Raw genomic sequence first — 260,910 nt, 5'->3', positions numbered from 1 at the left:
GCTGATGGCAGAAGTGTCACCTGCTCAGCCCCTGGAGCAGCCCTGAGCCCAGGGGAGGTACCAGGAATGTTTTCACTGTGGCTCCCTCCCACCCAGCCCTTGGGGGTTCCCATCAGCTCTGCTTTGCCAGGGGAAAACAAACCCAGTTTGGCTCTTTTAGGCTCTGCTGGAGCTTGAATTGATGCTGCGGTGCTGGCTGTGCCTAACCCCACACTGCCAGAGAGCTTCTGGTGCCATCCAGGGAGCCTCTGCCCTGCCCTGGCCCCTGGCAGAGGGGACAGAGGGGACAAACCAGGTCCCGTGGGTGGGCTGGGGTGTCCCTGCTGCTGCCTCCCACCTCTGTCGCCCCTTTTAACCCCTTGTTTTGGGGCAGCCGGGGCTGGGGACACCCTGGCTCCATTTTTCAGGCAGAGGGAGCAGTGCCCAGCTTTCCCCTGGCTCCGGGCTCTCCCTGCCTCCACCTTGCCTGCCCAGCCTGCTCCAATGTGCTATCCATCATTCGGGATTGTGAAAAATGCATGTGTTTTATGATTGGCTTTTCGCAAATATTCAAATGAATATTATATGTGTTGTGTTAGAAAGTGATCCTGTATTAATTCTATTAAGTACTGTGTTAAATATAGTTTTAGGTTATAACAAAATGTTAAAATAGAAATGATGGCATGTAGCATACTTTTTTTAAAGAAAGGACTCACAGTGAGATAGCAGCCACAGGACACCTAAATCTTTCAAAGGAAAATAATTTATTGTCCCATTATCAGAAGAAACGAACTTCTTCCTGCCTCCAAGGTGCTATCAGAATTTGGAGGAAGAAGTTGACGCTGACCAGACAGAATCCTGTGTTTGAATGGAATTTATGCATCATGTATGAAGTATATGAATATGCAACAGGCTGTTGTTTTTAAGGGTTAATCCTCTGTTAACTGTGTCCTTTTTCAGGCTTGCTGCCCAGGAAAAGGTACCCAGACATCCTTAACTCTTTGTATTTGTTGTCTCATATTGTCCTAATTCAAATTGTACAAATTATTATTACTCTAATTGCATTACTATTTTTATAACCATTTCATTACTATTAAACTTTTCAAATTGTAAAAACAAGCGATTGGCGTTTTTCACAGGATGGATTCCAAGCATTCTATCAGCTGTGGAATTTGTGAGCACGGGGCGGGTGTTTAACCCTCGGGCTCCATCCATCCCCTGTTCCAGCAGGGAATGTGGGGGCACAAAGGCTCTGGCTGGTGGGGGCGAGGGCACCGTGCCAGCTGCCCGTGCAGCGGTGCCAGACCCGAGTCACCCGCAGTGCCCAAGGCAGCCGCGGCTCACGGAGCCTCTGAATGGGTCCCTTGTCCCCTCAGCCCCGGCTGGCCACGTGTCCCTGCCCGTGCCTGGCCCGCGGGGACACCGCTGCCCCCGCGCCCCACCCGCAGCCATCGTCACCCACACCCTAATGTGGGGGTGGGAACGTGTGTGGGTCACCCTCAATCGAAATCACCTCCGCCCGAATGTGGGGCACCCATCACCCCCAACCAGACACCGCAGAGGCGTCACCCCAGTGCCACACATGGGGCACCCGAACCCACACAGGGTGCCCGATGGGGCACCCGAACCCACCGCCCCATCCAGCCGCAGCTCACCCAGTGTGAAAAACGCCAACCACTTGTTTTTAAAATTTGAAAAGTTTAATAGTAATGAAATGGTTATAAAAATAGTAATACAATTAGAGTGATAATTTGGACAATTTGGATTAGGACAATATGAGACAATAGAAACAAAGAGTTATGGATGTCTGGGTACCTTTTTCTGGGCAGCACAAGCCTGAAAAAGGACACAGTTAACAAAGGATTAACTCTTAAAAACAACAGCCTGTTGCATATTCATACACTTCATACATGGTGCATAAATTCCATTCAAATACAGGATTCAGTCTCGTCATCATCAACTTCTTCCTCCGAATCCTGATAGCACCTTCGAGTGGGAACAAGTTCGTTTCTTCTGATAATGGAGCAATAAATTCTCTTTCTCTGAAAGATTCAGGTGTCCTGTGGCTGCTATGTCGCTGCGAGTCCTTTCTTTAAAAAAAGTATCCTACATAGCATCGTTTCTCTTTTAACAATTTTTATAACCTAAAACTATATTTACCACAGTACTTAAGAGAATTAATACAGCATCACTTTCTAACACAACCCATATAATATTCATTTGAATATTTGCGAAAAGCCAATCATAAAATACACATTTTCCACACCCATCACCCAAACACGGGGCATCCATCGCCCCCCACATCCCCTAAAGGTGACAGCCCTGCCCCCGACAGGTCCCCACGCGTGTCCCAGCCCAGGTCCCGCCGTGTCCCCCCGGCTCTCCCGGGGCGCAGGCGCCACCTGGCGGGGACGAGCGGGGACCGGCGGAGCGGGGTCTGAGCTGGGCAACGCGGACACCCCGACACGACACCCCAGCACAGGGCACCCCGCATGGAGCACCCCAAAAAGGGCACCCCGGAATGGGGCATCTGGATATGGGCACCCCAAAATGGGCATCCCAAAACGGGCAGCCCGGCATGGGGCATATGGGTGTGGGCACCCCAAAACGGGCAGCCCGGCACTGAGCATCTGGATATGGCAGCCCAAAAAGGGCACCCAAAAAGGGCACCCCGGCATGGAGCACCTGGATATGGGCACCCCAAAACGGGCACCCCGGCATGGGGTACCTGGATACGGGACCCCAATAGGGGCCCCACAAAAAGGGGCACCTGGCATTGGGCACTTGGATATGGGACCCCCAATAGGGACATCACAAAAAGGGCACCCCGGCATGGAGCACCTAGATATGGGCACCCCAAAACGGGCATCCCGGCATAGGGCATCTGGATATGGGACCCCAATAGGGCACCCCAAAACGGGCACCCCGGCATGGGGTACCTGGATACGGGACCCCAATAGGGGCCCCGCAAAAAGGGGTACCTGGCACTGGGCACTTGGATATGGGACCCCCAATAGGGACATCACAAAAAGGGCACCCCGACATGGGGCACCTGGATATGGGCACCCCAAAAGTGACATCCCAAAACGGCACCCCGGCATGGGGCATATGGGTGTGGGCACCCCAAAACGGGCAGCCCGGCACTGAGCATCTGGATATGGCAGCCCAAAAGGGGCACCCAAAAAGGGCACCCCGGCATGGAGCACCTGGATATGGGCACCCCAAAACGGGCATCCCGGCATAGGGCATCTGGATACGGGACCCCAATAGGGCACCCCAAAACGGGCACCCCGGCATGGGGTACCTGGATACGGGACCCCAATAGGGGCCCCACAAAAAGGGGCACCTGGCATTGGGCACTTGGATATGGGACCCCCAATAGGGACATCACAAAAAGGGCACCCCGACATCGGGCACCTGGATATGGGCACCCCAAAAGTGACATCCCAAAACGGGCACCCCGGCATGGAGCATGTGGATATGGGACCCCAATAGGGGCACCCCAAAAAGGGCACCCCGGTAAAGACATTCCAACACAGACACCCCAATATAGACAGTGGGGCATGGGGCACCCCAGCGTGATGCACCCCAAAACTGGCAGCCCAAAATGGGCATCGTGTCGTGGACAGCTTGGCATAGGGACCTGCAACATGAGGCAGCCCAATAGGGGCACCCCAAAAGGGGCAACCCGGCATGGGGCATCTGGATATGGGACTCCAATAGGGGCATCCCAAAACTGGCATCCCGGCATGGGGCATCTGGATATGGGACTCCAATAGGGGCATCCCAAAACTGGCATCTGGATATGGGCACCCCAGTAGGGGCACCCCAAAAAGGGCACCCTGGTATGGAGCATCTGGATATGGGACCCCAAAATGGGCACCCCGGCATGGGGCATCTGGATATGGGACCCCAATAGGGGCACCCCAAAAGGGGCAACCCGGCATGGGGCATCTGGATATGGGCACCCCAATAGGGGCACCCCATCATGAGCACCCCGGTAAAGACATTCCAATACAGACATCCCAGTATGAGCACCCCAATATGGACACTGGGGCATGGGGCACCCCAGCGTGATGCACCCCAAAGCTGGCACCCCAAAATGGGCATCCTATCGTGGACAACTTGGCATGGGGACTGCAATATGGGAGCATCCCAATATGGGCACTCCAGAATGGGCACCCCAAAATGGGCATCCTGTCACAGATACCTTGGCATAGGGACTGCAGTATGGGAGCACCCCCATATGGGCAGTCCAGAATGGGCACCCCAAAACGAGCAGACTGTCATGGACACCTTGGCATGGGGACTGCAACATGAGGCAGCCCAATATGGGCAGTCCAAAATGGGCATCCCAAAATGGGCATCCTGTCACGGACACCTCAGCATGGGGACTGCAACATGAGCCCAATTTGGGCACTCCACTATTGTCACCAGGGGCAGGACACCCTGGCACAGTCACCCCATGCTGAGCATCAAGGACAACCCTACATGGGACACCCCAAAAAGGGTATTCTGACATCCCAGCAAAGACACTTCAGCACAGGTACCCTAATATGGGCACCCAGGCATGGGGCACCCCAAAATGGGCATCCCAAAAGGGGTACCCCAGTATTGTCACCTGGGGACAGGGAACCCTGGTTCAATCACCCCATCCTGAGTGTCCCTTAAAGGACACCCCAATATGGGCACCCTGGCTCAGTCACCCCATCCTGAGTGCCCATAAAGGACACCCCAAAAAGGGCATCCTGGCACGGGATTCCTGGCAAGGACACTCCAACACAAGCACCCCAATAGGGGTACTCAGGCATGGGGCACCACAATGTAAGTACCCCCAAAAAGGGGCACCCCAAAATGGGTATCCTGTCACAGACACCTCAGTTTGGGGACTGCAACATGGGGCACCCCAAAACGGGTACCCCAGTATTGTCACCTGGGGACAGGGCACCCTGACTCAGTCACCCCATCCTGAGTGCCCATAAAGGACACCCCAAAATGGGCATCCTGTCACAGACACCTCAGCTTGGGAACAGCAACATGGGGCACCCCAATACGGGCACCCTGGCTCAGTCACCCCATCCTGAGTGCCCATAAAGGACACCCCAAAATGGGCATCCTGTCACAGACACCTCAGCTTGGGAACAGCAACATGGGGCACCCCAATACGGGCACCCTGGCTCAGTCACCCCATCCTGAGTGCCCATAAAGGACACCCCAAAAAGGGCATCCTGGCACGGGATTCCTGACAAGGACACTCCAACACAAGCACCCCAATATGGGTACTCAGGCATGGGGCACCCCAAAAGGAGCTCTCCAAAATAGACATCCTGTCATGGAACCCTGGCTGCACCCTTGGAGGCTGAACAGCCCCAATTTCATGTTTCTTTCCTTCAATTCCATGTGTCTTTCCTTGTGATTTACAAATCACAATTACCATAAATTGTGATTTAAGAATCACAACTAACTAACTAACTAACTAACTAACTAACTAACTAACTAACTAACTAACTAACTAACCAAGTCCATCGTCTTAAACATCATTGGGATGGGAAACCCACAGAGTGCTCTGAGTGCCAGGAATGGGGGAGAAAGCTTTGGAAGCACGGCCACGGGGGAAAACCAAAAAAAACCCAAAAAAGCAGCTCAGATTCGGTTCCATTGGGGATGTGATGGCCAGGATTGTGTTTTGTGGGACTCAGCAGAGCTCTCCAAAGGCACAGCATTCCTTAGGGACACTCTGTCAGCAGCTGGAGAGGGAAAATTTCTTCCCTGGGAATGCTGCCTGTGTAAGTGCAGCAGGGAAAACAGGAGGTGGCGTAATTTATTAAAAAAAAATAATAAAAATATCTGAGCTGCAAAAGCAGGAAAGACAAAAGCTGGGAAAGACAAAAGCTGAGAATTATAAGATTTAGGTATCACCGATGGCAGCAATTAGGCTTAAAGCAAGGCTGTTAATTAAAGGTGATCATAAGGGGATTGCAAACCTTCAGCATTCACAGGAAGAAGAGTGAAAAAGTCAATTGTGTCCCAAATTTAATTCTTAAGGCTGAACTAAGGCTGCCTCAGGAGGAGAAATCATTGGAAATTCACTTGGGAGGGATCAAGCCTTGAGTCCAAATCCATCTGTAGATATTCCCCACACCTCAGCGTGCTGCATCTCCCTGCCTGGGGCTGTGAGGGTGTGACAAAGTGACAGTGTGACAAAGTGACAGTGTGACAATGTGACAGTGTGACAATGTGACAGTAGCTGAGCTCCACTGCAAAGGCCTGGGTTAACACAAGGGATTTTCACAAGGTTTTTGGGGATCTCCTCAGAGAGCAGCCCAGTCCAAGGCAGGGGACAGTGTGGGGACAGTGTGGGGACAGTGACAGCACAGTGGGCACAGCCAGCCCTTCCCAGCCACAGCCTCAGCCTGGATGTTCTCCATACCATGAGGACTCCAGCAAACACAACTCTTCCCTTTGACTTCTTCCCTTCAAAAGGGAAACCTTCTGCACAGGGGCTGATGTGTGCAGCTATTTCTGAATGAAACCAACACAACCCCCGAGCTGGGCTCCTCTCTCTGCCCCTGGGCCAACACAAACAGCCTGCAAAGCCCAGGCTGAGGGCAGAGAACAAAGGGAAGAACACTGGGAGCAAAAGAAATCCTTTTCCTTCCCCTGTTGTGCAGAATCCCAGGTGGATCTTGGCAAGGTCACGTCTCCTTTTTGTTTGCAAGCTCCTTTCTCTTTAGTTCCCTCCTTTCCCTGATGCTGGAATCCTGCTCTGGAGATGAAGGTGGGGTGGGAAAGCAGATTCTGTACATTTTGTTTACCCTCTCCTGGTCCCTGTCACACCCACCTGCAGTGGGGACAGGGCACCCATGAGCAGGGGCTCGTTCAGGGGTGTTGGGCACGTGGGTAGAGGACAAGCTGTGGTCACAGGGACACCAAACCACTGCCCATTCTGTGCCCACACGTGTGGGGACACTCACAAAGTTCCGCACATCACATCATGCCACCTGTCACAGCTCTGCCACACTGACACTCTCACCTGGGGCAGTGGGTGATGGTGTTTAGTGGGTGCTCGGGTGTGGCAGCCTGCGGAGCTGCATCCCCAATAAAAAATGACCCAAAATTTGGTTCTACCACTGCTGACACCCACGGGCAGAGGGGAAAGGTGGGAAAGGTGGAGCTCTGCCAGCCTCACTCTGTAGGACCCCCACCCCATGGAAGGACCTGCAGGTCCTCCATTCCTATGAAGGTACTCTTGATCCCATGGTGGGATTCTCAGCCCCAGAAAGGACCTGCAGCCCCATAGAGGGATTCCCACCCCTATGAGGGTACCCCAGACCCCACAGGGGGACTCTCAGCCCCAGGAAGGACCTTCACACCCATGGAGGGATTCCCACCCCTATGGAGGGTTCTGTGGCCCCATAGAGTAACTCCTGGCCCCATGCAGGAATTCTCAGCCCCAGAAAGGACCCTCAGGACCACAAAGGGACCCCCATTCCCATGGGGGGACCTGCAGCCCCATGGAGGGATCCCCATCCCTGTGAAGGTACCCCTGACCCCATGGGGGGACTCTCAGCCCCAGAAAGACCCGTGGAGGTGTCTCCATCCCTATGGAGGATTCTGCGGCCCCATGGAGTGACCCCTGGCCTCATGGAGGAACTCAGCCTCAGAAAGGACCTGCACGCCCACAAAGGGACCCTCATCCTCACGGAGGGACCCTCATCCCCGTGGAAGGAGCCCCATCCCCGATGACGGCCCTTCCTTCCCTACAGAGGGATCCTGTCCCCACGGGAGGACCCCCATCCCCATAAAGGACCCCTATCCTCACAAAGGGAGCCCCATCCCCATGGAGGGGCCCCCATCCCCATGGAGGGACCCTCATCCCCACCGAGGGACCCTCATTCCCACGGAGGGACCCCCATTCCCACGGAGGGACCCTCATTCCCACGGAGGGACCCTCATTCCCACGTAAGGACCGCGGTCCCCACGCGCGTCCCCGCCGCGCGCGCCCGCGCTGCCACGTGGGACCCGCGGGAGCGCTCAGGGGGGCGTGGCCGGTACGGAGGCGTGACCAGAAGGGGCGGGGTCCGGGATGGGGGCGTGGCCAGCGCTGGCACAGTGGCAGCAGTGGCAGCAGTGGCAGCAGTGGCTGCAGTGGCAGCAGTGACGCGGCTGTCGCAGCGCGTGAGGGGGGATGAACACCAGAATAGTTCAAGTTTGTGTGACCACACTGGGCCATCAGCTCCCACCTTCTTGCTCTGGCAGGGCCATCCCAGAGCACAGGGCGCAGGATTGTGTCCAGATGGTTCTGGAATGTCCCCAGTGAGGGACACTTTCCCTGGGCAGTCTGTTCAGTGCTTGGTCACCTGCACGGCAAAGAAGTTCTGCCTCATGTCCAGGTGGATGTTCCTGGGCATCATTTCCTGCCCGTTCCTCTGGTGCCGCTGCTGGGCCCCACGGGGCAGAGGCCGGGCCCTGCTCTGAGCCTCCCTCAGGCACACCGGGCTGAGGGCTCCTCTCAGCTGGGTCTGCTCTGGAGGCTGAACAGCCCGAGCCCCTCGTGCGAGAGATGCTCCAGTCCCTCCATCATGTCCTTCATCAACCCCCACGGGCCCATCCCAGGAGCTCCACGTCTCGCTGATCCCGAGGAGCCCAGAGCTGGACACAGCATCCAGCTGAGCCCCAGCAGGGCTGAGGAAAGGCCAGGAGCAGCTGCCATGTTCTACCACCGATGCTCCTCCTAACATAGCTCGGGATCCCACCGGCCTCTTGGCCCCTAATTCAGATCCAGCAGCTCATTAAATACTCAGTGTTTGCTCCAAGCGCTTCCAGGGTTGGGGTTTTCTTTCGTGAATTTGTTGTTTCCAATGTTGTTTCCATCCCATGGGATGAGAGGGGCAGGATCCCCCTCCCGGGCCTGCAGCCTCCTGAGGGGCGAGTGGGCGGGGCAAACAGGACCTAGTGGGCGTGGCTTTGCTGAAGAGGCGTGAGGGGGCGGGCTCGGGGCGTGATCAGACTTGAGGGGCGTGGTCTGAGCTGGATGGGCGGGGCTGGAGAGCAGCCGTGAGATCGTGAAAAAGGCGCGGCCAGAGAGGGGCAGGGGCGGGGTCAGGGGGCGTGTCCAGACACTTGGAGGCGTGTCCAAGGTGATTGGGGCGCGGCTGGAGAGCGGCGAGGGCCCTTCCGGGGGCGTGGCCAGACGGAGGCGTGCCCCGGACGGAGTGGGCGGGGCTGGAGAGAGGCACAGCGGATCGCGTTGGCCCGGGGGCGTGGCCGGTCTCTGGGGGCGTGGCCGGTCTCTTGGGGCGTGGCCATTCCGGGGGCGTGGCCGAGCCCTCAGCTGACCGGCCGCCATTTTGTCGGTGCCGGATCCCCAGCGCCGCCTGGAGCTGTGCCCGCGGCCGGGGTCGCCCGTGCCCGCCCGTCCGCCAGGGCAGCTCCGCCCGTGCCCTCCCGCTCCCCTCGGCATGTGAGCGCCCCGGCACCGCTGCTCTCACCCGGCTCGAGCGGCAGTAGCACCGCGGCGGCCCCCCCGGCCGGGCCCGGCCCCTCAGCCCGGCGCAGGCCCCGCCGCCGCCGCCGCCATGGCGCTGAAGATGGTGAAGGGCAGCATCGACCGTATGTTTGACAAGAACCTGCAGGACCTGGTGCGCGGCATCCGCAATCACAAGGAGGATGAGGTGAGGGGAGCCTTCCCCGCGCTCCGGCCCGGGGATGTCACCGCCGGGGCCGGGGCTGGGAAGGGAATGTTGGTTTGGGAAGGGGGAAGCGGAGTCAGAACGAGGATGGTGACGCTGGGGTGTGGGGCAGGAGGGACAGGCTGGGTGAGAGCAGGAGAGTTAATAAGGGAGGGTCGTGCTTGGTGCTTACCTTTCCATTCAGTGTCTTGTGGTGTTGCGAGCTGTGATGTGCATATGGAGATATATATAAATATATCTATACACGCAAATGTATACGTGATTATTACAGAGGAATAATATTGAGGAATTCCTTCCTCTCCAGCTCTTCAGTCACGTGCTGTAGTCAGCCAGGTATTCTTCACCCTGAAGCTGTTATACAGAAGTAAGCTCCTAATTCAGCTTTCAGACCCTTCATGTTTAGTATCTCCTGACTAAAACGTCCTTCTCTCAGAGCTTTTCCAGGCAGCAATCAGTTCTCCGTGCTGGCCTGTTATCCACTCTTGTGTGAGAAGCACGTGATCAGGAAATTAGTATAGGTGAAATAATTAGTCATCAAGAACGTGTTATGTGAGACTCCACAGTGAAGTGTCACACGGTAATTGAGAAGTAACGGGCCCCAATGTCATTTATGTTCATCTTCAAGTAACTCCTGAAGCCTGAGAAGCGTTGCTGATGTTGGTCTAGCAGCTGGGCTGTGCTGGTTTGTTGGGGGGTGGCTGTGGAATCAGTATCAGCTATCAAAAGCTGCAAAGTTGTAAACATGTAACTAAATGGAGAACTTTACTGGGGAAACTGATCTGACTTGCTGCTGCTATTGAACTGAAACAGAAAATACAACTTCCAAAAATCTCTGTGAAGCCCCTTGTGCACAGGACACGGGGTTGTTTGGTAGTGGGCATACCTGGGAAATTTCTGGTTTTAACAGAATAGGCTGAGTTGGAAGGGAACCACCAGGATGGTTGAATCCAACTTATTTCAGCATATGTTAAATTTATGGTATTGGTTTGGTGGCAGAGGAAGGCAGGGCTGCTGTTCAGTGCCCTGAGAAATGTAGGAAACACCATGAAATAGCAACAGCAAATTTGTATGGAATTCATGAGCTTAGTGTGTTCTGGTGAGCAGTATTCTTATGGAGCCCCTCCAATGTGTTGTGCTGCTTTTAGTAAATCTGCTTTATTCCTTTGTGCATAGGACAGAAAGTGTTTCATCAGCTGTCAAAGCCCTGAGGATCCCTCTGGTGAAGGTCCAGGCCTTTGTGGCACCAGTTCTTTGAGAAGAATTGAATGTTCTTTCTAAAATTTTGTGACAAGCAGCTTCATAAAGATAATTAAGAACCACACAGAGTTTGTTCTGATCTGTGACAGGAAATGGTTAAAATACATTGGCTTTGGTGCCCTGTGGAGTTAGGAAAAAACACTCCTTGGATAATTTTGTAGGGTTCTGTGCACTTGTAGGAAGCTGTTTCTGGGGTTTGTGCACTCTGGGATTCAGTGAAGTCAGAGCAAGGTGTTGTCTCAGAACAGCTGGGTGTGATTTGCATAAAGTGATTTTAAACTCTTCTCTTTGGAGTACAAATGGTGAGATTTGGAAATAGATAACTACAGGGATAATTCCTTTTTATACCCTCACGAGCACAGCAAAAATTACAACCCAAACCAGGATGTGTTCAGCTGATTAAGACACTGCTCTGGTAAAACCTGTGTGTTTGGGAATCCTTCAGACATTTATCTCAATTCCAGAGCGTGTCTGACTGTGCCTTTTCCTGGCTCAGCTGGGGAGAGCTGTAAAGCTGCTGTTGAGCTTTTGGGTGTGGATTCAGAGCTTCCCAGGCAGTGGCCAGGGACATTGGCTAATTTTCAGGTGATGTTACAAAATCAGAATGCTGTTTTAGAGGAACTAGCTGCAAAAATTCTTCCTCTTTTCCCTACAGTGTTTCCATTGCTCATTGTATTTGTTGAATGTTGCTCCAGTGCTGTAGTTCCACCAACGTTTGTGTGTCTCAAGATAAGTGTCTGTGCCTCAGACAGACACTCTATCCTGTTCAGAAAAGCAAATTTGTTTAAAACAAACAGTGTGCTTTAGTGGGGAGGATATTGGCTGTTGGTCTTGGCTCAACAGGAGTTTCTCCAGGAAGAGTTGTCTCTGGGAAGGAGCTCCTGTGGTTGTTAAGTAGCAATGATATGAGGAGAAATGAAGGCAAGATTGTTGTTTGGACTTGTGATTTACTTGTGCTTTTTACAGGAGGTTGGTTTATTTCTATGTCTTGGGTTTTGTGTTTTGGAATTTAATCACATGGAAAAATCTGCAATCACTTATTCCCTCATGTCTCCTGGTAGATCTGAGATGGAAACTTTTATTCCTTTCCACTTCTTAGCAGGTACCCCATGAGCACATTTGGTATTTCACAGCCCATGGAGGTTTCAGTTCACAGTGGGTTTCTCACTGCAGCTCTTTGACAGCCCCGCTGTCTTCTTGCTTGGTGGCTTTGTGTTCTTCCTCTGTTGCTGTGAGCCTCAATCTCACACCCCAGGGTGTGTCCTGAGGTCAGGGCAGGCCACATCCCTTCATTGATGAGTTTTGTGCTGCTCAGCTCATTAGAGGAGCTGGGAGTGCTGCAGGCTGCCTGGCCCTGGAGCTCCCAGCCCCTCTGAGCACGTTAACTCCCTGTCAGAGGCATTTCCATTGTGTGACCCGTTTATTTTGAGCTTAAACCCTGGAACTGAAGGGATGGATGCCCCTGAGGGTGTGAGGCAGGAGAGGGGAGGGGGTTAACCAGGAGAGGGGAGGGGGTTAACCAGGAGAGGGGAGGGGGTTAACCCAGGAGAGGGGAGGGGGTTAACCTGGAGAGGGGAGGGGTTAACCAGGAGAGGGGAGGGGGTTAACCCAGGAGAGGGGAGGGGGTTAACCCAGGAGAGGGGAGGGGGTTAACCCAGGAGAGGGGAGGTGGTTAACCAGGAGAGGGGAGGGGGTTAACCAGGAGAGGGGAGGGGTTAACCAGGAGAGGGGAGGGGGTTAACCTGGAGAGGGGAGGTGGTTAACCCAGGAGAGGGGAGGGGGTTAACCTGGAGAGGGGAGGGGGTTAACCAGGAGAGGGGAGGGGTTAACGCAGTCCCTGCTCTGTGCCCCCTCCTGTGCCCATTTCTGCTGTTCTGGGGAGCGCTGGAGCTGCTGCTCCGCTGCAGGGTCAGTGCTGCGTGCAGGGATGAGGTGGCAGAGCAGCTGAGCTCCCTCCCAGCTCTGACACGTTGTGTTTACTTTCCACCAGATGCTTTCGTTCCTGTGCTGTTTCCCAGTGCTGGTTCAAAGCCAGGCTTGATCCTACTGTGCTTTCCTGCCTTTTCGCTTCCAATACCTCATTCTCTCCCTTTCTTTTGGAAAAGGGATGCTTTTGCTAATGGAAGTGGTGTTTTTCAGCAGTTATTAGGTGGTTTTGTATTCCATGAAATAACTTCTCCTGCTTTGTGCCTACTGCTTCAGGATCTGCTCCACAGCATGTTCAGGAGAGGACTGCCTTGTACCATAGGCTGTTAAATATACTGGATTTTTGCCAAGATAATCCAAACTGATAAATTATATCTGTTCTCCTAAACGTGTAACAAGGGACAGGATATTTCTTTGATGCTCTTTGGCCCTTGCACAGTGTTTTTCATTCACAGTTAAAAGTTTGTTTTTCCCAACAAGGAAGCTCCTGTCAAATGCTGATGTGAGATGTTCCTTTAGAAAACTGAAATTATTAAGTAACAGCAACAGGTATTAATGAGTGTGCTTAGCTCATTCAGACAGTAGCCCTCTATTTCAGGTGGCTTTGATTTACTGCAGGACACTTAAGGAGAGAGAAGGGATTTCAAGAAGTCCTGTACTAAATATCTGTGCACTTCTCTTATAACATGAGAAGATTGTCCCCCTCTTTTCTCAGAAAATCTGCTGTGTGTGCCTTCATGGTTTTGGTAATTGATGCTTTCAGAAAAAATCATATTGAAAAATTCACCTTTTCCTGTCTCTGGTGTTGGGTGATAAGTATCTCATTGCTGGTTTACTCTTAAACTGTTTCAGAAGAGTGAAAGGAGCTCTCAGTGCTGCTGGTTGGGAAAGAACTTCAGTTACTGATATAATGCTGAATGGGAGCAGCATTGTGTGTGTCATGCTGTGAAATTTCTGATTTACTGTCAGCCCAGGCTTCCCAACCTGCCAGTGGCTTTGCTGCTTACTGAGTGTTACCTGAGGACAGGGCACTTGTATTGTTAAAAAAGCTTTTTCCTCTAAATAAAGGACTGCTGTGTTCCACTGCTGATTTCCAGCTTCTTCTGACACATTTTCAGATGAAATGATGTGGGGAGTTTTGAGGAATCTTTTCACATCCCAAAACTCTTCTGGGCTCAGAAGAAGGCTGAAGGCCTCCTCGTGCTGTGGCTTCTGACAGCCTGGCCTCAGCCCCTGGTGCAGTGTTGGTATTTGATGGTCAAGGACGTGGGATGGAACATAATCAGGGAGTTTTGAGGAATGCTGAGCAGCTTGTTGGTGCCTGACAGAGCAGCCCAACTGCTGGGCACTGCAGTTCATTGATGACAGACAGCTCTTTCAGGCACTGCTGCTCCATCACTTGCTGTGTGTCACATACGTGTTGGTGTCTTTGAAGGCAGCTCATTATTCCACCCACTCCCAAGTGCATCTCCAGTTGCTATTGTTAATTCTGCGTGTGTGAATCACTGCAAAAGACCAAGTCGGAAGTAGAAACAATACACAAAGAGGGTTGGATGAGGACCTCACACCACTTGGTGAGAAACCAGTCTGGGGCTGGCCTGCAGGGCCCAGTGTGGGTGCCCTGCCTTACCTGCTGTGTCACGGGCACAGAGGGCCTGGGGCATGGCACACGAGCCAAGATGTGGGCAATGTTCTCCTGTGATTACTGCAGGAGCAGCTGAGGCTTTGCATTAGTGCTGCCTTTCATTAGCTTCTTGCTTTCTCCTGTATTAAATATTACTTAATTGACTGTGGCATAAGTGGGGATAATAGCTTTGTTCCCAGTCCTGAGCATTTATAGCTGCCTCTGCTGAGGTTTGAAATGCTCCAGACAGATCTGTGCTGGCACATGTGGAAGTGAATATTGTGCCCAGGCAGGGCCAGGGGAGAGGAAGAACTGGTACCTAAGAAATGGAGTGACCATCCACTGTTCCTTTACTGAGGCCAGGGAAAAACAGCCAGAGAAATCAAAGTGAAATATGGATACAGATTACATTTCTGCACTGTGATCAACTGCACAGAGTTGTTTATTTGGTGCTTTTTGTTGCAGATCTTTGTCCTGCTGCTGAGTGCAGAAAATGGGTTTTTTTGTGGTTTCTTGCCATCATTGTCTATGAAAGTGACTGCAAACCTCTTCCTCCACAGTGTGGGTTAGTGATGGCGTTTGTGTACAGACAGCACCTTTAGGTTTTTCACTTGGAAGTGTTCTTGGGAGAACATCCTGTTCCTGTGCCCTGTGAAGGGCAGCGTTACATGGCAGGCTCCAGAAAGAACCAAGTCATGGGACTGGTTACAAGGCAGCATTTGTGTTCCTTGGGTTATTAAAAACTGCTGATCATTCACACTGAGAAATTGAAATGCTTCATTATCTAAGGGGGGTCTGCTAAAATCCAGGTGTCAGGAAGCATAAAAATATTTGAATAGCGTAAAAGCTGCAGAAAATAACATTGTTGGTGGTAGCTCAGAAAGGTGATTGAGGTGGTTTATTTGGTTTGGGTTTTTTTTTATAAGAAGCAAATTTTCGAAGTAACTGAAATAAGTGAGCCCTGTTGGATCCTGAGTGTAACTGGATATTAGAAATGTTTGGTTCCCCCATCAGTCACTGCCCAGCAGGCTGAGCAGTTTGTAAACCTCATAGCTGAGTGCTGGTTTTTGAATTAGCTGTTTCTTTTTTGTTGTTATTTCCATCATGACAAGTTCTGCTGAGAAATCCCCGTGTTGGAAGCTGTATAAATGGAGGGAGGTGTCAATGTGGGAATGCTGAAACTTTCTTCTGGTTGGCTCAATCTATGGCAAAGCTGTATAAAATATATTGCCTCAAGTGTTAATCAGCTTCAGCCTTGAGTGGATGTTTGTTTAGTGTGAGTGGTGTGATTGTACAGCAGGGAGGAGGTGAACAAACTTACTTTAATTATACAAATATTTGTGCTGAATTGAAGAAGTCAGGAATGGCCATGAACCATCCCTTTCATTGTCCTCCTTACCTTTCCATAACTGCACAGTGCTCACAGCTGTGCATGAATCAGTGTTGGAGCTTTGTAGTACTTTGTGTTACATTTTTATTTGGTATTAATACGTCACTAAGCATCTTTTTTTGGTTTCTGTCTGAACTACTTCAGTCATCTGAGTCTCAGCAACAATAGCTACTTTAGTTTCCCAGGAGGAAGCGCCTGCTTCCTCTGCATCCAGCAAAGCACGTGCTTTGATGAAGCCTGCCTTTATCAGAGCCTGAAAGTGCACAGAGATGTCTGCAACAACTGTAAAACTGTAAAAACACTTGCATAGCTTTTTACTCAGCGATGTGAAAATAAAACTTTGGGTACATCTTGTATTTGCAAGGATGAACACTTTTATCTGACACATCTCTCCAGGCTTAGAAGTTGTCTGCTCGGATATGGCTTAGACAGCACAGACCCCTGAGGATTGTTTAATTGCTGTGCAATTAAATTAACAAATACTGTGATCAGACTGGAGATGTGCTTATATGAAGTGACTGATCAGCCTGGAGATAATTAAGGGACATCTCTAGACCCTTGCTGCTGCTGCCTGCTTGCTGATTTACTGGTATTGGGACTTGCTGGTTGCCACTTCCCTGATTCCCAAGGTGCCAGCAGTGATCTTGGCCTTGCCCACTGGGAGGGGGCCAGGATGGCTCCTGCATCAGTGCCCTTCTGTGGGCATTTCAGTGTCAAATCCTGAATTGTCTCTGGGTAAACCACCAAAGAGGAGCTGTCCATGGGAGCCTGCCAGAACATCCCAGTGCTTGGAGTCACTTTGGACAAGCAGCTGCAGCTCTACAGCTTTTTCTTTCCTGCAACCCAATCTTTGTGTTCCAGCCCTGCTCAGAAGATCCTGTGTGTTTTTCTGTGGTGCCTTAAGGGGCTCTAGTGGCTGGTCTGGGGTTGGATATCTGCCCTGAAATTGGTGCATAGATAGCATTTCTCTGATTTTTTAGACTAAGGTTCAAAGGTTTTAACTGGCTTATGAGTCACTTTAGGATGGATGTGTGCATGGATCATTCCAGCTCTCAGTTGGTGTGTGTAACTTCAGCAAACATTAACAAAAGGAAAAACTGTAAACCTACTTTTGCATTCCTTCCTCTGTGCTGTTTGGCCAAGGAGTCTTGTGACCTCCCTGTGCTTGTAGCAGACAAGGGGGCAGTGGGTAATGCATCGTGTTTCTAATAAATAATCCAGAAGTCTGCTGCAAATGAACCAGCAGAACCTCGTGCCTCTGGTGTTGTCACTCAGAACATTGGGCTGGGACCTTAAGCCTTCCTCAGGATGAGCAAATAAATCCCTGGAAAGCTTCATGGACAAGACTAAGGCAGGTTAAAACATGTACAGCAGTGTTTATCAGCAGCTGGGTGCAAGATAAGCTTGGCTTTCTGAAAATGCCTTTCATGTTCCTGAGCCCTTTGCTGCAGCTGAGAGCCCTCAGCCCTGCTGGACTGAGGCTGTGCAAGGCCACCAGGATGAGCATTGTGCAGCTTCCCCCTCACTGCTGAGCCTCTGCTCTGTTCCCAGCTGCTTGCCATGGCTTTGGTGAAGTTTCTTGTGAGGAGCATGTGTGGGAGCACATGCCTTGGAATTCTTTCTGTCCAGCCATGGAGTAGCCTAAACAAAAGATGCTGTTGTTTATTTCAAATGGCTTTTTCTACAGTAGTTAAATAATACAGTATTTTTATGGGCATTAATGTGTAATGTGTTGATCTCTAATGCTGTGTCCAAGTCAGTAGAAAGCAGCACATTTTGCCTTTAATGCCCTTGTCTGTTACTTCAGTTGATTCATTCCATACTGTGCAGGTACTGCAAGCACCAGAGGTGTTCTCTGGCTGGTTCAGTGCTGTTTGACATCCAGTGCTGCATTTGGGGGTTTGAGAGACGCCTTACAAGTGATAAATATTTCCTCCCAGCCTTCCTTCCAGGGCAGCTGATCTGTGCTGTGAATGGGCTCTGCTGCCTGGAGCACGAACAGCTCTGAAAGTTCCTTCACCTCCTTAGGTGTTCTGGGTGTGAGTGCCTTTGGTGCTGAGCACGGTGGTTGTGTTGGGAACTTGCAGCAGTGGGCACCTCCCTCTCATGTGAGACCATCATGTGCTTGTGCTCAGTGTGATCTCATGGAGTTTGTCTCAAAGTCCTACCAAAAATTGATAAATCCCACAATGCTTAAAACAGAAGAAATGTTACATTTTGTGCTTATTTATTTTTATGTTCCAAGTATTCAAAACATTTCTGTTTCACCATGGTGTGGTTTCAGACATATCTGAAAATATCTTGTTCCATGTGGAACTGTTAATAAATAATTAACAGTTAATAAATAATTCTTAATAAATAATTCTTTCCTTAAAACACTGTATTTAACTCTGGAAGTGCCAGAGAAATAACAACAATGTTCACTGGCATTTTACTCTTTCATGTGGATGGAAGCACTTGGATGTTGCAGTGATAGGTTTGAATCTCAGATCAAGTGAATTTGGTTTGCTGGGCTGCAACCCAAAGTGGTATGAATGGGAGTTTGCCTCCTCTTGAGTTTAGAAGGTGGATTTGGTTGAGATGAAAATGAAAATACAGCTTCTTAAAGACTACAGGAAATGAGTAGTTTACATGATTAAACTTAATGTCAAGGTTCTGCAGTGATCTCCATCCCAATCATTGGTGTGTTCCTTCCTGCCAGGTAATCACAGCAAGTACAGCATGGAGAATCACATTTCCTAGGAATGTAATTGTTGTACAGATTAAGGACTTTCTTAAACTTCACATACTGCTTGCTTGAGAAAGAGAAGTGTTTTGTGAGCATCTCTGAAATTGTCAGCAAACCCCAAGTTCTGTCTTGTCTTGGAATAAAGCTTTAGTGTTTTTCAAAGTTAAGTCAAAAACATGGCTGGGAAATGAAAACTCCTATAAAATGGCATTTTTGGCTTCTTACCATGACCCACTCTGCCCTTCCTCCTTCCATTTCAGAGAGACTGTGTATTTGATTCATGATGCCTTCTTTCTTATTTTAGCCACTCACATTCATTTAAATGCACATATTTTCTAGGTGAGATCTTGGAATTCTTGAGGAATTTGGACTTGTTTTAAAAAACAAAAAACTTGCATATTTTGTTAATGGCTATAAAACACTCCAGCATCTCATTGGTGACATACTTGGAGAAATGCAGCTGTGGCTGTGCTGTTCCCACAGCTCTGTTGGGTGCTCCCTGCTCACATCTGCAGGCTGCACTTGGGTTTTAGCTGGGCTGCTCCAGGCGTGTTCCTGTAATGCTCCTTGGCAGAGAGAGCAATTACCAGAGTGGTTGCTATAGCATTTCATTAAGGAGCCTTTCCACCGAGCCAGGGAAGGCTCCTTTCCCTCTTGGCAGCAATAAAAGAGCCTCACCTCCTTGTCTGCTGCTCCCAGAGCCTTCAGCTCTGCCCCTGCTCCCACTCTTCCTCCTGAGAGGGTTCCTGAGCGTGTCCTGGCCCCCTCAGAGCCATCAGGCTGGGCACACACAGGTCTGTGAGTGTTGGGGCTTAGAAATGCTCCTCAGTCCACTGGCCAGGATGTGTGAGCCATCAACACAAAACTGCAAATTGTACTGTCACAGGATTAGTGAGGAATTAATAGCTGAGAAATAAATTGATATTGTAATGAGTACTGGGAGCATAAATGAACTCTGGGCACTGCTGAGGCCCTGCCTTGAATCCTGGGGTTAGAGTTGGGCCCCTCATGATAAGAAAGACATTGAAGGGCTGGAGTGTGTCCAGAGCAGGATCTGGAGCACAAATATGATGAGGAGGAGCTGGGGAAGGCTCAGCTTGAAGAAAAGGAGGCTCAGGGGGGACCTTGTGGCTCTGCACAGCTCCTGACAGGAGGGGACAGCCAGGGGGATCAGGCTCTGCTCTCAGCAACAGGCACATGGCAGGAGGAAACTGCTTCAGGCTGTACCAGGTGAGGTTTAGATTGGATATTAGGAAAAATTGCTTCATAGAAGGGGTGGTCAGGCATTGGAAGGGGCTGCCCAGGGCAGTGGTGGAGTCACCATCCCTGGAAGTGTTCAAAAAACCGTGTGGATGTGGCATTTGGGGCATGTTTGAGTGATGGACATGGCAGTGCTGCACTAACAACTGCTGAACTTGTTGATCCTTGAGGGCTTTTCCAACCTCAGTGATTCTGTGATTCATGGGACCTCAAAAGCATTTAAGGAAAAACAGAGCTACTTATATCCTGGGAAAGATTTGGTTTTAATTACCACACTAGGAAATTCCTATATTAGAAGTATTTATGCAAAGACATAATCGGTGCTGGGCAAGATACCCAGATTTTTTTGCTGTGTCAGTATGTAAATGTTAAAGGTTTTTTTCTTCCAAGTATTTAGGCCTTGTTGAGTGACTAGAATTTTTTTCATTGCATTAGGGGGTTGTTCTCTCTTTTGCTGTGTGGTGTGACCCCACTGAGCAGCAGTGGGGGCTGTGGGTTTGGGTCAGTGCCCAGTGCTGTGCCCAGGCCAGGGTTCCACAGCCAGAGCCTCACTGAGGATCTGCTCCCACCTCCAGGTTCCCTCCCAGCTCTGTGGGTGTGAGATGTGGCAGCAGATCAGGCTGGGTGTGGTGCTTGCCTTTCAGATTTAGGATGGAGACTGCACAGATCAGATTTCCTCATATTGCTCATTCATGGCAGTGCCACTCCACAGGATTAACAAAAAGTTAATACCTGCTGATCCTGTAAAGCTTTCTATTTATAGTGCCTGTCATTCCTTGGAGTGTTTTGGGATTTGAAGTACAGCTGTTTCAGAAGGACTTCTTTCTGCTCTCTCTAATCCCCTTTTTCAGTTGCAGATCTGATGCTGAGTTCTGTAATGTGCTTTTCCAGAAGCTGAACTCACTGGTGGGCAGGGATTTACCTGTGGGACTTTGGGGCTGGTGACTCTGGAGCCTTGTTCAGCTGTGCCAGGCTGGGCACTACTGAACTTCCCTGTGCTCTGTTTTTTCCACCTCTCCTGCTCACACAGTTTGTGCTCAACTCTGAAGAGGTTGCCAGAAGATTAAGCTGATGTTTGAATAGTGTGGGGATAGATGCAGTGGGAAATGAGTGAGGCTTTTGCTTATGGATGTAAAGACTGAGAACTTGTCTGTGTGTCCTTCTGCCTTGAGAGCCATCACTGGCAACAAGATACACACATGAGGGATTCTGTGACACTGTTCCAGTGTGCTCTTCTGGGAGCATAAAATATTCAAGGCCAAGTACAATATATTTGTGGATCAGTTGCATGTTGTGTAAGTCACTCTTCCAGCATTTTTAATGAAGTATTTATTTTCTACCCTCAAAAGGGTTTTTTAGTTTATACTCAAGAGTTTAAACTTCCCATGTGAGTTGTCAGGACTTGAATCAGTCTCAGGTGAAGGTTTACAATCCCAAATCTGTTTCTGGGTAAAGTCACCTGGATACTGTGTTGTTAAGTGTTTGGGAGTGATGCTCTCTGCAGTTTTGGCAGATGTGATCCACTCACCTGTATCCAGGAGATCAGAAGGGATCTGTGTACAGGAAAGGGTTGTTTGGTGCTTACAGTGCCCTCCTTTAACATGAGAATTCCCACTGTAAGGATGGTATTTCTATCCAAACACAGGCACTTAGGAACAGCTTAAATTCCCTTAAATTCATTCATCTGTGTGCTGAGCGCCCCCAGCTGTGCCAGGCTGGCTCAGAGCAGAGGGGCTCCAGCCCTGGCAGCATCTCCGTGGCTCCTCTGGCCTGGCTGCAGCAGCCCCACGTCCTCCTGCTGCTGTTGCCCAGGGCTGGGGCAGCTCTGCAGGTGGGGTCTGACCTGAGCCCAGGGGCAGAGGGGCAGAATCCCCCCCTGCCCTGCTGCCCACGCTGGGGCTCAGCCCAGCACAGGGGGGGTTCTGGGGCAGCCTGAGCCCCTCACCCACCAACAGCCCAAGTCCTTCCCCCAGGGCTGATTTCCATCCATAGCACCAAACTTTTGTGACTTGCATTGTGTCACTCCAGGACTGTGACAGTGTTCACAGAGGTCTCAGGTTGAGGGAAGAGATGAAAATCTGAATCCATGTTTCAGAAGGCTTGATTTATTATTTTGTGATATATATTATATTAAAACTATACTAAAAGAATAGAAGAAAAGGTTTCATCAGAAGGCTGGCTAAGAATAGAATAAGAAAGAATGATAACAAAAGTTTGTCTCAACTCTCTGTCCGAGCCAGCTGACTGTGATTGGCCATTAATTACAAACAAGCCCATGAGGCCAATCCCAGATGCACCTGTTGCATTCCACAGCAGCAGATAATCATTGTTTACATTTTGTTCCTGAGGCCTCCCAGCTTCTCAAGAGGAAAAAATCCTAAGGAAAGGATTTTTCATTAAAAGCTGTCTGTGACACAGGACATTTATAAAAGACTAAAAAATGGTTGTATTAATACACAAAAATTAGTGTAAAGGGGAAAAATACTGATTAAAGTCAGGCCACTAGACACTTCTATGCTGAAAATATAATTTTGGAGGAAGGTGGTGGTATTCAGGCAGGGATTAGGTAATCCAGTTCTGACCTGGTTCCTCTGGCAGCTAGGAATGTGAAATACTCTGCTGCATGCATGGCTTTGAAAAGAGAGATTATTTCTTTGCATTTAAATTTTCATTATTCCTGTAGCAGATGCTTTCAGTACTAAAATAATAATTAATTGTGAACTGGAAGAATCTTTGGCTGAGCAAATTCTGTGAATAAAGTAAAATCTGTACAGATAATTTTAAATCACATGTTTGCCACATCCTTCCCACATGGACAGATGTGATTGCTTGGAAAGATGTGAAACACCAATATTTAAATGTAAACATTGTGACATTTGGCTCTTTGAATTGCTGAGGGATTCATAGTAATAACTGTTATTTATCAAAGTGTGTAAATGGCAAAAGGACTCGTGGAAGTTGAGAACCAGAGAGGGGGTTTGTGATTTTCCATGGGGGTTTCCATGGCTGGGGGGATTCAGAAAGCACCAGTGTCCCTTCCAAGGCTTATGTTGTGTCCCTGTGTTGTGGGTGTGCACCCACAGTGTCATCATTGGCAGCAGGTCCAAAAATGGGGTGTTTTCATCAGTCCCCTTTGATTTGTGGGCTGTTAGCAGTGTGTGACAGTTTGTCCTTGTCACCAATGAGCGGGTGTCCCTCTGCAGGCAGTGGTGAACTCTGGGTTTGTGCAGACCTCTGCCTACTCAGTCTCCATTGAACAACTTCATGTTTGCAGATTTTTGAATCTAGAGCTTTGGAGTGAGTGGTGGAATTGTGAGGGAGAGCAGAAGGGACAACCACCAAAGAAACATCTCATACTTTTGGTTTTGTAACAGAATTGTGGTGGTTTTTTTAATAAATAATTGTGTCAGAATTAAGTGCTTACTAAATTGTGTGTGTGATTGATATTTGTAAATGGAGTTCTGCTGCTTCTCCCCACCAACGTGCTGGAAATTTGAGAAACTGGTGGAGGAGCTGAAATTTTTGTTTGCTTTCCTCAGGCAAAATACATCTCTCAGTGCATCGATGAGATCAAGCAGGAGTTGAAGCAGGACAACATCGCAGTGAAGGCAAACGCAGTCTGCAAACTGACCTATGTAAGTGCCTGCTGGGCTCCCCTGGAACTGCAGCTGCATTTTGTTCTTTCCTGCTGATTTGGAGCCAGCCCTGCCTCTGGGTGCCTGCTCTGCCTCCCCTGCTCTAAGTGCAGCCTGTGGGGATGTCACTGCCCCAGCTCTGACGTCAGAGGCTGCAGTTCCTGCTCTGTGTGGTACAACTGGATTTAATTGTGATGGGGCAGGAAATGAGTCTCATTTAAAGCAAATAAGTTAAAAGAAATTGTTTTCAGCTGGATTGGTTCTTATGGTATAGTGACATGAGCACTTGAAACTGGGTTTGTTTCTCTTTGCTCAGTCCTTTGTTGACAAGGTGAAAACAGAAATTTTGGTAAAGATTTTTTTGTGGCTCTGTTATGGTTTTTATTAAAAGAAAATCAGGAAGAAACCCACTCACACCGGTGCTTATATAACTGCATATTATAGAATCACAGAATGATTTGGATTTGAAGAGACCTTAAAGCTCATCCTCCTGCCATGGCAGGGACACCTTCCACTGTCCCAGGGTGCTCCAACCCCCATCCAGCTTAACCTTGGGCACTGCCAGGGATCCAGGGGCAGCCACAGCTGCTTTGGACAGCCTGGAACTGATGCAAACTGTTGGAAAGTTGTGATGTCTTTCACTTATTGTGGGTGGTGCAGTGGTGAGTGGTACATTGCTCATAAACCTGTGATGCCTGCAGTATCATTTTCAGACTCCTGTTGCATCTTTGATTTTGGGACATGTCTTGACCTATTTCCTTGAGTCTCTTTATTTCAGAGGTTTATCTTGGCTTCTCTGCTCACAGTTACAGATGCTGGGCTATGACATCAGTTGGGCTGCTTTCAACATTATTGAAGTTATGAGTGCTTCCAAGTTTACATTCAAGGTGAGCTCTCTGTAAATGCAGCTGTCCTGGCCAAGCTGTCAGATACCCTTTGTGAAAAGCCAGGGTAATTTTATGTGAAAACCACCTGAGATTCTTAGTATCAGGCATTTTTTGTTCTCTAATAGCTTTATAATTTTTCTTGAGAGATTTGTTTTATGTTCTGTTGCAGACCTTTTTCACCAAACATGGTGGAATGTTGCTTCCTAAGAAATTATTCCCTAATGGGGCTTTATACCTGAAACTCAGGAGTCAACACAAACAAAATAATTGTAGTAGCCAATCCTACCTTATTTCTGCAGCTTTGTGGTCACTGAACTGTGGTGTAGCAAAATAGAGAAGGTGGAGGTGGTTTTATTATCCCTAAGACAGATAAATGATCAGAAGAACATTACTTGTCTGAACTTTCTCTTTTTTGATGTAAAGCCCCTTTTCTGGGGGGGGTTTTCATCACCTACTCATTCACCTTTTTAATATTGCTTATAAAACCTACTCATTCACCTTTTTAATATTGCTTATAAAGCCACCAGTTGTTTTCCACCTAAACATTGTCTAAATTGACTTTAAAACCAAACCTTGTTTTCCTCCTTGCCTTTCCCAGCGCATTGGTTACCTGGCTGCCTCCCAGTGCTTTCATGAAGGGACTGATGTCATTATGCTGACAACTAATCAGATCAGAAAGGTAAATGTTCAGTTCTTCATTTCTTCTTGCACTCTCACATCTGCACTGAGTATTTCTCCATGAGGAATACAGAAGTGTTGCAGTAGAATTCCTGATTTGCAGTTTCCTGATGTTCCACAAGCAGAGGGATTAATGAAACACTCAGGAGCTGTGCACATCCCTCCCTGTGCTGTCTCAAACCAGCTCTGTGTTTGTTCAGCACAGAGAATGGGGACAGAAATGACTTTACTGCTCTCTAGGCAGTGCTTCTAAGAATGTAACAGGCAGGAAAAGCATCCCCATTCCTGAAGTAAAATGAGCAGTGGCTCAGGAGTGACATGGCTCCAGAGCACTTCTACTTGTGAGGGATCTTTTTGTCTGTAATTCCACATCAGACTTTGTCTTCTCTGGCAGAATTGGGTGTAAAAATGGCGAGGAAAGTATGGAAAGTTTTGTTCTGTATCCATGTACCCACATGTGCATTCATTTTCATAGCGTTTGATCATTTGGAGTTATTGGTTTGCAGCATTGTTTTCCCATTCTTGAAGTTACAGATATTTTTTTAAGTGCTTAACTTTCATTTTTTAAGTATCACTGCTTTAAAACTTGACTGATCCAGGACAAGATCTGCCTACATTTTTACCATCTGAGGAACCAAAATGTGTTTTCCTTGCTTAAAAAAGAGCAGTGGGATGTTAGCCAGTATCTTCCTAAACAACTAGTGCTTTTCCCTTTATCTTTTGAACTATTCTGTGCTGAATGGGAATATCTATTGTCTTCATTATGGACTCTTTATTTTACTGAATTTCAGTCACTTACTGGCTACTTTCACTTTATGCTCAAGTTTTTACATAAAAGATAAAAATCTCTTCATGCCTTTTCATGTTTCATTGATCCAACAACTTGAGATTTGAAGGATTTATCAGTTCTAAAAATACACTAGAGCCAGGATGAATTGCAGTTTTTTGCTCCTTAAGAAGTAGATTGCATTATCCTTAAAGTAGACTCTTAATTTCTCACCACCTGCAGCAGGTTTTTAAATGAGATGTAAATGGCACAGAACCCCAAAGGCCTGACTATGTTTAGCTCTCCTGAAGCAGCTTCAGTATCCATGTGAATCTGGACTCTTAATTCAGCAGTCCATGTGGGAATGCTCTGTGCAGCTTCTTCATGTTTGTGTTTCCTGATACACAATTTATGGTCTGTACTTGAACTTACTCATAGATTAATTTTACTACGGGTGACTTAAGCTTAGGAAGACCTGAAAGAGTATGGAGGGCTGGGTAGGATGACTGCAAATAGATCCAAGAGAACTTGACCAATAAATGTGTTCCACACACAAATTGTGTCCTGTCTTTGTGGACTGGAAGTTGTGGTGCTGCCAGCAGCTCAGGAGAAAAATAATCTCATTTCTCTGCTAGATTAAGGTGGAACTCCACTCACCAAGAGTGCTTGTTCCCAGTGAAGTTGACATTTGGAATTGGACTTAGCAGGGTTAGTGTTTAATACCAGTTTTTTAGCACTTTAAATGTGTTTGTAATAAGTACTGAGTGTTTCAAAATGATTTCCATTCCCAAAACACCACCAAGGTATGATCACTCTGATCACTTTTATGTTGCAGTCATCCATCTCTTGTTTAATTATGGTTCTTTGTGCCCATTATTAAACCCCAGGCTGGCTGTAGTTTAGCAGGTGTTAGTAGTTGATAGGTAAATATTCCCATGAAGAAGCTCTGCTTCATTTATGTTGATTGAATAAAATTATTCTGAGGAAGTTGTTTCTTGACATTCTGTGTGATCTTAAATTTTTGAGCGTGTTTCTCTTTTTTCAGGATCTGAGTAGCCCTAACCAGTATGATACTGGAGTTGCACTGACTGGCTTGTCCTGTTTTGTTACTCCAGATCTTGCCAGGGACTTGGCAAATGACATCATGACATTGGTGAGTTCTTAAGGTTGAAATAACTTTACTTTATAATTACAGAATGTTAAGTTATTCAAATCTGGTAAATATCTTAAATTTAGAACTGATAAATTTAGAACGTGAAACCTGCTGCTTCGTTCTTGTGGGGTTCTGGGGAGCTTTTACAGATCTTAGTTAGGTCTAGAGGATCATTTTGAAATACATTCATTAGTTCTGGTGATAAACAACAATATTTTGCTCTTGCCTCAAAGCTGAGTTTTCAAAAAGCAGTTGAGTCTCCCAGCAAGAGCTTTGGTGACAGCAGTGTGAGCCCAGGAGCTCACAGATGAGCTCAGAGCCTGACTGCAGTTGTTTCCTTCCCAGATGTCTCACACAAAGCCTTACATCAGGAAGAAGGCAGTGTTAATCATGTACAAAGTTTTTTTGAAGTACCCCGAGTCCCTCCGTCCTGCATTTCCTCGCCTTAAAGAGAAACTTGAAGATCCAGATCCCGGTGAGTGAATTTTAGTGAATTCCTTCTGATCTCACATGTAGAGATCCATGTACTTGTGGAGCTGGTGGAGAAAAGAGTGCATGAAAAATGCTGTAATCATCTGTTGGGCACTGACTCCCCTGTCTCAGGGTAGGTGAGCATAGGAGAGTTTTGATGGGTGTTGCCATATTAAAAATACATTCTTTAAAATGTCCATTTCTTCAAACCCACAGCTACTGAAAGTATATCATTGGGTTAAACCTTAATGGACAAAGCAGCTTAAATTTTCCTAATTTGTTGTTGAACTTGGCTATTGAAAATATTTCAGTTGATTTCAGAGTTTGGGGTTCTGGTTTTGTTACTACTTGTGCCTTTTTAGCAAGCTGCAACTGTTGACTTGCAGTTAAAATTATTTAACATGCCTTAGTATATTTTTTATTTATTTGAGTGGGCTCCTCAGGACTTGTCAGTGCAGGTCAGCAGCAGCACAGGAAGTCTGCCATTGCTCAGTATCATATTCACATTTTTGCTCAGTCTTTAGGAGGTGCTGGTGCTCCCTCACTGCACCAAAACACTTGTTTTAGGAATTCTGTGTGTGGTGTGTATTTGATCTTCACTTGATTTGTATCTGCAATTACAGGGAGAAATTTAATTGCATTTCCCAACTGTTTTATTGTGGCCATGGAATATTTATCTTCCAGGGACAATGTTATTAAAGAAAGCAAAATCCCTCACCTGCAGAGAGAGGAAGAAATTGCCTGTTAAACTTCGTGAAGGATTGCTCTGTGCTGGGACACCCAGCCTATCTAGACTAAAACATTCCAAACTGACAACAACCCCTGTCAAGGGCTGAGCAATGAGAAGGGATGAACGTGTCCAGTCAGATTGCTTAAGGAATTATTTCTGTTTTGTATTTAAACATTTTCAAATAATACATATGTTATTGGGCTTGCAAGGGTCTTTCAGGGTGAGAGAGATAGACGAGAATCTTGACTCTATGATCAGAAAGCTGGATTTATTAATTTATGATATATGTTACATTATGACTATACTAAAAGGAATAGAGAGAGAAGTTCAGAAGCTGCTATGCTAAGAATTGAGTAGCAATCAATAAACAAGGGAGTTCTCTCTGATACTGTCTCAGAGAAAGCTTATCTTTGATTGGTTCTTAATTGTACATGAGCAACATGGACTAATTACAGGTGCACCTGTTACATTCCCCATCAGCAGACAACTATTGTTTACATTCTCTTTCTGGGGCCTCAGCTTCCCAGAAGAAGGAAAAATCCTAAAGAAAGGATTTTCCACAAAAGATGTCTGTGACATACATATCAGAGAAGTCAGGAGTGATTGGAAACTTTCTGCTGGCTGATTATTGATTGTGTTGTCTGTGTTCCACAGCCCAGGGCAGGGATGTGGCAGTGTGCTGTTTTTTCTCATGCTGGACCAAAGCAGATACCTGGCTTGCTGCTCTATTAGAAAATAGCCAGAATTAAATAAAACCCTTTCTCAGTTTTTGCATCCCTGTATTTACTGCCTCAGGCTTGGGAATGAGGCCAAACCATTGCACACACAGGTCTGAAACTTCAGCTGCTTTTGCTGTTGTGCACCTGAAACTTCAATTGCAGTGAAGACATTGATGAGATTTGTGCTTCTCCCTCCTGTTTTGCCCAGGTGTGCAGTCTGCTGCAGTAAATGTGATTTGTGAGCTGGCTCGACGCAATCCCAAGAATTATCTTTCCCTTGCTCCCCTCTTCTTCAAGCTGATGACGTCGTCAACCAATAATTGGGTTCTCATTAAAATTATAAAACTGGCAAGTATTCTGCTTCTTGTTTACAAGATTAAAGTTCTCATTAAATTACCTTGGGTGTGAAAATGGATTTCTTGCTGGGAGGCATAGTTACCATTCAATCTGAATTAAAAGAAACCAGGAATATCTTCTAATGTTTGAATGTAACCAAAGAGAAAATATGTTAATATAGCTTGGTTTAAATACAGTGAGCTGCAATTTACATAATGTTTTGAAGCTGTTGAAAAGCAGCTATTAACTGACTTTTCTTCTTATTGAATAGTTTGGTGCTCTTACTCCATTAGAACCAAGACTGGGAAAGAAACTGATTGAGCCCCTGACCAACCTCATCCACAGGTTTGTGTGACACATCCTGCTGGGGGAGGCCTGGTGGGTGGGTCAGTAGCTGGGGTGATAATACATTTTATCATTTTTTATTGACTTTTGGTATATTGGTTTCAAGTATCAAAAGATATTCTTAGATAAGGGTTATTTCTGGAAAACCTGAGTGGGGTAAAATACCTTAAAGGAAAATCTCTGGGTGTCTGACTGTCAGCATGAATTCCTTCAATGGATGGATGAAAATTGGAGCAATTTGCTTTCCTTTCACTGCATTTCAAGCCAGAGATGACTGTGAAGGATGTATAAAAAGGCTCAGCTGTGTATTTGCCTCTCCTATTTACCTCACACATTTGATTCCTGACTTTTGGGAGTGCCTTACCCACCAAAGCAGCATGACAAGGAATATATTAAAGCCCTTTCTCATGCATTTGGCAGCTCAGATGGGTTTTGAAAGAGGCTCTTACAATTTATATATTCTAAATGTAGATTAAATAAAGTTGAAGTTATTTCCTTGTCCCTTGTCTGTTGCTGGTTTGTGGTGGTGTAGTGGTTCTAATTCTGAACTGAAATCAGGAAATAGATGCCTTGGGGGGAACACATGGATTCTCCCTGATATGAAGAGGAAGTGTGATCTTATGCAGGAGTTGTTGAGTGACAGAGCAAGGTTTTAAGCAGAAATCTGTGTAGCCTTGAGAGCAGCTCTAGCCAGAGGATTTCTGTCCATCCTCATGTTCCTTTAAGGCAGGCTCAGAACAGACCAGCATCCAGGTATCTCCAGGGAGTTGTCAGCAGTAACAAATAGGTACAACCCGCCAGAAAAAGCAGGAGGATGGACAATCCCAGCTCCCACATCAGTAATTCTGAGTTGTGGGGACTGAATCCTCTTTGGCTTGGTCTCCATTCAGTCATTTTCTGTCTCATAATGAGTCACAGCACCCTGAGCTGTCCCACCAAGTGCCCAGGGAGCAGAAGTGTTGGTTTTGGCTCTCAGCATCCCAAGCTGACCCTCAGGGCATCTCTGTGCCACTGGAGCTGTGCTCCTTCCCTGTGCCCTGTGCTTGGAGCCTGCTCCTTTGGGGTCTGGCAGGTTCCTGGTTCCCTCTTGTACAGATCAGGCTTTGTAGGGACCTCTGCAATCTCAGAACTGCTCTGTCTGTGTTCAGCTGGCACAGGCAGCCTTGAATTGGAGTTTGGGGGAAATCAGGCACTGGGAATGGGTTGATGATTTCCAGGGATGGGAAGTGTGTTCCTGCACCCCAGTCCTCTGCTGCTGGGGCGTGACTCACTGGCTTGGAGAGAGACTTGAGCTTCTCCATCTGCCTTGTCATGAGTTTTTGACCTTGGGCAGAGGATTTAATTTGATTCTTGGACAAGATTGCTTCAGTATTGTGTGACTGGAGTTTGAGTAACCACTTCCTTCCTTATTCCTTGTGGCACAGTGCTCTTGGTGCTTTTCCAGGAAGATTTTTTTGAGCTTTTAAACATTTGTTCAAAAATTCCTCCCCTCAACAGTTTTAAAGTGAGAATCATTTCATCTGTTTGAAGGGATATGAAGCAGAATATTGACAATGTCTTGTGAAGTTCAAGGTGCTAACTAGCTCCAAGATAGTGCTGACAACTCTTCAAAATGTGCTGGTTTATTCCTTATTTAATATACCTGATTTCTGTTTCAGCACCTCAGCCATGTCTCTCCTATATGAATGTGTGAACACAGTAATAGCAGGTGAGAACTGAAACTTGGAACCTAGAAAAAAAACGTGATGAACTTTGTTATCAACTGACACCATCTGTAAAGCTTTATTCTTTAACTTATTGCATTTTAGAATACATTAAGTCTCCTGGCAAATTTTGTGTTACTGTGGGGCTGAAATCCTTTGTTGTCAGTGGGTGAGGCACAGCCACTACAGCTGTGTTGTGTTTGCTGAAGGCAGGTACAGACAATGAAATTATTTATATGCCAGATCCGAAGTGTTGCTACAACTACAAAATGTACCAGCAGCAGAATTAAAACAAGTGATGTCTCCTTGCCAAGTTCTCTGATGTGATGATGGATCAGATTTTTTTTTTTTAATTTTGCAACTTTGCAGTTTAAAAATGGGGTGTAATTCCTTAGAGGAGGCAATTGGAATTACTGATTGGCAGTTTCAGTTTCTGGGGAAAGGAGATGAACTCCATAGCTGGGAGGGTGAGAGAAAACAAAGGCAAAAAGGGATAACACAGTATTGCAGCTCAGGCTTGGCTGCAGTATCAGAGTGTGGGGCACAGGGTTATTGACATTCACAGTTGGTCTGTCTGTCTCCTGTGGGTTCCTTGGATAATGGTGCAGAACTTGCTGTGCTGGGTCAGTTCAGAGAGGGAAGAGAGATCTGTCACTCACTGTTATTCCTTCAGGGAATGAGGTGTCATGATGGGAGGGAAAATAACACAGAGGGGAGTTCCATTGTGGGTGAGAGTGCCCTTCACTGAGATCCAGTGGGGTCATCCTGTGGGTAAGGGGGAACTCACCCACCCAGGACACCTCAGGGATGATGATGTCAAACTCAGAGCCAGCAAATGAGCCCTGAAACACCAGAGGAGCCCCTGGCACCTGCCAGCTCTGGAGGTGACAGTGCCCATGGCACCTGCTCAGTGCCAGCAGCAGTTACCAGGGTGAGCCCACCTTTCCTGCAGTGGGGCTGTGTGCTGCCAGAGCTTGCAAGTGTCCCAAATAATCAACAATGGCTGGCTTGATTAAAGCTCCAATCTAATCACATTAAACTCCAGGATCCATTGCTGCATCGCATTGCATTAGGAAAGTGCACAATTAAAAATTCAGCTGTACAGTAGCTGCTCATATATTAATAGCCTTGACTGCTATGTGATGTCAGTGAACTAAACCCTAGTGAGAGCAAAAAAGAGCAGTTTGACCTGGCTGTTGCAGCTTTTTCTACCTTTTCTACACTTTTTTTTCCTGCCCTCTTATTATTACTGTTATGGTATACGACATTACAAGTTTATGTCACAACCTTCTATTCTTCCTCCAGACCTCAAAAGTCCAGACAAACAGACAAACAATAATTTAGCAATAAACAGACAAACAGTCTTTCCCTGAGCTGGGTGAGGGCTGTTGGGTGGTGTTGTTGCAGTCATTCCAGCACAAAAATTCTGACTGGAATTTGTGCTTCTGTTTCAGTTCTGATCTCTCTGTCCTCGGGGATGCCCAACCACAGCGCCAGCATCCAGGTGGGACCCTGGGTTTGGGGCTTGTTCTGCTCTGCTGGGGGATCCCAAGGGCCAGGGAAAATGGGATTGTGTTCCTCTGCCAGCAGTTACAGCAGTAGCTCCCTGAAGTGCTCTTCTCTGTACAATCCTGCAGATTGAAGCATTCCCTATATAAATTTTCCTACTTCATTCACTCTAAAATGCAGAGTTTCAGAGTTTTCCCAACTCTTTATTCATATCCTGTTATCAATACAGTCATAGAGAGGTTCCTTGTGTTTGGAAATCTGTTAATGCAACAAAACCCTCTCACCTGGAGACCTCAGGTCTTGGTCAGAGACTTCCTTGTGTATTGAGTACACTTCACAAAGACTTACTTTAATTAAGAGCTGTAATAAACACAGTGTGCTCTTTTTTTCCAGCTTTGTGTGCAGAAGTTGAGGATATTGATAGAAGATTCTGACCAGAACTGTAAGTATGGTGCTTTCTTCATGGAGCTCTTGGCCTCCAAGCCCTGGGGAGATGCTGCAGCAGCCTCAGAGGGGTTGTAGTGCCTGGTGTGCTGTAAACAGTTGCTGAGGGGTTTAATTTGGAGATAATTTTTGATGGTGAGCACTTCTTTATAATAATATTTTTAAAAACAAATGACAGCAATTGTTACTGCTGTTTGTGGTCTTGTAAATCTAAACCAGTTCTTTCCATGCTCTGGGATTTCTTTTTTTATAGACTGGTTGCTTGGAAAGCAGTGCCAGCTATTTTCAGCAGAGTGAGCATAATAGTAAAATGCAAGAATGTTGACTTACTTTAGTGACTGCAAAGAATACTGGGAAATTTTTAACTTTAAGATTTCATGCTCAGCCCAAAACAGTGTTTCTATATTTGGAAAGAAGTTTTATTTTGTTTTTCACAGTGAAGTACCTGGGCCTGTTAGCTATGTCCAAAATCCTGAAAACGCACCCCAAGTCAGTCCAGTCTCACAAGGATCTCATTCTCCAATGTTTGGATGACAAAGATGAGTCCATCCGACTCAGAGCTTTAGATCTCCTCTATGGCATGGTATGTTCCTGCATTTATTTCCTCAGCAGCCCCACTGACCCTGTAGGAAGGTGATGTTTAAGGAAAACATGCAACTTTCTCTGCCCACTCCACAGCAAGACTTTTAATAACTTCTATATCTTTTCTGGCACTTAGGACAAGTATAATATCTGGCTCAGCATGAGGGCTTTAAAAACTCTGATTCAGACTGGATGGAGTTTCTCAGTTCAGGCCCTGTTAGAAATCACCCATTTTGAAATCAATTCCATTGGATGTTAATGACTCTTAAATTTGTTTCCTTTATAAGCAAAAATGTTTTAAACTTTATAATCTGGCAGTAGAAGAGTCACTTTCTCTTGGATTTCTGTATTGCTGATAGTAATTCTGATCCTCAGCTCTCCCACAGCAAGGTCTTCACAGAATTAGCTGGTTGGAAAAAGCCTTGGAGATCATCAAATCCACTTTATGACCTATTAGTGCCAGGCCATGGCACTAAATGACACATCCAGTCTTTTCTTAAACACCTTGTAACTTATGCTGGATCTTCTTTAACAAAAACACTGAACAATATGAGACAGATTGATTTTTGGATTGGGACCCACAGAGATGGTTCTGGTTTCATGTGAACATTATATGGGTCCAACAAAGAGCCAGCAGCTGTTTAACTGCAAGGACTTGGCTATGTAGGAAAGTGGTTGAACCCTTCACCACCTCTTTAACAGGTCTCCAAGAAGAACTTGATGGAGATTGTGAAGAAGCTGATGATTCACGTGGATAAAGCCGAAGGGACGACGTACCGCGATGAGCTGCTGACCAAAATCATTGACATCTGCAGCCAGTCCAATTACCAGTACATCACCAACTTTGAATGGTCAGTGCTGCCAGCTTGGAGCTCATCACAAAGGCAGTGCAGGGTTGTGTTGGGAAGGATGAAAGTTTGACAAGAAAGTCTCACAGATATGTGTGCTTAGCAGAAAGATTTTGAATGTGGAGTCTGATGAAGGAATAGAGTTGGAAGCAAGTTTTGATATAGAAGAAAAGAATTGCAGAGCCAGTCTTAGTGGATAACCAAGGAGGCAAAGGGTGTGTTAGTTAGAAGGGGTTTTTCTGACTTACAGCAAAGGGTAAACCCACCTCAAACAGGAAGATGTTTTTACCAAGCAGAAAGATAGCACAGGCAAACAAGTCAGCAAAGTTGCAAGTAGAAAAAAGGTCTCAGAATTTTCTACTGCAAGAAAACTGAAAAGCAACTTCTACCTTAAACTGTAATGCACTAACTTTTAGTGCTTGGAGAACAGTAACATGAATATGGTAATTACAGTAGTTATGAGAGGCTATAGATAATAGTTAAGGTATAGATTGGTTCTACTGTATGAAGATGCTCAGCAAAGAAAAGTCTATAATGCATTGTAACCAAAAGAAAAGTCTATAATGCATTGGTAACCAAAACCAAAGGGTCTCCAGGCCTGCCTGCAGCTGGAGCTGACAGCTGTAGGCACAAGCTCTGTCACCCACCACCCTGGACTGGTGGAACGTCTTGGATGGAATAAACTGCATTTTGGGGAGCTGCCTGGAGTCTCACATCCCTCGTTTAGGCTGCTACAGTGGCGCCCAATGTGGGGCACGATTAGGAAGAGCCTGAATGAGGGATGCAGGTCTGCTGGCCTGTCTGCAGCTGGAGCTGACAGCTGGAGGCACAGCTCTGTGACCCATGACCCTGGACTACTGTAACATCTTAGATACAATAAACTGCATTTTGAAGAGCCCCTGGAGTCCCACATCCCACATTTAGGCTCTGAAGTGGCGCCCAATGTGGGGCACCATTAGTAAGAGCCTGAATGAGGGATGTGGGTCTCCAGGCCTGCCTGCAGCTGGAGCTCACAACTGTAGGCACAGGCTCTGTTGCCCACCACCCTGGACTGCTCTAACCTCTTGGATGTAATAAACTGCATTTTGGAGAGCTGCCTGAGTCCCACATCCCCCATTTAGGCTCTTGCAGGGTTGTTCTCTGATGCCCACCTGTGAGATCTCAGCACCTCAGGATGGAGGTGCAGAGTGGCCGAGACCACCCTTGGGGGGCTCAGGAGTCCTAGAATGTTGCCAGAAGTGTCTGGTGGCAGAGCTTTAATCCTACACAGGAGACGACACCTGTATGAGGACTGGGAGGAATTCACTGAGTGAATGGTGAAGAGATAAGTTAATTAGAGTGTAAAACACAAGATTTGAGATTTTAGTACAGAGAGGTCTAAAGAAGTAAGATAGAGGAATTGGGGCGTGTCCTGTCCTTCTTCTTCTTGGCCTCCATCTTCTGTGGTGATGGTGGCACTTTGAAATTAGTTATTACTAGAAGTGCACCAGTTAATAAGAGTAGAAAGTATTGAGGAAAAATTATAAATATTGTACACGTAACTTCGAGTATAAAGATAAGTGACCGCCCGGGGGCTTGTAGAGTGTGCCCATGGCTGACATGCTGTGCAGACCTCTGTCGGGCTGAAAGAAAATCTTTTAGATAAACAATTAATAAACACCGAGACCGAGACAAGATCAGAAGTCTCTCCTCGTCCTTTGAAGCGCCAAGCTCTTCAAGGCCATCCCTGGGCCTTTCCAGGCCTAAACAACCTAAACAGCCGAGAAACCGAGCAAGTGGCATCCCTGAGCTATCACCAGTCATAAATCAGCAAAAAAGAGAAACATGAAAATCTACACCCACCCATCCCTTCCCCTTTCCCACAGGTACATAAGCATCCTGGTGGAGCTGACCCGGCTGGAGGGCACGAGGCACGGGCACCTGATCGCGGCGCAGATGCTGGACGTGGCCATCAGGGTGAAGGCCATCCGCAAGTTCGCGGTGTCGCAGATGGCCATGCTGCTGGACAACGCCCACCTCATCGCCAGCAACACCCAGAGGAACGGCATCTGCGAGGTGCTCTATGCTGCTGCCTGGATCTGCGGGGAGTTCTCTGAGTAAGTGCAGGCACGGCCTGGTGTGCTCTGAGGGGCAGCTGCTGGGCAAAGCTTTTGGTCACTGAAATGTTTTTATGAGAGGTTCAGAGTATGTGCCTTAATGCCACCAAAGTGGTTGTTTTTCGCTTGTTCCCTCACACTATTGACTCCTCAGCTCTTTCTAGCCAAGACATTTTTAACTAGCTGATCATTTTTCCTGTCTCTCCAGCCTTGCCCACTCATGCAGGAAGCCATAGTAGTGAATCATAGAATGCTGGAATATCCCGAGTCAAAAGGGACCCACAGGGATCATTGAGTTTAACCCCTGTCCCTGCACAGCCACCCCAACACCCCCACCCTGAGCAGCCCTGGGAGCTCCTGCAGCTCTGGCAGCCTTGGCACCATTCCCTGGGCAGCCTGGGCAGTGCCCAGCAGCCTCGGGGGGCAGAACCTTGCCCTGAGCTCCATGCCAAGGCCTGGCACAGCTGCAGCCCTTGCTGGGCTCCTGTCCCTGTGCCAGAGCAGAGCTCAGCCCCTGCCCCTGTGCCTGCCCTGGGGAGGAGCTGCAGCCCCCGAGGAGCCTCCCCTCAGTCTCCTGGGCTGCAGCTGAACGAGCCAAGTGCCCTCAGCTGCTCCTCAGCCCTTCCCCAGCTCCGTGTCCCTCCTCTGGGCACTCTCCAACAGCTTTGGACCCTTCTGGTATTGAAGGTGTAAGCTGTTAGATCTTAAGATGTTGAAGGAACTCCTTAATCATTAAGGTCTACTCCCATTTATATTATAGGGAACATGTGCACTCACTATGTTTGAATTAGTTCTTTCTCTCCTCCCTATTTTGCTTTTGTTAAAGGGTTTTTGCAGAGCCCCATCTTCCTGGGAATTAAAAGTTGTCATCTTTTTGCTCAAAATTTTTCAATGCCCACAGTACTACAATTTTCAGTGTTCTTGTACCAGTATGTTTTTTTAGCTTCTGCAGGTGTTTTTGTCTCTTGCTTGTGCAGATATAGCTGTTACCCAGCTTTTGTTCTGGTAGATTGGACGGGTGTGGTACTGGAATCTCCTCTTACCAGCTAATTTTGTGTCTCCTTCTAATTGCCACTCTGAACACTGGCTCCAGTTTAAGTTCACAGTGTAGGTGTGATATTGGGGGAATGCTGGTACAGCTCAGATCTTCACTTCCTTTAAAAAAAAAAAAAAGTTGTACAAAGAAAATTGCAGCTGAAGAAGTAAGAAAATATACTCTTTTTCCAGTGTTATCACATTTTTACTTAGAAACAACTTGGCTTTATTTACAACTTTTATTATTGTAATACTTTTTTGTGCATCTTCCATTTAGTTGTGAGCGGATAATTTTGAGTAAGAGCATGAGGTCTGTTGAAGTGCTGTGATCTGTTCTTTTTTGTATTAAGCACTGCCTGTTGGATTTTATTTTTGCTTGCCTTTCATCTGTGTATTCTGTCCTTACAGACACCTGGAGGAAGCAAACCAAACCCTGGAAGCAATGCTGAGGCCCAAAGTGACCACCCTGCCAGGCCACATCCAGGCTGTTTATGTGCAGAACATGGTGAAGCTCTATGCATCCATCCTGCAGCAGAAGGAGCAGGCTGGGGACAAGGAGGCAGCTCAGGAAATCACACAGCTGATGATCGAACGCCTGCCTCAGTTTGTGCAGAGTGCAGATCTGGAGGTTCAGGAGAGGGTAAGAGGATGAAATGACTTTGGGATTTATCATGGGAAGCCTTGGAGCAGGTCTCTGGTTCTCTGTGGCTGTGCACATTTTCTATCAGCTGTTATCAATGACAAAGGCCAGATCTTACTGGAGTTTGATGCCATCTCTGAAGGCTGCCAGCAAGATCTTCACTCAAAACAATTTAATTTTAAAATTATTCAGGCACTTAAGGGCACAACAAGATTCCAGCTAAAAGAGAAGCTTAATATGGACTTTTTACATTTGCTATAAACCTGCAGTTTATGCTGCTTCTCTTAAGTTCCTTAATGAAATAAAACACCTTCTGTTGACTTCAGTTGATTTGTTGGTTCAACTTGTTAAATATTACTCTGAAACCACTTCTTTATTTGTTTTTAGGCTTCTTGCATCTTGCAGCTAATAAAATACATTCAGAAGCTACAAGCAAAAGAAGTTCCTGTAGCTGAGGAAGTGATAGCCCTGTTTGCTGGTGAGCTGAACCCTGTGGCTCCTAAAGCACAGAAGAAAGTCCCCGTTCCAGAGGGGTAAAGTTCCTTCTCTCTCCCAAACCTTTATTTAAACTTTGAATAATAAAGCAAAGTATGTGACGAGACAATGAAATATTCAGTGTACTGAGTCAAGCTGTTTGTTTGCTGCAATTCTTCCCAGCCTGGACCTTGATGCCTGGATCAATGAGCCTCCATCAGACAGCGAGTCTGAAGATGAAAAGCCCAAAACAATATTTCATGAGGAGGAACAAAGGCATTCCAGACACAGACAGCCAGAAATAGATGAAGAGGAACTGGCCAGAGTGAGTGAATGTTAAAATGCCTTTCCCTACATAATTTCAGTAGTAATCTAAGTGGTGCTGGAGCAGTGGGGGCTGCTGTGGATTCTCCATGTAGCCAGGGAGCCCTGATGCTCTCCACAGCTCAGGAAAGCTGATCTCTGATGTAAGCTGATGTTTATTGGCCTGAGCAGCTTGTGTGAATGACTGAAACATGACTGTGCTCAGCAGTGATCCCACCTTTCCTGCCTCTGACCTCTTTGCTTTCACAGAGAGAGCTTGTAGTTATATGAATCTTCACTTCTTCCTCTCCTTGCAGAAATGAAAGCAGCAACATTCCAATTGCCATCAAAAATTAATGTCTGGGAAGGTTTTATCTCTAGTCTATAATTAAAAAGCCAAGAATGGTGTTCTAAGGAATATTAGTCATAGTATCATATACAATGGCTTGGGACAGGAGGGATCTTAAATCTCATCCCATCCCACCCCCTGCCCAGGGCAGGGACACCTTCCACCATCCCAGGCTGCTCCAAGCCCTTTCCAGCCTGGCCTTGAACTCTTCCAGGGCTGGGAATTGTTAATGGTGCCTGCAGTTCTATCCTAGCATGTCAGGTAACTCAGAACTGCTTTATCACACACAAGCTGTTCTGCTCTTGTCTTTTCACAGTAGTTATGTATTGTTCCAAAACTGCAGGAAGCCTTTGTTTTGCACTTTAGTGTCTTTTATCTCTTTGCTTACAAACAAACATTGTAACTGCAAATCCTCTTTTGCTTTTAGCGTCGAGAAGCCCGGAAACAAGAACAGGCCAACAACCCATTTTATATTAAAAGCTCTCCTTCCCCTCAGAAGGTGAGTCTGAATTGCAATATCTCACTGGACTCTGCTGTCATTGGGAAGGATCCCTGAATATCAGAGCTGCAGCCTCCTCTGGCACATTCTGATATTTCCCCTGCAGTTCTGACTACTTTATAATGCACGGACTGGAGTGGCTGCCTACAACTGTTTTTATAACTCCTGTTTGTGCTGAGAATCTCCTGAGTGACCTGGTACCCCCAGGGCAGCCTGTGAGAGTCTGTGCAGTTTGTCCCAGCCCTGGGTCATGGCAGTGCTCACATCCCCAGGCACCTCACTCAGAGCCCTGCAGAGGGTGACCCTGGAACTCACACTTTATTTTGTAGATCAGGAAGTTGTTGTGTTCTCTGAACACCTTTTCAGGGAAAGAACTTCCTTTATTCCCTCTATAACTCTATATCTGAAGGACTGGCCCATATTGCTCAACTCCAATCTCCAAATTTATCTTCTCAAGTGGCAAGGGCTCCTGGGCTCCTTTTTGGTCTGTTTTATTGCTAACAAACAGTATTGCTGATATTGTTTATTAGCAATAAAACAAACCAAAAATTCTTCTGAGAGCTGCAGTAATTCTTCATTCTGGGAGCTGCAGTAATTCTTCAGGGCAGTAGTGGGGTTAACAAACTAGCTAAGAGTAGGGTCCTTTATAATAGTTATCAACTGGCTTTAAAACACCCTCTGCTACCACACAGAATTATTAACAAGCTGTTCCATTCCTATCTTTTAAAATGTTCACTTAAGGGATTGAGCTGCTTGATGTTTTGTAATATTTCTATTTACAGAAATTTGTGCTGGCAGTGCTCAGAAAGTAACAAATCTTTCTTTTCCCAGCGATACCAAGACACTCCAGGGGTGGAACACATTCCTGTGGTCCAGATTGACCTTTCTGTCCCATTAAAAGTTCCAGGTAAGCACAGCTAATCTTTTACAATTAATTAAAGAAATTCAGTTTAACAAAAGTTATAGTTCTTTCTTGGGTCTTCCACATGAGGTTCTGAAGGGCAAGGAACACACTTCCATTAGAGTCTTAAATATATCTCCTTAATTTACATTTGAAAATAGTACTTTGCAGTCTGAGTTCCTTTCAAGATAATATTAGAAGTAGTTCTGTGATTAGGAATGTCATGCAGCCAGGTCTGTAACATGTAGAGGAACCACTGTTCTGGTGGGAGCAGTCACCTTGAAAATATCTTGGAGGTCTGATGGAGGAGACATGAAATAGAATCTAATGGTAGAGATACTGTTTGAATATCTTGTTTCAGTTATCAAAAGTGGTTGTGTATCTTAGTGGTTGGATACAGCACAGAAAAGCTGTTGATAAAGTTCTTTACATTACAAGTACAGCAGCAATGTCACCAATTCTCCTTAAAATCTCAATGTTTGGGTGCTCCTTGTAATGCAATAACGCAGCCAAAAATGAGAGAGCAGGGTTGAGCTCTGTCCTGTTTCTGGAGAGATGCAGTGCACAGCAAAGCTGGTGCTTGGGGGGCTGTGTGAGGTGGTGTGGAAGCACAGAGATGTGGATCCAGCTGGTTAAGCTGGAAGCAGCAGCAGGGCACACTCCTGTTGTGGTGTGTCAGTGCTCAGTCCATGTGCTCTGTACCTGAAAGCAGCTTGGCTTCCCCCAGGAATGCCCATGTCAGACCAGTATGTGAAACTGGAAGAAGAGAGAAGGCATAAACAGAAACTGGAGAAAGACAAGAAAAAGAAAAAGCAGAAAAAGGAGAAGAGAGGGAAACACCATCGGCACAACTCCCTGCACACAGAGAGTGAGGAGGACATTGCTCCAGCTCACCACGTCGACATCATCACAGAGGAGATGCCAGAGGTCAGCTCCTGTGCTTGGGCTCTGGGATTTATCTGTGTGCAGCTCTTGAGAGGTTGTTGCCCCCACAGCTGCAACCAGTCTGTGATGTGGCAGTTCCACAGCTGTTTCAGAAGTGACTGAGATGATCCCAGGCTGTTCTTTGCAGGGGAAGAAATTACTGTCTGTTTTTTTTTTTGACAAAAATTGCCACTGAAGCTATTAAAAAAGTCAAAGCCAACCAAATAATGTTCATCCCTGCTCTAAAAGTAACACTGCCCAAATAGCATTTATTATGCTCTGCTGCTTCACTTTGACAGTAACTTGCTGTCTAGTCAGCAGCTTTGCAGCTGATGATAATTAATTGCAGATGCTAATGATGTCATCTGTATTTGTTTCTAAAATTTCCTTTAATCAAAACCGAGCAGCAGCAATTCAAGTCCTGCTGTTTATGAAGAAGGGGTTTCTGTTCCAAATTAATCTTGAAACTGGCTGCTGCACTGAAGTGCATTGTTCCCATAACTTACTGAGCCTGACTGTAGCTGGCCTCTGCAGGGTTCACAGGCTCAAAAAAAATTTAATTTGGGTGGTGTTAAACTTGAGTTTGAAAATTGCAGTAGTTTGCTGCCTCAGTGGGTGTCTCTTTACTCTCCTGCAGAATGCTTTGCCCAGTGATGAAGATGACAAAGATCCCAATGATCCCTACAAAGCACTTGACATAGACCTGGATAAGTAAGTGCAGTTTGTGTGTGAGTTCACTGAGGGAGTGCCTGAGGGCAGGGCTGGGGCTGAGCAGGCAAAGCACAAAAGGCTGAAGGCTCTCCCCATGGCTTTGAGACCACAGGTGCTCATCCAGCTTTGGCTCCCACTGCAGCCTGGATGATAAAATCTCAACTCCTGAGTATGAGAGGTTTGGGAGGGGCTGGGGAAGTCACTAAATGTAGTGTGATGTGACTGAAGGAGTCTGGAAGCACAGACAGTGTCACTGGATCAGGTGGGGGTTACTCTGAGGGTTGGGTGTCCCACTGTCTCTCTGCTGTCACCTGTGTTGGCACTGAGTGTGAGCTGTGTCCATCTGTCCCCCTCAGAAGCTCTGTGTCCATGGCAAGCCTGTGTTGTGTCACTGACCAGAAACACCCAGGCTGTCCCACCCCACTGCCCTGTGGCCCTGCAGTGTGTCCCACTGTTGTGAAGTTGTCTGCTGTGACTGAGCTGTGTGTCACCCCTGTGCCCAGCTCTGGGGCTGTGCCAGTGCCAGCACTGAGCCCCTGCACCCTCATGCCCATGAGCCCTGGGCTGTGCAGTGTTGCACAGGGAGATTGGGTTGGAATTTTTTTCAAAATCACCATGCTAAAAATAATTGCTGATTTATGGTCCAGGGATGCCTCCTGTAAATTTTTGAAGACTGTGCAGGCCCATGTGGGTGCGTGTGGGATCTCTCTCTTCCTCTGATACTTGAGTCTGTGCCTTTCTTTGCAGTGCCAAATTTATAGGGCTTTGGCCTCTCAGTACCTTGTGAAAAATGAATAAAACACTTTCTGAGGAACTCCTTTTTTGGAAGGCCAAAGTCTGCAGTGACAAATATATAAAAGGAAATGAATTTCTGCCTGTAGCCCCTGTATTTGCATGGTGATTCTCAGCAGCACTGGGCACACCCAGCAGAGCAGGTTCTGGGGGCTGTGCTCAGGAGGCATCCAGGGTTGCTGGATTGTTCCATCCATTCCCTCCCTGTGCCATGAGTGCTGTGCTCTCCTGTCATGGTTTCTCATGTCTGTGTCCTCTCTCTTTCTTTCTGTGCTTGCACTGCTCTGTCTGTCACGCTCACATGCAGTCTGGTTTCAGGGAAGCCTCCCAGGTAAGAATATCTCCTGAGTGTTGACCTTTGTCAGGTTGGTTGATTTTGGACAGGGCAAGTCCTTGAAGGGTGGTGGAACTGTTAACTCAGAGACTCTGACATTTGTGAGTCTGTTTTGTCACTGGCTTTCAGCACCATTGCTGTTCCTGTACAGATATATATGAAATAGTAAAAGATGAGGCCTGTTTGTTGTTCAATCTTCCCTGAAAGTGAAAAATTAATTGGTTCTGGTTCTTAATGCAATATAAGCAAAAAAAAATGAGGCAGTTAAGGCCATTAGAAATCTTCCTGAAGTAATGTTTGGTGTGCCAGTGTGAAAATTAACATTAAATAAAAGCTATAAATAGAAAAATATGCAGTTGGTGAATTTCTTGCTGGCTTCTGGAAATGTTTGACAAGAATGAGAGAAATTTTTGTGGTGTTTTTTTTTCCCTAAGTAATGGATTTAGGATACAGTGTAAATATCACCTGCTGTTGGTGCTTTTTGCAAACAGGTGTTTGAAGTTACATTTACCTTACAAAATGTGATAGTGGAGTAGAAATTCCTAGTGCAAACTTCCAAAATAAAAATTACTTAGAATAATTCCCAATTAGGCTGATCTGTTCATCAAGAACAACAAACCCCACACCCTTCAAGGGCTGCTGGAGCCATGCTGACATTCCACTGCTGAAATTTCCACTCTGCTGGAAATGCTGTTCCACATCCTTGCTTTTCCCTGGAGAGGGATTCCATGGAAACACAGTGGAACATGGAGCTGTTCCCCTGGGGGTGTTCCTCAGCCTCTACTGGCACCTCTAAGGGTTAAACAGCAAAACCTTGGCTCTCAGTCACCTTCCAATTGTTTCCTCTGACTCCTAACCCACAAGGGCAATGTCTGCAGTGCATAAGTAAACTCCAGGTATGGAAATATGCACTGATTTTAGGCTTGGGGGCCCAGCTCCTAAGAACAAAGCAGAGCTTGTCTTGGCCAGGTTATGTGGCTGAGGGAGCTGTGTGCAGCAGGTAATGGGCTCTTTCTTTTCAAGACCTTTAGCAGACAGTGAGAAGCTGCCAGTGCAGAGACACAGGAATGTGGAGACCCTGAAGTCACCAGACTCAGAAGTTCCCCTAGTAGAGAAGAAGAGTAAGAAACCCAAAAAGAAGGAAAAGAAACATAAAGATAAAGAGAGAGATAAAGGAAAGAAGAAAGAGAAAGAGAAAAAGGTGGTAGAGGAGGAGGAGGAAGAAGTAAAAAAGGTAATTCTCCAAGATTTGCATTATTTTAGCTCCTGCTGTTATTTATTGCTGAGTTCATTTTGTTGCTTAGGAACAGTTGCATTTAACAGTTCAAACAGCTCAATGCATTCACCCTCTATTTCCTTCAATTTTTACTACTATAGCAGCAGGTATTTAAAGATTTCTGTTAATAAAAATAACACTTACTGAGCCTCCTTAACTAGCAGAATTCAGCTTACTGCAGCCTACACAGCAGATCTGCCAGAGCTCACGTGGAGCTGAGTTTGCTGATATTTTGTCTGTTCTCCAAGTGGGGAACTCCTTAGCAAAATATCTGGAACTGGTTTTGTGTCATTTGTGGTGCATCCTGACTCCCATGTGCTCCAGAACCTTTCAGTTATAAACCCTGCCCATGGCTGCCAGTTGCTGTCAGGATTTGAAGCATCCTCCTGTTAATCCCCTGCAGAGCTGCTCATTCCCCCTGCCCTGCAGCCCTTGGAATGCCAGGGGTGCCCTGCCCTGCTGTTGGGGTGCTGGGCAGGTCAGCTGGGCCTGCCTTTGCAAGTGCTCAAAAACTGAAGTGAAACTTCTTGGTGTGTTTGGTCCTGAATGTGTCACAGCATCTGAGCATGAGGAGCACTCTGCAGTGCTGCATTTCCATGGGAACTTCAAATTTTAATTTAATTGTTATAGACTCACAGAATCCCAGATTGGTTTGGGTTCAAAGGAACCTTAAAGCCCATCCAGTGCCACCCCTGCCATGGCAGGGACACCTCCCACTGTCCCAGGCTGCTCCCAGCCCTGCCCAGCCTGGCCTTGGGCACTGCCAGGGATCCAGGGGCAGCCACAGCTGCTCTGGGCACCCTGTGCCAGGGCCTGCCCACCCTGCCAGGGAACAATTCCTGATTCCCAATCTCCCACCCAGCCCTGCCCTGTGGCAGTGGGAGCCATTCCCTGTGTGCTGTCCCTGCAGGCCTTGTCCCCAGTCCCTCTGCAGCTCTCCTGGAGCCCCTTCAGGCCCCAAAAGGGGCTCTGAGGTGTCCCTGGAGCCTTCTCCTGTCCAGGTGAGCACCCCCAGCTCTCCCAGCCCTTCCTCATAAGGCAGATGTTCCATCCTTGTGATCTTTTTGTTTTGGTTTTCTTTTGTTGCTGTTGTCGGATTTTTAATATGATTTTTAAGAAATATCTAAAAACAATGATAATGGTTTTTTTTTCTTCTGAAATTAAGGGGGAAGACTTGGATTTCTGGCTTTCTACTGCTCCACCAGCTGCTCCCACACCCCAGCCACAGGTAGGAATGTTCCCCCATCAGAAGAAACTTCTGTGGTTATTCCTTGCCTTGAGCTGTGCAGGAGTGCTGTGTCATGCTGCAGCACTGAGGGGAACATCAGCTCCATCTCCTCACCTTCCTGCTGGGAAGCAGAGATACTGTCTGCCCAGTTCACAGGAGCTGAAATGGGAGACTTGAGGCTCATTCTGTGCAGATCAAGGAATAGAAATAGAAATACAGATGCAGCTCCAGCCTTGGTTGATTCTGTTATTGATGAGTGTAATGTTATACAGTTGTATGGTTTTATTTCTCAGTATGAGGTAGACTCTGGCAATATTAATAGACATGAGAGACAGAGTGTGAAAGAAAAATTGTCATGAATTTTGATGGGAAATTTTAGAGGAAGAGACCAAGATAGAAGGGGATGGATTCCTTGGAGGAAATCCTCTGAATCATGTCCTCAGGTGATCATATTTGCTGGGTTTCAGAGGCATAAAATGAAAGCCTTGATACCATGTTAGCCTAATGTCATTTCTGAAATAACACTTGTGAGGAGTTGTCACTGTTGAGTCTCTTTTGCTGTGGGATTGGGTTGTTCCAGCTGCTTTCCACGAGTGTCAGAATCCTTGTGCTCCTCTCCTCAGAGCGAGCCTGCAGTGGGCACTGCTGTGGTGGCTGAACCCCAAGTGGTAAAAAAGGAAGAAAGGGAAGAACAAGATGAGGAGGAGGAGGATGAAGGAAAGGTAAGTGGTTCAAGTTAAGAGGCAATTGCCTCAAGTTACACCAGGGGAGGCTTAAATTAGGTATTAGAAAAGATTTTGTTGTTATTGTTTTTTAATGGAAAGGATTGTCAGGCACTGGGACAGGCTGCCCAGTGCAGTGGTGGAGTCACTGTCCCTGGAAATGTTCAGAAAACCTGTGGATGTGGTGGCACTGGGCTGATGGCTGGACCTGATGATCTTAAAGATCTTTTTCAACCTTCACAATTCTCTGGTTCTATGAAGTTGCTGTCACCTTTCAGCCATATTCTCCTGCTGTCTCAAACTCCTTAAAAAGCAGCACAGAGGATTTACCACCAGCATTAGTTCAGTGCAGTGACTGCCTGCAAATGTTACATCCTTGGGGACCTGTGACCACCTCATGTCCCTGAGCCAAGGGACAGGTCCCAGTTAAGGTTTCCAAACACTTGGAGAGGTTCTGCCCTGTGCTGTTCCCAGGTTACTTTGGGATAGGGTGTGGGGAGCAGGGTTTACTGGGACTCCACATGGAGTTACTTCTGGGATTTAAGGAATGGTAGCTCTGTTTTGGGTTCTGCTGTAAAAGGAAACTCTGCACAGTGCAGGAAATGCAGAGAGTGAGAGTCTAGAGATGGAAGTGTGGTGGAGGAGTCATTGCTAGAAATCAAGGGTTTCTTTAAGGGTTCTTGTAGTTTCTTGTTCTTCTTGGTAGAAATCCTCCAAGCATAAGAAGAAAAAGCACAAGAAAGAGAAAGAAGAGAAATCAAAGGATAAAAAGAAATCCAAGAAGAAGAGTCATCACAGCGAGGAGGAGCCCCCGGAGTCGGTGCAGAACGGGACACTAGAGGATGAGCCACTACCAGTGAGTAGCTGTGCCCAGGCCTGGGGACAGGGAGAGCTCAGCTGTTTGGGAGGGAGGGCAGTGACAGCTCTTCCCAGAGTCAGCAGTTCTGGTGTCACTGTGAGCTCTCTCTTGTTTTGCAGCCCATGTCCAGTTATCGCCTTCTCGCTGAAAACCCCTACATTAAAATGGTGAGTGTGGGCTGTTCTGTGTGCTCTGAGAGAGGGGTGTCCTGGGGATGGGGAGTGACTTTATGTAGCCATCGCACAACTGAAGGATGTTTCAGTCCCAAGCTCTATTTCCTTTCCTTTGGGTGGCTCACTTTAATTTCTAAGTTGATATTTTCCCAATCCCAGTGTGCTTCCATAATCTTCTAGCCATATCAAATTACCTCCCTTTTGAACCTGGTTTTATCCCTGGGTAAAATGGGGATAAATGTGTTCTGTGTTCTGTTTCTTGAAGTTTGACTCTTTTCCTGTGATATTTTTCCCTTCATTTGCAGACCTATGATATCCAAGGAAACCTCCAGCATGACAGCCAAGTTACAGTGTCTGTTATCTTTGAGAACAAAAGCACTAGCTTCCTTAAGAGCATGGAACTGAATGTCCTGGACTCTCTCAACACTAAAATGCTCCGACCAGAAGGATCATCAGTACACGATGGGATCCCTGTGCCCTTCCAGCTCCCCCCTGGTATGCACAGCTTTGCACAGGGCTCTTGGAGTGTGGCTGGCCCTGCACTGCCCTCCTGTGGAAAGAGCTGCTTGAACTTCTTGCTGTTTTCCAGAAAAAAACATCTCTGCCTGGCTGTTGCTGGGCTTTCCCACAGTTCCCTGGAGAGGATAAGCCTTCTCCCAGTGTGGCTCTAATGCAGGTGGTTCTGCACAGCAAGAGCAAAGCTAGGGCTGGGAGTCCAAATGTCTGAGTTCCTTTTCCAGGTGCCTGCAGGCTGGCACACCTTTGACTACAGGAATGCAAAATTCATGATGTGTTTGCTATGAGATTTAAAATAAAACAAGATAGGAGGTTTGTGAAGCATTAGAATCCACTCTGGATTTATTCTGGAGCTCTTGTCCCAGTGTTTGAATGGCAGAGGCCTTTTGCAGTGAAGGTTTGTGATAAGGATGTGCAAGGAGGGCAGCTGAAGTATTAAGCACAGAAATGAATTATATTTGTTTTGTACAGAGCACAGTAGTACAGTCAAATCCATGAACTTCCCTGAATTTCCCTTCCTTCACCAAGGACTTAATTTGAATCCTGGAACAGCTCACAGAGGGCTGAAGTGGCCTCAGGGAGCTTTTCAATCCCCCATGGAAAGCAGTGGGGTATTTGATTAGTTTTAAATCTCTATGTGGCAGTTCTTGACAGAGACTTGTATATTAAAAGCAAAACATAGAAACATTAGAATTCAAATTAGCTCTGAAAGCTACTCTGAAATGTTTATGATATAATTCGAGTTATGCAAATAGTTTAAATCTGTGATACTGTGACACTTTGCCCAGGCACTTGCTCAATAACCTCCATCAAATGCCAGCTGCCATTGCTGCCACTGAGAGACCCAAGTGCTGTAACATTGTTGACTCATCACAGCAGTTGTAGAACTATTCCAACTCAGAGAATTTCAGATTTGGTTCAAAAATAGTCTGCACATCAGTCAGTTTATTGTAACCATTATTTAGATCTGGAAACCATGTTCTGACCTGATTTTTCCCTCTCCTCTCTTCACACTAGGAATCTCTAATGAAGCCCAGTTTGTGTTTACACTTCAGAGTATTGTTATGGCTCAGAAGTTAAAAGGAACACTGTCCTTTATAGTCAAAGTAAGTGCAGCTCTCAACTGCCTCTGCTTCCTTGGGAACTGCGTCAGGGAGCCGGGCTCGGGTGGGAAGCTCTGCTCTGGAGCTTTTTTTAGGCATCATTTCATCCCTGCTGCAGCAGCCCATTCTGTGAGGAACATTTTCACATCGTGTGCAAAGAGTGCCCCCAGCCCTGCGTCAGCACGTCCTGGATTGTCACTGCTGTCAGCGTGTGAGCAAGGCAGCCTGGAACATGTGCCACATTGTCAGCTAGGAAATCACACTGATCTGCTGGGGAGGGGACAGAGGGGACCAGGCTCTGCTCCTTCTCATCTCAGTTGGACACTGCAGCCTGCTACAAGGCTGCAAAACTAAAATGAGAGTTAGGTGCAGTCATTAAGAGTGGAAACCCAGACCAAGAGTGAGGTCAGAGGAAGGCATTGTTTAATAGGTACTGACTGGATAAGACTGTGTTGGTCTCTGATGTTATTTCAGTACAGTTATTAATGAAAGAGATGCTCAGAGGAAATGAACGGAGACAGTTGTGGCTACTCCTGAGTCAGCCATTATCTCTATTTTAAGAGTTTCTTAAAAATAGCATGCTAGTCCTATTTTAGTACCTAAGAATCTGGGAACTATTAATTTCTTATTTTGCTCAGGAAATAATGAACTGTAAAACCACATCTCCAAGTGTTAGTTTAAACTCAGTCTGCTCAGTTCATTTCAGCAGAGTACAGGCAGAACTGCAGCCCAGAGTGTCCCTTACCTGTTGTGGGTGCAATTATCAACCCAGCTGGCCAAATCTTTGAGTGGGCTGATCTTGTGGTGGGATCACACTGATCCTTCAGGGGGAACTCAGCCCTCAGCTCCTCACTGGTGTCTCTGTGGTGGGTGGTTCCCACTCACCTGCTCTCCTTTGCTCTGTTGCAGGATGATGAAGGTTCAACCCATGAAAAACTAGATTTCAAATTGCACTTCAGTTGTGCTTCATACTTGATCACGACGCCTTGCTACAGGTGAGTGCCCCTGGCAGGCTGAGCCCTGCTGCTCCTGAGGGCTTGGGCAGTGTCTCTGTAAGGGGAGGCTGCTCAGAAGTATCCACTGACTGATTTCAAGTGGCTCTGCAGGGGGAGCTCTGTGCCCTGCAGGCTGGCAGAGGCAGCTCTGGCAGCAAGAGGGCACAAGTTGCTCCATTGGGCTCTGGAGTGTGGTTTCTGAATTTGTTGTAAACCTATTTTCCTCAAGCTTGGTAGCACTTAAGCTTCTGTATCCTGGCATGGGGCTGATGGGACAGATTTCACTTGCATTTCTAATAAAACATTTACTTTCCTTCCTGCTCTGCAGTGATGCTTTTGCCAAGCTCCTAGAGTCTGGAGATCTGCACATGAGTTCTATTAAAGTAGATGGAATTAGCATTTCTTTCCAACATCTACTGGCAAAGATCTGTTTTCATCATCATTTTTCAGGTGAGTCTGCCTTGATGCAGAACCTTCTGCAGAATTCCGTATTCTAAAATCTCTGCTGTGCTTAGTGGGCATAACACTCCATGGGCTCAGCAACCACAGGAGCAGGTGATGTCCAGATTAAATACATTTGGGAGAGTTTTCTCCAGTTTTGCAACACTTAAAGCATGCAGTGTTCTTCAAAATGAATTCTCCTTGTGTCCCTGTGGAATTCCTGCAGCCCAGTGAGGCATGTGACAGCTCTCATGGGAGCAGCTGCTGTGGAGTTCAGGCTGTAACTGTTCTCTGGAGAGGGTGGGTTTGATCTGCAGGGCTTCAGACTCCTTCCCCAGTGCCTCCTTTCAGTGAGGGAGAGCCCCAGCTATTCAGCTTTGGGTTTATTAATTAAAACACAAGCGCTGGCTGAAGCAAAACAACTGGCTGTTTCATCATGCTCTGATGTTTGCATTAGACATTGCCTCACTGGAAGTATTTCTGGGGAAGAAATCTACGTTCTGAGCAGTGTTTTTGCCACAGAACATTTGTGGCTTAGCAGACAAATGACTCACCTCATTATTGTGAAACGTCCCAGAGAGAAGCCACAAGGAGCCAGGCACATCTTAACCCTGACTTCCTCCTCCCCTCTGTAGAAGCCTCTGTTCCTCAAGGCCAGGCAGAGCAAGGGCTGCTCTCCAGGGGAAGCAGGGGTGAATTAAAATGGACTGGAATGAAATGAAATTGCTGTTTCTCTGCAGTTGTGGAACGCGTTGATTCGTGCGCATCCATGTACAGCCGTTCTATCCAAGGCCATCACGTCTGCCTACTGGTAAAAAAGGTGAGAGCACTGTAACCCCTGAGAGAAGCTAAACCTGGAGCCTTCCCTGCCTTCCTCTGCCTCTTCCCAGCCCTTGAGTTTGGCTGGGAACACATTTATCCCCACTTGGAAGAGAAGCTAATTTTTTTTTTTCTTTTTTTTTTTCCTTTCCAAGGGAGAGAACTCTGTATCCATAGATGGGAAATGTAATGATTCTACCCTGCTTAGCAACTTGTTGGATGAGATGAAAGAGACATTGTCCAAGTGCTGAATATTCCTTATACAATATTCCAATGAGCAGAAACACACCCAACGTGTAAAGACGAGCAGACCCAAGTGTTAAGTTTCTCCCTCGTACGCATGTACTACCCTGGGGCACGTGCTTTCAGTTCACTCCACCATTGGTTGCAGTTTAGACATTTTAAGGCTGTATGTTACCTTTTTATTTTCAGAACTTTTTACAAACTGTGGTGTTAACCCTTTCTAGCCCAAAGAGATCCTGGTGACATGACTGGAGGAGGGAGGGAGGGGTGGGCACTATTTATTCAGCAGCTCATGATGATCCCATGACCTTCATCTGTGTGGGACGGCGACTGAGCAGGACTTTATCAACAGTAGCACAGTTTGTTGCTTGTGCTTATGCCAGGGAAGGTTGACTTAATCCTTAGCCATGAAATATGTCTTCAGGGCTGCTGTAGTTGATGTATATTTCTAGCAGAGGCTGGTGCTGGACCAGAAGGCCTCTTTTTGTTTTTTTTTTTTTTTTTTAATATATATATGATTTATTATTATCTCAAGATCTATTGTGATCAGCATATAAATATCCTCCATCTCCTTGAGCTAATCCAAAGGAGCCCTGTGGGAACTGGGATGTTTGAGTTTCTGTTTATAGTAGTTGCCTTGAGCCTTAACCTTCTTTTAGTGACAGCTGGAAGAGTCGAGTGTGGAAGCATGAAACGGGCTGTAAGTGTTATTGTTTGGGTCTGTGCTCCCCTCGACTGCCCCACACACGGAGTCTGTCAGGCCTCTCCCCTCTGAGCTGTCTCTGCTGATGTGTTTTATGAGTCCACTTCAATTTCACATTCCTGAACAGTTAAGCTGTAGCAAGAAACTGGAAATCCAAAGGGGTCTGTTCCTGCTTTTTTATTCTTTCGCTCACCAGCTGAGGTTGACCATTACCAGGTTAGAGAAACAGTCATGGGTGCAGCCCCTTGTGTGCAGGTCCATGTCCTCCCCCTGGGCTCTGGTACCAGCAGGGTCATTCTGTGTGTGTCCCCTCAGTGTCCCCCAGCCCTGCCCTTGCAGCACTGAGAGCAGATTTGGCAGCACAAAGGCCCCTGGGTCCCTGTGGCAAAGCCCTCCCTTCCAGGGAGAGAAGGATGGATGGGGAGCCCCTGTCCCAGGTGCAGGAAGGAGGAGGAGGATGATGATGATCCCCTCTCCCTGCCAGGGTGCAGGAGAGGATGGATGGGGAGCCCCTGTCCCAGGTGCAGGAAGGAGGAGGAGGTTGATGATGATCCCCTCTCCCTGCCCTGGCAGGAGAGGGGCCATGAGGAGCTGCTCTCCCTGCTGGGTGCAGGATGGGGAGGGGGCTGGGGAGCTGCGGATTTGGGACTGTAGCAGTCGCTTTTGGGGGAAGAAGGGAGAGTGTGGGAAGTGCCCATTCTGCACTATTGGAACCTTGTGGAGTCACTGACAGGAAAGGGATGTCACAGTGTCCTGCGGAGATGCTCAGTTGATGTCCTTCTCCAACATCCCTTGCTTTCAACTTATTTTTTATTCCCCAGCTCTGTTTCTTTCCTTGCAGTTCCACACCCAGTGAGCAAAACTCCGTGGAAGGGTTTTGCTTCAAGGCACAGGTCAGGAGCAGTTGATTGCTCCAAAAAGGTGCCCAGGGAGGAGCTGCCTGGGTCTGCATGTCTCCAGCACCACCACCACTCTTAAAACACCAAACCCCCATGCAGGGAGCAGGATAAAGTGTTGATCTTCTTTGTTGGGTGATGTCCTGTACTTTATGCGTGTCTCGTGCTTTTTACACTCTTCCCACAGGAGGTATTTGGGCAAAGGCTCTGCTCTGGTGCTCTGGGTTCCTTTTGCCAGGCCCAGCTCCGTGTCCGACCGTGCTGCCACGACGTGGAGGGTTTGGTTTTGGTCAGCCTCCCTTGGTTAGCCAGTTGTGTATTAGAAACTGAACATATTAAAATTGTCTTAAAGGATAATGTTCCTCAATTAGTGTTTGGGTTTTTTAATTCATGGATGAAAACTGTCACTTTAGCATGTAGAGTCTCTTACAGAATCCTGTGCAGTGATTCTAGAATTTTGAAACTGTATGATGTGTTACATTCACAAATTTATTTGCTATCAACATTCCCTGGAAAAAAAAAAAAAGAAAAGAAAAAGAAAACAACATACCACAAGCTGCTGTAATGATTTTGTGTCAAGATGATCCAATAAACTTTCAAAACAAAGTTAAATTTTTGGCTTTATAAATGGTCCTTTCATAAGACTGTTCCAGTTTGGATGGACCCAAAACCAAGGCATGGATTTACCCCAGGGCTGAATAATGGATCTTCAGTGGAGGTAAGAGGAATCTCCTTCCTAAAGGAGGTAGGGAATTCCTAGTGCCACCCCCTTGAAAGGCAGCTCTGCAACAGCAGCTGTCACTAACACTGAAATTACAGGAAAAAATAATTCAGACTATCTCAGTTAAATCTCCATTAATTGTTTTATGTTTTGGATCATGATTACAGCTGAAATTCAACCCTTGGAAGAATGGGAGCTCTGGTGTGAGTGAGGCCGGAATCAGCCCCTGCTGTTGCTTCCTCTTGGCCTCCAGTGAGATTTGTGACAAACGTGGTGACATTGATGTGAGGATAAAGCCCTGTCCTGCCACAGCAGGAATGAGGCCTGGGCTTGGCTGAAGCCCCAGTGGTTTCCAGTCACACCAGAAGCTGTGAGAATCATCTTGGGACAGAAAATCCCTGGGGCTGAGAGTCAGGAGCCACCAGTTCTGCCCTGGGAATTGCCCAGTAGCTTGTTGGCCCCGTTGCTACAGGAAGGATCCAGGTCCTCTTCCCAGAACTGCAATCCCACATGGACCTGCCATGGGCTGGGACTGCACAAATGGGATGGAAACCAAAACAAACCCCAGTCTAGGGAGTGTGAAATGAGCCATAGGAGCTGAACTGGGGGACCAGGAGCTGATCCTGCCGCTCCCTCAGCCCTGCAGAGCTTTGTCCAGTTCTGGACTCCTCTGGGATGAGGATGATGGGGGGATGGATGATCTCCTGTGGGGAAAGGCTGTGGGAGCTGGGGCAGGGGGAAGAGCAGAGATGAATATAGATATAGACAACATAGATATCTATATTATGTATATGGATATATGAGGCTGGGGCCAAGCAACAGGAGCAGAGGTCATGGGAGGAAACTGAACACAGGAAATTCCACCTGAGCAGGGGAAAGACTTTGCCCTGTGTGTGGCAGAGCTGCCCAGAGATGGTGGAGTCACCTTCCCTGGAGATCCTCAAGAGCCATCTGGCCACAATCCTGATGTGCTCAGGGGCCCCTGCTGAGCCAGGTGAGCTCCAGTGGTGCCTCCCAAGCTCGGTTTTGTGCCCGGGAGTTGCCCACGAGCCTGGCACTCAGGCTCCTTGCCCTGGGGCACAGCATCATCTGCTCATGGAGGAATCCAGCCAGAGGGGCCCCGCGGCTGCTGGAGCCGGGCCCGGCTGTTCCCGGGAGCAGGAGGGGATGAGCAGGAGGGGTTGGGCTGCTGGAGCCGGGCCCGGCCATTCCCCGGAGCAGCACCGGGATCAGCTGCTCTGGAGGAGCTGCCGTGAGCCGGGGCCAGCTCGGGCAGCCGGAGACCCCCGAGGAGCTGAGGCTTCAGCCCAGGTTCTGCTGCTCAGCTGGGCTGGGAGGGGCTGAGAACACACTGGGGGTGCTCAGCCCGGAGAAAAGGAGACTCAGGGGTGCCCTCATCGCTCTCTGCAGCTCCTGAAAGGTGCCTGTGCTCAGCTGGGGCTGGGCTCTGTCTGCAGGAACTGACAGAACCAGAGCACACAGCCTCAAGCTGCACCAGGGGAAATATAGGAATATTAGGAAAAAAACTTAGGTTGGATATCAGGAAAAGGTCTTTTACAGAAGGGTGATAAAGTTCTGCAATGGCTGCCCGGGGAGGTGGTGCAGTCCCCATCCCTGGGTGTGTTTAACAAAGCCTGGATGTGGCACTGGGTGCCAGGGTTCAGTTGTGTGTTTGGGCTGGGTTGGACTCGATGATCTTGGAGGTCTCTGACAACCCAGTGATTCACAGTGAACTCAGCTCCTTCTCTGAATTCTGTGAGTTTGGGTGTGGGCTGTGAACACCTCAGGGACTGAACTGGGCTCTGCAGAGGTTTTGGGGCACCTGGGCTGGAGAACTGCCGGCTCCAGCCAGGAGTGTTGGAAAACCCCTCACGGGGCAGGAGCTCCCAGCTCTGGTTCAGCTTTTGGCACCTTTGGTTTTGGGCTTCCCAGGGATTTCCCAGCGGGGTTTGAGTTTCCCTATCCTGACGTTTGTGAGCAGTTCCCTTTGAACCAGGGGCTGGTTCCGGCCACTTCTCCATTTTATGACCTTAAAGTTGAGGTCTGGGCAGGTCCCTGCAGCTGCCCCCATTGGACCAATGCCCTTCTTGGACCCCCCCGCCTTGTCCCTGCTCCCAAAAACACAAACACTGAATAAATGGGAATAAAGGAAAACAGAACAGAATAAAATGGGGAAATAATTTTTTAAAAAACAAAATAAAGCAGAATAGAAGAAAATAAATAAAAGGGAAGAGAGGGATATAACTGGAATGGAATAAAAGAAAAAATAAATACAGTTACACAAATAAATACATAGAATTATGTGTTAATAATAGAATTGAAGAAAATAGAATTAAAGAAAATAATAAAATAAACAGAGGAAAACAAAATTGAAAACAAATTCACATAGAAAATTAAAATAGAATAAAAATAAAAGAGAAAATAAAAAGATGAAATAGAAAATAAAACAAAATAAAATTAAGATAGACTAGAAAATAAAATAAAGATAATAATACAAAATAAAGTAGAAAATAAAATAAAATAGAAAATGAAAGAAAATAGAAGAAAATAAAAGAAAGTAAAATATATTTTATTCTACTTATTCTGATGAGTAGAATAAAATATTGAAATAGAATAAAAGAACATAGAGTTAAATAACCTAGAATAAAATTTTTAAAATACGGTAAAACACGAACGGCCCCCCCCCTACATCCACTGTGCCTCGTCCCTTCCCCCTCCTCCCGTGGGCGGGGCCGGCTCAGGCGGGGGCGGCCCCTTTAAGAGGAAGTAGCGCCGGCCGCCAGCGGCGCGCGGGAGGGCGCGGGAGCGGCGGGAGCGCGGCGGGCGCGCGGGGCGTGCTGCGGCCCGCGGCGAGGGAGTGGTGCGGCCCGGGGAGCGGTGCGCGTCCGCCGGCGAGGGAGCGCGTCCGGCAGGTGCGGGGGCTGTGAGGGGCTCGGGGGTGTGGGGGGACACGGGAGAGGCTGTGAGGGCGGAGGGCCCTGCGGGACGGGCTCGGAGGGGCCTCTGGGGAAAAGGGGCCGGGAGGGGGCCGCGTGTCCCCAGCCCTGCCCACGTGTCCCCTCAGCCCCGGTGGCCGCGGTCCCCCGGCGGGGCCGGGCCGGGCTCTCCCCGGCTTTGGCGGGACAGGACGGGACCTGTTGAGCCGCAGCCATCGCATCCCCGCTCTGGGCGTTCGTGAACTGTTTGTGTTTGCTTGAGCGGGGCCGATGGCGGCCGCGGCCCGGCCTGAGCCCCCTCAGGAGGGCCCGGAGCCCCCCGGGCGGGCAGGGCAGGGATCTGGGTATGGATCTGGGTATGGATCAGGGTATGGATCTGCCTGTGCTGGCCCGGCCCGGAGGAGAAACCGCCTGCATGGGACATCCCCTGGCTGCTGGGCACAGCCCCCTCCCTTCAGAGGGATCGGACCTGCTGCAGGATTCATGAGCAACCGGGAAATTCATAATGAGGAAAAAAAATACCGCAGAGAGTAAGGGGGTTGGTGGCACAACTGGGAGTTACAGCTTTCAACTTCCCTATTTTATCCCACCTCTCCTTCCCGACTTTCTGCAGCCTAGCTGCTATAGCTAAAACCATAGCCCTGAAGTGCCAACCTTTCAGTCTCTAAACTGGTCGGGGAATGGGGAATTTTCCATTTTTTTCAGGTCATGGTGAGCCACGGCTCAGCTGTCATGAGGGAGAACGTGTCAGGAGAACTTAAAAGCAAACTCTTGCTCTGCTTCTGTCTTTTGCTGCAGGCTCAGGAATCCTGATCTTACAGAGCTGCCTCTGCTCTGATCTGGGCACAGTGAGCTCAGCTCCTTCAAAGAAACCTGTGTGAGAAGGACAGGCAAAAGGAAAGGGCAGGAAGTCTTCTGGAGGGAAAGGACAGGGGATCTGGAGTTGTCCAGTGTCCAGCACAGATGTTTGGGAAAAGCTTTTGTGTCAGTGCTAGTGAAAGGCAGGATTCCCTCCTCTTAGAGCTTGGAGTGGCCACACTTTCTAGATTTCCATCCCTTTGTTAAAAGTCCCTTTCCGGTCTGGAAATCTTCTGCCAAGCTGCATGGCAGGGAGGGATTTTGCTGGGAGATGTGAAACTTCCCCAGCCACCTGTTTATCACAGTCCCCAGGGCTTTGTCCTTGCTCTCTGCTTCCTTTCCCAACCTCAGGCTCATTTCCAGCTCCCTGTTTGTCTGTCGCTGTCCCCTGCACTGTGTCTCCCATGTTTCAGATTCACTTTCTGTCTTAGTCACTTCCTGTGAGGTGAACCTGGGGTGAGCTTGTGAATCCTCAGAATCCCCAAAAAGAGGGAGAGCAGGGTGGGAATTCTTTCCAACCTGGAGCTGTTGGTTTGTAGCAGGGAGCTGGTTCCCTGTGCCTGGCTCACCTGGCAGCTCTGTTGTTCTGTCACCTGTGCCATCATCAGAGATGGAAATGGGCTCTCCCTTGTGCTTGGCCAAGGCTTGGGAAGCTCAGAGTAGACTCAGCATCCTGAACAAAGTTGTCCTGCTTCATTCAGCTGCCTCTGGAGCTGCTTCCTTGTCCACCTCTAACATGGCCCTTCTGCTGATGGGGTGAAAAGTTCCCCCACAGTGGAATGGGGGGATTTAATCCCATTTTGGAGGTTGGGCTCTCCAGATCTCTGCTGTGCTTGGTCACTTCCTCCTCTGTGCAGGCCAGGGATCTCCATGGCCACTTAATGAAAGAGAAAATGTCCCATGTGAGTGGTGAAAGTATCTGGGGTCAGAGCACAGAGATTGCAAAACCTTTCCAGCCCTGTCCACAGGCCTGGGAAGGGAATTGCTTTCAATTTCTGAATTTTAATTTCTAGTAAGCAGGGAAGTATCTTCTGATTCTTGAGCCATAAATGCTGCTGTAAGTGGATCCAGAACCAGCTTTACTGGAGGTTTATCAGCTTATCTTTAGGAATATGTAATACCAGCTAATGCTGTCAGTAAAGAGTGCACCTTAGGCTGCACCTTTATCCTCCTTTTTCCAGAGGCAGAGGTGTCCCTGGGGCCTGGTTTGCTCTGCTGCCTGCTTCCCTTGGAGCTGGTGGTGTGGTGGAGGTGCTGCTGCTCTGCTCCTGGTGTAATTGGGTGGGTTTTTGCAGAAGGGAGGGCAGAGGAAGGGATGGAGGCAGTGGAAGTCAGAAAAAAACTCCAGCAAAACAACAACATTTGCAAGTGGGCAAAGCCAGAGCAAAACAATCCATCACATCTGACAGCTCTGACTTCCTCCAGAAAACCTGGCTGAGGTCCCAAAGGGCTGCTGCTGGTGCTGGCTCAGTGTGAGTGAGAGGAGGCCACCGTGGTGGTGCTGCAGACACTGCCATGTGTCACCCTGTGCTGTTCCAGGGAGCTCGTGGGACAGAAGGTGAGCTGGAGCCACCCAGGCTGTGGCTGAGGTTGCAGCAGGAGCTGAGCTGGGCCTGTGGCTGCTCTGAAAGGCTCTGTATTTTCTGCAGGCCTCTCTTGGGGCTGTTGTCTGGCTGCCTTTGCTTCCTGCTCCCTTTCCTCTGCCTGTGTGATGTGGTTGGTGTTGAGGTGGTCTCCAGCTCCACATCCATGGGCTTGTTCTGTGCCTGGAGCTGTGCTGAGGGGTTGAGTTATTCCTGTATCTCCTGCCAGGGCAGGAGAGGCCTCGTGGGCCTCTGCTGTCAGCAAGAAACAATCCTGCCATTCATCCCAACATGAGCATAGGGAAAAGGGATGTTTGTCCCTGGGATTATCCATGCTCTGGGAAAGGCTGGTTGTGTGGCCAGCTCGTGCTCCAGCTCAGCCCTAGGGTGTGATCCCACACTTCCTGGGATCCCAGCCTGCTGTTACAATGGTGCCGTAGTCTTTTTATCATCCTAATGCAAATTTCATGCTCCAAACTGATGTTAGCTTTGACTTGGGTGGGGGCAGATGCCAAAGTTCGAGGAAATGGAACTGCTGTGGGGCCAGAAATATCCGTGTCCAGTGGGACAGGACAGAGCCTGCACAAACAGGGAGAGGTGAGCAGCTCAGATGGGACTTCATAAACACCACCCTGTAGTGGGGACAGCAAGAGGCTCCTGGAAAAGTGGGAGCTGCTTCTACTGTGCCATCACTGGCTCTCCCCTGGAAATTCTTGTGAGTGCAGTTAACCCGTGCTGGAGTCGTGACCCAGCCTGTCAGCTTAGCCCAGCCCTGCAGAGCCACGGAGGATTAGCTCTGCCTCCACACGCAGCCCCAGCCCTGCAGGGTCCATGGACACCTTCCAGCAGCTCTGCAAGGCTCTGACATTGCAGTGGCTGCAGCTGTCACGTAAGAGCAGCAGGGCTGGCCCTGAGTCAGTGACACCTGGGGCTCCGTGGGGCTCCCTGCAGTCACTGGGAACAGTTGGGGATTGCAGCATCTGCTGCCTGACCTTTCCCTCTGGGCAGGGAAGCACGAGGGGACCTTTTGCAGAACTTACTTTCTCCTGTGGCTTCTCTCCCTCTGTGGCTGTGGGGAGGAAGGGCCAGGGGGACAAACCACGCTGGAAATTTGGGTTTCTTGCCTTCCCTCTCCCTTGCCAGGCTGGGTTTTCCAGCCTCCCCAGCACTCACTGCCTCAGCATCCCTGTGCAGTGTGAGTAGTGTCACCCATAACATCCCTCCTGAATGTCAATCCTGATCTTGAAGCCAAGCAATAAACTCCCTGTTCATCCATCTGCCCGGGATGGATGCTGGTGTCTCACTGCTGGCTGACCTGGGCTCTCTGCTCCAAGCAGCAGCATTCCCACCTGCAGCTCTTGATGGGCTCTGCCAGAGCTCCCCTCACCTCTGGTGGGTCCTCTGCTATCCCAGATACTGCTTAATTTAACAGGGCTTTTCCCTTTATTCCATGAACTAACTCAACTTTGGAATGCTTGGCCTTGCAGGAGCAAAGGAGGTGCCAGTTAAAGCCCAGAATAACTATTTTTGGCCTTTTATTATGCTTTTTTCTCATGCAAATAGCCTTGTCCTGCTCCTAAACCAACCTCTTCCCCTAAGCCACCCTGTTTCCAGGAAGGGCCTGGAGACGTGGGAAGTCCCAGGAGAGCTGTGCCATTTCTTACTCGGGAATTTCCAAATTGTGCAGCAGATTGGAATAGCGAGGCCTGGGGGTGGCTGGCAACAGGCAGAACCTTCTTAAAGCTGACTCTGGTGAAAGACAAAAGGCTCTTTGTTTGCCCAAACCTTGGGAATTCAGCATTTCCAGTGTGCCCTGTTCAGATTTGCTTGCGAAGGCTGCTGCTAAAAGAAAAATGTGGATGTTGTTGTGCAGAGCAGCAGAATGAAGTGGGGTTGGGGGTGCAGCTGGGCTGGGTCGAGCTGCTCCTTTTCCAGAAACTTCTGAGCAGCCTCAGCTGCAGGGGCTGAGCAGGGAAGGCAATGAAGGGAACAGCTCAGCTCTCCTGCAGCAGCATGGAGTGATCTGCAGGAGGAAAGGCAGAGCCTGCAGAGGGGAAGGATTAATTTTGGGAAAACATTGGCAGCTCCCAGGGCCGGGAGGCTGGAGGCAGTGCCAGACAGGAAGCGGCTGACGTGGAAGTGGCGGCTGGCCGGGATTATGAATGGCCAGAGGTGCCTTCAGCCACACCGAGCCCTCTGAGCCCTGCCCTGCCCTGCCCGAGGTAAGCACGGGGCAGCCTTTGCTCCTCATATCACAGATCCATTGAAAGAGCAGCTGGGAGTCTCGTCCCAGGAAGAGAAGCCCTGGTTTGCTGCCAGACTGGCTCTGGAGGCGCAGGAACTGGCTGCCATTAGTGTGGTGTGGCTGCCAGGATTGTTCTGCTCCCTGCTCTCTGTAGTGAAATCTCTCCTTTGATGGAGCAAACCAGGATCGTCCTGTCCTGAGACACACAGCTGGTGCAGAGTGGCCATGAGAAGGGATTTGGGAAAGGAGGAGGGGGTGGAATTGTGGAAAAAATGTGCGTGTGCTCCCTCTTGGCTGTTTTGTGCAAGCTGCCTGTTTGAAGCTGCTTTTCCTCTGTAAATTCAAGATTTTACTTTAAATGCTCATTGCATGCAAAATACCTTTATCAGGGCTGCTTTATCAGTCGAGGGGGGGTTGTGTCCTGTGTTGGGAACTCTGGCCTGGCATTGAGGGCCCTGGGAATGGCTCTGGGGAAGCAGGATCGTGGTTCTCCTCTCCTGGGGATCTCTGGGGACACGGTGGCTGTCACAGTCTGCCCACCCAGGGGTTACAAGCGATGCTAGGACAGCAGCCTGGCTTCCTGGACAGGAAACTGGACAATCCCTGATCTGAGGAGCTGCCTGGCTGTGCTGAAGGGCTGTTCCAGCAGAGGCAGCAGGACGTGGCCGGCCCAGCGCTGGGGTTATGGAGGAGGGAGAGGGAGGCGGCCTCGTGTCTGACCCCTCCCCAGCCGCGGAGCCGCCGGGCTGTGCCGCCCATGGAACCAACAGGGAGGTTTTTTCCCTTCTTTTGAAAAAGGAAGCTTGGACTCAGTGCCTGCCAGTGCTACAGAGAGTGCAGAGCAGGGCTGAACCCTCTGCAGGAGTGACTGCTGAGGCCAGGAGCACAGGTAGGAGCTTGCTCACTGCTGCCTTGCTGGTTTGCCTGGCTGTTGTTAAACCCCTGTGCAGTGTTGGCAGCAGAGGGGAGCAAGGAGTGCTGCTGGGGCTGGCACTGATGGAGCAGTCATGGGACTCCTGGAGTCCTTTTTGGGCCGTTCTGCCTCTGTCGGGAACTCTGCTGGCTCCTGGAAAACCTCGGGATGGCTCAGCAGGGTGCAGGGGGAGGCAGTTTCCTGGTGTTTTGGAGGAGCTGACTCTTCCCTTTTCCAGACTCTCAGCTGCTTTTGCAAGTGACCAAGAGTTGGGAAGCTGCTGCCTGGGCTTCCTTCCTCTGCCCAGAGCCTGGTGTTAGACCAAGGCAGCTCCTCGTGATCCTGGTGAGGGAGGAGGAGGAATGGCAACAGCCCTGGCAGCAAAACCAGCCCAGCACTGGAGCTGCACAAGCAGGGAGTCAGAGAAAAGGAGCTTTTGGGATGGGAGGGGAGGGGAAGGGAGGGCCAGGCCTTGAGCCCTCTGGGCAGGCAGGTCCAGCCCAGCAGGGAGCTGCTCCTCCCGTGTCCTTGGGATAAGCTGGAGGTGTGTTTGTGCCCTGGGCAGCCCACGGGGGTCAGGGCTCTGATCCTGAGCGCTGGCCAAGGTCCTCTCAGAGCACCAGTGACGTCTGCTGTGATCTTGGCTGGCTCAAAGGAGGAGGCAACAAAATGTACTGAGGTGGTTTGTTTAGGGGGGGAGTGGTTTTTCCCCCCACCTTTAAAGCTTGCAGATAGCATCCAGGTGCTTTGCATGTCCCATTTCCCAATTGTCTCTAACCTTTCCTTTCCCTCGTGTGCAGGGGCGGTGTCAGCTGTGACTCCTGCCTGTGGAAGTAGGTGTTGTACAGATGATATCATCTCTGAGCAATGTCAGGGATGCTTTGGTCTCTGTGCCTCTTTATTTTTATTTTTTTCCTAGAGCTAAATGTTTCTTTTAGCTCATTGCAGTCAGAGACCGTAATTAAATAGGCTGCATCTGCTTGATGTCTCAGCTACTCATTTTGCTAATGCTTCACACAGATGCTGAATCGTCTGAGAGACAATTGCTCTGTGTTGAGCTCCCCAGTTCTCAGGGATGATGTCTCCATAGGATCAGGGATTTGTTTGTAGGACAAGTACTGCCTCAACACCGAGTAACCTGCCCTGCACAGAGACCCTGACGAATATGGGGGCTGGACAAGTGACAAGAGCAAGTGTCAGATCCTGCCCTGGGTGCAGGGACAGACTGGGGATGAGGGGCTGGAGAGCAGCGCCCTGGGAAGGGCCCTGGGGGTCCTGGTCAGTGCAAGTTGGATCTGAGTCACTGCTGGGTCCTGGCAGCCCCAAGGGCCACCCTGTGCTGGGGGCACCAGGCCCAGGGAGGGATTGTCCCACTCTGCTCTGCCCTGGGGCAGCCTCAGCTCCAGTGCTGGGGGCACTTTGGGCACCACGAGATCAGAAGGACCCAAAGCTGTTGGAGAGTGCCCAGAGGAGGGACACGGAGCTGGGGAAGGGCTGAGGAGCAGCTGAGGGCACTTGGCTCGTTCAGCTGCAGCCCAGGAGACTGAGGGGAGGCTCCTCGGGGGCTGCAGCTCCTCCCCAGGGCAGGCACAGGGGCAGGGGCTGAGCTCTGCTCTGGCACAGGGATGGGAGCCCAGCAAGGGCTGCAGCTGTGCCAGGCCTTGGCATGGAGCTCAGGGCAAGGTTCTGCCCCCCGAGGCTGCTGGGCACTGCCCAGGCTGCCCAGGGAATGGTGCCAAGGCTGCCAGAGCTGCAGGAGCTCCCAGGGCTGCTCGGGGTGGGGGTGTTGGGGTGGCTGTGCAGGGACAGGGCTGCACTGATCATCCCTGAGGGTCCTTTCCCACTCAGAATATTCTGGAATTCTGTGAAAAGTCTCTTCATCCTGCTCAGATGAGGAAAATGGTTGGTGTTTGTTTCTTGATGTGTGTTGCCAAAGCCAGGGGATGTTCGTTTTCACCCTGAGGTTTTACATCCACATCCATGGCAGCCCTGCAGAGCAGATTCTCCAGAAAAGAAGCAGGGATGGAGTCACTGCTGGGGGTGCTGCTGCTGCTTTGTGGTTTCTTGTGTGAGGATGTGTTTTCCTCCATCTCCAGCACAGGGAACTCATCACAGGAGCTTCCCTGGAGTTTCTGCTGGAAGCAGCAGCAGCCTCAGCACCTGCTGCCCACATTGCTGCTTCTGTGGGGGCCCTGCCTCTGTTTCGGGGTGGGCGCAGTCCCCGGAGCTTCCTGCTCTGCCACAGGATGTGGCCAGGCTGTGACACAGCTCCTGCTAACCAGCCCTGCTCAGCTGTCTCCCCACACCCTTCACTGCTTCCTCTGCCACGTCTGGGGCTGGATCACGCTCCAAAGGACACATCTGCCAGGGGGCTGTGCTGGGTTTGCCTCCCCTGAGGTGGCTCACGGGGTCACAGCAGCTGTTTTGGCAGCAGGAGGCCGGGTTGGATGGGGCTTGGAGCAGCCTGATCTAGTGGAGGGTGTCCCTACACACCAAAGGTGTCCCTGCCCACCAAAGGTGTCCCTGCCCATGGCAGCTGGATGTTCTTTGAGGTTCCTTCCAATCTAAACCATTCCATGATGACACATGTGCTCTGGATTCACCTCTCAGCCCACATTAAATTGCTTCTAGGGTTTCTCCCAACACATCATAGCCCATGTTGGGGTTTGGATCTCTCAGCTCCTGCATGGAAGAGGTTACTGAGCCCATTCCCGCAGGAAATGTTGAGCCTATTCTTAGTGAGGTGAACTGGAGTGGTTTGGGATTTCTTCCTCACTGTAATTAAATAAGGAAACAAGAGGCCTTGGCTTTAAAGCTTTTTAATCTTTCTTCAGAGAAGAACTGCTGATTAGCACTGCAGCATCTGTTGGAGATGGGCTCGATTGCAGCCATGGTAGTCATGACCTTGAGTTTGGGATGTGCTTGCCAGCATTGGAGGACACTATTTACCTGTTGGAGCAACACTCATGTCAATCTGAGGCCTCATGTAAATCTAAGTAGATTCTGTCTGGGGAAAGGTTTTTTTTTTTTTTGCTTGCTTGCTTATGAAATTATGGAAACTTATTTATGCTATTTAAGGCATCAGCTTAATTTCTATTACTTTATTCATTTCTCTGTCCAGCACATGTAAAATAATATTTTTGGTACACAAAGCTTTCTGCCATAAGCTTTCATCAAAGAGCAGCCTGGCACAAATTCTGTGAGGGGCTGGATGTGGGAACAAAGGAGGTATAATTAGCTACAGATAAACAGAGATGTGTTTCTTGTCAGCATCCCTTCAGATCTCAACTTGTGTCTCACCCTTGGAGCTGATTTTCTACAGTCTGGAAGAGGAAGATGAGCTTCCCCTCATCTTCCAGTTTTCAACTTGTAAACACAGCTAAACTGAAGTGGGAAATATGTTTATGGTCTGTGTGCACCTGCAGAAGAGGCTGTGGCTGCTCTCAGGGCTGGTGTTATTTCAGGATATTTGCTTTCCGGGTGCCTGAGCTGTGACTTCTTCTTCTCTTTGCCCTCCACCCTTGGTTCCTGTCTCTCACTTTCAGTGGCTTGGTGGGGGCTGTCTGGCAGCAGCTCTGAGCTGTCTCGTGGGCTGGCATGACCTGGCCTGGCCTTGTTCCAAAGGGGGGATGCAGAGGTGAAAATGGGATCTGGGTGAAACCCAGCTGGTTTTACCCTTCTTTCTCAGTGCATGTCAGCCGAGCAGGTGGTGGCATTTCTAAGCCTTGGGGTGCAGATGTGACACTGTCAGGGTGAGTGGCAGCCCCATCCCATGGCTGTGGGGCTGTTCCCTCATTCCCACATGGAACAGCTCAGGAGGTGACTCTGTCCAGCCCAGGCCACCCCTCCAGCTGGGGAAGGGAAGGGGGAGGATGGAAAGCTGCCGTGGGCTCCCCCCCTTCTCAGATGTGGGGCGAGGGCCCAGATGGCATCCCAGATCTCTTCCTATGGGATTTACACGAGGTTTCCTGTGGAGAAAGCTGCTCCTAATCGCTCCCCTTCTGTGCTGTGTTGCAGATCAGGACCAGATGAGCAGAGGGAGGTTCCTGTGAAGATCAGAGGCCGTCACCGCTGCGGGCCTGCAGGACACACCAGAGGAGGAAAATGTCGCACGCTCTGAAGCAAGTGTTCAACAAGGACAAAACCTTCCGGCCCAAGCGCAAGTTCGAGCCGGGCACTCAGCGCTTCGAGCTGCACAAGAAGGCCCAGGCCTCGCTCAACGCCGGCCTGGACTTGAAGGTGGCCGTGCAGCTGCCGCCGGGCGAGGAGCAGAACGACTGGGTGGCCGTGCACGTCGTGGACTTCTTCAACCGCATCAACCTCATCTACGGCACCATCAGTGACTATTGCACGGAGCAGTCCTGCCCCGTCATGTCGGGGGGGCCCAAGTACGAGTACAGGTGGCAGGACGAGCACAAGTACCGCAAACCCACGGCCCTGTCGGCGCCCCAGTACATGAACCTGCTCATGGACTGGATCGAGGTGCAGATCAACAACGAGGACATCTTCCCCACCAATGTCGGTGAGTTGGGGTCCCAGCTGGGGCTGGAGGGAGGGAGGGAGGGGTGTGGAGCCTTCTTGTGGAGTCCTGTTGCTGTTCCAGGAGATGCTGCAGCACAGCAGAGCTGTTTCCAATGTGCAGTGAGCTCTTCTGCAGTGCTGGAATACCCAGATCCCACTGGGATCACAGATACCTCAAGTATCCATACCTCAGTACTTCCAGTGAAACAGGAGGCTGCCCTTGGAGCACTCAGTCAGTCTCTGAGTGGCTCATGCTGGATGCAGGATGCTCTCTGGGAGCTGCTGGCCAGCCCAGCTCTGAGGCACAGCTCTGTGTCACCTGGTGATGGTGTCACCTGCCATAATCACCCCCTCTGTTATTAGAGGCTGCCTCTGCCCCTGCTGAGGGGTGGGATGCTGGCACAGGCCTGGAGGGAAGGGCCACGTTTCATCTACTGCCAGGAATTTGGCCTAAGACACGTCAATCTCCATATCCAAAGGCAGCTTTGGGACAGAGATTGCTGGGGTTTATTTTGTGATGAAGATGGAAGAATTTAGTCTCTAAATTAGCAGGTAAATACAACTGAGCCTATGCAGAGCTTCTGTCTCCTGGGATGGAGGAGATGAGGTGCAGCAGAGCTCCCTCCCTCCCTCCTGCCCTGGTGTTTTTCCCTTTGGAGCTCTGATGGGATGCAGTTGGTCCCTATTTGGGGCACATCTGCCACTTGAGCATCCACAGGGATCCTCCACTGTGCCAAAATGCTGCTTAAACCTGGTGTGAAGTGGGCAGAGAGGGGAGGGGGGCCATAAACAGCCAGTTTTGAGCGAGCTGCAGCACCAAACCCTCCCCAGCCATTCTTCTCACGCTGCACAGGCTCTGCTGCAGCTCTCTGGGGACCTCACTGGGGGTGTTGGTTCTGTTCTGGGCTGCAGGACGAGCTGCCGACAGCACGAGGGTTGTGGTTTGGGGTTTTTGAGTTGTTTCTGTCTTCAGCTCAGCTTTAACCAGGTCCCTCAATGCTGACTGAAATGCTGCAGCTGTGGCAGAGCAAGGAAAGGGTTGAACTCGTCCTTGTTCCTCCAGAAACAGTGTGAACTTTACACCCTGATATCCCATGGAGGCTGCATGGCCACACTGCTCTGCTGCAGGGGCCCAGCCAAACAGTCCTGGAGCCTTCAAAGAGAACCTAAACAGCTTTAATTTTTAACCAAAGAGCTAAAGATGTACCAAAACAAGGAATAACTGTGGGGACTTAACAGCCCTTTCCTTTGGGAAGTTGCTTGGTTGTATCTGGTGTTTTGCACTGTTTATATAAATACATCAAGCAGGAGTAGAAGAAACTCTTGTCTGACTGAAACAACTGCTGGGAATGTGGGCTCTGCTTTCAGTCACAGCAGTGCATCACTCTGTGCATCACTTAAAAAAATCTGTGCTTTGAAAAATGTGTTTCCCTTCCCAAAAGAAGGGAAAAAGGAGTCAAGAGCTGGAAATTACCAGGGACAGAACTTTTGCCTCAATCTGTCCATTTTACCAATTTATTATTATACCAATTTCCATCAATCTGTCCATTTTACCAATTTATTTTAGCCCTAAGCAGCCAGCTTTAACTTGACCAAAGGTTTTTCATGGCCACTCTTCCCCTCCCAAGGTACTCCCTTCCCCAAGAACTTCCTCCCAGTGGTGAAGAAGATTCTGTCCAGGCTTTTCCGGGTGTTTGTCCACGTCTACATCCACCACTTCGACAGGATCACCCAGATGGGCTCCGAGGCCCACGTGAACACCTGCTACAAGCACTTTTACTACTTTGTGAAAGAGTTCAATCTCATAGACACCAAGGAGCTGGAGCCCCTGGTGAGTGTCTGGGGGGGCTCTCAGGGTCTGTGCACAGGGCTGGGGGAGTCACAGAGGGCTCTGGAACCTTCTCAGGAGGCCCCACCTCAAATCCTGGGGTCAGTTTTGGGCCCCTCACTCCAACAAAGACATTGAGGGGCTGGGGCATGTCCAGAGATGGGAACAGAGCTGGGGAAGGGTCTGGAGCAACTGAGGGAGCTGGGGATGGCTTAGCCTGGAGAAAAGGAGGCTCAGGGGGGACCTTGTGGCTCTGCACAACTCCTGACAGGAGGGGACAGCCAGAGGGGCTCAGTCTTGTCCCAGTGACAGGACAGGAGGAAACTCTCAAGCTGTGCCAGTGGAGGTTTATATTTGATTTAAAGGAAAATTTCTTCACTGAAGGGGTGGGACAGGCATTGGAAAGGTCTGCCCAGGGCAGTGTTGGAGACATCATCCCTAGAAAAAACATGTGGCTGTGACACTTGGGAACATGGTTTAGTGGTGACACAGCAGTGGTGGGGTAATGGTTGGACTTGATGGTCTTGGGAATCTTTCCAACCCTTAAGGATTCCATGATTCCCTTCTAAAGCTGGTTGTCCAAATTCAGGCCTTGCAGTGTAAGTGTCAGGAACCTGGGAGTCAGGATGTGACTGGGATGTGCAGGGAATGGTGGGGGGAACACAGCCCTGCCCAAACTGGAGCTCTGGGCAGCAGGGTCACCCTCAGCTGTCAGTACCCAACAGGAGTGATACTGACAGCTAAACAAGGGGGGTTTTATCTACACCCTCACCTGGGAGCCTGCATCCTCCTTCACAGTCCCTTGTGTTGTCTGTCCCTTTCCCAGAAGGAAATGACCTCCAGGATGTGCCACTGAGCTCAGACCCCCCTGCTCCCACCTCGGCACCTCCTCGAGGACTCCGAGCCCCAGCCCCAGACTGGAGAGGTGATTCAAGGGGAGAACAGAGACGTTTTGTTGAAGAAATTATATATTTTTAATGAGTTTCAATGTAAAACTGTGATACTGCAGGAATATTTTTTTAAAGATGCTCTAGATTAACTAATTTTTTATAGTAATTTCTATAAAAAAGAAAGAAAATATTTTGTGGGCCACTTGATGGGAATGTTGGCTCTCAGAGCGGGGAAGAGCTGCCTGAGCTGCTTCCTCTGTGTGCCCTGAGTGAGCTGAGCCAGACACTGCACACAGAGCTGTGTCATGGGGCTGGTGCTGCCATGGAAGCAGTGCCTCCCTTGGGATCCACATTTCCCACCCCTGGAGGCAGGGAACAGGACTGGTGTACATGGATCCCCCAGCACCTCTTCCACTGGCTGTGAGTCTGGGTCTGGGGCAGAGCTGCTCTGTGCCCACCTGTCCCCAAGGCCTGGCTCTCCTGTGCTCCCTGAGTGAGCTGGGACTGGGCTTCATCCCATGGCTGCCACAGCTGGGGCTGCTGCTGTTGGACTGGAAATGTGCCCTCGTGTGTCAGCCCAGCCCTGAGCTGAGCTCTGCACACACAGCCCTGCTGTGGCTCTGCGCTGTCCCCGTGGGGACACAGATCCACGCTGGCAGCTCCTCATGGGAGCCACCAGAGGGGAGGTGCTGGGACAGGCACCAGGAATTCTCCTCCATCCCCTCCCTCCCTCCCTCCCTGTCCTCGTGGTACGCTGACCCTGCTGGGACCATCCTGCTCCCTGCTGGGGTATGGAGCCTTCTCCCCTTCATCAGCATCACCATCCCATCCAGCTGTGCACATCTGGGACCAAAATCTCTGCTGTACAGCCAGAGCCCCCCAGCCTCACCCGCTGCTTGCACAAGGAGAGCTTGGCAGTGCCCCTGGTAGGTAGTGGGTCTACCTAGGATTGGGGACCAGTAAGTGACCAAACTGCACCACTAACCAACCACTTCTTCCTTACAAAGCATTCCCTGGAATCTCTGTACATACGTGACTCTCTCGTTTCTCATCCTGCCGTTAGGACACTCGTACAAATACCACTCGTGCTCTGCAATGGAACCAATAAATTATGTTGTATTTACACAGCACACGCCGCCGCCGAGCGTCTCGTGACTGCACCTTCGTCAGAACCTTCCCATCAGCAAAACAAACCCTGGGTGTTTGGGCTCCTTGGGGATTGTGCTGGGGAGCTGGGAGCCCGTGGGTGTGTGCTCCTGGCACGGCTCCTGGGGGTTGCTTGGGTTCCTCCTGCTCTCCCTGTGCCAGGTCCAGGCTGATCCAATCTCTGTGCTGGGTTCCAAGGCCATGGGGCCTGACCCAGGGGTTGTCCTGACTTGTGTCTGCAGTGTCTCTGTACCCCAGGGCTGAGCTGTTCTCCCAGCTCTGAAACTCAGGTGGAAGTGGGCAGGGGAGGGGAATTCCAGCTCACCAACTTGCCAAGAGGCTCCTCTGCCATGGGGAGGATGCAGGGATGCAGTCATTGAGGCTGGTGGACTAAATTGGGAAAAACTGCATTTGGGGGATGCACATTTGTTTTCCTGGCCAGGAGGGGAGTGAGGGGCTCCCTCCTGCAGCTCCTCCTGTTCCCTGCCTGCAGCACTGGCTCTTGCCTGTTCCCCTGCCCAGTGAGGTGCTGGGGCCATCCTCCAGCTCTCTCCCAGTGTTTTGTGGGTGCAGCTCAGCTGGAGAACATGCTGTTCCATGGTGTGGAATATCTCTTTGGCCAGCCTGGGTCAGCTGTCCCAGCCCTGCTTCCCCCAGTTGTTGTGCCCCTCCTTGCTGGCAGAGCACGGGACACAAAGTCCTTGGCTTAGGGTAAGCACTGCTGAGCAACACCAAAACATCGGTGTGTTATCAGCATTATTCTCATCCCAGATCCCAAACACAGCCCTCTACCAGCTCCTGGGGAGAGAACTGGCTCTGTCCCAGCTGAAACCAGGACACCTGCAAGGCCCCAAGTGCTGAGCTGTGGTGGGGCTGCTGGTGGGTGGTGAGAGCTGCTGGGTCAGCCCTCCGAGCCAGGGCAGCTCCTGCTGCTGTTCCTCAGCTTCCCCTTCCACACCCCATGGAGTGCTGTGGGTGCTGTCTGGGGATGTGTGACACCTGTGACCCACAGGGCTGCAGGGACCTGCCTTCCTCAGCCCCCTTTTCTTTTTGGGGGAAAGACCCTCCCATGCCAGACCAGCTCATCCAAGGGAGGAGGAGGAGGAAAAGCACCTTTGTAGGAGAAGATGTGGCAGGGCTGGGGGTGGCTGAGCCCGGCCCCACGCCCGGCAGTGCAGGATGTTGCCCAGACAGGTCTGTGGAGCCACAGCTCAGCCTCACTCTGCCTCTGCCTCGGCAGCCCCAGCCCCACTTTCATCTCCCCAGGCTTTCATCTCGTGTTTACTGAGCTGCAGCTGCAGTGCTGCAGGGAGCAGGCAGCTGTGAGCCCCTGGGGCTGAGTTCCCAGTGCTGAGCCCCCAGGGCTGAGCACCACAAGCTGAGCCCATCCAAACTGAGCCCCCAGGGCTGAGCACCCCAAACTGCAGCCCCAGTGCTGAGCCCATCCAAACTGAGCCCCTCAAACTGAGCCCTCAGGGATGAGTTCCCAGTGCTGAGCCCTCCAGGCTGAGCACCCCAAACTGTGGCCCCAATGCTGAGCCCCCCAAACTGAGCCCCCCGAGCTGAGCCCAGCCTGGCCAGGGGGTTTAGCCTTGAGCAGGACCTCTGGGTGCTTTTTCTCTCATCCCTGGCACAGGTTGGGTGCAGAGGCATCACAAAGGCTCTGCTGAGCCCACAGAACAGCTTTGCAGATCTGCACTGCAGGGCCTGGGCTGAGCAGGTAGAGTGCCCAGGGCTCCAGCAGCCTCCCCTCTGCAGGGCTGATCCCTTCCCAAAAAGCACAGATGGCATCTGCCCCGGAGCTGGAGCGGGCACGGGCTGGCAGCATGGAGGGGGCTGTGGCTGCCGTATGTTCCGAGGGAAATGCTCCTTTCCTGTGCCTCAGAGCAGGGTCTCCTGCTGCTCCCAGGAAGCCATGGCTCATTCTGATCCTCCCCTGCTGGCTTTCTCCATCCCCTGAACCCTCAGGAGCTTCAGGGCCTCAGTTCTGCCATGAATCTGGATTTAGGATCCTGCCAACAACATCACTTTGTCACAGATAAGTGATTTAGGGTCACTCAAAGAGTCACTGTCAACACTGTTAGATTTTAATATGAATCTATGAAAGTGTGATTTAACAGGGTACAATGATGAGGTTCCCTCTGGTACTTCCTACATGGACGTAAAAGACTAAGGAAAATCAAGTTGGAACTGAGCTGGAATGATTTACCCTGAGACTGAGAATGTAAAAGGGTGAGAGAGACCTTTCTGTTGAGTACAAGGTTCAGACAAGACCCCCCTGCTTCCTAAACTCCTGATGGACCTTAGGTACAGCCCAGGTCCAGTCTTAGTCTCAGATTTGGACACTGGTTCTCATTTGAAGGAATTAAATGCATGGATTTCATTGGTGTTAATTCAGGGTGTTGTCAGGAACTCACCTGGAGCTCTTCCAAGTAAGGGTCTCAGTCTCATCCCAAACCCTGAGATGTGTCCCACCTGCAGAGGAGATCACAGATGTGCAGTCCAGCTGCAGATTAGGGGGAACTCACACTGGGCTCATCCAAAGATGTGTTGTTGGTGGAAAGGTCTCTGTTCCTTGGGGCACAGCTCAGGAGTTGTCCCTGCTCCACGGCACAGTCACACTGCCAGGCAGGGAGAGCTCAAGGCACCCACTGCTGCCTTGCTGGCAGGGGATGGGGTGAAGCTGGCTCACAGGGAGAAGTGCAGGGGGCTTTTTGTACCCACAGCTTTCATTTTTCCTTGATAAATAAGACTTGGGAAAGCCCCTGCTCTCCCTGTCAATCCCACACAAGGTTCTGAGCTCACCAGCATCGATGCTCCTTGGGGCACTCTGCTCCTCCTGGGTTTCCTGGACTTCTTGGCCTGGCTCTGCCCTTTTCCCCTCTGGATCCCAGACCAGACCATTGCTGGGTTGGTGGAAGGGTTGAGCACATCCATCACGAGTCCCATCGGGGTTTGCTTAGAGTGGGAAGCTGGGGGGGGGGGGGGGGGCAGCCTTTGCAGGGACCCTTGGGAAGCAGCCAAGGGTCTGGGGGTCTCCTATGGCCCCTGTGTCTGTGGGGTCTGTGCCAGAGCCATGTCCTGCTGGGTGAGGACAGGGGTGTCCCCACCTGCCACCGCCTCCCTGCTCAGCATTGCTGGGCTGTGCTGTGACAGAAGGATGTCCTTACTCTGCCCTGCTCTGCTTCTCCAGCCCTGGGCACCGTCCCAGAGACAGCAGGGGGACCTCTCCAGAGGGGCCCATGGGCCCATGGACAGTGTTCCCATCCCCAGGAGGTGCTGGCGATGCACCTTTTGATTTGGGGAAACAGCAGCACAGGTGGTACAGGCCATGTCCCTGCACAGCCCTCCTGTCACACTCAGCACCCCAGACCCTGGCAGTGCCTCTATCCCTCATCCCTGCACGGGCACTGGAGGCTTTCCAAGCTCTGAAATGTGCTTTTGTTTGTTCTGTGTTCCCTGGACAGCTGATGCCTCTGGAGCCAGATTCCCCAGGGTCCCTGGCAGCCCCCCAGCCCTGATCCGCGCCCTGGCTTTGCTCAGCTCCAGTTTTGGGCTCCGTGGAGGAGGTGACAGCCGTTGCTGGGACAAGGGAACAGTCACCAGCATGGCACGTGCTCCCTCTGCCTTGTATGGCACAGGCCAGGCTGGGAGCCAGCAGCTCCAGGAACATGGGCAGGACCTGGAATGCTTCTGGGAAAGTGCTGGAGCAGGGAGGACATGTCCCATCCCCTGGTGACACTGATACCCAGGGCACCTGCTGCTCGGGCCCCACGGGGATGGCAGCTCCCTCCTCACCAGGAGAAGGGGCCCCAGGATCGTTTTTGGTCCTGGTGAACAAATCCCTGCTAACCCCAGAGGCTGCCAGCACTGATAGGGTGTACAGGCCCTGCTGTGGTTTCAGTGCCCTTTCCAAGGGAGCAGGGGGAATTTTTGATGGTTTGGGAGTTTTTCTGCTCCTTCTAAGAAAATGTGCAACGTGCCAGCCTGCACCTCTTCCTGCCACGTCCCTGGGCTTCCCCAGAGTGACACAGCTGCAGGGGTTGGGGCTGCTGCTGCACATTTCCCCCTTTCCAGGGAATTGGGAGGGTGGAGGAGGGTGAAAAGAGCCTGGGGTGTTTGAAGTCCTCCTGGAAATGCTTTTCCCATTTGCTGCTCTCTGCTAAGACAGGACTCCCACTGTGGCACAGCATGAGCCCTGTCCCTGCCCTTCTCCCACCAACCCCAAAAGCTCCTGCAGCTCCTGCCCCTTGTTTTGGGGGCTGCAGAGATTTCCCTCCTGGAGGACTTGATTCCATCTTTCCAGCAGATCCCTGGGCCAAGCCCCATCCCAATCCCACCTCCTCCATGTCCTTGTCCCTTGGGTTTTGGCTGGTGTGGGCTGTCAGGGACTGGGTGATGGCGAGGGAGGATGCTCCCCACTGAGCTGGCACCTCCCTTCAAGGACTTTTGGGGTGAAACCAGGGTGTGTTTGTGCCCTCCCTCAGGACACACTTCTGTGCAGCTTCCATGCTGGGTTCCAGCTACTCTCTCCCCTCATGGCACCTCTTCCAGCTGGGGAAACTGAGGAACGACTCCACCATCCCCCTCCTTGTGACCCCTTTCACTCTGCCTGTCCCCCTGCTGTCCCTGGGACACTCTGGGCAGCTCTGGGCAGGGGGACAGCCCTGAAATGAGGGGGTAAAGCCACAGGGCTCACCCCAGCCCCGTCCCTGCAGCAGATGGGGACTGAGGGACCAGGGCTGTGTCCCTGGGAGAGCCCCATGGTGGCAGGGGGAATTTGGGGTGCACTGGGGGCCTGGCAGGAGCTGCCAAAACTTCCCAGTGGCTTCAAGGTGAGGAGGAAATGGAGGATCAACCAGCACAGGAACCAGCTGGGCCGTGAGCCCGTGTGTGCCCTGGGCATGGGGGAGGGTGTCCCCTGTGTCCCTCCTGGCCCCGTGTCCCTCCCATCCCTCCTGTCCCACCCCAGCTCCAGGAGTGTCAAACCTCCGATTTCTGCCCAGCAGGAAATTCCATTTTTTTTTTGCAGGATTTTTTCATTTGACACAGAGCCAGAGAGTTCCAAATCATCCTGCTCCCAGGGCCGGGAAGCTGAGCCCTCCTTGGGCCGGGGAAGTAACACATGGAAAAAAAAAAAAAAAAAAAAAGTTTATTTATTTTCCCTTCCAAGGCAGAGCAGTGGGGTGGGAGGGGAAGCCCTGCACAGCCCGAGCAGAGCCTGCCCACACTGGGGCACATCCAGGGGGGTGAGCAGCCACCTTGAGTGGCTCAGGGCACAGGGGGTGACAGGGTGGCCGCGATGCCTCCGGCCCCGCCGCTCCCTCCGCTCCCTGGCCAACAATAGCCGCCTTCCGGCACAGCCCCGCTCACTTTCCTGTTTTCCCTCGGCCGGTCCTGGAGTGTGGGGCTCCAACAGCTCCTGGAGACCCCACGAGATTGGGGTCCTGGTGTGGGGACAGGTGACACCGTGGGGACACAGCCGGAGGGTTCATCATGAGTGCATCCAGAGCAGAACTGGGACGTGGGGAATTCGCTGCTGTTGGCACCCGTGGGACACTGGATGTGATCAGGAGCAGAGAGGGAGCTCAGATATATCAAAATTTGTGTTTCCCTGAAAAAAAAAAAACATTAGAAAGGGCTGAGTTGTGCTCTGTGAGCTGCCAGTGCTCGCCTTTTCCACTGTCCAGGGGCACAGGAGCCACCAGTGCAGGGACCTGGGGGCCAGGCTGGGCCTCACAGGGGGGATTTTGGGGATTTTGGCTGCACCCTGTGCCCAGCAGGAGAGGGGGAACCCTGGTCCCGTGGGGGAAACACGGGTGGCACACTGGGATGGACACGTGTGCAGGCACAAAACAACACATGGACACATGTAGGTGTGTGTGTGCTCGTGCAAACACCCCTGGGCCACGCTCTGGCCTTGCACACACGTGTGTGGGTTTGTGCACATTCCCTGGCAGCCAATTCCACAGGGACCAGCACGGGGAAGGGGAGCCTTGGGAAGAGGAGCCTGTCCTGGTGTCCCTGGGGCTGGAAACCTCCCCTTGAGTGTGCACTGAGCGTGTGTGACCAGCACAGGGGTGACAAACACGCCAAGGTCACGCCAGGGCCGCACAGGGAGCAGGGGTGGGCACTGAGCACACACCAGGCGTGCACAGAGGGCACAGTGACATGTGGGGACACACAGGGGACACACAGGGGACACACAGGTAACGTGGCATGCAACCAGCACATGGCACACGTGGCACACACAGTGAACACGCTGCCACTGCCCCAGCTTACCAGGGACACCCATGGGCCGGGTGAGCCCCAACCCAGCCCTGGGTGAGCCCCCAGCCCAGCGTGTCCCCCCAGCCCAGCCCTGGGTGTCTCCCCACGCCAGGCACCCCTGGTGGCCCCAGGGCTGTGGCCCGGCTGTGCTGCCCCGTCACTCCTGGCTCCATGACCTACGTGGTGGCGGGCACGATTTGGGGATTCGTGGCTCCTCAGGAGCCCCAGGAGGCGAAGGGACTGTCCCTGTCCCCCTGCAGACCCCCCAGCAGTGGGGGCACCACCACTCACCCCCCCAAGTCCGGATTAAGTGGGGAGCCCTCATGAGCAGCACCAACAAACAAAGGCCCGGGCAGAGCCAGGCCGGCGTGAGGGAGCAGGAGGAGCCATGAGGGCCCGGAAAAGCGGGAATGTGGCAGGTTTGGGGGGGGTGGCCAGGAGCCCACCCTGGTGACCCCACACCGGGCTGGCACCGGGATTTGGGGTGAATGCAGATGCCCGCAAACACCCCCCAGGAGCGGGGGAGAGGAGGTTGGGGGGCAGAGCAGGGCAGGGGGCAGCGGCAGTGTTGGGGGGGGCGGTGCCGATGGCTATGGGGGAGTCCGGAGGTGCCGATGGGGAGGGGAAGGGTCCAGGGGTGTTGATAGCAGTGAGGGGGGGTCTGAGCGCGGCGTTGGCCGTGAGGGGGCTCCGGGAGTACCGATGGCTGAGGGGGGCCTGGGAGTGCTGCGGCACTGAGGGGCGTCCAGGGGGGCTGAATTCGGCGAGGGAGGGTTCGGGGTGCCGGTGGCAGTGACGAGGGGGGGCTGGAGGTGTCGATTGCAATAATGGGGGGGTCCGGGGGTGCCGATGGTTGTGACAAGGGGGTCTGGTGCTGCCGGTATCGGTGACGGGGGGCTCCGGGGATGCCGTGGCTGTGACGGGGGGTCCGGGGGTGCCGGTGGCTGAGGGGGGGTCCGGAGGTGCCGATGGCTGAGGGAGGGTCTGGGGGTGCCGTGGAGGCGACGGGGGGGGTCCGGGGGTGCCGATGGTTGTGACGGGGGAGTCCGGGGGTGCCGGTGGCTGTCACACGGGGGTCCGAGGTGCCAGTGTCGGTGCCGGGGGGGTCCGGGGTGCCGTGGCGGCGGCGGGCGCAGCCAATGCGCGAGGCGGGCGGTGAAGTCACCGCGGTGCCGCAGCCATCGGCCCCGGCGCAGCCGCTGCGCGCACCGAGCGCGTCTGCTCTGAGCCCCCGCTGGCGTCACGCGGCGCGGGGGGGACAGGACGGGACAGGACGGGGCTGTCGCACACACGCGTGGGGAGCGGCTCCCACGGGGTCACCGCGCCGGGAGGGGGGTCCTGCTCCCGACCCTGCTCCCCACGGCCGCTGGTGGCCCGCGGGGACAGAGGGACGTGACCCCTGCTCTGCCGCCCCCCGGTGCAGGCCGAGCTGAGCTCTGCTCCACTCGTGACCTGAGTGGGCTGGGGGGCTCAGGGGACACCCCTCCCCTGCCACCAGGTCCTGAACACGGGTGTCCCTGTGCTTAGATGCAGCATAGGGGATGACATGGGGTGTCCCTGTGCCTCAGTGCAGCCCAAGGGGGTGACAGGGGGGTGTCACAGGGGGGTTACAGGGGGGTGTCCCTGTGCTTGGGGTGCAGCACAGGGGGGTGGCAAAGGGGTGCAGCACAGGGGGGTGGCAAAGGGGTGCAGCACAGGGGGTGCCAGGCATGGGGGTGCAGGGACCCTTCCGAGGAGTGTCCCCAGCCTCCCCACAGCACAGCAGGGTACCGGGGGGGCGGTCCCGGTGCCCGGAGCCCCACAGAGCGTGCCCCGGTGCAGCGAGGGGGGTGCCCGAGGGGGGTGCGGTGTCCCCAGAGGGAATCCGGGGGGGGGGTGAGGTCCCGGGTGAGTGCCCGAGAGGGGCTGTGGGTGGTCCCGGGGGGCCTTTGGGGTGTCCCATTAGGGAGGCTGTTTCCCCAGTGTGAGTGCCCGGGGGCGGGTCTTGTGTCTCCAGGAGGAATTGGGGTGTTCGGGGGGGGGGGGCTGTTTGCTTGTCCAAGGGGGCGTTTGTGTCCCCCGGTGCTGCACGGGGGAGTTTTTGTCCGGGGGGTGCACTGGGGGTTGTGTTGCTGTCCCTGTGCCCGGGGCTCTGGGGTGTCCCGGGGGGGGAGTTGTTTGTGTGCCTAGGGTGGGGGGGGACTGTGTCTGTACTCGGGGCTGACGTTTGTGTCCCGCTGAGTGGCCGGTAGGGGTGTTTGTATCCCGGGGACGGGTGTTTGTGTGCCCGGGGGTGTCCGGGGGTGTTCTGTGGCCCTGGCCGGGGGTGTTTGTGTCCCCGGTGTGTCCCCGGTAGGGGTGTTTGTGTGCCGGGGGTGTCCGGGGGGGTTCTGTGACCCTGGCCGGGGGTGTTTGTGTCCCCGGGGGGTGTCCGGGGGGGTTCTGTGGCCCTGGCCGGGGCTGTTTGTGTGCCCGGGGTGCCCGCTCGTGTCCCCGGCGGGGTGTCCCCGTCCCGGGGCTGGCCGGGGGGGTGTCGGCGGCCCGGGGGCGGGGCGGGGCGGGGCCGCGGCCGTGCCTATAAAGGCGGCGGGGGCGGGGGCGGTGCGTCCCCCCCGGCGGCGGCGGAGCGGCGCGGAGCGGAGCGGGCGGCGGTGCGGGCTGCGGTACCACCAGCAGCGGCGGCTCTGCGGGGCCGCGCCGGTGAGCGCCGGCCCGGGGGGCTCGGGGGGGAACCGGGCACGATCCGGGGGGGCCGCAACCGCCTGACCCCCCCCCGCTCTGCCTCATCTCCCCGCAGGTCTCGGCCACCCCCGGACTCCCCTCCGGCTCTGCCCGTCCCTCCGCCTCCCTCCCCCCCATCCTCTTTTTTTTTAATTTTGCCGCCCCCCCTCATTTCTCCCAGCAACGCCGCCCCCCGCTCCCCCCCGCAGCAAGATGGTGCAGAAGAAATCAGAGATCCCGGGATTCCACCGCTCCTTCAAGGTAAGGGGGTGCTCCCCGCCTCCCCGGGATGCTCTGGGGGGCTCCGGGGTGCCGGCAGGGCCGGGCTGTGCCCGCATCGCTGCATCCCCTGCCCGGGCATGGAGGGGCCCGGCCGCTTCCTGCCCCGCCCCCGACACCCCCAAACTGAGGAGCTCCGGAGGTGCTGCCCCCAAACCGTGCAGAGGAACCCCCCTGTCCCCCCGTGCCGGAGGTCGCGGTGCTCCCGGCGATGGCTCAGTGTCTCCCCCCATGCCTCGGGTGGGCGCTGGGATGCTGCAGCTCCCCTGGGGATCCCCCGTGGCTGCCTTGGCTGCACTTTCCCCCCTCTCAGCTGTACCCCCTCGTCCTGGTCCGGCTGTGATGTGGGGGTGGTCTCGGGGCTCCCCAGGCCCGGCCCGGTGGGACCGTGCGAGGCTCGATCCCCCCGCCCCGGGATGCCCTGGGCACCCCAAACCCGGGCCCGTCACCCCCGGTCCCACCTGCCGCTGTCACCTCGGGGGTGCGGGGGGGTCCCTGTGCTCCCGCTCCATTCGCTTCCCCCCTTCCCGAGCCGCCCCCTGGCTGTGGCTTGAGGGGTTCTTTGTTCGGTTTCGCTCCAGCTTCGGGGTGCGGGGGGGTCCCCGTAACCCGCCCCTCGTGGCGGTGCCCCCCGCTCCCGCTCGGGTGGGCTCTGGCCGGGGTTTGTGTCCCCCCGCGGTGGCCGGGGATGGATGCGGGGGGGACACCTCGGCTGAGCTGACGGAGCCCGTGCGCAGCCTCCCATCCCCCAGACCTTTGTGTGGCAGTGCTGCGGCAGCTGGCAGGGCCCCCCGGCCCCCTATTGCCCCCCCCGGTGCCCCCCTGTGCTTCCCCTGCCCTCCGTGCACCCCCGTGCCTCTCCCGGAGGCCCCGAGCCCCCCATCCTGCCGGGGCTCGTCCCGGGGGGCAGCAGCTGCGGGGCGATGCTGAGCTCCCCAAATTCAGGGTTTGAGGGGGAGGAAAGCTGGGAAAATGCAGCACAGCAGAGTTTTGGTCCCGGAGATCCAGAGTGGTGCTTGGTGCGGGGTGCTCCTGCTGTGATCCTGCCCCCCCCCCCGTTTCGCTGGGGACCCCCGGCCCCCCCCAGGGCTGCAGTAAACAGGAGCCTTCTGGGTGTTTCTGCCGGTGGCCGGGGTTGGCCGTGCTGGGGCTGGCAGCCGGCCCGGGCACCGGGCGGGTTTGGGAACGCCGCTGGAGCTGCCACCTCCACCCAAACAGATTTCATAATCCTGGGGAGGAGGGGGCCCTTTCGCCCCTAGTGCTGCCCCGTCCCACGGGTGGCTCAGGGGAGCAGGAGGCAGAGGGTTCCCATGTCCCTTCGGGTGCCACTGGGGTTCAGCATGGGGGAAGGAGCCGGTCCATGCCCTCCATGGATCCCGGGGTGCAGGAGGGTTTGGAGTGAGGCCTGATCCTGCCAGGCCAGGTCGGGGGTGTCCTGCAGCCTGGTGTACACCATGTCCACAGAGCTGGCTCCAGCCACTGTGACCTTGCAGGGAGCTGGGAGGACATGCCGGGGTGGCTCTGGAGCCTGTCTTGCCCTGTGACTTCTCTTCCTCCCCTCCTACCTCACCGTGGTTCAGGTTTGGGTGGAGATTTGGGGTTGGGTTGGTGTGGGCGGCTGCGGTCCCTCTCGTCATCCCCCGTGTGCTGGCCTGGGGCTGGCTGGAGGAGTGACCCTGCAGCACCATCCCCATCAGGAGATGTGGTCAAAGCCTTCCTCCTCATCCTCTGGCTCTCCCTGGAGCTCTGCCGTGTCCCACCATGGGCTGGTGTCCTGCACCATGGGGCAGTGAGCAGAATGTGTCCCAGGAGCTGGAGCACGCTGGGCTCAGGGTGGCAGCTGGTGGTGGCTGATCCAGCAGCTGCCACCTCACTCCTGCTCTTGGCTCCCACAGGGGCAAAACCCTTTCGACCTGGAGTTCGACCAGTCCAACCACCTGGAGCCCGTCTTCAACTTCGAGTGCCCGCCCCGTCCCGGTGAGTCCTGGCTGCTCCTCAGGGGCTCCCTCCCAGCAGGATCCTCCCTCCCATCCTGCCCCTGGGATCTGGGCCTGAGGGCTTTGGGGACAGTGCTGGGGGAGCTGTGGATGGACAGGGATGGCTGACACTGACACTGCTGGCTTTGCCCTGGCACAGACATGCCTTCAAGTCAACCCATCGACATCCCTGATGCCAAGAAAAGGAACAAGAAGAAGAAGCGCTGCAGAGCCACCGACAGCTTCTCGGGCAGGTTCGAAGGTGAGCGGGGCTGCTCAGGGACCCCGGGGCAGGGCTGGGCCCTCCTGGTGTCCCCAGGCTGTGCACAGTGGGGCTGCAGCTCAGGTGACCTCTCCCCTGGCAGATGTTTACCAGCTGCAGGAGGAGGTGCTGGGAGAAGGGGCCCACGCCAGAGTGCAGTCCTGCGTGAACCTCATCACCAACAAGGAGTACGCGGTGAAGGTAAAGCTCCCCTGCTGGGGCTGCAGGGCTGCTGTCCTCCCATCCCTGCCTCAGTTTCCATTCTGCCCTCCCCTCCTGGGGCTCTCCCAGCTCCCAGGACCATCAGTGCTGGCTCAGGACTGCAGCTTTATGGGCTGGAGGGAAGGGAGAGGGGCAGGGATGCAGCAGTGCTGGGCTGTGGTGGTGGCACACCGACCTCTGCCATCACCCAGCTCGGGCTCCTCGGTGACCCCCCTTAGCCATGCTCCTCTCTGTCAATGAGGGCAGGCCAGAGACTAAATTAACACTCAGGATGTGTCTGGGGACTTGGGCAGGGTGGTCAGCTCCTACTCACTCCAGGGAGATCTCTCTCATGTGGGTGCTGGAGGGGATTGGGGTGAGCTTCTGGGGTCAGGGATGGTGGTCCCTTGTCCCCGCACCCCACACACTCCGAGCCATGGCACGGGGGGCTCTGGGATGGGCCCTGTGTCAAAAAGCAGCCAAATGCTGGAGGACCTTTGCCTCCCCCATCGCTCCATGGGGGCCCTTTGGGTGCCCCAGAGCAGAAGCTGAGGCAGCAGAGAGGGCTGTGCTGGTGGAGTGCTCTGCGTGCCCCAAAGGGCAATGACAGCACCCATCCATCTGCCCTCCCCACCGTGTGGGGTGTCCCCCTGCCCACCCTTGGCACGGGCAGCGAGCCCCGCCGTGCCAGCACCCAGTGGGGCATAGGGCCCTGTGCTGCTCCAGCGTCACATGGAGCTCTGCTGGCCCCGGCCCCGGAGGGAGCGGCTTGGCACGGCTCTGCCGCTTGGCACCGGCGCCGGGAACAGCCTGTTCTGCTGCCGGAGCCCCGCCCGGCCCCGCGGTCCCCGCGCCGGAGGGGCAGCGGTGAGCAGTGCCCGGCCCCTCCCTGGCAGCGCTCAGCCTCCCCCTCTCGGCCTTCCAGATCATCGAGAAGCGCCTGGGACACATCCGGAGCAGGGTTTTCCGGGAGGTGGAGATGCTCTATCAGTGCCAGGGACACAGGTACGGGGGGCATCCCCCACGCTGGGCACCGGGAGTGGGCCGGGACCTGATGCTGATGCTTGTGACACCCATGGGCCACAGCCAGCCCGCCCTCTGCCCCACGCTCCCTCCCCCTGGCCCCGCTGGCCGCGGTGGAGCATCCCCAGGGGACATTTGGTGGAGCATCCCCAGGGGTCATTCCTGGTTTGCCATGACGGCAGGGCCTCGGTGGCCAAGCTGGAGCCGAGCCGAGCCCCTGCTGTGTGTGGGGCGGGCCAGGAGGGGCTGTGAGCAATTAGGGAGGAGCGAGCCGGGCGCTGCGAGCCCTTCTCCCTCCTGGAATTCGGCCAGGGGGGCCCTGGCCGTGTGGTTTCAATCACTGCAAGCCCAGTTTTCCCATCCCACATCCCTGCCGGGGTTCTGTGCTGGATGGGGCTGTGGGGGGGACCCCAGGAGGTGTTGGGGGGATGCTGGACTGACGCCATGGTCCCTGCAGAAATGTGCTGGAGCTGATTGAGTTCTTCGAGGAGGAGGAGAGGTTTTACCTGGTGTTTGAGAAGATGAGGGGAGGTGAGTGCAGCCCCAGGGTGGGGGGGATCTGGGGCAGCAGGACCCCCACGAGCCCCAGCTCTGCTCTCACCTGGCCACAGGCTCCATCCTGACCCACATCCACCGGAGACGCCACTTCAACGAGCTGGAGGCCAGCGTGGTGGTGCAGGATATCGCCAGCGCCCTGCACTTCTTGCACAACAAAGGTGAGCTGGGATGCCCCAGGTGCCACCAAGGACACCCTGGGGTGTGCTGGGCCCTCCCAGGGGTGTCACTGCCTCCCCCCATGCTTCTGCCCAGGGGACAGTGCCCGTCCCAGCACGCAGGGTCAGGCCCAGCTGCATCACAAGGCTTTTTGTGGTGCAGATCCTGTTCCTCCAGTTTGGTTGGGATTCGGGGCCAGCAGCAAATTTTGCCTTTTGCCAGGGTGCAGGCAGTGATATGGGGTGGGGAGGGAGGGGGTCCCTGTGCCACCCCCAGACTTTACACTATAGCAGTTCTTGTAGGAGGGGGATTTTTACCCTCATTGGCTCTTTTGCCCCCAGGGATTGCACACAGGGATCTGAAACCAGAAAATATCCTGTGTGAGAGCCCAGACCAGGTGAGCAGGGAGCAGCCAGGGTGGGTGCAGGGTGTGCTGCCTGGGGTGGGGGGTGATTCCTCAGGTGGGGGGGTGCAGGAGGGTCCTGCCAGGGACACACACACACACGCCAGGTCCTGCCAGGGACACATACACCCCCGTATGTCACAGCACAGCGTGGTGTGAAGCATGACACAACCTGGCATTGAGCAGTTGTGGCCTGAAAACACGGCTGTGGTCCCTGGGGGCTGCCGGCTGTGGTTCCTGCAGGATGCTGGGGGGGTCACCGACCACTTCTTCCCCTCTGTCCCCAGGTCTCCCCAGTGAAGATCTGCGACTTTGACCTGGGAAGTGGCATCAAACTGAACGGCGACTGCTCCCCCATCTCCACTCCGGAGCTGCTCACCCCGGTAAGCGTGGGAGCCCCCGACATTGTGGGGTTCCCGGAGCAGGGAATGGAGCAGGGCTCTGCACGGACACCCCCCGCTCGCCGCTGCCGTCGCTGATGCAGCGTGTCCCCCGTCCCCCCCCGCCGCGGCAGGCGAGATGCGGTTACATAACGCGGGGGGGCCGGGGGCTGGCGCAGCGCCCGGGCTGCCGTGAGCCTTAGCAACAACAGCCCGAGCTCGCCGAGCCTGCCGGGAGAACTGGGTCAGCAGCACCGGGCTGGGGGCCGCGGCTCCCCGTTCGTGGGCGAGGGAGAGGGGCTGAGCCTCCGCGGTGCGGGGTGGGCAGCCCGAGAGCTCCGGGTGTCCCCGTGTCGCACAGATGCCATCCCCCGCAGAAAGCCGCGCTGCCCTTATCGCCAGCCGCAGGCGCCCCCGCACGGTATCGCCCTGCAGCCCGGGTTTTGGGTGCGATCGTGCCGGGGAGGGCAGAGCCGAGCCCATGCGGGGAGCACAACAGCCAGGACACCCCAGCCCCTCCTTCCCCGCGAACGCCTCCTCCGGGGCGGGTCCGAGTTCGGGGGTGTCCCGAGTTCCCCCGTTCTCAGCCGGGATCGGGCTGCGGGGTTGTTTTCCTGCGGTGCCATCAGCTGCTGGGGCCGGCCCCTCGTCGGGAGGCCTCTCTCGTTACGGGGCGATTATCTGCTGGCTGCAGCTCTTTTCTGCCCTGGTCACGGGGCCTGTGTGGGCTGCGGGTCATGTGCTGGAAAGCCCCAGAGTCCCTGGAGCGATAGGGGAATGGGGCCGCTGGTTCTGCCTCTCCCTGCACGGGTTAACTCCTCCCGCCCCGGATCCTGCGCGGCGGCTCCGCCCGTGACGGCCCGGGGAGCAGGAACAGGCACGGCAGGCTCGTCCCACCGAGTCCGTGGCCGCTCCCAGGCGCTGGGGCTGTCCCGCCGAGCCGGTTGGGCGGTGACAATGCTGTGGGTCCTGTGGGTCCGGCTTTGCTGCGCCGTGGGGGTTGCACCCTTTAGGCTTTATTATTTTTTTCCTTCGGGGTGGCAGCTGCTGTTGGGTGACCCCAGAGAGGTGGGTCTGTGGCATTCTCTGTGGTGGGAAACCCAGCAGGGTGATGTGGCAGGAGCAAAGCTGGGGAGCACCTTCCATTCAGAGGTGCAGCCCCAGAGATCTGGCAGGACCCTCGCAGTCCCCCCTGCCCTGTCTGTCCCCTCCCTTGGGGCTCACCCCCTGCCCTGTCTGTCCCCTCCCTTGGCGCTCACCCTGCCTGTCCCCACAGTGTGGCTCAGCCGAGTACATGGCCCCAGAGGTGGTGGAAGCCTTCAACGAGGAGGCCTCAATCTATGACAAGCGCTGTGACCTGTGGAGCCTGGGTGTCATCCTGTACATCATGCTGAGTGGGTACCCCCCCTTTGTGGGCCACTGCGGCTCTGACTGCGGCTGGGACCGGGGTGAGGCGTGCCACACCTGCCAGGTGAGTGGGGAACCCAGCAGCACCCAAACCCACCCCCAGTTTGGCTGCAGCACTCCTGGCTGAGGCCCTGTTGTTTCTCTCCCTGCTCAGAACATGCTCTTTGAGAGCATCCAGGAGGGGAAGTATGAATTTCCTGACAAGGACTGGGCACACATCTCCTTTGGAGCCAAAGACCTCATTTCCAAGCTGCTGGTGAGAGATGCCAAGAAGCGGCTCAGCGCAGCCCAGGTCCTGGAGCACCCCTGGGTGCAGGGGGTGAGTGTTGATGTCCTCTCCCCACTCTCTGCTCCCAAAATCCGGGGTGGGGAACACCTGTCTGCACAATCCCGGCTCTGACTGGCTGCATTTTGTTGCAGTGTGCCCCGGACAATACCCTGCCAACCCCCATCATCCTGCAGAGGTGAGTGTGGGTTCCCCCTGAATCCTGACTCCACTCCTCAGCGCTACTGTCTGTTCCTTCTGCTTTTTGTGGGCTTGCCACAACTCTGTGTCTGGGCAGCCCTGCCACTTTGGGTTTGATTTTTGGTGTCTGACCAGGCATGGCCAGCATGTGAGGAGGGACACCTGGATGTTTGATCTCCCTCCAGCCCCCCACACCCCCCTGATCCGTGCCTCCCCTGCAGGAACAGCAGTGCCAAAGAGCTCACCTCCTTTGCTGCTGAGGCCATCGCTGTCAACCGCCAGCTGACACGGCATGACGAGGACGAGGAGGAAGAGGCGGAGGAGGAAGCACGACCCATCATCATCAAAGCTACCTCACGGGCCATGCAGCTCTCCCCTCCCTCTGAGTCCAAGCTGGCCAAGCGGCGGCAGAAGAGCAGCCTGGCCAAGGCAGTGGCCTCTGGGCAGCACCTGGTGGCCCCGCTGGTCCTGGTGGCCGACCAAGCCTGAGTGGTGCCCCTCACACCTGCTGTACCCCATGTCCCCCCTTCTCCTCCTTTCTTTCCTCCCCTTTCCCTCCCTGACCCCACAGTTTCTGGCTAGTGACAAGATCAGGACTCGTCCCTGTGGCTGGTTTCCAAGGTTTTGCTGATCTTGTAGGTCTGGGGGTGGGAGGGTTTGTTTAAGATCTTTTTTTTTTTAAAGGTATTAAATCAAGTGTGAGGTTGCTTCACCCAGGGCACACTCAAGGACATCTGACAGACACACGGACTTTTGTTTCCCAGCTCTTGGTTTCTCCTCTGACATTTTTCCCCCTCCCTGACACCAAAGGACTCTTTGTATCCGCGGCTGCTTTGACGATTTCAGCTCATTTCATACTGTGAACAAAAGACCCTCGGTCGCGTTTTCAACAGCGGGAGTTGCGTTTTAACCTCGTCCCTCCCCTCGGAGCTGCAGGTTTCTCTCCTTGTTGGGGTAGATCCCACAAAAACCCCTTCCTGGGGGTCTGGGAGGTGTGGGGAGCCCCTCTGTCCTGTGCTTGGGGGTGTCCCCAGCTCAGCTCCAGGGGGACACAGTGTGGGGAACAGCTCAGGCTGGGGAGAGATGGTGCCAGCAAGGGAGCAGCGCCCAACCCACCTTCTCTCCTCAGCATCCTGCTTCCAGAATAAGCTATTCACCCCTTTTCTTTTTGTCCCTTTTTTTTTTCCTTTCCTTTTTAATTACTGTTGGTTTTAAACTGCCAGCTGTGCTTCTCTACAGGGCACAGAGAGATGTCTTCCTTTCCTCCCACGCTCCGGCTGGCGGCTCCCCGTGGGCATCCAGGGCTGTGCTCTTGTGCCAGGTCAGGTGTTGCACCCTGGGTTTTGGAAGGGCTGGTGGCTGTGCCCCTGGGGAAGTGCATGGGGGATGAGGTGTTCAGGGTGGCCAGAGCAGCCAGAAACACTCTCTAGGAGTTGTGTGCTCTGTGGAAAGCAAGGACCCCCTAAAGAGCATCAGGACCTGCTGCAGGACAGTGAGACCTGCCGTGGCTTCAGGCTGGCCCCGAGGCTGCCGTGGCAGGAGGGTTGGGGGGCACAGAGGGTGCCCAATGCCCCGGAGGTGCCAGTAGGTGAGCAGTCAGGCTGGTGGCAGCAGCCAAAGGCCAGGGCACAGGGGAGCAGCCTGGGGACAGCTCAGGATGCAGGGCTGGAAGGTTTGGGGTCAGAGCAGCAGGGTGTTGAGCAGGGAGAGCGCTGGTGTGGGTGGTCATGCACGTGCATCCCTGCTCACGTGTGTTCAGCCATGCACGGCGTTGCCCTTTCCTTGGAGTTTGTTTGGGGTGGGAAGGACTCGGGATGCTGAGTCGGGGCGAGGCCCTTGGCTGATTTCTGGGTCTGTCCAGGGGAGCTCAGGGCCAGACCGGCCTCCAGATCCCCCTGACACCCCCTGCTCCCTGCCACAGGCACTGCTTGGGGTTGTGCCACCAAGCTGTGCCTGCTGCCAGCCCCCATCCCACTGGGAAGGCAGTGCCCCCTTCACACCTTTCTCCTGTCCCTTCTGACTCAGTGCTTTGAGCTTTATATTTTGCAAAAGCAGCCTCGGCCCATCGTGTGCACGGGTGAGGGTTTGGAGCTCTGAGCTGGGGAACAGACTTCCCTGGGTCTTCAGCTGAAGACAGTCGCTGTCTCTGAAAAAAAAAAAAAAAGAAAGTTCTCCTTTTTATTTTAAGACTGCTGACAGCAATACTATGCAATATATGTTGTTTTTTGTTTCAGGGAGGTGTGTGTGTTATCTTGGGAGATGATGATCTCGGGTGTTGATGGAGTTTAGGGCAGGGGCCATCTTCTCTCACCCTTCCCAGCCTTTCTGCTGCCCCAGGGGGGCTGGGGAGGGTGACTCCATCCCCATCCCACCCCCAAAACTGCCTCGCACTTGTGATCTCCCTCTCCCCTGTGTGTCCCCAGTCCCACTGTGCTGGGTGGGGAGGAGCAAGGCAGTGGTGAGGGGAGACCCTCCCCACAGGCACCAGGACACCCTGGAGAGGCCTCCTTTAACAGAGAAAAAAAAAATCCATCTTGATTGTACGTTGTTACTTTTTATAGCTTATTTTGTTTTATCAGTTGTAGATAATTCCTTGTTGTCTTATATTAAGAAATACTTGAATGATGTACAGTACGCGATGCCTTGAGCTGGTATTGTGAAGCTATCGTTGATGCTGCACGCTGCAGCCTTTTTTTAAAAAACAAAAAAAATCATGGGAAGGGGATGGCAGGGGGATGTCTCCAAAATTTATCTGTCCCCCATGCTGTTTTTGTTGGCAAACTGAGTTTCCCCTTTTCCCCGACGCATAAGAGCGATCTCTTTTATATCTCTATATATAAATACACCACACACTCTGGGGAAGGCCTGGGTGACCCTGCCTGTGTCCCATGGGTGTCCTTGGCCGGGGATGTGCAGCCAGGAGATGCTGTGGGAGTTTGTGGGACTTGGAGGATGTGCTGGGAGCATCCGAGCTCGGCCTGGGCTTGGCTTTGTATTTTGGGTGGGGTTTGGTGTGGCCCTGGCACCCCTGGCACGGTGCTGGGGGTGACCTCAGGTCTGTGCATTGGTAGAGAATCTTTAAATGCATCTAGAGCTGGGATGGACTGGAAAACCTCCAGGCTGGCTGGTGGCAGCGCTGGGCACCCACCCTGGCAGGGCAGGCATGGCTGGGGACACCCTTGTGCCAGGGCCAGACGTCCCCTCCCCACTGCCAGCACTGCTCCCGGGGCGGTTTCCAGACAGATGCTCCCATGGTCCAGCACCAGCGACCCCAGCACCCTTCTTCCTCCTCTTCCTCTTTCCAAACTTCCCCCCCCATAGAGCATCTATCTTGGAAACCAACTTCAAAAAAATTTTTTTTTTTAAAGCTGGAAATGTTAAGTGTTTTTGCTTCCTCCTCTTCCCCCCCACCCTTCCTCCAGCCAACTAACTCGACTTAGAACTGGTTAGAAATGTTTACTGTGAAGCTAACTCTTTTTTATCAAACCAGGAGAAACTTTCTCCACTTTACAATTGATGAAGACTGCCAAAGCTGGTTCAACAAGAGTCACGTTAACGCACTGTTGGTTTGTGCAACAGCGGCCTCTGCTCAGGGGCTGGCTGGGAAATTAAAATGAAAATATAAAAAAAAAACAAAAAAAAGACAAAAAAACAAAAACAAAAAAAAGAAAAAAAACAAACACACAAAAAGAAGCACTTTACTGTATGTACCAGGTGATCTGATACAGCTGAATTGAAGTTTTCCTTTATAACAATTGTTGATGCCAGAATTTTGTATTCTGTTTTGTAAGAATTTAATAAAAATGCATTGAGACCTATATGGTGGGCAGGTGGCTGTGGCAGCTGGGGCATGTTGGATGGATGGGGGGGTTGGGGAATTGGGTGTTGCTCTGTCCAGGGGCTCCTCTCCCCATAATCCTTCCCAGCTCTCACTTGTTCCTTCCCAGCTCTCACTTGTTCCTTCCCAGCTCTCACTTGTTCCTTCCCAGCTTTCACTTGTTCCTTCCCAGCCTGCTGCTGGCCCAGGGGGTGGGAGTGTGGCTGGGGTGGGAGGCCAGGAATAGGGGCTGGCAGAGGCTCAGCCCTGACTCACTTGTCCCAGTGGATGGTGTGATCCTACAATCCCAATGGGAGCTGGAGGTCAGGGGCAGGGCTCTGCTCCCTGCCAGCTGCACCCAGTGGCCTCAGGACTGCCCTGCCACCCCCAGAGACACTCCTGGCACATCCCCCTCACCCTCCATGGGTCAGAGGGGGACACTGAGGCAAGAGCAAAGTGTGGTGGCATAGGGAAGGCAGTGGGGACTGGAGGCTGGGGATCAGGATGTGAGAAAAAGGCTGTAGAGGCCCTGCTGAACTTTCTTACATGGACAAGGCAAGACCTTGTGGAATTTAAAATAAAAATTTTAAATCCTGACTTCTCCAGCCCTGCTGCTATGCTGGGGGATGGAGCTGGATCCCTCTGGATGTTATTGCCATGGTGCTGCTGCCCTGGCAGAACCCCATCCATGACGCCCCAGCTTTGGGGAATGGGCTGTGGGCTCTGCCATGGGCCAGCTGCTGCTCCCAGCTCTGAGAATCCAGGCTCACTGCTTGGTAAATGCTGCAGCTGCTCCTTGCAGCATCTGGATCAGGACAGGGTGGCCCCAGGAGTCTCCCTTCCCTGGCTGTTCCAGGATGGCATGTGGTGAGAACAGAGCTGGGGTTCCCTCCGTGCTGAGGATGAGGAGCATGTCCCATCCCATGGTGCTGTTCCTGCCTCTGTTGAACAAAGCCATTGCTCCCTCCTGGGTTCTGGGGCCAGCTGGTGACCCTGGACATTTTAGGAGTATCCAGCTCTTGGCTCTTCTTCCTCTCTTGCATGTTGTTTTACCATCATTGGGCCCTCAGCTGCGTGCTTCAGAAATCTTTCCTCTCCTGCCTTTTGCCCAAGAGGTGTCCTGCAGACAATCCTCCTTCCAAGATTCCAGCTGGATCCCAGACAGGTGTGTCAAAGGATACAGCTGGATCCCAGACAGGTGTGCAGCTTTGCTGCAGATGTTGGTTTAACTTTAAATCTCTGAAATTCCTTCACATGGTCCCTCTTCTCCCCCTTCCCCAGTTTCCCCAAGCCCAGAAAGCGCCTGGTAGTTGGAAACCATTCCTGAGCACGTGCAGAGAAGGGCAGCTCTGAAAATAACCCAGCGCTGGGTTAAAATAACCTGTGCTGCTCTGGTGCCTGAGCACCAGCCCAAAATAGGCTCCGGCGGGATCAGGGCGCTATAAATACCCTGGTGTGGATTTGCCCTGGAGAAAAGCCCCACAGCAGGAGCAGCACCCACGCTGGCCCACAGGGAAGGGGCCACTGCAGAGCCCCAGGGTGGCCTGGCTGATGGAGGGGGACAGCCAGGCTTGGGTGACATGGTGGCTTTGTGCCATCTGCCTGGCCTCAGGATTTAACAGAGCCATCAGGTCACGGCTGGATCTGAGTGGCTGCAGCACTGGTGGGGTCACATCTGCCTTCAGCCCAGGGCACTGAGTCACCTGGGCAGGGGCAAAGATGAAGTGTTCTCAGTACTTTGGGTCTGAGCCCAGCTCTGCTCGGGACAAATGATGACCTGGGTGATTAGCCAACATTTTGATTCAACATCTGCCAAAAAACCATCCTGGAGTGAGTAACACACATTCCCTCAGACCAGACTGCTCTCCTGAACCATCAGTGAACCCCAAACCCACACTAGGCAATGTGGAGTGGAAGGTGTGAAGTGTGTTTTGATGCAAAACAGCTGCTTTGGATCAAAAAATTTAATTCCTTTTTGTGCTTTTAAAATGTTTTCTGGGATGGGGCAGAGACAGAAAGAACTCCAGTGCATTTTGCAGAGTCGTGTCTCCTATCCAGGCAACCCAAACCAGCCATCTGGGGTGGTTTTTGGTAGGATGTGCCATTTTGGTGTGGTTTTGACTGGTGTGTGCAGGTTCTCCCTCTGAAGCCATCTCAGGGAGTGAGTGATGTGCAGAGCCCAGCACACAGGTCTGGCCCTGCCTGTGTTTCCTGTGCCTGCTCCCTCTGCACCAGGAGCCTGGGTGGCACTGGCACAGCATGGCATGTCTGATTCCTCCACTGTCTGAAGGCCTTGGTGAGCCTTGTTTGTGGTTTTGGATGGTGAAGTGTGAATTTTGGAGAGCCATGGGTGCAGGTCTGGCTTTGCCACAGGATTCCAGCTCTGGGTGGCATTGCACAGACAATGGGAGCTGTGGTTGGCCAGCAGGAGCAGAGCAGGGTCAGGTTTTCCCAAAACCCAGGAGAGCTGTGCCCGTGCCTGGAGTGGCCCCTGGGCCTCCTGAGTCACCTTCTCACCTGGCTGGAGGTTTAGATCAGGGTTTTGTGCTAAGGTACAAGGTTTGGCAGGTCCCACTTTGCCCTCCTCTGTCTTTGCCATGTCTCTGTCTTTGCCATGCAGTCTCCCTCGGAGCTTCCTACATCCTAAAATGCCTCCTTTGAGGTGAGCTGCTCGGCCAGGGGAGAGCTGCATCTGCCTGCCTTTTGCTTGGAGCACACATTTCCAGCTTTTGCTTGGAGCACACATTCTAAATGTTTTTTCTGTCTCCATGAGGTGAAGAAAGGCCAGATATTCTCTGCTCTCCAACTCTGAGCACTCTGGTGCCACTGGTTTCATTCCAGCTGCTTGTAGCCTTGTGACACCCTGGATGGGGTCAGCCTTTATCCCACTAGCTGAACCCCAGCTGTGATTTCCCTGCCCAGCATCACTTCTGGGGTGAGGCTTTTGCTCACCCTGTGAATGGCCCAGCTAAAACAGCACTGCCTTTGCCCAGTGCCTGATCTCTGAAGGAATCTGTTGGCTACCAGACCCAGAAATAATGACGCCGGGCCTTTTATAGGAGTGTTTGTTCCCAGGTTTATTTTTGGGATTGTAAAGTCTCCCGTATGACACTCCTCTTTTTATTCCTCTGGTCTAACACACCCCTGATCACCGTGGGGTTGGTGCTGGGTTGTGCAGCAAAGCCATCGCTCTATCCCACAGCACCAGGGTGAGTCTCCCACACAGATCCATTATCCCTGAGATCCAAGGCTGTGTTTCCTTACACTGGTGCTGAGTTAAGCCTCTGGCTTCTGCCACAACACAAATCACCCTGATTTACTTTACCAAGGGCTGAATAACCAGGATGTGTCAGATGCAGGGTGGCAGGGCTGGCACAGGGAGCACAGCACAGAGCTGGTGGTGCTGGAAGATTTAATGGATGTGGAATCCCCTCCTCAGATGATGGAGAAGCACCGTCCTCCCTGCCAGGCACACCAGTTTGTGAGGATGAATTTGCTGGGATTTTGGAGCATGGTTGAAGAAACTCAGCCTCCACCAGCATGGGCTGGGCTGGATGATCCTGCACCTCCCAGGCAGGGCAGGAATGGATGTGGAATCCCTTCCTCAGATGATGGAGAAGCACCGTCCTCCCTGGCAGGCACACCACAGTTTGTCAAGGGTGAATTTGCTGGGATTTTGGAGCAGTGTTGAAGAAACTCAGCTTCCACCAGCAGCATGGGCTGGGCTGGGTGATCCTGCACCTCCCAGGCAGGGCAGGAATGGATGTGGAATGCCCTCCTCAGATGATGGAGAAGCACCGTCCTCCCTGGCAGGCACACCACAGTTTGCGAGGATGAATTTGCTGAGATTTTGGAGCAGAGAATGCTGTGTTGAAGAAACTTCAGCCCATGGGCTGGGCTGGATGATCCTGCACGTCCCAGGCAAGGCAGAAACCCCTCAGTGGCACTCCTGGAGCTGGATACGTGTGCGGTGGCACAGCCGGTGAGCCCCTGGCGCTCGGGACGTGCCTGCAGGCCATTCTTGCCAGCCTTCAGCCGCGTCCAGCCATCCACCGGGCACTGCGGGTCTCCAGCTCCCTCTAATGTTTGTGGCCCGAAAGGAGCACCCGCAAGCAGGACAGGCTGAGCAGCGAGCCAGGCTGCAGGGCCCCGAGGGAAAAGCGTGACGCTGAAATCTGTGCAAGCAGCTGGGCCAGAAAGGGGGGAGTGATGCGCCAAGGAAATGGTGCTAAAGAGGAAAGGATGCAGCGTTTTAAGAGAGAATACGGCTGTACTGAATGCCTGGTTATTATTAATAAATGAAAGATTTCACAGGAAAAAGGATTGTTCCTCTGAAAAATACTATTTCTAATACTCTAAATAGATACTCGAAAATGCTGTATTTCCAGCCCTGGAAGTGTTCAAAAAAATGTGGTGACATGGCTTATTGGTGAGCATGGGGGTGATGCTGGACTTGATCTTAAAAATGTTTTCTTATATTAATGACTCTATGGTTCTGTGATTTTAAAGGCTCCTACTCATTCCTGCCTACCCTGAGACTGTTAGGACAAGAGCTCTGCATAGGAGTTTCCCAAACTAGTGCATGTGAAATGCACCTTTAAAAATGCAGCAGGGAACATGACAGCACGGAATGCAGCAGAAATGGGTATTGATAACACAATACAAAGCCAGGCTGGACTCTCAGTCAAAATCAGTGGAGTAGCAGCACTGCTGTGTCCGGCCATAGTGGCTCATGGGGAGATCGCAGAGCTGTGTGAGGGTCTGGAAGTGTTAAATCCACACAATCCACACAGACAGCACACAATCCACACAAACAGCATGTCTCTGTGTGCTACAGAAGCTGTAACACCAAGGCACAGGAGGCAGAAGGGGCAGCCAGGCCATCTCCCCTCTGACACATGGGCTCACGGACCACACACCCGCTCCTGCCTGTGTGTGTGTGCAGCACAGATCAGGGGAGATAACAGAGAGAGGGGGAATGTAATTACCCTGCAAAGAATAAATCACTTTAACGGTTCAGTTACTGAGATCACAGCGAGGCAGTGGCACAGCCTCTTAATTAATCTTCTGCTTTGCAGCCGCCTCCTGCCCCCGCACCATCTCCACCTCACACTGCCTGGCAAGGAGATGCCATCGGTGGGGACAACACTGGCCAGTGGTTTGTGGCTGAGCAGGTCCAGCAGGAGCAGCAGGGCACGACCAGGTGAGGGATCAGGGTGCTGTGGTTCCCGGGTTTGTGCAGGGTAATGCCTGTGGTGGGCCTGGTAATGTGGTGCTCCAGGCCTGTGTCAGCAGCAGTCAGTAACTCTGATTATTGTGAGGAATTGCTGGGCATGAAATGAAGCAGGGGCCTGGGGCTGCTGGAGGCCTGGGTCTGCTGCAGAGGAACGGCTGGTGTGTGAGCTCATGAAGGGAAAACCCCCAATTCACCTTCACCTCCACAAGGCCCAAACCTCTCTGGCTCCTCACCCCCAGCACTGACCCCCTTCAGCCCCTTAACTCTCAACATCTTCTCTGTGAATTGCATCCCCATTTCTCATCCCTTCACAAACTGCTCTCTGGGCTCCCTCATCCTCCTCAGAATAACCCCTTTCACAGGATGCTCCCCTTATCCCTCAAAATTGTCCCTCAGAGATTGCTCCCCTTTGACCCCCTCACATTGCTCCTTGGGGAATCGCCATTATCTCCAAACTGGTTCTCAGGGATTGCTTCTGTCACACCTCCACACTGTTCCTCAGGGAACCTTATCCCTCAAAACTGCCCCTCAGGGATTGCTTCCCTCACGCCCTGCCCCCCTCATTGCTCCTCGGGAAATCATTCCCATTTCCCTGCTCCTCCTCCTTCCACCCCAGGGATGTGCCCTCATCCTCCTCAGGGATCATTCCCTCATCCCCAAAACTGCCCCTCAAGGATTGCTCCTTTTGCTGTCCCTTCCACATTGCTCCTAAGGGAAATGCTCCCTTTTGCTTAAAACTATCCCTCAGGTTTGGCCCCTCATCATCTTCAGGGATTATTCTCTCATGGATCATCCCTTTATTCCCCTCAGGGATCACTCCCTCATCCCCAAAACTCAAGGATTTTGGGGATCAAAAATCCCTCAAGGATTGCTCCTCTTGCCGCTCCCTCCATGTAGCTCCTCAGGGAAATGATCCAGGCCTCAAAACTGTCCCTCAGGTTTGGCCCCTCATCATCTTCAGGGATTATTCCCTCATGGATCATCCCTTTATTCCCCTCAGGGATCACTCCCTCATCCCCAAAACTCAAGGATTTTGGGGATCCAAAATCCCTCAAGGATTGCTCCTCTTGCCGCTCCCTCCATGTAGCTCCTCAGGGAAATGATCCAGGCCTCAAAACTGTCCCTCAGGTTTGGCCCCTCATCATCTTCAGGGATTATTCCCTCATGGATCATCCTTTTATTCCCCTCAGGGATCACCCCCTCATTCCAAAAACTTTCCCTCAGGGACTGATCCTCATCTCCTCAAGGGTTGCCCCCTTTGTCCCCCAGACTGCCCCTCAGGGATAGTCCCCATCCTTTTCAGGGATCAGCCCTTCAGGGATCATCCCCTTACTCTCCCTAAGGGATCGTCCCCTCATCCCCCAAACCGTCTCCAGGGATCGCCCATCAAAACTGCCTTTCTCATTCATCCACACTGGTTCCTCAGGGTCCCATCCCCTCTTGCCCCAAAAGTGCCCTTCAGGAATTGCTCCCCTCTGCTGCTCGTCAGGGAAATGCCCCATTACCCTCAAAAGATCCTTCAGGGATCGCCCCTCAGCCCCCTCAGGGATCGCCCCCTCATCTCTAAAAGTGTTCCTCAGGGATGGACACTCATCCTGCTCAAGGATCGCCCCCTCAGGGATTATCCCCTCAGGTATCGCCTCCTCACTCCCCCTCGCATCGCCCTCCATCCTCCCCCTCCGTGCCGGCCCCGCCCGCCGCCCCACGCCCTCTCCCCGCCCCGCCACCGCCTCCGCCGCTCCCCCGTGCCCGGCCGGCGGCGGCGCCCGCCCCATGCGCCGCTGCTGCCCGGCGCTCTGCATCCGCGCCGCCATCGACGCCACCGCCATCGACGCCACCGCCGACATCTCCGCGGCCCTCGCCCCCGTCCCCGTCCCCGTCCCGCCTGCCGCCGTGTCCCGCCCGCCGCTGCTGGTGCTGGTGCTGCTGCAGCGCCGCCCCGCGCCGCCCGCCCCCGCGGCCCCGCCGCACAAGATGGCGGCCGGAGGGAGCGGCGGCCCCGGCGGCCTCTCCTCCTCCTGCCCGCAGCCGCCGCCGCCCCCGCCGGGCAACGGGGCCGCGGCCGCCGCCTGCACCAACGGCGCGCCCGCCTCGCCGCCCGGCCTCACCTACAACCAGAGCGGCGCCGCCAACCCGCCGGCGGCCAGCGGCGGTGCGGGGGGCCCGGCGGCGGCGGGGGCGGCGGGGGCAGCCGGCGGGGCGGGCGGTCCTGGCGGGGCGCTGCAGCGGGAGCCGGTGTACAACTGGCAGGCGACGAAGCCGACGGTGCAGGAGCGGTTCGCGTTCCTCTTCAACAACGAGGTGCTCAGCGACGTGCACTTCCTGGTGGGGAAGGGCCGCGGCTCCCAGCGCATCCCGGCGCACAGGTGGGGCGGGGGGCGCGGGGGTCCCACGCGTGGGGATCCGGGAATGCGGGAGGGATGAGGGGTGTGGGGGTACCCAGCCCCACGGCCCTGCGGTGTGGCCGCGGGTCCCGGGCTTCGGCAGGGTCGTGGGGGCCGGCCCGATGGGCCTGGGGGCATCCCCTCACTCTCCCCACACTGATAAAGGGAATCGCTCGTTTATTTGACAGAAGTGCCCCTCAGGCATCGCTCCTCCTCCTCCTGTCAGGGATCACCCTGTCAACCCCCAAATTGCCCTTCGAGGATGGCTCGTCTCCCTCTTTCCCCCGCCCCCCGTTATTCCCTGAGGGAATTGCTCACATATTCCCTCCGGGAAACGCATCTTTTTCCCCCTCACTTCCTATCAGAGATTGGTCTCCTCACCCCTCTATGTTGTTCCTCAGGTAATCACTCCTTTATCTCCCAAAACTGCTTCTCGGTGATTGCTCCCTTTGCTCTCTCAGGTTTCTCCTCAGGGAACTGTCCCCTTATCCCCCAAAACTGCTCTTCAGGGAATGTTTCCTTATTCTCAGAACAGTTCCTCAGGGATGGCCCTTCATCCTCTTCAGCGATGATCCCTTAGCTCTCCATCGGGCATGGCCCCTCATCCCCAAACTTCCCCTCAGCGATGGCCCTGGGAGTGCTGTGGGTTCTCCTGCAGCCTCGGGGGGTGATGTGCCATCAAGTGGGGTACAGGGTGCTGGGTTTGGGCTGCTGCACCTCCCTGTGAGGAGAGAAAAGGGGCTCACAGAACTGCACCCCACATTTCACCCCCTGCTCAGGGACACGTCCTGAGCACAGGACCCCCACTGTGGTCAGCCAGTGCTGCCCCTGATCTCTTCCAGCCTTGGGACAGTGTTGTGCCTCTCCTCAGGGTCACCAGCTCAGGATGCATCTAGGGTTTGGATGAGAGTGTTTTATCCAGAGGGATGGAGTGAGTGGGACAATCCCACATCCCTTGGTGTCACTTGGAAGTAACCCTTGATTTGGTGGGAAGCAGAGGAGAGGAGGAATAGTCTCCCTCATCTGCCTGATCCCTGCAGACAGAGATCACCAAAATCTGTGAGAGCATTGGGAATGGAAATGAAGGAACAATGATTTGAGGCCCCAAATTTCAGGTGGAACATTTTAATTTTAAAGTGACCTTTAGTGAATCTTTTCTGAAGCCCTGTGTTTTGGGGGTTAATCCACTACCATGAAGAGCTGTGTTGGGAATCACGCCTGGGCCTGAATAACCTGTAGTGGTTAATGCTTAGGGCTGAGCTGCCATTTAAGAATTTGCAGCTCAGAGGAGCTGGGAATTGTGGAGCTGGGAATCGCCTCCACCTGGATGATGCAGATCTGATGTGGCTGATTGACATTCAGCTGGTTCCTTGGGGGAGCTCCAGTGAATCCATGTGTGCCACCCTCTTCTTGGATATTAGGGAAAATGTCTTTTCAGAAAAAATTGTAAAGCACTGGAATGGGCTGCTCAGAGTGGTGGTGGAGTTACCATCCCTGAAGTGTTCAAAAAACACGGATGTGGCACTTGGGGACATGGTTTAGTGGTGACTGTAGTGGTGCTGGGCTGAGGATTGGATTTGATGATCTTAAAGGTGTTTTCCAGCATTAATAACTCCATGAATTTATGATTGCAGACATCTGACAAAGCACCAGCACCTGCCCTGGTCACTGAAACAAACCAGCAAGATGGAGCCAACTTTAATTGGTTCCTTGTTGTACCTGGAAGTGGTGCTTGGCAAAGGGAGCCTCACTCCAAACAGTTTCAAACTATTGCTTTTCTTCTAAGTGCTCATGTTACTGGAAGTTCCCCCTTCAGATTTTCCCCTTTTCTCTCACTTTAAGAACAAACCACACTTGTTCTAGGCTGCTTTGAGTGTTTAGGGGGTCAGGTTTGCTCTCTTATAATTTGAATCTTAATTAGTATTTGGGTAAGCTTGCTCCTGTCCTGAGAACTAGGCTTGCTGGGTGGGGACGGGTGATGTTCAGCCCAGAAATAAATGGAAAATAAATGAAGATTTGGGAAAAAAATTGTCCCCAAAGTGAGATGCTGCTTAATTGCTATGAAATTCATCTGGTGCTCTGGGCGGTAAAGATAGAATGGAGTGTGTCATGGTGTGACATCCCACCTAAGGGTTCTAGAGATTTTAGTAAAACTTGTCCGTGTGATGTTGCAGCTGGGATATCCTGGTGATTTATGAAGTACTGTGGTTATTTCAGAAATAAGAGAGCCTAAAATAAAACCACCCAGACTCCTTCTGTGCTCAGTTTTCCCACCTCAATGGCAGAAGATACTTTGGGTTGGAATTGAGTTGCAAAGCAGCCATGGGTTCAGTTGGAGAGGTGCTGGTTTGTTTCAGTGACCAGGACAGGTGCTGGTGCTTTGTCAGATGTCTGCAATCATGAACTCATGGAGTTATTAATGCTGGAAAACACCTTTAAGATCATCAGATCCAATCATCAGCCCAGAACCACCACATTCACCACTAAACCATGTCCTCAAGTGTCACATCTGTGTTTTTTGAGCACTTCAGGGATGGTAACTCCACCACCACTCTGAGCAGCCCATTCCAGTGCTTTACAACTTTTTCTGAAAAGACATTTTCCCTAATATCCAATCTAAACCACCCTTGGCACAATAGTGCACAGCTCACAGGTAAGTATTTCTGTAGTTTAATTGTGTAAATTTTTAGACCAGGCCAGGTACCAAGCATGGCTGCAGGAGGAGCAACTCCTAAATAGGGTTCTTGGACAGCTCCTTGTGGTGCCTCGAGGAGTGGTCTGCAGCATCCTTGATGGTGTGCTGGGATGGCTTTGGCAGCAGACTGGGAAGCACAAATAATCCAAGAGATGCAGTCCTGTGGGAGCTGGGAGTGATGGTGCAGGTGATTCCTGGTCTGTCTTCTCCTGGATGGAGCTGGGGGAATGTGGAGGGTTTGTAGGTTGAGGTGATGAAGTGGCTGTGCCCAGTGAGCACAGGTCATGTTGTCCCCAGGTGCTGCTGCTAGAAGAGGTTTCTGACAGAGCTGTGGGTTCAGATGTGTTTTTGAGTACACCTGGAAAATTCAGTTAATGGCCCTAATCTGAAAAGAGGGAAGATTTAGATTAGGTATTGGGACGGGATTCTTTCCTGGCAGGGTGGGCAGGCCCTGGCACAGGGTGCCCAGAGCAGCTGGGGCTGCCCCTGGATCCCTGGCAGTGCCCAAGGCCAGGCTGGGCAGGGCTGGGAGCAGCCTGGGATGGTGGGAGGTGTCCCTGCCATGGCAGGGGTGGCACTGGATGGGCTTTGAGGTCCCTTCCCACCCAAACCAGTCTGGGATTCTGTGGCTCAGCAGTTCATATCAAGCCACAGAAACAGACAAAAGAAACCTCACAGAGCAGCCAAGAGCAAACATTCATTTTGTGTTTGAGAGCCCAGTTTGAAGGTAAAAGGTGTGAACTGAAGGGTCACCTGTCCAAGTATCTGCAGCCCTGAGAAGATCAGGTGTTTCCCACCTGGAGGAGGCTCCAGACCCTGTGGAAGTTCCTTGCCTACCTTGAAGCAAGCCCTGTCTCTGAGCCTTCAGCTCATTCCCTCTTGCTGCTGAATCAGCCATGAAGAAGATGGGATGGCCTTAAATTTTTTTTTTTTTTTGATGTCAAGGCCAGGCTGAGCAGCTGCCTCAAAGCTTCAGGGCACCAGCATGGCCAAGGTCAACACATTGATTAGACCCAGCAATAAGAGGGAAAGGGTTTTTTGTCTTTTTCCAGATCTGCTTTGTTGAGCACAGTATCAATGGGATTAGAAATGGCTAAACCTCATCAGCCAGGAACTGCATGGGTGTCATAATTAAACTTGTTAATTGGCCAGAAAATAGGGCCTGAGAGTGAGCAGGGCAAGCTGTGGGGATGCAGCTCTGTGTGTGCTCCAGCCTTGGAGATCTACAGCTTGGTGACAGCCTGAGTAAGATTTGGCTGTTGTTTCCAGGAGTCTCTTCTGAGCCTATCCTGTCTTTTCTTGGGCATGTATTCACTCACAATTCCTGTGTCCCATGGCTCCTGATCCTTTCACCCAGGGTCTGCATCCTCTGCCAGCCCACCATCATCATCAGCATCTTTCCATCACCTCTGGTGTCACTGAGCTCCAGCATGTCATGTGTTGGTGTGTTCCTGTGCCAGCTCTTCTGGAATAGACATTTTAAGGTTTCTCTGTGCAGATGGAGGAGGGAGCTGTTCAGCAGCATGGGGTATTTGTGGGTTTTGGGTGGTTTCTTTTGTTGTTGGTGTTACTGGAGTGCCTGGGAAGGGAGAAGCACTGGTGGGTGTGCAGATGAAACCAGGTGACAAGTGGTGCCAAGGTGAGCATGAAGCAGTGAAAGTTGTGTCAGGAAACAAAATAGCAGAAGGGAAAGACATTTCCTTGCAGGCCCTCCACAGCCTGTAGTCAGCTTTGGATCCGTTTGAAGACAAATTAACCTCAAGGAAGTTCCTGTGACTCTCACCACTGACAGTCAGTTTACTTTGGCTCTTCCTGGTGCAGAGGGAATGAGGAGAAATCAGGTGTTGCTTTCTTAATTCTTTAGTTCTATTTCTGCTTATTTCTCTGCCTCCTTTCAGTAGTCCACTCCGTTTTGGCCACAAAAGTGTTTAAAATAACTTATCTGTTGGATTTTCCCATCTAAAACAAATCCCATCTCTTCCTCCTGCAGACCTGCATGGCTGGGGGAAGCTGGTGGATGGTGTAGGAGGAGTGGTGAGCATCCCTGCTTTTCCTTTTAGAGCAGCTTAAGAAAACACTGGAGAGAGAGAGGGATTTTCTTATGTTAATTATGTTCTCTTAGTGTTTTAAGAGAACTTCAAATGTGGAGTCCTGGGTTTCTCTGGCACCTCCTGGGATCCTGTTAGGGCTCAGCAGTTTACAAAATCTGACTGATTTGTTCCTGACTGAAATGGAAGCAAACATTTGAGGGTTTTTTTAAATGAATGCCCTTTTCAAATAGCTTCTGAAAGCTCTTGCTCATTGAGGACCTGTACTGTGCTGGCTGTGAGAATGAAAATTTGAGAGTGCAATTAATATATGTTAATTTTTAGCATCAAACAAAGCCGGCAATTGTTTTGCTACCATCGCTGCTTTTGGAGGAACAAGGATTTTTGTTTCATCTGGCAATTCTGGTATTGTGAGGAAGGTTTTTATTTTTCCTGACATTTTTCTTGAGAATGGTTTGACAGAAATATGCATGTGTGTACTTTTTGTAACCACTGTGGTTTGTCCCGAGCTCCCTGAGCCCATCAGGAACAATGAGCCAGCTCGTCAGCCAAACTCAGTCACAGCAAATGAGCCTGGCACATCCTTGGAGCTTCACTGCATTGTATCCCTGGGAAGCCTCCTCTGGATGGGAGGGGAGGGAAAAGGGAGAAAATGAAAACATTGTTTAAATGGAAATTTCCTACTTTTAAAAGGTCATTTCCTGTGAAATCTGACTGAAATTCCCCCATAGTGCTGGAGGTTTCTGCTCCATGCCTGCTGTCTTCTCTGAATTTCTGCCTGCAGTTCTTGCTGCTTCTCTGGAAGTGTGCATCAAACCCCTGCAGCAAGAACCTGGAATATTCCAGCTTTTTCCTTTTCCTAGTTGGTAGAGAAGTGGTTGTAGTCATCTCCTGCAGCCTGGGCTGCTCTGCTTCCCTTCTGTGCAGAGTTGTGACCTTCAGTTTAACTTCAGGGAGCTGCACGGTGGCAGACACAGGAATCCTTCATGGCAAGGGTTCACCTCTGCATTTTTGAGCAAGAAAGTTTTCAAAATGGCTTTTTAAGTCCTGAGGCAGGTAGAGCATCTTAAATATACACAGACCCCTCAGCAGCCCAGGCCTGAGCTTCCTCCTAAAACAGGAGATGTGTGTTGGAGGGGATCATCTTGTTTGTATGGGAGTGCTGGGACATAATTTTTGGTATCAAACCTGTTTTAAGTTCCTGCTTTCAGTCTATTTAGAGCTTATAACATCCTTTTCTGTGCCAGTATTGCCATGTAAGCTCCCAGCAGTGCTGAGGGTTGTGTGCACCTCTCTGTGCTGGTTTGTTCTTCCCTCTGTGCTGAGCCCAGAGCAGGTTATCCATGGAAGTGCTCAGCAACATGGGGAGGGCAGGTCCTGTGCCAGGGCTTGGGGTCTGCAGCTCCTGGTGCAGTTTTGTGTTTTGGGAGCTTGCTCTGCCATCACCAGAGGTGTGTGCCTGTGGGTATTGTGCAGTTACAAGTTTTCCAGAAGTGTTTCCAATAGGTGACTGTGGGGAGTTGCAGCAAGACTTGGGCTCTGTTTGCTGGAAGAGCTTGAACTCCTTAACTTTGCTGTTTCTTTGCTTCTCAACATTGGGATTATGTGAAAAAAATGCCAATCACTTGTTTTTAAGATTTTAAAAGTTTAATAGTAATAAAACTGTTATAAAAGTAGTAATACAATTAGAGTAATAGTTTGGACAATTTGAATTAGGACAATATGAGACAATAGCAACAAAGAGTTATGGATGTCCAGGTACCTTTTTCTGGGCAGCACGAGCCCAAAAAAAGGACACAGTTAACAGAGGATTAACCCTTAAAAACAATAACCTGTTGCATATTCATACATCTCATACATGATGCATAAATTCCATTCAAACACAGGATTCTGTCTGGTCATCATTACCTTCTTCTGAGTCTTAACAACACCTTCGAGGTGGGAAGAAGTTAATTTCTTCTGATAAAAGAGCAATAAATTCTCTTTCTCTGAAAGATTTAGGTGTCTTGTGGCTGCTATTTCTCTGTAAGTCCTTTCTTTAAAAAAAAGTATCTTACATACCATAGTTTCTGTTTTAACATTTTTTAAACCCAAAACTATATTTAACACACTATTTAAGAGAATCAATACAGCATTACTTTCTAACACAACACATATAATATTCATTTTAATATTTGTGAAAAGCCAATCATAAAAAATGCATTTTTCACAGATTATACCTAGGCTCCTACAGGGGCTTTACAAAGCATGTGTTCTCTCTTCCATAATTCCCAAAATGTGGCCTGTGGGGAACCATTCCTGTGCTGTAGGACAGGGCTCAGAAGGAAGTTCTTGCAGCTTTGGTGCTTTGCAGTAAAGGAGCAGCAAGCCTGACCCTCCCTGCTCTTGCAAAACACTTTTCCTTTAACTCCACAAACGATTTGCCTTCCCTGAGGGTGGATTTAGGGCTAAGCAACCAGCCTGGGATTTTTTTTTTTGAATAGAAATATGATTTCACATAAGGTTTTATTTGCACGTTTGGTTTTTTCTCCACGTTAGGTTCGTGCTGGCCGTGGGCAGCGCTGTCTTCGATGCGATGTTCAATGGTGGGATGGCCACAACCTCCACAGAGATTGAGCTGCCTGACGTGGAGCCTGCTGCCTTCCTGGCTCTGCTCAAGTAAGCACAGGATGACTGGGATGCACAGATTTAGTGTGGCAAAAAATTGGTTTTGATGAAAGCAGGGAAGTATTTGTAGAATGGAGATTATTGTTAATTTCCAAAATGAAATGCCTGTTCAACGGTATTTAAATGCTGATGTTAAATCCCTGTTTTCTTGGGTAAAAGTCTACTGTAGCTACACTTAAAAAATATATAAATATATATAATATTGGCCATTGATTGTTATAACTTCTTATTCACTCATTGGTTTGGTTTCATCCTAATGCTCTTTGAGAGAAGAGGGGAAAAGTGATCTTTTGAAAGCTCTGTAAGTTACAAACACTTGGAGCTTGTTTAGGTTGTGAGCAAGTTGTAACAGGTAAGCAGGGGTGTGTAATAAATCTCAGCCATTCCATGTGGTATCAGCCTTTGTGTGGGTTTTATCCCTCATTTGGAGAGCTGGGTTTGAATTTCCATTCCCAGTCTGTGTTGCAAGTCTGTGTGCTGGAGGAGGAGGAAGAAGGGGATGTAACATCCTATTCACCAATTCCTTTAAGCTTGGCTGGTGCTGTACAACATCCAGCAGCAATCCTGAATGGATGCTGGGAAGTCATTGTCCTGTTTCTGTAGGATTTCTGTAACCTACTTCCAGGGGTTTCCATTCCTGTGCTCTTGACATGTTCCCCACTCACTTCCTACTGGGAGCAGCCACTATATATAGCTCTGGCACACTTTTTGCTTTGCCTTCAGAAAGTGCTTTGGTCGTGCCTGTGCTGTCTTGGAATATTTTAAAATTGATCTGGGCTAGAATGAAAGGCCAGAAATTATTGGGAGCCCCGAGCCCCTTCCCCTTTGGCTCAGTTTAAAGCAGACACCAGCACGTGGGGAATCCCTCTAATTGGAGTGTGCCTGTCAGCCATGTGGATCTCTCTGAAGTGCAGAGCTTGTAACTATCTTTAAATCAAATTCACTAGATATTTGTGAGGCCCAACTATCTAGTGATTTAGAGGCAAAAATCCTGATGTTTCCCTGCTGAGATTTCACCACTTGATTAACAGAGCGATTTCAGAAGAGAAGCCATCATCTCAAAAGACAAAAGTTCAGGTGGATTTCAACAGAAATATTGGCTTTTTTAATGGAAGAAGTCATTGGTGGATTACCTCAGTGCTTCTGAGCTGTGCCCATGGTCCAGTGACATCTTGGGTGCTTCAATCTAGAAATGAATTTTTAAATTGCTTTTAAAATGCTCAGAGCTTGTACCAGAGGAAGTTTGGGTGCTGCTTTCCAGGAGAGAGCTGACCAAGTATGTGGTGTGAGTTCCTGGAGTAAAACCAGTCCCTCCAAACACTGATCTGGAATGGCATCTGATCCTTACATGTGTCTCAGGACTTGGTCCAAGCCATGATCTAATGCTGTAGGATCAGGAGCTTATCCAGGGACCAAGTGCCCATTCCTGAATGTTCTGCAGAAGGTCCCATCTGGATGCTGGATTGTGATGGAGGTTGTGGGCTAGTGACCTTTCATAGGTCTGCTGTAATTGTGTAAGACTATTATTATTATTATTATTATTATTATTATTATGTTAACCCAAAGATAAGAACATGTCTGATTGTCTGGGATTACAGTCTAAATGTTCTTTTAAATTCATACTGGGTTTTTTCACAGTTTTTTTACTCTTGTTGTCTCTCTTAGCACACACTGTGGTAAACAGAAATACTGACACAGTCACTGAAGTAAACAAATAATTGGTTTTAGAGCCACTGTGTTCTTTTAATCTTGGAACAGAAAGGATTGCTCGGTGCAAATGGGGCTGGGAAAGGGTGTGTGCAAAACACATTGATTAACCTGTGGCATGATGCTGCTGTTGCCAAATGCCCTGGAGCAGCACAAAGCCTGCTTTCAGCAGTGCCAGTGCTTCCCTGCCTGTGGATCACACTGATGATGCTCCCCTGAATGGCATCCTGGCCTTCTCTGGCTGGAGGAGCAGGAGCTGCTCTGCTGCAGATGGGAATACTGCCTGGATCCCCCTGGAAGAGCCCTTCCAGGAACAGCAGCCACACAACCTGCTGTGTCCCCTTCAGAGAAATGTAGAGCAAAACATTGCTGGAGTTTCCAAAATAACCCCTGGAACAGGAATGCTGAGCACAGTTAGCACAATATTGCATCTCTGTGCTTTGTGTCCTTGAGATCCTGACTGGCAAATGCTCCACTGGTTAAAGGAGATACAGGAAAAAAAACCAAAACTCTGCATGAGCTGTTCAGCCTGGAGAAGAAAAGGCTCTGGGAAGAGCTCAGAGCCCCTTTTGGGGCCTGAAGGGGCTCCAGGAGAGCTGCAGAGGGACTGGGGACAAGGCCTGCAGGGACAGGACACAGGGAATGGCTCCCACTGCCACAGGGCAGGGCTGGGTGGGACACTGGGAATCAGGAATTGTTCCCTGGCAGGGTGGGCAGGCCCTGGCACAGGGTGGCTGCCCCTGGATCCCTGGCAGTGGCCAAGGCCAGGCTGGGCAGCCTCTGGGAGGTGTGGAAGGTGTTTGTGCCCATGGCAGGGGCTGGAGCAAAGCAGTCTTTAAGGTCCCTTCCCAGCCAAACCATTCTGGAATTCTGTGATAAGGACTAAACCACTGCATCACTGATTTTACTGAGCTCAGCCTCAGTTCCTGTCTCTGCTCAGTGAGTTCAGGTATTAGGGGGCTCAGTCAGGTTTCCTTTGTTTTTCACATCATGAATGTCCTTCCTTGTTTTGGCCTAGCAGTGAAGGCTGGTGCTTTGCTGCAGCATGGCAGTCCTTGTTTTTCACTGCAGTTAACTCTTGCTTTATGCTGAAATTACACTGTGAGCTGTACTTAAACATTTGTGTCATGAAATTAAACAATTCAGTCTGTGAAGTAAAGAGATGAGAAAGGGGAGTGTGGGTAAAGCACCTTGTGTGCAGTGGATGGAAATGTCTGAGTGCTTCTCAGCACTTCTGAATTAGTAGTGTAAAATGGAGTTTTTCTTCTGAGAGAGGCAGGCAAGATTGAATCTTTGTCCTTATTTATTCTAATTGAACAGCCAAAAATGTGAATTTTAAGGGGTGCCCTTAGAGACCATTTTAGCCTGGTATAAGGGGTAGGCTAAGAGCTCACTGGTGGTGAGATGCAAGGCAGTTTGAGATGCTTCTGCAGTGGAAATCCCAGCTATTAAATGTTATACTGTAAAATGTCTTAAAAAAAAATTAGTGGAAAGGATGTGAAAACCCTCCTAACTCTCCAGCAGAGGAAATGGACCAGGATGACAGGCAGAGGCACAAACATGTTTTCTATGAATTGAGGGAGTTTTACCCTGTTACCTTAATTCACCACAGCAATGTTTGTTTGCATGTTTTCAGATTTCTTTACTCAGACGAAGTTCAGATCGGACCAGAGACTGTTATGACAACACTTTACACAGCTAAGAAATATGCAGTTCCTGCCCTTGAAGCTCATTGTGTGGAGTTTCTTAAAAAAAACCTCAGAGCAGACAATGCATTCATGCTATTAACTCAGGTGAGTTTGTGATCATCTGCCTTCAGCAAGGTCCAGCACAGGCAGAAAAATGGGAATTTTCTGTGTGTTCCAGAGTTGATCATCCAAAGTGGAGCAGCTCTGGGTTGCTTTGAATTGTTCCTCACAGGAGTCCAGCACTGCTGAGCAGGTTCTTACAAAGAACTGTACACAGCAAACGTTGCTGCTGTTTCAGATCTTTCTGTTTCACTGTGGCAGGTGGTTCCTTCCAGAGTGTGAGCTGGGGATGGAGTTAACAGGGTGGAAAGATTTCATCTGCCAAGAAGAAAAGTGGAATGAGAGGATTTCCGTGTGTTACAGAATCAGGACTGGTAATGCTGAGCTTTCTCTCAGTGGCTGCTCAGCCATTCCTTGAACAACTTTTGTGCAGTACTTTTCCTGAAGTGGGGGTGAAGGAAAACCTTTTCATGAGTGCTTTGGTTTATTTTCCTGGGAGAGGAGCAGGGTGCTCTCTTCCTCAGCTCTACCTCCTTCACTGAAGGCTCACAGACCCAGAGTGTCAGAGCAGCTGCTCCTTGGCCTGGGTCTGATCCACTCTCTGAGGGTTGAGCTCCTCCACCTTCCACTTGACTCTTGAAGCAGCAAAGTAGGAGACAGTCTTTACAACTTCTGCTTAGTTTGGCAAAAATCAGACTTTGCATCCAGGTTGATTAAATGAGCATCACTCATCCTTTTCCCAGCCCTGTCTTCTCTCTCTCAGACAGCTGATGCCATGTTGGTGACATCCACAGTGCTGTCATCTGTGTGGTGGATGGCAGTGCCAGGGACACCCAGTTCTGTGTGCTGTAGGAATAAGAAACACACAGGCTTTGTGTGTGACTGTCTTTCCTTCAGGGGATGGGCAGGCTGGAGTGGCTCTGGAGGATATTTCTGATCAGCCAGCTCAGGAAAGCTGCTGTGATGTCTGATGTTAAACAGAGCTTGCAGAGGAGTTTCCCAGCTGCAGTGAGGTGGGAACCAGCACACCAAGGTGCTCTGAGGGATTTCCTGTCTCACCCAGCATTCCTGGACCTTTCCCCCTCATGAGCAGTACAGGTGTCTGAGGCTCTGGCTGTAGGCACCATGTGGGTGGCAGTGGCTGCACCAGTGGCTGTGCAGATATTGAAGCAGTGCTGGCCTGAAGCACTCACTGCTGGGCTCTTTGCTCAGGATTAGGCTGGGATTTTTAATTATTTTTTTTTAGTTTAAATATTTGGATCTGTTCTCAAAGTAGTCCCATGTCACAGTGCTGTTTGTAGTCACTTGTCACTGCTTGGGTTCAGCTACTGCTGCAACACTCCATGCCCTTCTTCACCCATCCTCTTTAACCTGGCCCTTTTCCACGTGCCATGAACAGATGAGGCAGCCCCTGAGATGGGGGGGATCCACACTGCACTTCCAGAGGCAGATCCAGGACTTGAAGGCTCTTGATTGGGCAATGGCAGCCAAATCTGTGCTCCATCTGATGCATGGTGGGGCAACTGCAGCTCCTTGGCTGCAGCTTTCCTGATCTTTGGGTTCAGCATTGCAATCTGAAAGATCAGGAGTTGTTAGCCAGGAGCTGAGAACAGATCTTTCCCATAGACTGAAGTTTTGGGGAGGAATCTGAGGCTAGCCATTGCCTCATGATGGGTTAGAGGTGTTGGCTTTTGGTGGTATTCCTTATGCAGAGATTTCTTGTGGCTTCCTGTGTCTCTGCACTTGAGTTTGTGGCTTTGGCAAGGTAATATTTAGGTTCATGGTGACTTCCTTACAGGTCACAAAGGTCCTTGTTTGACAAAGGAGGAAGGTTTCAGGTGCCAAATTCCTGCATGGCACTCTATCAGTGGCACTGAGGCAGGTGAAATGCCATATGGGGAAAAGCTTTCCTGATGCCTTTTGTTTGTGGCTTGTTCATTCTGTATGATCATCAGTGATGATTCCCATCTAGTTTTATGTTCACTATTTCTCTGTATCAAGTCTGAGATGTTTGAGGCAGGTCTTGCTTGAGAAAAGTGCCTGAACTTGATGACTGGCTGCACTTCACTGAACGGATCTCTTCTCACAGCCCTCTTGTTCCTGGTCCTGCAGTGTGAACACCTACCTGTTTTCTGCTTTCACTGCATCAAAACAGCATCCTCTTCAGCAAATTACAAACCTGAGATGTATCTTGTACCAGACACTGCCCAATAGTCTTAAGATCATGGAGCTGAGATCCCAGTAGAGCCCTAAACCTCCTTTTTGTGCGTGCCTGCCCAGTCTGCTGGTCCAGCAGCTGTGTCACTGTCTGTCTCAAGCAACTGCTGATCAGTGGCAGAAATATCAGAGGCAAACAGCTTTCCTAATTGATTGTGCCTCTCAGTGAGCCCTGATCCTCTTTCATGCCAGACACACATCCAAGTGTCACTTTGATCAGCAAGGAAATAAAGCTTGCCTGGAGCTGCTGTGGGGGAGAGCTCTGGGAGTGTAACTGGAGTCCTCATGTGTCCAAAGAGCCACTCCAGTAGTAAAGTCTGAGTCAGTCACAGCTCTTGGTGCCAAGAGTGTAAAGGCACTGGCAGCCCTCCAGCCCCTGGAGCAGGTGACAACTGCTGAAGTTTCCCTGGGCCCTGGGAAATTGTTGTTTCAGCTTCCTGCACTTGAGGTCTCAGCACAAAGATTGGCCTTGCTGAGCTGTGCGTGCCACAAGTGGGGGTGAGGCAGAAGATGCTGGAAGGCACCTCCTGAGTGATGGAATTCCCAACCCAAAACAAGAGTTCTAAACCTTACTGGTGGCAGCGAGTTCAAGTCTGGTGTGTTCTTGTTAGGTGTGAATCAAGGCAGTTCCTTCCTAAACAACAAAACCAAAGCACTGAAGTAAGAGATCGTTTAGTGGTTTTTGTGTTTTCCACCCAATTCTGCTTATGCTGGGCACAGGGCTGCTAACACATGGCAGTCCAGGGTGATCTGAAGTGGCAGCAAAATTGTTACAAGACTTAAGTTGGGCAGAGAAATTCTGAGCAGCTCTCCAGGCTGTGTAAGGCTTTTCTTGGAATAGTAACCTATTTTGGGAGAAATTCTTTAGGGGAACTGGATTAGAGTAGCTGTTTCTGTGCAAAACATGGAAATGCACTAAGCAGGCTGTGTACCCTGTAGGGCTCCCCAGGACACCCAGGCACTGCTGCTACAGCTTTTTCTTGCTAATGCACAAGATCAGTGTGGCTGTTCTTACAGAATAAGCTGCCTCTGCATTATTCCTAGAGCAAGCAGGCCTGGAGTTACTGGGCAAAGCTTTCTTGTAAATAGAAAAATGAAGTCAAAATTGCCTGTGCTCAGCTGACAGGGTCAGTGTGGTGCTGCAGAGCACGATTGGTGCCTGCACCCGGGCTGGGTTAGAACAAAGACGTGCCTGAAGACATGCACAGCTGAACCAGGGCTGCTGCCAAACACAGAATTTTCTAGTGTTTGCCTTGTCATGCTTAACTGCTTGTGAAAGGCCCAGTGGATTCCTGGTGCAGTCAGGCATGGTATTGCTAATGAAGATGGGCTGTGGGAGGGGAAGGGGGGTTCTTAGAGTAAACTTTAAAATACCTTTTCTGTTAATGCTGCTCTTTCCTTCCTAGGCCCGGCTGTTTGATGAGCCCCAGCTGGCCAGCCTATGCCTGGAGAACATAGACAAGAACACCTCAGATGCCCTCAATGCAGAGGGGTTTACAGACATTGACCTGGGTAAGCTCTTTTCCACCCCTCCCTCTCTCTCCCTGCTTTCATAACCAGCTTGTCTCCAAAGTTGTTACAGGTTAATAGTGCTTGGCACTTGTGGCTTGGCTGCTCTGGAGCAATCAGTTGAATAGTCTCTGGCACAGAGTGGCTGGAAACAGGGAATTTGCCAAAGAGTTTGCTGCCTTGCCTGCAGAAATCCCCTGGAATCTGCTTACTTTGGTGCAACTTGAGTTTTCTGGGCATGACACAAAGCCTGCTTCCTGTGTTGATGTTGGCAGGTTTTGGGTGGGTGTAAACTCGCCTTTTTTTGTAGAGTTGGCTTTCTTCCGCAAGTCTTTGTCAGGTTTTGGAGTTAAAAAGGTGTTGTGTTTTTGGAAGCAAGGACTGGCTATTTTAATTACCATCTGCAGTTTCCAAACTTGCTGGGCACAGTTAATGAACATTAAAATTCAGGCTTTAACCTTCTCCTAATGAGATGGGCTGTGGAGGTAAGGCACGGGTCACCTTCTGGCTTCCATGCTGCTCGTTTCATCCAAATTTGACGTCAAGCAAGTTGCAATTCATCCTCCTGCACTTGCATTAACACTCCAATTAAATGGGCTCTGTTTGCTGCTCCAGTGAACTCCTTGCTGATGGAATATTCAGATAAATCTTCCTCAGAGGCTGCAGGCAGCACTTTTGGGCGATGCTGTCGGTTCAACATCCCCTTGGCCGTGCACGGGGCGCTCCTGGCGAGGTGCAGGGGGCTGGTTTGGGGTTCAGAGGCTGAAGCTGTGCCTGTTGTGGTGCCCTGCAGACACGCTGGTGGCAGTGCTGGAGAGGGACACGCTGGGGATCCGGGAGGTTCGCCTGTTCAACGCCGTGGTGCGCTGGTCCGAGGCCGAGTGTCAGCGGCAGCAGCTCCAGGTGATTCCAGAGAACAAGCGGAAGGTTCTGGGCAAAGCTCTCTCCCTTATCCGCTTCCCACTGATGACTATTGAGGAGTTTGCAGCAGGTAACTCAACAAAGGTGTTCTGGCAATCCTGGTCTTTGCTTTCCCTCAGCTACAGAGTCTCACAAAAGGGAGTTTTCTCTGTGGATGCTGTAGCGATTTAAATATGGGATTCCTCCCACATTCCTCCCCATTTTCCCTCATTCTCCCCCTGAAAGGCTGGAAAAGCTTCCCACTATTGAGGAGTTTGCAGCAGGTAACTCAGCAAAGGTGTTTCTGCCAATCCTGGTCTTTGCTTTCCCTCAGCTACAGAGAAAGTCACACAAAAGGGAGTTTTCTCTGTGTATGTTGTAGTGATTTAAATATGAGGTTCCCCCCACATTCCTCCCCATTTTCCCTCATTCTCCCCCTAAAAGGCTGGAAAGGGATATTTCATAAGGGCCTGGAGTGATAGCACAAGGAGAAATGGCCTCCTGAAGGAGTGCAGGGTCAGACTGGATGTCAGAAGGAAATTCTGTAGTATAATAATATATAGTTCTGTAGTGTTCCAGTGCCATAGGGTGTGAGGCCCTGGCGCAGGGTGCCCAGAGCAGCTGTGGCTGCCCCATCCATGGAAATGCCCACAGTCAGGCTGGGCAGGGCTTGGAGTGCTCTGGGATAGTGGAAGATGTCCCTGCTTATGGCATGGGGTGGCACTGGATGGGCTTTAAGGTCCCTTCCAACACTCTCCTGTGATTCTATGATTACAAAATCCACTGTCTGAATGCTGTTTTCATCTATGTCCATTCTCTCATTTTAAAGCCTTTGGTGCTCCCCTGGCAGGAGCAGGGGGCTCACAGCTGGGTTTGCTCTCACAGCGTGGTTGGATGGTCACTGTGCCATTGAGCTGAGAGCAAAGATCCAAACTGGGGTTCAGTTTAGAGCAAAGATCCAAACTGGGGTTCACCTGCTCCCCTTCCCAGCCATTCTGAGTGTTTAAACTGCACAAAGCTGATGGAGTTGTGAATAATTGGTGTTGATCATAGCCTGTTCCCAAAGAGAAATGAGGATGTTTCTCCCCATCCTCTGCCTGTGGTGGTGTTGGCCCTGTCTTGCCAATGCTGTTCTGAGCAGAGCCCCATATCTCAAAAACTTTGAAGCTGTTCTTTGATCTGCAAACTTGGTGTTGTTTAGTCTGTGTCTCAAAGTATTTTTCAAGTTTACATTAAGGTCTTGATCCACAGAGCTGTCTAACTCATTTCACAGCTTGGACTATAGATTGCCTCGTTTTCTTTTCATTGCTTGTTGTCTTTCACTTCATCCTCTGGGGATTCCCCAGGGATTGGAAGCTGGCAATTGGCTTAAAGAGTTTTCATGCTAAAAAGACGCAGTGGAGCCATTTTCCAGACTGTCACTTGTTCCAGGCTGCAGTGCTGTGTACACAGGAGCAAACAGGGGCACTGACCCCTTCCTTTGCAGGTCACTTCTCAGGGCAGTGCTGCCCTCAGCTGCTCAGTCCTTCCTGTCCCCGTTCCCTTGTGAGGAGGGCTGTTAGTAAGGGGAAAATCTGGGCTTCAGACTTGGTCCCCACTCTCTGCTTGGCCTGTCACAGCTGTGATGTGGCCTCAGGGAATGTGGATTTATTCAGTGAAGCAGAGACCTTTCATCTTTCTGCAGATTCCATTTCTTTCAATCGTTCCTTGCGACCTTGTATCATTCTCTCACTGGAAGGAAAGTGTTAATTTTGGCATGTTTGGGTTGAAGGCTTTGAGCTGGGAGTGCCAGTGCCCCTCCCCATGTTTGTTACAAACTGCCTGTCCTACTTGGACCTTTGTGCTTTAAGAGAAATTCTTAAGTTTTCCCCATCCACTTGAACCTAAAAGATGAACAAACCCCCCAAACCTGGGGGGCTGCAGTGATCAGCTGTTCCTTAAAAAAGGAATTAACTTGGAATTCCTTCAGCTCTGTCCTTTTTCTGACTGACTGATTTCTGTGGTGATCAGAGCAGAGAAAGAAGATGGAAACCTTTCCCCTCCACACCCCTTTCCCCCAAAAGCCAAGAAAAGAGGGAATTTCACAGCAGTGGTTTCACCAGTTTATTGTATAATCTGCTATCAAACGCGGGGTTTTGCATGAAGATGTTTTAACTGGCAAATGTGTCCCTCCCTCCCCTTAGAGCAGGGAATTTGAAACATTGCAGGAGTGAGTTGCAACAACACAGGATGAGTTCAGACACATCAACCAGGCTGATTTTTGCTGAACAAAGTATCCAGAAGCTCATTTACCTTTGGAGGAGTTGACTTCCTTGAATTCTTGAGTCTCTCCCCACTGCATCATTGGACCAGGTTTTGTCTGGGTAAAATCATGTTGAATTTAACCAGGTGCAAGTAGTTTTGGACCTACAAGGAGCTGGGCATTTGCTCCCCACATTAAAGAGCATTTAACTGCTGTTGTTTCCCCAGTACTCAATGGTTTTGTTTCTGTTCAAAGCTTGTGCAAACAGCTGCAGAGAAGCTTTTGAGTGTTAGGCTAACAGACTAATTTTATCCAGTTTCACTTTTGAAAGTATTTTATGTGGTTTGCAAAGATTTTTAGGATCACTGAGTTGGTTGCCCAGAGCAGCTGGGGCTGCCCCTGGATCCCTGGCAGTGCCCAAGGCCAGGCTGGGCAGGGCTGGGAGCAGCCTGGGACAGTGCAAGGTGTCCCTGCCATGGCAGAGGTGGCACTGGATGAGCTTTAGAGTCCCTTTCAACTCAAACCAGTCTGGGATTCTGTGATCACTCCGGAAAAAATGTCTTGTTACTGGAGAAAAGATGAGAACCTCTTGCTGAAATCATTAGCATTTTCCCAAGATTCTACAATAAAGGTATTCAAATGTAATATGTGGATTAAATGCCTGAAGGAATGAGCTGAACCACCTTTGTCTTGAGTAAAAATACTCTCCAACTTTTTGAACCACCAGTGTGGATGTTTGGAAATCCCCATCTCTCACCAATGTTGGCATTTCCAGGAGTGGGGCAAGGATCAGCTGCTTTTGGGTGTTTTTGGTAGCCCAGTGCATTTGGGCTCCACAGTTAATGCCAGTTCCATGTTCCATGAAGGCTCTGCAGCCCATGACTGCCCTGTGTATAAGGGGCAGCACCTTTGTCTGAGATTTAATATCCTGATGCACCACTGGGATCCCAGCTCTGATGGGGGTTTAGTCTGCTCCTAGCTGCAGGACAGGCTTATTTCCCCATGAAAACCCCAGAGGATTCCTTCTGTTTATGCAGTTCTGGGCCCCCAAGATCAGAAGGACCCAAAGCTGTTGGAGAGTGCCCAGAGGAGGGACAAGGAGCTGGGGAAGGGCTGAGGAGCAGCTGAGGGCACTTGGCTCGTTCAGCTGCAGCCCCACACCTGTCCAACCTACCAGAACAAAAGCTGGGTAACAGCTATATCTGCACAAGCAAGAGACAAAAACACCTGTTGAAGCTAAAAAACATTGGTACAGGAACACTGAAAATTGTGCTACTGTGGGCACTGAAAAATTTTGAGCAAAAAGATGACAACTTTTAATTTCCAGGAAGGTGGGGCTATGCAAAAAACCTTTTAACAAGGGCAAAATAGGGAGGAGAGAAAGAACTAATTCAAACAAGGTGATTGCACATGTTCATGATTAAGGAGTTCCTTCAACATCTGAAGATCTAACAGCTTATACCTACAACACCAGAAGGGTCCAAAGCTGTTGGAGAGTGCCCAAAGGAGGGACACGGAGCTGGGGAAGGGCTGAGGAGCAGCTGAGGGCACTTGGCTCGTTCAGCTGCAGCCCAGGAGACTGAGGGGAGGCTCCTCGGGGGCTGCAGCTCCTCCCCAGGGCAGGCACAGGGGCAGGGGCTGAGCTCTGCTCTGGCACAGGGACAGGTGCCCAGCAAGGGCTGCAGCTGTGCCAGGCCTTGGCATGGAGCTCAGGGCAAGGTTCTGCCCCCCGAGGCTGCTGGGCACTGCCCAGGCTGCCCAGGGAATGGTGCCAAGGCTGCCAGAGCTGCAGGAGCTCCCAGGGCTGCTCAGGGTGGGGGTGTTGGGGTGGCTGTGCAGGGACAGGGCTGGGATCAATGATCCCTGAGGGTCCCTTCCCACTGAGCACATTCCAGGATTCCGTGGTCTGTCCAGTCTCTGAGCCTGTGTGGAGCTGGCTGTGCTGGCAGTGCAGGCAGTGGGGTCGTGTCTGTCACTCCTGGTGTCACCTGAACTCTCAGTGGCTGCTGCTGCCCAGGGTGACAGAGCTGGACAGGGCTCTGAGCAGCCTGGGCTGCTGGAAGGTGGGACAGGATGGTCCCTAAGGTCTCTCCTACCCAAACCAGCACTCCCAGGGTGCTCAGGGTGGGGGTGTTGGGGTGCCTGTGCAGGGATGGGGCTGCACTGATCATCCCTGAGGCTCCCTAAGGCTGACAGCACCGCCCCTCCCTCCCCTCTGCAGGGCCTGCCCAGTCGGGGATCCTGACGGACCGGGAGGTGGTGAGCCTGTTCCTGCACTTCACCGTGAACCCGAAGCCGCGGGTGGAGTTCATCGACCGGCCCCGGTGCTGCCTGCGGGGCAAGGAGTGCAGCATCAGCCGCTTCCAGCAGGTGGAGAGCCGCTGGGGGTACAGTGGGACGAGTGACAGGATCAGGTCAGCTCTGCGCCCATTCCCACCCCTGGGCTCGTGTTCCTGAGCTTCCCACTGCTCTAAACACTCAAGGTTCTGTGCTAGACCCCGAATTTCCACCGTGTGACCCCAAAGGGAAGGTGTTCTGCTGGGCAGAGCCAGCCCCTGGTGCACTGACCTCCACTTTGCATCTCTGTTGGCAAAGGTTTTCAGGAAGCATGGCTCCCAGCACAGGCCCCTGGAAAGGGAGGCAATAACCCCCCAAAGGTTTCCTGCAGCTTAGGGGCACATAAATGAGTTGTCACCTGTTGTCCCCCTGCCATGTTTTGTGGGGACAGGTAAGCAGTGCTCCATCAGGTTGGTTCCCTGCTCCAGTGTCATTGTGGAGCATTGCAGTGTCTTGTTGAAGCCCTTTAACCTCTCATGTTGGAGAGAGGGGTTTTGGGGTAAAGTTCTGCTGCCACCCATTTTGTTCAGACCTGAGCTTGTGGACAGCCAGCAGAGCCCAGTTACAGTGACAGAGACTGGCAGGTGTGGCTGGGAAATGGTGCTTTGCAAGGCTTGTGTTCCCAAGGCAGAAATGAGAGCAAGACAGGAGGGAATCAGGAAGCTTTGGGGTTCTTCCCTGCTTTGTGTTCATCGTGGGTGGAAGGGACTCACAGCAATGAAGCTCTTCACAACTTTAGGAAGGTTCTGTTGCACTGGAGCTGTTGCTGAGATCCTCTGGTCCACTCCCCTGCTGCCAGCTCCAAACACTTCCTGCTCCCACCTCCAACACTCACAGACATTTTGGAGTTTGGGTTTGACTTGAGATTCAGCCTCTGCAGCATCAGGGTCAGTTCCTACACTGAATATTCCAATATTCCAGCTGGCTGAAGAGCTGAGGCTTCCAGCCTGCCCCAGGTGTTTGTTCTGGAAACACTGCAGGGCTAAAAGAGTTGGTGGATAGATGAAGAAATGCTGTTGGCAGCTTGGCAAACCCTGAGGCTTCTGCTGCCTGAGAAGGTGGAGCTGTAGTGGGGTAAAGACCCTTCCCCTTTTTCCTTGGGCAGCAGGGATTCATGCACTCAGGAGTGACTGAATCCTTATATGTGCTCTTGGTAAATTTGGAATGCAGCAGGTGAACAATAATAAAGAATAATATTAAAAATAAATAAATACCCAGCAGCAGGTGAACAATAATAAAGAAATATATTAAAAATAAATAAATACCCAGCAGCAGGTGAACAATTCCCAATGCTCAGCACTGAAATCACCAGTGGTGTTTGCTGGGCAGAGCTCTATGAGGTGGGCACTGCTCCACACCCCTACCTTAGCCTGGAGGGCATTTGGGGGTGCTGATGTTTTGCCACAACTTGGAAACACTTCCTGAGCCTGGACCCTGAAATTTGGGATGGGATTGTGTTTCACTGTGTTTCCTGTGTTTCACTGGAGCAGTCAGAGGTGTGAGTGTGCAGCTGATGGTTCCTGTGCAGGGTTTCACCTCTTAGGAAGGGCTGCACTTAAGTCTGTGTAGGTTTGATTAAATCAGAGATGTGAATTCGGCACAAGTGGAGATATTTGTGTATCAGCTTTGTGCTGGAGCAATACAGGAGAGGCAGGTTTGGACTGACTTTCCTGCTCTGTCCCTGCAGGTTCTCAGTAAACAAAAGGATATTTGTAGTTGGGTTTGGATTATACGGATCCATACACGGGCCAACGGATTACCAAGTAAACATACAGGTAATTCTCTCTGCTACCTTAAAAATCCTGCCTGTTTTAGGGGCTGTTTTAGTGAATCTGTAACAAAACCTGAGGTTCAGAGGGACTGTGTGTGTCCCTGGGCAGGGGGGCTGGCAGATGTGGCAGGGGCCAGATGGGGCACTGGGGATCAGAAGGATTATTGCTCTTGATTTCATTGCACACGTCATTGCAGCATCTCCCCAGCTCTGCCCCCAGCTTTGGGGCAGTTGGAGGCACTTTGGGAAGCAGCTGTGCCTGATTTCCCACCCTGGGCAGGCTGGGAGAGGCTCAGTTGTCTCAAGTCCATCATGATCCTGTCCCAAGAGCAGGTGGAGCCCGTGGGTGCTGTGTGTCTGCTCTGGGTGACCCTGTGCCACCCCAGTGTGGGTCCCCAGGAGTCACTCCAGCACACAGGGCAGCTGTGATGAGCACAGGTTGTCAGGATTTCATCTTTAATTGTCAGGGCTCATCCTGCTGCCCTGAGCTCTGGGGGAGGAGGGTCTGAGGACAGGGTGGGGCTTGCAGTGCTGTGGCAGCCTGGGGGTGAGCAGGGGACATGAGCCCACAGCTCTGTGCTGAGCTCAGAGGGGCCCAGAGCAGCTGTGGCTGCCTCAGCCCTGAAAGTTCAAGCCCAGGATGTGGCTTGAAGCAATCCGGGATGGTGGGTGGCATCCCTGCCCCTGCAGGGGGATTGGAGATGGATGATCTTTGAGGTCCATCCCAAGAAAATTCTGTGATCCTTAAGGTCCATCCCAACACAAATTCTGTGGTCATGAAAGTCCATCCTAAATGAAATTCTGTGATCATTAAGGTCCATCTCAACCCAAATTCTGTGATCATTAAGGTCCATCTCAACCCAAATTCTGTGATCATTAAGGTCCATCTCAACCCAAATTCTGTGATCATTAAGGTCCATCCCAACCCAAATTCTGTGATCATTAAGGTCCATCCCACCCCAAACATGGGAATCTGTGGTTCTGTGATCACAGCATTGCTGGGTGACACGAGTGATGGGCAGTGCACTCATCTCAGGGCTGGTCAATCTGGGAGTGCCTGGGGCTCAGCCCAGCTCAGGGACACTCACTCCAGATGGAAGCTGACCCTGTGTGTGCTGCAGATCATCCACACAGACAGCAACACGGTGCTGGGGCAGAATGACACCGGCTTCAGCTGCGACGGCTCCTCCAACACTTTCCGCGTCATGTTCAAGGAGCCCGTGGAGATTTTACCCAACGTCAACTACACAGCCTGTGCTACTCTAAAGGTACCAGAGGGGTGGGGGCAGCTGCTCTAGGTCATCAGTGCAACCTGGGCCTTGCTCTGTGTCCTTCAAGGCCGGTGGTGCAATCCCCAAGGTCTCTGTGTGCCCTGCTGCTGCCATGAGCTCATTCACCCCCAGCATTCAGAGCTGGCTTTTTGTGACAGTGTTCACAGGGGTCTGAGGATGAGGGAAGAGATGAGGATCTGACTCCATGTTTCAGAAGGCTTGATTTTTTATTTTATGATATGTATTATATTAAAACTATACTAAAAGAATAGAAGAAAGGATTTCCTCAGAAGGGTAGCTAAGAATAGAAAAAGAAAGAATGATAACAAAGGCTTGTGGATTGGATTCTCTGAACTGTGATTGGCCATTAATTAGAAACAACCACATGAGACCAATCTCAGATGCACCTGTTGTATTCCACAGCAGCAGATAATCATTGTTTACATTTTGTTCCTGAGGCCTCTCAGCTTCTTCTCAGGAGGAAAAATCCTAAGGAAAGGATTTTTCAGAAAAGATGTCTGCGACAGTTTTTGACTTGTCTCACAGCACTGCACAGATGTTTCACTGGGGAGGGGATGGGTGATTTTTTTGGTGTGGACAGCTGAGCTGTCACTCCTGCAGGTGTGTAATCCAGAGCCTGCTGCAGTGGCCTCAAAAAGTTCATATGTTAAATGGTTAAATTAGTGTTAAATTCTGATAGATTGGATTGAGGTCAGAATACCTGAGGTGCAAATCCAGGAGGAAAAGGGAGGAACTGAGATCCCCAAACCCACCAGAGAGCCTGGGCAGCAGAGGGGCCTGACCTGTCCTTGTCTTCCCTGGCCCCTGCAGGGTCCAGATTCCCACTATGGAACCAAAGGACTGCGCAAAGTGATCCATGAATCACCAACGACGGGAGCCAAAACCTGCTTCACGTTCTGTTACGCGGCTGGGAACAACAACGGCACCTCGGTGGAGGATGGACAAATCCCAGAGATCATCTTCTACACATAGTGCCACTGCCAGCCCCCCTGGACTCGACTCTTCCCTGCCACCTCCCAAACTGAATCTCTGGCTGAGTTTGACCACACCAATTGGAGCCACACTAGCCAAAGGTCACAGTGAAACCATTTCAAAGCTCATCTTCTGCCTTGTGCTAGTGCTGCTGCTGCTCTCAGGTGCCAGGCCAGGCTGGTGGCCCAGTGCAGCCCAGCTGGTGGCCCAGTACCATTTGTAGGTTGTCTGTGGCTTGTTGTTTTTCACCTCCTGATTAACCCTCTCTAACAACGTGCGTTTTTTGGACTGTAATGAATGTAGATGCTTTTCCACCGGTCAGAAACAAGGCAACGAGTGGCTCTGGTTGTGGTTTCACTTGCCATGAGGAGATGGTCCTGCAGACAGACTCGGGCGGGGCTGGGTGGCCTCTGCTCTGCCCCAGCTCAGCAGTCCAGGCCACACTGCAGGGCTTGGCCAGCCCGTGTCCAGCACCTTCCCTCCCTCCCAGCAGCCTCAGCACACAGAGCCGCCTTCAGAAGTCATGGCAAGTGGCCTTTTCCCTGAGGCTTTGCTGTTCCAGCACTACACAGGCTTGGAGACCTCAAAGCTGAGCTCCACTGGAGGGACTGAGGCATTTTCCTGCTCTTCCCACCCATGTGTGACAATCTTCACCTCGGGCAGTTGGTGGCAGCGAGGTGACCTCCCTGCAGAGTGGTGAGGGGCAGCTCCTCCTGCATTCTGAGGCCCTGTGGTCCTGCTTCCACACCCCTGGCACGTCCCAAGGGCTGGTGATGCTCAGCTCACCCTGGGCAGCCCCAGCTCTGTTGTCACTGGTTGTTGTCCTTTGCAGAGTGCCATGGTTTGTCAGTTGAAGCAGAAGGGCACCTGCCTCACCTGCTCCAGGGCATTCCTGCATTTCCATGCACGTTTCCATGTGTTTCCCTTGTTCCTGTGCATTGCTGCCTCACCCCTGATGGGAGCAGGAGGAGAGGCTGCATGTGCACCTGCCTGTTACTACAATGCAGCGGATGGACAAGGATTTACCAAATGGTTCAGGAGAAGGTGGAATGTTCTCTGTGCTGGTGTGTGCTTGCACACTGCCTGTTGGCAGGCACAGGAGGGGGATCACAGACATCACCTGCTGAGCTGTGGAGCTCGGTGACCTTGAGGATACCCCTTGTTCAGGGCCAGCTGCTTTTCCCCGTGGCTGTCACAGAGAGGGAGCCTGGTCCAGCCCCACCCTCACTGCCCACGAGTGAAGACCACCAGACTCTTCCTCCCTCCTCTGGAATCAAGCTCAGCCTGGCAGGAAGACCAGAGCCATGGGAGTCTGCGTGGGACTGGCTGGGGTGGTGCTGCCTCAGGGCCCCTTCTCCAACCTCCTGCTCCAGCACACGGAGCCACTGCCACTCTCTGGGCAGCTGCTGCCACTGGATTTCCCTGCTGGAGTCAAAACCTGGCTGTCCTTGGCTGGAGCAGGGCTTCTCCTCCTCCTCCTGCTGCCCCAGCCGGGATCCTGGGGCTGGAGTCTCCTCCTCAGCCTGGGAATGCCCTGCACCTCCTCAGCAGCAGCTGTTAGGGATGCCCAGAGTGTGTTCTGTGCTCCAGGGAGATGGTGTGAGCTGTGTATTGTCAGCCTGCTTCCAGGTGGGATGGTTCTAATATGGCCAGTACTAAAAAAATAGAAAAAAATAGAAAAAAATCCCAACCTGGGTCCATGTCCTGGTGACTGAACCCAACTCTGTGCAATGCAAACAGTGCTGTGGGATGGATGCACAGACTCTGTGTCCATCAGGCTGTGACTGTGCCTGCTCCTGTCACCACCCCTCTCCCAAGGGTGGCAGGAATGTCACTGCTGCCAGCCAGGGCCCGTGCTGGAGCTGCACCTTCCAGGGGCTCTGATGTGGGTTCTGCACCTCGGGGCATCAGGTACAGGTGGAAATAGTGGAATAATTGGAATTTGGGAGAAGCAGAGCTGTGCACTCAGCTCTGGGAGGAGCAGGGCTGGGACAGGCCCTGCCCAGCTGCAGGGGGAGCCTCCCTGGCTGTTCCCTGGAAGTTCTGTTGTTCTCATGATTATTTTGTTACACAGATTCTCATCCCAAATCCCACCCTCCTGCCCTCCCTGCGCGGGGCAGGTCTGGCAGCTTGTCCTGTCACGGAGGGAGGGAGAGGAGTCAAACTCTGAACTACACCTGAGCAACTTCTGTTCTTCTGGCTTTTCTGCAGTTTGATGCAATTCTGGCTTTTGTAGATAGATGAATGTAATTCCTTGTTGGACATGCCTGTTCCCAGAAGTATGAGCCATTCTGTTGTACCACGTCACCTTCCAGCAGAGCGGGCCCCGCCTGCTCCTGTGCTCTTTGATGAATGTATCCGATGCTCTCGTCCTGTGTTCACACTCTGCTTTTTGGCCAGCTTTGTGATTTGTAAATAGGAAAACAATAAAGACATCCAGGTTGTCTTTATGAAGTTTCTTTGTGATGGGAGGAGAGTGATTGCTAAGGGAAATGGTGGAGGGGAGATCTGGGCCGTGCTGGCTCCTGGCCCATCTCCCCCAGCTGAGGAGGGTGTGGGGTCCTCAGCTTCCCATCCATGGGCTGTGGGATGAGCCAGATTCTTGGGACTCCTGAAGCCTGGCACTCACTGCTGGGGAGTCCTGACCCTCAGGGTATGAGGTGGTGGTAGGAGGCAGCAGGATGGCACAGAGTGGGCGTATTCTGGTCTGGGTGATGTCATTTTATGACTGAATTTCTTAAACCTGGATTGGAGGTTTTTGATAATTAAATGAACTAAAAGCTGCCTCAGCTTGGGGGGAATGCAGATCCTCTGGCCAGTGATTCCCAGCATGGAGAGGCTTTAGGGGCTGCTGGAGCAGGGATGAGGGCTGGGCTCTGCTCCTGTGCCCAGCACAGCTCCCAGGGTCACTCAGCTCCATGGGGGCATCAGAGCCCTCCCTGCCCTTTGCCCGAGGGAGCCGGGGTGAATGTGAGCCCCGGGGCCAGGAGCAGCTTCCCAGGGCTCCAAACCGTGCTGGAGCTGGGCCTGGGGACCCTGCAGTGCCCGGAGCAGGGGGAGCCCGGCCCAGCCCGGCCCAGCTCCCTGCTGGAGCACCGGGCTCGGCTGGGAATCACCCTCCTCCTGCACCATCACCTTCCTCACTCAGGGGCTTTGCAGGACTGCCCAGAGCCATTCCCTGACCTTTTCCCCCCGAGATTTTCCTCCTGCTCCTCCAGGAAAGGTTCCCGTTCCCCCCTGTGTGGGGCTGGGGCTGCTCCCACCCACTGCTGAGGGAGCCTCCAACAAAAAGGGGGTGTTGGGCAATGTCCTCCCCCTTGGGAGCCACACAATGAAGGACAGAAGAACGTGTTGGGTTTTAAAGATTTTTTTTATTTTATTTTTTTTTGTTTTTATAAAAAAAAAAAAGCCCCTAAATTCTATGGCTTCCAGGAAGCATCAGAGAAATTGAAATGCCATATCTGTACACTTGGTTTTAAAGCAGTAACTAAACTCGCAATGGAACAAACGCTCTCACGTACAATCGCAGTATTTGGACTCCTTGCTGGAAGGACAGAGAGCCCCGGGCTCGGGCCCGGCCCCGCGGCCGAGGGAGCGCGCACAGAGCCGGGCACACCCCGGGGCCGCCTCCCTTTCCCTTCCCTTCCCTTCCCCTCCGCGGCTCCTCTTCGGCCTCTGCCGGGGCTGCTCTGAGCCGACGCGCTGCCAAGGGACCACTTCCAGTGAAAATTTTAAGGCGATTTTAAAAATTCGTTTGTTCGCCTCGCTGGAGACACGAGGGCAAACGTTGCACGTCCCCTTCCCGCCGTGGCCGGGGACGCAGCAGCAGCTGGGGCCGCAGCCCGGACAAGCCAAAGCCGGGGTCAATCCCGAATTTCGGATGGAGAGGGGCCGTGGGGAGGGCACGGCCCCGTGGGAGACCCCACGCCCCCCCCAGCCCCTCCACAACCCGAGATGGTCAGTTTGGACAAATGTTTCAAAGCAGCCACAGATGGTCCCATCCCTCCCCCGCCCCCCCAGCACAGCCTCAGCCCCTTCTCTTGGGGCAGAACAACAGGGTTTTGGTAAAGATAAAGTGTGTGTCCCCCCCCAAAGTGTCACGATCAATACACACGACAGCGCACGGGGTCATTCACGTGGGGAGCTGCAGTGCCCTGGGGGTGCCGAGGAACGCGGGGGTGCGGGGGTGTCCGTGGGTCAGTTCCAAACCTGCATTTCCCCAGCCCCAGGACAGGCCGGGAGGATCCCGCGGGGATGCCCTGGTGGGGATTCAACCGCTCCACCCCGGCCCGGCCCCAGCCCCGGCCCCTCGGGGGAAATCCAAGACGCCGATCAAGCCCTGCCCACACCAACATCCAGCCCCAAGACATGGCAGCACCAGAGACGAGGCTGCTTCGCTTCCCCTCCCTGCTTTGCCACCGCCATTCATGGGTCCCTTTGGTCTCGGCCGTCCCTGTCCCTGTGTCCCCCAGCCCCTGGGAGTCTCGGACCTGCTCTCGGCGGGACCGGACGGCGCCTGTATTGCTCGCAAAAGTGCATCGTAAATGAACTGTAAACGCGTTTCCTCTCCCCGCCCCCGCGGCCCCGGCTCTCCCCGCTCCGAGCCCGGCGCTCGCCACTGGCCGAGGGGACCCGGCGGGGACGCGGGGCGGGGCCGGGAGGAAGAGCAGAATTCGGTAACACTGAAGATGACGGTCAAAGACTGACGACTCAGCACTCTGCACCGAGACTCACTTTAAATTAACTTAAGAGACAAAGAAGCAACAGAAAAAAAAAAATATTCCTCCTTAGCCCACTGCTCTTGAAATTGTCTTCGTCTTCTTCTGACAGCGACGGGTCAGAGTCTGTAGTTGATCCCCATTTCCGACCGGTTATAAACTCAAAGCAAGTGACGCCGTGGGTTTTTTCTCTTTTTCTTTTTTTTCTGTTTGACGGACGCAGGAACTTCAGCGAAGTTGGGCTTGGTTCGAGTAAACGGCCACGAGTGGCGGAGGAAAGGACAAAGCAGTTTGGGGAGGCCCCGCTCCCCAGCTGCGCGCGGGGCGCTGGGGGAGCCCGTCCGGCCCGGCCCCCCCGTCCCCGTCCAGCCCCGGGGCCCGCGGGCTCCGCGGGGCGAGATCCAGCCACGGCCAGAGGGAGAGGAGCCGGCGCTCGCCGCTCCGCCCGGGCCCGGCTGCTCACTTGCGACGCTTGGTGGTTTTCCTCTTCCTTCTCTTGAAGAAACAGCAGCACCTGGGGACAGAGGGGACCCGTCAGCACGGAGGGCGCAGCAGCAGCCCCGGGGTCAGGGAGGACAGAAACGCCTCGTGCCTTGGTGAGCCCCACGTGGGCAGAGCTGCTCCACCAAGTGCCCCTGGTACATGGCAGGGATGGACTGGGAGCACCACAAGTGACAGCAAAAGTGACACTTGCCACAGCAAATGGCACTGACCAGGGGGTGACACAGACCACAGCACACGAGGCCATGAGCCAGGGCCCGGCAGGGATTCCAGAGAAGGAGCAGAGCCAAATCCATCCATGCCCCTCTGTGCAGGAGCCTTGGGCAGGGCGAGATGGGAAGGGCTGGGGTGGTGGTGGCCCTGCAGGGACACCTCTCACGGGGTGCCAGGGGACAGCTGGGCTGGGGCCTTACTTTGTATCGTCTGTCACCTCCACCTCGGTGGGGGCTGTGATGGGGGCGTTCGAATGTCCTGCCGTCGGGTCATCTGTGTTCAGCTCTCCGTTGGTGGAGCTCATCACCTGGGGAGAGATGAGTGTCAGCAGGGGCAGCCCGGGGGTCTGCAGCCCCTCCCCTCCCTGAGGGGCACAGGAGCCACCCAGGAGACTGCCCAGCTCTGCCCTTGGTGGCAGGATGGTGCCTTCACCCAGACCACAGTGCTCGGCCTCGGTGCTGAGCTCTGCCCAAGAGCCCCATCACAGCAGAGAGCTCTGAGCCCCTTAGAACCCCCCTGGAAGGATCCCAGCTGCTGGGAGCCCCTGCACCAGGAGAGGGGCGTGCTGGCAGCCAGCTCCAGAGTGGGTGAGAGACACGGCCTGGCAAAGCTGAGAGCTCCAAGGAGCCCTTCCCACAGCTGAGCATCTGGACACGACTTCTGCTTCCCAGCACCAAGACTCAGCCCAGTGCCTGCCCGGCGGGCTCAGGCATCCCTGAGCTCCTGCCCACTCACCAGGGCAGCAGGGTCAGCCACAGTGCCAGGGCCAGGAGGACATCCAGGCCACCAAGGCAGCTGTGGGATGCCTGTACTGCAATCCTGTGCCTGCTGCCCACAGGCAAAGCCAGGAGCTCCCTGGGGATGCACAGGCCAAACACTCTCCAAGCTGCTCGGGCCCCGGCGAGGACGCTGGGCCTTGCCCAGCCCCCTGGAGGAGCTGCCACCCCACAGGCAGTGCCCAGCCAGCAAGGACACCCCACAGGCAGTGCCCACCCGACAGGCAGAGCCCAGCCAGCAGGGCCACGTCAGGCTCCAGCCCCTGACACCAGCACAGAGACCCCTGCACATCACCCAGCAGTGCCGGGCGCAGGCAGAGCGCAGCAGGAGGGTTTGCAGAGCAGGACTGGGGAGGAGGAAGGGGATGAGGGACAGGAGGAGCGAGGCAGAGCATGAGCTGGGCCCACGGAGTGCCCGGGCCTGCCTGGCACCACGGAGTGCCCGGCCCTGTAATGGCAACAGCAGGAGCTGTGCCCAGGTCTGGGGCTGAGCACCAGCAGAGTCTCCGTGGAGCAGCAGGAACGAGCGAGAGCGGCGGGGACGGAAGCAGAGATAGAGGAAGCGGCGCAGGCCCAGCCAGGGGATCCACCACGGATGTGCCATGGATGTGCCACCATCCATGAGGGAGGCACCCCCAGGCCCAGGCAGGGCTGAGCAGCAGCGGGCAGGAGGCGGCGAGGGCGGCGAGCACGGACGGGGCTGACGGCGCCAGCACAGCACCCAGGCAGGGCCAGGGCAGGGGACACGGCCAAGGAGTGCCCGGGGAGGGAGGAGAAGCAGGGCTGGGAGCCAGGGCTCCTGTCAAGGAGGAGCAGGGAGGTCCCTGCTCAGACCAGCAGCACTGGGGGCAGAGCAACGCCCACCCAGCTGCTGTGCTGCAGTGTGCCTGCCATCCATCCATCCATCCATCCATCCATCCATCCATCCATCCATCCATCCATCCATCCATCCATCCATCTCCAACCACCTCTAACTCCCCCTGGCAGCACCAGGGAAGCCCAGCAGCCCTGAGGAAGCAGCACCAGCCTCATCTACGAGCCGTGATCATCCCATCACACCACAGGGACAGGCAGAACCTGCTGCACCCTGGCATGTGCAGCCCCAGGGCAGGGGAGCGGGGCTGATGCCCAGGGTGGCTCCGCTCCCTCCCGTGCCCGCCCTGCCCCAGGAGGTTTCATGTACCTGCACGGACCCCCCGAGCCTGCCGGCTGCCAGGTGAGCTCCCAAAGGCTCCTCGGCAGGCTGCCCACCGGCCTGAGGATCCCACACCTCCATCCCCTCGGGCGGCTGCTCGCGACAGGCAGGAGGAACAGAATGAAAAGAAACAAAAGAAAAAGAGGGAGAATGGGGAAGAGAAGGGAGAAGTGGAGGGAAGGGGTGGGAAAAGTGGCAAAGGGAATCGAGAAAATAAGACATGCAAAAGCAAAAACATGACCGGAGCAGCTCGAGTTGGTGATTGCGGAGGGCACCGTGCAGCAGCGTCCCTGCGGTGACAACGGGGGTCTGTGTCCCCCTGCCACCCACACACACCCCCCAGGGCCAGCCCCACGCAGCCCCTGGAGCAGGGCCAGCTCCAGCAGGGCCGGGGCCGTGTTTGGGAGCGGGCTGGGGCAGCAGAGCCGGAGCTGCAGCCAGGCCCAGGTGACGCCGCATCCCCAGGACGACGCAGGGCTCGGGCTCGGCAGGGCCTGAGTGGCACCAGCTGGGCCAAACCCTCCCTGAGTGAGCACAGCACGGCCCCAGAGCTGTGGGGACACCCTGTGTCCCCAGGCAGGGCTTGGACACCCTGTGTCCCCAGGCAGGACACTGCTCCCATGCTCCAGGAGCTCTGTGCTTTGCTCTTCCCCCTGCTCTGGACAGGGATGTCCAGCATGGCATTTCCCTGACAGAGCAGACCTTGCTGGGAGTGAGCTCCCAGAAATGAGCCAGAGGTGACTGATTTGACATTTTCCTCTCCCTAAGGAAGCTCTGCCAGGCTCCCTGTGCTGGGCAGGAGCAGTGTGGGTAGCAGAGTGCTGTACCCCCTGCTCCAGCCCCTCTGCAGTTGCTCTGCCCCCAATGAGGTTTGGGAGGACAAGGGTTTGTACAGATAGGACTGCTGGAAACACATGAGGTTCTCTCTCAGTGGCAGCAGTGCCAGAGACACGTGTCCTGCACCAGGGCAGGACAGGCCACAGCACTGGAGCAGTTCTGAGCCCCTGGCCCCTTTCCCACACTGATCCCTGCCCCGGGCTGGGCTCCCTGTGCCCTGCCCATTCCCAGAACAAAGGCAGCCCCAGCGTGGGGCAAAATGCTGCCAAGCTGCCCCCCAGTCCTGCCCTCCCTTGTGCCATGTCACTGTCCCATTGATGGAAGAGCATCACAAGCAGAGCAGCGAGTCACCCCATGGGGACAGTGAGTGTCCTTAGAGCTGGCTCAGCCTGCACCAAGCCCTGCCCCACACCCCAGGCTGGACCCTGCCCCTCCCCAGCTGATGTCCAGGCCTGGCACCCCCCAGTCACACTCCAGCCCCCACAGTGCCTCCTCCCTGTCCTGCCAGGCCACAGGGACACTGCCCTGGGCCCGGTGAGCCACAGACCCAGAGCTGTGGGAGGGAACTCCTCCAACAGAGCACTGAGGGAAAGGCATGTCCCAGTCCCTGCCACCAACCATCCCTGCTGGGCTCCACGTCCCTGGAGCTGCCCAGCCCATGGCCCCCTGCCCCAGGCAGGCTGTGCCATTGCTCACCTGGTGTTTGGTGTGTGGCTGTGCTTTGTCTCTGTTCGGGGGCTGCACCTGCACCTCGCTGTGCATCGTGCCAATGGGGGTGGGCTGGGGACACAAAGGACAATGTCAGTGCAGCACAGAGCCCTCCCAGCACCCCACAGCCAGATCCAACATGCAAAACCCCCAGAACCAGGGCCTGATCTCTGCCCCTACCCCTGCCCCAGCAGTGCCATGCTTGGTATCCGGGTGCACTGAGCCCAAGGAATGCACCTATGGCAGTGAAAGAGCTCAGAGCCTCAAATTCCCGTGTCACAGCCCTGGAGCTGTGACTGGTGAGGAGGATGGAACTGGACACAGTGTGTGGCAGGGATGGCTGAGTGCCACCTCCTCCCTGGCTGCTGTCCCTGCTCCCTGGGGTGCCTCCCCTGTGCCCCAGGCCCTGGGCTCTCACTCACCAGAGGTTTCCCTGCCCAGTCGTATTCGTAGTCGAACACGTAACCGTTCCTCTCGAACAAGTCTGTGAAGAGCTTCCTCAGGTAGTCGTAGTCGGGCTTCTCGAAGAAATCCAGGCGCCGCACGTAGCGCAGGTACGTGGCCATCTCCTCTGTGGGGACAGGGGGCTCAGGGGACAGCACAGGGGGCTCAGGGCAGGGGCTGGGCAGGGCACAGCTCTCACCTGGGAAGTTCTCACAGAGCACCTCCACTGGGGTGGCTCTTTTGGTGTCACCGATCTTCTGGTACCTCTCCTTTAGTGTGTCGGCCTGGTGGTGACAAGGGGGGTCAGCATAGGGGCCAGCACTGCCCTGGGCTGTCACACCATCTGTGATTTTTTGGGCCCTTTTTCCCAGGTAACTCCTTCCCTCCCTGGGCAGGTATGCAGGACAAACCCCAGGGCATCCAGGACAGCCACTGTGAGAGCAGCTGGGGGGACACAGGGAGATCTGCACAGCACTGCAAGGGCCTGGCATGGAGCTCAGAGCTGGTAGGGTGCTAACCCTCCAACACCCCAGGGGCCAAACCTTCCCCCTCCCCATGCCAGGGCACAGCCACACCCACAGGAAGCCATGCCCAGGGGCAGCAGGAGCTGGCAGTTACCTTGAGGCCTTGCCAAGGAAGGCTCCCACGGAGGAAGTACATAAACATGTGCCCTAATGCTTCCAGGTCGTCCCTGCGGCTTTGTTCTGCATGGACAAAGAGACAAGGGTCAGTTCTCACCACAGCCACTGTCCCTGTCCAGCCCCCAGATCCTGCAGCACCCTGAAGAGCAGGAGAGGCAGCCTGTGCCCATCCCCACCTCTGCCACCCCTGCCCTGCAGTCCCTCCCTTCAGCAGGAGGCAGGGCTGGCTGCCTGTGCCACACACCTTTCCCCAGGTGGGTGTTGATGCTCATGTAACGTGCTGTCCCTGTCAGGCTCTTGTGCTCTCGGTAGGGGATGTGTTTTTTGGTCTCGGGGTCGATGTACTCTTTGGCCAGGCCAAAATCGATGATGTGGATGGTGTGCTGCCGCTTGCTGCCCGGCCGCCCCACCAGGAAGTTCTCTGGCTTCACATCTCTGTAGATCAGGCTTTTGGTGTGCACATACTCCATCCGTGTGATCTGGGGCACAAGGAGGTGTCAGTGCCAGGGCAGAGCCCCCACCCTGTGTCCTGCACACCCCTGCCCTGGGCACCTCTCCCCTGCTCCCCTCAGCCAAGGATAGGCACATCAGCTCCTTCCCACCATGGGACACAGCCCCAGGCCAGCTGCACCCTGGGCACGTCACAGACATCTTTTGTGAAAAATCCTTTCCTTAGGATTTTTCCTCCTGAAAAGCCTCAAAAACAAAATATAAACAATGGTTATCTGCTGCTGTGGAATGCAACAAGTAGATCTGTGATTGGTCTCATGTGGTTGTTTCTAATTAATGGCCAATCACAGTGAGCTGGCTTGGACTCTCTGTCCAAGCCACAAGCCTTTGTTATTCATTCCTTCTTTTGCTATTCTTAGCTAGCCTTCTGATAAAATCCTTTCTTCTATTCTTTTAGTATAGTTTTAATATAATATATATAATAAAATAATAAATCAAGCCTTCTGAAACACGGAGTCAGATCCTCATCTCTTCCCTCATCCTCAGACCCCTGTGAACATGCTCACAGGCACACAGCGAGATGCTCTGGGCACACTGAGATGCTTGTCAAGGCTCAGAGAGGGGCTGAGAAGGGTGGAGAGCTCTCCTTCAGAAGGGACCAGGCCAGGTTGGGCTGTGCCAACATCTTCCCCTTATTCCCCATGGGATGCCCGTGCTGCCTGCCCACGGTGCCCACACACCCCCTGCTCCCCAGGGCAGCCATGCAGGGCTGCAGGGGAGCAGTGCTGCAGGGGAGCAGTGCTGCAGGGGAGCAGTGCTGCAGGGGAGCAGTGCAGGGCTGCAGGGGAGCAGTGCAGGGCTGCACTCACCAGCTGGATGGCAATCATCAGGACAGTTTTGAGCGTGAAGGTTCGATCACACAGATCAAAGAGATCTTCCAGGCTGGGTCCGAGCAGCTCCAACACCATGGCGTTGTACTTCCCACAGGGGCCAAAGTAGTAAACCTGAGGAATTCCTTCTGCAAGAGACAGAGCAGGGGCTGTGCAGGGCTGCAGCAGGGCCAGGCTGTCACAGCCATGCCACTGCAGGGGGGGATGTCCCTGCACAGCCAGCCTGGCTCTGCTCAGAGCAGCTCCATCTGCATCCCTGACTCTGCTGAGGGGTGGTGGGGGGAAATAACTAAATCAAAAGAGATCAAAGATGAGACAAGGCATCTGTGTGAAACCCTGTGGAGCAGATGGGCAGGAGCTCCAGCTGGGGTGAAGTTGCAGAGTCACATTTAGGGGAAGCCTCTCTCCCCAGCCCAGCCCAGCCCAGCCCAGCCCAGCCCAGCCCAGCCTGTACCTGCATTGCCGAGCTGTTTGTAGAACCGATACTCCAGGTGCAGCTGGGGGGCCCGGGACTTTATGGGTTCCTTGGAGGAGAGAAAGGAGAACAGTTAAGTAGGAAGCAGGATGTTCAGGGGGTCTGGGTGTCAGACACATCTTTCACATGCTGGCAGGAGCTGGACTGAGAGCATTTGGGGTTGGGAATAAGTGGTATAAAATGGAGATGAAGCCTCGGGGGATGATGAGAGAAAATCAGCCCATATGAGAGCCAGATCATCTCATCCAGAGAGGGAAAACATTAATGGGATCAGGTACCAGTGGGGCCACCCTCTGTGCTGCTGGCACTGGCTGAGCACAGCACAGGTCATGGTCATGAGGGATGGGAGAAGCAAGACTCAGCTCTTCCCTGCCCAGACCCAGATCACCCCACCTGCAGTGATGTGGGTGCCCATCAATTCCCAGCACAGCCACCACATCCATCACATGCCAGCCCAACACCATGGGAGAAAGAGCAGAAGCTCCTTCCCACTGGCTGGAACATCCCCCACCCCACCACGGAGGAACTCCCTGCTTTGACAGCCACTCACCAATTTGATAGCTACGTATTCATTTGTGTAGAGATTCTTCCCTGCGGGGAGAGACACAAAAAGGAGATGAAAAGCAGATCCTGCATCACCCCTACCACATATCCACCACTGTCCCTGAGGGCACCTGGGCTCACAAACATTCTGAACAGGTTCTGCAGCTCCCACAACACCTGAAGGAGCCTCAAGGCACGAGCAGGAGCAGAATCCACTGTGGGGAGTTGCAACATGCCTGCTAATTATCCCCAGGTGGGGAGTGTGGATTCCTCTGGGATGGGGAGGCTCCTCAGGCTGGAGCCAAGGCTGGTGGGACGGGGCAGCAGCAGGGAGGGGACAAGGCTGAGACTTGGTGCTCCCAAAGGGGGAGGGGGCTATGGAGGGATGGCCAGAGTTGGGGGACACTGAGTTATGGCCAGGGGGACCCTGCAAAGGGTGGCAGGGAGAAGAGACACCCAGGAGCACTGGCACAGCTGGCAGTGCTCTGAGGGCACCACAGGCAGGTGGGAATCTGTCCCCCAGGGCTGGGGTCACTCTGGGAATGGCAGACACTTATATGTGTGAATGAACCTCATCCCTGGGGATGGTCCTGCCCACCCAAGGGCACAGGAGAGGCCAGGAGCAGACCCATGGCATGGCCCAGTCTGCACAAGGAGCTGAAGGCTGCAGGGAGAACCCAGGGGAGTGAAGGAGCAGCTGTGGCACCCAGCACCCTGTAGAGCACCCCCAGAGGGCTTCACACCTGCACAGGACTTGGCACACCATAACCACAGGAAGGTTGAGCTCAGGGTGCCTCCACATCCCCCCAGACCAGGAAAAGGGGACACAGCTGGGAAGCAGCAGCACAATCTCTGTCCCACCCCACAAAGGCCAAGATTAAAGGTGCAGGAACAGCTCTGAGTGCTCCCTGTGCCTGCAGGAGCCCGGGCAGGAGGGGGTTAAGGGCAGCAGGGATCCCCAAGGCTGCCATGTGGGGATCTGATGGAGCTGCATCTGTCTCCTCGGATTTTCTCCAAGCAATTTGCTCAGGGAACAAGCTCCTCCTGGCCTAAGATTTCATCTGCTCCCAGGGCTGCTCTCCACCTGAAGCAGCCATAAATCCTGGCTGGGTGACATCAGAGGCAGCTGCTGAGCGCCAGGATTACGGGAGAGGGATGAATGGGAGATATTAATGGAGCAGCTCCTCCCAAGGATGGGCTCTGCAGCCAAGGAGGGGCTCAATGCCCCCCTGACCCTCTCCCATCCCTGGGGACCTCTGCCAAGCCACTCTGTCTGCTGCTGCTTCTGCATAAAGCAAATCCCTTCACAGAGATTAGGGAGGAAGGGATTTGGGAGGGAGGGAGAGAGCAAAGTCTGGTGAACACAGCGTGTGCAGATGCAGGGGTTTGTCCCATCACACACTGACACTTCCTGGGGAGCAGGTGGGACACCCCCAGACCTGTGCATGCCTCCACAGGGCTCTACAGTGCAATCTGAAACAATTACTGCTGCCTTCAGGGCAGCAACGTGGGATCAGAGAACTCACAGCTGGATTTTCCCTGAGGTCAGGCAGGATTTGAAGGGGGAAAAATGTAACATGGCAGGAAAACTGCCAGAGGCACACTGCAAATGGGACTCAGCAGGGATGGAGGCAGGAGAATCCCCAGCAGTGGCATCTGTCCTGTCCCCATCACACAGTGGTGGCACTAAAAGCTACCAGCAACAAGGCTCTGGAGCTGGCAGCATTCTCCCAGCCCAAAAATGAGTCCAGATAATTTGGTATTCCCCTGGTTCAGCCCTTCCTAGGGGAGCTTGGACACAGCTGATGGACAAGATGTGAGCAGAGAGGGTATGGACTGGTCAAATCACCTCTCTCTGCTTCCCCTTTCTGAATGAAAAAAGGTGCAAATAGCAGAACTGGGGACTGGAAACTGTCATGAGATTAATAAACCAAGAGAAAAGAAAAGCAAAGAGCAAGGAGGGAGGATCCTTCCATGCCAGGGAATTCCCCACTCCAGCTCCTGGAGCCACCCTCTCTGCCCCAGTGTTCACAAGGGGACAACTCTGACACCCAAAATGTGCCAGAGCCCAGGGAGTGCCGGGGAGGACTGGAGCAGGCAGGACTTGCAGCACAAAAGGTGCTTGTGAAAGGAAATAAAAGAGAAAAGTGGTGAGATGGGTGGCAGGAAGCAAATATTTGCACTGCAGGGGCCTTTGCCCAGCCAGAGGTGCCTCCAAACCCATCTGGCAGCACCTGCAGGATCAGAGAGGGATCAGAACAGGCTGAGGGCAGGAGCAGGCAGCCAGGCTGTGTTTAGAGCAGGAGCTGGCTCTCTGTGCTGCCCCTGCCCAGGATTTGGCAGCAGAGCCCAGCACCTGCTCCTGCACATCAGGAGGAGTGGGCTCAGCTCTGGCTCCCAGCTGGATCCCATCCCAGCAGCTCAGAGCCCGGGATCACAGAAGCTTTAAGGTGGGAAAAGACCTTTCAGATCACCACTGACCATCAGCCAGCAGCACCACCATGTTCACATTAGCCCATGTCCCCAAGTGCCACTTTCACACCTTTTTGAGCACTTTGTGGGTGGTGACTCCACTCCTACCCTGGGCAGCCTGTTCCAATGCTTCCCAACCCTCTCAGGGAAGAAATTTTCCCAATTTCCAATCTAAACCTCCCCTGGCCAAGCCTGAGGCCGTTCCCTCTCCTCCTGTCCCTGTTCCCTGTGAGCACAGCCCCGGGCTGTCCCCTCCTGTCAGGAGCTGTGCAGAGCCACAAGGTCACCCCTGAGCCTCCTTTTCTCCAGGCTGAGCCCCTTCCCAGCTCCCTCAGCCTCTCCTGGGGCTCCAGACCCTTCCCCAGCCCCATTCCTGTCTCTGGACACGCTCCAGCCCCTTGCTGTGAGGGGAAAAGTGAGCACTGAGGCTGCCCCTTGCCCTTGGCACAGCACTGTGCCCATGGTGGGCACCTTTGTGCAGCAGCACAGAGCTGTGCCTGGGTACACAGATGGGAATTTGGCTGTGCCTGGGTACACAGATGGGAATTTGGCTGTGCCAGGGCACCAGGATGGGAATTTGGCTGTGTTTGGGCACCAGGGTGGGGATTTGGCTGTGCCAGGGCACTGAGATGGGAATTTGGCTGTGTCTGGGCACCAGGATGGGAAATTGGCTGTGTTTGGGCACCAGGGTGGCAATGTGGCTGTGCCAGGGCACTGAGATGGGAATTTGGCTGTGCCAGGGCACTGGAATGGGAATTTGGCTGTGCCTGGGCCAGACTGGAATGGGAATTTGGCTGTGCCTGGGCACTGAGATGGGAATTTGGCTGTGCCTGGGCACTGAGATGGGAATTTGGCTGTGCCTGGGCACTGAGATGGGAATTTGGCTGTGCCTGGGCACCAGGATGGGAATTTGGCTGTGCCAGGGCACCAGGATGGGAATTTGACTGTGCCTGGGCACTAGGGTGGGAATTTGGCTGTGCCTGGGCAGTGAGATGGGAATTTGGCTGTGTCTGGGCACCAGGATGGGAATTTGGCTGTGCCTGGGCAGTGAGATGGGAATTTGGCTGTGTCTGGGCACCAGGATGGGAATTTGGCTGTGCCTGGGCAGTGAGATGGGAATTTGGCTGTGCCAGGGCACCAGGATGGGAATTTGGCTGTGCCTGGGCACCAGGATGGGAATTTGGCTGTGTTTGGGCACTGGAATGGGAATTTGGCTGTGCCAGGGCACCAGGATGGGAATTTGGCTGTGCCTGGGCACCAGGGTGGGAATTTGGCTGTGCCTGGGCACTGGGATGGGAATTTGGCTGTGCCTGGGCCAGACTGGGACTGGCACCACGTCCCTGCACTGCCCAGGATGCCAAGGCCAGCAGGGACAGGGAGAAGCAGGATCCAAATGCACAGCCCTGGCAGCCACAACTCCTGCCCACGTCATTCCCCTTCTGGCTTGCCACAAATGCCTGATGCCAATTGTTTTTTTTAGATTTTATCTTTAAACAGATCACTTGATTTTGGACACCTCCTACATGGGTGGACATCTGTCTCTACCTGGGGCAGCTGAGCTGAAGCACCCTAAGGACAGATCACCACGTGTCCCTTGGTGGGGTGCAGAAATGAGGCAATGTGGTCCCTTTTTGGGGAAGACAATGTCCCCTTCCTCCCTCCCCACCACTGGGAGATGGAAGATCACCTCCAGGTACATTTTTTCAAGATCTCATGGCCTTTGTTATGAGAGCAAAAAGGCCAAAGAAGGTCTGGGAGCTTTTAAATACCGAGCTGCAGTTTGGCCTCTAAAGCCTTGAGGACTGAATTCTCTATTCCCAGGGAAATCTGAGTGCCCAGCAAGAGCTGGGGAACATCCCTGCTCATGCCACCACTTCACAACAGGAGCCCTCTGGTCCCTTGCCATTCATGTGCAGCTGGAGGAATCCCTAAATCCTGAAAGCATTCCTGAGCCCTGATGCAGTCTGGAGGCACACCTAAGGAAGAGAGATGTGATTTTAGGAGAGAAGCCACATAGCTGTGGTGATGAGATCCCGTGCTCAGGCCTCTGGCATGTTACGGCCAGGCACTGCAGGGTGTGACAGAGCTCAAAAGCCATGTGGAGGGACTGGAAGCTTCTCTTGCTGGTGGCAAGGACAAACTCTCACTGTGACAATCGACCACTGTGGAGCCCTGGAGCGAGAGCTGGCTGCTTGTCCCTGCAGCCAGGAGCAAACTGAGCCCAACTGCTCCCAGGTCCCTGCAGCAACCTCCCTGCCAGATTGACAGACATTGCTCAGATCCATGTCACACTCGTGTCCCCTCACTGAAAATGAGGGGGAGGAAAAGGCAGGGGGGTCACAGTGACCCCTCAGCACTGAGAACAGCAAAGCAACACAGCCCCAGCCTCCTGCTAGGATCCAGCTCACCCAGAAACACAGACCCACTGCAGAATGCTCAGTGGCAAGCAAGGAAAAGGAGGTGCAAGGACACAGGTGGAGCCTGCACAGCTCAGGGCTCTCTGGGAGGCACTGGCAGCAGGAGTGGCCAGGTCCACCCAGGGAACCGAAAGGAGCAGCTGGTGCAGCAAAACCCCCCAGCACCTCTCCTTCCACAAGCCCTGGGTCTGGAGGAAGGCTCAGAGCTCCTCATGACAGCAGGACAGACAGCTGAGCAGGGGAACTGCTGGGCTGCATTTCCAGCAGAGCGTTTCCCAGCTCTGCAATTACACAGCAGGGAAGTGCGGGGAGGGGACGGGCGAGCCTGGCACCAGGCAGTCTGTCACACAGGGCAGAGCTGACATTAGCTCCCCACACAGGGAGGGGGGACTGACCTCACCCCAGCCAGGGCTGCCACAGCTCCTCCCCAGGCCCATGTTCAGGGCAGGTTTAGCTCAGAGCAGGTTTAGTTCAGAGCTCGGTTTGAGAAGGCGCTGCTTAAAATATCACAGAGCAACAAGGCTGTGGCTGTGCCAGGCTCTGGGGACTGCCTCTCCTCCCTCTCCCCAGAGCACAAACCCCTTCCCAAAGCACTCACACCAAGCTGGCAGGGACTCCACCCACACATTCCTGGAGACATCCAGACTGTGCTGCTGGCACAGAGGTGCCTGGCCCTGCCTGATGCCAAGCAAAGGGTTAACAGCTTGCTGAAAGTCTCCAGGGACATTCCCAGCCCTGGGAGAGGAGCAACCTCCCCACTCTCCAAACAGGAGTTTACTTGAGGAGTTTCCTGATAAACTTGGTTCAAAATGGAAAATGACTATGGAAGATGCTTGGGTTTTATTCCTCCTTTTCTCTGACCTGCACAGAATTTCAGGAGTCTCTCAAACAACCAGTTTCAACAACTGAAGAATTTACCCAGGATAAAAAACAAATGGAAAATCTAGATGTTTGTCCCAGCAGAGTGAACATCCCTCAGGCCTCCATGCTCCATCCCTGTCCTGAGGCACACCCAGAGCCAAGTGGGGTGAGATTTGTGAGCCCACAGTGGCATCTCCTGAATCCTTCCCCACTCAGTGTTCCTGGATTTAGGGACACCCAGATCTCCATGGCCACCACTGCTTACAACAGACAGATCCAGCCTGCAGTGCTCTCCCTAGCAGACCCAGAGAGCAACAGGCACAGGAGGAGATGGGAAACACCTCTGCAATGAGTCCTTTGGGCTGGGATGGGCCTTGGTAGATCAAACACAAATGGAGGAAGAGGAACAGAACAGGGGCAATGCTTCCACTCTGTGTGCCCAGTCCGCACCATTGTGCCCATGGCCACAGGCTGGTGCAGAAGGAGGATGCCAGGGCAGTCCTGGCAGGAGTGGGTACAGTGAGGTACAGTGAGGACAGACATGAGGACACCATTCTCACCTAGACGGAGCTCCCCGAAATTGCCGCATCCAATCTTCTTGCCGACGCGGAAGTTGGGACCCACCATTAAGACTCCCGAGTTGGTTCCAGCACCCCGGCCTCCATGACCACTCCTTCCTCCACCTGTCTTGGACATTCTTTTACCTTCCTCCAGCTCCCCTTTCCCTCCTCTCTTATCAAAATCCATAAGTTTGTGATACCCCGGCCTCTCCACGGTTACGCTGCTGCCATACAAATCCCAGAGCTGCCGAAAATGGAAGGGTGAGGAGGACACAAGCAGGGTTCCTCTTGGTTAATACAGCATCCCGGGGAGCGCTGGGAGGGTGGGGGCTGGAGAACCAGGGGCAAGAGGCCGTCCAGGGCTGCTGGGCTACTGCAATGTCAGTGCTTCCCAAGGTCCTGCCAGGACTGGCATCATCGCCGCTCACAGGGAGGTCTTTGGTGGAGAGAACATCCTGCACACAGGGTCCTCCCAGCGCAGCTCCTCGGCGTCCCAGCTGTGCAAAGAGAGAGGCACAAAATCAGGATGAGAAGGCTGAGGGTAACAGAGGGCTCTGGGTTCCTCAGAGTCCCTCCAGCACCTTCCCTGCAGACAGGTAATTGCTACAGCAGTGACAGTGCTGCAGTTGAGGGGTGGCAGAAGCTGGGATAAACATCAGGTCCCAGAGAGCCCCATGCCTGAGACGTTGGTTTAAATAAACAAATGAATTTAAAAAGCTTGGTCAGCTGGAGGTGAAATGGTTGATGAATGGCTCCATGTTGGAGCCAGTCAGGAGTGATGTGGGGACAGAACTGTCCCCATGGGGAAGGGCTGCTGGCAGCTCCTAGAAGCATTCAGAGGCACCAGCCAGGGACTGTGGGAGCCCCCAGGAGCAGGGGACAATGAACCCAGCATTGTGGGGCTGCCCATGGAGTGAAATTGATTTCACCTGGCTGGGAGGGTCCCTGTGGATCCAGGGGCAGGGGCCAGGATCCTGTGCCAGCAGCCCTGCCCAGGACACCGTTCCTGGGGAACGGCCACACTCAGGGCACCCACCACAGCCCACCTGGGCTGGGGAAACACCCACTTGGCAAACAGGACCCTGCTAACATCCCACTGCCTCCTCCTCTGCTCTTATCAACCAACCTTGATTTTCATTGCAAAGCTGGGAGTGAGGCCCCTTGGCTGTGACACTGGCCAGAGCAAATGATGCTCATGGCAGCTTGTTTGCTCAGGCTGCAGCACCTTGCTGCCTGTGTGCTCCCAGTGAGGCTGCTGGAAAGCCCCCATGCTGCTGGTGGGGTTATCTGGGTTCCCCTCCACAAGCAGCAATCAGCTCAGCCCCCCAAACCAGGGAGCTCCTCCTCGTGTGCACAGCCCTGCTCATGGCTGGATGAGGTGACCTTTAAAGGTTTCCCCAACCCACACTATTCCATGATTCCATGACAGTGGCTCCACACACATCCCTGTGCAAGCCCAACATCACCCAGCAGCCCAACATCAAAGCCAACCAAAGCCTTGAGTCCTTCTGGACACAAGACTGGGATGAAAAGAACCATGGACCTGCTCTGTGCTCCTCGAGGAACCGGGTGCCCAGGAGGGAACTGTGCTCTCCCTCCCTGCACTGGGGAGGTCAGGCTGGGTTCCTTCTCACAAGGAGGCAGAAAAGACAGTCAGGAAACTAAACATGGACAGAGGAGATCAAACAGGATCTGGGCACATGAGAGACCCACACCTCCTTTTCTCCCTTGCTCTGGTTTTGCTCCCAGCTTGACCCTTGCCATGCTTCACCTGGCCCCCTCCCCACCTCTCTCTGCTCCTCTCCAGCCCCTGTGACACCACTGAAAGCTCCCAAGAGCTCCCAGGGCCAGCACAGACTCCTGCTGACCCCCTGGGTTATCCAAGCAAACCCCCCCTCCAGCTCCAGGAAATGAACACACTGCGAGCTCTGAGGCTTGGCCAAACCCTGTAAAACTTTTTATTGGCTCTCAATAGCTATTAATAAAAAAAAAAAAAAAAAAAAAAAAAGGCTTCTCATGCTCAAGTGGTACACAGAGGGAAATGTGGGAGCTCTAAGAACAACCAACAACCCAGGGAAAAAAAGACACCAAAGCCAGAGCTCAGCAGGAAGAAGGACTGGCTGTGTAAGGGTTTAGGGGCAGGACAGCCCCTGAGGGGGGCTGACACCAAATCCTCCCTCTCCTCAGCACCCTGGCACACTGCCACTGCTCCCCAGGAGGGACCAGCGCTGCTCCAAGGGCGCAGAGTGCTGGGGGTGCCACTTGTGGGACCTGCCTGGACCTCCTGCTCCCATCCAACACCCCTGGAGCATCCCTAGAGCACAGCAGCCTGGCTGTCTGAGGCCACAACACACCAACAACGGACACCACCGTGCTGCACGAGGGAAACTGAGGCACGGGGAGCCCTCCATGCCTCCCGTGCTGGCTGCTGCCCTGCTGCTCCCTTCCCCCAGAGCGTGTCCGTGCCAGCAGGAAGCGCGCTGGGAGCGGCAGGAGCAGGGCTTCCCTGAGCTTTGTTCTGCCCCAGCCCCGAGCACGCCGGGCCCACACGTGACATCCTGCTCATTCTTCACTGCCCCGATGGTTTCCGCTCCGGGTTCAGCACTTGGGGCTGCCCTGGCGACCTCCTCATGCCTGTCCCACCTCCTCATGCCTGTCCCACCTCCTCAGGACACCAAACTGTTCCCAGAGCAGGCAGCTCACACCTTGGCATTCAGGGAGCTGCTTTCCCAGCCACAAGGGGAGCAGCTGGTGATGCACAGCCCTGCTGCAGCTCCATAACCTGTTTTCCTTCTCAATCAGAGCTTTATGCTCAGTCCCAGGGGATCCCAGGCCCAGACTGTTTGCACAGAGTCAGGCGGCCGCCAGCCAGAGCTCAGGGAGCTCCAGCCCCGGCGCTTGGGATTATTTTCTTTGAAGAGTTATGGGCCAGCTCTGCAAGGGAATTTCAGACAATGAAGTGAGGCAGAAGGGAAAAATTCAATCCTGTTTCCTGTGAGCACAAGGGAGACTGTGCTGCCCTTTCCCAGCCCAGACAAACGCAAGGAGCAGCTCTGGTCCTGCCTGTGGAGCCTCAGGAGCTCTCTTGGAGGGGCCCAGCCCCAAACTCCAATTTCAGGCAGCTGGGCCAGATTCACACCCAGAGGCCACAGCCCAGCCCCCCGTGCTGGGACTGCCATGCTGCAATTCCCCCTTTCCCAAGCTGAGCAGCAGGAAGTGCCTAAACCAAATCCATGTGAGTCAGGGCAGTGATGCTCCCTCACACTCTGCCCACCAGCCTCCCCCATGGATGAGCCAAGGTCCCCTGTGGATGAGCCAAGGGCTGGGGGGAATTGATTTTCTCATCCCAGGAGTGCTGAGGAGACACAGTGGCTCCCTGGACCTCAGGACAAAAGCAGGACCCACCTCTGTGCAGTGTCAGTGACTGCTCAGGTTTTCCACCCCGTGCCATAGAAGGATCACTGGCCTTTAAAATTTAGAACAACCTAATTAGAAACAGAAACTTTTGGTAAAATCCCAGGACTCCCACTGCTCCAGAGCAAAAAAAACCCCCTGTGTTTGTTAAAACACAGCAGCCTTTGCACAGGCAACAGGGACCCAGACCTGACCCATCCTCCCCAGGCAGCAGCACCAGGGGGGCAGATTCCCTGTATAAAACTGATTTCACAATGTCCCATTTTGCACAGGAATCCTCTCCCAAAAGGTCACAGCGAGGCAAGCAGCCTCAGGAAAGCACCTTCTAGGCTGGATTTGTTGGCCTGGAATCAAATCTGATGCAAGATGAGACTAAGAAAACTTGTTTCTCTCTTTGGGAGGGAGTGGGATAAATAAAGGAAAAAAAAAAATGAATTGTCCTGAAATTTAGCAGAAGAAATTCCAAAGCAAGCTGTGGTCTTAAAGCAAATAAGCAGTGCCCTGTCATGTCTGCAGTGCCAGGGATCCTGCAAGGGAAACAAACTGCAGGCAAGTGCCTAAGCACCCCAAAACAGAACCTGAGAAGCACTGGAAGTGCCATAAAAATGGGGCAAGCCCACACACCCTGATTCCCAAAGAGGGAGTTCACAGTGCTTTTGTTGAAACATTGGGTCCTTTTTCTTTGCCATCTGGTTTTAAGCAGGTCAGAGCTGCTCCAGTCACATTTACAAGTTTTTCCCTGCAGATGCAAAGGTGAGAAAAGGGGAATTGGGGTTGGGGGGAGTTGGTTTTTTTCCCTTAAAAAAAGAAAAGCTGCAGCTCTAGTGCTACCCCTTGTCTCTGTGACTTGGACCAAAATATCAAGGCTCGGGAAGTTCCTGCCCACATTTGCAAGTATAAGATGCTGAAGAGTTGTATTTTTAAGAATATTTTCCCTCTAGAATGAAACCCTGTGGCTGCTGAGAAGACACTTGTACAAGCCATCTGGGGCACATTGTTCTCAGCCCTTTATATGAACACACACACACCGTGTTCCTGCCCAAAGAGGTTACAGCTAAACGGGGCAACACAAAAGAGGAGAAGAAGAGGGAAAAAAATAGCAGCAAGTGGCTGGGGAAGGTCAGGGACAGGTCCATGGTGCTGCTTGGAACAGGGTTCAGGTGTCCCTGAGCCCTGGGTGCTGCTCCTTGAGCCCCAGCAGCCTTTGGGATGGTTCTTGGAGCTGCTTTCCCCATGTTCTCTGCACTCTGTGAGCACAAGGGAAACACAGCTGCATCCAGATGAAAGAGAAAGGAAAGCTTCTTGAGAGCACAAAGAGAAAAGCCCTTGACACTCTGCAGCTCCAAGTACAGATCACTGCCAATTAAAGGCTAAAAATAAGCACAAATACCCCAATGTCCCAAAGTATGACCCATCAGCTGGCTCCCAGTTTTTGATTTTTTGGCAAAAATCCAGACCAAAAAGCAACCAGTGGCCTTACACAGCTGAAACCAAATCCCAATAAATTCTAAAAGTTAAGAGGCTGAGCTTAGAGGAAGATCAAAAGTCTTAAAACAAAGCAAAAACTTAAAACGTCTTTAAGAGTGAGCTACAAATGGTCCCAAATGACGTCTGCAAGGGTTTGTTGTTAAACACAAGTTCCAGCCTGCAGAGCTGCAGCCAGTCCTGCTTGTCACAGAGCAGGGCAAGCTGTGCCACACAGGTGTCCCAAAGGTGTCCCAGAACAGGGGACAGCCTCAGCAGGTGTCCCACAGGAGCCAAGGGTTGGGTCACATCAAGGTTCTCATCCATCAAAGTTCCCAAATCCCTCCCTCCAGGACTGATCTCCATCCATTCTTTATCCAGTCTGTGTTTGTGTTTGGGATTGTCCCAGCCCATGGCAGGACCTTGCACTTGGCCTTGTTGAACTCCATGAGTTTGGACCTCTCCAGGTCCCTGTGGATGCCCCATCCCTTCCCTCCAGCTCCACACAGTTCTGTGTCACCAGCAAACCTGCTGAGGGTGCCCTCAGTTTGTTGTTAAACAAAAGTTCCAGCCTGCAGAGCTGCAGTGAGCCCTGCTTGTGATGGAGCAGGGAAAGCTGTGCCACACAGGTGTCCCAAAGGTGTCCCAAAATGGGGGCATGAAAAGCCTCAGCAGGCTTCCCACAGGAGCCAAGGCTTGAGTCACATCAAGTTTCTCATCCACCAAAGTTCCCAAATCCCTCTTTCCAGGACTGATCTCCATCCAGTCTGTGTTTGTGTTTGGGATTATCCCAGCCCATGGCAGGACCTTGCACTTGGCCTTGTTGAACTCCATGAGTTTGGCACAATCCCACCTCTCCAGGTCCCTGTGGATGCCCCATCCCTTCCCTCCAGCTCCACACAGCTCTGTGTCACCAGCAAACCTCAGTGCCACTGTCCATGGCACCAGCAGGGATGTAAAACAGCACTGGTCCCAGTACCAACCCCTGAGGACACTACTGGTCACTGCTCTCCATTTAGAGAGTGACCATCCAGCCAGTTATCCACCAAGTGAGCACCCAACAGGCTCCTGAGACATCTCCTGACCTTCCTCCACCCTTGGACACTCTCCTCTGAGCTGGGCACAGCAGCTGAACAGGCTGGAACTCAGCTCCATGGATGTGCTGTTTGGAGGAAACTCATCCTGATCCCACAGGGAAGTTCCCTCCATGGGTTTGAGAGGCAGAGGGGCTGTGCAGCCCCTGGAGCTCACTCCACCTGGGAGTCCACCAGCAACAGCTCCAGTCAGGGGAGATTCAAGCAAATCAACCAGGAGAGCAGAACATTCCTTATGGCAAGGGAAGGCTGGCTTGTTCTGGCCCCATTTCCTCAGGATCCCTCAGAAAACAGGAGTTTCACTGCTCTGAGGAACTCTAGGAACCTGGTGGAGATGGGAGTTCTGGATGTGAACATCTCATATCAGAGCTCTGAGAGCTGTGCCCACCCTGTCAGGATGGAGGGTGGGCTGCACTCCTCAGGATCCCTCAGAAAACAGGAGTTTCACTGCTCTGAGGAACTGTAGGAACCTGGTGGAGATGGGAGCTCTGGATGTGAACATCTCTGAGCTGTGCTGACCCTGTCAGGATGCACCACTCTGGGCACAGCACCTGTGGAGGAGCTGGAGCAGCAGGGCAAGGGGTGAAAGGGCCTTTATCCATCCCAAGAACTCCCTTAAAAACCAAGCAGTCCTGGAAGCAGCCACTTTCCCAGCAGTTTCTGCCAAGTGCAGCCACAAGAACATCAGAACATCAGAACACAGACTGGGTTCAGAAGCCTCCTCCTGCTCTCCAACCCTTTTTCCAGCCTCCAGCGAGGCAGGAGCCAGCACAGCTCTGTTTACTCCCCTTGCTCCTTTGTAGGTAGGATGGTGTTGGTGTCAGCACAACAGGAAGCTCCTGTTCAATAGTTTGTCACTGAAGTGCTGATGCAGGGCCATGGGGGAGCCCTGCCAGCACGTGTGGCTGCTCTGAGAGCTGGGGGAGCCTCAGAGCTCAGCTCAGGGACTCCAGAGCTCCTGGCTCTGCCACCCCTTCTGTGGTGATCTGGGTGTGCACTGAGCCCCTGGCCCTTCACATCCTGCCTGTTACACTGGGATAACTTCCCTGCATCCACCTCCTCCAGCTGAGATCCCTGGAGAGATGAAAACCTGGCTGCTTTTCAGCTTCTGAATGGTGCTGAGAGCTCAGCAAGCCCCCCCTGCCTGCTTCAAGGCATCTGCAGGGACAAGAACCAGGAGTGAAGGAACAGCTCCACCAGGCAGGAACAGCATCCTGTGAAACCCACCCAGCCCAGCTGAAGGAACAGCATCCTGTGAAACCCACCCAGCCCAGCTGAAGGAACAGCATCCTGTGAATCCCACCCAGCCCACCTGAAGGATCCTGTGAACCCCACCCAGCCCAGTTGTGCTGCTGCTGCCTGCACACAAACCAGGGAGTACCCAATGGTCACAAATCCCCTGTTTGGATCCCCACAGGGCAGCCCCCAGCCCACTCCCCTGCCCCTGCTGTGCCCCTCACCCCCAAACACAGACCCTGGGTCATCCATGCAGTGCCACCAGGCTGAGTCATTGATGACATGGCAGACACAGCTCTGTCACCACTGCCACTGCACCAGCAGTGTCTGAAGCACTGACAGTGCTGGCTGGTTTCCCTCTCAGCAAAAAAAAACCCCAGCATGGTTTCACTCTGATGCCCCAATATTTACAATTAAGAAATCTGCATGGGCAGTATGTCCAAATCATGCTTTTCTTCCATCCAAATTCTTTCTTGAAAAGAAGACAGGAATAAAGCTGAGGCTAATGTTTCTACCAGAATTTCTTCTAGTGCTCAGAAGCAAAAAAAAAAAAAAAAAAAAAAAAACCAACAACCCAACAGAAACAACCAACCCACAAAAACCCCGAACTGTGGCAGCAAAGCTTTTAATCCAACATGATCCCAGCATCCTTGTTCCAAACCTCTCCTCCCTTCCTGGCTTCACAGCTCTTTGCAGTGAGGAGAGAGGATCACACCCAGCTCCCAGAGTGGGCACAGGGCACCCTGGGCACCCCCAGCCCAGCCAGTGCCCCATGGGCAGGATCTGGCCCTCCCCTTGCGTGGCCCCAGGGATGGACACAGCCAACAACGCTCCCAGCACCAGAATTAAAACCATAAATCCACTCTCTGAGCAAACAATCAGACACACCATCACCTCCAGCCACACAGAACAAACACAAGTGACTGCAGCAAACGAGGCAGGAACGTGCTGAGCCTGGCAGAAGTTACCACATGCAGGTACTGCCCTGCTCCCAGCACCTCAGGGTTTCACCCACATATCCATCCCTGGCTCTCAGCCACATCCATAAAACATCCAATGCACAAAACCACGACGTAATAAATAAAATTAAGAAAATAATTTAAAAAATAATAAAGCATTTGGTTGTTTCCCTAGAGTTAAGCTGTGCTGTGAAGATGACAGATTTTTCTTTCTGGTTTCCTACTCCAGCTCTCATGTCTATTAAACTTTTCTCTAAATTAGAAATGTTCTCTTGTTACTGGCTATTCCCTTCCCCAGGAGACCTTTATCACACTGCGAACTCTGGTCAGCTCTAAACCTACAACAAATCAAGCTCCAAATTGTTTCAAAGTTATTTTCTCCTAGCCTCTGAACCCAAATATGGCTTTTTAATAGATTGCTATGAATTTTTTTTAATGTTTGTGCCACACCATTCCCTCTGGGAGGGAGCTAACAATGAAGAGAGCAGAGTTTCAACAAGGCAGCAGGGAAATGCTTCTGCTGAAGGGGTGTCCTGCTTCCCACTTTGGAGACTCCCCCACAAACAGATTCTCACAAAACACCAGTCATGATTTGTGTGTGGTTTCACAGAGATCTCTAAAGGACACCAGGTGATATTCAAACCCACCAGGCTGTCTTAAAAGCAAAATCTCAGCTGTTCCTCAAGCTCCAGCCCAAGCTCCTGCAGCCCAAGGGCTGGGAGTGCCCACAGACCTGGAGTGTCCCCTGTGCAAGGGAATGAAAACAAAACTCAAACTGTTCTCCAAATACAACAGAATTAAAAAGGAAGTAAAAGATGAGGGCAGATCACCAGTTTTCAGTTTCCAACAAAACCACAAGGCACCACTCAAGAGCTGGTGTGATTTCCCTAAATTGGTGAGATCTTAACCCAAAAAATTTCCTCCTCTGGAGATGAGCACAGATGGGCTGCACCAGCCCTGTGCCACAACACCCCTGGAGCAGCAGCTGGAGAATTTCACCCCAAACTCTCACCACAGCTCAGGGGGGATGAGGAGAATCCCTGCCTGGCAGCAGTGTGTGTGCACAGTGTCAGCTTTCCAGCAGCAGGTCAGCAGGAGTCATTTTGCACCCAAAAATATCTGAGGAGGAACCAGGCTCCTCTTCAGCCAACAGCACTGGGACTGTTGGAATATTTGCTCCCTGCACATATGAGCAGAAAGAAATCAATATGCCATGGACAGTCCAAGTGCAGAACTCAGATCCTCAACAGCCAAACCCAGATCTTCATGTTTTTGAAACCAGCCTACAGAGTAAAGACACTCCTAAATCTCTCAGCAGCCACAAAAAAACTCTCCTGAAGCATCTCCACTGTCATGAGCTGCCAGTTCACTCCCAGCCCAATGCACAATTTCACTCTTTTCCTTGGATCCTCATCCAAAGCAGCTACACCTGGATGGAAAATATTAAACTGTGCTCCACCAAGGAGCTGGAAATGCCACGTTGGAAATTTCAGCAGCAGCACAGGAACCAAGCAAAAAGCTGAAAATACTTCTCTAGGAAAAATAATAACAGTAAATACACACATGCTAAAATAAGACCAGATCTGAAAACTGGTCTGGAAATAACAAACCCAGCCCAAGTCAAACTTATCCATGAACCAAATGCCCAAGAGCATTGATTCACCTTTTTGGGTTCATCAGGCACAAATTTAAACTTCCAGCTGCAGAATTCATAACCAGAAAACACACTGAAGCTCTACAAGAAATGACTTGAAAGGAAGCAGCTTTTTGGTTGACTTTACAGACCCCACAAAAGGGGGGCTGTAAAGTCACTTTTTCTAATGTGACTGTGCCCAGCAAAGCCAGGGGCAGCCCTTTCCCAGTTGTTGGCCATGTCCATTTTGGGATGCATTCCTCATGTGGGATCCACTGCATAGAAAGAGGAGGAACCAAAGCACTGTGGGTGGTGGGAGTGCAAATCCCTGGCTGCAGGAGGGAGTCAGGGAACAACTGGTACCTGATTTCCACCTTCCCACCCAGCCCTGCCATGATGCCTCTGGGATGTCACCATCACCATCCCTTCTCCATGACCTGTATCAGCCATCCTCAGGGCTTCTGGGTCAGGAAAAGTTGTGGCATGGAGCTGGAGGATGTCAAGGTGAGCAAATGACCCAGCTCCAGCCCACTGCCTGTGCCAGCAGCACTCTGCTGTCCCTGCTCACAGGGGACAATTTCTGTCTGGGGAACTGCAACTTGCTGTGCTCTTACCATAAGAGGAAGGGCCCAGGGAGCAGGCAGGTAACCAGAGCAGGAAACCTCCTTCTGAACAACAATTTGGTTTCTGCCCATGCAGCAATTCTGCAGAATCTCTCACCAGTCCAGCGCAGAAAAGGCCAGTTAGGACGTCAGGTTGGTTTCGGTTTTACTAAGCCAGAGTTTGTAGCACCGGAAGAAAGGAAGTTCACTGTGGACAAAGCTGAGTCCCTGCCTGGGAGACCTTAAAAGGAGAGCAGAGTCCAGCTCCCAGTGCTCCATCCCTTCCCCTCTGCTCCAGTCCAGCTCCCAGTGCTCCATCCCTTCCCCTCTGCTCCAGCATTTCTGTGGGACACACGCAGCCACCCCAGCCAGGATGTGACGCTGCTCTGGAGCCCCTGCTTGCCATGGCAGGAGCTGGACACACTCAGGAATTCCTCACACAGCCCCTGACTCACTCAGCTCAGTGGTCTCAGCCCTCAGCCCCACACTCACCACATCAGGAGCTGGAATCACTCAGGCATTTTCAGGCATTTTCCACACAGCCCCTGACTCATCCAGGGGTCTCAGCCCTCAGCCCCCTGCTCGCCATGGCAGGAGCTGGACACACTCAGGCACTTCTCACATGGCCCCTGACAGTCCAGGGGTCTCAGCCCTCAGCCCCCTGCTCACCACAGCAGGAGCTGAACCCACTCAGGTATTCCTCACACAGCCCCTGATTCACTCTAATGGTCTCAGCCCCTCACTCACCATGGCAGGAGCTGGACCCACTCAGGCATTCCTCACACAGCCCCTGACTCAGCCCAGTGGTCTCAGCCTCTCACTCACCATGACAGGAGTTAGACCCACTTGGGCATTTTCAGGCATTCCTCACACAGCCCCTGACTCAGTTCAGGGGTCTCAGCCTTCAGCCCCCCACTCACCACATAAGGAGCTGGACCCACTCAGGCATTTTCAGGCGTTTTTCACACAGCCCCTGACTCAACCCCTGGTCCCAGCCCTCAGCCAGGTCTGGCAGCTCTGCCACGGGGTTTTCCATGTAAATGAAACAATGCACCCCCAATGCTGCAAGCTCCAGGGAGACACCGGATCCTAATTAAATCCATGCTGCTGCTGTTGGAAAACCCAGCTGCAGAGAGGAACCAGCTGCCTTCCAAAAGTCCACAGCAGTTGGCCAGCAGAAAGGTCTTTACCAGTCCCAGGGCTTCTGCTTCTCCTGCTCCCCCATCCATACATTTACCTTTACATTTTCCAACCAGTCCCATCCTGCCCAGTTCTTGTACAGACTCATTATCACAAGCATGTTCATCTTGGGAAGGAGCCAGCAAAGATTTCCTTTCTAGTCAAGATCCAACATTGCTTTTAATCCACTCGTGCCCAGAGCATAAAGCCCAAGATTCAGCTGCTCCACCAACACCAAATCTGAGAAGTTTTGGAGCAGAACAACCCAGGCAGATCTGACACACTGGGAAAGGGCAGGTCCCCAGTGCTCACCTCCTGCAAAACCCGAACTTTGCTTTCATGCCCGGTAACTCTCTGCAAAAGAGGCTTTGCCTGCAAGCAGGTGTCCAAAATCTGTATCCCAAATCAATGTGTGTGCTCACCCTGGGAAGCAGAGAAGCCCAAGGAGAGCTCCTGAGCACAGACTACAGAGCCCACAGCACCTTCAGGGCAGGCAGAACTACCCTGTACCTCAACCTCTGCCCCTGGATGCTGTGGGAAAAATACCCAAAGTCTTGACAGCTCATAAAAGGTTCCCTTTTCCTTCCCTGGGAGGTTGAATAAGAACATATCCAAGTGCCTGCATGCCCTGCAGGACCATGGGGATGCAGCCCAAGGGCAGCTAGATGATGAGGGATGGGAGCTGCATGAGCACAGCTGGAACAGGCATGGCTGAGCCCTCTCCATCCCCTGCTCCACAGAAGCTTCTAGAGCAGATTTAGCTTCAGATTCAGGTGGCAGCTCTAAGACTTCCCTGCAAAGCCTTTCTGTGAAAGGGATGATCCTACATGTGTCACAAACACACAAATTCATCACCACCACATCGCCAGTCTGGCCATGACAGTCACTGTGCTGGGCCACAAGAACCAGGCGAGAAAGCTCTGCATTCAGGTTTCTGAGCAGGCAAGTTCTTCTTCCACCTCCTCCCCAGAGCTTGCAGCCTGCCTCACAGTCATCAGGCAGTGGGAAAAAACAGCCTTCTAGACAAGTAGATAATTTTCACCCAGCAGCTGGGAGCAACAGCTTCCATTTCCATCTGAGGCTGGAACACCTCCTCCTGCACTGCTGTAGCCTGAAATAAGGTTAAGACCATCCTCTACACTGCTTCCCCAGCCCTGTCCCTGAATACTCCCACACACTGAAAGCCACACTTTTCATAAAAACAAGATGAAGTGCTGCCTTTCCCTCGATAAGGGATCTTAATGCATTTCCGGCAGCACGCCCGGGAATGGATGTGCAAGAAGAGCCATCAGCTCCCAGGGAGAACAGGAGAAGGCTCCCTCCCCACCTCCACTGCAGCCAGAGGTGTGCTGCACCTTTCCTGAGAGCTGAGAGCTGCCCTGGCTCCAGAGAGCTCCAGCATGGCCAGCCAAAGGACAAGGCTTGGGGACAACCTGCTGCAGGAGGATTTGACAGCACGCCCAGAGGAACAGCAGGTACAAACACAGGCAGGAAACATCAGAGGAAATGCCTCTGGCTCTGAATGGCCCAGCAAAGCAGAGAGGGGAACAGCAGCAGCTGGGAGGCCACAGTGTGTCCATCCAAGAGCTGATCCTGAGCCCAGCTGCTTCAGCATCTCCTGGGGACAGCGGGCACAGGGAGAACAGCACAGAACACTGTGACACACCTCACCAGGGCAGGAGGGACATCCACTTCCCAACACACTGGGATGGGCTTATTTCCCAGCCTGGCATCCAGGCCACTTGCTGCTAAACTTCAAGCTCTTCCCTCCCTCCACTGAATTTTCAGTAATACATGAGAGCACACACTTGTATTTAAACATTAGTGCCAAGTCAGATGGTTGAAACAGCAAACAAGCAGAGATCTCTGAATCCCAGTGCATCAAATGAGTTCTTCCCACCAAGCAGGGGGATGGGAAGGCATCCTGCCCTCCCTGCCCTGGGACAGACCAAACACCACCACAAATCCCATCACAAAGCCCCATCACACACACAGTGCTGTGTATGCTGCCATTACTTCTCTCCATGCACTGAAAGCAGAGCAGGGTCCACACTCTCCACTACAACCCACTGAGAAGGCACCACAGCAAAAGCTTCCTCCTTTATGTAACCACAGGCCTCTGAGGGCAGAAACTGAGGCAGGACATGACAGCAGCCATTCTCACAAGATGCCAGGAGGGGCTGCAGTGCCACTGTCACAAGCTACAGAGTCCCCAGCTGTGGCAGGCAGCCCTGGACCCTGAGCCATCAGTGCGGCCAGTGTGTGACACAACAGCTCCATGCTGACACAGCTTTATCAGCTCCTTTATCAATTCCCACGCATGGGGAAGCTGAGAGCAGCTCTCAGACATTGAGAAGGGGATCCCCTGCAGCCCCAACACCATGAGGTGAGGGGATCTCTGTCCCATGGGACTCCCTGGAGAAGCACTGCTGTCCCCAGCCACCCCCTCTCCCCGGGGAGCCGCCCCATCTCTGGAGGGGGACACTGCCCACGGGATGATCCAACCCTGTCACAGCAGGATGAGCCTCCAGAGGAGCCTCCAGAGCTGTTCTGGTGTGAGTCAGAGGATCTGAGCACATGGAGGGGTGGGATGTCCCCCCACACATTGTGGGAGAGCTCCTCGTGGGACAGCTCTGCTTCCAGAGCAGGAACCACTCTGGCATCCCACGGGCCAGGAGCAGCAGCAGGGAGGACACAGGGACATCCAAGTGCTGTCAGCTGCTGGGAGATGTGCAAGAGCTGAGGAAGAACATGAGCCATTCAAGGATGTCCTCAGAGATCCCTCATGTGTGTTCCTACTGGCACTGTGAGGGGATCAGTGGAAGGCAGGGTGATGGGATCAACAGTCGTTCTCCAAAGGAAAAGAGACATTTCCCAACACATCTCCCATAACAAAAGCAAACTTCTGGATGCCTATGTCTCCCTTCCCTTCTCTTCCTCCTCCAAGCCCAAGTTGGGTCTGAAAACCTTTCATGCACCTGGAGGAGATTTCCTCCCCACAGAGGAACTTGACTGAAACCAGCACAGGCAAGCCTGGCACTCTCCTCACAGAGTGGGACACCACAGTGACACACTCAGGACTTGCTCCCCCCACAGCCTTTGGAGCAGCTCCTAAATAAGCTCAGGAGCAGGAGAAGGGAACAGACTGCTGCCCTGACTCACACCACAGGCTCCCCACAGCACAAATCTGAACAGCACAGGGTATCCCAGCTCGCTCCCAACTTCCAGGGAGCAGCAGATCAGAATTTAGCAGAGCTAGAAGTGGTTTCATTTCCCTTCCCTGCAGCCTCTAATGAGCACAGAATGAGCAAAACCACTCCCTCCACTCTGTCTGCACGGCATCCTTGTGTGCAGGGCACAGGCAGGAGGGGAATCCCAACAAGGAATTGCACCAGCCTCACAATTCCTGTGCCAGGGACACAGGTGACGTTCACTCTTCTGGAAAGCACCATCTCTGGAGGGCAGGACATCCCCATGCCTCAGCTGCTGCCTTGCCTTATCTGAACCACAGCTTTCCAAGCAGCCATGCATGAGAAAACCCCCTCTGTTCCTGGAGAGTCCAGGCCACCAGGGAGAGCAGATGATGTCAGGGGTGGATGCTGCCACTGCAAATTCTTTACATGACACACAAGGTGGGACACCCCAGAAGAGATCCCATTTGCTCTCCTGTGTTGGCATCCACACCATATGGCTCCTGGGGTTGGACACACACCTCCTTCTCTCCCAGCAGGCTGGGAAACAATCCAAGCAGCAGCATCAGCCATCTTATCTTTCCAATGTCCCAGTCACAGGCTCCAGGGGCTTTCCAGACCAATGCTCCCCCGGCTCTCACTCTGCTCCTTGCAGCAGCTGCCTCAGAGTAGGTCACCAAGAAAGTGTCATTACAGAAGAGGGAACTGAGGCACAACACTGCCACATGTCACACAGAAAGCAGCGGCAGAAGAGGCAGAAAATCCCCAAAGTCCCCAAAGGCTGCTGTGCCCTCTGAGGTCACCTGCAGGGATGGTGGCCCAGACCATAGGTGTGTTCTCCAGGCAGGGCAGTAACCTGGCACAGGGCAGCGGTAACCTGGCACAGGGCAGCGGTAACCTGGCACAGGGCACAGCCCAGGAGTGGGTCAGAGGCCTGACCTGGAGATTGCCAGATTGGTTTCAGATTTTTTTCCTGGTTCACATTTCCAGGAGGTGGATGGAGCAGATGCCTGCAGCCAGCAACTCCCCTCCTGCTCCTTCTCCCAACCTGTGCCACACCTGAAGAGTGGCTGCCCTCCTGCCAGGGTAAGATGGACACCACCCAGCTCTGCCACTCCAGGGCTGTCACCACAGAGGTGTGGGAAAGGAGGGACACCCAATCCAACAGCTTGGGAGGGTGAGCCGTTCTGTGCCAAGCAGAGAACCAAGTGCAGAGCCAGGGAGGCACTGGGAGCACCCAAAAGCTCAGGCAGAAGAAGGTGCCACCCCTCAGTCCAGCAGCTCCAAGCAGCCCCAGTGAGGAGCTGGGAATTCTGTGTGGCAAAGCAACCAGCTCCTGACAGGAGAGCCAAAGCTCACCTGGGTGGCTTTGAGAAACCAGACAGCTTTAAGAAACCAGAGAAGCTGTCACCTTCATCAACACAGGCTGGATATCAACAGGAATTTCTTCTTAAAAAGGGTTGTTAAACATTGCAAGGGGCTGTCAGGGAGATGGTGAAGTTACCACCCTTGAAGGTATATAAGCAAAGACTGGACAGACTCAGTGCTCTGGGCTGAGTGACAGTATGGGGATTGGTCACAGGTTGGACTCCATTTCTGGGGTCTTTTCCAGCCTAAATGATTCTGGGATTCTGTGATCACTCCCATGGGCAAGAGCTGTGACACAGATTTGCCCAGCACCTCAAGCAGGGCTCCCTCCCAGCCCTGCCTGGGACAGGGGAGGAAGAGGCAGAGACAACACACAGCACTGGAGGAACGGAAACCACAGTTCCACCTCCCACCTCCAAGATGTGGGATACTCATCCCACAAGGAATGGGGGCAAGGGGCAAGTTGAATATTCTGGAAGTTGTTTTTAATGAGCCATGCACACCCCAGCTCCAGTTTAAAGGGGGGAACAGACCCACAAAGAGCCCAACTCAGCAGATTCAGAACAATTCCAGCCTGGCTGCCAAAGGCCTGAGCTGTGTGTGCCAGCAGGGTTCCCTGCTCCTCAGCCATCTGGGGACTGTCACTCTGCACAGATCTGCCTGGCCTCCTGTCATGTGTAGCACTCCCAACCCCTTTTCTGTCAGCAGGATCTGGGTTGGCAGAAACACTTTTAATTGTAGGATTTTTTTTTCCCTTAACCCATATCCTCTTGACAGAACCAGGTTAGGAAGCAGCTGCACTGGCAGATCTGGGGGGGCCTTTTGCAAAGCAAGGCAGGGAAAAAAAGGGGTGCCTGGATCAGTTATCCCTTCAATCACCAAACTACAGTTAATCACAGCTTCCCACCTCTCCTGAGGTCACACAGAAAGGGGGAGCACCACCAGCTCAGCTAGAGCAGGTCCCTTGTCCTGGAGATCCCAGAGCAGGGTGGGTGGAAGGGATGTCATTCCCACTGGTGACAAGGGCTGTTTCCATTTCTGGGTGGCAGAGCTGCAGCTCTGCCCAGCTGAGCTGTCCCACATTTTTCCCTCTGCTTTCTTCCCAAGGCTGCTCCAAGCCCCATATATTTCCCCTCAAATGACTGCCAAACCATACAGATTTGGGGGGACAAGAGGGGAGGGAAGGGTGAGCATCCAGTGGGGCAAACTGGGGAACCTCTCCCCAAAGAACTGTCAGATTCCCTGCTGCAGAGGAGCAGGAGCTGATTTGCTGCTTCCCTGGCTCCCAGCTCTCCTCCCCAGCAGGGACAGCACTCCAGGGCCACAGGCAGAACCCACAGCACAGACCATGAGGAGAAAAGAGCAGCACCATGCAATTAATGTTTCCTGCAGAATAACTGGGGCAGAGGGATGCTCTGTGCCATGACAGCATCCATCAGCTTCCCTGCAAGAGCCAGCAGCACCGTGAGGGAAGCAGGGAGTGATCCATGAGTTCATCTTCCCACCCCCTCTACTACAGGACCATCAGCAGCTCAATCCTTTCCAGCTTCCCCTGCAGCCTCTCAAAGGTGTGGAGGTGACCTGCTTATTTCACAGATGGGCATGGAAGCATCTGTGATCTCAGAGAAAAAAAGAGGATAGAGAACAGAGATTCACAACTAACTGGAGACTAACTGGGACAAATTCCTAAAGCCCAGCAAGCACCCCAGCCTGCTGCCTTGCAGGGAGGGATGAGTTTCAAAACAAGGAGCAGAGACCTACATCCCACTGCTGGTCACAGCACAAGCTGTGCAGGATCTTTTCACTCCTCCATCCCTCACACAGAGGATCAGCCTCACAGCCCTTTATTAAGCATTGGGACAGTTTTGTGGATTAAGGATTTGGTCAGGTTTGCACCAAGCTCCACATCAGAAAGGCACATTCCAAAGGGTTTTTTCTCATCTTCCCTCGCCCCCCACCTGTGTATTTTGCAAGGATGAGAAGGCCAGGACTGAACAGGAAGAGCACAGGACTGACACAGCTGAAGAGGTGCTGCTGTGCACTGGGAATCTTTCAAGGGGTTCATCCCAAAGATTCTCTCAAACAGCTACACCCTTGCTGGTTCCTCCCTTCCCCTTACCTGCTTCTTTCAACCCTACACAAAGGGCTTGATTTATAAAATCAGAGGGATCATTGCCATGAAGGGACATGTAGGATACACCCCCAGGAGGACCCATTTCATCCTGCTGCTATTAATACCTGGAACATTATTTGCACAAACAGACTGTCCTTTCTCCCTCATTTCTGGGCTCTCACTTCTCTGGTTTGTCCCAGAAATCCCAGCCAACACACGTTCACCCTTCTCTAGTACACACTTCCATCCAAAACCCCAAATTCTCCTGGTTTTTTGGAGTTAATTACTCATGTTTCTAGTCTACATCACCTCTTTCAACCCCTGCAGACAGGATACAGCTCCCCTGGCTCCCTCATTCATTAAGCAGCCAATTTGTGGGCCTAAACCCATCAACTCTCATTATGGAAAGAGACCAAGACTTCCCACAGCTGCCCAGCATCCCACTATCCTCCAAGCTGGATGGGGCTCTCACTCCTCTTTGCTTCCCCAGCACCAAAGCTGGGACTAAGAGCCAGACTGGGCTTGGCTCAGCTTCAGGCTGGGCCTAAGGGTTGGTTGCAAGGTCTTTGCCACACTGGCACAAAGAAGTTCCCAAACTTTCAGAGCTGTGCTGAGCCACAAAACAGCCTCACATGCCTTTGGTTTTGCTTCAAGAGGAAACATGTTTTCTCTGTATCCAGGCCTAAAACAGTCAAACCCAGCCAAAACCATCCAATGAACAGCACAGAGCATGACAAGTCAGGGCAGAGGGTAACCATGGAGCTAAGGAAGCTCAGACTTCCCAGGCAGACCCAGAACTCCTCACCTGCCCTGTGAGCAGAGAGGGGCTGGGAAGGGAATCAGGCTCCTGTCAATCCCTGTGTCCCACACACCACAACCAGCCTGAGGTGCCACCAAACCCTGACCTGAATTCTGACATCCACCAGCACACAGCCCTGGGAGAAACGTGGGACAAGCTCAGCACTGAACCAGCAGCAAGCTATACCTGGTTGTGGGGGCACTCTGTGAGAAGGATCCCACAGGGAGGTGAAGGATCCCACAGGGAGGTGAAGGATCCCAATGAAAGGTGAAGGATCCCAATGAAAGGTGAAGGATCCCAATGAAAGGTGAAGGATCCCAATGAAAGGTGAAGGATCCCAATGAAAGGTGAGAAGACATGAACACCCCACTCAAGCCAGCCCAGGGAATGGAAATCCTGCCATTAGCAGGATCCACTGCAGAGGATTTCACAGCTGATGAACCCTTGCCACCACAGAGCACAGCAAAAGCAGCAAGGCATTTCTTTTCTGATAAGCTGCTTTTATCAGCAAGTTCAGCCTGGCTGCCCACAGCAGCAGCTCCCAGCCTGTGCCTTTAAATCCCCTTGGCAGGCAGGACTGGGCTGAGGGAGCAGACACGCCCTGAGCTCCAGCACACAAACATTTCCTCCCAGCCATTCCACACCAGGGCTCAGCCAGAGCTGCTCCTACCTGCCAGGGCCCTGCCAGGGGAACACAGGCTGTGTGTGCCACACACACCTGGACATGCACAGGCTTCTACTCATTTCCTGAATCCCTCCTGCTTCCCCACCAGCTCTGGACATTCTTCCCTCAAACTTCTTCCTTAAGGCAAATATTTGGAGTCTAACAGGCATTCCTCATGGAAGGCACAAGTTAAATATTGGCCCTAAAACAACAACAAGTGCCTTTCAATGATTCTGGCTGGAGAAGCACCGCTCTGGACTTTGATTTCTGGCTCTGAACGAAAATAGGAGCAAAGCACTGAGTGTGACACTCTTCTCCTGGGAGCAGTCAGATTTCAGGCTCTGCAGGTGCCCTGCCAGGACCACAACCAGCAGTGGGAACTGTCCCTGCTTGTGCTTTCTCACACCTCAGGTGTCTGCTGTCACCCAGCCAAGGCTGCTGCAGTGCATCCTCTGCACCGGGCACAGCACCAGCCTGAGCCTCATCTCCAGCTCTGTGATTTTATATCCTCAGAGAGACACTGGAGAAGACCTGCTGGGAACCATGGGTGCCACCCAGGGCATTTGCACACCTTGTGCTGCCTGCCTGTGGCTGCACCAGCAGCATTCCCAAAGGTGCCCACCTCTCCATGCAGCCATGCCCAGCTCCTCAGTGCAGAGGATGCTCCAGGCTGTTCCTGCTCTGCAGGCAGCCCAGCCCCTCACACACGTGCTGGCTCTTGTGAGAAAACATCCCAGCAAGGCAGGAGAGCAGTCAGAGAGATGGCAGCACGGTAAAAGGGAGACGGAAGGGTGAGAAGGAAAAAGAAACGTGCACTGAGGTCAGGACACCTGAAGCCTGGCAGCACTCAGGTCCTGGGATGTCATGGGCACTTCCCACATGGATCAGGGGAGCAGAGCTGAGCCCTGCAGAGCCAGGTTTGCTGCACCCCAGAGCAGCTCTGTGATGTCCAGATGCTGCTGATGATCCAAGCCTGAGCTTGGCTGCTCCATCAGCCCCGGTGCAGGCAGGTCCCAGAGAGCCCCTGGAAAAACCAACCCAAACCAGAGTCTGCTCCAAAAACAACACCTCAACAGTTACCCTGAGAAAGGTTAAATGGCACAGATGTGGTACACACTCACACTCAGAGGGTTTGCTCTATATCCTGCTAAATTCAGCACGGGGTGTGTTGAACGAGTTTCCCTTTCATTCCCCTGTAAGCCCAGGAGCTCTTGCTGAGCTCTGTCAGCTCTGAGCAGGCCTGGGAGCAGGAGAGGGACTAAGCAGTGGAAAGCTGCTCCTGGCAACATCCCCATGGTTGGGGGAGATGGAGATCTCTGCTATGCTGGAATTCCTCTCTAATTCCTTCCCAAGACACTTATGATGGCACTTCAAGCTGGGGAATCTGCTGGGGGTTCTGACAAGCTCTCAGGGAGATCCCCTGATGAGACAGACACCCCTCAGCAAACAGTGTGGCTTTAAAACCAGCTGCAAGTCACCCTGGAGGAAATGTTAAAGCTCTGAGCACTTCCCATTCCCTCCCCAGCCACCAAAGCCCATGGAGGGACGAGCTGCAGCAAGTTTGAGCAGGAATTCCCAAGGCTCAAGGCAGAGACCAGCCTGTACCTGTGAGCACCAACACCTCCTCATCCCCCAGCACACTGACCCTGCACTCCCAGAGCCAAGTGCTGCTCTTCACTCTGAGCAGCCCCTTCCAACACAGGGACCCCACCTGTGCCCCCAGAGTCCTTCCTGAACATTCCCTGTGCCTGGCACCACCAGCACAGGGACCCCACCTGTGCCCCCAGAGTCCTTCCTGAACATTCCCTGTGCCTGGCACCACCAGCACAGGGACCCCACCTGTGCCCCCAGAGTCCTTCCTGAACATTCCCTGTGCCTGGCACCACCAGCACAGGGACCCCACCTGTGCCCCCAGAGTCCTTCCTGAACATTCCCTGTGCCTGGCACCACCAGCACAGAGACCCCAGCTCTGCTCCCAGAGTCCTTCCTAAGCATTCCCTGGATTTGGCACCACCAGCACAGGGACCCCACCTGTGCTCCCAACACCTGATCCTTCCTGAACATTCCCTGTACCTGGCACCACCAGCACAGAGACCCCACCTCTGCTCCCAAGAGTCCTTCCTGAACATTCCCTGTACCTGGCACCACCAGCACAGAGACCCCACCTGTGCCCCCAGAGTCCTTCCTGAACATTCCCTGTGCCTGGCACCACCAAAACCAGACTGACTCAAATCAGCACTGCCTTGGGATGAGAGGAATTGGCAGAGCTGGGGGCGAGGGGATTCCAGAAAAGCCTCAGCTTGCCCCTCGCCCACACACACGGCACAGAAGTTGCTGGAAAGCACCATCCTCTCCCCACATCAAACCAGGGAAACCAAGCAGAGTATAAACTTCATCACTGCCAACAGTCCCTGCTAAAAAAAGGATAAGAGAAAAAAGGGTTTTTTGCTTTGTTGTTTGTACCTCGGTGCTACCTCAAAAGCAGTGAGATTTTTTACCTGAAAACATTGGGCAAGGACAGAGTCTGCAAGAATGGAGCTTTTGTAGCACAAACACAGCTCTGTTGGGGTTTAAATTAGATTTCCACTGACCTTTTTGAGCCCATCGTTCAGCCACCCACACCAAGCAGCCCCTCTTAGCAAGACTGTGCAGCCCCCAGCCAGGGAAGAGGAACAAACCCCCAGAGACTTGGCTGTGCTCCCAGGGAACCCCCACAGCCCTCCCAGCACCGCTCCTGCTGCACAAACTGCTCAGCTGCAGGGCTGCAAAGCTCCTCCAAAGGAAAGCTGCACAAAATCCAAGCTCAAGCTCAACCTTAACCCCTGTTTATTAACTTAAGAACATCCCTGACAGGGTGACAAAGCCCGTGCATCACCTGCAAACTCATTCACCACTGGGAAAGCAAAGGCCAGCCCTGCCTCATTAAAAAGCATTACATAACATTAAGTAACAAAGGGCTACAGGACATTCTTTGCTCGGTGGACATGTAGAAATGAATGACTCAAAAATTAACGCTCCTTCCCTCCAGACTCCAGCACCCTGGGAGGCCAAGAGCACCTTATTTCCAAGGCAACAGTGCCTTGCCTCATCCCAAATCCTGCTCTCACATCCAACTTACTGCCACCCCTGCCCTGCAGACACTGCACAACACACAGCAGTGCCCAGCTCTGGTTCAGAGCAGTCCCCAGGCACCAGGGGATGTGTTTGTGCTGCTGTGGCACTGGGACCCTTCCCCAGCCTGGGGTCGGCTCAGCTGGACCCTGCTGGGCAGGATTTTGGGTTTCCTCCATGTCACTATCTCAGTGCAAGCCTTTCACAGACAGAGCACTTGGTTTCACTGTCACCACAAGGCCTCAAGAGCTGTGTTTCCCACGAGTGAGGAGGATTCTGCTGTGATGTTTCAAGTGCCAGGGGCCTGATGCAGTGGGGAGGCAGGTGACAGCAGGGCATTGCTTGGAAAGTCCACTGCCACCAACCTTCTAGCACAACTGACTCCATAAACACTGGGAGATTCTCCTGGACACACAAAACTTCTATCCACCATCTCACTGGAGCCAAAAAAGCCAATTTAAACTCTTTACAGAACTAATTGAATTCCTGATGCAGTGGGGAGGCAGGTGACAGCAGGGCACTGCTTGGAAAGGCCACTGCCACCACCCCCCCAGCAGAACAGACCCCCTAGCACTGGGAGATCCTCCTGGAGACACAGAACTCCTATCCACCATCTCACTGGAGCCAAAAAAGCCAATTTAAACTCTTTACAGAACTAATTGAATTCCTGTGGTGCAGGAGCAAACCCTCCTTACTGTGGGCGGTGGGTGAAACCAGAGACTTCCTGCTCCCTGTAGCATTTTGAACCACCCTGCAAAGCCTTACCTAGAAGTTTCAGCTTACCTGAAGAGCCATTTCCTACACCACACAGGCTGATGGTGGGTGCTGATCTGCTGCTGCACGCTCTGAAGGCAGTGAGCGGAAGGCAGAGAGATGTTCTGTGGTTTTACAGCCCCTGCACCATCTCCCTCCTGGCTGAGGGCTGTGAGTGGGGGGCTCACAGCTCTGAGCATCACAGAAACCTCACAGGGTGGGACAGACAAGGCAGGGGTGTGCTGAAACACCTCAGAATGGAATCACAGAATGGTCTGGGTTGGAAGGGAGCCTACAGCTCACCCAGTTCCACCCCCTAATCCTTTGCACTACTCCAGGGTGGCTCCTTTGATCCAACCTGGCCTTGGAACTTCCAGGGTCAGCCACAGCTGCTCTGGGCAACCTGAGCCAGGGCCTCACCACTGCCACAAGCAGGAATTTCTTCCCAATATCCATCTAACCCTGCCCTGTGTCAGGGGAAGCCATTCCTCCTCGTCCTGTCACGCCAGTTCCTGGTGCTTTTTCCAAGGCAGTTATTAGAAATAATGCATCAATGTAACAGGCAAGGGAGGGGCTGCCCACAGGAAGGGCTGCAGGGCTACAGCCTGGGCAGGAATTTAGAGTTCTTCAGGAGGAGGAGGGCAGCTGGTGTGAATCAGGGAGTCTGACACAGGAGCCTGAAGCTCCACACTCAGCTACCCCAGCAGAAAATCACCTTTTTACCTCCCTCACAACCAAAGCTGCTGCTCCTCTATAGCAATGAATCTCCCAGAGACAGCAACTGGCAGCAGGAAGTAGAAGCAGCCTCTCACGAAACCCCAAAACCATTCACAGAGCTTTTCTGACAGGAAGATGACTTGTCCTCCTGCAGAACCCCAGAGCTGCTGGGACCTGCTCTCCCTCCCAGCTCACAGGTACAGCTGGACAGAAGCAGACTCCAGGTCACACCATGTCTGGGCCGAGGAAGGAGGCTCAGGTTCACAGCTCCTCACTGCACCCACAAGGAGCCACGTCTGCCCAGGCACAGCCCAATTACAGGGCTGTGGGCAGAGCTGTTCCCAAAGGCTCTCAGCAAAAAGGCAAACACACGCAGGAAGCTCCTGTGCTGGCACCCAAGTGCGTCCCTGCTCAGCAGCACAAGGGAATGCTCTGACTCCTCAAAGTGCAGTGGGCAGTCCCAGGAGCAGCACAGGGCAAACCAGGCCGCTGCCCTCTGCTACCAAACCCTGCAGAGCCAGGGGAGGGTCTCCACCCCAGCCCAGGGGCTGCAGCTCTCCTGCTCACCCCACCACAGCACATCAGGGCTTGCTGCTCACCCGAGGCTTCCTCGGCCCTCCCTTCAGCGCCTGTGGAGCTGCAGTTCCTGTCTGAAGGCAGAGATAAACAGCTTCCTACCCACCCTGGGCTTGCAAGGGCCAGGCACACACCTGGAGGCACAGCCAAGCACAGGAGCGCTGCTCCAGCACAGCTCATCCCAGCTAGGAAACAACAGGGAAGGGGTTGGGTAGGGGGAGACAGCTCCAGAGCACAGCCAGGCCGAGCCCAGCAGAGAGGTTTATTGGCAGCTGCTCTCAGACGTTGTTGTGTCTTCCAGCCCAGAGGGGCTGGAGGGGGGGAGGAACCACTGATTGTCCACGAGCACAGCCCTCATGTCACTCCCATTGATCCGCTGAGTCACTCCCGAATGAACAGTTTTGACAACAGCCTGGGCTGCACAGGAGCTCTGACACGGAATACAAAACGAGGGGCACGGTGAGGAGGCTGCTCTGAGAGCGGCACCAGGAACCTGCTGAGCCACCGGGGCCAGAAGCTGCACCCAGAGCAAGGGCAGAGCTCACAGCTCCAGCCAGGGAAGCTGCTGGGGGCAGAGAACACAGCTCCAGCCAGGAAAACTGCTGGACATGGAGCACACAGCTCCATCCTGCACCCAGCTCCCATCCACAGCACCCAGGGAAGCTCCTGGACACCGTCTCTGCCCTGCAAACCACACCAGCTGCACCATGTGGATGCAGGAGCAAACAAAGCAGCTGCTGCTTAGGCAAAGGAGCGACACAAGTGATTTTAAAGTGATTTATAAGGCCTCACAGAGGAGATCAAACCCTAAACCACCTCTCCAGGCTCAGGGATCTGAGCACCCCTTCCAGATCTCACGTTCCCACAGACCTGAGCATGTTGGTGGTGTTGGACCAGGCAGCACCACAACCCTTCCAGCACCCCAGAGCTGCTCAGGAGTGATAAAACACTGACCAAACAACGTCCCTATCTGCACCGTACCAAATGAAAGCAAAACCAACAAATCTTTGGCAAGTTCCTCACAGCAGCCAAGCCTATCCTGCCACGGCAAAGGCTCCCCATGGAGGCCTCCTGCCCTAATTTGCAGCAATTCTTTGTCAGACCACTGGCAAACACCAAACGTTTGCTCCAATCTGTTACATAAGGCCCAGTTTTCAAACCTGTGTGCTGGCCGCGGGGATATGGGGGCACACAGTGTGTGGCAGCCTGGCTGGCAGGTGAACTCACACACCCCTCAGAACGCACTTCCACACCTCCAACCACTTGTTGTGTGGAAGGAAAACAAACAGATAAGTTAAGGAGGCAACTTCCAAAGGTTTTACACACCTTTCAACCCGGGTCCAGGCTAACTTGAACTGTTTGGAACTGACTGATATCACGGCAACTCAAAAGGCGTTTGTAAAACTTTGCTTTTTAACTTTAAAATACACCAAACACGGCAAGTCCTCACGCTGCCCAGCACACAAAAGAAAAGGCACCTTCCTGACCATCCCCACAACTTCCCGTTGTTTGCTGCCCGAGATGCAGAGCCCTGGCTCGGCTCCCTCCTGCCAGCCAGCCACAGGAGCCACGGGCCTCGGGCAGAGCCTCCTCATTTGCAAACCTCCAACAGCTCAAATCGGCTCCTGTCTGCTGGGGGCAGGAGGAGGAGGGCACTTTTCCCTTTCCTCGCTTTCATCCTCACCCGCTTCGCTGAGGAAAAAAAAGCCGTTTGAAATACCAGCTTCAGTACGGTCCTTTCCCCAAATAAACACTTCCCAAGCCCTCCGGAGGGAGGAAAGCCACATACAAAGGAGCCAACACGCTGCGAGGCTGGGGCAGGCTGCGGGGACACGGCGGGGCCCATCCGACCCCATCCCCGCCGCCCGCCCGGCCTCGGGGGCACCGGGGGCTCGCAGCCCTTCCCGGGGCCACAGAACCGGCACGGCCGGGAGGGACGGGGCGAGGCGGCCCTGGGCCCTCACACCGGCCCGGCCTGACCCCAGCGCGGCCCCAGAGCCTCCCCAGCCCCCGATGCCAACGTGACCCCCACAGCCCCCGACTGTCCCCAGGCCCACACCGACCCCTCCTCAGCCCCACCGCCCGGCGACCTCTCCATGCCGAGCCGGGGCCTCTCCCGGCACCCCCGCGACCCCCGGAGCCCCCTCCTCTTTCCCGGCCCCTCCCGCCGTTCAACTCCCCCCCGCCACCGCCCCGGCCCCGCCGCCCCCGCCCGCGGCGCCGCCCGGCCCGGCCGCCCCTCCCCGGTGCCGGCCGAGCGGAGCCGAGGCCGCAGGGCCCCCGCCGTCCCCCGGTGCTCCCCCGGTGTTACCTCGGCGGTCCCTCAGCGCCGGGCGGCGGCGCCGCTGCCCCGCGGCCGCTCCCCCATGGCGGCGCCCCCGGCCCGGCCCCGCTCGCCTCCCCTCCGCCGCTGCGCCAACGGCGTACGGCCCGCGCTGCGCCAACGGCGTAAGAGCCGCGGCGCGCCCGTGCGCGCCCGCGCGCCAGCGGCGCAAAAGCGCTTGGTGAATACGGGCGGCGGGGCGGAGCGCGGCGCAAGCGCAGCGGGCGCGAGGGTGGCGGCGCAGCGGCGCTGGCGTAGGGCGCGTTCGGGAATAGCGGCCGGCAGGCGGCGGCTTTGCGGCTGTGCGGCAGCGCCGCGCGCTTTACGGCAGCTCCGGTTAACCCCGCGCTGCCTGGCGCCGCTGTCGGGACCGGCGCCGCTGTCGCGACAGGGCCCGCGCTGCCTCAGCGCCCTGCGGGGATGGAGGGCGCGGCACTCACACGGGGAGCACACCGCGCTGTAGGAGACCCTGTAGGGTCCGGCCCCACTGGTGGATGTGGCTCCGGTGTGGGTTATCGCGATGCCGTCGCGATATGGATCCCACCGTGCAGGCGGGGCACGGGCCTGTTGCAGGGAGCGGCATGGGGGGTATGGACCCCGTTATAGGACAGGCCCTGGTATGTGAGTGAGCCCCGGAACGGAGTACAGCCCTGCTTTGGGGTACAGACCCTTTTTGGGGTAAAACCACCGTTTTGGGGTAAAGCCCCTGTTTTAAGGTACATCCCTGTTTTGGGGTAAAGCTCCTGTTTTGGGGTACAGCCCTGGTTTGGGGTAAAGCCCTGTTTTGGGTAGAGCCCTGGTTTGGGGTAAAGCCCTGTTTTGAGGTAAAGTTCTCGTTTTGGGGTACAGCCCTGGTTTGGGGTAAAGCCCCTCGTTTGGGATAAAGCCTTTGTTTTGGGGTACGGCCCCTCTTTTAAGGTACATCCCTGTCTTGGGAGAAAGCCTCTGTTTTGGGGCAAAGTTCATGTTTTAAGGTACATCCCTATTTTGGGGTAAAGCTTCTGTTTTGGGGTACAGCCCTGCTTTGGGGTACAACCCATGTATTGATGTAAAGCCCCTGTTTTGGGGTACAACTGTATTTGGGGCCACAGCCCTTCTTCGGGGCACAGCCTTGTTTTGGGGTAAAGCCACTATTTTGGGGTACAGCCCCTGTGTTTGGATACAGACCTTGCTCTGGGGCACAGCCCTATTTTGGGGCACAGCCCCTCTTTGGGGCACAGCCCTGTTTTGGGGTACAGACCCTGTCTTGGGGTAAAGCCTTTGTTTTGGGGCACAGCCCCTGTATTTGGATAGAGACCTTGCTCTGGGGTACAGCCCCTCTTTGGGGCACAGCCCTGTTTTGGGGCACAGCCCCTGTGTTTGGATACAGCCCCTCTTTGGGGTCCAGCCCCTTTTTGGGGCACATTTCCCTCATCCCCACACCCATCCCCACCCCAGGCCCTCTGGGGCAGCCTCGGGACGGGCACTGGGGCCGTGCAGAGGGGGCACAGCTGTGGCACCCACCCCGTGGGGACAGAGGGTGGCATTTTACAGCATTGTCACCTCTTTGGGGCCATCAGCCCCCAGCAAGGCCACTCTGAGGGAAACAGAGGCACTGCCTTGCAGGGAACAGAGCTCCAGGACTGGGATCTGCTGGGACAGTGTGGGGGTTTTAGTTTGAACTGGGCAGAAATACTAATTTTATGTAATTTTGGTGTGCTAATTGGAGATTTCCTTGATTTTGAGATTTTTTTTTGAGGTGTCCTGAGCAGGGACACAGATCCCACTGCCACCTCCTGAAACCTTTAATTTTCTTCTGATTGCTCACCTGGGGACAAACACTCCATCCTCCATCCCAGTGCCCCTCAGTGAAGGAGGGCACAGCCAGAGCATCATTTCCTTCTCACCCCTTTTCTCTCAACCCCCAATTTGAGGCTTTCAGGGTAAGGTTGGAAGGAGGGGACACCCCTGCACAGCCCTGCTGGTCACATCTTCACCATAGCATGGAGCAGATGCACCCCAAAAGTATTTTCAGGCAATGGGTGAATGAATTTGTGTGGGTTTGGGGAACAGCACCACCCCAAGTACCCATTTCAGCATTTCCAACTGCTTGAGTTGGTTCTTTTCTCCTGTCACAGAAATGTTCCAGGGAAAAGCTCTCCCCACAATGTTTGGCTGCAGGACTTTTCCCTGTGGGTGTTTGCTCCTACCAAAAAAAGCTGATTTTAGAGCATCAGGAAAATTCTGAATGTGTGAATTCCAGCTGCTCCCATCCTGTTCCTGTGTTGTGGCCTGGCTCAGGAGGGTGCTGGAGTGCTGTGATACATGTCCTGCCCCTGGAGAGGACAAAATCACCCCTGGAGAGGGTAAAATCACCCCTGGAGAGGGTAAAATCACCCCTGGAGAGGATAAAATCATCCCTTGAGAGGACAAAATCACCCTGGAGAAAATAAAATCACCCCTAGGGAAGATAAAATCACCCCTGGAGAGCATAAAATCACCTGTGAGGAGGATAAAATCACCCTGAGGAAGATAAAATCACCTCTGGAGAGGATAAAACCACCCCTGGAGAGGATAAAATCACCTGGGAAGGATAAAATCACCTCTGAGAAGGATAAAATCTAAAATCACCCCCGAGGAGGATAAAATCACCCCTGGAGAGGGTAAAATCACCTGTGAGGAGGATAAAATCACCCCAAGGAAGATCAAATCACCCCGAGGAAGATAAAATCACCCCTGGAGAGGATAAAATTACTCCTGGAGATGACAAAATCACCCCTGGAGAGGATAAATCACCACTAGAAAGGATAAAATCACCCCTGGAGAGGATAAAATCACTCCTGAGGAAGATAAAACACCCCTGGAGAGGGTAAAATCACCCCTGGAGAGGAAAAAATCACCCCTGGAGAGGATAAAATCTAAAATCACTCCCAATAGGATAAAATCACCCCTGGAGAGGATAAAATCACCCCCAAGGAGGATAAAATCACCCCTGGAAAGGGTAAACCCCCCCTGGGACCCTCCCTTTCCTATCTGCCCCATCCCACTCCCCAATTCTGCAATTTTGTGGTGATTTCACACACTTTGAGAACTCCCAAGTTGCTCAGGCATTTGGCTGGAGAACTGAACCACCCTCTGGAGCAGGAGAGGGGGGAAGAAGAGAGTTTGGATTTTATTTCAAGGCAGATCTCCAGCAGGGAGCACACGCTGTGCCAAAGGCCTGCAGAGACACGAGCAGCTCATGCCACAGAACCAGCACAGGGAGCAGGAAAATCCAGGGAATTTCTGGTGGGAAATCATCCAGCCAGGAGCCCTGGCCCTCTCCACACTTTGGGCTCGTTCACAAGCAGACAACACAAAGGGAGCACTGGGACTGCACAGGAGAATGGGCAATGAGCTGCCCCAGGGTGGGTGGCAGCACCTTCCCAGCTGGAACTGCAGAGGGACAGAAACACAGCAAGAACCAGAGAAAAGGAAAAGCCAGGCCCTCCCAGTGCCCCTCACACCCTGATGGAGGATCCAGAGCTTTTTGGGGGCTCCTCAGGGTGGGGGGCTGAGCTTGGCTGCACAACCACCCCCACTCCTGACAAACCCTGCAGCAGGGGCAGAAAATCCCCTCATTCCAAGTGCCAAGGTCCTGCTCGAGCAACAGCTGGAGCAGGAGCTTAAAATGTTCCTCATGCTCAGATTTGGAGGCCCTGGAGCAAGAATTTGAGGGAAATCCAATTCATCCTCCTGCTCAACACATCAGGGCACAGCAGCAGCTGTAGGGAAGCACTGTCAGAGAGAGGAGGATGATGAGGGCCAGGCAGGGGAGCCTGGCACAGGGCTCGGAGACAGGAATACACTGAGATCAGCAGATGTCACATCAACAGCTGTGAGGGAAATGCCTCTTCTAGGATGAAATATCTGCCATGGAGTGGAACTGGGGTGTGACACCACAATGTGGTGATTTCCATGTTCCCACCTGGAGTTGTGTCCAACTCTGGGGACCCCAGGCCAGAGGAGCCACGGAGATGCTGCCAGGGCTGGAGCCCCTCTGCTCTGAGCCAGCCTGGCACAGCTGGGCCTGCTCACCTGGACAGGAGAAGGCTCCAGGGACACCTCAGAGCCCCTTTTGGGGCCTGAAGGGGCTCCAGGAGAGCTGCAGAGGGACTGGGGACAAGGCCTGCAGGGACAGGACACAGGGAATGGCTCCCACTGCCACAGGGCAGGGCTGGGTGGGAGATTGGGAATCAGGAATTGTGGAATCCATCCCTGGAATGGATTTCCCAGAGCAGCTGTGGCTGCCCCTGGATCCCTGGCAGTGCCCAAGGCCAGGCTGGGCAGGGCTTGGAGCAACCTGAAGGTGTCCCTGCCATGGCACTGGATGGACTTTGAGGTCCCTTCCAACCCAAACCATCCTGGGATTCTCTGAACATGTCAAGATATTTCGGCCCAAATATTGCAAGATGAACAAAAGCAGCACCACCCAAGCAAGAGGCTTCTCAGGCTGGACAGGGCCTGGAGCAGCCTGGGACAGTGGGAGGTGTCCCTGCCATGGCAGGGGTGGCACTGGATGGGATTTAAGGTCCCTTCCAGCACAAACATTCTGGGATTCTGTGATAGCTTTGGAAGAACATTTTGGGCAATAAATTCAGCCACATCCTAAAAGGATTCAGCTCACCTTCACTGTCCAAGCCCAGTTACTCCAGGGGTAAGAGTCTCCTTCCAGGCAGTAACTGGGGAAAGCAGACACCAGCACTGCCAGGGCTCTCTGCACTATGGAAAGGCCACAAAAATGACCCCAGTGCTTGGGAAATGGAACCTTCCACACCTCTGCTCTCCAGTCCTTACAAGATGGGAACAATGGCAGCACCTTTGGTCAAAGCTGCATCTCTAAGAGTACAAACCACAAGAAGCCACTCACAGCAGCCCCCAGCACAGAGGATGAGCCTCATCCCTCAATGTGCTGTTCTTTCACAGAGAAAACAACATGCAGTGGGAGACTTTGGAGGAACACAGAGATTTTGCCATTTCCCTCTGCCAGATAACTCTGGTTACCTAGGAACAGACACTTCTCTGCTGCGGCCAGTTCTCCTCATCAAGCACAGGATGAGCATTTATTGTCTTGTGATCAGGAGAAAAACACAAAACAAAACCCAGAGCTCCACAGGTGACACGAAACATCACACACAGACACGGCACGTGACGCCCGACCACACCAGGAGCCAGGGCCGGGTTAATGGTGTTAAGAACTTTTAGAAATCTAATAATGTAAACATTTAAAAACATACAGAGGAGTCCAAAACAAAGAAAAAAATAAAAAAAATTAAGCCAGTTGTTCAGGCAGCGTGTTGGACTTTCTGGAATTACAGTTTCTGGCATTGAAGAGGAGGGAGGGGGTGGGATGGAGGTCCCACCTGGAGGTGCATTGATCTCCACAGGGATCTCAGGCAGTGCAGCCTAACAGGGTGTGAGTTTGGTGTCCAGCTCCAACCATTGTGGTGGGCAGGCTCCCAGGCACCCCCTCTCCTTGCAGCAAACATTTCCAGTGTGGCTGAGGGTGGGTGCTTCAACACAGCCCCCAGATTCTCCAAGGGGAAAATCCCAAAGAGAAGAAGGATGTGGAGTCTCCACCAACACTTCTCCTCTTGGCTCCTTCAAAACCTCCAACTTGACACACTGAAATGGAGCAGGTATCAAATGGTTTTGAGGAGTTTTGGCAAAGGGCAGGACTGAGGGACATGTCCTGGCTCCCAGGTGTGGCCAATGGCACCTTCAGCCCTCACCTCCTGGTGCATCCATCGTATTTCCAGGGAGTCAACGCCAGGCAGTTCTTCCATCACTCCGATGGCAAGCAACAAAGAACACTTAAAATTACACTTGACACTAGACAAAGGCACCTAAGAGCTTCACAATGCCATCAGGTCATGTTCTGTTCACAAGGCTCCAAGAGCTCCTCCTGCCAAGCACATTGCACACTCTCCAGGAAAACCCCTGGTGTTGGGAGCACGTCCCAGAGCCAGTGCAGGGGGGTCAGTGTGGCTGTAAACGGAAATTTGGGGAAGTTTGGGGAAATCTGGGATGGTTTTTGCTTTGGCCCTGGTAACACAGGGGTCATGCAGACTCCAGGCTGTGCTTCCCTCATTATTTACAGTGTGACACAGGACAAGTTAACAGGGAAATTCTGCAGGGGCAAGCAGGAGCTCTCCTCTGTGAGCCGTGATTTCATTAGATAAGGCACATGTAGAGAAAATATTTCAAAAGATCACTTGCAAATCAATTCCACCTAGCTAGTACCATGTCCCTGTCCCTTTCCAGGAGCCAGTTTTGTTTTCCAGTTGCTTAGTGTGAATTTGGGAATTTGGAATAACCCCATCAACAGCCTGCTAAGGCAGCAGGCTCTGGGTCTGATCCCCAGGGTGCCCAACCCCTCCTTGGTCTCCCAAATGGAGCACTTTGTATATTGGCCAAAACTTTGAGAGCCAAAGACTTGGAACACTCACTCCCTATAAAAAAATTGGGAACTGACCTCCCAGTTTGGACAGGTTTTAAAAAATTCACAGCAGGCTGAGGGGGAAGAGGAAACTGCAGCCTTTGCTGCCTGGGTCGCTGTAGGACACAGGGAATTGGATGGCTCAGGCACAGAATGGAGATGAATGACAAGGTGGAGGATAACCTCAGGGAAAACAATCCCTCTCAACAGCTTCATCCTCCCTTCAGCTGATGGCTGGAGAAAGGCAGGAATCTCTCTGATGGAAATCCTGCCAGCCAACAGCAGCCATGAGGACTAACAAGCTTCCCTTCATCTCCCAGACCCCACTGTAATATCTGGAGTTCAGCTACACCAGCAGCAGGCAGAATTAAACTATTCATTGTAACAGAAGCATTTTCAAACCACACTGGGGCTCCAGCACTGAGATCAATCATTATTTTGCATCCAGCACTAAACCTGGCTGGAAGTTTCATGGTGGGGAAATCTCGTGCTGAGCCCCTGTACCAGGGTGAGCATCACCAAGGCCCAGTGCCAGCTCTGCACTGGTTTCCACTGAGCTTTGATTCAGGCTTGAGCAAGCAATCATGGATCTAAGGAGATGAATCTGCACCTTTGGAACACACAGATCCAGCAAGAGCTTTTGGCAGCAGGGAAAGCAAGAGCTGCAGCATCACAACAGTCTGAGCCAGGCAAGGAGGACTTGTGGGGTTTCCCATCCGAGGACTCACCCAGGGCACCTCTGTTACCTGCAGGGTCCTCCCACGGAGGGTGGAGCTTTCACAAATCACTTCAGCCTCACCAGTACCAAATAATTTAAGTGCTGCATTTCCCTTAGAGTGAAAATTTCCACATTATTCATCCAGGAGAGTAAACACCAGTTGCTCTGATTGCTTTTGCTACAGAAGGTGTGGTGCTGTGCTGGGCATTCCATGGGAGCTGAGCAGGAGCAGGGGCAGCTGTGGGAGTGTTGCCATCGTGGGGAAGCTGAGCCTTTTCCAGGGATTCTCAGGAGAGGATTCCCTCAAGCAAAGGCAGTGAAGGGTTTGTTCTCAGTCTGCAACGAGGCAAATACTGGTGACTCAAGGCAAACAAAAAGCTTTCTGCCATGGCCATGCAGTGCAGTGGAAGAGGGAAGGGCTGAGAGCAGGCTATTCCTCAGGGATCAGGAGACAAGAACCAGGAAGCTCCTCGAGATGAGTGGGGTGCTTGGGGGGGAATGCAAATGATCTTTTCCAAGAAGAATAAAAAGACCAAAAAAGGAGAGACTCCAGGCAGTTTGCAGCTGTTGCTGCTTAAGGCCATTGGTTTGCAGAGGGGTAGTTGGGCACTGTGGGATACTCTGGCAGGCTGTTCCCAGAAAAATTGCTGTACTGGGCCTCCCTGCTGGGAGGGTTCCTCCATGCGCCGCTGTTCCACTCATCTTGAGCCTTCTGGAAGCTTCCACCAGCCCCTCGGTAGATTTTGTGTACCTAAGGGATAAAAGGGAGGACAAGAGGAGGGTCAGCACCAGGAGCCCAGAGCTGAGCCCCTGCAGAGCCACCTGGAACAGGATTTGTTCCTGTCTCTGTGAAGAGCTGCATTTCTGAGGAACAGAGCACAGAAAATGCAGTAATGCAGTGAAGAGAGGTGCAGAGAGAGAATATCAACCCCAAACTTGAACACCTTCCAGCAGCATGGCCAGAATTCAGGTGGGGATCCCACAGCAAGGCAGCCAGCCCAGGCCAGGGGGTGGAAACCTCTCCAGCAGAGTCCAACACCACTGCTGCCACTCTGTTCTCCCTGCCTGCCACACCTTTCCAGAGAGTCCTACTACAAATCCTTGTTTCTGCAGAGACACGATTCTCACTCTGCCACCCGGTCCCTACTGCAGATGCTTCACCATTGACCATCCCAAGGAGCAACAAATCATGGAATCACAGGATTGCTGAGGCTGGGGAAGACCTCTAAGACCACCAAGTCCAACCATCAGCCCAGCTCCACCCTCATGTTCACCACTGACCCACGTCCCAGGGGCTACATCCACACATTTTTGGAACACTCCCATGGATGATGATTCCACCACTACCCTAGGCAGCCTGTTCCAACATTTTACAATTCTTTCTGTGAAAACAAATGTTTCCTAATATCCAATCCAAACTTCCCCCCTTCACAGAGCCCCAGGTTGCTCCACATGAAGCTTGCTTTGCATGACACAAAGCAACATCACCACATTGACACCGTGGCAATTTCCAGCCTGAGCTGTCCTGTGCTGTCTAGATTTGTCCTCCAGAAACTCTGAGAGACATCAACTGACTGCACTGTGCAACCTTTCAAAGCACTGATGGCTTGTGGTGGCTGCTGAACTGCCTCTTCACATTATTGTGATACACAGCAGGGATTCTCCAAGGCACAGAGAGATCTGAAGAATTCCAGAATGGTTTGGGATGGAAGGGACCTTAAAACTCATCTCATTCTGCTCCTGGACACCTTCCATGAGCAGATCTTACCCTTATAATGCAGATGAACATGGCAACTGCTGACATGGTGAACATGATGGCAGGGAACAGCATGAACACAGCAGCTGCCACGCTGGTGCTGAAGAAGGTGATGGCTGCCAACCATCCACTGCAAGAGATAGAAAAAGAGACAAAATAACATTATAATCTGCTTTTCTAAGTGTCCTTGTTATCAGAAAAATTGTTTAAGTGCTTATAAGGGCCTGGCACAGGGTGCCCAGAGCAGCTGGGGCTGAGAGTGCCCAGGGTCAGGCTGGACAGGGTTTGGAGCAGCCTGGGATAGTGGAAGGTGTCCCTGCCATGGCAGGGGGTGGAATGGGATGGGATTTAAGGTCCTTTTCAACCCAAAGCATTCTCTGTTTCTGTGATTCATAACCCAGAAATTACAAGGCAGCTTTTAAGCTCCTGAAAACGAAATGAACAATGAAGACAATTGTCAGAATTCAATGCAGGTATCTCCCTGAGATCTCACCTCCCTTGCCAGCATCCCTCACTAATCCAGTGTGAGAGCTTTAAGGGACAGCCAGCTGCATGGATTTTGGGAAGAGAAGACATATTCCCAAGGTGCTTTTGGTTGTGCATCTAGAGACCAGAACTGGGATCAGGGAACACCAGGGTCCTGTGATTTACACTCCATCTCCATTCCTTTCCTGGCAAAAACCAGGTGAGACATCAGCAACTCTGAAACCAGAGTGTTAAATGGAGTGCCAGAACTTTCCATTAATTGTAGTTTCAGCAGGAATTGCTCTCAAGTCTCTGTAGACAGGAAGTTAAAATGCCAAACAATTATAACACAACCAGGGACAGACACTAACAAGCTCCCATTTATTTTAGGAGAACTCTCACAGTACTTCTCATAGGCCAACAATGAGTCACCACACTGAGCTCACCGTGTGCTGCCAGCACTGAGGGCAGTGCTGAGCCTGACACCGTAAATAAATGGTGAAAGAAATGGACACTGAGGGAAAAGGCTACAGAGAGCAACCAGGTGAAAATCACAGAATTATCTGGGTTGGAAGGGACCTTAAAGCCCAGCAGAACACATGGGCAGGGACACCTTCCCCTGGACCACATTGCTCCAAGTCCCATCCAACTTGGCTTTGATTTCTGCCCAACACAGCAATGAAACCCCAGTGGTGTGCTGTGACAGTGTTCACAGGGGTCTGAGGATGAGGGAAGAGATGAGGATCTGACTCCATGTTTCAGAAGGCTTGATTTATTATTTTATGATATATATTATATTACAACTATACTAAACAAATAGAAGAAAGGATTTCATCAGAAGGCTGGCTAAGAATAGAAAAAGAAGGAATCGTAACAAAGGTTTGTGGCTTGGACAGAGAGTCCAAGCCAGCTCACTGTGATTGGCCATTAATTAGCAACAACCACATGAGACCAATCACAGATCTACTTGTTGCATTCCATAGCAGCAGATAACCATTGTTTTTTTTTTTTTTGTTCCTGAGGCCTCTCAGCTTCTCAGGAGAAAAAAAATCCTAAGGAAAGGATTTTTCATAAAATATCATGGCTACAGTGCACCCCAAGAGCAGATACAGCTATGCCACTGGGGAAACCAGAAAGCTTTTTCTTCTCCACCTTGTACAGGCTCCCATCAGCCTCTCCAAGCCCATGGGAGCAGCCACAGCCCAGAGCTGCTGGGACATCCCCACTTACCACGCTCCCCATCCGGAGAAGCCGATCGCCTGCAGGACCGTGAGGAGGAACTGAGCCCCAAAGATGAAGAAAAAGGCCATGAAATTAAAGGAACTGTCCGACCTGTGGAGGAAGAAAGGAGGTCAGGGGGGCACTGGCACCTTGTGCTGCTCCATGTCTGACCCCACCACCACATTCAAACCCTCCACAGTGGTGGCTCCAGAGCGTTCCCTCCATAGCTGTACTGGGAGGTTTCTCCCCTTCCCTGGCAGTGAGAGCACACAGCTCCATGACTCAGCAGCACAGATTGTCTCCTAATAATCTGGCTCTTGAAGTTGCCCTCCCCAAAGAATTGCATGTATGATGACACACAGGAGAGGCTGAGGGACACGAGTCTCCTACACAGAGAGTCTGAATCATTCTCTGACCGAATGTCAGCCCAGCCTGATACCTGCCCAGCTCTGCCCTGGCAAGGAGGCATGCAGGAGTCTGATGCTGGCAGGCAGAGCTTGTCCATACACTAGAAATGATCACTGAGCAGGAGAATTCCAGCTGAGAACGTCTCAGTGTCTGCTTGTCATCATGTTCCCACACCCATGGTAAACAATCCAGCACTGGGACATCACAGGAGGGAAAACAGCCATGAGAGAGGTGGGTGGTACCCTGGAAGCTGAGGCACACTTCCCATCTCTGCAGGCTCCCCATCCTCAGGTGGGGTCCTTGAGTTTATGCAGGTACAATAATTAGCATGAAAATGCCCCCAAGCAAGAAGCTGACCAGAGACATTCACAGCCTCTGTCATGGGTGCACCTGGCACTGCCCTGCCCAAGTCTGGGCTCTGCCACAACACATCTTCATCCCATCAAACCAGCCACATCAGGCACATCTGAACTTCCTCAAACTATCATTTTTAATGATATAAATGATTCTCATACTCTAAGGAACTCAAAGGGACAATGATTTATCTACAGATCTACAAAAAACGCTTCAGGTGCTTGTGAGGCAGTTTGGTACAAAGGGGATTTAAGAAAAGAGCTCAAATCACTGCCAGCTCCTCCTTAAACCCTGAAAGCATTTAAATGCTTATTATTATAATTATTTTTATTATGCTGATGGTTGTTAGTTTTATAATTCTAGCCCCTGATGCCTTGGGAGGAGATGAGGGAGGTGAGGCACGTTGAGAAGCCTCCAGCCACACCCACGCTGCTCAGAGCTGCCCGTGTTGGTCTGGTGTCTGTCACAGATGGTGGCTCTGGAAGATTTGTTATCCCTGAGTATCCTCACAATCCCACCCTTCAAACACCACCTCAGAGTATAGCATTGAGAAAGAAATACTTTAGGCAGGGCCTGCTGACTGTGGTGCCTGTCAGAATCCAATTAACAAGGATTAGGCTCGAGGCTGAGCCTTCAAACAGACTCTTGCAACTCCGACCTGAAGGGGCTGGAGGAGTCTTCATTTGAAAGGATCTGCAGGAATTAGTGAGGATACAGAGAAAAGGTGATTTCTCATCCAGCTTTCTGGTGCAGATTTGCTACAGCTTTGCCCTAGCACCAAAGCTCTGCAGCTAATTGAATTTGGGATGCAGTGGGATGAGGAAGGTTTTACAGAAGCATCCTCCCAGCACAGGGTGCCAGCACTGAAGGGTGGCCTCCTCCAGGACAAGCAGGGCTGATTTTGCCTCTGCAATCACCACTTGTGATCCCTCCTCAGTGATTTCCAGCCCAGCTGCTGTCCCAGGGGATGATCCCTGGGCTCCCCACTCTGTCCCTGGGGTTGATTGAATCTTTTTTTAACTGCAAGTCTCTGCACAGAGTAACCTCAGGGACCTCTCAGCATTCACTGCATAAACACATCCAAACAATGTTCAAGGAATAATGAGAAACGGCCCTTGTGGAGCCTGGGGGAGGTCAGCAGGGAGGAGTAATTTTTCCCAGACTTTAGAATGGAAATTCCTCTTTGAACAGAGCTCCAGCACTTGGAGGCCCTGGGGCTTCTGAGCTCAGGATGGGGACAAACTCCAGCCCCACAGGGCAAGAGTTCAGAGCTGGGATTTTCACGTCATTTGGAAATTTGAGACAAATCCAACCCTTCTCTTTCCAGCAGAAATGACCCTCCCCTGTACTCCATGATGCCACTGCTGATTTAACAGTGTCCAGTGCTGTGGGCACACAAAGCATCAGCTCAGAAGAGCATTTAAAACAATTAGTTTATCATGGGCTAGACAGGACCCACCTGTCACCTCCCATTTCCATCAGCTGCTTTTGCTGTCATCCAAACCAGCTCATCACAGAGTCTGGTGAATAATCAAAATCCAGAGTATCCTACCAGGAACAGCTTTACCTTCAGAGGGCAAACCCCTGACTGGGGTGTGGTGGTGGCACTGGGCAGGCCCCTCCTTTCCCTGTGTCAGGCTGGGAACTGCTCAGGACCCTCCTGGCTCTGCCAGGCTTTACACATTAATGTTTGAGTGATGCCTCGTGGTCCACAGCAAATGCAAATGATTATTAATTAAAGCAAAAATGTAGGATGGCTTTAAATATTTGTGGAGTTTCAGAAGGACTGACTCCAGGGAACTGCTTTTATCTAAAAAGCTAAGCAGACAAGCTCTCAAGTAGCTGGAGACAGGAATCAGAAGAGTTCTCAAAAACTAATAATAGTCTTCCATCAAAATAAGCCTCGATGAAGCTTTACCAAATTAGTACCTATTTTAATGCTGCACTGAGATGAGGGTGCTGCTAAGTTTGAGATACTGAAGTAAAATATGAAGTTAACCCTCTTAGAAGTGCCAAACTTATGTGACCCTCACCTCCAACCTTATGGGACCCTCAGTCCTGTATCTAGCATTTAGAAATAGCCACATTCTTCTTCATTTTGAAAAGTAAACAAGACATTCAGACACGAGGTGCTGAACCAGGGAAACAAGCAGAGAATAACAACAATAACAATAGTAACCAGGGAAACAACCAGAGAATAATAAAAATAACAATAACAATCAGGGAAACTTGCAGAGGGAACTGCAGCAGCAGCACCTGCTGGGCTGGCACTCACCGAAAGGCTTTGTAGGCAGGTCGGAACCAGCAGATGTAACCACAGGGGCTGAAGAGGATGAGCCAGAGGATGGCCAGGCCAAAGTTGGCCCCAGAGCCTCCCCCAATCCACCAGGCCAGGCAGGAGATGAGGTTCACGGCCAGCGTGATGCAGTAAACTGGGGAGAGAGCACAGGAGAGAGCGTGGGCTGGGGCACTCCCAGGATTTTGGGAGAAAATTAAACAAAAGATAATGGCTGGAGATGTGTGAGGGGGGTGGGATGGAGCTCAGGGAAAGGTGCTGGGCACTGCCCAGGCTCCCCAGGGAATGGTCCCAAGGCTGCCACAGCTCCAGGAGCGTTTGGACCCCGCTCTCAGGGGTGCTCAGGGACTGTTGGGGTCTCCTGGTTAACACCAGGAGCTGCACTGATGGTCCTTGTGGATCCCTGCTAACTCAGGATAGCCCAGGACTCTGTGAAGCCCCCAGGGTTGCAGTGGGAAGGGTCCCTGGGGCAGCAGTGCAGCTGCTCTGAGTGAGGTACAGGCTCCTGTGTGACCTGGGGCTGGGAGCACAGGAACAACCCTGCAGCACAGGGATGAGGGAATCTTTTACAACAAAGCATGGAGAGATTTGGGAGCAACTGATAAGACCAATACAAGACTCAGGCCAGTGTTATTATAATATATAATTGTGAGCGAGGTCTAATTTCCATTTATAGCAAAACCCCTTTGTGAGAGGAGAGGAGGGTGACCCTAGCCCTGCCCCTGCCTCTGAATGATTCTGTGCTTCTGGGGCTGCCTCAGGAGCTCTCTCTGAGCCAGCTCAGTGCCTTGCGGGCTCCCTTTGCTTCCCTGGGCCACTGAGGAAGCCTGGATGTCAGCCTGGGGGCTTGGCAGTGCTGCCTTAAGCAAGGGGATAAACAAACTCCAATCAAGCTGAGAATATGGGACCACAGGGGTGGCTTAGAGGCCTTTTCACATCTCTGTTCCTGTCACTTGGATAAAAAGGAACAGTTGACAAAGGCCCTCAGGGCACAGCAGTGCTGCAGTAGGTAGCAGTGTATGAAGGGATGCTGCTCCCCATTTTCCTGGAGCTCACTTCCCTGGAAAGGGGGGTCAGCCCCAAGCCAGGGGCTCCCAGAGCTGTCCCTGCATCCACCCAGGCTCTGCCAGGCTCAGAAAGGCCAATTTACAAACTCCTGTTTTGGAAAGCTGCTGGTGACTCTTCAAACCCTTTGTAGTAACCTGTATCAACAAGCACAGAGAAAGGAGAAGGTGAAGGTCCAAGCACCAAAGGGCCTCCAGCAGAGCCTGGAGATGAACTCATGGTGACACTCTGCACCTTGGCCTCAGCCATCCAGGCAAAACCAAACCCCTGAATTTCTCTTCACCTGTGTGTTCCAGATTACAATGCAAGATGTATTCCATTACCATCTGTATGGCAAATTATCTTTGTCAAGTGGGCAGTTTGCCTTATCTCTCTCTTTGAGTGACCACAATCACACCTCCCTCAGGAGGGGACATCTGCTGATAACAGCTATGGAATGTCACTGCATGACTGATAAGAACTACAGCATCCCATTGGGAGATGTGAGCCCAGAGGGAGGAGCCAAGCATTCCTACCAGGATATAGTCTAGAGATTCTGGAACACCAGCACAGATTCTGCACTGGATTCCCCAGAGGAACAGCAGCTGCCTCTTCTCCAACTGGATCTTCAGAGGAAGAGACTGCACCTTTCTACAGGATCCCTGCTCCAGCAGAGCCACCCCTGACACTGCAGGAGGGCTGCAGCCACAATTCCAATGGGACTGCTGCCAACAGCCTGACCCACAGGGTGTCAGGTTGGGTTCTGACTCTGTCAGTGTTGGTTTAGTTTACTGCATTGTTTATTTTATCCTTTTCTTTTCTTCCCTATTAAAGAACTGTTATTCCTGCTCCCATATTTTTGCCTGAGAGCCCTTTAATTTAAAATGTATAGCAATTCAGAGGGATGGGGAGGGTTTGCATTCTCCATTTCAGGGGAGGCTCCTGCCTTTCTTAGCAGACTCCTGCCTTTCAAACCGAGACACTGTGCCATGGGAATGTGTCCTGGCCATGCCCCATTCCACTCCCTGCTCATCTCTGCCTTGGTCTTCTGGGGCACTGACCCATCTGCCTGCACACAGCCTGGGGTCCTAAACAACTGCAAGGTTTTATGGTCACAAAATCACACTGACAACAGAGTCAGGGGAACAAAACCTACACCAGCTGCTACTTCTGACTTACACATGGCCTGAGAGTAAAATAAAACATTGTTTTACTGCAAAGAAAATGTCTTCTGAGTAGCCAGCAAAGCTGTGTACACAATGGTTTGGATGTGTCTTAGTGTTGGGGGGAAGAAAAGTAGTTACTTAAATTAATTAATTCTATGTATTTAAACTAACAGTTTGGAGATTCCCCATCCCTGGAAGTGTCCCAGGCCAGGCTGGACAGGGCTTGGAGCACCCTAGGACAGTGGGAGGTGTCCCTGCCATGGCAGGGGTGGCACTGGATGGGCTTTGAGGTCATTCTAACCCAAACCATTCTAGGATTCCATGAATCAATGATATTTCATTTACACACCAATTAGCTGTACTTCTCCAAATAATCATTTTCAGAAGCTATTTATTCTCCAAAAGTTACTTATTTTAAAACACCCAATAAAACAACACCAAGCCAGGGGCATCTGCAAAGTTTTAAGGAACTTTTGGCTCTCCCTGTGCCTCAGGTCAGTTTGTTCTCCAGCAGTGGGAGCTGTGGTACAACCTTCCCCAAACCTCCCTCCACCTTAATCCAGTGCTCACATCCAATTAAAGTAATGAGCAATCACCCTTCCAGCAATGACTTGTGTGTGTTTCTGCTTTTCCAAACTGCCCTTTCCTTGTTTAGCTCCTTCCCTTTACACATCTCTCTCCAAAAAAATCAGGGAGACCCCCAAAGGAAGAGCAGTGCAGATGGAAATGTGAAACTCCTGAGTGCAGGAGATGGAAATGTGAAACTCCTGGTGCAGATGGCAGCTCTCCTGGCCATGCCCAAATCCCTGGCTCTTCTCCAGGCTGCCATTAACTCGACTGAGGGACTCTTTGTTTTGGGAGAGGGGAGGACAAAGGAGGCTTTACAGCTTCCAGTGAATCTGGAGGGACAGGCAGTTTCTTCAGGCAAGAAAATTACAGAGCTCATTGCAGCAGCTCCACATAACCATAGAACAATGGAGCCATGGATTATGCCATTATTTATGCACACAAATCTCTCTCCTACACACATCCCGTGCATCTGGAATAAAAGCCACGGCACCAAATGCAGAGCTGGCAGCAAACAAGCTTTCCTTCAGTGAGAAGGGTAAAGAGGATGACAAGCATTTGGGGGGAAAAAAAAGATAAGCAAGGCAAAAAGATTGTTAATCTTGCAAAGCATTGCCTGTGGTTTCCTAGGCCTGCCACAGTGATTTCATTCCTTGCAGAAGAATGGTCAATGCTCATTCCTGGTTCCTCAATGGCTGAGGCAAACAACAGGAGCCCAGGGCCAGGAGCTCTGCTCACACAGGGTATCAGCACATCAGCAGCTGTGACAGGAGCAGCTCCCAACTCCAGTAGGATGGTTGGGGGGCTCTGGAGAGCTAGCATGCAGCCAGGAAATGCTGCTTCCATTGGGAAGGGAAATGGGGGATAAGAGGGAATTTTGGTCTCTCTAGAGCGAGGTGGGGAGCCAGGTGGCACATAAATGGGCCACATTTATTTTGTCTACAATTCTCCTGTTCCTCTTACTTTAGGAGAACTGGGAATTTCCTTAAGGTAGCTATTTTTGGGAGTTAAATGTGGTTTACAAAAAGGCTGGAGAGGGACTGGGGACAAGGCATTGAGGGACAAGACACAGGGAATGGCTCCCACTGCCAAAGGGCAGGGTTAGATGGGATATAAGGAAAGGATTCTTTCCTGGGAGGGTGGGCAGGCCCTGGCACAGGGTGCCCAGAGCAGCTGTGGGTGCCCCTGGATCCCTGGCAGTGCCCAAGGCCAGGCTGGGCAGGGCTGGGAGCAGCCTGGGACAGTGGGAGGTGTCCCTGCCATGGCAGGGGTGGCACTGGATGGGCTCTGAGGTCCCTTCCCACCCAAACCAGTCTGGAATTCTGTGATCATTTGACATTATTAAACACATCAAACACAGTCTGCTTTCTCCCTCAGATTAACTATTAGACTTTTCCAGCACTGTTACCCTCCTTTCTTCAAGATCCCTCAAGGATTCAAGGCACAGCAGCTTAAAATTCAGGTATAAAGTTATATTAGAGTATTCTAAGGGGGATCACTGCTCCTCATCAAAACTTTAAAGCACATTAACCATTGAGATCTATGGGGTTTTACTCCACAAATACCTTTTTCCAGCACAGGTGTTTTTATTCAACTTACAGATCCACACATGATAGATTCTCTTCACCAGGAACTGGTAATCGATGGGAATTTCATCAGCAAAATTCTGGTAGAAACATGGTTTCAGAGGGATGAACTTGGGGAGTGGTGGGAAGTTATTCACCTTTTCTGGAACACAGAACACAGATTTCAGCTGGGAGCAGAAATGTGTCATATCCTCCATACCTTCCCAACAGTGCTGCATGTTCATCCTCTCCTCAGATCACAAATAAATTGGTTTTCTTCCTCAGCAGTGGACAGGATATTTTGTTTTACTACACACAAGGCTGAGAGAGGGGAATAGGAATGAGAGGGGAGAATAGGAACAAGCTAATAAACATCTCATGGATTTAACACCTTTACACATCAGTGTGAAGTTGTGTGAAAAGTGCTGTAAGAAAAAAACCAACTTTAAATAGGCTCCAGGATGAGCTTCCTCAGGAAGGGGGAGGTGTCAGCAACATCTGGGGGAAACAGCTGCACTGAGGTGTTCAGTTACAACCCTTCAGAAATCCACAGCAAGAGGAAAGAAAGGCTGGGGAGTGTCCAGACAAGCAGATTTATCCTCAGCCACCAGCTCTGAGCATGTCCTGGCCATGGCTCAGGCCTCAGGACCTGCTGTGCTGGGACAATAAGGAAGGGAGGCATCCTAAAAGTGGAATTGTGTATCCTGGTATCATCCAGTTCATGGGAATAAGTCAGAATTGGGGAGGAATTCCTGGAATTCCTGGCACAGGGTGCCCAGAGCAGCTGGGGCTGCCCCTGGATCCCTGGCAGTGCCCAAGGCCAGGCTGGGCAGGGTTTGGAGCAGCCTGGGACAGTGGGAGGTGTCCCTGCCATGGCTTTGAGGTCCCCTCCAACCCAAACCATTCTGTGATTCCATGATTCTGTGTCAGGGATGATCTTGTTTTGAAAACACACCAGATTTTTAATGGAAAAAGGGTATTCAAGTTTTTCCTGCAAGGTTAAGCCATAGGGGGAAAATAAAAGCAAAGAAAAAATGAAAAAGCTTTGCATTCAGAGACAATAAATCAGCAAATGCTGCCAAAAGCTATATGGTGAAGAAAACTCTACCTTGGGAAGAATTTCTGTTTTAAAATCAAGTCATTAAATGCCTGAATCCTCTGCTGCTGTCAGCTCCCAGCTTTGTCTGTGTGTGCTCCTACATGTTTGGGAATGTTTGCTCTTGCCTTGCAGAGCTGATTAAAGTTTGATTCCAGGGCATTGTGACTAATTGTCTCTAGCCTCCTTCAGCCTCAGTAAACAGAATTAAAAACAAGCAGAGGAAGAGATGAAGAATGTCCTGGGAAAACCTCCAAATGGCACAGGAGACAAGAGGAAATGTCTGAACAAGAACTGTCAGCACCAGAGTTCCCCTTCCCTCCCCATTATCTCCGGCTGAGGAGACATTTTGCAGGAGCAGCTCCTCAGCTCTGTTTGAAGGTTGGCAGGGAAGAGCCTGGAGCTGCAGCCAGGCTTGAGGAAGGAAAAAGGCTTTCCCTCATGCATATTTTCACACAGAAAATATGGTGAGAACGCCCACTGGGAATACATCAGAAGTAGCTCTGGAATAATGTCTGAAGTCACCAGCCCAATTTGACTTCTCCTGATAAAAACAAACATCAAGCCCCTCCTCATGCATCCCCCTCAAACCCATTTCACATTCATTCAGATGCCCTCCAAGCTGGTTTGAGTTACTGGTTAACACCACTGCTGACTCCATCCCATGCACAGCTGATGGCCCACGGATGCTTTCAAAGTCCACAGGAATTTGGACTCCTCTGCATTAATTTTTTGTTTGCTGTAAACACCTGATGGGTCCCTGCAGCCCAGAAAGGGATTTAACAATGCTGGATCAAGGGAAAGGGAGGGGACACAGCTTTTAAAGCTGAAAGGCCACGTCTCCAGGGAAGCCAGGAAGACCAAGATTAATCAAATGCATTAAAAGCAGATTCTCTAATTTATTTTTTTTTCTGAGGGATGGGGAAACTTTTGTTCTGTCCCTCTTCAACAGCTGAAGCTGCAGATTGTTCCTTTGGTTCTGCTCTTTCCCATTTTCTGCCATGGACAGCAGAGCTGCTGCCAGCTCCCACGTGGTGGGGCCAAAACCAAGCAGCTACTGCAGTTTGTCATTTTTCAAGCTCATAAAATGGTTCAAACACCCCAGGATTGTTTGCTAGGTACACAAAGCTGGGGATTACACCTCTTCTCTGCTGCTGCCCAGCTGCTGCCCACCTCCTCCCACCCAGACACCCTGCAGTTGCCAGCTGTTCTGGGTTACTTCCGAGATCAGACAAAATAAATGACATGAAAATATCCCCTTTCATGTCTGACTGCAGAGCTTGGAGTGCTACAGTTCTCCCATCAAGGCTGGGATCAACACATCTGATAAGCAAATGCACCCCATGCTTTCAAAAACCAAACTGCATCACCCGTGAGCAGCAGCTGCAGGCAAATTCCAGACGTGTTTTTTTGAAAAAAGGTTGGAATTTTGTTACTAATTTCACTGCAAGTATAATTCAGATGGATTAATGTCAATAGCACAGCTAGGAACACTGTGGAAAACCTCTGGAAAGAAGGAATTATTCTCATGTACTTTGTTTTTGAATCAATTCCACCCTTATAAAACTTTTAAGCAAGTCACAGCTGAACCTGAGCAACATTTACCACCTGAGCAGGAACCTCAGGTGACAGAGCAGGCAGGACACAGCAGGAAAGTGAATGTGACCAAGGCAAGAGAAGTAACTGAAGAGCTTTAGGGATCACCAAGGTCTTGGGAAGGGACACAGGTCACATTCCTGACATGTTACAGCCACCACAGCATCATGAACAACCCTGAAACCACTCTCCCTGCTGGCTGCACCTGAGGTGCTCTTACCTGCCATTTCTAATACTTGTGTTCCCTGGTGAGGTTTCAGACAGAGCAATAGATCTGTTGGAGAAAGAAAATCAGGTCAGCACATGGCACTAAGCAGCACCCAGAGAAACCCCTGGAACTGGGAATGTTCCAGTGTGTGACAAACACGAGCCCAGGGCTCCCACTCGTGTCCATCACCCAGAGGAGGAAGGCTGGAGCCTCCCTAAAAGGATCCTGATTTCTCCTTGTGCAGGGGAAGATCTGTGTCCCAGATTGCAAGGCAAGATGTAATTTATTACCATCTGGATGGCAGTTGTCTTTGGTTGTCACAGACATCTTTTATGAAAAATCTTTTCTTTAAGATTTTTCCTCCTGAGAATCTAAGAGGCCTCAGGAACAAAATGTAAACAATGATTATCTGCTGCTGTGGAATGCAACAGGTGCATCTGGGATTGGTCTCATGTTAGATGTTTGTAATTAATGGCCAATCACAGTCAGCTGGCTCAGGCTCTCTGAGACAGAAGCCTTTGTTATCATGCATTCTTTTGCTATTCTTAGCTAGCCTTCTGATGAAATCTTTTATTCTATTTTTTTAGTATAGTTTTAATATAATATATATTATAAAATAATAAATCAAGCCTTCTGAAACATGGAGTCAGATCCTCATCTCTTCCCTCATCCTCAGACCCCTGTGAACACTGTCACATTTTGTCAAGTGGGCAGTTTGCCTTATCTCTCTCTTTGAGTGACCACAATCACTCCTCTCTCAGGAGGGGACATCTGCTGATAACAGCTATTGAATGTCACTGCATGGCTGATAATAGCTACAGCATCCCATTGGGAGATGGGAGCCCAGAGGGAGGAGCCAAGCATTCCTGCCTGGATATAATCTGGAGATTCTGGAACACCAGCACGGCTTCTGCACTGGATTCCCCAGAGGAACAGCAGCTGCCTCTTCTCCCACTGGAGCTTCAGAGGAAAACTACACCCTTTTCTACAGGATCCCTGCTCCAGCAGAGCCACCCCTGACACTGCAGGAGGGCTGCAGCCACAATTCCAATGGGACTGCTGCCAACAGCCTGACCCACAGGGTGTCAGGTTGGGTTCTGACTCTGGCAGTGCTGTTCTAGTGCACTGCATTGTTTATTTTATCCTTTTATTTTCTTCCCTATTAAAGAACTGTTATTTCTTTTACCTGAGAGCCCCTTAATTTAAAATTTATAGCAATTCAGAGGGATGGGGAGGGTTTACATTCTCCATTTCAGGGGAGGCTCCTGCCTTCCTTAGCAGGCACCTGTCTGTCCAAACTGAGACACTCTGGCAGCAAACAAAAGTGTCCCTGGCACCCCCTGGCAAAGGCTGAGGATGCCCAAGGAGCCCCTGCCAGAACACCTGCAGCTCCCAGGGCAGGCAGAGTACCCAGCAGAGCTCATACAATGGAAGAGAAATGTGCAGAGCTCACCAGACTTAATGCCTCATTTAGGTGCTGAGATGATTTGTTGGCTCCTGGCTCTCTGTGGTGCTTCCCAACTCCTGGAACAAACAGATAATCCCTGTTAGCTGGGCACTAAACTCCTGCTTAACAAAAAAATAATCAGCTGGAACCAAACTCATCACCCCTTGTTATTTTAGAAATCCTGCACAAATGCAGATTCATTCTTCCTGTTACCACACTGAGCGTGGCTGTAGCTCTGGCAGAAGCCAATCCTGGGAAGTTTACCCAGCATGAGCTGTGTTGCTGATTTTGGCAGAGCTGATCCCACAGAAGAAATACACAGAGAGGTCTTTGCTGAGTTTTAATTCCACCCCTTCTTCCTTAAGGATAAAAACACCATGTGTCCCTACCTGCAAATCCCAGAATGGAAACACAGAGCACACAAAGCAACCCTGCAAACCAGCACTGTGGAGTCTGACAGAAATTAAGGCAGTCTAGACTAAAATCTGCCCCTAAAACACCACAGAAACTGCAGCAGCAGTGGGGTCAGATCAGCCATGCTGTACACAAATCCCTCAGGATTTACAGCAGCTGGTTCTGCTGCACCTCAGTGCTGTGCTCAGGTAAAGTCTGGAGGCTGCACTGGCACAGCTCTTTTTCTTTTCTCTTTTCTTTTCTTTTCTTTTCTTTTCTTTTCTTTTCTTTTCTTTTCTTTTCTTTTCTTTTCTTTTCTTTTCTTTTCTTTTCTTTTCTTTTCTTTTCTTTTCTTTTCTTTTCTGCTACTCTAACCTAGCCTGTGGAGACAACAGCACCTGGGACTGTACCACAGCCTGCTCTTCCTCTGCAGAGATGTACAAGCTTAAATATGCTTGCACAGAGGAGAATATATTATTTTCCTTGCCAGTCTCTAGGAAGCCCTAGTGTGGCGACAGGAGGCTCTGTCCCCATCCCTGTCACAGCTGAGGCCTAAAGGCTGTCCCTCAACACTGCCCAACAGCATTTTGTAACTGGGAGCCTTTTCCTTTGCATTTTTCAGATGTGTGAATAGAAAACAAATGAGGAAGATGGTTAAGAACACCATTAAAACTTCACCTCTCCCTTCTGCAGCTGCTCCCAGTTGAGATCTGGGAATTTCAAGAGGAGAACAAATGGCCCATGAACACTAAAGCATTAAGAGAGAGGAATCCATTACTGAAGAATGAGCCTGCAAATAATCCTCTTCTTCTTCTTCAGAGGATTATTTAGCTGATGCACTTCAGTGTTGGTGTCCTACAGCTGCACAGAGGTGTTTGTCCACTGGACAAGGATCAGAAGCAAAGACTGAGGGGGACATTCCTGCCTTGACAGACCAGACAATGGGTTTCCTGTAAGGCCAAACAATGGTTTTCCTGTGCTCTCCTCTCAAGGAGACCTGTGGTAATCTGGAGAGGTTTTAACTCAAATAAATAAATAAAACCTCCAGATAAAGCAGCAATCTGGTGAAGCACCCCCTTGCATAGAAAGATGTGGTTTGGACCCACAAAGCAGCATTAAGAACAATTCTTTCAGCAAGGATAAGCACACATGGCCATGTTTTACCCTGAGTAATCCCTTCCTGAGATGTGCTGACCTTCCCAGCTTCTGCTAAAAGGATAGGGACCTTCTTCCCAAGAATTTCATCCCAATATCCAATCTAACCCTGCCCTCTGTCAGTTTGAAGCCATTCCCCCTTGTCCCTTAACTGCACCCTCCTATAAACAGTCCCTCTCCAACGCATAAATCAGATCCCTATTCACCTGGATATTTTCAGTTTAACTGGGAATAGGTGAAGTCCAAAACCCTGCACCCACTGCAGAGATTTTCCTCATCTATAACTCACTGCTTGTGGAGGGAGGAAAATCCCACACACGCTAAGGAAACTCTGGTGTCAAGTGAACTTCCTTTTTCCACCACGCTCATCCATGGTCAATGAATAACTCTGAAGTTCACAGTCCAATGCACATGACTCAGGAGTCCACTGGAGACACTTGGAGCTTTTCTTCACCAGGATCTCACAGACAAAATGCCCTGTGTCAGGTCCAGGGACACCACTTCCCTCTCAAACCACGACACAAACACCAGCAGTGCTGTTTGTCCGGGCAGACAACAAAATTCCCTTGAATGTGACTGCAGAGTGAAACACTGCACCACCTCAGATTAGGGAAAACTTTGTGAAGGAATTCCTGTGGGGATCTGCCTTGAGGCACACTTTGAGTATCACAGAATCCTGAAATATCCTGAGCTGGAAGGGACCCACAGGGGTCATTGATCCCAGCCCCTGTCCCAGCACAGCCACCCCAAAAACCCCACCCTGAGCAGCCTTGGGAGCTCCTGGATGTGGCACTGGGTGCCAGGGTTTAGTTGAGGTGTTGGGGCTGGGTTGGACTTCATGATCTTGGGGGTCTCTTCCAACCCAGTGATTCTGTGAATTCTGTGATTCTGTTGTCCAAATGCTCCTGCAGCTCTGGCAGCCTTGGCACCATTCCCTGGGCAGCCTGGGCAGTGCCCAGCAGCCTCGGGGGGCAGAACCTTGCCCTGAGCTCCATGCCAAGGCCTGGCACAGCTGCAGCCCTTGCTGGGCTCCTGTCCCTGTGCCAGAGCAGAGCTCAGCCCCTGCCCCTGTGCCTGCCCTGGGGAGGAGCTGCAGCCCCCGAGGAGCCTCCCCTCAGTCTCCTGGGCTGCAGCTGAACGAGCCAAGTGCCCTCAGCTGCTCCTCAGCCCTTCCCCAGCTCCGTGTCCCTCCTCTGGGCACTCTCCAACAGCTTTGGGTCCTTCTGATCTCGTGGAGCCCAAAGTGCCCCCAGCACTGGAGCTGAGGCTGCCCCAGGGCAGAGCAGAGTGGGACAATCCCTCCCTGGGCCTGGTGCCCCCAGCACAGGGTGGCCCTTGGGGCTGCCAGGACCCAGCAGTGACTCAGATCCAACTTGCACTGACCAGGACCCCCAGGGCCCTTCCCAGGGCGCTGCTCTCCAGCCCCTCATCCCCAGTCTGTCCCTGCATCCAGGGCTGCCCCATCCCAGGGCAGGATCTGACACTTGCTCTTGTCACTTGTCACATGGCTGGGGCTGCTCAGCCCCCATTTGTCAGGGACTCTCTGTGGGGCCTCTCTGCCTTCCAGGGGGTCAGCAGCTCCTCCTAATTTGGTATCCCCAGCAAACTTACAAACTCCTCAGTAAAAGTTTATTTCTCCCTGCTGTTTTCTCCACTACCACAGAAAGGTGGCAGAGAACAAGCAAAGGCCAGGCCAGAAGACGAGCAGTGACAGGGAGGTGGGAGAGCTGAATTCATTCCTGTTTTGCCATGAACCCACCAAGGACCTGCAGCATGTCCCCAAGACCAGATTCACAAGACACTGGCTCCTCTCGTGCCCTGCAGATGTCCCAGCCAAACCCAGAAGAACCCAATTTCCCAAACTTTCAATCCAACAGATCCCCCAGTTTCTGAGTCCTTGCTTTAGGCTATTTTCTGTACTGCCTTTGTATTTTCATTCTGATTTGATGACTCTGCTCCCAGGGAACAAGAGACAGGACAAGAGGAAATGGCCTCAAGTTGTGCCAGGGCAGGCTCAGGTTGGACATCAGGAGGAATTTCTCCATGGAAAGGGTGGTCAGAGGGGGCAGGGGCTGCCCAGGGAGGTCTGGAGTCTCCATCCCTGGAGGTGTCCAAGGAAGGACAGTGCAATGGGATGGGGACAAGGTGGGGATGGGGCACAGGATGGACTTGATGACCTTGGAGGCCTTTTCCATCTTTAAGGACTCTGATGCAGCAAGGCCAAGAGCTTCCACACAATCCTCACTCCAGGTACAGGAGCTTCCACACAATCCTCACTCCAGGTACAGGAGCTTCCACACAATCCTCACTCCAGGTACAGGAGCTTCCACACAATCCTCACTCCAGGTACAGGAGATTCCACACAATCCTCACTCCAGGTACAGGAGCTTCCACACAATCCTGACTCCAAGGTTTCACCCAGAGCATTTCCCAAGAGCACCCAGAGGGGCAGGGCCCCAGCACAGAGCAGAGCTGCCCACACTCCCTCATCAGCAGGGATTTAACGATGGGAACATGAGCAGAATGAGGAACCTGGGCACAACACACAATCCTGACAGTGGTTCAAGCTGAGCCTTTGGGGGGACCATCAGCCTACCAGGCTTTCAGATCCCACCCTGAGCCAGCAGACCCCAGACCTTTGAGAGGAGCCTAAAAGGAACAAGACCCCCACAGGAATCCCAAAGATTTGGGTTTGAAATCCCCCAGCTCAGCAGAGAATCAGCGCAGCCTCTGCTGCTCCCAACACAAGCTAACACCTTTCTCATGATCCCTCCAGTTGAATTTAAAGAGAAAATGGTGGCTCTGCACTGGTTTTGAGATAAAAGGCTGGGTTTGAGCCTCTTCCAGACGCCCAGCTCTCACCAGGAACTTCCCAGAGAGCCCAAGGCAGCAGCAGCCACTCCAAAACAATCAGCTCAGCACTATAAACCCAGAGCTGACACAGCCTGGCTCCGGCAGGGCTTCCTCTCCCTGACACACCCCCAGCCCTCCCAGGGTGGGACACTGTCCCTGCAGTGACACAGCCAGCCAGAAAATAACTCCAAAATCCACCCAGCACAACCAGGGAGAATGGGGAAACTATGGCAGCAGTGTCCTGAGAAAAGGAGCAGGGACAGTGAAATTACAAGGGTTATCCCACTCCCATGTCATTCCAGCAGGCTCCTGGGGATTCCCAGCTGTACAGGGGCTTCTGCTGCCCCATCTCCCCCATCCTGGAGCTGAGGGCACAGCAGATGTGGAAGCAATTCCCCTCAGGGCTCCCCCAGCCTGTTTACACAGCCCTGTGCTGCCTCAGCGGGTGAGCAGGAGCCTTAATTTGCCTATGCAAAACCCACAGCAGACAAATATTGATTTTGGTACAACCACGTCCAGAAGTGAAGCGTGGCTGCTCAGGAACAGATGCTCAGATGGCTCAAGAAAACAGAAAACACAAAAACACCCAGAAACAAGAGGTGGAACAGGCTTAGGAACACCAGGCTGTTCCACCCCTTGTCACCTGCTCACACTGGCCTCACTCAGAAGAACTGGACTGCAGACAGCAGCAAAAATATTAAATAGCTCAGAAAAACTGAAATGCAGATAAATCATTCCACCAATCGCTTAATTTCTAACCCACTGCTCTCTTCATCACAGAGTTTCTTGAGAGAGTTACAAAACGCTGAGATTAGAAACAAGAAGGGGGAAATCAGAAGGGGAAATAAAACTACGACATGCAGGTGCTGTCTGTCGAGGGCAACACACACATCTGCGGTACCCGAGCCACAGAGAGCAGCGAGGTTCACCCTCACAACCCCTGGAGGAGTCACGAACTGCCCCGGCGGCTGTGTCCCCGCTGTGTCCCCGCTGTGTCCCCCTGTGTCCCCGGGGCCAAGCCGGGAACAGAGGCGATTCCCGAGAGGCGATTCCGAGAGCACCGGGCAGCGGACGGAGCCGGCAGCCCCCGGGGAGGGCACACGGGACGCGGCTCCTCCCGCCCGCTGCCCCCGATCGCGGCTCCCAGCGGGGCTGCCCCCGATCCCTCCCCGCTCGGGCTGGCCCCGATTCCCCCTCACAGCCGGCCCGGCTCGTCCCCCCGGAGCTGTCCCCGATCCCGCCCCCGGAGCTGCCCCGGGACCCCTCCCCGGGCTGAGGGAGGGTCACCGCCACCCCTCGCCCCGAGACCCCTCCCGGCCCTCAGCTCCCCTCAGCTCCCGGTCCCCCGCCGCTGCTCCCTTCATCCCTCAGCTCCCCCTCCCTCGGCAATCCCCCGACCCTCAGCTCCCCCTCCCGGCCCCCGGTTCCCCCCAGCCGCGGTCCCCCTCCCCGAGCCCCGTCCCCTCCATCCCTCCGCCCATGTCGCCCCCCGCCCGCCCGCTGCCCCCGGCCCGATCCCCCCGCGCCCACCTCAGCGAGCGCCCGGTCCCGATCCCCCCGGGCCGCCGCGGGGCGCGCTGGGAAACAGAGTCCCGCCAGTAACCGCCGCCGCTGCGCGCCGCGCGCTGAGAACTACAACTCCCGGCGTGCATTGCGACGCACACCCACCGCTATCATGTGAGGGGCAGGGCGGAGGGGAGGAGTGGTGGCGCGAGACGGCAGCCGGGAGGGTCAGAATTGTGCGAAGTACCGGGAGCGACCCCGGGGCCGGGACATGGCCGGGGAACGGGAATGTTCACCGGGAGGAGAGAGGGATCCAGGGACACCTCAGAGCCCCTGCAGAGGGCCTGGGGACAAGGCCTGCAGGGACAGGACACAGGGAATGGCTCCCACTGCCACAGGGCAGGGCTGGGTGGGAGATTGGGAATCAGGAATTGTGGAATCCATCCCTGGAATGGATTTCCCAGAGCAGCTGGGGCTGCCCCTGGATCCCTGGCAGTGCCCAAGGCCAGGCTGGGCGGGGCTGGGAGCAGCCTGGGACAGTGGAAAGTGTCCCTGCCATGGCAGGGGTGGCACTGGGTGGGCTTTGAGGTCCCTCCCAACACAAACCAGTCTGGAATTCTATGATCATTTGACATTAATAAAGATATCAAACATGGTCTGCTTTCTCCTTCAGATTTAGCTTCAGAGTGCTCTTCCAGCACTGTTACCCTCCTTTCTTCAAGATCATTCAAGGCACAGCAGCTTAAAATTCAGGTATAAAGTTATATTAGATGAGATTTAAGGTCCCTTCCTGTGAAAAATCCATATTTTATGATTGGCTTTTTGCAAATATTAAAATGAATATTATAAGTGTTGTGTTAGAAAGTGATGCTGTATTACTTCTCTTAAGTAGTGTGTTAAATATAGTTTTAGGTTATAACAAAATGTTAAAGTAGGAACTATGCTATGTAGGAGACTTTTTTTCTAAAGAAAGGACTTGCACTGAGATAGCAGCCACAGGACACCTGAATCTTTCAGAAAAAGAGAATTTATTGCTCCATTATCAGGAGAAACGAACTTCTTCCTGCCTTGCTCAGCTGTGACAACACCGTCAGAATTCAGAGGAAGAAGCTGACACTGACCAGACAGAATCCTGTGTTTGAATGGAATTTATGCATCATGTATGAGATGTATGAATATGCAACAGGTTATTGTTTTTAAGGGTTAATCCTCTGTTAACTGTCCTGTTTTGGGCTCGTGTTGCCCAGAAAGGGTACCTGGACTGTCTGTAACTTTTTTTTCTATTGTCTCATATTGTCCTAATTAAAATTGTACAAAATTATTTTACTCTAAATATATTGCTATTTTTATAACCATTTTATTACTATTAAACTTTTAAAATTTTAGAAAAACAAAAACACTTCCAACCCAAACCATTCTGGGATTCTGGTACAGCTTGGTCCCAAGAGCACAGAAGAAATTAAATTTTTTCCAGTTAAAGACCTTGAAGGATTCATTTTCAGTCTCACTCTTTGCTAAAATGTAAAATCGTTATTCCCAACATTATTAACAGTATTGTTTGTGGGATTTTTTACTTTACTTTTTTTTTTTTTTTTTACTTTTTTTTTACTTCATAGAACAGACTTTACTTTTCTTCCTGTAAATTTTGAAATTTTGTGCAATATGTACATATGTACCCACATAATACATCTCAGTAAAAAGGTTGCCATCCATACATTACATTACTTTTTATTTAATGTTGTGAAAATTCCTACAACAGTTTGTCCTTAAATTAGTATTTCTTCCTCCCCTGCTCTCCTTTCCCAAGCTGCCTGGTCTAAAAGAGGAATTTTATTTTGTTTATTTATTTTTTTTCCTCTGGTCCCTTCCAGCCTGAACACTTCTAGAGCTCCTTAAGTCCTTATTTTCACCACATTAGACTCCTTAATATAGCAGGGATCCCTCTGCAAGCTCTCAGCTCTGCAAATCCTATTAATTCGGGGCGTGTAAAACCCCAGCTGGACTTTAAAAGACATTTCCAGGCTCTGGGGCCGTGCTTTCTGTCACTGCCAGCTCCAGGCAGCGGGTCAGGCTCATCCCTGGGCAAACTTGCCCCAAAATTTCCCCAAACCCCTCGCCCTGCCCTGAAATCCATCGGATGCTCGACACGCAGGGAGGATTTTGGGTGTGAACCAGCAGAGGTCACTCGGCCCCAGTAAATCCAGTGCTGCTGGACCAGTGAAACAGGGAGAGATACTGGGGACAGCGCCAGGGCCACCCCAAACTCCTGTCCCCTCATCACATCCCTCCTGAGCCCCGATTTCAGCTCTGAAACCTCCTTGGCCGTTCCCAGATTCCTCCTTGGAGATATTTTCCCTAAACTTTTTTTTTTTTTTTTTGAAGCCGTGCTTTAATTTATTGTTTTATTTTCTCAAAATACGCCAAAGAAATATTTTTTGTGGGGGGGGAGAAAAAAGACACATTTTTCAAAACGAAAGCCAAAATGTCAGTGTGCAGCATCCAAGGGTCTGGAGCTCCCACATGGAGCTCTCACATATATATATTATATAATATATAATATATAATATATAATATATAATATATTATTATATTACATTATATTATATTATATATTATTATATATTATTATATATTATTATATATTATTATATATTATTATATTATATTATATTATATTATATATTATTATATTATATATAATATAATGTAATGTAATATAATGTAATATAATATAATATAATATAATATAATATAATATAATATAATATATATTATATATTATTATATATTATTATATATTATTATATACTATTATATAATTTCAATTATATATATTAAATTCTAGATTCTAGGTTATTTATTAATATATATAGAAATATAATATGCAATATTATATATAATATTATTATATTGCATTGTATTGTATTACATTAATTTTATATGATACATTATATATTTTATGTGTTATATATATAATATTTCTCGATATATTAACATAGAATATAGAATATAGAATATAGAGTATAGAGTATAGAGTATAGAATAGAATATATAGAATATAGAATATGTAATAGAATATATAATAGAATATATAATATATATTCCCTGGACACCCCGGGGAGGCCCCAAAGTGGGTTATTGCATTTCCCAACACCTCCCCAAGCTATGCCCTGCTTTGCCCAGGGTTTATCCTGCAATATGTGAGCCCCAGATGGGTGGGAAGGAGGAGGAGGAGGAGGAGGAGCTGTGTTGTCCCCTGGGAATGGCCCAGGTCATTGCCTGGCCCTGCTGCTCCAAGGATTCTTTTTGTTATTTCCCTCTGCCCCACAGCTCCTGGGCAGCCCAGCTGTGTGCTGGGGACACAGCTCTGATCTGTCCAGCAGGGAATGGACACCCACGTGAGATTCACAGAAGGAAACCAGGATGTGTCTTCACACCCAGTGATCCCTTTGTGTGTGTGGCCCCGGAGCAGAGATTCAAAGAGTCCTGGAATATCCTGAGTTATCAGGGACCCTCAGGGATGATCAGTGCAGCCCCTGTCCCCCCCCAAACCCCACCCTGACACCCCTGGGAGCTCTGTCAGTGAGGGGCTGGGAGCACAAACCCTGTGAGGAACAGCTGAGGGAGCTGGGGGTGCTCAGCCTGGAGAAAAGGAGACTCAGGGGTGCCCCCATCGCTCTCTGCAGCTCCTGAAAGGTGCCTGTGCTCAGCTGGGGCTGGGCTCTGTCTGCAGGAACTGACAGAACCAGAGCACACAGCCTCAAGCTGTGCCAAGGGAAATTCAGGTTGGATATCAGGAAAAAGTTTTTTACAGAAAGGGTGATAAAGTTCTGCAATGGCTGCCCGGGGAGGTGGTGCAGTCCCCATCCCTGGGTGTGTTTAACAAAGCCTGGATGTGGCACTGGGTGCCAGGGTTGACTTGGGGTGTTGGGGCTGGGATGGACTCAATGATCTTGAAGGTCCCTCAGGACCTCTGGAATTCTGTGTCCAAACGCTCCTGCAGCTCTGGCAGCCTTGGCACCATTCCCTGGGCAGCCTGGGCAGTGCCCAGCAGCCTCGGGGGGCAGAACCTTGCCCTGAGCTCCATGCCAAGGCCTGGCACAGCTGCAGCCCTTGCTGGGCTCCTGTCCCTGTGCCGGAGCAGAGATTAGTGCCTGGCATCCTTGTTAAATCCAGGACATCCATGAACATCCATGTATAATGCCCTGGTATATCTGAGATGTTCCTTCCATCCTAGGACTGGGAACTGTTTGGAAATGACTCCCAAATGCTCCTTGGATGTCCCTGATTCCTCCCCACAGATGCACCATCTCCCTCCACTCTCCATCTCCATCTCCACACACACACAGAGATCTGTCTCCACTCTCCTGCCCCAAAATGTGTCCCTGGCACTGCCAGGTGCAATCCCTGTCCCTCAGCTTTGCTGTGCATTAAGTGAAGCCAGGCACCTCCCAGTGCCTGAAATCTGCCTTTATGTCCAAATCCTGCTCAGGATGGATGGGATATTGGGCAGGAATTGTGGAATCCATCCCTGGAATGGATTTCCCAGAGCAGCTGTGGCTGCCCCTGGATCCCTGGCAGTGCCCAAGGCCAGGCTGGGCAGGGCTGGGAGCAGCCTGGGACAGTGGGAGGTGTCCCTGCCATGGCACTGGATGGGCTCTGAGGTCCCCTCCAACCCAAACCATCCTGGGATTCTGGTAAAGCTCAGTCTTTAACTCATGGAAGAAATTAAATTTTTTTCCATCACTTTGAGGGATTCACTTCCACTCTCCCTCTTTCCTAAAATTTAAAATCATTATTTCCAGCATTATATATATATTTTGTTAACCTTGTGAAACAGACTTTATTTTTCTTCCTGTAAATTTTGTGCTTTATTTTTCTTCCTGTAAATTTTGTGCAATATACATCTAGGTACCTATAGAACACACCTCAGTAAAAAGGTTGTCATCCATACATTATATTACTTTTTATTTAATGTTATGAAAAATTCCAACAACAGTTTTTGTCCTTAAATAAACATTTCTCCCTCCCCTGCCCTCCCTTCCTAAGCTGACTGGTCTGAAAGAGGAAATTTTATTTAGTTATTTTCTTTTCTTTAAAAAAATAGAAATTACAATCTTACAAGACAGAACATTCAATGAGAACAGAAGCATTTTCCTAAATCTAAAAAGTAAAACATTTCCATAAAACCTGTTGGTATCTACAGGTAGGTAATGTGTGGAGGGGTGGTAAATGGAAATAAAAGGTTTTCCATTTCTTCCTTTCATTCATAGAGATAAAAAATAACATAAAGCCAACCAAAACTTTATATATTTTTCTCTTTTGCACCAACATTCACAAGAATATATATTATATATATTTTTGATCCATCTTTATACACAGTATGAGGGTTCTGTTGGTGGAAATGGACACTCAGCTACATTGCCAGAGCAGACAAACAAACACTAAATTAATCTTGGTCTGGAAAGGAGCCCCAGCTGGCGGCCCAGGGCTGCTGGAAAGGAACGTCCCATGTTGGGATGGGAACATCTCTGGAGCACCAGAACCATGGGGGGCTCAGGGCTCCTGGCCCCCTCCCCACTGGCCACAGGGGAAAGGGAAATCTCCCTTTTTCTGGGGCATTTCTGCCCGGGTTTTGTGATTTCCCTGCAAGCTCTGAGCTTTGGGTGGCCCAGCAGGGGTGAGGAACCTTGGCACAGCCCTGGCGAGCCCCAAGCAGGGGCTGCCATCCCTTGCCATCCCTTTCCACCCCTGCCATCCCTTTCCACCCCCTGCCGTCCCTTTCCAGGCGTGGCACCCACCCCAGGCCAGCAATCACCGAATCGACACCGAATCACTTTTATATCCCCTCCCAAAAATAATCATCGAATCAAGTCGGTTCCTCTGAAGAGAACTGAAAAGTGCAGGTTCCTGCAGTTTGGCAGGTCGAGTTACACGTGTTTAATACTTCCAGTCTTCCCTAGGTTCCCACGGGGGGGCTCTTATTGCTCAGAATAATCCAGAATCTCTCCCCACGGGCTCTGATGTTCCCAAATTAAGGTGCTTTCCTGGGTTCTTTGCCGGATGAAATGAACTCGGTGGCGTGTTGGTTGTGTTGGCTGACGAACACTGAGGGCAAAAAGAAGGGTGTGTGCTTTTTTTTTTTTTTAATAAATTTCTGGGTTTTTTCCCCAAATGTTCCCAAACCCCACGGGCTGTTCCCTCCGAGCTCAGTCACGTTCTGGGGCTGCTTTTTCCGGGAAGTGAACGGCGCTGTCAGAAACGACGCTTCCAAAAAAACAACACAAAAAAAAGGCACAACCCTCTGGACATAAAAGGCAGTACTGACTTCTCTCTTCTGTCCAAGCTTTGCAGAGGGCAGGAGAGGAGCCGGGCACATCCCCACGCCGTGGACGCTGCGCTGGACAGCCACACATTGGCACTGGACGTCGCGTGGGGCCGTGGGAGGGCTGGCAGCCTTTTCCCAGAGACCTGGCTCCAGCAGAGAGGGAGCCAAGGCTGGCAGGCTCCAATCTGCTCCCAGAAGCTGTTGGGATGTGGTCAGCAAAGCCATGGGAGTTTGCTGGTGGGATGTGGTCAGCAAAGCCACGCGGCGGCTGCTCCCAAATTCCCTCTGCCTTGGAGCCGAGCAGAAATCCCATGGGAGAGTCTTCCCTCATCAAGGTTGGTCCATGGTCTTCCCTAGGAGGTGTTTTGACAAAAGCAGGAGTATCCCTCACGTTGCTAAGAAAGCTGCTGGTTTGGTTTGAGGGGTGCAGTTGTGGATCCAAAGGTTTTGGCTCCTGCTCGGAGCTGCCCGAGGATGGGGTTGGGTGCACGAGGAATCAGCACAGAGCAGGAAAGGAGATTGGGATTTTAGCCCTTTGTCAGCAGAAACTGGGGCTGCCTCAGAGCAGGTTTTTCCCTTGTAGTTTTTTTGGCATTTGCTGCAGTGAGAGCAGGAGCAGGGACGGAAAAATCCATTTGCAGAGCCACAGAGTCTCTCAAGCATCCCCTGCTGCCGTGGCCTAGAACAGCATCATCCCACCAATCCTTCCTTCATCCCCTTTTGAGCCTCCCAAAAGGAGCAGCAGGTCCCAAACACCACATTCCTTCCAACCAGCCTTATTCTCAGAGGGAATAAGGACCTTGCACTTCCCCTTGGCTCCAACAGGCAGTTTCTCCCCCTAAAAAGCTCCTAAATCCTGCTAAATCAAGAGCAACTCCCAAAAGAACAATTCTAGGGAGCTCATTGAGGGGAAAGCCTAGGTCCAACTCAGCCTGCAGCCACACCTGTGTGTGGTGTGGGAAAGGGGAACCTGGGGATGGGGTGGGGAAAGGGTCACAAACCCTGCTCTGGGTGCTGAACCTTGGGGCAGTTTTAATGGGATTGATAAGAGAGCTACACACAACAGCAGCACCCAGAGCTGTGGCCACCACGGGGACAGGGACAGCCCTGGAGCCCCTCCAGTGCCATGGGTGCCTCTGGGGTGGGATGGCCAGGATTTGGGCTCTGGCTGAAGTCCCATGGGCCTGGAAAAGCTTTTGGGATGCACAGAGTGGCACGAGGCACCAGCTCCACAAAGTCAGGTGTCACCCAGCTGGACAAGGAGCTGGCTGGGGATTTGGGAGAATGCTGTGATGGAGGGCAGGGAGACCCTGCAAAACTCTTCCCCTGCTGCATTGAGCATCTTTTCCCTCAAAGCAGCTTCCCTACAAGAAAATCCTGTGGTGAATCCCCCACCAGCCACAGCCAAACCTTTCCTGGCCAAGCTCCCAGGGTCCCACTGCACCCGTGGGAGATGAAATAAAGCAAAGGCTCTCTCTGTCCTTTCCCTCTCCTCAGCTGCAGCCCCAACCCGACCCAGCCGAGTCAGCATCACCCCTTCTTTATCCCATGCCTGATGATCGGGTTAAAAAAACCACAATAAAATAAAAATAATAATTAAAAAAACAAAGAAATAAAAACGGGAGGTGGAGAGCGCAGCCGGGACAGCGGGAAGGACACTCCCTCCTCCCGTGTCACCAGGAGCAGCCTGTCCCTCACCACTGCCAGGAGCATCTCCTCTCCCAAGCAGAGATTTCACATTCATTTCACTGGTATGGCAAAGTCCATTTGCTTTTTTTCCTTCAAGGTGCTTTACATTCAAGAGCTATTGCAATCCACAGCGAGGAGACGGGGCCAGGGAGGCACCGCAGCCCCCCCCGGGGGTTCTCTTGCCTTTGATTATTTGATTTAAATAAATTGCCCCAAACCTCTGAAGTGCAGTTTTGGCTCCAAATTTTGGGGAACTCCAAGGGGGCCGCTGGCTCCTGGCCTTAGCTCTCCCGGGGGTCGCTGTACTGAAGCTCAGAGTTGAAAACCTCCTTGTAGAGGGGGGGGAAGTTCATGGCAGTCTCCGGGTGCAGGAGACGGAAAAATTCCAGCTTGTCCAAGTGCAGGTTGCAAATGGTCTTCATCAAGGGCAGCTTGGAAACCATCTGCAGGGAGAGAAGGAGCTGGTGACCGCTGGGGTGCTGGGTGTGGAGGCCCTGATGCTGCTGTTCCCCCTCCCTTGGGGACAAGCAGGGGGATTTGGGGACAAGCAGGGGGGTTTGGGGACCACTCAGTGTCCTCTGCACTGCTGTTCCCCCTTCCATGGACACAGGGGGTGGGTTTGGGGATCAAACCTGGCAGATTCCCCACCTCTGGGCAGCCTGGCAGCAACCTAGCCTCACCCCAAACCCTCATCTTTCCACAGCGGGTGCTCCTCCCCATCCCAGCTCGGTGCAGGTCAAAGCATTCCCAAAATGGCTCTTTTTCCTAAAAAAAAACCCCACTTCTTGGTGCACTGCCAGGTTCAGCAGCACTGCCTGCACCACAAGGGAGATTCACAGCCCTTGGAAGGAGAAATTCTTCTCCTCCTCTGACAGGTTTGAGGTCTCTCTCTCCAGAATGTGTGTGGCTCCTGAGCTCTGGCCCAGCCACATCCCCCAGCTCAGACACCCCCTGCTCCCCTGGCTGGGTTTGTGTGCCCCCACCTTCGAGAGCTTGTCCTCAGCGGAGTGTTTCTTCTGGATCTCATGCTGCAGGGCCACGTAGATCTTGTCCTGGAGCTTCTGCACCTTCTTGGACTCGGTCAGCCACGGGCGGTCTGGGGGAGAGGAGGGACAGAGTCAGCACTTGTTGGATCAGGTTCTTTTCTGACTTAGAGATGGGGCAAGAACTTTTATTTTATTTTTAGTAAATATAATATATGTATAATATAATGTAATATAATGTAATAAAATGTAATATGATATAACATATAATATATAATATGATAAAAGATATATAATATAATATAATATAATATAATATAATATAATATTATATTATATTATATTATATTATATTATATTATATTATATTATATTATGTTATATTATATTATATTATATTATATCATTTTTATAATAATATAATATAAATTATATAATATATATTATACAATATATATGTTATAATATATAATTTATATATTATATAGTATATAGATATTATATGATATGATGCAATGTAATGTATAATATAAGTTTTAAATATAATATATGTTTTACTTATAACATATAATATATGTTATAAATCATGCTATCACATTTAGAAGCTAACTATTAGAATACTGTCACTATTAAAGGTTAATCCATTTCCTACAACCAGAGGGTCAGAGCCACCACAGGGTCTCTCCCAGGCACAGGGCAGTGGTCCCTGCCTCTTTTAACCCTTCCTGCTCCCCAGGATGGTTTTGGGGACACTTGACTCCTCTCTCTGCTCCCCACCCCACCATGGGTGACACGGTTCCTCTTCCCACCAAGGAATGACAGACGCATTTTGCCCACCTCTAGATGCATTTTCCCCCCAAGTTCCTTTCCCAGGAGTAACTGAAATCATGCACCAAGGGAGGTTTATGGGCTCAGCTCTCCCCAGAGGACACCCCCAGATTTGGGGCCCCCAGTACCTGGGGAGAGCAGGACAGCAGCAGTGAAGAGGGCGAGCTCCTCGTCCGACAGCTGCAGGCGGCACAGGGTCCTGCCCAGCTCGAAGACAGCACCGATGAGGTCGTCACAGCCTGAGGGGACAGCAGGGACACGGCACTGTCACTGTCATTGTCACAGTCACTGCTCTGCCCACCCAGCACAGAGCTCAGCAGCACCGGGAGCTTGGAAAGGTTATGGGAGAGGAGATGGGTGGGGAGGGGTCCTGGGCACTCACCTGGCAAATTCCAGCCTTGTCTGGGTTGCAGAGGGAGAGAGGATAAGGGGAGGGAGAGGGAAAGCAGAGGATAGGGAGAGGAAGAAGAGGAGAAGAAGGAGAAAGAAAGAGAGAGAGAGAAAGAAAGGAAAGGAAGGAAGTGTCGGAAGGAAGAAAAGAAGGAAAGGAAAAGAAGGAAAGGAAAGGAAAGGAAGGAAGGAAGGAAGGAAGGAAGGAAGGAAGGAAGGAAGGAAGGAAGGAAGGAAGGAAGGAAGGAAGGAAGGAAGGAAGGAAGGAAGGAAGGAAGGAAGGAAGGAAGGAAGGAAGGAAGGAAGGAAGGAAGGAAGGAAGGAAGGAAGGAAGGAAGGAAGGAAGGAAGGAAGGAAGGAAGGAAGGAAGGAAGGAAGGAAGGAAGGAAGGAAGGAAGGAAGGAAGGAAGGAAGGAAGGAAGGAAGGAAGGAAGGAAGGAAGGAAGGAAGGAAGGAAGGAAGGAAGGAAGGAAGGAAGGAAGGAAGGAAGGAAGGAAGGAAGGAAGGAAGGAAGGAAGGAAGGAAGGAAGGAAGGAAGGAAGGAAGGAAGGAAGGAAGGAAGGAAGGAAGGAAGGAAGGAAGGAAGGAAGGAAGGAAGGAAGGAAGGAAGGAAGGAAGGAAGGAAGGAAGGAAGGAAGGAAGGAAGGAAGGAAGGAAGGAAGGAAGGAAGGAAGGAAGGAAGGAAGGAAGGAAGGAAGGAAGGAAGGAAGAAAGGAAGAAAGGAAGAAAGGAAGAAAGGAAGAAAGAAAGAAAGAAAGAAAGAAAGAAAGAAAGAAAGAAAGAAAGAAAGAAAGAAAGAAAGAAAGAAAGAAAGAAAGAAAGAAAGAAAGAAAGAAAGAAAGAAAGAAAGAAAGAAAGAAAGAAAGAAAGAAAGAAAGAAAGAAAGAAAGAAAGAAAGAAAGAAAGAAAGAAAGAAAGAAGAGGAGAAGGAGAAAAGAAGGAGAAAGAAAGAAGGTGAAGGAAGAAGGAGAAGGAAGAAGGAGAAGGAAGAAGGAAGGAGGAGAGGGAAGGAGGAGAAGGAAGATGGAGAAGAAGAAGGAAAAGAAGGAAGAAGAAGAAGGAAGGAGGAGAAGGGAGAAGGAGAAGGGAGAAGGAGAGCCCCAAGGGAGGGGCAGCTGGAGCCCTTACCGAGAGATTTGAACATCTGCATGCCACCGAACTTGCCCTCGAAGAGGATGGTGTTGTTCAGGGGGTTGAAGGCGCGGATCATGCGGATCAGGAGCACCTCGAGGCAACCTGATGTAGGCAGAGAGAGCGCAGACGAGGGCAGGGCAGGGCAGGGTGGGGAAGGTCAGGGGGGTTTCCGTCACCCCAGGACCAAATGTAAGAAAGAGGAAAGCCCCCAGTGCACGTTTGAGGTCCAGATTGTTCATTCCCAAGAGCAGCATGGGTATTTCAACAAATCCAGTTTGGGTTTTTGGGATTGGTTGGGTTTTTTTTAGGTGTCCAATTGTGACCACAATATTTCACCAAAGGGAAATATTATCCAGTCATTCGCAGCCAGGCACAGAGAGACCGAGGTCGTGGTGGAGCACCGAGAAAGAGGAAAGGGTGAAAACAAAATAAATAAAAAGAAAATGGAAGGAAGAAATGAAAGAATGAGTTAAACTCCAGCGCTTCAGGCACAGCCAGCTCTGACTTTGGGGTACAGCCCTCTGGGATGCTGGCATGTGTCCCCAGGGCTGGGTGCTGATCTCAGCTCCCCAGCTCTGACAGATCAGAAACTCTGAGGTTCTCCCAGTGCTTTGGGGATTTTGCACATTCAGCTCCCTGGCCTGGGCACGGCATTGCCAGCTTGGGCAGATGGAAGGGTGGGGGACGTGGGTGTGCGCTGCCATCATCCTCCTCTTCCCAGTCTCTTGCTGGGAGAAGAGGCCAATCCTTTTCTCTCAATCCTCCCCGCTCCTGTTGGAGTTTGGCACCCCTTCTCCCAGAGGAAAACCTTCTGTTCTCATTTCCATCCCAGTTTCTGGGTGACATTTGGATGGAGAAAAGCCTGTGCCCAAGGCAGGCACTCCCCACGTGCCCCCCTTCACCATCACCCTTGGATGTGACCTGCAGCTCCTTCCAGCCCAGCACCTGCTCCCCCAGCACTGGGAGAACTGGGGCAGCCGGGGGGGACCCCAAAAAGGAAAGCACCAGCCAAGAGAAGAGATGGGATTTGCTTCTGGCCCCATGGCTCTGCTCAGGAGAGGGGTAGGGGGTGGCAGGGGGCGGTGGGGACACGCAGGGGGTGGCAGGGGACAATGGAGACACGCAGGGGGTGGCAGGGGGCGGGGGGGACACTCAGGGGGTGGCAGGGGGCCAGGGGGACTCCCCCCTTACCGGCTTTCAGCAGGATGATCTGGTCGTTCTGGCAGAGCTCCATGAAGCCGTCGATGCGCTTGGCGAACTCCACCACGTACTGGATGGCGTTGGAGATCTGCAGCGAGCACTGCTGCCACATGGCCTCGCAGCTCTGTGCCACAGGGGACACTCTCAGGGTGTGCTGGCACCCTGGCACCCCAGCTCTGTCACCCCCCAGGGCAGGGGTGAGACCCCAGTGCTGTGCCATCCATGGGGGACACTCAGGGTGTGCTGGCACCCCAGCTCTGTGACCCCCCTATGAGAGGGACAAGACCCCAATGCTGTGCCACCCACAGGGGACACTCTCAGGGTGTGCTGGCACCCTGGCACCCCAGCTCTGTGACTCCCCAAGACAGAGACGAGACTCCAGTGCTGTGCCATCCATGGGGGACACTCAGAGTGTACTGGCACCCCAGCTCTGCCACTGCCCAGGACGGGGATGAGACCCCAGTGCTGTGCTATCCACAGGGGACACTCTCAGGGTGTGCTGGCACCCTGGCAACCCAGTTTTGTGACCCCCCATGGCAGAGATGAGACCCCAGTGCCATGCCATCCATAAGGCACACTCAGGATGTGCTGGCACCCCAGCTCTGTGACCCCCAGGGCAGGGACGAGACCCCAGTGCTTTGCCATGTGCAGGGGACACTCAGGGTGTGCTAGCACCCCAGCTCTGTCACCCCAGGGCAGTGCTGTGCCATCCACAGGGGATGGTGACATTGGGACACCTGGGCTGTGAGCTGCCACAGCAAACTCCCCTTCTGGGCATCTCCCAAGCACTGACAGACCCCTGCTCACCCATGGACAGCCCCAGGGGACAGTGGCTGTGCCAGGGGCTGTGGTGGCAGTGGCACTCACCTTGCTCTGCAGGGCACGAACCTCCTCAGGTGAGTAGAGGCTCCAGGCCAGGCGCTTCAGCTCCTCCGTGGTGTACTGGCACGTCTCCAGGTGGGACTTCACCACGTTCTGGGCCACCCGGTCTGCAGGGTTGGGGGACAGCAGGAGGTGACACCTGGGCACCCCAACCCTGTCCTGGCCTCTAGGGCTGTGGGGCTGTGGGGCTGAGGGCTGGAGGGGCTCTCACACAGTGTCACGGAGTGTGAGGACAGATGGGGCAGCAGGGGCTGAGCCCAAAGCAAGCAGGGGATGTGCCACAGACCCTGGGTGTGCTGAGCTCCATCCATCAGGGAGCCTTGGGGCTGCTCCAGGAACTGAGGCTGGGCTCATCCACAGGGATGCTCCATGTCCCAGGGATGCTACTGGTACCCCCAGGGATGCTCAGTACCCTAGGGATGTTATTGGTACCCCCAGCGATGCTCATTACCCCAGGGATGCCCAGAATGGTTTGGATTGGAAGCTTAAATGCCATCCATTTATTCATCTTAAATCTCGTACCATGGGCAAGGACATCTTCCCCTAGAGCGGGTGTGTGTCCCCAGGGCTGGGTGTCCTGCAAGGTGCTGGGGTGGCAGCAGGTATGCACCCCAGGGATGCCCTTTGTACCCCCAGGGCAGCCATTGGTACCCCCCAGGAGTGCTCAATATCTCAGGGATGCCATCAGTAGCCCCAGGGATGCCCTTGGTACCCTCAGGGATGCCCTTGGTTCCCCCAGGGATGCCATCACTGTACCCCCGGGACAGGGGGGTACAGTGATGGCATCTAGGGAAGGACTCACTCCCATCCCAAGTGTAAGTGGTGGAGGGATGAATCCCTCCTGCATCCTTTGACTCACTGACTCATCCTCGTGGCCACACACCCCCCTGCCCTGCCCTGGCACTCACCAATCTCCAGGACAGAGATGTCAGGGGGCAGCTGGGCACCCTCCAGCGCCCCGTGTGCCAGCAGCGCCGGCTCCAGCATCAGCTCATAGAGGGATTCCTGCTTGATGAGCGTGGCATCGGCCACATCCAGGCTGGACTGGTCGGGCGAGGGCTGTGCCGAGGCCAGCAGGTCCAGGTTGTAGTAGGTGCTGCTGCCGTCGGGGGTCAGGGGGAAGTCGAAGAGGAGCCCGTCGGACAGCGTGGAGATGTCGTCCAGGTCCGAGAGGCCGCTGCTGACGCTCGTGGTGTACACGCGGCTCAGGGACTCGGGCTCGTCCTTGGCGCCGCCGCTCTGCTCCTGGCTCTGCTGGTGCTTCTGCACCTCGGCGTAGAGGCTGTCCCGCTGCTTCTTGGACATGCGGCCGAACTTCACCGCTGCCCCGGGGGAGAGGTGGCGGCGTCAGGGCAGCTTCACCCCCAGGGCAAAGGCGCTGCCCTGGGAAAGGCCCTGGCTGCTGGGAGTGCCTGCTCTGGGGGCTGGGACCCCGCTGGATGCACCCCCCAACCCAGACTGTCGCAGACATCTTTTTATGAAAATCCTTTCTTAGGATTATTTCTCTTCTGAGAAGCTGAGAGGCTTCAGAGACAAAATGTAAACAATGGTTGTCTGCTGCTGTGGGATGCAACAGGTGGGTCCGTGATTGTGGATGTTTGGAATTAGTGACCACTCACGGCAGAGCTGGCTCTCACTCTCTGTCCAAGCCACAGACCTTTGTTTTCATTCCTTTCCATTTTATTCTTAGCTTAGCCAGCCTTCTGAGATGAAACTCTTCTTTCTATTTTTTACTATAGTTATAATGTAATATATATATATATCATAAAATAATAAATCAAGCCTTCTGAAATATAGACTCCAATCCTCGTCTCTTCCCTCATCCAAAGACCCCAGTGAACAGCGTCACACCAGACCAACCCTGGGTCAAACCAAACAGAACCAATTTCGATTTTCCCACCGAAAACACAAAAGCGTTTCTGGGCGTCCCAAACCCTCCTTGCACCCGCTGGCCCTGCGAGGGGATCAGCTCCATCCTGAGTGCCTGGGACGCTCCGAGGGGGAGCAGGGGACCCTGGGGACCCGGGGCAGGACTCACCGTCGCGGGACATGCCCAGTGCCAGGCATTTCTGCAGGCGGCAGTGCTGGCAGCGGTTGCGGTTGGTGCGGTCGATCAGGCAGTTCCTCTGCCGGGAGCACGAGTAGCTGGCATTGTTCTGCTGGCTCCTCCGAAAGAAACCCTGCCCGGGATGGGGTGGAATGGGATGGGAGAGGTTGGGGAAGTGCCCGGCAGGAAGGCAGAGCCGCCCCCTGCCCGCAGCTCTCTCCCCCAGCTCACCTTGCAGCCTTCGCAGGTGATGACACCGTAGTGGATCCCTGAGGATTTGTCTCCGCAGATCTTGCACGGGATCACCTCGATTTGGGCTGCGGTGGGTGGGGAAAGAGGGGAAACCACGGGGTTAATGATGGTCACTGCTGAGAGGGAAGAGGGCTCAGCACCTGGGGAAACTGAGGCACGAGAGCTGGGCCCACCGGCAGCTCAGCGCTTCCCACAGACCCCACAAGGGTTCCTGCACCTCAGAGAGGTCCCTAAAAGGCTCACACGGGGCGTGGGGAACCCCCATCCCCCAGCAGCAAGAGCCAGGGTAGGAAAGCCCTTGGATCTGAGAGAGAACAGAACGTTTCTGCCCGGGCCCCTGATTTGGAACCACTGCCCTTATTTTCAAACCGATGTGTGCACCAGGACAGGGACAGCCTGGCACAGGGACATCCCCATCCCTGCAGGTCCCCCTAGCAGAGGCTCTGGGCCCCCCCGTGCCCCCCCAGCCGCTCCCTTGAACGCAGCACCGATATAGCCGATACAGCCACCCCCAGCTCAAGGTCCCGGCCCCTTCCCCCCACAAATCCGCTTCCCTCCCGCTTCTGCTTCGCTGGCACTGAGCTGCTAATAGGCTTCGTCCTCCTCATTTTCCAGCTGCCCCAGATCCGGGCTGGCCGTGCCCTCCCGGCCCGGGGGGGATGCTCGGCACCCCCGGGGCTGTACGTGCCTCTCAGCATCTCTGCACCCTCTAATCCCCATCCAGCCCCCGCAGCCCGGCCCGGCTCAGCCTGGCGGCGCTCCCGAGGGTGCTGGGCAGGCCCCGCCGCGCCAAAATAACCCCCAGGGCCAGATTATGGCTATTTCCAATCTCCTGGGCCTGTGCAAATCCCCCCAGCTCGGGTAATTCCCTTCTGCCTCTGCTCTCCCCTGGGAGCCATCGGCTCTGCTGGCTCTGTTCTGTGGGGCCACCTCTGCGAGTGACAGTCCCAGTGCTCAGCCAGTGCCACTGTACCCGGCGGGGTCCTGGGGTCCCTTAGTGCTCGGGGGAGGCTGGGATGGGGCACTGAGGCCTCACTGGGCAGAGGGGCAGCCGAGGTGCCATTGACCCCTCAGGGATGCTCAGTCCCCCAGGGATGGCTTTGGTCCCTCCTAGGGATGCTCTCTGTCCCTCAGGGGAGCCATTGGTACCCTTAAGGATGCTCAATACCCCAGAGATGCTATTGGTCTATTGGTACCCCCAAGAATGCCATCAGTCCCCCAGGGATGCTCACTGGTCCCTCCTAGGAACACTGTCTGTCCCTTGAAGGAGCCATTGGTACCTCCAGGAATGCTCAATATCCCAGGGATGCTGTTGGTACCCACAGGGATGCTATTGGTACCCCAAGGGATGCTCAATATCCCAGGGATGCTGTTGGTACCCACAGGGATGCTCACTGGTCCCTCCTAGGGATGCTCTCTGTCCCTCAGGTGAGCCATCAGTACCCCTGGGGATGTTCAATATCCCAGGGATGCCATTGGTACCCCCAGGGATGCTATTGGTACCTCAAGTATGCTCAATATCCCAGGGATGCTGTTGGTGTCCCCAGGGATGACATTGGTACCCCCAAAGATGCCATTGTTCCCCTCCCAGGGATGCCATTGGTACCCCAGGGATGCCACCACTGTGTCCCCCGAGGCAGGTTTGGCTCTGGGGAAGGATTCACTCCCATCCCAGGTGTAAATGCATGGACAGATCCTGCATCCTTTGGCTCCCTGATTAACCCAGTGCCCCACACGCACCGGGTGGTTTTGGGGCTCACCCCTCCTCCCCCAGGCTGCTTCTCCCAGGGCTGTGTGTTGTCCCCCGACTCGGGGCAGTCACATCTCATCCCTGCCCCTCCCCGCAGCCTCTGCCCACGCCCCTGCCGTGCTCCTGAACCTGAGCAGGGCCGGTTTCCCCGCGGCGGGCCGGGCAGGGATGTCCAGGGCATCCTCACATCCCCCGCAGCTGCACCAACACCGCAGCGCCTTTCTCAGGGGCACGGAGGCACCAGGAGGGGCATGTGGGGCCACCCCCAAATCACCCCCAGCTCCCATGACCGAAACACCCCCAATTGCCCGGATCCCGCTGCCATCTCCCCCCACTCTGCAGGGACCGCTCCCCTCCCCGCCGCCCTGCCCGAGCCCTGTCCGGGATGGGACCGAGGTGGTGGCACGGCGGGGGGCACAGGGAGGGGGTGCCACCCCCGGCAGGAAGCGGCGTCGGGCTCGTTATGCAACGTTAATTGCAACGTTAATTGCAGCCGCCGGCAGCGCGGGTGATGCATCGCGCCCGCCGCGCCCTCACGCCCGCGGCCGATACTCCGGTGCCCGGAATTACCGGCACACACCGGGGCTGAGCGCGGCCCGGCACCGCCAGCGAGCCCCGAAAACCCCAGCGACCCCAAAGGCTCCGTGTGCCGGTGGCCAAATCCCGCCCCATGAGAGCTGGAGCTGAGGGTGATGAGGATGATGATGATGATGCTGTCCTGATGAAGGACAAGCCCTGCCGTGTGCCCGCAGCCTTTTGGGGCTCTAATTACCATGGTGCTAATTACCGGCCGTGCCCGCCGCTGGCACCTGACCCGCTCCAGGACGCTCGGCCCAAATAACTGACGTGGAGATACGGCCGTAACCTGGCGATGGCAATTACAGCCGGCACGGTTAATTGCTGCTCTGATTGGAAACCCGGCTGAGTCACCGAGTCGGCTCCTTCAGTGTCCCCTCGTGCCACGGCCAGGGACCCCCGAGGCGGCCGGACCCTCCCCTGGACCCCCAAACACAGCCCTGGGGCAGATCCAGAGGGATGGGAAGGAATATGGGTGAGGGTGAGGTGGCCACAGCAGCTCGGGAATCCCCCAAATCTCACTGGGATCAGGGAAAACATCTCAGTAGACCCCAAATCCCGGATATTCCTCCACCCCAACCACTTTACCCTCATGCCTCAGTTTCCCCACTGGAGAATTTAGCATCTCCTCCCACCACAACCGTGCGAACGGGGGGGGACATTTAGGAGGGGCTGAACCTCTTTCCCTTCTGGGAACCCCCACCCCGGGGCCGATGGTGCTAAAACGGGGATCAGCATAAAAGAAACAACGAAAGGGTTAAAAAAATAAGTAATAATGATCTCCAGCCGGCAATTAAAATGTCCCGGCGGTGGTATTTGCTCTCCTCCCACTGTAAACACTTCTTGCCCAACTCCCGGCCCGCTGCCACCGGCCGGTCCTTATGTAAGCGGCCCGGTGCGGCCGCGGGCCCGGCCGTGGCGGGGCGATGCCCCCGGTGCGCGGTGCAGCCCTCGTGTCCCACTGACACACTTTCTGCCCGCGGCCACGCCGCTTGTGTAACCACGGCCCTTAACCCTTCCGCGCCAGCGGAGCGCCGCGCTGCTGCTCAGGGCAGCACGCCGACCTCCCGCCGCCGGGAGTGCGGATTTTGGGGTGTTTTGGGGTGAAACCTCCAGCTGGAGGCACCCATTTGTCACCCTGAGCTGCAGCTGCAGGTGAGGGGCCCCTCATCCTCCTCCTCCTCCTCCCCCAGGTCGCCTGTCACGCCCCAGACCTGGCTCTGCGTGTGTGTCCCCTCCAGCGCAGCCCCGCTCCCCCAGCCCCTGCTGGAGGCTCCGCGGTTTCGGCAGAGCCAGATCCGCCCTCCCCGAGCAGGAATGGGCCGGCACACCCTCCCTGCATCGCCTCCGCCCCAAGGGCGGGCATCCCGTGCACCCCAAAACAAAACAAGGCCGGCGCTGCAGGGTGCAGCCATGGGGGCTGGACCCCTCTCTGGGGTGGCCCCATCCTCCTCCTCCTGTCCTTCCTCTCAGCCTTATGATCTCACTGTTTTTGGGTAATGACCCCAAAACCCTCAGCATCCCATTAATCCTTAGGATGTGCTGTGACCCCGCTGCTGCTGGAGCATTTTTGGAGCTGCCTCCCCCTCCCCATCGGCATAACTGGGACTGTGGGGTGAGGACTCCTGGGAGGGGTTTGTTTTGGGGTGCACTCCAGATCCCTGAACAGTGCCCCAGGGTGAGCCTGCACAGCTGTGACCCCATAGGGGCAGAATGTGGGCACCCCTTCCTTCCCCTGTGGTGTCCTTGCAGGAGGCAGTGGGGCAGCACCCCAGCTCTGAGTATTCAGAGGTGGCTCCGTGCCTCTGGGGCCATCCCTGCCCCAAATATCCCCCAGTTCCTCCCCAGTGGAGCGGTGGAGTGACCCTGTGACCTGTGGGGACAGAGCTCCGTGCCCCATCCCTCTGCCAGGCTCCATCGATGCTGCAGGATGGGCACCCCTGGGAATTGGCAGCAGCCCTGCAGCCCCCCTGGATCCCCCAGCCCCAGCCAGGGCACCGGGGTGCTCCAATGCTTCCCCTCCAGCACCTCTCCCCTTCCAGGGGGACTCAGCATCCCCCTGGTGCAGTCAGAGCAGGGAGAGGAGGGCGAGTCCAGGCTGCACAGGGACCCGCAGGGACACACAGGGACACACAGGGACCTGCAGGGACCCACAGGGACACACAGGGACCCGCAGGGACCCGCAGGGACCCACAGGGACACACAGGGACCCGCAGGGACCCACAGGGACCTGCAGGGACCCGCAGGGACACAAGGGATCCACAGGGATCCACAGGAACCCACAGGGACACACAGGGACCTACAATGCTGCCCCATTTCCCATTCCTGCCCTAAACCCCAGCTCTGCACCCACATCCTCTGCAGCAACCTCCAGCCCCAGGAGTGACTGCGCCTCCCCACAGCCACAGTTGTGTTTTGCTGTTGGGGCAGGAATAAACAAGGAAATAAAGGGAATTATCACCCCTTTTATCTGCTGTTTGCTTTGCCATTAAACAGCCTCCGGTGCTGCAGTGCCTCGGGGTCTCCCAGCACCCCGGAACTTCGGCCATGGCTGCCGAAAAATCCCATCCCCATCCCTGGGGAACCCCAAACAAGGCAGGCCCGTGTTCACAGCCCCAGCTCCAGGCTCAGGAACACCGGGGCCAAGTGGGCAGCAGGGAAAATTCAGATGACACAAGCACGGCCCGTGCCGGGCTGCGATTCTGGAGGGAGAACTGCTTTCCTAAGTGATTAGCAAAGATTTCCTGGAAACTTTGGGCCAGAACAGCGCTCAGCTGCTCTCACCCTGCCCTGGGGCAACCCCTGGCCACCTTCCCTTGCAGGCACGCGAACGGAGCTCTGGATTCTCCCCAGCCTCCAGCAAAGCGCTGCTTTCCCCCGTCCCGTGGAGCAGGGGAATGGCAGCTCGGGGTGGGCGACGCGGCTGCCCCGGGGCCGCTCCGGTTCAGCAGCTCCGGTTCCGCAGCTCCCGTGCCACGCCGAGCCGTGCCAAGGCCAGCCCCGCAGCCCTTTGCACTTTGCCTGCTGCACAAGGGTGGCAAAGGTGAGGCAGAGGGGAGGGGGGACCTGCCAGCCCGGGGTGGGGACAAGCCGGGCTGCGGTGGGAGAACCCCTCCGGCAGAGCTGCTAAACCGGGGGGGAATTATCTCCCCGGGGGCTAAAAAAAGCCAGGAGAGCAGCTCTGCTCGCCACATCCGATAAACCGGGCCGATTTAGACATTAGCAGCTCTTTAAATAGCCGCGGCTAGTTCAAAGTTAAACGTGACAGAGAGCAGGGACAGGGACACGGGGATGGGGACAGAGACCACCAGACCCCAACAATAATTTCGCCTCTCCCTGTGCTGGCTCTCCCTGGGGTTATCAGCGTGTGGGGACCCCAAATCCACTCTGGACCCCTCATAGAGGCAGAGGGCAGCTTTCTCCTCCAGGTTTGGTTTTTGGGGGTGGAGGCAGGGCCATCCGCGGTGCCGGGACAGGCGCGGCCGTCGTGCGGGAGGGCCCGGTGGGTGCCGGCCGCGCCAGCGTGTGCACGCCGCCGAAACGGGCAGGGAAGCTCCTCCTCCGCCCTCTCTGATTTTTTCCAATGACAGATCTAGGTCACTAGGACAAGTCGCAAAGGCTGCCGAGCCACCGCACGCTCCTCGCCACGCTGCTTGCAAAACAAGTGAGCAGGAGGGCTGGAAATCGTATAGGATTATACAAGGCAAAGCCTCTCTCTTGCCCGGCCCTGGCGCAGCCGCGGCGCAGGGAAAGGACGGGAGAGAGGAGCTGCTGTGGCCCCCGGGAAAATGGGGCAGAGCGGTGGCGGTTTTGGGAAGGAAAATGGAGATTGAATCAATTTGGCGTCGCCATGCGGCGTTTGGGCTTCGAGAGGGATGAGGACGTGGGACTGCGGGAAAAACGCCCGACTGTGGGGAACGGTGGGAATCGTCAGGGTTCGGCCCTAAATTAGGGTCAACACCAGCAATTCATGGGGGAAAAGGAAAAATATTTTTTAGAAAAAGAAAAAGTTCGCCCAGTTGCTAATTAAGCCGGTGCTGGCTGTGCAAGTGCTACGTAAGAGCCAGGCGTGATCGCAATTAGGCAGGCGCTAATGCTTCCCTCCGTCCCCATAAAGGTGCAAAGCCAGGATTTGGGGGGCAGGACGGGGATGTGGGGGGCTCGCCTCCCCTTCCCCATCGTTACACAAGAGAACAGCGGGGGCAGAGCCGCAGCACCCGCAGAGCAGGGAGCAAGCAGGATTTGAGGAGCTCGGCATGAACGCCCTGGTGCCCACTCCCCAAAATAAGCCTAAGGACGTGAACCCCCAAAATAAACCCATGGAGGGGCACCAGGGGGGCCTGGCAGGGCGAAGGGTTTGGGGAAGGCAGGGCATGATGGAAAAATGGTTTAAAGGAGGATGAAAATCCCAGCCCAGCACGCTGGAGCAGAGCTGAATCCGGCCACCGCTGCGTCACCATCAGCAGGCCCCGCTGGATTGTCCCGCTGGAGCCTTCCTCCCTCCATCCTCCTCCTCCCCACCGGCAAAGCACAGGGGTGAAAAGTAGGAATTGCCTTTGGTAGCGGGTAAAAGCAGCCAGGTGCTGGCACAACTCACCCCTGCCCTGGAAAAGGGGCACCCAAAATTGCACCTGATCCCTCGCTCGTCCCTGCAGGAGCCTCCCAAACTGCCCCCCACGCCGTGGGGAGGGGAAAAGGGGGAAAAACTACAATAAATCCAGCCCTGGAGGGAGCAACATATTGAAGAGGAGATTAAGGGGTTTAGTGCGGGGAAAAGCTTAAGAGTGCGTCTAAGCCGGCGTCGGAAAGCAAAGCAAAATAAACAAGAATTTTATTCCTAACGAAGGGGGAGGTGGAGGAGGCAGAGCGGCACCGGCGGGGCTGGTGGGGGTTCCCACCTCGTTCCCCTCGGCGGGGCTGGTGCGGATCCCCCCTTGTCCCGTTCCAGCGGGTCCCCCGTGTCCCCAGCGGGGCTGAATCGGCTCCTTCCCATCCCTTCCGCGGGGCTCACACCGCTCCCCTCGTTCTCCTCCAGCAAAGTTGATGCGGATCCCCCCGTGTCACTGTCCGGGCTGACACCGAGCCCCCCGTTCCCCACGGCGGGGCTGGTGAGGCTCCCCCGTATCCCCGTCCGGGCTGACGTCGGGTCCTGCCCGTCCCCCTCCGCCGGCTCTCCCCGATCCCCACCGGCACCAACTTGTGCCGCCGCCCGCCCCCCGCGTTCCCCGGTGCCCCGGACCCACCTCGCATCGTGTCGGCCGCGCTCAGGGCGCCGGGGGGCGCATGGGGCGGCGCGGGGCTCCGGAGCGGCGCGGGGCGCGGCGGGGAGCGGCGGCACCGGGAGGCACCGGGCGGCACCGGGAAGCACCGGGCGGCACCGGGCGGCTCTGGCACCTGCCCCTCCGCCGCGCCGTGACCCACTTCTGCCCGAGCATGCGGCCGTTCACATGACGAGCCCGCCCCGCCCCCCCCCAATCGGTTTCACTTCCAGCCCCACCTCCTGCCCTTCGTCCTCCTCCTCCTCCTCCTCCTCCCGCTCCATCCCCATCCCCGCCGCTCCGCCGCCCGCTGCTCGGCGCTGCCGGAGCCCGCCCGGCACCGGGGGCTGCGCGCCCCCCGCCCGGCCGGGCCGGCTCGGAGCTGCCCCCGGGGCTGCCCGCCCCCGGGAGGGACGAGCCGTGCCCGTCCTGCCCCGGCTCGCCCAGGCACGGGGCCGGCTGCGTGTCCCGCTGAATCACGGCTGCCTTGCTTCACTTGGCGCCCGTGCGGCCCCGCTGTGCCCGCCAGGGACCCCAGAAAACCCCGGCAGGACAGGACAGGACAGGACGGGACAGGGCTGGGGGGCTCTGCAGAAGGGGCAGCACCCGGCACCGGGGGGGCGTGGGGAGCACGGGGACCCCCCCGTGCCCAGTGTGCCCATGCCAGGGTGCAGATGCTGAGATCTGAGGGCACATCCCAGCTGGGAGCCCTGCGGGTCGGGAATGGCGCTGTGGAAGAAGAGGGAAGGTTTGAAGGTATCAGGGAGGCATTCCCACCCCGTCCCTCATGCTGGGATGGGCCCAGGTGGTTCGGGGGCCCGGGTTGTGCCCTGGATAAGGGACATTGCCTGAGAGGAGCAGAGATGGTGGCTCTGGACCAGGCCTCGCCGTGCAGAGCCCGAGGTGCCAGCACGGGGCAAAGTCCCCTGGCTGTGGTTTGTGGTGCACCAGGTCACCAGAGTCCTCCCTGTGCCACATCACAGGGGTGGAGGCAGCTGGCCCTGGCAGTGCTGGGCCAGGGCTCAGGTGCCAGGGTCAGTGCCCAGCCGTGCCCAGAGGTGCCTGGGGACAGTGGCACTGGCCTGGAGACCTGATGGGTGCAGAGAAGGCATCTGCCATAGGCATGAGCACTGTTCCTAATGCAGACACAGGTCTGGTATCCACCATGGGCATGGAGCTGGCATCACCACAGCTGGATGGGGCATCTGCCACGAGTATGAGTGTGGTCACAGGCATGGCACAGCCATATCAGCCATGGATGTGGAGACAGCATCCACCAGAGGCATTGAAGCAGCCACCGTCACCGCATGTGGCATCACTGCCTCGGCCCTCAATGGCCTCCTGCCCTCGCAGCTGGGCCCTGGGGGGACACCTCAGCCCCCCAATGCTCAAATCAAACCATTTAATGGCAGCTGAAGGGGGCAATTTCGGCCCACATCCGCCCCAAACACTGAGCCGAGCCAGGGGTGCAGAGATGCCGATGTGCCATTGACAGAGGGGTTCCCCTGCTGTCCCTGGAGCCGTCCCCCTGCTCTGGCACAGGCGGGTGGCAGTGGCAGGGGGACGCTGGGGCTGAGCCGCGGTCTCATTTTGTGTTTTGTGTGCTCCCACCCCTGCGCTGGGGCTGAGCCGTGGTCTCATTTTGTGTTTTGTGCGCTGCCACCCTGCCCCGAGACCCTCCCGGCTCCGCTCCGGCTCTGGCGGGGAGGGGGCCGGGGCTGGGGGCGGCGGGGCCGAGCTCGCTCCAGCGCTGCTGTCTGACACGATTGCGCTGATGGCGATTGGGAGCGGGTTCGCTGCTCTCTCCGGTCGGATTCTCTCCTTCCTCGCGGCTTTCCTGCCTGCTCCGCATGGATGGGCACGCAGACGGGACGAGGGCCGACGTCTCCCTCGCTCTCGGCAGGCTCCGCGCCCCGGATGCAGGCAGAGCTGCCGGCCCGGTGCGCATCCCCAGCACCCCGCGCTGCCTCCCCGGGGTCACGGGAGCTGCCCCAAGCAGGTCACCCTCATTAGCCCCGTTTCAGATGGGGAAACTGAGAGGGAGCAGCGCGGTGACTCCTCGTGGCACGCAGGGTCCGAGGCGCCCCTCCCAAAGGCGGTCGCCGATTGCGGCTGTTGGGACAATCGCGGCTCAATCGCGGCGGAGCGAGAGCGAAAATCCTCCTGAGCGCTCGGCGCAACCCAAAAGTATGAGGTTACATAAGCGGCACCACACCTGCCGTGAGCAACGCGGGACCCACGCAGCCATCCCCGCGCCCGCTCCCGCCGGCCTTTAACCCTTCGTGTGCGGCACCCCCCGCTCCATCTCATCTCTGTCTACATCTCCCTGTGTATTCCTGCATCCCATGGGACACCCACAGCTTCGGGAATGGCCCGGGGAAAGGCCCAGGAGATGCTGCAGGGACGCCTGAGCGTGTGCTGGGTGCTGCAGATCTGGGATTCAGCCTCCACGAGGGTGGAGATGGAGAAGCTCCACCAGAGCACGACCCCTTTTTCTCGTGATGGAGTCTCACCCCATGCACTTGGCTGGGTTTAAATTGGGGGAATTTTCCTCGCTCCCAGGAAAGCCAGAGCGAGGTGGAGCCAGCTCACTGAGGCTGAGCCCCTGGAGCAACATTTGCTCCTAAGAGAGGAGCGGCCTTGACCAGGGAGGTCACATAACATCCCCTAAAACCCCTCTGCCCCTCCCCACGCAGTGACAGGAGCTGGTGCAGCTCATTCACATCGGACCCTCACCCCAGCATCTCCTGGGGATGGGAGCAGTGGGGCAGGAGGGGCAGAGCTGCCTTTGGCTCCTGCGTGGTGCCAGGCCCAGGCTGTGCCAGGAGCTGCACCCACCGGGGCAATGCTGGGGGACAGGTCCAGCGGGGCAGGATCCAGCCCAGCCCAGGTGGCACCGGTGGCAGAGGACGGAAATGGCCACCAGGACGGGACAAGGACCCAAACCTGACGCTTGCCACCATCCATCACTTCTCCTCCTGCCCCAGCCCCGCTGCCAAATCTTTGTGATCAGTGCCAGGGCTGAAGTGGGCACCGCTGGCCCGGCTGTGCCACCAGGATCAGCGCAGCCGCCCCGGGCTGGCCCGGAGGTGAGCAGGAATTCCGGATGACACCATCGCGCCTTAATCACTGTTTGCTCTCCCTCGGCCCCACCCAGCGAGAGGGGAACCTCCCGCCAGCATCGCCCGTCCCGCACCCTGAGCCCCCCGCCCAGAGCCCCCCGCCCCGCTCGGGGCTGGAACAGCGCTCCAGGCTCGGGGAGCCCCGGGCCGGACCCCGCGGTGCCCCTGCCCCGGGCTCCCTGCCAGGGCACTGCCAGGGCACTGCCAGGCGCCTACCGTGACTCAGTTTCCCAGCTGGAGTGGCTGAGCTGCCCGGCGGGGAGTGGGGCACGGGGTCAACACACTGAGGGGGGGCACAGAGCTGGGGTCCTCCCCACAGCTCATCCTTGGGTGGGGGGTGTGCCCCAGGGGAGCCCCCAGACTCAGGGCTGGGCAGGATTCCTGTCCCTCAGTGCCTGGAATGGATGGGGGCCCTGTCCCCAAATATCTGGAATGGATCGGGGTCCTGGGGGTCCCTCAATTCCTGGGCTGGACGGGGTCCTGTCCCTCAGTGCCAGGGCTGGATAGGGGTCCTGTCCCCCAATATCTGGAATGGATGGGAGACCTGTCCTCCAGTCCCAGGGCTGGATGGGGGTCCTGGGGGTCCCTCAATCCCTGGAATGGATGGGGGTCCTGTCTCCAAGTCCCAGGGCTGGATGGGGGGCCTGGGGGTCCTAGGGTTGGATGGGGGTCCCATCCCCCAGTGCCTGAGCTGAATGAGGGTCCTGTCCCCCAGTGCCAGGGCTGGATGGGGGTCCTGTCCCTCAGTCCCTAGGCTGGATGAGGGTTCTGTCCCCCAATACCTGGAATGGATGAGGGTCCTGTCCCCGACTTACAGGGCTGGATGAGGGTCCTGGGGGTCCCAGGGTTGGGTGGGGGTCCTGTCCCCCAATATCTGGAATGGATGAGGGTCCTGTCCCTCCATCCCTGGGCTGGATGGGGGTCCTGTCCCCCAATATCTGGAATGGATGTGGGTCCTGGGAGTCCCTCAGCCCCAGGGCTGGATGGGGGTCGTGTCCTTCAATCCCTGGAGTGGATGAGAGTCCTGTCCCCCAATATCTGGAATGGATGGGGGTCCTGTCCCCCAGTCCCAGTGCTGGATGGGGGTCCTGTCCCTCATCCCCAGGGCTGGATGAGGGCCCAGCCATGTCCCCCACACTGGTCTGGGGATGGGGGCAACACTGGGGGCTGGGGGGCAGCAGCAGAACTGCAGCACTTGCAGCCACTGAGCCTCATTGTGCCCCCAGCTTTGGGGGTGGCACGGGGGGGCACCCCCTGCCCAGGGCTGGGTGTCACTGCTTTGTGCTCCCCACGGTGTCAGTGCCACCCTCCCTCCCACCCTGCTGCTGAAATGCCTCAGTGCTGCAGGATGGGGGTCCCTCGGCTGTGCCAAAGCCAATGGGGCATTGCCCTCACACCGCGGGCATGAGAGGTGGCTGTGCCAGCTGTGCCAGGCCTGGCAGGCAGTGGGATCAGGCAGGGTGCTGGGCACGTGGCCCCGCTGCAGGGCTGTGAGTCACTGCACCTCTGCTGCTGCTGCTGCTTATGCAAAGGCTGGCACGGCACGGCCTGTGGGGCTGTGGGGCCATGGGGGAATGGGGCCATGGAAAATAGCTGTGGTGTGGGGCTGTGGCGTCGTGGAATGGGATTGTGGGGTGGGGCTGTGGGGCTGTGGTGTTCAAGAGCCGTGGCATGGGGCTGTGGGGCCGTGGGGTAATGGGGCCATGGGAAATGGCTGTGGTGTGGGGCTGTGGGATCATGGAATGGGACTGTGGTGTGGGGCTGTGGGGCCATGGGGTGGTGGTGTGGGGCTGTGGGATCATGGAATGGGACTGTGGTGTGGGGCTGTGGGGCCATGGGGTGGTGGTGTGGGGCTGTGGGGCCATGGAATGGGGCTGTGCTGTGGAGCTGTGGGGCTGTGGTGTTCAGGGGCCATGGCATGGGGCTGTGGGGCCATGGGGCTTTGGGGCTATGGGTCCATGGGATAATGGGGCCGTGGAAAACAGCTGTGGTGTGGGGCTGTGGGATCACGTGGTGGTGGTGTGAGAATATGGGGCCATGGGGTGGGGCTGTGCTGTGGGGCTGTGGGGCTATGGTGTGAGGCTCTGGTGTTCAGGGGCCATGGCATGGGGCTGTGGGGCCATGGGGCTGTAGAGCCATGAGGCTGTGGGGCCATGAGGTAATGGGGCCATGTAAAATGGCTGTGGTATGTGGCTGTGGGATCATGAGGTGGTGATGTGGGGCTGCGGGGCCATGGCATGGGGCTGTGCCGTGGAGCTGTGGGGCTGTGGTGTTCAGGGGCCATGGCATGGGGCTGTGGGGCCGTGGGTGCAGGGTGGGTGTTATCAGGACACGCTGTGAATGCAAAGAACGGGGAAACTGAGGCAGCAGTGAGCTGCACCCCTGAGCCCTGCGGCCCGCGGGGGCTGTCCCTGTCCCCGCCCGGGGCCGGGAGCAGGGGGGCAGCAGGGCCGGGTGTAACCGGAGCCCCCGGGCTGGCCTGGCTCGCTCGGGGCTCACGTAACGCCGGCCCGGTGCTTATGCAATAGGCGCTGCCATGCGGCTCTGAGGGACACCGAACGCCGGGCAATTACCCGGCCCTAATCAGCAGCGACGCAGGTAACGAGGCTAATTGGAGCCGTGGCCAGCAGAGCTGCCGGGGGAGGAACGTTCAGCCTCCCCCCGCACCCCGAGGGGTGTCCCGAGCAATTAGTGACCGCTGAGCCTTCCGTAGGGGCCGGGGGAGGGGAACCAGGGCCGGGCTGGATCCCATCGTGCCCCGGGCAGCGGCTCTGGGTCTCCATGGGGTGGAGAATGGCACTTCCATCCGTGCCTGCATCCCATCCCTGCCTGCACCTCCATCCGTGCCTGCATCCCATCTCTGCCTCATCCCCTGCCTCCATCCCCACCCCTGCCTCCATCCCCACCCCTGCCTCCATCCCCACCCCTGCCTCATCCCCATCCCTTCCTGCATCCCCATCCTTGCCTCTGTCCCTGTTAGCATTCCTGTCCATCTGCACCTCCATCCCTTCCTACATCCCCATCCCTGTCTGCATCCCTGTCCTTACCTTCATCCCCATCCATCTGCATCTCCATTCCCCTCTGCACCCCCATCCCCGCCTGCATCTCCACCACTGTTTGTGTCCCTGTCTTCCTGCATCCCTGTCCATCTGCACCCTCATCCCTGTCCCCATCCCCAACTTTGTCTCCATCCCTGCCCCATTCTCCATCCCTGTCCCTGTTTCCATCCCCGTTTCCATCCCTGTCCCTCTCTCCATCCCTGTCCCTCTCTCCATCCCCATCCCTCTCTCCATCCTATCTCTCTCTCCATCCCTGTCCCTGTCCTTGTCTCCATCCCCATCTCTCCATCCCATCCCTCTCTCCATCCCATCCCTCTCTCCATCCCCATCTCTCCATCCCTGTCCCATTCTCCATGCCTCTCTCCATCCCCATCCCACACTCCCATATCTCACTGCTGCCCCAAGTAGGTCACTGGGCCGTGGTGTTTGGTGACCGTGGGTGGCTGCAGGGCCCACCCTGGGGCTTTGCTCCCTTTGCCCCTGGTTTCCCTGGCCCCAGGGGCCCAGCCCAGCCCTGCTCACCCCTCTGGTGGTCCCTGGGGAGGGGCAAAGGCAGCATCCCCTGGCCCAGGCTGCAGAGCCCTGACCCACCTCACTGCGCAAATGACACCCAAATTGTCACCTGGAGGACATTCCTGCCTCCCAGCACCATCCCCTCCCTGCCTGGAGCCCCAGGGGCTCAGCCCAGCAGCGAGGGGTGCAGGGGCTCCCCGGGCAGCTCCCCCTGGCACAGCCCCAGCTCGGCACCGTCCGGGCACCGAATCTCCAGTGTCATAATTAGGAGATAAACAGGAAAGAGGAAAGGGGCAGATTTCATATTCAGCCCCGATCCCCCCGGGACAGATAAAAGCGGAGTGGGGGGACTCAAGGGGGCTTTTTTCCCACTTGTTTCTGCTGAATCAAACATTTTTCCTCCTGCTTAGAAGATTTCCTGACTCCCCCCGTTTCCCCCCGCTCCCGCCTTAATGAGGTTTTGCTGTAAAAGTCTCCGAGCCTCAACCATGGCCTTGAGTTAATCTCCAGGCACCTTCAAAGCTGGGTTGTTCCTGCCCCCCCTCAGCCCCTCCTTCACCTCCATCTTTTTGAACTTCCCAGCCACAAAATTGCTGAGTTTCATGTGATGCTGCTTCTCCTGTGCCTGGCAGCAAGCATGGGGGTCCCAGGGCAGATGGGGGCACTTGGCAGTGACACAGACCCTAGGGCAGGGATAGGGGATGGTCCCTCCAGCTGGAAAAGCCACCTGCTTTTAAGGGGAACCTCCAATCTGGGGTGAAAAGGGTAAGTTTGGAGATTTTATTTTGCCCCCATATTGGAATATTGTGGAAATGCTGCAAAAAGAGCGCTCAGGGCCACCAAGGTTGTGGCTCTGGTTTTGCCACCAACAGTGAGGCTCTGGGGACTGGCGGCACTGGGGCATCACCCTGTGGGGCAGGCAGAGGATGTGGCAGGTGCCAGGAGCATCCTGGCACGGGGATGGCTGTGGCACCCCAGGCTGGGGCTGGCAGCAGGAAAATGCTGCTGGTCAAGGTCCTGTCCTGGCAGCAGGGATGCCACCGAGCAGCTTCCAAGCCCCTTTTCCAGGGAGCAGCTGCTTCCCAAGGCAGAGCTCTGGGTGGGCAGCCAGGACTCGGCACCCAGCCTCCTGTCACCTGTGTGGGTGCCCAGCCCTGGGCACAGCAGGTCCAAAACGCTGCCAATGGGAGGGTGGGAGCGTTTGGGTGCAAAACCCTGGCAATGGGAGCAGCAGGAGCAGAGCTGGCAGCACAGAGGGTGCTGTCGTGTCCCAGCTGTGCTGGAGCCCTCGGGCACTGCCCCCGGTGCCCCCGGTGCCCGTTGTTCCCCTTGGGCACTGCCAGGCTCCTGCCCCCAGGCTGCCCGTGGTGCCCGTACCTGGGCGTCCCGTTCCAGAGCCGATCTGGAGCTTTAGTGCAAGTTAATCCCAGCAATCCCTTAATTCCAGGCACCGAAATAGGAAAGATCAGTAGGTCAGTGGGAAAAGCTCTTGGCCGAAGTTAACATGTTAATGCAGAGAGAAGGCGAGGTGAAGAGCAGGGAGGAGGAAAGTGCCCAGAAATCTGCTGCTGGCCCTCCCCGCGCCCGGGCCCTGGTCAGTGCATCCCGCTGGTTTGGGGATGCCAAGCCCAAAGGGAGGCGTGGCAGCTCCCACGTGGTGCAGTGTTGGGAAGGAAGGAGGGTTTTTTGGAAAGAAGGAGGGTTTTTTGGAAGGAAAGATGATTTCCCCTCTCCCAGCAAACACCCCAAGCCCAGCAGTGGCATCCCCGGTGGTTCAGCCCCGCCCTGCAGAGCCGGGGCTGCGCTTTAGCCCCGCTGAGCAGCCCTAATTAGGGCTTGGCAGGCGCCCGCCTCGGCCCCTAAGCGCCTTTTTGGCTGCTGCTCTGGAAAAAGCCGTGCCAGAGGGTTTAGCTTTTAATGCAGCCAAAGCCCAGGTGAGCCACCCACTGTTGCCAGCCCCAAAGGGCCGTGCCAGCCCCCCCTGAGGGCTCAGCTCTGCTCGTGGGTCCCAGCTCCTGCTGTGGCATCACCTGCTGGCCCCACACAGCACCCCCAGCCCTGCAGTGCCCGGTGCATCCCAGCTGGAACACCCCAAGGCCTCTCCCTGCATCCCCAGGTGTTCTCCTTTGGGGTTTGGGTGCTTTTGGGCAATAATATCGCTATGGGAGCAGTTTCCTTAAATCCATCTTTGTTACCACAAGCAGCTTAGCACCAGAAACTCTCTTCCTCTCTGCTCTTTTAATACGATCCCAGCTTAGCAAAGCCCTGGGCTTAGCCACTGCCCCTGCAGTGCAAGTGAGGAGAGGAGAATTAAATAATATGAAAGGAGAAAACAAAGGGCTCTGCTTGATTTAAGCAGCTGGAGGGGGGTGGCAGGAACCCAGCCCTGCCTCGGGAGAGCCACTGGGGTTACCCGAGGAGGGGGATGCTCGGTGGGGTGATACAGGGTGGGACCCCTCTGGGATGCCTCCTTTTAACAGGTCAGTGGGTCAGGGATGCTCTGGTGCTCTCCTGCTGACAGATCCCAAGGGAGACAAGGCACCTCAAATACCTCACAGTGCTTCCTTGTGGCAAATATTCCCATTTTTGGGAGTTTTTCCATCTTAGGGTCTGCCAGAACCAGTGAAAGCTCGGGAGCACTCAGGGCCCTTTGCCGGGGCAGATCACACAGGACATGGGCCTTCCCCACATTTCCCACCCACCAGACCGGGGTGGGGGTCCCTGGCAGCCGGGCAGACCCTGCTCCCACCACGGGCTGGGGCTTCCTGCTCATGCCGGGCTCGCAGCTGCCCGGGCTGGCTCCCATGGCTGCCACCGTGGCTCACCTTGGACTCCGCTCCCGGCACAGCCCAGCGCCCGCCGGGGTTGCTGGGGAGACGGGCTGGTTTATTTACCATCGGCTCTGCGATAAGGAGTGTGAAAGGAGAGGAGGAGCACATGGTGTCCAATGTGCCTGACCCACTTTTCCATCGCCCGGGCATCGCTGGCTCTCGGCGATTGGATTGCAGCGGCTGCGGAGCCCCGGGGCTCGGAGCGTCCTTCCCTTCCCTTCCCTTCCCTTCCCTTCCCTTCCCTTCCCTTCCCTTCCCTTCCCTTCCCTTCCCTTCCCTTCCCTTCCCTTCCCTTCCCTTCCCTTCCCTTCCCTTCCCTTCCCTTCCCTTCCCTTCCCTTCCCTTCCCTTCCCTTCCCTTCCCTTCCCTTCCCTTCCCTTCCCTTCCCTTCCCTTCCCTTCCCTTCCCTTCCCTTCCCTTCCCTTCCCTTCCCTTCCCTTCCCTTCCCTTCCCTTCCCTTCGTCTGGAGCAGTCCCCACAGGGAATTTCGGTGTCACAGCCATCACCTGCCACGTCCCCCGCTCTGTCCCCTCCCCTCCGGTGGCACCGCAGGAAGGTCCAGTGTCCCCTAAGCCCCAAACCCGCCGTGCCCCGAGGGTTTCGCTTCGTCTCGCCCTTCCCGGAGCATCCTTCCTTCCTTTCCTTCCTTTCCTCCCTCCCTCCCTCCCTCCCCTCCGAGCCCCGGGTGGGCGCACAGGTGAAGCATCCCCGGGCTCGGGGGGTGGCTGGGGATGGCTGGGGATGGAATCCCGGGTGGGATCTCCACGGAGCCGCTCCCCGGTCCGCGCTGGCCCCGGCGGCGCTGGCACAGTGGCCCAGATCTGCCATTCCGCATGGCTGCCCCCGCTGTCCCCGGGGCCGGGCCCGCCGGGCCGGGCGCTCGCTCGGCGCCTCGTCCGCCCTCCCGCTAATCCGACATGACTCTTCCATTAGAGACGAGATGCCGGCAAAGAGCTTTTCGGTGTAGGAATTAACTCCTTCTCCCACCCCGCAGCTCCCTGACCTGGAGCGTGGGCTCCGGCTGCGTTGTCTGTGTGGCCTGGGGTGTGCGGGATGAGGGGGGGTCCCTCCGTTGTCACCCCCAGCCTGGTGGTGGTGGCTGGTTTCCCGGGGGACATGGCCGAGCCCTCAGTGTGCATGTTCCATCCTCCTCCTCCTGTAGGAATGCAGGATGCCAGCAGAGCCCTGGCACTGAGGGGACACCCCCGGGGTGGCAGGAGGGGCCCCAGTCCAGTCCCTGTCCCTGTCCCTGTCCCTGTCCCTGTCCCTGTCCCTGTCCCTGTCCCTGTCCCTGTCCCTGGCTGCAGCACAGCTGCTTCCCATATCGATCTTCTCTTGCTGTTAATTATCGGCTCCAATCGAGCCTGATCAGAGCCACGGCTCCCTGGTGTGGTTTTGGCCATTCCCCCCTTTGCCCTGAGGTACTGGGGGTGCTGGGGAGCAGATGGGAGCCAAAGGGGAGCTTGGGGAGCGGGGGGAAGGTGGGATTTGGGGGGCATTCCTGGCCAGGGGGTGCTCCCTAAGCAGGGGGTGTGGGACACCACGGTGGGGACTGAAGGAGGGGAAGAGCCCAAGGCAGGAGCCAGCACATGGAGCCCTGAATGGCCGAGATGTCCCAGGGCAGAGGTGCCAGCACCTCACATGTGGCACGGGGGGCCACCAAAGGTGGCTCCACAGAAAAGGAGGAAAAAACAGCACAGGGTTCACTCTCCAGGAGCAGACACTGCCCCAAGGACACCTTCCCACACTGGGGCAGAGCTGTCCCTCATGCCCCTGTACCCCAGGAGCCATTCAGGGGTGGTGACAGCAGTCCCCAGCCCCCTGCTCCAAGGAGAAGCCCCAGAACCTTCCAGAAGGGCAGCAAAGCTGATCCTGCCTGGTGTGAGCTCAGGGGAAGCACCCACACTCTGCCTCCTTGTGCTGTTCCATCGATGAAGAGAAGGATGGGCACTCGTGTGTCCCCTGGCCACCCTTCCCATCAGGCTGGGGTCTGTCCCTGGATGGAGCCAGGAGCCCACTGGTAGCAATAGGAGACTCCTCAAGCCAGGTCTCATAAACTCTTGGAGATCCATTTCTCACCCAAGATAGCTCAGCTACCTTTGGAGGCATAAAATCAGCAGGATGGCTTCTGTGGTAGTGTTGGAAACAAAAACGTTTTAATAAAAGGCAAAATAACAAAACTCTTTACAGAAAAAAAACCCAGCCAGGTGCAAGAGGGTCTTGCTCCTGGTAAAACACCTCACAAAAGCCATTAGTTTCTTTGTTCTCCTCTTTTTCTAAATTGCCCAGGTGGGACTTTTTGGCTCCTGTGCAATTTGCCATCCTTAAGTTTGAGGTGAAGCCCCCCAGATCCTATGAGATGCCTTTTCACCTAATTGAGGAGAGAAACTTCTGGGCTTATTTCTATTTTGAGGGGACAAAGGATAGTTTTGTCACTCCATCAACAGAGGGCACATTCCTATAACTGATATCCCATTCTCTCACCTGAGGTCCTGGAAAACACCCTAGACAGAGGGCTCACCCCCAGGGTACAGAGGGGAAACTGAGGCACGGAGTGAGGAGGGGACATGCACACCATGATGGGCTCTGCTGGAGGGTGCTTGAGCCCTGTCCCTGCCATGGTGGGGGCTCTGCTGCCCCTGGGGCTCCCTTCAGGTGCAGCCACCCCCCAGCAGCCCCCGGGCAGGGAGTGCTCAGGAAGGGTTGCAGAGGGTGGGGAGGAGCTGCTGTCCCCTGATGTTGTCACCATCACCTCCCCCCCATGGTGGTGTCACTGCTCTGGGGACCTTTTGCCATCGTGGGCTGGGCCAGTTTGGGCCAGGATCCTGTGTAAGCCTGGCCCTGAGCACCTGGCTCACAGAGGGGATGTCCCAATGGAGAGCTGACCTGGATCCCAGCCACCCGTGTGACCGTCACCTCCCATGGCCCTGGGACAAGGGCCTCTAGCAAGGAAACAACCCTGCAGGACTGGGGACAGCTGCTGTCCCTGTCCCTTGTAGTGACACCACGACATCCCAGCCCAGGGTGGGCTCTAGGGGCCCCTCTGTGATGCTCTGTGGGACTCAGAGTGGGGGACAGCCACCAAAGCCACTTTGGGAGGTCACCCTGCAGACCTGGGGTCTCCTGATCCCCCCAGAGCAGAGAGATGCCCAAAAGGACACGACCTCTCCTCCCACCCTGGGCAGGGCCAAAACAACCATTGATTATTTCTGAGGGACTCAGGGTGTCATCACTCTTCCTCCACACCGGATGGCTCAGACTCCATGGCAGGGTGGGGCTGTGGTGGCAGTGCAGGAAACCATCCCCAAAATCCCAGTGCAGAGCCCCCCATGAAATATTCAGGCTGCTCTGCACAATTCCCACCTTGCTGCTGTTTGAAGCACCATGAATATTGCAGGTGGGCATTAAAGTTTCAGGGCTGCCATGTTTCAGGACACTGCCACCACAGGAAATCCCTCCACCGGGATGTGTCACACCTTCTCCAGGCTCCAGTGACCTCTTTCTCTCTGGTTTACCCCAAAAACTGGTGGTGGGGATGGGTTGGGTCCTTGAGGTTCAAACCAACACAAAGCTCCTCACTGTGTCCCTGGGATGGGTGGCACAGTTCAGGGAAGAGTTGCAGGACTGGGAAAAGCAGAAATTGTGGTCACCCCAACCAAGGCTCAGCCATGGTCCCTGACAGCAGCATTGCCCCACTCCTCCCCACTTCCAGGCACAGAAGGATGCCCTGAGCACCTCTGAGGGTTTCATCCTCCATGTCATGAGCTTTCCAGGTCAGTCCCCATCAGAAGGGACCATTCCCTGCTCTCATAACTTGGCTCTTCCCGTGTTTATATAACAGCGACATCTCCTGCGGACTGGGGAGAGAATTGGCCGGGGAGAAATAATGAGGATAATTCAAGTCATTTGGGAAGACGAGGTTTTCGAGGTGCCCAGCGTCTTCCACCTTTTACATGTTGTCTCTAATCATCCGCAATCTCGGATGGCCATTGATGGAGCTCGTTGCTGTGGTGACGGATGAATAGCCCTGGGATTGTACCATGCCAAAAAAGTGCTGTCCTTTCCATCAAAACAACAGCAACAACAAAAATATCGTTTTGTTCAGGAAATTAAGCAGTTTGCAACCAAATAGCAGAGTCTGAAAAGGCTCCTGCGTCCGTCCCTTCCTCCTGGCTCCCGTGGCTCTGTTGGGTTTGTCAGGAACATGCCCAGCGCCCCGGAGGCTCCTTTGTGTGCACCAGACAAGGAGAAAGTGGTAATTGCAAGGGGGTTTCTAACCCACTGAGCCTTTTAAAAGGATTTGATGCCCCCCTGTACCTCTGTGCTGGCCCAGATGTGTGTCACACAGGCAGGGAGCGCAGGGCCGGGGGCAGCACTGGGTTAATGTGTTAGCTGTGCACAGCCAGGGGACAGGGGACAGGGCATGGGGGGGAGCAGGGAGCAGGCAAGGTGTCAGGGCTCAGGTCCTGCCATTCCCCACAGAAGCAGCAATTTCCAGTGGTGAGAGCCAGCACGGGGCTCCTGAGCTGCTGAGAGTGTGGCCAAAGCCAAACGAGGGTTTCTGCTGTTGTCAGCCTCTGTGGTTTTCCATATAAGCTCCCTCCCAGGCAATAGGACCAGAGCCCAGCTTCCCTTCCTCCCCAGATGCCCAGGAAGCATCTCCTGGGGTGGCTGCTGGAAATGCTGCTCTCAAGCTGTGCCATTGGATGTGGGGGAGTGCAGCCCTTGGGTCCAAGGCTGCCAGGCTGGGAGGGGGAGGCTTTGGGGTCTGCCCCAGGCTGTGGTTTGACCCTCCCAGTGATGGAACCACACCACCATGTTTCAGGCTCTTCACTGGGGGTGTTTGTATAACCCCAGACTGGCTTGGGTTGTGAGGGACCTCAAAGCCCATCCCGTTCCACCCCTGCCATGGCAGGGACACCTCCCACTGTCCCAGACTGCTCCCAGCCCTGTCCAGCCTGGCCTCGGGCACTGCCAGGGATCCTGGGGCAGCCCCAGCTGTTCTGGGCACCCTGTGCCAGTGCCACTGGGTCACTGGGCTGTGACACAGTGCATTGTAACCCCCATTACTGCTCTGGGCTGCATTTTGAGCCAGAGGTCTGGTCCCTGCTGGCATCTTTGGTGCTCCCAAACACCACCCACCAGTGATGGAATCATAGAATCAGAAAATCCTGGAATATCCTGAGTGAGAAAAGACTAACAAGGATCATCAGTGCAGCCCCTGTCCCTGCACAGCCACCCCAACACCCCCACCCTGAGCAGCCCTGGGAGCTCCTGCAGCTCTGGCAGCCTTGGCACCATTCCCTGGGCAGCCTGGGCAGTGCCCAGCAGCCTCGGGGGGCAGAACCTTGCCCTGAGCTCCATGCCAAGGCCTGGCACAGCTGCAGCCCTTGCTGGGCTCCTGTCCCTGTGCCAGAGCAGAGCTCAGCCCCTGCCCCTGTGCCTGCCCTGGGGAGGAGCTGCAGCCCCCGAGGAGCCTCCCCTCAGTCTCCTGGGCTGCAGCTGGACAATCCGAGGACAGGGATGGTGATTTGGAGCTGTGTGGCTCCGACATCTATCCTGCAAGAGCATAAGAAGCCAAAACCATGGCAGGGCGAGTGCCCAGCTGGCAGCCTGGAGAGCCTTGGGGCGCAGCAGGGTCGGAGCCAGGCCCCGCACCTTGGGGCGGCGGGAAGGAGGAGGGAGAAAGAGGGACGGGCACACGGAGAGAGAACATTTTAGCCGACCTGAGAAGAGAAATGCGCTGAGTTCCCGCAGCTCCAGCCCCTCCAGTGCTCTGCCAGCCGTCCCCAGCGCCCTCCACCCTCCCTGGGCTCAGCAGAGCCAGATGGAGGGAGGCACGTCCTGGCTGCGCGGAGATCGGGGCGGTGGAGCGGGCTGGGGAGATTAACTCCGCCGGGAAAACAAGGGCAGCCGACACCGCAGAGCTCAGGACCCGTATATGTGTGTGTGTGTGTGTGTGTGAGCACACGCGTGTGCCCCGAGCACACACGCACAGAGGGAACTCGGATGTGTTCGTGTGTTTGTGTGTGCTCCACAGAGCCGCTGAGCCCGCGCCTCGCCTCGGAGGGGCAGCCGGGTATTGGCGATGTGGCCTCATCCTTTAATTGCTCTGCTTTGATAACAGTGATAATTGGCTGGAAATCGATACTGTTTTGCTCCTGTTTTTCCCATCCTGTCTCACCCAGCCTCCCCTCCCTTCTCGGACGCCGTCGTGCTCTCTTTAGTGGGTGACATTTAAAGGCTCTGCCACAGCCATTAGATAACCCAGGCGGAGATGATGCTGTGGAGAGAGGGCTGATGCCGGCAGGGATGGGGGCTGCTCCCCTCTCCTCTCCCACGGCTCAAGGACAGATGGACGCGATGCTCCAGCAACACGTCCTGGTGCTGTGGGAGCCACAGGGGTGGGGGGACCGCTGGATCTGGGGGTGAGGGAGAGTGAGGAGGGAGAGCAACAAACCCAGGCTGTGTCAGCCAGGAGCTCCCTCCGGCTTTGGCTCTGAAAACTGTGCCAGAACACCACGGGGAAATGTGTATTAATATCACACTGCCCAGCCTGCCCTGCTCTGGTGCCCCTGCCTCCCCACAGCTCCTGCCGTGCTGTCCCAGCCACAGGTGGGATCTCAGAGCCCCCCAGGTCAGGCACCTCCTGATCCCCTTGCAACTGCCCTCAGAGCAGCCCCTGTGCTCCACCTGCCCAGCCGGGGCTGCTGGGGCTTTGTCCCCACAGAAGGTGCCCTGATCCCCAGAGCTGAAGGGTTTGAGGAGCACCAGAGGGGGCGTGGGGAGCCCCAGGGGCACACTGGGCTGGAGCTGCAGGACCCTGCCAGTCTGCAAGAGCCAAGGGACCTCATTAGCCAAGAGAGCCCTTTTGGCTGAGTGACCCTTACTAACAAAGCAGGGTCCAGGGACCCCCTCTGCAGGGCTGGCAGTGGGTGAGGGATGCCTGGGAGGCTGCAGGGGTGTGAGTTACCTGTGCCCTCACCTCCATGGGCACCTCTGTGCTCACTCGTCCCGGTTACCTGTGCACACATCTTCCCTGGTAACTCCTGCTCACACCTTCCCAGGGTACCTGTGTACTTACCATCCCCATGGAGCTGCATGCCCACCTCTAGAACCTGTGTGCCCATCTTCTGTGGGGATCTGTGCACTCACCATGCCAGGTGAAACCTGTGCTTTCACCTTCCCCAGGTACCTGTGCAGCTACTGTTGCTGGGTACCTGTGCATCCACCACCCCTGGGTACCTGTGCTTCCACTGTCACTGGTACCTGTGCTTCCACTGTCACTGGTACCTGTGCACCCATTGTCCCCAGGTACCTGTGAATTCACATTCCCCAGGTACCTGCGCACCCACCATCCCTAGATACCTACCCACTGTCCCTGGGTACCTGTGTGCCCACTGTCTGTGGGTACTTATGCATCTACTATCACTGAGTACCTGTGTGCTCGCCATTCCTGGGTAAGTGTGTGCTCACCATTTCTGGATACCTGTGCACCCACCATCCCTGGCTACCTGCGTGCCCACTGTCTGTGGGCACCTGTGCACCCACCAGCCCTGGCTACCTGTGTGCCCACTGTCTGTGGGCACCTGTGCACCCACTGTCCCTGGGTACCTGTGAATTCACCTTCCCCAGGTACTTGTGTACCCACCATCCCTGGACACCTACCCACTGTCCCTGGGTACCTGTGTGCCCACCATCTGTGAGTACCTGTGCACTCACCATCCCTGGGGACCTGCGTCCTTCTCTGGGTATCCACACTCACCATCCCTGTGCACCCACCATTCCTGTACACCACCCTCTGTGCCCTCACCCTCTGTGGGTACCCTCACCCTCTCTGGGTACCTGTGCACCCACTGTCACTGGGTACCCGTGCACTCACCTTCCCCGGGTACCCACACCCACCATCCCTGTGTACCCACCCTCTGTGCCCTCACCCTCTCTGGGTACCTGTGCCTCCACCCTCTGTGCCCTCACCCTCTCTGGGTATCTGTGCACAAACCCTCTGTGCCCTCACCTTCTGTGGGTACCCTCACCCTCTCTGTGCCCTCACCCTCTGTGCCCTCACTCTCTGTGGGTAGCTGTGCACCACCCTCTGTGCCCTCACCCTCTCTGGGTGCCCGTGCCCACGTCCGTGGGTTCCAGGTGCCACCTGGTGGCCGCGCTCCCGGCCCGGGCTGGTGTCACCGGCAATGTCCCAGCCTGTCCCCGCAGGGAGCTTTGCGTGCCCCAAGGCTCCCTAAGGCACCCCCGGAGCGGAGCCCGGCCCGCGCCTCTCTTCGAACCGAACTCGGGCCGAGCCCCGCCGGAGCTCAGGGCATGGATCTTTGCAGGGCTTGGGGCAGGGAGGTGCTGGGGAGATCACGAGCAGAGCTTGGTCCCGGCTTCCCGGGGGTTCTGCTGCTCGGTGCTCCCCAGCAGAGCTGGGAGCGGGTGTTTTCTCCTGCGGAGTCTGCCCCCATGGCAATGGCAGTGGGGAGGGCTGGACCCCCGGCAAAGGCTTGGAGGAGAGTCCTGGAGCCCAGCAGGGACACACGGGCTCGGAGGGGAGTCCTGCACGCAGGGCTGGGCACACGAGTTTAGGAGGGAATGGGCCCCGTGAGCAAAGCTTTGACTGAAGCACTTTCAGTGCTTGCTGAAGAGCAGCAGGAACAGTTTGTAGCTGGGAATCCCTTGCAGCTGGAGGCTCCTGGAGCATCCCACTCACACTATGGATGGTGTACGGCCCCAGACCTCAGAGCGGGGTTCTCAGCCCCTCTCCTGCCTCTGGGGCAGAGCTGGCATTCCTCCCCTATGGATGAGGTGTGAGCAGGGTGCTGTCCACGCTCTTCCCCAGCGGTAACAGCCATGTCCCGAGTCCCCTGCCCTGCAGCTGAAGTCCCCACAGTGCCCCAGCCTCTACAGCCATGCAATATCTGTGTCCCAGCCCCTGAAACTCAAGGGACAAGGGTCTCACCCTCCTTCCTACAGCCTGGCTCTGATTGTGACCCCTCTCTCTGCATGGGAGCGGGCTGTGTCCCGCCCCACACACCCACATGAGGGTCTCAGCCCCTCAGCTACAGATGGGGCACATCTGTAACCCCGGTCCTAGAGCCAAGGGGGTCAGAGCTCCCTCCCCTACAGTCAGGGCACACGTACACCGCAATCCCTGTAACCAGGGGGTCACAGCCCTCGCCTCCATTGCTGAAGCACACCCATACCCCAGCCCCTGCCCTGTGCCCCTATGGCCGAGGAAGGGAGGGCTAACAGTGCTCCCCGCTATTCCCGGAGCCCACTGACACTCCTGTCCCCACAACCAGGGCTCACAGCCCCCTCCCCGCTATTCCCGGAGCCCATCCACACTCCTATTCCCACAGCCGGGGGGTCACAGCCCGCTCCGCTATTGCCGAGCACACCCACACCCCAGCCCCTGCCCTGCGCCCCGTCCGTGTCCCCGGGGTCTGTCGCAGCCCCCTGCCCTGTCCCCGGCTCGCTCCGACACCCCCGGGCCCGTCCCAGGCCTCGCGTCCCCCCCGTCCCGTCCCCCCCGTCCCGGGCCCTCCCCGGGGGAGGCGCTCGGGGCCCGCGCCCGCCATGTTTCCCGGCAGCGCTCCCTGCCCGCCGCCCGCCTGAGCCTCCCGGGGCCGGCCCGGCCCGGCCCGGGGCCGCCCGCCCTCCTCCGCCGCCGGTGAGTGGGGCCCGGCCAGCGGGGCCCGGCCCGGGGCTCCCGCTCCGCGCAGGCCGCGCAGCCTCGGCCTCGATTAGCGCCGCGGGCCGGGAGCGGGGCGCGGGGCCCGGCCGCGGCGGGCGGGGGCGGCGGGCCGGGGCCGGCCGCGGAAGGGGGCGGGCGGGGGTCTCTCCCCGGCCGGACGGGGGGTCCCGGCAGCCCCGGGCCGCCCGGGCACGGCGGGGGCCGCGGCTCGGCCCGTCCGGCCGGCTGGGCCGTGCGGCGCTCGGGGAGGGCTGAGCCCGCGGCCCCTTCTCTCCGCAGGGACTCGATCGACAACAGCTGCCCGAGGTTTGTCCGTGTGGCAGCGGGCGCCGGCCGGGACCCCCGAGGGATCCGCGGCTGCCGGGGCTGCCCTGGCTGCGAGTGCCCGAGGAGAGGCCGGTTCGGGCCGGGAGGGTCCCGGTGTGGCCATGGGAGCGCTGGTCTGAGCTCTGCGGGGGACCCCCGGGTGCGGAGCCGAAACCCGCATCCCCCAGCTGAGGACAAGGAGGGATAAACCAGAGGTGATCCGGTTCCGTCCCACGGGAGCGCTCCTGGCAGGGTAATGGTTTCGTGTTTTTCTTGTTTATTCCCTCGGTGAGGCAAGTTTTGTAGGAGCAGGAAGGGAAGCGGCAGGGCTGGCTGGGAGGTCGTGGGTGCTTCATGCACCCCACAAAGGCAGCACTGCTGGGAGCTCCTGGTACCAACGCCGTGGCTTTGTGCCCGAGCTGGAGCCCCCCGCACCCACCACGGTCCTGCGCACATCCTCTCCCCTTGTTCTGTGTCAGAGTTGGACTGGCTGCAGCCACGTTGTCCACACACATTGGAATTGTGTGTGGTTTTTGTTTGTGCCTCATGGTTCTCATTTGGAGCACTGTGGTGGGTTTGGCCCTGTAAATGCTACACCGTGTGTGGCTGGAAGGGGCCGGTTCCTGGGGTTGGAGGTAACTGCATGTGATCCAGAGAGAAATTATTAAGATTAAATTTAAAATTAGGTTTCAGCGTGTCAGCTGTTTTCCCTGGGAAGGTGTTCTGGAATCACATCTTACTGCTGGAAAGAAAACCTTATCTTTATTTCCAGCCTAATCATGCTAACATCCCCCTTACCCACGTATGTCAGAGCAGAGCGTCAGTGGGTTCTTTCTGCATCGCTTGCGTCATCTTCCTGAGAATTAAAAAAACTAAACCAGGCTCGAAATGAAAACCAAAATGTGACTGACTGGGCCTGCACTGGGCGTGTGAGGTGTGGGTGTTCGGGGGGGGCATCAGCAGTGCTGTGGGGGCACATTTGGTACCGGTGCAGAGCGGATTGTTGGGGTCTGACGTGCTCGTGTGTCACCGGGAGTTTAGGGAGCCTCGTGGTGCAGCAGGGAGAGCTGGGAGCCAGTTCCTGTTGGATTTGCAGTCTGGCTCTGGGTAGCTCTGGGTGACTTAGGGCCCCAGGACATGGATTTTAGGAACCCTGAGTGCTCGAGGGTCTGGGGGCCTGGTGTGGTTGTGCACGTGCAGGAACCCGGCTCTCTTGGGATCCTTTGTGCTCCTTCCTGATCAGCTGCAGCACACAATGCCCGGGTGCTCAGGCCCTCACAGCTGTTTATTTGTGATTGCTGGCTGCAGCTCGGTGCCTCGGAGGGGCGAGGATGGCTCAGGAGACCAACCAGACGCAGGTGCCTCTGCTGTGCACCACGGGCTGCGGCTTCTACGGCAGCCCCCGGACCAACGGCATGTGCTCCGTGTGCTACAAGGAGTTCCTGCAGAGGCAGCAGAGCAGTGACCGGATAAGCCCTCCAGGTAGAGGATTTTTTCTTGGAAATCTGTCCTAAATGGGTGTCTGGGTCCAAACTGTGTTCAATCAACTTTTTGGCCACGAGCAGATTTACCCCCTCCTAGAAAAATCATCTTTCCCTTTCTATGGATACCCAAGGACCCAAGCCCTCAAGCACTTCTGTTCCCTGTCAGGAGGGGCACTTGCTTTCTTCCCAGTCTCACCAGTTTGTGAAGCCCCATGCCAGCCAGCACCTCCCAGTAAACTGTAGAATTTCACATGTGCTAATGGTGATCCCAGCTTTCAGCTATTTCCTGCTCCCTGATGAGGTGCTGACTGCTGGGAACCATGACAAAGCCTCACAATGAAGTTTTATTTGGCCTATTTTTATCATATTCTTATCTTAACAGTGTGATATCTAAAAGCCATGACTTACAAGGTTTGTTTCCTGCACTTGGGATGGGAGCAGGGGAAGGATGCTCTCTGCAAATGTGAGCAGGGATTTCTTTTGCTGGGGGTTTGTGCAGTACCACACGTACAGAGTGAGAAATGCCTCTGAGAGTTCTTCCACAGTTTATTCCTGGGAGTCATGGAATTCATCATGGCTTCCCTTGAGTCACCCACACAAAATATGCTCAGGAACATGACTTTTCCTGACAAAGGCTCTTCCTAAGACCCCAGCTTAGATCCTCAGCTGACACAAACCCATATGTGTCTGTTGAAGCCTGTTCCTTTCAGCAGATGAGGATCTGGTTTTTACACCTTGGAGAAGTTACAAAGTGCCATTGGGTTCAAGATCCAGACAGCCCTGGTGTCCCACAGAGTCCCAAATTTGGCACAAATTTGGAGTAGGAACAGGGATATGGGAGTGATCCCAACAGGGGTGTGCTCTCCCAGCTCCAGTGTGGAACAGGAGTGTAAGGCCTGCTGGAAGTGCTTGTTCTGCTTTCTCCTTGACTGTCCAGCACCTGAGGAACTGGCTGGTACTGCCCAGAGATCTGACCAAGCCTGCTCTTGTCTCACAGCACCCAGTGGTCCCAGCAGCAGCCCCATGGCCCCCGAGGCCATTGCAGGACAGTGTGCAGAGGGAGACTCCACACCTGAGGATGCAAAAGCCAGGTAGGGGCAGAGTCTGCAGGGGAGGGGATCTAAACCCTGCTGAAATCCAGCTCTGGAACACAAGGGACAGGCTGTTATCCTTTATATGACTGTGAACAGGCTGGGTCAGACTTTGTGTTATGACTCTGGTTTATTTGGAAGATTGAAATGTCCCTCAATCTGCTGCTGTTGATGTCTGATGTGTAGAGTGAGGTATCAGAGGGTTGGTAGTAAATTATCTTGGTTCTCCTGGAGCCAGTGCACCTTGTTTGTCCCTGGCTCTGTTCAACTGTTCAGTTTCTGCTCAGTCACAGGTATTGGGATTTTTGGGGTTTTCCTGTCCAGGGCCAAGAGTTGGACTTGGAAAGGTCACGAGGATCATCAGCTCAGAATGTCGTGTGATTCTAAGTGAAAGCACCTGCTGGTGACCCAGTCTGGAAGCTGTGACAGCAGGATTAGAGACCTTGGGCCTGTTTGATGGGGAGGAGGACAGAGCTGCACTGAGCTCTACCATCACATTACAGCCCTGACTCATAACTGTGTTTTTCTCCCCCTGGACTTGTTTGGATAGGCTTTTGCCTTGTCTTTGAGATGTAATTGGGTGCAAAAGGAAACTGAGATCATCACAGATTCATTCCATCTATGTCTATAAAGAACTTTGATCCCCGATCTCAAGGGGAATTGACCTGCTGTGCTCCTGACCTACTTTTGAATATAAGGAAATAAACTTTATGGGCTGAAGGTCTCTCCCACATAACTAACTGTCTATCGAATGAAAATACTTGTGTTTTCTCTTCTTGTTTGTCTGCTGCACATGCTCCCAGCGCTCAGACTCCTGTGACCCATCAGATGACAGCCATGAGCATATCCAGAGAGGAAACCAGCAACGAGACAGAGGAATTCAGCAAGACAGATGAAGCCTCATCGGCTTCTTCCTCATCAGGTAGGGTGGTTGGTTTGTCCTTTGCACAGATCTGAGAGCCACTGAGCTCAGGAGTCCATTGGAGCAGCAGGGACAGCTGCTGAGCCCGGGGGTGTGTCCCCTCCCGGCAGTAAAGACACACCTGAGAGCTGAGGAGGAAACTTATTTTGGTGACAGGGAGGAGAGCAAATGCAGTGCTCGAGGGCAGGCTGATAGAGATTGCTCTGTGGGCTGAGGGCTGAGTGGCTGCCAGCCCTGGAGTGGCTGGCAGGAGGATAATCTTCCATGACGCCTCTCCCAGCGCATGGCAGCGAGCCCGGAGCGTCCCACAGCCTGACGCTGCCGGCACTCCCCTGCCAGCTCCCGAGGGGGAGGCAGGGAGAGGGATCCATCCCAGCCTTGCAGAGAGGTGACTCCTTTGTGGCAGTGCCTGGGGGTACTGGAGGCCTGCTGTTGTCACCCTGTGTGGTGGGGGAGCTGTCCCTCGGGGGGCGTTACACAGGGAGGAGCGGCAGAGGCACTGCCCAGTGTGGCACATCCTCCAGCTGATGCCATGAGCAGGTGATGTGCATGCAGACACCCTCCTTTGCTCAGCTGACAGCTTTTGCATTGAAAGCTAAAAAAGCCCGGGAGCTGTTGGTTGCTAAAAAGCCAGGCTCTAGTCACCACACATGGCTGGGCATTGTGGGTTAGGTAATCTCTGCTTGCCTGCAAGCCCAGGGGGCAATTTACAACAGGCAGGTGAGAGGCTGTTAAAAAGAGGCTTGGGAGAGCCTGCCCCTTTCATCTGCCTGTGTAATTTTTAGGAGGCTGTTTAGGGTAAGCTCCACAAAGCTGTCTCTGTTTTGTCTCCTCAGAGCAGCCTGCACCACAGGTGCTCCAAGGAGCAGTTGGAGCTCCTCCCTCCTGTTGACTTCTCTAACCTGCTTAGGTACTGGAGGAAATCCTGCTAAGCATCAATGACCTTTAACAATCTGGCTTTCAGAGCTCAGTTTTCCCTTTGGTAGATTAGAGGCAGTGATGGATATCTGTGTAAAGCATTCTAAGACCTACATTTGGGGAACACTTACATAAGAGTCAGCAAAAATAATTAGTAGTACTTACAAGGGGTTAATTTTTTTTCTCCCTGCGAAGATTAACTGTGGGCTCAGCTGACAGCTGTGTTGCTGTACAGCAGCTGAGCTGTAGTGACTATCCAGTCACTGTCCAGTGGCCAATTCAGCTTTGGATTTAAGGCATTTGAAACAGAGAGAAAGCTGTGAGGTGGAGATCTCAGTGGAACAAGGCAAATCTCACAGTTTGTGGTATGACAGCCAGGGCACACAAAGAGTCATCAGAGCCTCAAGCAGCTCCTATAATAAAATGAATATTTGGTTTATCAAGAAAGGCAGCAAAACTCTTGCCTCTGTTTCAGGTACCCTGCTTGAGATATCCCAGAACACGGCTGAGGGCAAGACGGCTTCGGAAAAACCGAAACCAAAGAAGAATCGCTGCTTCACCTGCCGGAAGAAGATTGGGCTGACTGGTGAGTGCCTGCCTCTGGAAAGCTTCCCTGTGCCCCAGGCAGCCCAGAGTGAGAGCCCTGTGAGCACAGTGCTGTGGTGCTGCTGGGTTTGGAGGGTCAGAGGATGGAGGTTCCCCCCAAATCCATCCTGGAGCTGTGGTGCTGCAGGAGAGGAGGGAGGAGAGCTCTGACCTGCAGCAGCACTGGCTGAGGCAGCAGCCTGGGAGCATCCCACTCACTGCCAGGGTCCTGGCAGCCCTTGGGAGCAGGGTTGGATGCAGCAGCACCTCTTGGTTGTTCCTGCTTCTTGGCAGAAGCTGCTGTAGAGGAAGGCAGAGCTTGCTGTGGATCGGAATCCGCTCCCGGTCAGGTCTGTGGTAAAGCTTTCGTAACAGTGACATGAACTGAGCTAGACCCAAATGGAAAATCCCTCTCCAAGACTCATCCCATTTGTTAATGCTGCCTGATTTCCACTGTTAGCTTCCTGAGAGCAGGATGGCTCTCAGCATGCAGCCTGTAAAGCTGGAGAGAGAAGTGCTGGGATGGTGTCAGGGCACTGCTATCAATGGGAAAACAGCTTCTGGAAAGTGAAGCAATTAATTTGGCTGTGGTTTGTTAATAAAAACATCATTCCCCTAAATTATCTCTGGCATTTAGTGCTTCTCTGGAAGAAAGTTAACTCTGGAGCTGTGCAGGTCATGCTATTCTGGCAGAGCACTTGCTTCTGTGGCCTGCTTGGGGCATCCAGCAGGCTGTTTTCATGGATATAAGAGGCTTTGGCCAAGTCTAGACTGGAAAGTTTGAACCTGAGCTTGCCTGGAAATCCATGGGCACTGTCCTAGAATAGGGGTGGGTTTATAAATGGGGATCTGGGCTGGGTGCTCTCTGCCCAGTCTTCAGGTTGCAGAGAGGATTGTTTTCCTGGATGAGGGTTTCCTTTAAACTATGAGAAGTTCTCTTCTTTAGGATTCAATTTACAGAGTACTCCTGTGAATTCAGGGCATTTAGGATAAAATTATTTTTCTAAACCAGGAGTAAACTGGCACCTTGGAGCAAGGTGTTTGTGGGCCTATAGCTGGAAAAACATGAAGGGACAGAGGATGGATTCCCTGCTGTCCTGCAGCACATCCCCTGCCTTGCTTTCCCAGTGTGCTGTGTTAATGGTAGCACTCTGAGCATTGTCCCTGAGTGAAGTGACTAAACTGGGAATTCTGAAGCCTAAGTAGCTCAGACATGATCCTATGGTGGTGACAGCTCTGCTGCTTGCTGCTGGTCAGCCCAGCTGCTGCTGTGTGACCCTGGGGAGCTGGGCTGGCTTGGAGGGCTCAGCTCCAGCTCGGGCTGCCTGGGGAGCCTGGTCTGGATTAACAGTCTGGCACTGTGCAGTGCCTGGCTCGTCCCTTGTCCCCGGGAAATGTGGACAGCAGCTGCTCTGGGAGCCTTTCCCACCATGTGACAGCTGGGGCTGCCCAAAGCACACAGAGCTCCTGGGCCAGAGCAAAGCCAAGAGCCACCCATGAATGAAGAGTCCCTTTGGCCTGTGGGGAGCTGCAGCCCCCCTTCCCTTGGCCCTCTCTCTGCATTGGTGGCATTTCCTGGCATGGCAGGAAGGAGCCAGGCCCTGCTGCCTTCCTGCCCAGCTGGATGGGGTCTGATGTTGCTTTGTCTCTGCTCTTCCTCCCCTCAGGCTTCGACTGCCGCTGCGGGAACCTGTTCTGTGCCATTCACCGGTACTCTGACATGCACGCCTGCCCCTACGACTACAAGGCAGAAGCTGCTGAGAAGATCCGCAAGGAAAACCCCATCGTTATCGCCGAGAAGATCCAGAAGTTGTGAAGGGGTCCGAGCAGCTCGAACTGCAGCCAGGCTGCCTGGTGCTCCTCCCCTTCCTCCCAGCCTTCCTCCTCCTCCTCCTCCCAGCCCCCGCGGCGGTGCGAGGGTGGCTCCGGCAGCGCACACAAACCGGCACCTGGACACGGGGCCTCCTCGCGCCTCCGGCAGCCACTTGTGTTCCTCCTCTCCCTCCCTGCCTGCCCGACAGCCACAGCTCAGCTGATGTGTTCTCAACCAGCTTCCCAAAGGAAAAGGGACCGTCCTGCCCCGCTGCTCTGGCTCTGAGACCTTCGCACTCGCCTCTTGCTGGGCACGGTGGGAAGAGCCGGGCTCAGCCGGGCTCAGCCTTTCCCTTCCCAGCGACTCCGAGTCCTGCAAACCACCCAGGGCTTGTGGCCGCAGTCCCTGAGCAGCCTGGGCTCTGTCCCTCTGCCTGCAGCCCCGGGAGCTGGGGGATCCTGGCAGCCAGGCTGCCGTCTGCTCCCCGGGAGGTGTTTGCTCTCCCATGCAGAGAAGTTGATTCTGTAGTTCCAGCACCCCACACCCCTCTCCCCGCCCTCTGTTGATGCTGTTGGAGAAGCACCAAGGGAGCTGAGCAGTGATGCTGGCACAGGGAAGAGATTTTGTGGCTTGAAGTGAGGTGGGCAGGGCAGGACCTTCCAGAAGGTTCTGCTGGCTGCCTTGTGCCTCTCCCCACAGGGAGGGAGGCAGGGACACCCCTGCTCCAGCCTCCTGCTCCAGCACCCCTGGATAACCCCGGCTGCTTTCCCAGCAAGGTGTGTGTCCCTCAGTGCTGCCTGTGCCTGCTCTCCTCTCTCTCCTCTCTCCTCTCCCCTCTCTCTTCTCTCCTCTCTCCCTGCCTTCTGCCTTACACAAGTCGCTCTCATCAGGGTTGTGCACAAAGCTCAGGTCCCCACACCTCTGCTTCTGGACCTGTCCCTGCATCCAGGTGACAGTGGGGTCCCCTCCTCCCATGTGGGCCATGCTGGCATTGGGGAGAGCTCAGGGAGCCCACCCAGCCGCCCTCCTCTGCCTCCTCCCTCCCTGTGGGCTGAGAGGCAGGGCCAGGTCCCCAGGAGATGCTCTGCAAGCCAGACAGAGGGAACTGGGGCACAGGGAGAGTCATAAGGAGGGTCCCAGGGTGCCCAGAGGTCCAGGTGGGGGCTCAGAAATGCCCATGGAGAGACCCAGGGAGCAGGGAGAGGTGCTTGGAGGGCTCTGGGCTCACTGAGAGAATTCTCTGAGGTGCTGGAAGGCCCAGGGAGGGCTCTGGGGTGCAAGGGAAGGCAGAAGGAGAACTTTGGGGTACAGTGAACATCCTCAGAGGCCTCAAGAACCCCAAAGCCACTTGGAAGGCTCTGGGGGTGCACACACTCACACAGGAAGGGAGGTGTAGGAAAAACCAAATGCCACTTAGTACCACTGCAGAAAGGGCACCTGGAGGGCTCTGTTGGGATGCAGCACAAGGCAGGCAGAGGCTCCTGGGGCACAGCCACAGCCTCTGCCATGCCCAGGGGATTCCTGGGAACACCAGGAGCGGGGCTGTGGCCATGGGGCTCTGGCTGTCTTGCAGAGAAACCCGGCTGTGTCCCAGGGGACAAGCAGCAGCCTCTGTCCCACTCTGCTGGCCATCCCACGCTTTGGAAGCTTTCCCTCGGTGTCAGCAGAGCTGCAGGTCCCAGCTGGGGGAGATCTCAGCAGCTCCTTCCTTCCAGGGGCTGTTTTCCTGCCCTCCCTGTGGCAGTTCTGCCCAGGTGCTGCTGGGGGATCCCTCTGAGTGTTTGGTGTCTGCAGTGTGCTCCAGCCAAAGCAGTGTGTGCTCTGTGCCAGCTGCCAGCAGCATCTGAACCTCCCAAACTGCTGCAAACACCCCTCCAGCACTGAGAGGAGTGAGGCTGCCTCTCACCAGCCTTTTCCTCAGGTTTTTCCTTCTGGATAACATTGACATCATGTCTGGGGCAGGCAAGTGGCTGCAGCCCTGCACACACCTGGGAGCTGGAGCTGGTGCGTGGCCAGGCTGGGTTTGCCACTGAGCTTTTGGCTGAGGATGATCCCTCAGCCTCGGGGGATGCAGGAATTGCAGCCACCAGCGCCAGGGAAGTGCAGCAGCTCCCATGGATCCCTTGGGAAAGCCCACAGCCACCTGCTTCTCCAGCACCATCCCTTTCCCTGTTCTCCCTCCCTGTCCATGAGTGTAAATACAACACAGTCTAGTTTGCTTGGATGCTGTGGGTGCTCTGTTTCAGGCAGGGATGTCTGTGGGGCTTGGCTTGGCTCTTCTGGGGTGGCTCTGGGGCTCTGTGCCTCAGTTTACCTGTAGATGATCACTGACAGTACCTGGAGCTGGCTGGGGATCAGACCTGCACCCCCACATCTCAAACCCACCAGGGGCTGGGCTGGGTGATCCCCAGAGGTCACTGCAACCCTGACAAGTCTGGATGAGCAGGAAGCCCTGGCTGGGTTTGAGGGGCTCTGAGGTTCTCCTGGGTTCCCTCTTGTGTGCTGTCACCCCTTGGGGCAGGAAAGGGGGTTTGGGACAGCAAAGCCTCCCCTTCCCCATATCCACGTGGGGCATTTGGGGTGTGTGTGGCACCGGGACTGACCTCAGCAAGGCTTGGCTTGGTGACATCTCTGTGGGGAGACACACGGGAAATGGGGGAGGATGGCCAGGAGGGAGGGCCTGGATGAAGGCAGAGCTCCGAGGGCCTGGTGGGCACAGCAGAGCCCCCTGTCCCCATTGCTGTCCCGAGGCATCAGAACCTCCTCCAGCCCCTCTGCTGAGGGACAGATCAGATCCTGATCGGGTTTCACAGTGATTCAGAGCAGGGGAGTGACCGATCCACCTGCAGGCCCTGCTGCCATCCAGAGGGACCCTGAGGGGCTGGGTGGGGGCAAACCTGGGGGGGTCAACAAGGGCAAGTGTAGAGTCCTTGTAGACCCCCCAGGGGCCAGCACGGGCTGGGAGTGACCCATGGAGAGCAGCTCTGCAGAGAGGAACCTGGGGGTGCTGGGGGATGGCAAACTGAGCCAGCAGAGTGTCCTGGGGCCAGGGGGACACTGGGACCCTGCCCCTCTGCTTGGGGGGCACATCTGGGGTGCTCTGTCCAGTTCTGGGACAAGAAGGACAAGGAGCTACAGTGGAGGCTCCAGAGATGATTTGGGGTCTGGAGCTTCTCTTTGATGAGGAGAGACCACGGGAGCTGGGCTTGGTTAATCCAGAAAAGACAGAGAGTGTTGGATGTTTGGTTTTTTTAAAAAAGACTATAAAAATAAGACAGTTTAAAGTCACAAAACTCCGAAGTCACATTTGGGAGTATAACAATATGGAGAACAGGCAGGTTTACATCGATACAAAGCAACCCCAGCTGCAGAGCAGTGACGAGCAGCCCGTTCATGGAGTCCAGCTGCCTTTGGGATGTCGCAGTGCTGATCAGAATATCCAAGTGCCGCTGAACTCCTCCACTCGCTGCTTGCGGGTTTTCGGCTTTCTTCAGGATCCCCTCATTGGCCGCTTCTCCTGCATCTTCTCCAAGGCCATCTGAGCCAGCGTGCGCTTGTCCAGCTGTCCTCGTCCTCCTCCTCCTGGTCCTCGTCCTCCTCTTTGTCGTCCTCCTCGTCATCCTCATCCTCGTCATCCTCCTCCTCCTCATCCTCCTGGTCCTCGTCCTCCTCATTCTCCTCCTCATTCTCATCCTCCTCCTCATCATCGTCCTCCTCATCCTTGTCCTCCTCCTCCTCCTGGTCCTCGTCCTCCTCATCCTCGTCATCCTCCTCCTCCTCTTCCTCATCCTCGTCCTCCTCCTCATCGTCGTCCTTCTCCTCGTCCTCCTCATCCTCCTCCTCATCCTCTTCCTCCTCCTCTTCCTCCTGGTCCTCTTCCTCATCCTCCTCGTCCTCTTCCTCATCCCCCTCGTCCTCCTCCTCCTCGTCATCCTCTTCCTCATCCTCTTCCTCTGTGTCCTCCTCCTCCTCGTCCTCATCCTCCTCCTCCTCGTCCTCCTCCTCCTGGTCCTCGTCCTCCTCATCCTCGTCATCCTCCTCCTCCTCCTCGTCCTCCTCCTCGTCATCCTCATCCTCATCCTCCTCTTCCTCGTCCTCCTCCTCCTCGTCCTCCACCTGGTCCTCCTCCTCCTCGCTGCCCGTGATCTGCTCCGGCATCGGGGCTTTCTCTTTCTCCTCCTTCTCCCACTTGCCGGCCCCCAGGGCTCCCCCGCTGCCCTTCATCCGCAGGGGACCGCACTCCATGACTTTTTTTCAAACTTCTCAGTTTTTGTCAAATTTTATACAGTCCCAAACCCATAGAAATCCATCGGTTTAATGTTCATTGGTCCTGAGTTGCGCAGTTCTTAGTATTTGGTTTCCTACTGGATACGGATTTCCTCGCCTCTGATGTTAATTAGGTCTTCACTCCTAATTTGGGGTAGATGTTCGCTGATGTTCCGCCAATGGCCCTTGATGGCCCTTATCTCTCGTGTATCTCTCGGCCCCTGTGATGCCGATCTCATTGTTCCTGGTGGAGCAATGCTTTGGAGGGAAACTGCCGTTCCCTTCCCCCGGGGCAAAGGCGAACAAACGTGGCTGAAGTTAGGAAATAAAAATTTTAAACTTGGTATATTGTCCAACAAGAGGAGATCTCACCAATCCACCTAAATATCTCCAACGTGAGTGCCAGACCCCTTCCAGTGGTGCAATGGCCATAAATTAAATTAAACCACAAGTTCCACCTCAACGTGAGGAAAAGCTTTTTTACACTGCGGGTGGCAGAGCACTGAGCAGCCGCCCAGGGAGGCGGTGGAGTCTCCCTCTCCGGAGACATTCCAGGTGCTCCAGGTGCCCAAGGCCGGCCTGGATGATCTCCGGGTCCCTTTTGGGATCTATTTGGGATTTTGGGATCCATTTGGGATTTTGGGATCCATTTGGGATTTTGGGCTCCAGGGGCCGAGCAGAGGCCGCGCCGCATCCCCGCCATGAGGCGGCCGCGCTGTTCCCATGGCAACGGGCGCGCGACGATGGCGTCACGTCCGGTCGGGGCGGGGCCAGCGCCGCCCCCGCCTGGGAGGCCGCAACGGCCGCGGGGCCTCGGGCAGCGGCGAGCGGGGCCGGGAGGATGAGCAGGTACCGGGTGGGCACGGCCGCACGGGCCGGGGACCGGCACACGGGCCGGGGGAGGCCTGCCGGGAGCGGAGCCCGGCGGTGAGGCGGTCACGGTGTGTTGGTGGGGGTCCCCAGCGCGGCCAGAGGGAGGGGAGGCCCCGGCACGCGGGGGAGGCCGCGCTGGTCGGTGAGGAGGGGACGCAGTGGTCAGTCTGGGGGGGCACGGTGGGGGGGACACAGTGGTCAGTGAGGGGGGGACGGAGTGGTCAGTGTTGGGGGGAGACAGTGGTCAGTGAGGGCGGTAAGTAGTGGGCAGTGTGGGGGGGAGACGGTGGTCAGTGAGGGGTGGGCAGAGTGGTCAGTGAAGGGGGGGACGCAGTGGTCGGCGAGGGGGAGATACGGTCAGTGATGGGGGATACAGTGGTCAGTGTCGGGTTGGGGCGGTCAGTGAGGGTGCGGGACCCCCCAGCGGGCAGGGGAGGGGAGAGGCCGGGCAGGGTGAGCCCCCCCAGCGGGCGGGAGAGGCTCCGGTGGGCGGCGTGTCCCGCAGCCGGCGGTGAGGGCAGGGGCAGTGGGGGCGCACGGGGACCCCCTCAATAGTCAGGGGGGGTCTCGAGGAGGTCACTGGGGGGATCGGGTCCTGTGGGGCTGTGGGGGACACGCACTCAGTGATCGGGGAAGGGTCCCACTGCTCAGGCGTCCCCCAGTGATCAGAGAGGAGATTGGGGCCCACAGCAGTCGGGGGGTCAGTGTGGGGGGGGGGGTCTCCATGCTTGTCTGCACAATGGACAGCGAGGGGGAGAACTCACTGCTGGGGAGGGGGGAAGGGTCAGTGCTGGGGGGAGGCCAGCAGCGGGCAATGGAAGGAAACGTGTTTGCAGTCAGGGTAGGGGTCCCACAGCCCGGTCAGGGTGTGCCGGGTGAGGGTCCCGTTTCTGCTAGGGTAGGGGGAAGCCCCACCAGTCCGTGGTGGGAGCCCCACAGAGCTCAGTACAGCAGAGATCCCCCCTCGGTGGCTGTGGGGTCGGTGTGTGTGCGGTGGGTCGGGGCAGGGGCCGGGCAGGGCTGGCCACCCACGGCGGGCTGTCCCCAGCTGGTGCCTGGCTTTGTCCCAGCGTGTGCGGGACACACGGCACGAGTGTGACACGCGGTGTGAGTGCCCGTAGTGCCACCGGACACCCCGTCCTGCCCCGGGAGTGCCAGCCCCGGCAGGGACACGGCGGCCACGTGCCCGGTGTCACACCGGCCTGGCCCTGCTGTGGGTGGTCACGGGGCTCCCACCGGGGCGCGGGGCATCCCTTCACTCCCGGTATTTTGGCTTATTTCAGTGCCAAATCCCAGCCTCAGTGCCATATCCCTCTTCCACCCTTTCCTCCCCTTTCTCAGGCCTTCGGAAGCAGATGGAGCGAATTCCTCGGGGTGTGGGCTGGTTTGACATTCCTCAGCTCAAGCCTATGCCCAAACTTGCAGAAAATAGTTGCCTTTTTTTTTTCTTTCTTTCTTTTTTTTTCTTCCTCTTCCCCCCTTCCTCTCCCTTTTCCCCTTTTTCCTCGGGATTCGGCACTCCCGAGCGCCTGGGTGGCCCCGGGGGAGCCGCGTCCTTTGTCCCACCAGCCGTGTGGCTGCCGTGGGGGTGGCGTGTGTGGGATGCGCGCTCGTCCTCGCCCCCTCCGCGTGGGCTGCCGAGTGTGGCAGGAGCTCGGATTGCGGGGGGCCTGCAGGGAGGGAACGCGGGGGGACACTGCGGGGACACGAGTGGTCACAGAGGGGACAGACAGAGCCCTCAGATCCCCCGCCCTGCCCGCAGGCCCCCGCAGCCGCCGGACGGACAGATGGACACGGCAGCCCCGGCCCGCGCTGCTCGGCCGGCGCCAGCCGTGCCCAGGGCCAGCTGAGGACGGGGCGTCTCCGGGCCGGGCGTCGTTGCCGGCCTCTGTGGGATCGGGATCCTCCCTCGCTGCGGGCGCGGCCGCCTCCCCTCCCGCCTCAGCCATGAACGGGCTGTCGATCAGCCAACTGTGCTGCCTCTTCTGCTGCCCGCCCTGCCCCAGCCGCATCGCGGCCAAGCTGGCCTTCCTGCCCCCGGAGCCCACCTACGCCATGGTGCCCGAGCCCGAGCCCGTGGGCAGCACCGGCTCCCTGCGCGGGGCCGCGGGCCGCTGGAAGCTGCACCTGAAGGACAGGGCGGATTTCCAGTACTCCCAGCGGGAGCTGGACAACATCGAGGTGTTCGTCACCAAGAGCAGCCGGGGTAACCGCGTCGGCTGCATGTACGTCCGCTGCGTGCCCGGCGCCAGGTGAGTCACGGCGGGTGTGCCGGCTGGGGCTCTGCTGGGCTGCCCCGGGGCTGCCCTGGGGGCTCCTGGCCCCTCTTCCCCCTGGCTGGAGGAGCTGGCCCTGCCTGGCCCTGCCCCGGGCTTTTGGAGGCTCCAATGGGACAGGTGAGCTGCGCTCCCAGGACCGGTCTGGCCGCCCTGGCAGTGGGGTTAAAGCAGGAGCAGAGGCAAAGCTGAGGCTGTGGGGTGTGGGGATTCCCCAGGCTGTCTCACAGGCCCCTGTGTCATGGCAGTGATGCAATGCTCCAGGTATTTGCACGGAGCTTGGGGGCACCAGGATGGCGGCAACAGCTGCTTCTCCCCATGGTGACCATGTGCCAGGCAGGAGAGCCTGGCTCAGTCAAATTCACAGGGACATTTGATTCCTCAAGGAACAGTGATGGAAGTGAAAGCCAGGAGGGGTTTGGTCACTCCCATGGGTCTGAACTGGCACCTTGGAGTGTGAGATGGAGACCCCCTCCTACTGCCAGGAGGGTATTTGGCTGCTGCTCCCTGAGCAGTGACATAATTTGGGGGTTCAGGTGCAGAGGGTGGCCATGTCACCCCAGCTGACCCCTTTCCTATGTCCTCCCAGCAACAACAGGTCCTCAAGGAGCAGTATCCCAGACTGCAGGGGAGAACCTGGGCTGGGGGGAACCAGGCCTGCCAAACCTGGGGTATCAGGTGCTGCTGGCTGTCTGACCTCCCCCAGCTCATCCTGTCACTGACTCCATCTGGGGCTCCCTGGGCATCCAGGTCAGGATTGGAGGCTCAGCCTGGCCACAGACCCCTCAGACCAGCTGCAGGGGCTCAGCAGGGAGTGAGTCCTGCTCCCTCCCTCTGGCAGAAGGGAGCCAAGCTCTCATCAGTCTGCTATTAGTGTTAATTTTTATGATTAACATTGTTTTTCCCCTTATGGTGGAAATTTCTTGTGCCTTGTCACTCCCACAATTCACTTCTCTCTCAGCATCTGGTGTCTTGCCAGGCTCAGGAGAGAAAAAACCCGCTGTCAGAATTCTTACTTGAAATCCCCATTGGGCAAACGGCCCCAAATCCTGAGCTTTTTACCAAAAATAGACTCAAAAACTTCAACAGAATCATCAAGCTGCCTGTTCCTGCTGGGAGTGAGCCCCTGGCTCTGTCAGGGAAGGGTCTGGGGGTGTCACAAGGAGCTCCCTTGGTGGCTGGAGGGGTGTTGGCCCTTTGTGTGCAGGGTTTGGTTGCTGGAGCTCCAGCAGAGCCCAGATTAACATTCCATACCCACACCCAGGTACACGGTGCTCTTCTCCCATGGCAACGCCGTGGACCTGGGGCAGATGAGCAGCTTCTACATCGGGCTGGGCACGCGCATCAACTGCAACATCTTCTCCTACGACTACTCCGGCTACGGCGTGAGCACGGGCCGGCCCTCGGAGCGCAACCTCTACTCCGACATCGACGCCGCGTGGCAGGCGCTGCGCACGCGGTGAGCGGGCACAGCGTGGAAACCCTGCAGGAAAACGCTGGGCTCAGCAGCCTGCAAAACAGGAAACACCCAGGAGGGGAACCCTGGGCTGCTGGAGACAGGAAGGGGTGGCTGGAAAACTGTAGAGGGAGCAGCCAGGGGATTCAAGGGGCAGGGATGCTGCGGGCCATGACCTTGGCACAAGCTGTGCTTCCTATGTCACTGTGCCAGGCTCGGCTCTGGTTCCCCTGGCAGGCTTGGGATGCAGCCCCATGCCAGGCTCAGCTCTGGTTCCTATGCCAGGCTCAGCTCTGGTTCCCATGCCAGGCCTGGGGTGCAGCCCCATGCCAGGCTCAGCTCTGGTTCCCCTGCCAGGCTTGGGATGCAGCCCCATGCCAGGCTCTGCCTCCTCTTCCTCAGGCCTGGTTCATGGTGTGATCCAGAGCTGGGGCTGCCCCACTGGCTGCAGTCCAGGCTCTGAACACCCTGTAACTCTGACCTGGTGAGGGAAAGCTTTGACATCCCCCAGATCTCAGCTGGCAGCTCAGCCCTGGCTGCTCCCTGGTCCTTTGGGAGCTCAGGGAGCTGCTCTGGGCCCAGCCATGAGGAGCTGGGGAGAATCGGGGGACAGACAGACCCCAGACCTGCCGGGAGCTTTGTGGGTGCAGTGACCAGCACAGAGTAACCCCTGAGCTGCCTCTGCCTGCCCACTGAGCTGCCCTGTCCCATGCAGGTATGGGATCAGCCCGGAGAACATCATTTTGTACGGACAGAGCATCGGCACCGTGCCCACGGTTGACCTGGCCTCGCGCTACGAGTGTGCGGCCATCGTGCTGCACTCCCCGCTCACCTCCGGCATGCGCGTCGCCTTCCCCGACACCAAGAAGACCTACTGGTTCGATGCCTTCCCCAAGTGAGTGCCCTGGGCAGGGGGCATGGGGGGGTTGGAGGGGCAGTGCCCAGAGCAGCTTACAGCCAGGGGACCGTTTTTTGTGATAGGTTTAAATATCCCCTTTTGGCATCTTCTTGCCCTGTATTTGGGGCCCTCTGGGAGTTGTAGCCCTGCCTGGGGTCACTGTGCCCCCTCCCCGTGCCATGTGTGTACCCCACTCCCCTGTGCCATCACCTCCTGGTCACCCCATCCCAGTGACTTTGCCCACCAGCTTTGGGGCTGTGCTGCTGGCCCCTGTCAGGTGTCACAAGCCCTGGGTGTCCCTGGGACCCCTCTGTCCCCCAAGAGTAATTCCTTGGGGTATTTCCTGCTCTTCAGATTTCAGGAGGGGTGCTGAGAGGCTGAGCTTTTCCTTTGCCTCTCCCTTGCAGCCAGGCCCGTGGGGCTCAAGGGACAGTCTCTGAGCCGGAAGCTGTGGCTGGAGCCACCAGCCCACGCTCTGCATCCTGGTGGCCTCACATGGCCTTTGTGATGGGCTGGGACCTGTGCTTCCCTTCCTCAGAGCTCAGCAGGGCAGGGCTGTCCTGCTGCAGTTCCCATCAGCCCTGCTGAGGTCCCACGGGGATGTTGTCACTGCTGTCTGCTCCTTGTCTGTCACACTGGGGCAGATCTTTTCCTTGGCAGAAGCTCTGTGTCCCTCCCTGTCCCTGTGCTCTGCCACGATCAAAGAGAATTTCCTGGTCCCTGTCCCAGGGGATGTTTTGGAGGCAGGAGGAGTGGAAATGTCTCATTCCCTGTGCTCACCCCCTCTCTCCTCTCTCCCCCATCCACCTTTTTGACAGCATCGAGAAGATCTCCAAAATCACCTCTCCTGTGCTCATCATCCACGGTACAGAGGACGAAGTCATCGACTTCTCGCACGGCCTGGCGCTGTTTGAGCGCTGCCCCAAGGCCGTGGAGCCGCTGTGGGTGGACGGGGCAGGGCACAATGACATTGAACTCTACAGCCAGTACCTCGAGCGCCTTCGGAAATTCATCTCCCAGGAGCTGGCCAGCCAACGCAACTAGCCAGGGCCACAGGCAGGGGGGTTCTGCTTGTTTCTCCAGTTCTCCCAGTAGCTCTCCCCAGTCCCTGCTGCTGGAGCTGTAATGAGTTTGCTCAGCCTCGGCTCCAGGCTCAGGAGAGGGCAGGAGGCCCTGCAATGGACAGTGTTTGCTCTCAGATGTGAGCACAGCTCTCCTCCCTGCTGGTGCCAGCCTGGCGCTGCTGGCATCACTGGCCAGAGACGGCAGCTCCCTCCTTGCCCCTCCCCAGAGACATGAGCCCACCCTCCGGGGGTGGATCCTTGGCTTCAGACACGTCCTCGTCCCCTCTCCCAAACCGGCGACGTCCCGAGTCCCTCCCGGCCGCTCTGCTGCTCTGACCATAGCAATAAGGCGAGTTGGAGAGGGGCTGGGCCGGCCCCTCGCGGTGTCCCCGTGCCTGGGACACGGGAGGTGGCAGTTCCTGCTCTCCACGGAGCTTTCCCGGGCCCAGCGCTGGCCGTGCCCGGTGTTCACCCCGGCTGGGGCAGAGCCGTGTCCCCACGGGGACGATGGGGATGCATGGAGGAGGTGCCCCCTTGCCCCACACCTCCTCCAGTCTGGGCTGCTCGGCCTTCCCAGAGCACTCCTGGTGCTCAGGTCACCCCTGGAAACCTCCTCGGGGCATGGGAGGCAGGCAGCAAATAAAGAGCAGAGGTTTAACGTTTCACCTGTGTGTGCCCTTTCCCTGGCTACCCCTGGGGGCTCCTGAGCCAGCCCCAGGGTGTCCAGCCCCTCAGCCTTCCCCCTGTTCAGCACCTTACCAAGATTGTCCTTGGCCAGGTCCCCAGTGCTTGTCACCCTCCTCTGGGGACTGGGTGACCCCAAGGTGCCAACAGGAGCAGGGAAGATGCCCTTGGCCCCTGGTACCAAAGCTCTTTGTGTCCAGTGGGACTTGGGGACAGCAGGAGCCCATTCCCCCCTCCTGTGTCATTAGGGGGTCCCACAGGTGCAGAGGTGGAGGATGGCCTCAGCCTTCCTGGGGCTGGGTGTGCCACAGGGGAAGGGGGACATCCCCATGTCCTGCTCTGTACCAGGCCAGCACAGCGAGGGTGGACACAGGGTGGTTCTGGGGTCCATGGGATGGTCCTGGGAGAGGAAACCTTACTTTTGACCTGCTCCATGCCCAGTTCTGACCAGAGCTGTGTGGGGACCTCAGTGATTCTGGGGGTGCTCAGACCGTGGGGGCAGGTGCAGGGGTGTCCCACAGTCCTCCCACCAGCACACAGGAAATTTGCCCCAGGGAAGGGTAGAGGCTCTGGTTGGTGATTTTTGGGACAGTGCCTGCTCTTCCACCTCAGGAAGAGCTGCCTATCTGTGTGTTTTCCTGCCCCTGGGACATCCCTGGCCGCAGCCCAAACAGCAAAACACTGCTGAGCCCTTCCCCTCCCTGTCCCTGTCCTGTCCCCGACAGAGGCCCTGGGGCCCGCCAGGCTCATGTGAGGAGGGATTTAATCTCCTTAGGGGCTCAGGGGCCAGGCGGGGGGGGGCTGCTGCACCCCCACGCTCTGAGCACTCCAATGCACCCATTGTTTGGGGCTGGGGGGTCGAGGTGGGGGGCACAGGACCCCCTGCTCCCCACAGATCCCTCTGCCCCCAGGAGCAGAGCAGGAGGGATGAGCCTTCCTTGGTGCTGGGGCTGTGCTGGAGCTGGGAGAGGAGTGGGTGGCTCTGGAGGGGGCCTCACTCATTCCCAGGGGGATTTTGGGGTCCAGGAGCTGGGATGTCTGGCTTCTCCCTGCACAATCCCCCAGTCCTTCCTTCCCCATCCCCATCCCAGCAGTGGCCAGGTGGTTTAGGACCCTTGGGCTCACACGTGTGTGGGAAGCCAAAGCCTCCCAGCCCAGCTCCCTCTGGCCCCACTGTCCCAGGGCTCCCTAATCCTGGCACAGAGACGTTCTGTGTGCACCCAGGGTATTTTTATCCTCTTACTGCTGCTGTTTCCTGTTGAGCTGCGGATGCTTCAGGCCAGCTCTGCCTCGCCAGCAGGATAGCTCAGAGCTCCTTGGCTTTGGGGGGATGTTGAAGTGGCTCAAGGTTGTTTTTCCTGTGTCTGAGTCTAAAACAAAGGCAAAAGGTCAGGAAAGTTCAGCCTGATCCCCAAAGTCCAGAGGCAGGCTGGGAGTATGGGAGTCCATGGAGATGGACATTGCTGGGTGCCACCTCCATGGTGGGGAGCCCTGACTGGGATCATGGTCTGGATCTGGCCCAGGATGAGGCTCCATCCCCACTCAGCAGCTGGAGCAGGGAGGGACAGAGGAGCATTCAGCCCATGAGAGCTGCAGGGGCCTCAGGGGACATGGGCTGGGGGTCCTGGGCACAGGAACCCCCACCTGGGGTCAGACTGGGCCATGAGCCACTGGGATAGCACTTCTGTCCCCTTTGGGATCACACTTCTGTCCCCTCCTCTGGTGTTGCAGCTTGGGGTGAAGGCAGGACACTTTTTGGGGGACAGGGCTGGACAGTTTTGGTCCCTGGATGGGGACTCTGCAGTGTCCTTTCCTGGAGGGGACAGGCAGAGCCAAGGCCCTGAGTGCCCCCAGAGTCCCTCCTGCGGCCAGAGCAGGGCAGGGTCAGGGCAGGTGTCCCTCTGGCCAGTTTGGAGCCCCCAGCCAGGGGCGCCCAGGGGCCCAGGCTGGGCATGGGGGATGTTGGGTCCGGCCAAGAGGGGTTTAAGTCTCATTTGGGGCATAAATGAGGCTTTTGATGGCCGGGGCCTGCGTGCCACAGTCATGAGACCTCGCTCAGAGGCCGAGCTCAGTCATGGGATCCAGGAAACTGAATTAAAGCAACTTAAGGAGCTTTTTTCCGAGCTCTGCTCTGGTTTTCCACGTGCTTGTCATATGAACAAAGACGGTATAAAAGGGCAGAGGGGAAGGATCCCTCGGAGGTCGGGCTGGGAGAAGGGGCAGCGTTGGGAGAGGATGCCAGGGTGACAGAACAGCGCGGTGCTGGCTGAGGTGGAGGGAAGGAGACAGAAAGGACAAGGAGAGGGGGGAATGTGTTGGCTCTGCTGAGTGAGGTGGAGGCCTTAGGGACAGTGGGGACAATGGGGACAGCTGTGGGAGCAGAGCTGTGTCCCCCTCCCCGAGCAGCACAGAGCCCGACGAGCCCGAGGCTGCACCGCGACACCGGCGGCACCTCCCTGGTGAGACACGGGCAGGGGGGCAGGGGGGCACCCACGGCCCTGGGGACACCCTGAGAGGGCACCCACAACCCTGGGGACACCCTGAGAGGGCCCCCATGGCCCTGGGGACATCACAGCCCTGGGGATACCCACAGCCCTGGGAACACCCTGAGAGGGCAC

General features: G+C 53.9%; 9 protein-coding genes across 14 annotated transcripts; 6 read left to right on the top strand and 3 right to left on the bottom strand.

The window, feature by feature from the left end:
• Positions 1–9,466: 9,466 nt before the first annotated feature.
• Positions 9,467–54,293, top strand: AP3D1 (adaptor related protein complex 3 subunit delta 1). The gene is made up of 32 exons (XM_058821278.1): positions 9,467–9,653; positions 23,396–23,491; positions 24,298–24,378; positions 24,977–25,057; positions 26,868–26,975; positions 27,321–27,450; positions 29,104–29,243; positions 29,503–29,576; positions 31,235–31,284; positions 32,734–32,783; positions 33,182–33,230; positions 33,670–33,815; positions 34,517–34,665; positions 36,528–36,758; positions 38,202–38,433; positions 38,821–38,966; positions 39,091–39,232; positions 39,987–40,058; positions 40,890–40,965; positions 41,687–41,886; positions 42,521–42,594; positions 44,744–44,954; positions 46,162–46,224; positions 46,848–46,946; positions 47,653–47,802; positions 47,925–47,972; positions 48,284–48,473; positions 49,512–49,600; positions 50,507–50,592; positions 50,921–51,042; positions 51,774–51,853; positions 52,008–54,293. The coding sequence occupies exons 1-32, from the start codon at positions 9,558–9,560 to the stop codon at positions 52,101–52,103; spliced, it is 3,657 nt and encodes a 1,218-aa protein (XP_058677261.1). The 5' UTR covers positions 9,467–9,557; the 3' UTR covers positions 52,104–54,293.
• A 2,926-nt stretch (positions 54,294–57,219) lies between these two features.
• Positions 57,220–71,227, top strand: MOB3A (MOB kinase activator 3A). Of its 3 annotated transcripts, none has more exons than XM_058821025.1 (4): positions 57,220–57,327; positions 66,968–67,472; positions 69,100–69,302; positions 70,126–71,227. In XM_058821025.1, the coding sequence occupies exons 2-4, from the start codon at positions 67,055–67,057 to the stop codon at positions 70,153–70,155; spliced, it is 651 nt and encodes a 216-aa protein (XP_058677008.1). In that variant the 5' UTR covers positions 57,220–57,327; positions 66,968–67,054; the 3' UTR covers positions 70,156–71,227. The 3 variants fall into 3 exon arrangements, with proteins under 3 accessions (XP_058677008.1, XP_058677007.1, XP_058677009.1); XM_058821024.1 differs by lacking the exon at positions 57,220–57,327 and adding an exon at positions 61,801–62,014; XM_058821026.1 differs by lacking the exon at positions 57,220–57,327 and adding an exon at positions 62,816–62,926.
• An 8,986-nt stretch (positions 71,228–80,213) lies between these two features.
• Positions 80,214–95,417, top strand: MKNK2 (MAPK interacting serine/threonine kinase 2). 3 transcript variants are annotated; one of them, XM_058821262.1, is made up of 15 exons: positions 80,214–80,284; positions 80,382–80,566; positions 82,480–82,561; positions 82,721–82,822; positions 82,926–83,023; positions 83,949–84,028; positions 84,504–84,577; positions 84,658–84,762; positions 85,102–85,157; positions 85,451–85,546; positions 86,820–87,014; positions 87,105–87,269; positions 87,371–87,414; positions 88,656–88,737; positions 94,673–95,417. In XM_058821262.1, exons 2-15 carry the CDS (start codon positions 80,519–80,521, stop codon positions 94,922–94,924), a joined length of 1,479 nt encoding a protein of 492 aa, XP_058677245.1. In that variant the 5' UTR covers positions 80,214–80,284; positions 80,382–80,518; the 3' UTR covers positions 94,925–95,417. The 3 variants fall into 3 exon arrangements, with proteins under 3 accessions (XP_058677245.1, XP_058677247.1, XP_058677246.1); XM_058821264.1 differs by lacking the exon at positions 94,673–95,417 and having other exon boundaries at positions 80,238–80,566; positions 87,552–91,106; XM_058821263.1 differs by lacking the exon at positions 94,673–95,417 and having other exon boundaries at positions 80,250–80,566; positions 87,638–91,106.
• Positions 95,418–98,242: 2,825 nt separating this feature from the next.
• Positions 98,243–125,393, top strand: BTBD2 (BTB domain containing 2). The gene is made up of 9 exons (XM_058820933.1): positions 98,243–98,835; positions 106,135–106,254; positions 109,607–109,763; positions 113,342–113,447; positions 114,238–114,435; positions 118,808–119,000; positions 120,611–120,698; positions 121,816–121,962; positions 122,797–125,393. Exons 1-9 carry the CDS (start codon positions 98,243–98,245, stop codon positions 122,956–122,958), a joined length of 1,764 nt encoding a protein of 587 aa, XP_058676916.1. The 3' UTR covers positions 122,959–125,393.
• Positions 125,394–126,309: 916 nt separating this feature from the next.
• CSNK1G2 (casein kinase 1 gamma 2) lies at positions 126,310–168,992 on the bottom strand. The gene is made up of 12 exons (XM_058821234.1): positions 168,844–168,992; positions 141,660–142,156; positions 135,357–135,397; positions 134,786–134,855; positions 134,311–134,459; positions 133,236–133,470; positions 132,969–133,054; positions 132,550–132,634; positions 132,329–132,477; positions 131,895–131,978; positions 128,591–128,697; positions 126,310–128,190 (listed from the first exon to the last, which is right to left on the bottom strand). The coding sequence occupies exons 2-12, from the start codon at positions 141,844–141,846 to the stop codon at positions 128,136–128,138; spliced, it is 1,248 nt and encodes a 415-aa protein (XP_058677217.1). The 5' UTR covers positions 141,847–142,156; positions 168,844–168,992; the 3' UTR covers positions 126,310–128,135.
• A 4,916-nt stretch (positions 168,993–173,908) lies between these two features.
• On the bottom strand, positions 173,909–197,180 carry SCAMP4 (secretory carrier membrane protein 4). The gene is made up of 8 exons (XM_058820994.1): positions 197,151–197,180; positions 191,226–191,296; positions 189,785–189,838; positions 186,907–187,035; positions 182,510–182,666; positions 179,482–179,583; positions 177,799–177,916; positions 173,909–176,781 (listed from the first exon to the last, which is right to left on the bottom strand). Exons 3-8 carry the CDS (start codon positions 189,789–189,791, stop codon positions 176,605–176,607), a joined length of 690 nt encoding a protein of 229 aa, XP_058676977.1. The 5' UTR covers positions 189,792–189,838; positions 191,226–191,296; positions 197,151–197,180; the 3' UTR covers positions 173,909–176,604.
• An 8,241-nt stretch (positions 197,181–205,421) lies between these two features.
• Positions 205,422–212,737, bottom strand: LOC131568913 (nuclear receptor ROR-beta-like). The gene is made up of 8 exons (XM_058821083.1): positions 212,596–212,737; positions 211,466–211,879; positions 210,543–210,664; positions 209,667–209,799; positions 208,470–208,577; positions 207,080–207,190; positions 206,124–206,236; positions 205,422–205,583 (listed from the first exon to the last, which is right to left on the bottom strand). Exons 1-8 carry the CDS (start codon positions 212,606–212,608, stop codon positions 205,422–205,424), a joined length of 1,176 nt encoding a protein of 391 aa, XP_058677066.1. The 5' UTR covers positions 212,609–212,737.
• Positions 212,738–239,507: 26,770 nt separating this feature from the next.
• LOC131568778 (AN1-type zinc finger protein 5-like) lies at positions 239,508–249,523 on the top strand. The gene is made up of 7 exons (XM_058820851.1): positions 239,508–239,632; positions 239,936–240,215; positions 241,271–241,444; positions 242,444–242,537; positions 243,341–243,459; positions 244,853–244,963; positions 246,630–249,523. The coding sequence occupies exons 3-7, from the start codon at positions 241,294–241,296 to the stop codon at positions 246,776–246,778; spliced, it is 624 nt and encodes a 207-aa protein (XP_058676834.1). The 5' UTR covers positions 239,508–239,632; positions 239,936–240,215; positions 241,271–241,293; the 3' UTR covers positions 246,779–249,523.
• A 2,281-nt stretch (positions 249,524–251,804) lies between these two features.
• ABHD17A (abhydrolase domain containing 17A, depalmitoylase) lies at positions 251,805–258,255 on the top strand. Of its 2 annotated transcripts, XM_058821057.1 has the most exons (5): positions 251,805–251,890; positions 253,677–254,166; positions 255,455–255,649; positions 256,362–256,541; positions 257,363–258,255. In XM_058821057.1, exons 2-5 carry the CDS (start codon positions 253,862–253,864, stop codon positions 257,586–257,588), a joined length of 906 nt encoding a protein of 301 aa, XP_058677040.1. In that variant the 5' UTR covers positions 251,805–251,890; positions 253,677–253,861; the 3' UTR covers positions 257,589–258,255. The 2 variants fall into 2 exon arrangements, with proteins under 2 accessions (XP_058677040.1, XP_058677039.1); XM_058821056.1 differs by lacking the exon at positions 251,805–251,890 and having other exon boundaries at positions 253,512–254,166.
• The last annotated feature ends 2,655 nt before the right edge of the window (positions 258,256–260,910 follow it).

Source organism: Ammospiza caudacuta, chromosome 28 (genome assembly GCF_027887145.1).
Source record: "Ammospiza caudacuta isolate bAmmCau1 chromosome 28, bAmmCau1.pri, whole genome shotgun sequence".
Lineage (NCBI taxonomy): Eukaryota > Metazoa > Chordata > Aves > Passeriformes > Passerellidae > Ammospiza > Ammospiza caudacuta.
The sequence above is the reverse complement of the archived record's forward strand: the minus strand, read 5'-3'. Positions and strand labels throughout refer to the sequence as shown.

Bases quoted from the DNA above. Each gene is read 5' to 3' on its own strand.
- AP3D1 (XM_058821278.1), top strand. From the start codon at position 9,558: ATGGCGCTGAAGATGGTGAAGGGCAGCATCGACCGTATGTTTGACAAG. The intron at 26,976-27,320 runs GTGAGTTCTTAA...TTTCCTTCCCAG, and splicing joins CAAATGACATCATGACATTG to ATGTCTCACACAAAGCCTTA. The intron at 31,285-32,733 runs GTGAGAACTGAA...CTTCTGTTTCAG, and splicing joins TGTGAACACAGTAATAGCAG to TTCTGATCTCTCTGTCCTCG.
- MOB3A (XM_058821025.1), top strand. From the start codon at position 67,055: ATGTCGCACGCTCTGAAGCAAGTGTTCAACAAGGACAAAACCTTCCGG. The intron at 67,473-69,099 runs GTGAGTTGGGGT...TCCCCTCCCAAG, and splicing joins CATCTTCCCCACCAATGTCG to GTACTCCCTTCCCCAAGAAC. The intron at 69,303-70,125 runs GTGAGTGTCTGG...TCCCTTTCCCAG, and splicing joins CCAAGGAGCTGGAGCCCCTG to AAGGAAATGACCTCCAGGAT.
- MKNK2 (XM_058821262.1), top strand. From the start codon at position 80,519: ATGGTGCAGAAGAAATCAGAGATCCCGGGATTCCACCGCTCCTTCAAG. The intron at 84,029-84,503 runs GTACGGGGGGCA...TGGTCCCTGCAG, and splicing joins TATCAGTGCCAGGGACACAG to AAATGTGCTGGAGCTGATTG. The intron at 87,270-87,370 runs GTGAGTGTTGAT...ATTTTGTTGCAG, and splicing joins AGCACCCCTGGGTGCAGGGG to TGTGCCCCGGACAATACCCT.
- BTBD2 (XM_058820933.1), top strand. From the start codon at position 98,243: ATGCGCCGCTGCTGCCCGGCGCTCTGCATCCGCGCCGCCATCGACGCC. The intron at 109,764-113,341 runs GTGAGTTTGTGA...TTTCCTTCCTAG, and splicing joins CATTCATGCTATTAACTCAG to GCCCGGCTGTTTGATGAGCC. The intron at 113,448-114,237 runs GTAAGCTCTTTT...GGTGCCCTGCAG, and splicing joins GTTTACAGACATTGACCTGG to ACACGCTGGTGGCAGTGCTG.
- CSNK1G2 (XM_058821234.1), bottom strand. From the start codon at position 141,846: ATGGATTTTGATAAGAGAGGAGGGAAAGGGGAGCTGGAGGAAGGTAAA. The intron at 131,979-132,328 runs GTGAGTGAGAGC...TTGTGTCCCCAG, and splicing joins ACTGGGCAGGGAAACCTCTG to CCCACCCCCATTGGCACGAT. The intron at 128,698-131,894 runs GTGAGCAATGGC...ATCTCTCCCCAG, and splicing joins AGCCACACACCAAACACCAG to GTGATGAGCTCCACCAACGG.
- SCAMP4 (XM_058820994.1), bottom strand. The intron at 177,917-179,481 runs GTAAGTGGGGAT...TATCTCTTGCAG, and splicing joins TTCTCCGGATGGGGAGCGTG to TGGATGGTTGGCAGCCATCA. The intron at 176,782-177,798 runs GTAAGATCTGCT...TTTATCCCTTAG, and splicing joins TGTTCATCTGCATTATAAGG to GTACACAAAATCTACCGAGG.
- LOC131568913 (XM_058821083.1), bottom strand. The intron at 208,578-209,666 runs GTAAGGGGGGAG...TGCCTACATCAG, and splicing joins GATCATCCTGCTGAAAGCCG to GTTGCCTCGAGGTGCTCCTG. The intron at 205,584-206,123 runs GTGGGGGCACAC...CTCTCCCTGCAG, and splicing joins CTGAGGACAAGCTCTCGAAG to ATGGTTTCCAAGCTGCCCTT.
- LOC131568778 (XM_058820851.1), top strand. From the start codon at position 241,294: ATGGCTCAGGAGACCAACCAGACGCAGGTGCCTCTGCTGTGCACCACG. The intron at 241,445-242,443 runs GTAGAGGATTTT...CTTGTCTCACAG, and splicing joins TGACCGGATAAGCCCTCCAG to CACCCAGTGGTCCCAGCAGC. The intron at 242,538-243,340 runs GTAGGGGCAGAG...ACATGCTCCCAG, and splicing joins CCTGAGGATGCAAAAGCCAG to CGCTCAGACTCCTGTGACCC.
- ABHD17A (XM_058821056.1), top strand. From the start codon at position 253,517: ATGCGCGCTCGTCCTCGCCCCCTCCGCGTGGGCTGCCGAGTGTGGCAG. The intron at 254,167-255,454 runs GTGAGTCACGGC...ACCCACACCCAG, and splicing joins CGCTGCGTGCCCGGCGCCAG to GTACACGGTGCTCTTCTCCC. The intron at 256,542-257,362 runs GTGAGTGCCCTG...CCTTTTTGACAG, and splicing joins TGGTTCGATGCCTTCCCCAA to CATCGAGAAGATCTCCAAAA.